Source organism: Natator depressus, chromosome 1, assembly GCF_965152275.1.
Source record: "Natator depressus isolate rNatDep1 chromosome 1, rNatDep2.hap1, whole genome shotgun sequence".
In the NCBI taxonomy this organism is placed as follows: Eukaryota; Metazoa; Chordata; order Testudines; family Cheloniidae; genus Natator; species Natator depressus.
Window position 1 is genome coordinate 118,461,041 of NC_134234.1, and position 229,515 is coordinate 118,690,555.

At 41.4% G+C, this 229,515-nt stretch overlaps 1 protein-coding gene across 1 annotated transcript; it reads right to left on the reverse strand.

The window, feature by feature from the left end:
- Positions 1-301: 301 nt before the first annotated feature.
- Positions 302-180,756, reverse strand: TMEM131 (transmembrane protein 131). Its single transcript, XM_074965351.1, has 41 exons — positions 180,402-180,756; positions 153,853-153,914; positions 125,845-125,885; positions 90,342-90,410; positions 73,293-73,416; positions 68,795-68,911; positions 66,121-66,243; positions 61,463-61,543; positions 59,985-60,135; positions 59,833-59,889; positions 58,314-58,375; positions 53,826-53,934; positions 51,435-51,543; positions 50,769-50,922; positions 50,499-50,669; positions 50,009-50,119; positions 49,782-49,916; positions 48,493-48,597; positions 46,719-46,805; positions 43,460-43,612; positions 43,240-43,315; positions 43,028-43,145; positions 39,719-39,857; positions 39,472-39,581; positions 38,928-38,994; positions 37,145-37,296; positions 36,349-36,491; positions 34,888-35,074; positions 33,402-33,587; positions 30,156-30,314; positions 28,835-29,430; positions 22,940-23,115; positions 21,632-21,759; positions 19,080-19,204; positions 18,749-18,907; positions 16,381-16,546; positions 7,021-7,142; positions 6,824-6,920; positions 4,499-4,596; positions 2,757-2,920; positions 302-1,227 (listed from the first exon to the last, which is right to left on the reverse strand). The coding sequence occupies exons 1-41, from the start codon at positions 180,754-180,756 to the stop codon at positions 934-936; spliced, it is 5,838 nt and encodes a 1,945-aa protein (XP_074821452.1). The 3' UTR covers positions 302-933.
- Between the last annotated feature and the right edge of the window lie 48,759 nt (positions 180,757-229,515).

The following is a 229,515-nucleotide window of genomic DNA, read 5'->3' on the forward strand; positions in this document are numbered from 1 at the left end:
CTTTTACACAGTGTTCTTCTAGAGAGCAAACCTCCATATAGGTGACCTGCACCACTACAGTTCCTCTGAAAACCGCAGCTTGCAATGGAAGGTGTTTCATGTGCAGTGGGGTTCCAGCTCATAAAGCCTACTTGCACAGAATGAAAATTGCCTTGAAGCCATTATGGCTAAACAGATCTGTACATATGCACATCTGCAGAGCCTGGAGCACAGAAATACAATAGACAATTTTTGAAAAAAAAAAGCATTTTTTATTTTAAAGTACAACCCAAAGTTGTATCTGTAAGAAATGCACGGGGTATCTTGTTTTTTCCACAAGTCTTGGCTATGTGCATTTCAGTTCAACTTAAAAATGCATTCAGGTTTACAAATGTACAAACAGCACAAAGTGTACGCTGTCTTAACAGAATGAATCCTCTTACATTCAGCCATTTTTGCTCTTCATGTTTTTACATTCTTAGAACCTGTGTTAACAAAGACAGCCTTATTTTAAAAAAATACTCTGCATTTTTAGCACAAGGTGCTTTTTTTAAAAAATTAGATTTTGGAGCATAATACTGGAAACAAAATTAAAAACCAAAACCTGGTACTTTGATAAAATTGCTGCGTGCTGGGACCATTTTCTAATTCAAATAGTCTCCCAAATAAAGAATGGCAGATGATAAAATATGAAACCCATGAAAATTGTTCCAATTTACAAATCTTAGCTGAAGTTTGGTTTGTCACCACACTGACTTTTTCAAGCTTAACTGAGACCTCACGCTATCATAATTGCAAGGCAGAAAGTGATGAAAGCATGACTGGTTCATAACTTTGTTGCAAAAAGGGAAGAAAAAAGCAATGGTAATAAATAGCCTGAAAATGATGTTTCAAAAATGGCATATTCAGAATTGTATCATGATCTGGATAAAAGTCCCTTTGTATAGCCTAATTTCAGTTTTCATGAGGATAGTGAGCGTTAGACCAAGGATCTGAGCTTCTTCTTCCAATTGTAGGGCTCCAAATTCGCCATGGATTATAGGTCTGTCCCATGTCTTCAGTCGGGTTAGTAACACTGGCAGCAGTAGATGGAGGAGGAGCGGGGGAGTTTTCACTACCCATGAGGTCAATACCAGATAATGTATTTGCCGGAGTGGTGAAGGGAAGGGTGCTGTTGAGGTTACTTGACCAAATAGAACTGCTGAATGGAGTGGTGGCCCACAGGCCACTGGGATTGCCAAGGATCGACTGCAGTACAAAAAAATTAATGCTGTATTAACAGATTTATAACTGTAACTAACAGTCTTAGTCATTACCCTTTGTCTGACAGCTTTCAAACTAATGTTTCCTTTCACTCAGACATGTTTAGTTATGAAATTGTCAGATGCACTGGACTTCAACATCACCTGAGCTTTCTAATGCTTAGATAAAAGCCTGATACGTTTCCATATGTTAAACAATTACATACCAATGAATTCTGCATCTGAGGGCAAAAATTAAAACTCATTTTGGAAAATTAAGTAGTAACAACCTGGATTTTGAATCTCAAGATTTTCACCTTGAATATTTAATCTTCATTTCTGCAATTCCCCCCTACCCCCCAAGGACTGGAGGAGTCAAAACTTGTTGGAAACTAATGCAAAACTAACTATGCACCAGCAAAAGGAAGCTACTGAGAAGTGATTTAGGTAGTAGTTGCAGAGGATGCTGAAGTGGTATCAAAGTGACACTCTTATAATCTCTCCCATGTCACTAAAATGGTGAGTTAAACAAAACAGTTAAGGTTTAGCAACAAAGGGTGTGCATTACACCACCTAAACTCTTATATGAGGTCAACGCTGCATTGAAATGGGGAGGAAACTGTACACAAACTAATTTTCCTGTACACTGTAAGTGCTACCTGTAGTAAGAGAAAAGTGTGTGATGAGACAGTTCAACAAAAACCCTTCCCCACTGCTGTCCTGAATGTCAGTCTTCATACTAAATGAGTAAAATATGGAGTGTGAGGATGAGAGGGCGGAGCTACCACTATCTGTCTGAATGTAGGATCCATTCTTCTCTCTAGCTAGCTATATGTAAGACCTGGGTTGTTAAAGTCAAAGGTCAGCGAAGAATCTACCCTTCAGTTTCCGATTTCTCTCTCTGTATTTATGGCCTTTGTTTTTAAGCTGCAGCATTAGGAAAATCTGTGACTCTTGAAGAGCGGGTGTGAAAACATCATGCGTCTTGGACTGTAGTGATTTATAGGTTGGGATGATAGTGGGGCTACCAAACAGAATCAAGATCTGCCAAATGTCACCTTGGCTGTTCTTAATTGTTCATGAAAGTGGAAGGAGTAGCTTTACAGGGGATAGAGCTAATACTCCTGGCTTTCGGCGCAGGATAGATAGCAGCACTATGGGTGTGTATGTACAATGCTGGAAGTGCTTGGGTACCAAACAAGTGATTTTATAAAAACTCCAGGTGCTTGCATCATTGCTGTAAGACTGGCCCTAAGACAAGTATTTTGTGTAAAGCAACGTATGCTGATCTATCTGCAGGTGAGCCGATATTTTTCATTGTTTTTTACAGCACCCATATGATTTTAATAATTTTTTTTTATTCAACAGCTATTTTATTTTGACTATGTAAAATGGTGATTGAGTATGTTCTTCCTTGTCAACCCTTCAGTTGAAGACTGAGTGGTGCTGAAAGTTCATCCAATTAAAAAAGATTAGATACTACTGACGTCACGTGGCAAAAAGATTAATAAAAGATTATATAACCTGTGTACTTACTGCAGTTGTGTGAGTTGGGGAACCTGAATTTGTTGGCCAGGAGGGTACAGGACCTGTAGCTGAAGAGTCCCAGATGGATGAAGGGATGTTACTAACTTCACTCCAGTTTCGCTGCATATCCTGGCCATAAGCAGATCGAGGGAGCCCAAGTTTGCTGAAAACCTCTAAAAAGGAAAGAAAACAAACACAAACCCTTCACATTTCCCCTGATATTTTAAACACAATATTATATTTTCCACAGTGTAGTGGATACCAATACAGAGGGGGAGACACAAAGATAGAAAAATAGAGAAAGCTCATGTAACAGGAAAGTACAGATCCTATCTGATGCGCCAGATAGGGGAATAGCTGAAAAACTTATCCGGTGTAATCCTGGAAGCTTATGGTCCACAGCTGACATCTTACTGGAACCAAGATCATACTTAGAGAAAAAGTTACATACACACTACATATGGTGTAACCCCTCTTCAATGCTTGCTGCAGAACTGGATATTAACTCAGTGCCAGGAATTGGGATCCCTTGACCCCTCCCCCACTTACAAACACAATGATGTTGGCAAGTTTATGTCGGGAATTCTTAATGAATAATAAAGAATAAATCCCAGAGATGGAACAGGGTAAGATGATGAAACAAGGTTTCAGGGATCACATTTGCAGCATTACCTTCTCTGTTACAGCTGTAATAGACCAGGTTTTTCACTGCTGTAAAAGAATGTCAGAACTGCCATACTGGATAATACCCACAGTCCATCTTGTCCAGTATCATTTCTGAAAGTGGCCAACACTAAGTGATTGGGAGGAAGGTGCAAAAACCCCACAGTAGGTAGGTATGATCTCATCTGGTCTTACCCTGATCCCCAATAGCTTGAGACGGATTTAAAACCTGAAGCATGAGCCCTGTATCTGTTCCAAAACACTGTTTCCATTACCTGCTATAACTCTGCATAGTCTTGTTATCCAAATAAACTTCCAATCCCATTTTGCCTCAATGACATTTTGTGGCATCAATAATTTAGTAGGATTCAGAGTTCCACAATCTAATTATGAATTGAATGCAAAGTGTTTCTTTTATCAACTTTGAAATTTCTACCGTTTGGTTTCATTGAAAGTCCTCCTGTTCTTTTGTTCGGAGACAAGGAGAACAGAAGCTCCTTATCTATCTTCCCTAGAGCAGGTGTTATTTTATACAGTTTTTACATCCCGCAGCTTTGGCAATCTGAATACTGACACATGTAGTTTACAAAAAACTTCCCATTGCTAGTTACCTTGCTGGTAACTAGCCTCACTTAAAAACTACTTGGTTACAAAATCAGACAAAGATACAAGTGTCATAGCACACTATTACTGAAAAATGTCTCACTTTCTCATTTATACCATATAATTATAAAAAATCAATTGGAATATAAATATTGTACTTACATTTCTGTGTATAGTATATACTGAGTGGCATAAACAAGTCACTGTATGAAATTTTAGTTTGTACTGACTTCGCTTGTGCTTTTTATGTAGCTTATTGTAAAACTGGGCAAATATCCAGATGAGCTGAGGTACCCCCTGGAAGACCTCTGTGCACCCCTTGGGTTATGCATACCCCTGGTTGAGAACCGTTGTACAGACTCCTCCTTCCCCTTAAACAAAAAAACTGAAGAACTATTTTTATTTTTTCAATATGGAGAAAGGAATGAAGAATTTTTCACAGTTCACTGTTTATTATTTACTAATTTTACTGTTAAAAGGCTCACCTCCAGTTAAGTTGAAAGAATTTCCAAAGGCTGAGAATGAATTGAGGGGTGTGAAGTCAGGGCTGCTAGGGTTGCTGATGGGACTCCACAAACCAGAACTAAACATACAGGGGGAGGAACAATACACAAAAGTTAACACTGAAATGGTATCACTAATTATAACAACTTAGCGCTATACATATAAACATTGTGTGGAACAGACAGATATATTGTTAGGAAGTTCAAGTCGAAATAGGATACCATGTGTAAAGAGAAGTGAAGTGACCAACTATTTTAACATAGTTTTTTAAAAAAATTAACTCATCATTATTGCACTTAGTTAATTTACATTTCTCTTATTTGTCCCTAAGTATTTCAATTTGCCTTTTTGCTTACTTTTCTGTTGGCACCTGTCTTATGAGAGATAAACCTCTCTGGAAATAAAGCAGATTAGTTAATTGTTATAACAAGTGCACATTTGACAATAGCTCTTTTGCTCAATGTGACACCAAAAACTTCTGAGAAAATCTAGGAGAAATTCTCTGCCAGACAGGTCAAGTCTAGGTTCTAAATTATTTGAGAGATCCCTTAAAAGAAAGCCATTCAATTACTAAGTTTGTAGTTTCTGGATTTAAATGTATTGACAAGCAGAGAGGTTAACTGGGATCAATAACATCCACCTTCAGAGCTCATTCTCTCCTCTTGCCCGTTGCCCTCAGCATTGGGAAATGCAGTCACCATTCCTGCCCTCAAGGTTAAATTCGGAGAGGAAGAGCATTGCACTTGGTTCCCCAGCTCTGTGGTCAGAAATTCCACCTACAGGCTACATCAGGTGAACCTAGTGCATGCTTCTCAAAATGCTGAGAAACCATGTGGGTTCCCTATTGTTTGGATGGGGACAAAGATAGAATTGTCTTGCAAAGGGAAAAAGAGTTAAAGAAAGGATAAGAATCAGATGGCATGAAGGACACTTTCCCCTACTTCCAAGTCACCCATATACAGTAACTCCTCACTTAACGTTATAGTTATGTTCCTGAAAAATGCAACTTTATGCAAAACCATGTTAAGTGAATCCAATTTCCCCATAAGAATTAATGTAAATGGGGGGGTTAGGTTCCAGGGAATTTTTTTTTGCCAGACAAAAGGCATTATATACATCTACAGTATAAGTTTTAGACAGTTTGATACTGTACACAGCAATGAATGATTGTAAAGCTTGGTTGAGGTGGCGGAGTAAGAGGGTGGGATATTTCCCAGGGAATGCCTTGCTGCTAAATGATGAACTAGCACTCGGCTGAGCCCTCAAGGATTAATACGCTGTTGTTAATGTAGCCTCACACTCTACGAGGCAGCAGGGACCGAGGCAGGAGGGAGGAAACACAAGAGGTGCAGGGCAGTAGCTGCAAACACTTCTCTGCAAAAACTGAACATGCTGATGAACCCACGCTATCCAGCTGGAGCGCACCACTCCCTCCTCCTGACAGCACATGCACGGCTGCACAGGTGCTGTCTTTCCAAAGCACTGAGGGGTGCGTGCCTGAGAGAGAGAGAGAGAGAGAGAGAGAGAGAGAGACGTGCATTGACCCTTTAAGTTTGCTGACCCCACTTCAAGTACGTTGCCCTTTTAAGCAGATCAGGCAGGAAGCAACAGCTTCCTGCAAGCTCCCCCTGTCCCTGAACCCTGTGACTGTCCCCTCCTCCACATTGTGGAGAGGGGGTACATAGGGGGGCAGCAACAGGGAGACATCCTGACATCAGCACCCCTCTCCCCCACACCCTCAGCAAGCAGGAAGCTCCCGGGAGCAGCGCCAAGGCAGAGGGCAGGGCAGAAGCAGCACGGCAGTGGGGGGAGGGACACCTGAACTGCTGCTGGGCAGCTGCCGAGCCACAGACCTTACAGGGAATTTAGGGGAGCTGATGGGGGGGGGTGCCCCCGGTTCTAATCCCCACGAGGAGGGGCTGCTCTTCCAGAGAATCCTGCAAGCAGTGGACAAAGCAGTCGGCTGCCAAACAGTGTTACAAGGGAACATTGCGCAACTTTAAACGAGCACGTTCCCTAATTGATCAGCATGGTAACAACGAAACAATGTTAACCAGGACAACGTTAAGTGAGGAGTTACCGTAGTTCTGAACCTTGGACTTGCTAATGATACTCATGTTTAGAAGGTCATCTTCTGATATCCTGAAATCTCTCAAATTTTCAATAAAAGCATCCCTTCTAGGAACCAGAATGAGCTCCTCCTACCCATGCAGAGAATGCCTCCGTTGACTTCATGTGTATTCCCTAACATTTGTATAGGGATGGTGAGGGAATGGGGGGATGGTTTCTAGAAGTGTATTAGTTACCTGTCAGAGCCATCGCTGTCAACAGGTGTGTGAGAAATGCTGATAGTGCCAGAAACATCTGCTTTATTTGGTGAAACCTTTGCTAACCCACTACCACCTGCAACAATGAATTCAAACTGAGTAAAGCAATGAAATGGTACAAGATCATCATCCAACACCGTGCAGCAATAGATATTACTCCAAAACAGTTCCATTACCTGGGCTCTTGTCGTAACCTGCAGCTACAGCAGCAAAGGTGGGATTTCCGTTCCTGCCAGGGAGAGAGGCTGTCTTTGCCAACTTGTGTTTGATACCATGAAGGGGCTTGCTTTTTGTTTCACTGGCGGGAGGGGGGGAAAAAAAGGGTAAAATGTTGGGATTCAGCACATTACTAAAAAAGGAAGTTCTCAGGACTAGTATTTAACTGGCTTTGCAATGATATAAAGTTATTGCAGAAACACTTACTGACCGTTTTGGCCAGAATATAATACCACACTAGTTCCCAAAGCCCTTTATTTTTATAAAGATTTTATTATCCTGTTGACATTTAGATCTGTGACTAGAACAATCAGATATCAATAATTTGACTACATAATGAAGCAAAGGAATTACTACTGAGTGATCACAAACAGAGGCTCCAAGCAGCAGCATTGCTGAGATCTAGAGGAAACACAGTTTTCTTAATCTGGAAGAAAAGTTTGGTTAGGCAGGACCTAGAAAATAAAGGCAAGAAGGGTTGGATTCCTACAGGATATGGAGGATGAACTAGAGTTAGGATGTGGGGTAGGGGACAAAGGTAGATGAATGGAAAAATTACTTGTAATTCTTTTTCTCTGAATATACAGGTTTCAAAAGATCATCAGATTTGGGTCCATGCTTCTAGCTTTGAGGGAATAAACTTTCTGTAGCTTAGAATTCTAAACCTAATGGTTCCAGCAGGAGGTGTCATGTTCTGCCCCTGCAATGCAACCATTTCTAAATCCTAGTACCTCTTGCCATTAGCTGCTTTGTAAGCAAAAGGTGGAGATGTACAGATTTTGAAAAATCAAAAGGACTACAGAATTTTGGGCTCTGAGGGGAGGTGCTCAGTGGAGCAATGATCTAATATATCCTTCTGTCTTCAGCAAACATTACAAGGGAAGTAATTTTATTTTCAAAAGGTGCCAGCTGAAATAGGTCCCCACTCTTGGAGACTTAATTTCCAGAGTATTTCCCTAAAATGTTTCCAAAATATTTGTCTCAAATTTTTTAGAAGTAAACATACCTGTATGAACAGAAAAATTACAAGTACAAGCAGAAACAAATATACTGCAAGGTAGGAATGAGCTTTATTCAGATGAACCTATCTTAGAAGTTACTTAATGGAGGGATAAAAACATCGAGAGAGAAAGTTATCCTAGAAAATAAAGCTACTGTGGAGTGGGAGACCTAGAGCACTGCTAGTTAAGAGAATTTCTATAGCACTGATGGGCTAAGTTTACAAGCTTGCTGTGAGATAGGCCATGCAGTAACACCTCACAGAAGCACGCAAGCTGTCCTCCAAATCTCACACTTAAATGATTATCAGATGCTGGTGGCATGTGCATGCACTCCTCTCTGACTAATCATGCCACGTCTATAAAGTTACAAGTCTGCTAAGGAACAAAAATACGAGATGCAGCCAGCCATTTGACCATGGCTTTTGGAAACAGCATAACCTAGGGTATTAGGTTAAAATGAAACAGAAAACTTAAAGCCCTTTCTAAGGGCTTTTAAGTTTCGCTACATATGAAAACTTCAGGACCTGTTTATGTTTAGTTTTAGTAGAATAGCCTTGTTGGGAAGGGCATAAAGGCAGAGGAAGAACGTTGGCTGGATAACCGATTTAATTAAGATGGAATTTAAGCACTGCCTTTGAAAGGAATTTAGGTGCCTTAACATCCCAAGTATCCAGTGACTCAAAGGGATGTTTTAGTAGCTTCCTAAATACCACATTAATATCTTACAACACCTGGGACTTTTCAGTGGAAGGTTTTAAATGCAATGAAGTCCTTCACGAGACTGATGACTTTGGGCTGCAGAGAAACTGGTCTATTTTCTATATGGCTATGAAGTTGAAATGGCTGTGAAATGTATTTTACGGATGAGATCTGTAGGACATACTAAGACAGGAGAAGAAAGTCAAACAGGTTCTCTCTCTTTTCATTGGTTTGCTTTTCTGGAAGACTCCTGAGCAGACAGAACTTCAGACACATGCTTAGGCACATCTCTATCGCCTTAGGAGCCATGCTATCCTGAGCTGGGCTGTAGTAATGTTCAGAGTTTACATGTGACAAGCCAGTTGCTCTCTCTCATGAGCTGGTCAGGTCCTTTACTACTACAGTTAATGAGGGAAATGTACATCAACACCCCAACTTCCACTAGGCACAGAAGACATTTATTCTCCGTGTGCTTCACCTAATGCCGTGTGCAGAAAACCAGTAACTTTGCAGACAGGCAAAGTGAACAAATCTACTCTAGGTACACACCACTCCAGGAGAGATTATTTTCCTTGTACAGTTCCTGGAGTTGTTCTTGAGATTTTTGGTGTCAGTGCCCATTTGGCCCCTGCATATGCTCCACAGATCATTGTTCCCAAAAACTTCCCTCAGTTCCTTCTCCATTGCAAAGCCCCAAGATGGTGACTCCAAAGCAGAGCGGAAAGAGAGCAAGTAGTGAAGCACCCATAGGGACACCCATCTCAAAGAACTCCAGTAACCTCTCAGAGTTGTGTTGCTACGTGTGCTCCACCTGAGGTAACTCTTTAATAATACCCCCTGAAGGACATGCGGGGTTTGGAACTCAGTCTAAGGCTGCCTGCAGGACTGCAGAGCCAAAGGCAGTGTCTGCCCAGGAAGCATCGACCAAGGTATGTCATCTTGAGGAAGCGTGGATCCAAGCCCATGCAGCAACCTTGCATATTTCTGTAAAAGGACATGTCCTTTAGCAGGACCACAGACATGCAATACAATCTGGTAGAATGAGCGATGACCTTAAGCAGGCAGAGTACATTAGCAACTGCATAACAAAAGAGTATGCAACCAGAAACTTAGAGAGCATGTAGGTAATCACTGGAACCCCTTTAGCTCTGCTGGCAATAAACACAAAATCTCAGGGAACATCTAAGGTATAAAGGCCAGCTTCCTGTCTTGACTGATGAGGCTTACAATAGACTATTGGGAGATGAATTGATTGATATGAAAATCCAAAGTAACCTTGGGTAAAAAGTGTGAATATGGTCAAAGAGAAACTTTACCTTTGACAAAGATGGAAATGGTTGACCCTCCATATGAAACTCACAGTTTCTCCAGCCTTTTGGGCAGAGGTAATAACCACTAGAAATGCAGTTTTCATGGAGAGGTTCAGAAGTGAACAGGTTGCTAATGGTTCAAAGTGTGGCTTCATCAAAGCATTGAGAACTAACTTTAAGTCCCAGGTGGGAGTAGAGTGTCTAACATTTGGGAAGAGGTCTAATAGCTCCTTGATAAATCTCAACGTTGCAGAGTAAGCAAATACCGAGAAGGTTTGTACGGGAGAATGGAATGCTGTGGTGGCAGCTATGTGAATTTTAATGAAACTCAAAAAAGGCCTTCTTTCTTCAGAATTAATCAACAGGAGACAAATTATGGTGAGTACACCAGTGGTAAAACCTTTTCTATTTCTGAAAGTAAGGTAAGTTTTTCTGGTAGTAGACCTTGAGCTGCAGCAGGTTCAGGTCAGTGCTACAAAGGACATTCTCCAAGTCCTGTGTGAGAAGACTGGGTGTCAGTGGAAGACCGATGGCTGGTTGGGACGTCAGACAAAGAAAGTGAGGAAACCAAACCTGTCTTGGCCAGATTGGTGCATTCAAGATGACCGTGGCTTTGTCCTGCTTGATTTTGTATAAGAACCTGAGAATCAGCAGCAGCAAAGGAAATTTGTATAAGAGATTCTTCGCCCAGGAGAGGAGAAAGGTGTCCCAAGCTTCTCCTGAAATAGAACTACACCCATTTCCAATTGGCTTAGGTGGGAAAAAGATTTTTGGAAATCCTTAGGAAGAAATATCTGCTTGAGTATGGATTTGTTTAGTTCCCACTTGTGATGTTGAGTGAAGTGCCTGCTGAGGTTGTCAGCTGTGGTGTTTAGGTTGACTGCCAAGATCAGGATATTGTGGGCTATGCACCAGTTCCATAATCTCATGACCTCTGCGAAGAGAGTAGGGGCTCTCGCCCCCCCTTGTGAATTCATATATTACATGCTTGCCCTCTTGTCTGTCATTATGTGGATGGATTGTCTTTGGATCATGGGTAGAAAGTGTACACAGGCATATCTGACAACTCTGAGTTCCAGAACACTGATATGCAATGTGGCCTCTTGGGTAGTCCATCTGCCCTGGATAGTGTGGTCCTGGAGATGAGCTTCCCGTCCAGGGAGGGACACATAGGAAACTCTTGTGCGAGTGGTGGTTGAATGGGACCCCCAAATATGCTTTGTCCAGATTCTTCCACCATTTGATGGAAACCAGAATATGACAGGGGATAGAGAGCAGCTTGTTTAGACTGTCCCCGTTAGGTTGTATACACTGACCTGAACCAGGCTTGCAAGCAATGGAGGTGCAGATGTGCATGCAGCATGACAAAGGTACACACTGCCCTATGCCCAAGATGTTGCAAGCATAATCTGGCAGTGACTTGAGGACTGATCAAAAGGTGCGCCATCAGAAGTGACACAATGACGAACTTGCCATTTGGAGATGAGTTCTGGCTGTGGTGGGGTCAAGAATGACCCCTATAAACTCTATCCTTTGTACTGGTAGGAGGGAGGACTTCATGAAGCTCAGCTGGAGACCAAGGCTGTTGAATAGTCGTAACCCTGAAAAAACTGCCAATTTGACATCTGCGTAGAAGCGTCCCTTGATAAGCCAGTTGTCGAGGCAAGGGAAGACCATTACTCCCCACTGATGAAGTTGTGCAGCCACCATTTCCATGACTTTTGTAAACAGCCTGGAGCAGTAGCTACTCTGAAAGAAAGGACATGATACTGGCAGTGGTTCTGCCTCACCATGAAGTGAAGACATTTCTTGTGAGATGGGTGTATCGCAATACGAAAATACATCTCCTAACAGTCAAGGTCACAAAGCAGTCCCCTGGTCCAGAGACGGAATGATGGCTGAGTGTCACCATCTTTAATTTCTATACCTTGACAAAGGTATTCTGCATCTGTAGATCTAAAATCAGTCGCCATTTGCCTTTCTTTTTTGGTAACCAAGTCGTCCTTGGAACAAAGCCCTCTTCTCTTGTGTTGAGTGGGAACTGGTTCCATTGCTCCTAAACAGAGAAGGAACTGAACCTCTTGTTTCAGAAGAGGTTTGTGAGAGGGGTCCCTGAAAAGGGACAGAGAAGAGGGTGGAAAGGGGGCATGGAGCAGAAATGAATGGTGTATCCTGATGTTATAACCTCCAAAACCATCGGTTGGAGGTAATCTGCTCTCATGAAGTATGAAAATGGAAAACAGAATCCCCATAATGTGGAAAGTTTGATGGGGCGCAGCAACAGGTCTGGATCGCAGGAGTATTCATGGCTCTCAACAGAAAAGTCAAAAGGAACATTTGGCCTTTGTCGACTGCTGACTCGAGGCTGCCGTAGCAGATGAAGATCTTCCCTTTTGAAAGCTGGGCTTTTTTCTAGGTGGTTCTGATGGTCTATGGAAAGTGTAGAACTGAAAAGGATGTGATCTGCACCATCTCATATAGAGTAAACCTTTTATCTGCAGGGGGACATATGCCCAGCGAATGAAGACAAGCTCTGGATTCCTTCAAAGTATGCAGCAAATCGTCTGTGGTGTCCCTGAATAACTTTAGACCATTGAAAAGGAGGTCCCTTACCATGTTGTGGACATCACATCGAAATCCTGAGAAACTGCTCTTGTGGTAGATGTTCAGTAAGAGCTAATCATTGTATAATTAATGTGATTGTAATTTTCCAGAATCGCCTGTGCCCCAAAAGGTCACAGGGAGTAATCTTTGAATGTTGTTGCCCATGACTGAAGAACTCAGCGGGAGTGGAGTAGGGGTGGGGGCAGGGGAAATAAAAACTCCCATCCCTCAGCTGGGACATAATACCTTTTGTTTGGTCTTTTAGTTGTTGGGGGTGGGGGAGCAGTAGAAGGAGTCTGCCAGACGGACTGGGTAGGTTCTATAAAATACTCAGCTTATAGGGAGGGCTCCCCATGCTGATGACAATGTATGCAATATGTCAACCAATTTGTGCTGTATCTTCTGCACTACTTCTAATAGGAACTATCAGATCTTGAAACTGTCTGAAATAGTAAACGAGATGACAGCTTCATTCAGAGAGAAAGAAGAAATATTAGACTGTGGAGTAGCTTCCTTGTCAGGTCTCCATTCCTGGTCCTCGAATGTGTCATCCTGTCTTGGAGATTGTTGAGGAGGACCAGAAGCCCTCCACACAGCTAAAGCTGTCATCCATGCTCTCATCCTAATTACTGCAACATCTCTCTCTCTGGCCTTGAAAAAATGCAGTCTTGCCCTACTGATATCCATTCAGAAGGCTGATTAAAGACGATATTAAGGGCCTGTTGCTTTGATTATGTCACCCTTCTCTTTGAATCTCTCCAGTGGCTCCCCCTGTTCATTCACACCAAACCTAAGCTTCTTGTCTTCATTTTCAAAGGTTTTCAAAGCCTATTCCCACGCTACTACCTATGACCTCTCATTCAGTATTGAAATGTTGACTCCTGCCTCTAGTCAGCAACTACCTCCACTGGCCACTTACTACATCTTCAGACTTTGTGCTTTCTTCCATACTGCACCTCACTCTTGGAGGAGCTCCCTGTAAATATCTGAAAAGCCACCTCATTATCCTCCTTCAAACTCTCCTTTGAGATGATGCCTACAAAAAATGTAAGAGTTAGTTGGTTGATGTGTAGAGCCCACTGCCTATCAGGCTGACCAATGTGGTACCATTGTGTTCTTGTACTTGCCAGTCTGTCTCTCTGTATCCATTTGATATCTCATCTTATACTTAGATGCCACAAGACTGTATAGTTAGGCTCTTCAAGGCAGGGACAGTCTTTGTTTTGTGTCTGTACAGCACCTAGCACAATGGAGTCCTGGTCCAGGGACTAGTGCTCCTAGGCATATGATGATAATAATTATTTTTAATTAACTACTTAGAATTACAACTTCCAGACAAACTAAATTTCAGAACACTGTTTAGCAGAGGACAGCATTGTCCCATTTCAGTCATTTTAATCCCCACAAAAACAAGCACATCTACCCAAACACACTTCAGGAAAATTTAAGCATCATACTGATTAAAGGCCACTGCCAATCCTCACTGAAATTAATACAAGTCTTTCAGTTGATTTCAGTGGGCACTGGATAAGGCCCTGAGTGCTCTTAAATGAGCAGACGACTGAGCCAGTGCTAACGCGATAAAATTTAACAGGCCTGTTGTCTAGTTTTGCTACTCTAAGCTGGTAAGAAAGACTGTTGATATGCAGCCATATTTTAGCCATCAAATGTTGAGAAAAATCAAGTTACATGAAATCTGAGCAGAAAGGTCATACTTAAAAGATCAACTATGTTCTATAACTCAGTATTTCACTGTTCCCTAGATATATATTGCAAATATTGAGGTGAATTTGTATAAGGGAAAAGTAAAAAATTTAAGAGAAGTCCCTGTATTTTAATGTTACTTAGTCTGAGTCTACAACAGTAGGGATAGAGGATCTAAGTTTAGCTGCTGAATTTTTAAATTTTATTTGTAAATATTTACGATTTTGATTCAGTAAAGATTGTTAACTGTGCCCAGGAAGTAAAATGTGTATATTTTTATACTTTAGGGCAGTAAGTTTTTCAATTATAAGGAGGAATATTGAGATTACACCACTCAGTAGCAACAGAAAATGTTTTTATCAAAAGAAAATGCAGGAGGGAATCAATTTTTCATGGCTACATTGCTATCAGCATCATTGGGGCTATAGAAATATAGCTTTATGGGAAAATGCAACACCATTCTAGCTTATGTTTACCATTTCCCCTATATGCTTATAAGAACCTACAGCAGAACAGCACAAATCAGCAGAATCAGCTAATTCCATATAATCTATGCTTTTAAAAACAGATTATGTGCAATTGTTGACATTTGATAATCAGATGGTTAGGGCATATAGGCGATTTATAACTATATTTCTAGTTTTTTCCACTAAATGTAAAGTTAAGATTAGCTAGAATTTTTATATCAGATTCCCAGTTATCTGTGTTACATGGAGGATCCCAAGCTTTCAAAAGCACTGCACAGATTTGAGATAATGTCTCTACTATGATATCCATGAAATATTATTCCTTTTAAGTTTGATAAATGTATGATCATTAAAGTACCAGTGTCCTGTAAATGGATGACTCTGGAAGTAATAAAATGATAGTATGTCTCTAATTATATTATGTTCTTACTGGATAAAAGGAATATATGCAATCATTCTTTTCAATAAACTGGGTAAATCTAGTAAAACCAAGATGTCAGACCAGGTCTACACTGCAAACTTACATCAGTTTAACTGCATTGCTCAGGGGCGTGGATTTTTCACATCCCTGAGCGACGCAGTTATACTGACCTAACCCCTGGTGTAGACAGCGCTACGTTGACGGGAGGGCTTCTCCCATCGACATAGCTACTGCCTCTCGCAGAGGTGGATTAACTCTGCCTATGGAAGCAGCTCTCCTATCGGTAAGGTAGTCTTCACTGAAGTGCTACAGCGGAGCAGCTGCATAAGTGCTGCTACGCCGCTACAGTGTTTTAAGCACAGACCTGCCCTTGGTTTCCTACAAAGATAAACAATAGACATTAACCCCAAGGGAAATAACAGATTATCACAACAGGGAGATAAATGGGGATGACAATGGAAGTTTAACAATTTCAGAACTACCGTGCTGAACAGACTGACAACTGGATTTCTTGAAGAAGTCAACTGGATAATTTTCAGCTAGCATTGCAGTGGCTAACTGGAGTATGTATTAAGATTACTCAAACCTTAACTGGAAAAATCAATCATTGCTTATCACCTGACAGTGCATCAATACATTTTGCGCAAAAGTACTCAAACAGCTTAAAGTGCAAGTGTCAGAGGAAGTCAGTTGTTATATCAATTTCAGCTTCCCAAAAGAATCAGCAGTACAATCATGGATCCAGAGGTCTCAGCAGCAGCATTTCAACCGCAAGCAGTGGTCTATGATAAAACATTTTCCCAATCTGCCATGTTGAAGAACCAAAGTTAAGAAACCCCAACCCATTGCAAAATTGCAGGAGTGATACATATACAGGAACAAATTCAGAGCATTTTAAATCAAGAACCATAGACACTTGCACAGGAAATGAAAAGAGTATTAAAAGGGAGAGAAAACACATTAAGAAATATACTTTACGGAAATATACTGGCAGGGGGATGACTTAGATAACCTAACAGCTCTTTCTCCACCTCTAATTTGTATGTTTCTATGAGCTTCACATAATTGCAAAGACTGAAAACTTGCTTAACATGAAGTAGAGATTTCAACTTACTTGCTGCAACTGCTGTTCACAATACTACTATAAGTGCTCCGTGGCACAAAAGCTAGAGATGCAGGAGGAGGAGATGGAGAGGCAGGAGTTGGTGAGGTCTGTCGTTGTTTCAAGAAAGCATCTGCGTTGAGGGTTTGCAGAGACAGTTTATAAAGGTTGTCGGTAGCTGGGAAACCAAGGAAAAAAGGTCTTATAGTATTTCATTTCACCACATGGGCCACTCTTAAGGAGGTTTGTCATCCTTTCTGAAGTACTGTATCTCCTGCTCGTATTCTCATAGAAATGTTTACATCGAAATATATTCATGTAACAATATTTATGTATTAAATAGTCATATCAAATTTTCAGAGACAGAAAATGGAGAATTAAGTGAAATGAATATCAACCAATATAATGTTAAAAAAAGTTGGGCTGAGGAAAGCTGTCTGGGAGTTGTACTGGTGACAGAACTTCAGCAAAAAGTAATTTTATTATAGCCTGTAATTCTCTGCTAATAAACTATCAAATCGTGGTAGTGGCCTTCCACCCCGGAGTCTGTGTAGATTTCAGTCAGGTGAAAAAGCTGTTTATCATTTTTGCTAAAACACCATGTGAACAAACTTCTGTGAAAATGAAGTTTTCCAACAATTTTGCAAGTCAACCTTTCCCACAGTTCTAGTTCTCAGCGCTTTGTTTAAAAGCTTTGTTTTTAAAAAATCACGTATAGGTTAATAATGAATGCAGAAAAAACACAGCTAGATCCAGAACCAGATTTTGTCTACGACAGGAGGAGATTTCTGAACTGTCAGCGAAAAAATTGCTGCATACTGCAGCACATGAAGCCCATACAGATATAGTTGCTAATTAAAATTGCTGCAGGACTGCACATCAGACCTATATAGGAACGTGTTTGGCTGTATACCTTTGGGATAGTGAACTGGAGCAAAGGCAGCAGGTAGTTTATTTACAAAGCGAGTTAAAGCAGCATTTGAAAAGCATGGAATGGGTAGAGAAAGGTGTATCTTTAAACACGCCTCCATTTCCCCAATTAAAAATCTCCTATTTTCCTCCATTGTCTGTAGCCTTAGCATCACACTCGACCATAAACTGTTATCCTACCACATCATCTACATCTGACAATCATCACCTCTACACATCCCTGCCTTAGCTCCACCTCTGCTGAAATTTTCATCCACGCCACTTAGCTCCTATCACACTGACCTTTTCCTATGGTCTTCATTAGTGCCTGCTCCCTCAATGCAGAATGCTGCTGCTTCTCTCTTACACACCTAGGAAGTGGAACCATGTCCACCCTGCCTCTGGTCTCCACCTACACCAGAACTAGAGCTCCCCATTATCTTCCAACGTTTTGTGACAAACTCTCAGGCCAGGGAAGATGACTATATAAGGGCAGGAAGGCAAAAACGAAAACCAGCAAATGCTACTATAATCACTATAAGAGGCATATGTTTATACCCAAAGCAATCTGTGCCAGCAGTGACAAAGCTCTTCCTGAGAAAGTGGAGTCAAGCAGGAACTCTGCATTTCACAATTTCCTCCCTTCCACTTGTGGCATAAAGCCAGGTTTGATTGTTTCTCTGGTTTCTAGCCCTGCCCTGAAGTATCAGTCATCAGCTGGAACCAAACACAGCCCTCAAAGCCTGACTGCATAACAAACGATTGAGGTGTAGCATTTGGCTTCAAGTTGTCCCTGGTCCCACCAGAATACTCTCATCATGTATTATTCACATCTATAAGCAGTTTTGGGGTACAGCTTGGATGAAAGACTCAGGCAAAGCTGGTTTATACTGTAGGGAAGGGGAAGAAAATTGTAAAGCCTTTTTAGTAAGCTCTTGGGGGAGGGACTGCTTTATTATGTCTGTACAGAACTGAGCATGAAGTGGTCTTGGCCCTTACTGGGGACTCTGCCTGTTACTGAAATGCAAGTAGTAATAGTGAATAGTTTCGTCTAATAAATACTCTCTGGTTACTTCAGATATTCTCATTATTGCTTCCCTAGGATATACAAATTGGCTAGTTTTAACCTCAACAGCAAAGGACCTGACAAAATGGAGCCCACATTTCAAAAGACTGGTGCATTCTGTTTTCAGACGATCAGCTATATGAATATTCTTCCCATCATCGCCAATTCTCAGCTTTTGCACAATTCTGCCCACTGCTAAAGAACTGTCGAAAAATCAAGGTTCTACCCCTCATTTTCAGACCTCCACATTACCACTAGATATTGTCAAAATCGGGGCCACTACAGAAAACATAGGAACAGGATTGTGTATGGCGGGCAGATAGGAAGATTTAAAGAATCACAACAAACAGTCCTTGCTGTTTTGCAGAACACTGTAGTCTCCTGTTGTACAGTAACTGTACTTACAGCTGCCTGCTTTGTGAAGTGGCACCGAGTCCCACTCTGGTGGTGGAGAATCTTTTTCCCCTTCTGAACTGCTGGTATTGCCTAATTCCTGTCCAGAGCCACTGGGGAGAAATTTTGCTAGTGCTGATGGCCTGCTGTCCATTAACTTATTGTTTGGACCTGTACAAAAAAACAGAGCAAGCCATAGCCATTAAGAGATGCACTTCTTTCTCCTTGTGCAGAGATCTAGAAGGTAGAACTCTAAAAACTGAAAAATTAAGAAACCATTTGTGTAATTTAACAAAAATCCAAACCCCAAAATATTTGTTTAAGAGCAACTGGTATATTGTACCTCTTGTTTTCGGGAGGTTTCTTGATTTGGACCCATTTGTCAGCATGTGCTGAAGAGACATCTTGGATGAAAAGGTTTTGCGCTGTTTGTTTTCCAGTGGGGGAGTATATGGTAATTCCAAGGAACTAAAGTGAAAACATGAACACAGATTTATTCTTTGTTGCTGGGTGAAGTGTTGCAGAAGAGTTTCACTTATATACACTCCGTGTAGTTTTATACAAGTCTGGTCTTCTCTGACTTGCCTCATTACTCCCCTGCCTTTAGTCCATCCTGACTGCAGCTGCCAAGATCATCTATTCCTGTTGCTTTAAGTCTCCTCTTCTCTTACATTTCTGCATTGGCCTTCCCTGTTTATGTCAAGCTTCTCCTCCCATTCAAAGTTCTCCATAACTGTAACTCTGCCTTTGTCTACATCTCTGTCCTCATCTCCTCCTACACCCCATTGCACTCTCATGCACCCAAATCCCTGGGTGCCTCATCATCCCATCTGTCTCCTGCTCCAAACTCAGTCTTTATACCTTTTATGCTGCTGCCCATATACCTATAATGGCCTCTAAATTAACCCACAACTTCAAGAACCCACTGATTTTTTTCACACTGGAGCTTTCTGATGGTATAAAACTGTCACAGCTAGGTAGGTGATGAGCTGTGATTGCCCCTCTTCCTCTCTGTTCCTTTTTCTATTCTTACTAGCTCAAACATTCCTGCCACTCCCATCATCCCATCTTGACTCCCAGTTAAACATTAACAAACAACAAAACTATTGCACCCAATAGCAAGCTCATTTGCCTGTATATTTTATTCTTAATCCCCAACCATTCAGACTGTAAGCTCTTCAGGGCAGGGGGGAGTCTCACCCAACACAATCCTCAGTATGGCCTTTGGATGCGGTCATAACGTAAGTGTTTATTAATAAATACCTGTCTATAATTTGGAAAGTAAACAAAATGTGATCATGGTAAAAGAAAGAGGGGAGACTACATTTAGCAGCATTTTCAGAAGCAGTCTGAAGGAAATCAGTGTATACACTCACTCTAGATTTCTGCTAGTCTAGTATTTATTTGCCACAACCCCCGGGGGAACACACAAATTAATATTCTGCGTTCCATCTATTATGCAATTCAGAGGCGTGGCATTTGTGATTTTATAAAACTCCCCAGTCAGCAGTGTCGGAAAGAAATGGGTGTAGTAAGACTAAACCTCTCTGTCAGCACAGATGATGCAGAGGCACAGTAAAAATCATTCTAGCACCAGACAAGAGGAAGAAGTAGCAGTAGCCTTCCCAGATCACTGATCTGAGAATCTGATCCATAAATTGTGAGTAGGGCCCTACCAAATTCACAGTGTTCAAAAAATGTGTTCCAGACTGTGAAATATGATCTCCCCAGTGAAATCTGGCACCCAGCTGTGGGTTCCTACACTGTGCAGGGCTCCAGCGCTAGTCCCGGCCCAGGATTCAGACTTCCTCTTCCCCTGCAGGGGCTGCTTCGACCCACCTTTGGGATCTCCCCGGCTGTAGGAAGCTCCACAACTCCAGTTGTCAATCACCCCTCCCCTTTCCCCCTTCCCTGTGCAAGCAAGCTGCACCTGGAGCTCTCTCTCTCACACACACACACACACACCCCCCTCCAGCTGTCTCACATCCCACCCTGAGCGGGGAGGCTGCGGCTCCAGCTGTGACACCCCTATTCACCCCATGCGGAGAGGCTGCAGCTCCAGCTGTCAGCCTCTCCACTGGGGCAGGAGACTGCTGGGAAAAACAGGACCTATGGTAACCCTCCCCGTCCCTTTCCCTCCCCCTCCCCTGTAACCCTCACTTCTGCGCTGCTTTGGTGATGGTACTGGCTTTAGAGATTGGCACCTGGCCAGCAGCCTTTGCTCTCTTGCTGCCCAGCTCCGAAGGCAGTGCCTCCCCCGAAGCAGGGTAGAAGTGTGGATGACAATCCCTTGGCCCCCCTACAATAGCCTTGCGACCTCCCGAGCGCCTTTTGCATCGGGACCCCTGTTACACCACCATAAAATTTCAGATGTAAACATCTGAAAGCGTGAAACTGATCAATTTAAAAAAACCCCTGGCTGTGAAATTGGCCAAAATGGACCATGAATTTGGTAGGGCCATAATTATAACACTCAACAGGAAAAATTCTGTAACTATAATTCCACCGAGAGTATCTGATATCAACCACAGGCGTGAACCGTGTACTTTATTACGTAGTTGCAACACTTGATGGAATGTTGGTCATATCTGTTTTTCTACATGAAGTTCATTACCAAAAGTGTCACATTATTGCAGTTGATTCACTGCTCAAGATTTAGCATGTATCTCAATGATGCACAGCATTCCTGTCAGATGATTCCTTACATTTATAAAACAGATATTCTCTAACAACAGGAAGGAAGACAATTAAGGTTAGCTGCTGCTACAGGTAGGTTTTTCTGAGCAGGCTGGCAGCCCAAAGACTTGAAGACCATAGAAAGCTCCACCTTCATATATTTCCCCTTCAAGCATAAAGCCTTCCTAACTAGGAGGAGATCCTTATAATTATGCTCACCTTGATTTCAAATCTGCTGGAATTTCTTTCTTGATATTTGATAGTTTTTTCCCTCTCTGTTTTATTTGGAATATTTCACTTTCATGCTTTTCTGGCATGGCTTGTTTTCCCTTTTGCTTTTCTGGTTCCTACAAAAGCCAACACACAGTAACACAGAAAACATTAAGAACAGTAACTGAAGGATCCTGCTTCAATAAAAACCAGAGAGAGAAAACAGCATCAGCAATAGTGAGCAATTTGCATAATGGATGATAACATTTCAACACTCAATAGTGACAATCCCCCTCCATCCCTAAAGTGAATTTAATGCCTATTAAAAAGTGGTTCACCTTTCTAGAGGATTTCAGTCTCTACTTATCCACAGAAATAGTACAGGATGGGCAGCAGCAGTGCAAACTTCCTCAGATTACCCTATTAATGTGCTTCAAACCTGATTTTGGGGGGTCATTCTAGGAACATGAGGGTAGCTCCAACTCCATGTTCATTCAGACCTTTGGTGAGACTGTTAAAAAGGATGCTGGTTATGGACTTTGGACAGAGATGGACAACTCAGTTGATATAGGTCACTGATCAGTCATCAGAGGATGGTAACTTTCTGTCATTGATGACCTGGGCTGCATTTGACAGACAACCAAAAACTGAAATGGTTCCATATCTCAACTAGATAGGATGCTTTTAAGCAAAGAAATAGCAAGTTCAAGCAACTTCACCATTTGAGTTATTTCCCCTCTCTCACTTTACAGAGCCTCCGTGCTTTATGCCTAAGGTGATAAAATTACACTGTCAAATTAATGACTAACCATCTTGCAAAGCAAAACTGATCAAACCTAAATATTTTAACATGTATTTAACCAGTTTTGCTTTCAAAACAGCAAGTTTCTCGCTACAATAAATTCATCACATTAAAAACATGCCCAAATTTTGGCTTTCTATTCTCCCCAATTAGTTTTATTTTGATTTCACAATGCATGTTTTGAGACAAAACCATCATCATGACCATTTGACAAATATACCAGTGGTTGAGATGCTGCAGTTGATTACCTAGCATCATTTGGCCCCTGTGAGTGAAACAAAGTAGCAATGCAAGCACGTTCTAATTCTCTTTTCTATAAAGGAAGAATCCCCTTATTTCTCAGAGAGATTTGGAAATAGGCTGCTTATTAGTATTCTTGGTATCAGCGAACACAGTATAAGTAGCAGCTGCCACTATAAATGAATGTGTGTGAAAAGCAAAGCCATGCTTTCTACTTAGGTGAGCCACTAGGTATCTGAGAAGAGTACCCTTCCCTCCCTTTAACAGTTCTGTACCTCCTTCAGGAGTGGTTCTGTGTCTGGATTGGAGGTTTCTGTGGTCGTTGAAGAACTGTCATCATCTGCCAAAGAATCTTTCAGCTCATCCTCCTGTGGCTTTCCCTTTCCTCTTCTCTCCTTTTCCTCCCTCTTCTTCTGTGGTTTAGATTTGCGCTGAAATGGTTTCCCTTTCCCTAGGAGATAAGGGCAGCTCCAGATTATTAGCAGCTGTGCTCCAAGACTGGGAGTGTTTTGCACCACTTTGTGCACTGAAAAACAATCCATCACTAAGCCTCCCAAGCCAGCTGTAGCTCTTAGTTCCAGGAGATTTGGACTACTGTAGCATTTTCATCTTCTCTCTCATACGGTGGTTAAAAGTGCAACTTCAGACTTTTGCTGATGTGTCTTTATACCACTTCACTTCATCTATACAAGTCATGTCAAACCTAAAGAAATCTGACCAATACTAACACTCATACATTTATTCCCCCAGATACTATCAACATTACCCACCTTCTATAGACACTGGCCACTTAGGCATACATAGTTTTCCTTTGTGACTCGTTGCTACCATGTGACTGGAATTCTGTCTGAATTCCTTAACTTTTAATATTAGAATTTCACCATGTAAGATTGATGTCAAAATCAATCACTTTGGAAATCACTATGAAAGTTTTAGTACCTTAACAGACAAATGAGAAATGGAACTGCTCTGCAGACTTCAGTTGTTCATATTTTGTGTTTGAGAACTGCAGTAATTTGATGGAGGGTATTTACAAATATTACAAAGTTTCTATGAGAGGATCTAACAAGTATGCCAGGGGACACAGATGAAACAATCTGTCTTCAGCATATTTTGTTCTCTCTGAGTTACATTATTTTAATACTTAAAACTAAATTTTATGTCCTACATTTTAAGCCCCAAAGTTTTGGATGTTACAGGATAAAACAGGAAGAATGTATTAAAAAAATCCACAGACTTATCTATAAAGTTAGTTGCAACAGTTAAGATCATCCACCAGTCTCTACAACAAATCTATATATAAACAGGAGCTAATTATATTTAAATATATTTATTTCTTTTTTGGTTTCTCTCAATTTCAGGTTGAAGGTGCCTGAGCTCAGGGAAATTTACTGGGGGGATAGGTTCAAAAGGAGCATCATCTATAGATCTATCAAAATCCTGCCAGAACTCTTGGTAGACAAAATACTATGGTATGTCTTGGACTCTTGGGAAAGGGAAATGAGTTAACATCATAAAGAGCATAGATATTGAGCAACAGGTGTGGGTTTGTTTGGTTTTTAAACACCTTCATCTTGATCCATAGGCTTCTCTCACCATTACCTCTAATTATTCCCTTACTAATTTCTGCCATCCATCCACTACAATACCATTTAATAAGATCTTCCTCAGATGCTGGCTTTAAGACTAAATGCATTCACTTATAAGCCATATTGTCTACACACTGCTGTTTTGTTTTTAATACTTTATTTGAGAGAAGACCAAATTCAGCTCTACTGTAAATGGGTGTAATTTCCATTGAGATTTGTGTCTGCTTATGTTGGAACTGAATCTGGTTCATAATGGTTGTTGCCATACTTAATTGTGTAAAACTTTTTGGAATAAAAGTTATATGAAAGATACTACACAAAATAAGGTTCTGACCCTGCAGACACTTAGTTGTGAAGATAGCCCCGTTGTGGAAAGCTGTACTCGCACAGTCTGTACCTATAAACTAAACTTCTATTTTTCTGGGTTTAAAAGTTAAAAATCAACACTGCATATATTCATTTTAAATCCACATACCATCTGAGAAGCTATTGCTCCTAACATATTCTTCAGCATTAAACTGTAAAATAGTTAGTAGACACCTTCAGGAAATATATTAAAACATTTTTGCAAACCTAATGATTGACTTCTCCTCCTTCTAGATCTGGCTATTTATTATCACAACTGAGAAGGTTGTAAAAAACCACAAAGTTACACATCAAGCAAGGTTCATTCTAGCAGCCAACAATGGTTGGAAGAAAACAGTCTACTTAAAAAAAATTGCATTTCTCTCAGGAAATTTCCCCCGCCTCTTGTTAAGATTGAAGAAAAAATTCTCATTTTTTAGTTATGTCTGCACACAAAATTTTGTCAAAGGCACAAACTAAAAAAGGACACATTTTAAATGTATTTTGATGCCTAAAGATCCACATAGGTGCTTTTGAAAATTCAACTAGGTAGCTAACTGCGTATTTAGACACCTAAATACCATTAAAAGCCTGGCTCACATTATCAGTGTCTCCTGTTCAGGAAAACATTAATGTAAAAAATAGAAAAGTTGGTGGGGGAACTAAAGATCAGGTGTATATGAAACCACCTTGAATTTCTGTTTTTTTAAAAGCAGATTTCAAGATGACTGTGCTTCTTTAACAGATGTAACAAGTCAATAGAGATTTCATTAATGTACAAGAGACCTTGTTAAATGGGTAACTTAAGAGCTAGGTCAAATTTGGCCCAAAATTTAGGTTTGTAAAGACACACACACTTATCAAACCTTAAAGTAATTGATTTAAGACTTAAGAAACCTTAGATGACTTGAAATATTTTCATGAAATGAAAAACTGTTGAATGTAAACAATACTTTAACAAAGATAACCCTTGTACCATTTGCTTCACTGTGTTAGGGCACAAGAATCTGAAACTGAGAAAGTCTATTCACCAGATAAATGTCTAAAAATTCCATTCATTTTTATAGTAAGTTATTAGTAGGGTAGGTAAGTATGCAGTAGCCACGTCGGTCCCAGGATATTAGAGAGGTAATATCTTTTATTGGACCAACTTCTTATGGCTTATCCACTAACACCCCCTTTTTGTGCTACGACTGCAGAGGCGTTAACAGGCCACTATCTTGAATGGTCCCTTACAATATATAAGTAACAATTACTTATGCTAAACAATCTGTTCAACCTTACATTTTTGCTGTGAAGTTGAGAGTTCCTTTGCCAGACCTGAAGAAGAGCTCTGTGTGGCTTGAAAGCTTGTCTCTCACCAACAGAAGCTGGTACAATAAAAGATATTACCTCACCTACTTTATCTCTCTAGGATAAGTAAGGAAATTTGTTTAATACACACTTTCACTCTGATAATGCTCTCTAACATACTGTAAGGCACCTATAAAAGTCTGGTTTCTCTATAATGAGACTAATTTCTCTAGTTTGATTTTTTGTCATGTTAGTAACACCACATTCTGGATACAACAGTATTTGATCAATCCTACATAAAACATTTGAAAATCAAACATTCAAAAAGTCGCTGTCAAAATGCAGCTTTCATACTAAAAAACCCAGTGAACTGTTAAAAAAAATAAACCAGGATTTCCCAAAGCAACACGTTTTCATGGGTGCTAACAAATGAGAATCTAGTCCTATCAACCTGAAGTGTCTGTTCTAACATTCCTAAGTTTTCACCTACAGAGAAGTTCTATAATTTTAGGTGATGAAATTTCTTTTGGGTATACCTCTCGAAATTATACTTATGACAAATAAATTCCTGTATTTTTGCTTGTGCAATTTCATGTAACAATCAGACAAGATCCTGATAGTTCACAAACAAACTTCAGACTTCTAGAGTGTACTATCTCTGAAGAACTAGTTTATAGACTGAGAAACAGCTGCCGCAAGACTTTACAGAAGTGATACTTCTTAGCTAAAAAGAAAAAAGAAAAGGAGTACTTGTGGCACCTTAGAGACTAACCAGTTTATTTGAGCATGAGCTTTCGTGAGCTACAGCTCACTTCATCGGATGCATAGCATATTGTGGAAACTGCATATGCATCCGATGAAGTGAGCTGTAGCTCACGAAAGCTCATGCTCAAATAAACTGGTTAGTCTCTAAGGTGCCACAAGTACTCCTTTTCTTTTTTCTTTTTACGAATACAGACTAACACGGCTGTTACTCTGAAACTTCTTAGCTAGATACCATAGCACAAATTCTATTTCATAAGAGGCTGATTATGCAAACATTTGGGTACATGCATAGTTACATGTACAACTGCTTGAAGAATCGGGCCCCAATTTTTTTAAATCCAACTCCTAATCGATGAAGCAAGTATCTCAATAAAGAAATCTTTTTTAAAAAGTGTATGAGAGGGAGATTGGAAATGGACAAGTTTGATCATGTATTTGTGTAGACTTTTCTAAGGATGAAGGGCTTTTTATATATTTGTTGGTTTGGGAAGATGAAAATAATAAAACTGCTTGTCTAAAAGCAAAGGAAAAAAAAAAGCATCCAATATAGCCTCACTCCCAAGCAGAAATGACCAAGGCTACTAAAGGGATGCTTTTTATAGAAGTATGGACTTATCTGAAGGTATTTAGAATTAGGAAAAAGTTACAAGAGAAAAAATGGACATTCATTAGGATGAATAATGATGCATTAGGACTTACGTGAAATGTTCTAACTTCATTTAGACTTCTGCTGAAACTGTTAGACAACAAACTAGCAAGTGATTACACAGTGCATACTGCTTGAAAAATGGGTAAATAAAAACTTTATAACTGGCACTCACAATATTTAGGAACAGCTATTTTCATCCTAAATATGTTAAGATAATCTTCCAACATACAAATCGCTGAGAATTGTTCCAACCAGGAAACAGATATGAAAATGGTAGTTAAGTCATACTAGCCATTCATTTGCTAAAAGACAAGCACTTTTGTTTCCAAGTCTTAAGAAATAAAAAGTATAGTCTCCATAGTTCCACTAGACCATGATACTGCTGAAATCCTAGATGGACCTCATTCATAAGCACAGCCAACACTTTGCATCCATCAGGAATATTTAATACCATCTGTCCATAACAATGTTGTGTTACTAAGTTGTATTTTTTAATCATTACAATACAAATTAAAATTGCTTTATCTGTTGTGATTACACAGTCATTTTAAGGTTTCTAACCGTATCCTCTGATCTCTTCCCCCATCTACGTCCATCTCTAATGAATTTTATATAGTGCGTATGAAAGGCATCAGCAATATTCCATGTAAACCATACTGCCTAAATGAGTTACCCCGCCCCCCAAAAAACAATCAAAACCAAACCAAACCACTAAAAAGAATAGTAGATTTAAATGTGTAACTAGGTTGACCCATCAGAGATGTGTATGTTAGACTCAACTGGCTAATTAGAAAACAGTTTTGGACAATCAGTGTAATCAAAAGCTACACTAATGAAATATTTACAGTATGAGAATAAATTTCTATTAATAATCTCAAAATTTGTTTTGAAAATTGTCTAAACTCAACACACATGATGTATGTATGTATTTCAAGAGCATTTGAGAATCAAAAGATGCACATATAAACAACTCTACAGGCACCCTAGCTTCATACAGAGATTAACACACTTCATTAAAAAAAAATCAAGCAGGTACCATTTATTAACTTGTCGACCTCCTAACATCAAGGATTTTCTGTCACAACTGCAAGTGCTTGGCATGAAGAATTCCATTCTGACAATACCATATTGATTCACTATGCTCCACTTTTCAGTTTTCATAATAAACTAGGGCAACCATCCCCCTTTCCCAAAACTAACTGGAGGCTAAAAGGACTGAAGCCAGAAGAACAGTAATTTAAAAAGATTTCTAAATATATACACTTCGGTTTTCAGTAAAAACCTATTTCATATAAAACTTGCAAAAGAAAGTGTATCCAGTGTTGAATGGACAATTCCAGTGTTATCAAGAAACAGAAAGGAAGTATACGAACTCTACTCAGGATCATGCATGACGCTCTGGTACAGCAGAGAAGTTAGCAGCTTACAACACTATGAAACTGTAACCTTTATGTTTACTGGTTCAAATCGCATTCCTTGGCTGTTGTAATGTGTCACCCATATCATTAAGTAAAGCAGAGTTGTATTACCTTTGTTTTTTGTTCCTGGAGATGGGGGCTGCTCTATAAACACATCTGGGGAAGGGGATTCTGGATGGTCAAACTCTTTGTCCATAGTTTCTATCAGACCAGTGATATCTGAATCCTCTGAGCTGTGCCTTGTGTTGCTGGTACATTCTGGGTGTGAAGGGTTAAGAAGTGGTGATTGTGGAAAAGAACTTTCAGATTGTTGCTCTTGTTGCTGAGGCACTGTTGGTGTTGGCTGTTGTGAATGCTGCTCTAAGAGAACTTGAGCATGTTGCTGGTTTGTTTGCTGGTTCTGCTTTGCCCCCCTGGATCTTCTGCCTGCTGTGTGATTCTGAGCTGTAGCACCTGAATCGAGGATAAGGGTACCTCCTCTGTTAGATGACTGCATAGAAGCAGTCTGTAGGGAAGTCCTGTTAGCAACATTTGAATTGTTTTTAGATTTGACATTTTCAATATCAGCTGAATTTCTATTGCTGTGCAGATGTGCTGTTGGATTGCATTGCTTATGACTTCCTGCAGTGGATCGTGATGAGGAACCACCTGCTCCATAGATTCCTCTGGAGGAACTGTGATTAGAGTCCGATCCAAGTGCATTCAAGCTGGAAGAAGAGCAAGTGTGTTCAAATATACAGTAAGTGTATATTCCTCTACATAAGAAGAGTTATTACATCAATTAGTAATCCTGAACTACACAGTTCTTGGCTTATTTATCACAGAAATGTAACATGAAAACTCCCTTAAAGCTCAACTGACAAGTCAGTAATACTTAATATCCCTTATTCACTTGCTTATGTACATTTATGGACAAATCACAGCAACAACACATAGTACATGTGAGAAGGAATACTGGTGTGGGGAGTTTCTTTTTCAAATAAAGCCCTAGGAGGCCGGGGTAGTCTATGTTTTGTAAAAGTATAGTCAAGGTCCAGACTCCAGAGAAACATTTTTCACATTGCAACAACAACAACAAGTAGTAAATAAAAAGATTTCACAGTCCATTCAAAAGTATCTGGTGGTCCAGATTTGGCCAGCAGTCTGCCTATTGACTACCTCTGCCCTAGGCAGAGAGCCTTAAGCAGAGTCACTTTTGCCCCAGTCTGTTGCATTATACACTTTCTGTTTTTCTAACAGGTAGTATGTAATTTACTATGTTTATTTTCACAAAAAAGTAGGAATTCCTCCATCCTCCCCACACTATTTGGATGCCCTCTTAAGTTATTGCTGCATTACCAGTCCCTTTTGTTAGGAGGGTGACCTTGATTAGTCTCCTGTACTAGGAGAAATGTTCCTTTCCAAGTGGCCTTATTCATATGTGTGTACTTACTTTCCGTCAGATGAAATTCCAACTATTCTCCTGAGATCAAATGGCCTTCCCATATCAAAGGGAGGGTTTGATGCCTCAAAGGACAGGCGCCTCCTGAATGGCTCCCAAATTCCTTGAGCATCTAAATAGGCTGTTCCAATTACCAAGAGAAAGAGTACACTATAGGGAACAGAAGTAAAAAAAACATTAATTTTCTTGTCGTTGTTTTAGGGCTGATGAGGCGGAACGCTAACAAGGCAAAGAAAATGCATCTTTTGCCAACAAATCAAAAGCTAAAAGGTGAACAGTACCCAAAAAGCAATTTTATATGTGGTTGAAAAGAGAAAAATCCCAGCATGACACACACACCTATTTAACTCCTCGATGTACACATATTACTATGGGAGTTACAATTAAAGTGGAAAAACAAGATATACACATGATCCCCAAACCAAAAAGCTATGGAAAAAATAAGTTTCTGAAGCAGAAGTTAACTTGTTTCAATCAGCATGGTCTCCTCTTCTCCTTCCAAATTGTTGACAGCTTCTTGATATTTCCACTGTGTGAAATGAAGTACCAATTCACAGAAAAGTTTTACACAAAGATGCAATAAAAGAGTTAAGAAAAACAGATTAATCAAAAACAGGGAAACATCTCCAGATAAGTTCATCAATACTCTATTTAAGAAGGCAGAATTTTGGCCTTAGCTACTGTTTCCTGTCAAAACCACACTGTTACTGGGGAAAAGAGGGAGAGACACGAGGGGAGGAGCATAGGTTAGAATCTGATTTGATGCACAGAAAACTGAAGAAATTTAATTCTTGGGTAAAAATGCCGTTGAATAATTAAAATACACTAGATGGACTAAAATATTGTCAGCAGATTTAGTGTGCAGACTAAAAGTACTATTGAATACACATAGCAAGTGATTGTACTGAGAGAAAAAAAGAGTGCATTTGTGCATTTATATAACACACAGTTGCGCGAGTTAAAAAAAAACGAGTTCTCTTCTGTTCCCGTATTTCCATCATTCAATTCTTATTTTTACAGTTTTACTGTTGATATTTTAGTTATACTCAGTCAGTAGTGTTTCAATACAGTAAAACTGCAAAACAAATTTATTTTCATTTCTGTTTGTAACTACAATATAAGGAATATGTTAAGAAATGGAAGAGGTACTGGCCTGAAAGTCAGGAGACCCAGGTTCTACACCCAGCTTTGCCACTAATCTGAGCTGTGATCTTGAGCAACTTACTTCACCTCTGTGTGCACCTCTCTCTCTCTCTCGCTACATCCTTTGTTTTGTCTATTTAGACTGTAAGCTCTCCCTGGAAGGGACTATCTCACTACGTGTTTGTACGCTGCCTAGCAAATGAGCCCCAATGAGGCTGTTAAGTGCTAAAACAACACAAAATAGTAGTAGCTTAGGGCAGGTGGCGATGAAGAATACCACTTCAACTGGAAATGCAAGGAGACTTTAGAGAGGCAGACCAATAACTTAAAATGGAATTTGATCTGGACACTAGGGCTAACACAGCCACCTGAGCAAAAAGTGTCATAGGACCTTTAATAACTACAAGTAGTTAGGACCTGAAGGATTACGTCTCATCTGAAAGGCTGCATGCTGTCTTGATCGGCTGCTGCACTGCTTGAAGCTAACTATAACAAGGGAATTTGTCAAGAAAGAAGTGAATGAGTTATGCTATCATCAAATAACTCCAAGTTCATTTACATGTAGTACTTAAGGCTACAGCTTGTCCCCTTGATCCTTCCATGATGTTAGAAGGCAGTCACATTAGAATGTTTCCTTCACTGAGTATTGGTACTTACATTGTGGTTATAAGCAGGAGACAAGCTGAGACACTGAGTGTTTTGTAACTTAGACTAACAAAACATTTCAAAGCACATACAAAATCCCCTGAAAACTGTACAATTTGAACGGCAAATGTTAGAACAATGACCCCTATATTATTTACCCAGTGAACAGACTGTTAAGCTAAAGTTAAGATTGCATGTACTTAGCAACTATTTAGGGGGAGAAAAACTATAAAGACTTCTGCTCAAAAGGCAAAGTGTTGGAAAGTACATAAACTAACTGTTCCATAATGCCTCACCTTCTTTATCCATTTCTTCATTGCCCACAAAATACTGCAAATGAGGGTACCCAAACACCTTTGCACAGATCGAAACTGGGCTTAGGAGCCAGTATCACTATGAAAGACGTATGAATATTTAACCATGGGCTGCAGAGGAAATACTACTAGGACAACTATTCAGGTTCACAGTATCCGACTGAAGCGCTACCATATATCACAGGGACGTCTAGCATCACAGTATCTCTTATGCTGGGACACTATTTCAATAGTGATTAGAAGGAAAAAGCCACTTATTGGAACACCAATACCATTTCTTGTAGCATCCTGGGCATGTGAAGAGGGAAGTCTCCCATACAAATACTGAACAGGTATGACGCTGTTTATAATCTCTTCACACTTCACAAACTAATCTGAGGTGGCGCAGTTCAGCCTACAGAGTGCAATACATTTTCAGTTCAAAAGCTAACACTCTCTTATTATGGTAAACACAACAACATTTTCTGAAAAATTTTGTGCTTCGTTGTCCGGTGTATTCATATGCTACTAGGTAACCTCACTAACTAACTCTATTTTAAATGTTTTACATATGACTCAACAATGTCCTCCAGGTTCTCAGAAATTCCATTATTAGTATCACAAGTTGTCTGTCGCGTATAAAGGTGGCAGCAGAATTAAATCATTCAAAAGGCATTTGCTGCTAAACTCATCTAAGTCAGTGTTTCATATCTCCCTAAGGGGCAGTGCTGTGGAAGAGTGACTTCTCACCTCCAAAAGGAGCCATGTTTAACAACGTTGCCTCAATTCATGACTTGGTTCAAGTCTGGCTTAGTTACAGCTATAAACAATCACACATCATCACGGTTAATAGGAGTACAATATTTGATCTTAGCAAAGATGTTCTGGGCAAACATATATACTGTATTTTCCATTTGTTTTTCACAGAAAGTTAGAATTCCCAACACCATGGTGTTAGCACAAAATCCATAGTAGTTTGCACCTGTTTGTTCTTAACTTCATCTTATCATAATACGTTATTTTACATCAATTACCAATTGCACTGTATACAAAATGTATCCTAAAATTATACTAAAATCTAAGCATCTACCCTCTGTATTTTGTATTCAAACTCAGACAACTCCACGTACATTATGCAGGTACAAGCAACTCATACCTCATTATTCCTGAGATGATTATGTACAGTGCCAGCTCCCAATTCGGTCTGGGCAGGGCTTCTGCACATGTTGCTAACATATGATATGGAAGAGATGCATTCAATACAAATATAAATTCAGAGCCTCCTGCTGTAATGAATTTCAGTTCACGAATGACTCTGGAAGCAGTGAAATCTGGTGTAAACCTGAAAAAGTAAATGCAGATTGTTACAGCTGTCCATATTTTAAGACTAAGTCCAGTATGACAGTTTTAAGTTCTAAATAATTTGCATTATTCATCCTTTTCATATTTTAAAAAGATAATAGCGACTGCAATGACTGTAATTTGGAGAGGTTTGCTGAAACTGACTGAACCAGTGGGATGATCATTAGTCTCCCATACACCTTAGCCAAATAGTACCTATGGATATTATTCAAGTAACTTAGAGACTTATGTCATTGTCTCTTAAGTACATACACAGAAAGAACATATTCAATAAGAGGGAAGATTAAAGCCTAGAATTAAGCCAATACCAGAGGGCAGTTTTATCTAGCAGATTAAGCCAACTAGATACAATGGCTGGAATTAAATTTGGACCCCTTTTTTTTCCTTTAAGAAAAAAAATCAAACTAAAATTATGCAAAAAATGCAAAATTTAAGAGTGACAGTCATTAAGCAATGAAACAGATTACCAAGAAAAGTGGAAAGTTCGTCACTTCATCTTCAAGTCAAGACTGAATATCTTTCTAGAAAGCTATGCTGCAGTCTCATCACTAATGGTTGAGCTTGATGCAGGTATTAATGGGTGAAATTCTATGGCCTGTGTTATGCAGCAGGCCAGACTAGTTAATTAGAGTGCTCCTTTACTGTTTTAAATTCTATGAATTTTTAGTAAAGGCTAATCAATTAGTATACAAAAGAAGCATTAAATACAATCAGGGCCCAAAGATCATTTTTGGAGCAAAGAGTCCTTTCTGTAGCCAATTCTTGATTAAAAACACCCACTAAAATTTTAGTCAGTGCAGCATACACAAAGCCCGCAGGGTTAAAATGCTGTATGTTATGATAGGAGCACTCATAATACAGAAATGGATCATTTTCAGTACACACCACAATTAACCAAAAGGATATGTTAATCTATGTCTATATTCTATGAGATCCTGCATGAAGTTGTCTTAATATGCATCTGTTTATACAATTCCAAGTTTACAGCAAATTGTTTCATCACCATCCAGTAAATACAACACTGTACTCAGCTGTGAAATCTCTTTAATAAGTTCTTGCAAACAGTTTGTTCCACTTTTAGAAAGGAAAGGAAGCTTCACAATCTTTGTTTGTACAGAAGAAAATTAAGCAACTCAAAGTTTAAATGAGAAAAAAAAAGGATATAACCAACACCAATTTCTTACTGAGTAAAGCTTTGTACACACATTTTCTAATGTAAGACTATTCTCAAATGATCTACATGAGGAAATGGCCTCACTCTTCAACAACAATGTACTTACAATATGACAATGTCTTTAGAGGCATTAGCACTTAGTGCAAACTCTTGACAGTTAACAACTTTAAATCCATATCCTTCACATGTATATCCACTGATTTCCATGGACTTCACATTAATCTGAAGCTGCCCTGTGTTCTCCACTTTGAATGTTCTTTTCAGTGTGAAATTTGGTTCTTTTAATTTCATTTCTAAAAAGATATAGAACAAAGCAATTAGGACTGTGTTAAGCCAGTACAGTGCAGTAAATTCATTATCTACAAAAAATGCTTGCAAAGTTCTGTTAGTACCATTCTCACTTTAAGCCCAACAGTGACACTAGGAAATACATGTGTCAGGGAAGTGGTGGATGGTTTAAGTGCTGACCTTTGGACAAGATGTTAAAACAGAGGTCTCTGCAAGCAGTGTCAGATGGCTGTCAAGTAGAATGGTTTCTGTCCAATTCCAGAGCATTCGATTCCCTCACAAAAAACCTGGAGAAAGCTATTGAGACTAATATTGCTTATAAAAAACCCGCCCCCACCCCAATTGTGTAGTAGTGTAAGTTACTGTTCCATCACTGTGTATACTCTGCTTCTGTACACAGTTTCTCTACTAGCAGCATTTAACTGAACGTTGCAAACATTACTTTCAGATAGCATGTGTAGTATTATCTGTACTCTAACACTAAATTCTTTTCTATCCTGAAAATAAAGCTCATGGATGACGTCAAAGACATTGAAGTCAGCATTGTTAAAAGGAATATGGAAAACCAATGTGAGGCATATGTTCAGAGGTAGGATCTGAGTTTTCAACTTCAACTCAGTTTTCCACACATCACTCAATGGAGAAGGATTTGTCTGACCATCCATGAAGAAATACCATGGATCTCTGGCAAAGGCTGAAGGTCAAATCTTCTTGACTAGTTCTTCAGCCCCAATTCCTGTATCCTCTCCCTTCCCTGCCCCCCCCCCCCCCCAAGCTGTTAGTGTTGAGGGCTGCTAAAGGATTTGGGAAGACAGAGGGCTGGTTGCTTCTTTGGTTCACCTATTCTCAGACTGAGAGAACCAGGGCCATTGTAGTGGGTTTTCTGTTACTTTAGTTTAAGGTGATGGATACTAGTGGCTATATAACCTCAATTTTGAAGAGCAAAAGAGTGAAGACAGATAAAAGTAACATTAGACAGACCTTCCTCTGTATGTTTACAGTTTTTAATTAATTTGTTTACAATGACAAAATGCCCAAGACATTATGAAAATAAAAATTTTTGCCCAGAAATATTGCTTGTATATTGAAATACGATATTTTTCATGGTACATGAACCATGAGTTCACACATTTTACATATTTTTAGAGATTCATTTAATCTAGGCATTATAAAACAAGAAAAAGTGATATTTTCTAGTTACTGCAGATATTCGTAGTTGTGTACATCAGATGTCATGAGATTTTCTGTTCAGTGTAATAGGTCTTCATAAAATACTCACTTTCTGAACAGTCTTTTAATAATGTTTCAGTGATCTTAAAACGTAATGAACTTCCTGGACCCGGAGGCTTGCCTGCAACCCTCAGGCTTTCAGTTGTTCCTTGGCCTTGTACCATTATAGCATCTATTACAGTCAAATTATTTCTGTATAAAGAGAATAGGGGAAAGAAGAAACATTTAGCAAAATAAATATGCACTCCACTGCTCCGACAAACTTGTTCACAAACTATATTACATTACATCCCAATCCTAGAACTGTCTTATGTATATGAGTAATCTCACTCACAATTCCCATGCATAGGCATTTGCAGGTTAGGGGCTGCAGTAACCTACACAAAGCATACTAAACTTTAGTGAAGAAACTTGTGATTTAGTTATAATAAAATTTTATCATTAACACTTAGAACTGCAAAGCTCCTACATGCTTCTTTCAAACAGTAAACACACTTATTTAAACTCTTGACTTCTCACAGAAAGAATATTTAAGGAAAATAATGTTTGACCAGTCCCTACTTTCAATACAAGAAGTATAGATGAACTTGAAAAGAATTTAAACTTCTTAATATAGAAAGCATATTGGTAATACATGAATATTAGAAGATATGAACTGAATGCCTTTGACCACTGTAAATCATAGTGTAATGTATACAAACTAAATCCATCATTCCAAATCCTGGAGATTCCACAATTAATCTTGAAACAATGGGACAACTTATTGGTCACAAGTGGTCAAATGTGTAACCTACACATAAATAAGAACCTCATTAACTCAAACCCAATTCAGAGACCTACCATACCTGATGATAATTAATGATGAAACAGTCTTATTAAGAACTGGAGTAAATTTTACTTTGACAGATTTTCTCTCTCCAGGCTTTAAAACTATGTTTAGAACCAAATGTCGAGATAGACCCTCTGAAAATCCTGTAGTGCTCTGCAATGGCTGAACCTTAAGACAATGAAAAATAAAAACCACTTTTAAAAATAGGGAATTTTGCATAGATTCCACTGAGTACATACAAACTATATTTTCTAAAAAATTCTCATATCAAAAGGTGCTTCCTGATGAAGTTGTTTAAATACTTAATTAGCCTAGTTAAAGTCTTCTAATTCTCTAACAGAAAAAAAAGTTTTGTTTTTTTTAAAAAACACACACAAACATTTATTCACGAGACTGTCCACCACGAACAGGAATTTCCCTTCAAGTAATTGGTAAAATACAAATAGTCTTAAGTCAATGAGAGTTTGATCAGGCAAAAACAACAGGTTGCAGCTGCTATTCTGCCACCAGTTGATATGCAACACTAGTTATTTTTAATTTTTAAGCTACCATAGCCTTTAACAGAAAAACAAAAGATCTACAGCACAAAAAATCCTGCATTTATTACCAACTTCAAAGCGGTGCAACTGGATTATTCACCACGAGCAATCTGAGCTACAAAATAGTCACCTAGTTTCTTAAAACCCTCAGAGGACAGGGTATTCAGAGGGTTGTTTCATGTGCATCTCTAACGCTAATATTACTACTTTGCAATTACATAGTGCTTCACATCTTCAAAGTGCTCTACAATTATTAAATCTTCAGAACACACTTTGAGGTAGTCAGGCTAAGTATTACCAATGTAAAAGGAGAACGCAAATCTAAAATTTCTAAAAATTTCTCCAGTGACCTTTTCCTGATCTTGATCTTACTGTAAGAAAGCACTGATTTATGAGACGATACTAAAATAAGTCAGTGATTCTCACCAGGGGTCCGGGTCCCCTGGGGGACCACAAGCAGGTTTCAGGGGGCCCGCCGAGCAGGGTTGGCATTAGACTTGCTGAGGCCCAGGGCAGAAAGCTGAAGCCCACCGCATGTGGGCTGAAGCCCAGGGCCCTGAGTCCCGCCATCCAGGGCTAAAGCTGAAGCCTAAGCACCTTAGCTTTGCAAGACCCTTTGTGGTGTGGAGTCCTGGGCGATTGCCCTGCTTGCGCCTCCCTAAGGCTGTCTCTGTTTCTTTATATGCAGAAAAACAGTTGTTGTGGCACAGGTGGGCCATGGAGATTTTATAGCATGTTGTGGGGATCTCAGAAAGAAAAAGGTTGAGAACCCCTGAAATAAGTAACTAGGTATAGCTGAGCTAAAAACTGACTAACTGGAGGGAAAAGAATAAGTGTTTATACATTTGAGGAGAACATCTGCTTAGGGGGATCACAAGTAAAATTTAGACTGTCAAAAAATTCTGAATGAAAAGTGAAGTGACAGATGCCCCACCACCTGGATATTTAAAACTAGCATCCAAGAATATACTGTAGGGAATACTTGTATATCAGTAAGGGGGTGAATAAAATAAGTCAACAGATATTTTTCATCTTTAAGTTCTATAATTATATAAAAGAACAAACATACGGGAAAAAAGTTAAATTTGAATTACACACTAGACTTGCAGGAAAACTGCTCTGCAATTTCCGTTAACATATCCAACAAACATCAGATGGCATTAATAACTTTGAAGACTCTATGGCTGTATTTTTATTATACAGTATTTGTGTGGCTATGTAAAAACATTAGAAAAGAAGAAAGTGTTTTGAAATACTTACAGAGTTTCTGGAAACCTGGAATTCTAGTGTCCTCAAATTGAAATTTGTTGGCTTACTCAAGTTAAACCTAAAATATAAACATACTTCTTACCAAACTATATTACAGCGAGAAAAGATGTACAGGTATTTATGAAATTTACATAATTGACAATATGGCCTTTATAACACTTTCAAATATTTTATGGATTTCAACACTAACCAAAAGTACAGGATTTATATTAAGATGACTGTAATGAAGACTACACAGATAAAATGGCCATTCATTTTTCTTATTTTGCTTGGTCTCTCCCTTCTCCACTTTGCTTTCCAAAGAGGAAAATCTGAAGCATTTGTTTAGCTCACCAGCTTTGCCCCAAACTGATGGCTGGCAATGGAAGTGTACTAAAGTTTCTTTACCTTTTCATTTCCCATTTATACTAAAGCTCTGAATTCTCTCTACAACACTGCCGCTGTTGATAAATACTGCACTGATTCCCCCCACCTCCCTGCAAGCAGCACATTTGGTACCAAAGCAAGGAGTTTAAATATTCCAAACAATACTTACCGCTCTATTAATTTGTCTACAAAAGATGATGGGTTGGAATACAGAGCTAAAGGAAGGAATTGAACATAGACAGGAACATCTGCTGGGTTTTCTAGAAGAATTTCTTCCTCCTAATACAAACGTAACAATTTGACAAGCATTTACATTCATATTAATTGTGAATATAGTGAAACTTTTCCAAATATAAAGACCTATTTCAAACTATGCTGTGTCAGTGTAAAATGATCCTATTAACACACACACTTACTGATGAGCTGTTGGTATTGGTAAGTGGGAAATTTAAATGGCGTGGTGAACTGAGTATGGATGGCCAGGCCAGTTCGGCTGTGATTTTCAATATTACATCCTTCTGGAGATCTGTGTCCACTTCAAACATGGCACTCAATCTAGGGGGGGAAAAAGTTAATAAATCCACCTTGTGATAATGGAATGTCGATAGCCTAACAAACAACATTTTGTTAACTTTCCATGCACTCTAGAAAATGTATAATTATTGTAGAATGCACCATTCTTCAATATATTTTTACTTTTGTAAAATATTTGATCTTTACTTGTACTACCGCTATTTTAGTTATAAGAAAAGGAAAGCACAAAAGGACAACACAACCACACTGTCTGTGTTGTCACACCTTTGCAGAATATTCTATGCTTTCTTGTTTTGTTCCTCCCATGCCTCCTTCAATTACCAGAGTATTCTTTTGTTACGAAGGTGTTTTATGGTAGTGAGACCATGACTAAGGCTCTGACTACAGTGGTGCAAAAAGGGAGTTAGAGTAAACAGCTACTGGTGAATCCTTTTCTAATACTGTTTGGCTGTCCAGTGTGAACAGGGTCAAATAGTATTAAAACTCATGAGTGGATATGTAAAGTTACTTCTATATACATTAGCTGTTTTTAAACACTAGTCCAAGATAGTATAGCTCCAGCTCTACTGGCTTCACAAACTGTGTTAAGGTCTGTCTATGTCATAAATACAGGACACACAGTGAACAATTTACAGCAATGCCAACTCCCACCATTTTATCACAAGTCTCAGGATATTTGGTGTTCTGACTCTGGGATCTGGTGCTGAATTGGATTTTAATGAAAGTTAAGATTTTCTCAAAGAGTTCCTAACTCCCATGGCTGCAGAGAAAAATCTTGACAATCTGCCCCAAGTGAATCCTAAATGTCCAAACCAGAAAGCAAGTGAAAAGAATCTCATATTTATTTATGTTAAACCTCATGATTTAATTAAATCATGATTTACTGAGGCCTGGGTCATGATATTTGAAAGTTTAGGGATGGTAGTACTGAGGATACATGTTTGTCCCCTGATGCAGTTGCAATGTGATTCCAATTTGAGACCCTCAATTTGGAATCAAATTGTAACTCCATCAGGGGACATTAGATGGGCATTAGCCATCTAGTCTAACTGGACTAAGATGGTAAATTTTTCTGTATCCCTACTTCAGTTTTCCTCTTGCCTCAGTGATGGTCCCTCCTCTGGCCCAGCTGCTCAGTGCACTCACTCTTCTGAGCGCCACTGTCATGCTGAAAGGTGCAGAGCACAAGTTTAGGGAGGAAATGGAACAGAAGGATAAGCGTGATGAGTAGTCAAACCAGGCCAAAGAGATTCTCACCCAGTAAGGGACAGAGTAGCCCAATATCCAAATAAAACTTACTAGCTGGTGTGGAGATTCAGTAGACAGGTGGGAGTACTAGAGATATGGACAAAAAGCCAGGGTTCAACAGGTCTCAAGCACTTCAGCCAAGGCCTACCACTCTGGGCTTTAGTACCAGAGTCAGGTCTGTCCAGTATTCAGACCGAGCGTGCCCAATTCTTTGTTTAAAGTTTCTCTGTATTATTTGTTTCTTTAAGTGAATTTAGAGGGTTTTACACATTCACTGTATCATGTAACTATTTGGAAATGTGTTTTCCTGTATTTCTTTCCCTCCTCCTCAAATATTCTAGCCTTTACTGTAAATTGCAAAAAGCAGATAAAGGAAGGGAAATATGACCCTGTCAGAATTCCCCGAAATTAAGAGTTACTGTTGTGCTTTCTGAGGGATGTGCCAGGCACTTTGGTTATGCTGTTGATATATTTCTATTGCAATATTTCATTACTTATGTAAAGTCTTCTTGTGTTTTCACAAAGTCTACAACATTAATAAAATCCAAGTTAAAATGGATATCATCATAATAAATAGGATCTCTAAAGCACTTTGCCAACATTAACTAATCCACACAATACCCTTCTGAGACATTGAACATATTATCCACCATTGAAAAGCAGCCACTTCATGCATGAAATATAGCAGATGCTTTTAACAGAGCACAGTAGCACCACACAACAGTTCAACTTCTTAGGCATTAGTTTGAATAGGTTTTTAGTCATCATCGTCATGCTCCATATAACACCTTTCAAAAAAGTATCCCAAAATACTTTACACAAAACTAAGGGATTACTTTATTCATCACTGAAAAGTAGCACTCAGTACAGCGGCAAAAGGAGACAATCTAGGTAAACAGGAGTACAGCAGCTTTACACAGCAGCTATTTTGCACAAGCAATACCACACATTTTACGAATACTTTGCAAGCTGGGGTTTCTTTTAGCCTTCTAGTTTACAAAGAAAGGTGCTCAACTATAAATGCACACTAGCTGATTTACCTAAGCCAGAAGTTCTCAAACTGTGGTCCGTGTACCACCAGTGGTCCGCAAGCTCCATTCAGGTGGTATGTGGATAGTTCCCTCTAAGGTGCACGCCTGGGCGGCCGCACACGAGAGAATGAAGGGCAACCCACCTAATTAGTGGAGCCGGGCAGGCATGACTCCACTAATTAGGTGCCTGGACCCTGGAGAAGACGCACATGTAAGGTGAGGTCGTGGCTTTGGGGGTGCAATAGGGGATAGGTGGGAGGGGGCAGTGGGGGTGAAAAGAGGGGATGGGGTGAATTTGGGATGCACAGGGCTGTGGCAGCAAGAGAAAGAGGTGACCTTCCTCAGCTCCAGGGCTGCGGCTGCCGGGGAAAGCCCTTCCCAGCCTCAGCTTGGGGGCTGCCACGGCAGGGGAGAGAGGGAGAGACCCCCCCATCCTTCCCAGCTCCAGTTCAGGGGCTGCCATGGCAGGGGAGAGAGCGCACATCCATCGCGTTAGAAAGGTAAGACAACTGACATTAAAATATGAGTTGTGTGCTTTTATTTGTAGAACAAAAAAACATGAATGATTAAGTTATTTTTATATAGCGCTTTTATCCAGAGTGCTTTACAATAGATCGCTAACGGTATCAACAACATTTGGAAAGTTCATTAAGTGGTCCGCTGAGACCCTCAGCATTTTCAAGTGGTCCACAGGAAAAAAAAAAAAAAAAAGTTTGATAACCACTGACCTAAGCCAAACATAGCACCTTGAGAAAAATGTCATTTTCCCCCCTTCAAACCCTTTTAGAATAGCAAACCTAGCAACTATTCCTTGCCCTTCTCTGGCAACACAAGAATTCAATACTGTAAACATGCAACACAAAACAAAAAGAATCAAGTGATTCATAGGGGACAGGGAAAATATACACTCACCTATGACCTGAGTTCTCTCGGATTCCTGCCCACACTCTGAACAAGTTCTCATGCAAATCCCAATCAGAATCCCATGCATCTTCTTGCATCGTTAAGCTGTGCTGAACTTTAGGTTCAGCTAAAAAACAAAAACCATACTTTTATACAACACTTCAATATCAATGGGGGGAAAATAATTTGAGATTTTAATTGCAAAAATGAAAATTACTTACATTTAGATAGGAAAGGCAATCCCACATAACAGTGATTCCCACACTGTAAACCAGGATCAAAATAAATATTTGCTATCTGCAAAAAGTACAAGAACAACTAGATGAAGCAAGCATCTCTGACTAAAATAGAGAAAATAAATTCCCAATAACTGCAAAATTATCAATGTGTTACGTTTAAAGAAAAACTGCCTATTAGTACTAATACACAAAACTCTCCAACCTTTGATTTTTTTCCTGGCTCTAAATCTTCTTTATTGCTCCTTAATCTCTTGTAATAAAACCGCACATCTTCGGACAGAGAACGTACATATTGTATTTTCACCTTCTGAGAGAAGGAATTCATAATATTTAAACTCTGATGAACTATTTTCCCCTAAAGGAAAGGACAAAAAAAATTATACAGTATACATTTCCTCGACTCACAACACACAGTGGGCAAGCCATCAGACATCTACCTACCCAGGTAGCATTTACCTACCTTAGCATTTTGGCAGAGGCCCACAGAATTTTTCATTCTGCCCTCCCACACCCTTCCAAAACAGAGCCAATTCCTCTCCCAGTATACCACACCACTATGCACAGAACCACCCTAAGTATTTTGAGGAGGGTTAGTAAGATGATTTTTTGAGATACTCCCCAAATTTATCTGACTCCTTTTACATTAAAAGTGCCAAAAGATGGAGACAAAGGGCTGGATTTTAGGTTCCCTCAGTCCCGAGGCAGAAGAGGAACCAGCTGCTTGTGATGGAACTGGTGCATAGCTGCAAACATTTAGAAGTATTTTGAAAGGGACAATAAAGTGGGATTCTGGAGTCCAGTAGGCTCTCAGCTACTGCTGGGTTGCAAGTATGTATATGGTGAAATTTAGAACAGTGGTTCTCAAAGCCGATCCACTGCTTGTTCAGGGAAAGCCCCTGGCGGGCCGGGCCGGTTTGTTTACCTGCCATGTCCGCAGGTTCGGCCGATCGCAGCTCCCATTGGCCGCGGTTCGCTGCTCCAGGCCAATGGGGGCTGTGGGAAGGGCGGCCAGCATGTCCCTTGGCCCGCGCCTCTTCCCGCATCCCCCACTGGCCTGGAATGGGGGACCGCGGCCAGTGGGAGCTGCGATCAGCTGAACCTGTGGAGGCAGCAGGTAAAGAAACCGGTCTGGCCCGCCAGGGGCTTTCCCTGAAAAAGCGGCGGACGGCTTTGAGAACCACTGATTCAGAACACACACAGTGCTTTATAAACACCACTACTAAAACATCACAACCAGAGATAGTCAAAAAACAGGATGAAGCTTGCATGAAAATTCATGAAAAACAGATGGATGTTTCACAGACAATTTTTGAAATTCCAGGTTTGTGTACCAGCTCTAGTCATGACCTCCCTCTATAAAGCAGGTAAGTAACACATTTCATCATTTTAAATCAGAAGAGTTAGGTGACTCAACTAAGTGTCATCTGCAGAGCCCTGATTAGAATGCCTGAGCCCCATGTTCTCTATCCTGTGTCTATTTCACTATACCATGCTGGCACTCATTGAGATACTCCCTCTTCTGGCAAAAAGCCATCAAGGATGCTCAAGAGAGGACTCGCTTAGCTGGAAACTGTGATTGCCCTAACTACCATCTCTGTCAGTATAGATGCTACAGCCCCCATAGCCACAAACTACTAGGAGATCCTACCAAAAATCATGGTACCTGTGGTCATGTTTTTCCACTCATTGAAAAGGTCAATGCTGGTGAACGTGAAGGGGAATATGAATAACCTGTGATCTTTAGTAAAGATCAGTGACCAACTTTCAACCTTCACAAAAGAATACAGACAGATGCAAACAAATGTTTTCAAGGTTTTATTGCAAGGAAGAGGACTAGAAACTTACATCCTTCCCTCAAATGAAATCTGAGATTTACCTTTTATATATCTCAGTGCCAGAGCTGGGGTGAGACACAGCTGTGGGCTTGCAAGCCCCAATGATGGCTGTAGGCTCAGGAAATTCTTGAAGTGTCACAAACAAGAAAAATAATTTTTCAACGTGATGACTGGTGCATGAAGGGATAGTTTACTACATGGCTTGGTCCTGATGAATGGGCACATTCCATAGGAGGAAGAAATGACTGTGCCCAGAGCCCCATGTATGGAGTCTTGAAGATACATCCAATTTTTATTAATGGGCAATTTGGGACTCCATTAAACTCTTTGGCAAAAACTAATAGTTTTTTTTTGGTTTTTTTTTTAAATCAAAACACTGTCTCAAACCTGTACAGTGAAAACTAACAAGAAGAGACTATACAGCTGAACTATCCCCTTTGTGAGCTGACAGCCTTTCAAAAATCTTAAATATCCAATTCCCATCCTTTACTCAACTCACACCCTTGCAATAAAGCACCCCTATACTGGTCCTTTGCTACCATCTCTCTTCTCCCTCTCCCCCTGCACTTTTAGTTTTTGTATTCCTTTCTCTGATGATTCTCCCTTCTTCTTGGTTCACTACTCATCAGAAGGCTACATGCTGTTCAGACTGGGTGATCATCCATTCATGGCTCACAGTTGGGCCAGGCTGCATGTGATCCCATGGTTGTGCCAAATGCCCTGGGAGCAGAGAAGATCTGTTTAATGGACTGCTCCCTGACACAGCCCTGTACAAAATCAGCTGATTCTGGGGCTCAGTTCATGAAGACTGCAGCAGCGATGAAAGATAGGCAGATCCCCACAAGCAGTCATTATGTGTCTACAGAGGGATTAAAGTGGATCCAGGATCATACAGCTTCCTTGCTGTACTGTGCACATGTGCCGTTAGGGGCGACCCATCTCCAGGTTGGGAAACAATGCTAAATGCACAACTAATCTTGTATTTTTGTAAACTGGCCAATTTAAGAGTTTCTTTGGTTTCACAGTCTTTCTTCTGAAGGTCTCAGAAATCTGAAGATATACCTGATATAAATAGGTTTCAGAGTAGCAGCCGTGTTAGTCTGTATTCGCAAAAAGAAAAGGAGTACTTGTGGCACCTTAGAGACTAACAAATTTATTTGAGCATAGGCTTTCGTGAGCCTCACTTCATCGGATGTAGCTCACGAAAGCTTATGCTCAAATAAATTTGTTAGTCTCTAAGGTGCCACAAGTACTCCTTTTCTTTTTGCTGATATAAATAGATGCTTTTCTCTTATTCCTGGCACTAATGTAGAAGGAATGATGTGGAAAACAACTGATCACAGCTACATCATAGCGAAGCTCAATAGAGAGCCACGTCTGGGCCAGGAGTCAATATCCCAGGCTCTGTTCAAGTGATACAATAAAACAGGCGCTGAGGTATGTGTCATGCCTAGCATCTGGGGTGATGAGAGCTTCTATATTGCTGGCTAATGAGAGTTTAAGAATAATCACCACTGTTCCCTCCAGCATAGCAATTCACAAGTCAAAGCAAATCATAAAGGAAGCTGCTCCTGAAAAGGATCTGAAGAAAAAAAGAAAGAAAATATTGTGAACAAAAGATCTTACTGGAAAGGAAGGTGGAAGGTGAATGTGTTTAGGGGAGCAAGTCAGTGAACCCACAGCAATTACAGCCTTCACAGGAATTGTCAAAATCTGAAAGAACAAGAGAAGTTTAATAATACATCTTCCCCAAGTGGAATCTTTATACGTCTGTCTACTCATCCTTTTATTTCTGTTTTAAGTTACACCAACATATTTTCTTAAAAATCTAAAGTTCTATTATTCATGTTTCATATTTACATATAATCAAGCCAACAGACTTGGCATAAAGATATGACAACCAAGTGTGTAAAGTTTAATGTAAGGATGATTATTTTAAAGTCTCCAGCCCAATATTTTGATTCCTCAGCCAATTTTCTAAAAGAAAATTCCTCAAGTCAAATGTTTACCAGAAAAAAAATTAAGAAGCCCATTTTTGCTTAACCGCATTCTACCAATTTATATGCAACTCAGTACAAGGCAGAATAAAACATACAAGCAAGTTACAACCTTCCCAATGGGCATTTTTGTTTTTCCTTGGAAAATACGACATCTTCTTAAAAATACTGCACTTGTGTTTACACAGGAGATATTAAACTGCTCTAGAAGCACTATAAATCATGGTAGTGTTAAGCTGTAGACACAAACATCTGTTTTAGGGATTGGAATATATACAAGTAATATTAAAGATGAACAGATATCAGTCCAACGAAGTCCTCACAATCAGAACAGGACTGAAATGTGTGCACACACAGGAAAAAACAAACAGCTTCAGATTTTATAGCTGCCCAGAGCGTCAAATATGTATGCATCTGTGCATACGCAAACAAATGCCAATACTATTTCTGACAAATACAGAATACTGGAAGACTTTTAAAATATACACTTTTTTCTGTAGCTGCATCCAGAATAAGCTACAACACTTCCTGACTCCATAAATCCACAAAAACAAACAAAATGTTCACAATATAGTTTATAATACGCTATATCAACACACACTTAAAGACATTGAAAGTTACAGCCAAAAGTTGTTAAAAATGAAAGTGATCCTATCATATGCTTCAAGGTTACTCCTCTTATTGTAGAGATTAGAATATATCTTGTTTTGTGGATATTAGCACTGAAGACCAAAGAGGTCAAGTTAAGTAACTTTTTATTACTTCTCTCCAACAGTACGACTCCATATTGTGGGCAGATAACACATTCTAAAAGTCTCAAAAGCAGGTGCTACAATGAGCTTTGAGAAAAAACTGAGCTATTATGCTTTCACACAAATGACAGACATGATACACTAAGAGTGTCACCACGATGTACCACGTTAAAAGACCATGCCATGGTGCTTTGAGTATGCATCGACCCTCAATGCACTTGGACTCACCTTGAAGCGTCACATAATAGATTGAAACAGAGATTCCAAAAGCAAAAGTGGAAAGCTGAGTGAAACTTGCCTTTTTTCAAATCCCTTCAGAGCAAATACAGTACCACTGTATTTCATTGCAACATATGCTTAATACAGTATTCTATCCACCGGGATCCAGACATGTCATTAATGGAATTGTTATGACTTCATAGTTGATTACTGATGTAGTTTGCATCATCAGTTATGGCAAGCAACTATTGCACCAATGTAGCAACTGCTTTTCAGAGTTAATATCTCAGTCAGTTAAAAAATCTTCAAGTACAGCACAAAGTACCAGTCCACAATAGGATAAAATGTCTTTTACACAATAGCCAAAATATAACAATTAACTCATCTCATCTATGGCAGCACCACTGTCATTTAGTTAGGCAATAAGTATACCTCATAATCTGTTGTTATTTGTATGGCTCCATCATGAATTCCTTCAAGTTCTTTTGCTATTAGTTTTACTCTAAACACAGCATAATAACCAGATGCTAATATTACCTGTAAGTGGTAGAAATATATAATGAATCATTTATGTTTTATGCCACATTCTTCCAATATAAACAGAAATGTTAGTAGGAAACGTACCTAATAAACTGCAACTTCTATATACCAATACAGAATCTGTTTAAATTACATACATTAGCTGCAAAACAATTTTTCTTTCAACTTAATCAATATTCTGACTAAATTAGACTGTAAATTCCTCAGCCCAGGGAGATGTTTTTTTAAACTTGTTTGCAAACCACCATGAACATTTACAGTGTTACCTTGATTAATATTTCCCTTTATAAGACCTAATTGTCCAAAACAGAACACAACATATCATGACAGAGAGCAAAGTGAGTTATTTAACTATGGTAAGAACAGCAGAACCAAGCTTGGGATTTGTGGCTGCCATGCATTAATGTTAACAATGGTATTATGATTTAATACTATGAGCAGCATCAGTGATAGTGGGTTAATTGTCAATCCCTGCAAGCTGCTTATACAAATAAAACAAAAACATTATAAAAAATAAACTTTCTGTCCATTGTTCATCCACACCAGAAGACAGACAGGAAGCCATGGATTTGGTTTAATTAGGCCATGACTTTATTCCTTTCTCTCCACCTACTGCAAGGGAGCCCATAAAGGGGCAATGCCCCTTTTCTTCCAGCTAGCCGGACAAAGACCCACTATGGTTGCAGTGGGCACATTCTGTAAACAAAGAAACTCACAGGTTGACCCAATCTTTGTATCTCCACATGTACCACTTATATTTCATAAGAGCAGTTGAGGAAAGTAGAGTGTAACCTGCTGCTATTTGCTTGAATCACTTTCACTTCCTGAGCAGCTGTTATGAATGGCTAGTTCACAAAGTTCATTCAGCTCTACAAAGTGACCAGGGACATGACTAATATGCAATGACCCAGGAAGCGTGTATACCAAGATTCAGCTTTCTGAACATTTTATTTTAGAAACTCACCAATCCATCAAGTGTACCCTTAGGCTACAACTATCCCACATATGAACACATTTATTTTACCTTCTATTCTAAACATACTACCTTGGTCATTATCCTGTAAATATCTTCATGACAGAAAGTTATACTTATGTCAGTCATTGCTACATTATTTATCATCACTTATCAGTGTGCTACATGCAGCTTTTAACTAAGGACTCAAGAAGAAGGGTTTACTTACTGAAGACTGATCAGATACACTGGCATTTTCTAATTCTGGAAGGTTTGCAATTATTGTGGTTCTATTGCCTTTTTCGGTAACCAGGAGTTCTATAGTCAAGCCATCCCCTATAACATGCCAGCTTTTTATAGCCAGCTTAAAAAAAGACAAAGATGACAATCTCAGCAATGACATAGATGCAAAAACGTACTACAACAAACAGGAATTTAAAATATGTTGATTCTTACCTCAATGGGATTACTGTTGATGATTACAAATAAAATGCTAGTAGTTTCTGTTGCACTCAGTATCCCAAAATCTATGAAACGCTCCTCGAGTTTGGGGGGGAATACAAAGTACTAGAGAGATTAAGAAAGGCATTATAGCCGCACTTAAAAATACACAGTACATTCAAAATCAGAGTTCACTAGCAAATGCATTAATAAGTGAAAGCATTAAAAATCTGGGACTTTAGTTCATGTATAGAATAAGGCAAACAAACCACATAACAGAGAAAGTATGGAAAAAACCAGGGGAAAAAACCTCACCACATTAACCCAATCCCTGACAAATTATTTAGTATGTTGAGAACCTCACAGGGAAGGGGCAACAAAATTTGGTTTACTTTTTTGTTTTAAATCACAAAGCAATTGAACAGCTACCATGGAGAAAGACCAAGGAAATCAAATTATTATTCTTTGATCTAGCGTGACTTTTCAAGGAAAAATACATACTTACATCTAAAAAACCTGTGTATGCCCGCACAGGCAGTTGAAATTTAGAAGCGTTGGTGATAAGTAAAATATTGTTATCTATATGAACAGATGATGTGGAAGGCATAAAATAAAGTGTGAAAATATATATGGATTCATTAGGTGGAATCAAGACTGGTTTGCTGAAGTTCTGGACCTAAATTAGTGAAGAAATAAGACCAATGTTAAAATTTAATATAATACAGTTCATTAAATATTTAATATTAGGTAAAACTTTCATTGGAATTGGGCTTACTTTAAACATTGTTTTTATTTCTTCTGGTAATACAACATCATGAATGAGGACTGCAAAACTGAATGTATTTGTAAGATAGATTGGCCTTTCCACAGAGTCAGCAGGACTGTCCCGGATGTGAAACAACGTGGCAGCATGATCAAATCCTAAATATCTATTTAAAAAGAAAAATGTATCCAAAATTTAAGATTTTCCTCAAAAATAATCTCCTGTGCTCTTTACCTCCAAAGACTAAAAGCAGTCAATTCACACAAAAGGGATGGCTCTCCCACTGTATACTCTATACCCCTGCTTCAAGCTACAGTGGCAGGGCAATCCAAGCACAAAACAGTGATTGTTCCAATGTTTTAGAAAAGAAGAGCAAGTGATACAAGTTTGCATTCTGTAAATATGAAATACATAGTCGCAAGCCACTTAGGTAAATGACTCATGAAAGCCACTGAGAGTCCAAATCTTGAAATTAGCTTATGTGTTACTGAGTAACACTAGCTCATCTACTATCCCAAGAAAGCAAAAAATTAGAACCAGCAGCTGTGCTACTGGCAGAATGCCATAGTTAGAAGTACATGAGCAATAACCTTATTCCACAAAACACAATAAGAGACAGAAAAGCAGCTGATTCTCAGTGTTTAACTTTTAATCAGCACTCCGTTTATACAAACTTACCCATCTAATATTTCTGCTTGATATGGAATTTCAAGTTTTGAATAACTCTTCTCTTTTGCTTTAACAGTTATTTTTCCAGAAGACTGAGAAGATCTTTTTGCTTTTGAGGCTGCACATGTATGACAAAAATAAAATAAGTTGTGATCACTTTATTTACATAAGTAGTAAATCAATAGCTATTCTTCATTCTTAAAATTTCATTGTTAAGCAATTAAAGCTGCCATTAAAAGTTAACTGCTGCAAACCAGTAGTAGGATCATTTTTCTCACCTAACTGATTTATACATAAAACACCAAAGCTGTAATTTTTTTCTCTATATGCATAAGAAGATGGGTACCTTAGTCACCAATAGACCAGGGCAAAGTTATTTAAAAACCATGTGACCTCTATCTTCACATTCCTTATTCTAGAGGACTTCTTAAAGATTACCTGTTGCTACCAGATGAGATACTTTCTATTAAAAGACATTTACTAGTATCAATAGGCTGCATACGGTGGAGCTGGAGAAATTCTTAAGACTGAATATTTTTAGGCAAACAATCATACTGGACGTTTGGCAGTGATTAAAAAAAAAAAATACTCAGTCCAAACTCTCAGACCAGTAGTTATTGGGAGCAGAGTACAACATAATTATGTCCCAATCTGAGCCTTGTTGAAGTAGATAAGGAATCAGCCAACAAGTTACTCTAGAAAGCTATTTGTGAGGTAAGGTTGTGATGGGGGAGGAAACTGAATCTTTTCCCTAAGGAAAGTTTCAGGGAGTGGCATGGAATAAACCTCAAATAAAAGTCACAGGGATCCAATATTATTAAAAAAGGAAAGAAAAAAAAACCTGGACGTTTTAACCTGGAAGACTATAGAAATAAGCAAAACCACAGTGCTTGCAAGGACTCAAGTAGTACAAGCTGAAACAAGACAGAAGCCTTCAGGGGTTGTTCCGAAGGTCTCAGAGCAAGCAGAACATCATGCTTGTAGAAACACCACAAGAAAGCAGTTAATGAAGTCATGAATATTGGCTGGTGGAAGCCACAAACACCTACCATTTTCATATATTAGGGCAGTAAAATCTGAAAAATGTTCAAAATAGGTCCTCTTCGTTAACCCAACCCATCAGCCAACCACTTAAATGCTGCAAATGGTCTATTAGACAGAATGTTCTACCCAGCTGAGACTGCAACTTCACACTAAGCAACTTTAAGTGCCCTGCCACACTCATTTTATATCTATTATAATGTCTTCATTATATGGTTTTTCTTCAAATTTCTAAATCTGGACAAATCCTTGCCTCAAGCTGGGGGCATTCAGCAAGTCTAGAATATGTGTCCTAACTTCTTATTTAACTCTCTTCTTGCAAAATTTTAGTATTAGAATCTTAAAAGTTGCAATGATTATAATTCACTTGGGGAGTCTCCCAACATTGTGTCTTGGTTCATCTCAAAATGAATGATATCTGAACACATAAACCTCCATTTTGAGTCATTTCAGCCTGTGAGACATACTACACCCTGTAATATTTTTACTGTAATACCTTGTGGATGCCTCGAACATTTATTCTGACAACTCAATAAAAACTTTGGTAGAAAACAGGTATGTTTTATGCACTTTTTCCTATAAAATTGCAGGGCCATACTGACCACATGAGGTTTGGTTGGAAAAGGAAACGAACCACCAAGTCTCTCTAATGGACTGGTGGGATATAAGTGATAGCCACTTATACGTGAGCACTTACACGTGAGCAGTACGTGCTCTCCTTGATGCAAAAGGATACCAGTGGAAGTTCTATTTTGCACACCAAAGAAGTCTATTTCAAAACAAAATAGACTTAAAATTCACAGCAGAGTGCTGGGGAGGATTCCATGGTATATTGGTATATGGAATTATTTTCATATCTTCTGGGAAAATTTTCTGATCTGATGTTGTAGATCCAAGAAATGATACATCCTGTCCAAATTCCTATTACTAAAGTATAAGAGAAGTATCTGCTTTCTTGATATTCATAGATACCTAATTTTTACCATCAACAATTCTGTTTTACCTTTAATAAAGGGTCAACTAAAAACTGATATATTCTACAAACAATTCTGCTTATGCATCCAAGTAATTTTGCTATTCCATTATTTTTAATGTTTAGAAGATGGAGTACTTTAGAATTCATCTATTCCTGCTACTAACCAACTAAAATGATTAGTTTACAGTTTTACATGGCATAATTATTTCCAAATAAATCAGTTTTGATGGTCTCATCAACAAAAGTCTGACATGAGAAGAAATTACTCATTTTCCCGAGAAATATGACATTTTCCTGAAGAAGTATTTTTCAAATTTTCATGAGATTGCAGTAGCTCTTTGTAGAAATTTTAAAATATTTCTAAAGAAAGAAAAAATACTTACCATCAAAACTAATGCTTGCAACTTTGGTATATTTACTTTCAGAAGCTTTTAATGTAACTGGCTTAAAGTGTACTGTTATAGCTTCATTTTGTGGTGTGGATCTAACACTCTGCAAACAGAAGCCAAAATATTAAACAGTTAATTTGCTGAAAATTTACAACCACCACCAAAACAGTGCATAGCTTTTTGTATTTTTCCAAATGATCAGGTGACCAGCATTTGCAGCTTTTTTTACAGTTTTATATTCACTACAATGAAGACAGCGTTGTAAGATTAAGAGGCTTGGGAACTTGTCAAAGGACTCTGAATTAGTCAATTTAACACCCAGTGAAGTGGAAAATACAGAACTTTCCACTAACAATATTAGGTGAATCCAAGTGTGGTTATGGGGAGAAAAGTGACTATGTAAAAAATGATACAATACACACAGGGAGTGAGTTTTATCTTACGTTTATAACAACTAAGATTTTACTACTTTTTACTGGTGCTAATGCTGCAGAGCTAATATAGCTACAGAACAAAACTAGATTATTTTATGGTTCATACATCAACAGAACTGTTAAGTATTTAAAGTTCCTCAGTAAAGGTTGTGCCATTTGATGATTCACAAGGCAATGACCCCAGCTTGACCCAGAGTGTAGGCTGAATTTGCAGAGCTGGCAATTACAAAAAAAAAAGTTACTTGAATACTGAGAAAATTTGGAATTCTACAATTTTACAGGGTCACTTTTCGGATTCCAACAGCATTTTAATGTTCTAAAGTGAGTGCAAATGGTATTAAAGATGAACATGGTTAGGAAGTCATTCTGTCAGTGTGATTAGCCACAGCTCATTTGTAGAGGTCCCAGTGGACATACAACAGAGTAGTTCAGGATCCTGAATATATCAGTACCATTTTATTTAGTAAAAGTTGCTGGGATTTTCTTCATTTAAAGAAGCCAATTTCTAAAATCTTGTATATCTATATTACTGTCTTGTGCTAGATGAGATATCAGACCTGTCCAAACCATATCCGATGCCCTTGAGTGGCTGGCTTGCAGATGCAACAAGCCCAACTAACACTACTACAGTAGAACCTCAGAGTTACAAACAGCAGAGTTATGAACTGACCAGTCAATCACACCCCTCATTTGGAGCTGGAAGTATGCAATCGGGCAGCAGCAGAGACAAAAAGCCAAAAGCAAAAACCAAAAAACAAACAGTACAGAACTGTGTTTAAATGTAAACTACTAAAAACATTAAGGGAAAGCAGCATTTCTCTTCTACATAGTAAAGTTTCAAAGCTGTATTAAGTCAATGTTCAGATGTAAGCTTTTGAAAGAACCATAATGTTTTGTTCAGAGTTATGACTAACCTCCATTCCCCAGGGGCTCATATCTCTGAGGTTCTACCGTACAGCTAACAAATAGTCTCTTTCAGTTAAGTGGAAGAGATTTGTGTCCTTGGATTAAGAGGTACTGGGTTTTATTGTCAAATTTGCTCTGGTGTAGTATAGATGACCTGGATGGATCTATTCATGAATCACATATAGCTCCCTGGAGAGGACTGTGTGTGTTGCAAAATAAAAAACCTTTGAAGTTCCTGTAAACAAGCAGAGAACTCACATTTTATGGCCATTTGTACCTCCCCTAAAGCAAAGGATAACAGTCTTTAAATGGCTCTTGCACATTCAATTGAATGAGGCACACTAACTTTTATCTGTTCCTTAATAGCAAAAGCTAGAAATTATAAAAAGTTATATCTAGCAATTAAAGTTTGGAAATATTTTAAAGGACAGTTCATTCTATATACAAGATTCTTTATGTAGTTCTGTCAGGAAAGTAGGAAATTTTAGAAATATATGTACTCAACATCAGAGGTGCACCAAAGCTCTGTAGGTCCCCTCCTCAAAATGCTTACCTCGTGGCTAAAATTCATTGAAAGGAATTAATCTTTGCATTACTAAGTTCTGTTGCTGTCCAAAATTCCTTAATTGTTTTCATTTGTAGCTCTCAAATTCTCCACATGGATTAAAACATTTAAAAGCAAATTAAGTCAAATTAGAGAGATTAAGGAACAACCAAGCACCTCAAAGTCCTTCTTAAATCTAAAACAAAATCTCATTTTCCCCAAAAGTAAAACTCTCATCCAAATACCACCTTAGAAAACAAGTTTCTTATAGTGTTCCTAGAAAGTCACCAAATCTGCACCCAAACAGGAGGGCACAGGAATGACATACCAAAGCTGAAGACCTCTCACCAACAATGAATGCTGGACCATCAGCCCAGCCTGCCTATGTAAACCAGCAACTGCCATATCACCACACAAGGAAAAAGGGAAAGTTTCAAGTAGCCATAATACACCAATATTTGGATCTGCCATGGACTGCTGCACTCAGACTTCCATGCTGATGTTCCAATTTACCGATTCAGCTTAACTAAATGACACTCACTTTTTTCTGTGTGCCCAATCCATAGGTAACAACATATTTGAAAACTTATACCTCCCATACCTTCTTGGGAGTGTGAACAATGAAGCCATAGTATAGTTATGGTGAAAGAACTGGAAGATTCCTTCTTCTCTTCTTCCCCCTACTTTCCATTAATCTTGGACTCAAAACAGACAGCTAAACCCTGGACTGAACCCTCAACCTAGAGGCGGACATAAACTTGCCAGCTTTCACAGAAACTGAAACCTTACCACATAACGCCCAGAATGGCTAACTTTTAAGAAAGCATTTCTTTAACTTAGCTTCCCCTCAATTTTGTCTCTCACCCCCCGCCCCAAATAATAAACATACACAAACAAAAACCAAAAACACCTATAGATGAATCAAGCTACTTCTCATACAGACTGGAAAAGAGAAAAATAGTTATTTCTCTATGAAGCACTGGGCAAGTGATAAGGGTTATATACCTTGGTAGTATATTGTGCTCTCATATTCCTATGATGGATCTCAGCTTCCGTATGCTGCTCTCCCCACATGCATGCAACTCCCCCTACTAAACAGCACAACTTTCCAAGTATTTATGCAGGGAAAGCAGCATGTCTGTACTAGTATCTGCTGTGTTAATAGGAGCAAAGTTCTGTTCTAGCAACCAAATGGGTTTAATAAAGAAATTTATCAAGCTACAGAACTGTTAAGTGTTCATTCTAGAACATAAACAGACAAAAAATAACCAGTGACAAGTTTTTAGTAAGATTTTGACATTCAAATAATCAAATAGTTTCCTAATGCTCAAGAACAAGATATAAAAGCTACACTTATGCAGATACCACAACCTCAACAAATAGATGGACCTTTTCTGGAGATGCATGAAGAAGGTAGTGACTCAGCACCATATTTAGATTCAAGCAAACAGTACCACTAGCAAAATAATGTATATTGGATTCATGAAGTGTGCTAGATACTTTACAGACCACAAAAGTAACAGTTCCTGCCCCCACAAAAACAAACAGGGACAATTCAAAAGGGAAAAAGAAAAAAGGCAGAAAGGGGGTGAAGGTGATGATAAAAGTTATGAGAACAAAATGTGATTGCAAAGAATCATGCAGATCTTGATGGATTTATGCTTTTAGCTTTGGTATTAGACTTTGTATTAGTTATTTATAGGGGCCCTCTAGGGGGGTTCAAATGGGGATGGAAAGTGGTGGGAAGAGGTGTGATTGTAGGGTTAAAAGATTGGGGAGAGGTGGACGAAACAGCAGAGGGAGAGAGGGAAGGAAAGTGGGAAGCACAGAAGGCAGGGAGAGAAACTAGGCAACAGAAGGGTAGTGGTGGTAGGACACGGGCAGGATGAAGACAGGACCAACAATCAATGGCAAAACAGCAAATGCAGATAAATTCCAAAACTCCGGATAGCACAACACTGTGAGGGGAGGAAGATGGAAAGCCCTGGGGACTTGCCCCTCATGCTGAGGCTGCTGTTGGCAAACTAAGAAGTGTAAAAGCTTCAAGGGGCTGGGACTTTTCTGTAGGCTTCTGTTGATGCCTACTTTTCCCACATGGAGTGTGAGTGAAGGGGGGCCCACAGGGCCCAGGGCTCAAGAGGCTTCCACTGGGGCTGCTGAGAGGACAGGAGTATGGTAGAGTTAACCCCTTCATCATCCGTCCTGCTAGACCTACTGCAGCTTGCTAACTGGTGAGAGGAGAAGCTTCAAGAAGTCAAAGCATTATATATGCAACCTCAGGATGTACTGCTTTAATACGACTAAGAAGCTAGGCAGGTAGTTTGAACTGAGAATGAAGGTAAAAACATAAGAAATTAAGTGAAACGTTGCAATTTCTAGAGTCAATGTCAGAAAGATGTCAAGCTGTTATCTTGGTAATGAACCAATGGACTGTATAGAAGGTTGGGGTACCAGTTCAGGGAAAAGAAAGTAGGTTTCCTAGACTTCAACCTTGAACACCACTTAGTGGACTATATCATGTCAAAGTCAATGAATGAAAGTTTGGACACAGTCCTCTTCCTTTCATAACTTGTGAAATTAAAAGGAAATAAAACTTACTGTAATTGGTACATCCTTTGTTCCTGAATTTAATAAATGTAGATTTAAAATTTTTGGCATATCTGTTAAAAATGAAGAAATTAATTATCAGGTCATACTACTGTTTAATCCATCATACAAAAAGCAATCTGTTCCAACCAGATTTCTGCACAAATCGACCATTATTCAATATGAAGCTTACTTTAAAAACAGTTCAATTAGTCAGAAACTTGTTATTCTAAGAGTATGTTTCGTTTTTAAAACTATGTTTCTATGTATTAAGTACATTTTGTGTACTTCAATCATTCTGATTTCTAAATCAAAAAGAATTCAGCAGGTTAATAATGTTACAATGAGCAACTGTGGCTCTCCTATACCAATATTCACCAGATAAAATGATTACATTGACATCATTCCATATAAGATGAAAGAATCACTCAGTAACATAAGATTTCAGAAGCAATGTCACTTACTCTAAAAAAACAAAAAAAAAACCCAAAAACAAAAAAACCCCACTTTTCATATCCACCAAAGATGAATTTTTTTCTTTTACCAATGTTGCAAGTTATTACCATCTCATAATACTGACACCTATATATTGCTTTCTCTGATGCACAGACTGAAGACTAACAGATTCTCTGTTCACATTTAATCTCTAACTATATAAACACTTGTGCCAAGATTTCATAATCATGTAATTGACCAATATTTCAATAAGTCAGAACAGCAAATTTAATGAAGTTAGGAAAGTAGTTTTTGAACCTGTAGTCCACAGACCCTTGGGGGTCCACAGACTATGTGTAAGATTTCCAAAGGGGTCTGCATGTCCTTTTGAAATATTTTTGGGGTGCACAAATGGAAAAAAAGATAGAATACATTCTAAGTTAGAGGTTTTCAAACATTTGTGTACAATGTTGCAAAACTCTTAAGTCACCTAAAAAACAAAACCCTCACTCAAAAGTTAAAGAAATAAACTGTATGGAGCTAATTCTCACAGTTAGGTGTGTGTAACTGTGCCAGCCTAATTTGTCCATGATACCATCAGCATTATAATTGTACTTACAAATGATTTGCATATGGCCACATATTTAACAGGTTATTTGCATGCACTGCATACACTGATAACATTTTTGCACATGAGCTTGGCATCTGCAATCACATCCATCCATCTTTGAAAATCAGACCCAGGTTATTTTTTTGGTTTTAGTTTTATATTTTATCTCATGTTAAGTATTTATTTTTATGACATTTTGGATTATTTATTATTAGGATGAAAAAAATCTGTTTTAAATGGCATTTAAAAAGTCGTTTTCCTTTAATTACATTTTTAAAAAACCCGCCTGTGAAGACAAGCACAAATTAAGCTCAGCAGACACAGAAGGATCTTTAGGGTTCACCATTTTCCTCCACAAAATTTTCATCAGTGCAGAACTGGGAATTTTCTATGTATATTGTCTACAATCCTTTATTTTTGGGGGGGTGGAATGGGGTGGGATTTTATTTTTAAAACCTAGAATGAGAAACCCTAAGTATAATTTACCTTGTGTTCGTAGTGTACCAAAATCTAGCATTTCTGTTGATGAATAGATTCCTGGAGCTTTACAAAAAAGAAAAAGGAAAACCATTAATATTTTCTTATTCTAGTATAGCAATATAAACTGAGTATTTTGAATATTGCATTTTCCCACAAACCTGTTGTAACCTCTACTTCAACAGGAAGAATGATAAATTTTGTGTTGTCTGAGGCATTTGTTTTTATTCTAATGAAGGCTGTATGATTATCTGCGTCTCTTGAAGAAAAGCTGGCTCTCATCACTCCCTTTGTTTCATAGGGGGGAATTTCCTTTTGAAATAATCACAGACATAAATAAGAATACAGTAGCTCCAATAAGCCTGCAACATTGAACACATTACATTGTTAAAATAATTCAGAATATTTGGTGTCATTTTTATGCGTAGACAATGCTCTAAAAAGAATTAGCAGTATATTGGGGTGGATTATAATGGCATATTTATAAAAAAGGAAAGAAGGGCTAGCTAGCAATCTACCGACAACACAGTACAAAGATACATTAAGATTTCTGTGTCAGCATGTTTGGCCCGAGGAAAAGCGTGCCACATGCTGGTCTCTAGCAATGCTACTGGGGGACTGAAAGTGGTGCCTTTTAGGAAGAGGTCACTCTCAACCCTCTTCTGTTAGGTTGCCTTGCAACAGAGTTTTTCTCAGGACTCTGGGAAGGGGCCAGAAGAATTTTTCAACCCTTATCAGAAAAAGATACAGGCATAACTGTGGAATTCTGTTGTATTCACACTGGATGGAGTTTATATTTAAGAGGAGAATGTTAATAGCACAAATAATCACTTGAATACAGAGTCTAATACAAAAGCAACATACAATAGACTTATATTTCCATCATAACCAAATATAGGTGTTTGCTTTTATTCAACACAACATGCAGGTTTTTCTCTCAGACAATGAAGAAATGTTTCTCCTTTAATAATAAAGGTTGTCAGCCATAGTAAAGAGAATTCTAAGGTGATTTATACATTGTTTAATAACCATAAACTCTGTGCACTGCAATCATACATTTCTAACATGTTGCATTTTGTATCTTAAAGATATAGCTTTAAGCTGCTGAAATGTATTTTGGTTTCTTTATAGAACTTCCTACTGAAGGATAAAAGTCTGAGTAAAGCCTTCGTCAGTCCCTCCTTCAAAAGGGCACCTCTCATCTCAAACTGGAGGTAGAGTACACCTCTAGAAAAGGTATTTTTGAAATTAATCAAGCCCAGAACTAGAATGGTGACAGTACACCCCTTCACCCATGGATGCATAAACTAAGGATGTACATTTGGAAGTTCTTGTTTGGGAATCTTTTACCCTGAAACAGTCATATGCATAATTTGACATCCTATACATGACAATGTTCAAGTGGCATCATGACCCCAACATGAATCACTGTATATTTTTCTATTTTTCCCATTTCAGAAAAATATATAACATGAGTAGACACCTGTAATAAATAAGAACCTGATCCAGCTCCCACTGACTTCAATTTAATAATAGTCATTTGTATGCTTATCTACTTTTTAAATGGTTGCTGAACAAGAACAAAAATCACCAGACCAAAATGAATACAGAACCGGTTAGAAAACGTATGACCACTCACCCACAGTTTTTTTGTACCCCCTTGTTGACCTGTTGGAAGCTCTAGGTGGAGATCACCTCCACTTGAATACATTTCTACCACCTATGACAAAAAACAAACATTAAAAAGAGCTTTCATTAGTTATGTGAAATTATAATCTATAGTGTAATGGACCAGCAAAGGCACAAGAGCACAGTCTGTTGGATCTACTCGGGGTGAAAGTAAGGCGGTACGGACCAGTACGGTGTACCGGTAAAAAGTGGCTGCCGGTACCGGCCCCTACTGCCTTACTTTAAAGTGCTGCCACTTTTGCTCCCCCCGCCGGCGGCCCTGCTGGGTCCCTAGCAGCAGGGCCACCGACGGTGGAGTGCAAAAAGGGCAGCAATGTTGAAAGTGCAGCCACGGCAAAGGACCCTGCTTAAAGCGCTGCTGCTGCAGCACTTTCTTTGCTGCTGCCTTTGCCCCCCCCCCCCCCCCGGCTGCCAATGGGGAGTGGGGGAGGGGGAGCAAAAGGAGCAGCTGGCCCGGGGCCAGCGATTTAAAAGGGGCTGGGGCTCCGGCTGCTGCTGCGGTAGCAACAGCCGGAGCCCCAGGCCCTTTAAATTGCCGCTGGAGCCCCAGGCCAGGCAGTGTGTAAGGGCTGGCTGGGACGCTGACTCCCTCAGCCCTGCCCCTTCTTCCCAAAGCCCCACCCCTTCTGGGGGCCCCCGTACTGGTAAGTTTTCAATTTTACTTTCACCCCTGGATCTATTCCAATTTTGGTTAATTAGATTTTGCTGATTTCAGATAATCACAGTGTTAAGCTTCAGGAAACAGGCACCTTCTACATCTATGTATGTCAGAATTTGTAGAGCATAAGGTGTCACATTTACAGAAATCCCATCAGTGGAAGATTTGTTTTCTTTTCCAAGAAGGCACAGCTACTGCTTCCAACATTAACTATGTCTGAATGTTAAAACACTTTTGCCCTCAGAAGATATTTCTGTAAATTTTAAAAAAAGCCATCTATACAATGAGGTAGTTTAGAACAAGGTACATTTTTTTTTTTTAAACTTCAGTAGAGGAAAATAAATTTCGTTTTAGTTATTGTGTACAACAGACTTTCAATGCTTTTGGCAGTCTTTGCCAAATAAAACAGTGATTTTTAAGGAAACTTTTTCCCTTTCTTTTTTATTGTTTTTAGAATTGACATTCTGTTTTTCATCCATAAATTTCAACACTTTACAAAAGTGGTTAAGAATGATTATACTCCATTTTACAGTTGAGAACACACGCATAGAGAAGTTAAGTGACTTGTCTGTGTTCAAACAATGAGTCACTTTCCTTTATTCTCTGCTTTGAAAATATACTGCATTTTATTTGCATCAATGTTTTTCCTTACTTACCAGTGAAGGCAAAGATTAAGCACATATACTAACTTCTAAAGTGGCTTGTCAAGTTTAATTTTTTACACGAGTATGATGAAAAGTGCTTTTAAATTGGCTAATTTCATGCTCTCTACTTTTTAATTTCCTCTTTAGAGAGTATCAGAGTAGCAGCCGTGTTAGTCTGTATCCGCAAAAAGAACAGGAGTACTTGTGGCACCTTAGAGACGAACAAATTTATTTGAGCATAAGCTTTCGTGGGCGACAGCCCACTTCATCGGATGCATGCAGTGGAAAATACAATAGGGCAATTTTACATAGACAGAGAACACGAAACAACGGGTGTTACCGTGCACACTATAACGAGAGTGATCAGTTAAGGTGAGCTATTACCAGCAGAAGAGCGGGGGGAGAGGGGGAACCTTTTGTAGTGATAATCAAGGTGGGCCATTTCCAGCAGTTGACAAGAACGTGTGAGGAACAGTAAGAGGGAAAAATAAACATGTGGAAATAGTTTTACTTTGTGTAATGACACATTGTCATAAATATAAAGGGAAGGGTAACCATCTTTCTGTATACGGTGCTATAAAATCCCTCCTGGCCAGAGGCAAAACCCTTTCACCTGTAAAGGGCTAAGATGCTATGGTAACCTAACTGGCACCTGATCCAAAATGACCAATGAGAGGACAAGATACTTTCAAATCTGGGGGTGGGGGGGAAGAGGGGGAACAAAGAGTTGGTCTGTCTGTGTGATGCTTTTGCCAGCAACAGATCAGGAATGCAGACTTACAACTCCTGTTAAGTTAGTAAGTAATCTAGCTAGAAATGCATTAGATTTCCTTTTGTTTAATGGCTGGTAAAATAAGCTGTACTCGATGGAATGCATCTTCCTGTTTGTGTCTTTTTGTAACTTAAGGTTTTGCCTAGAGGGATTCTCTTATGTTTTGAATCTGATTACCCTGTAATCCTGATTTTACAGAGCTGATTCTTTTACCTTTTCTTTAATTAAAATTCTTCTTTTAAGAACCTGATTGATTTATCATTGTTCTTAAGATCCAAGGGTTTGGGTCTGTGTTCACCTGTACCAATTGGTGAGGATTCTTATCAAGCCTTCCCCAAGAAAGGGGGTGTAGGGTTTGGGGGGATATTTTGGGGGAAGATGTCTCCAAGTGGGCTCTTTCCCTGTTCTTTGTTTAAAACGCTTGGTGGTGGCAGCATATGGTTCAAGGACAAGGCAAAGTTTGTACCTTGGGGAAGTTTTTAACCTAAGCTGGTAAGAATAAGCATAGGGGGTCTTTCATGCAGGTCCCCACATCTGCACCCTAGAGTTCAGAGTGGGGAAGGAACCGTGACACACATCCACTCCCAGTCTTTATTCAAGCCTAATTTAATGGTGTCCAGTTTGCAAATTAATTCCAATTCAGCAGTCTCTCATTGGAGTCTGTTTTTGAAGTTTTTTTGTTGTAATATTGCGACTTTTAGATCTGTAATCGAGTGACCAGAGAGACTGAAGTGTTCTCTGACTGGTTTTTGAATGTTATAATTCTTGACGTCTGATATGTGTCCATTTATTTTTTTACGTAGAGACTGTCCAGTTTGACCAATGTACATGGCAGAGGGGCACTGCTGGCACATGATGGCATATATCACATTGGTAGATGTGCAGGTGAACAAGCCTCTGATAGTGTGGCTGATGTGATTAGGCCCTATGATGATGTCCCCTGAATAGATATGTGGACATAGTTGGCAACAGGCTTTGTTGCAAGGATAGGTTCCTGGGTTAGTGGTTCTGTTGTATGGTGTGTGGTTGCTGGTGAGTATTTGCTTCAAGTTGGGGGGCTGTCTGTAAGCAAGGACTGGTCTGTCTCCAAAGATCTGTAAGAGTGATGGGTCGTCCTTCAGGATAGGTTGTAGATCCTTGATGATGCGCTGGAGAGGTTATAGTTGGGGGCTGAAGGTGACGGCTAGTGGCGTTCTGTTATTTTCTTTGTTGGGCCTGTCCTGTAGTAGGTGACTTCTGGATACTCTTCTGGCTCTGTCAATCTGTTTCTTCACTTCAGCAAGTGGGTACTGTAGTTGTAAGAATGCTTGATAGAGATCTTGTAGGTGTTTGTCTCTGTCTGAGGGGTTGGAGCAAATGCGGTTGTATCGCAGAGCTTGGCTGTAGACAGTGGATCATGTGGTGTGGTCTGGATGAAAGCTGGCATGTAGGTAGGAATAGCGGTCAGTAGGTTTCCGGTATAGGGTGGTATTTATGTGACCATCACTTATTAGCACTGTAGTGTCCAGGAAGTGGATCTCTTGTGTGGACTGGTCCAGGCTGAGGTTGATGGTGGGATGGAAATTATTGAAATCATGGTGGAATTCCTCAAGGGCTTCTTTTCCATGGGTCCAGATGATGAAGATGTCATCAATGTAGCCCAAGTAGAGTAGGGGCGTTAGGGGACGAGAGCTGAGGAAGTGTTGTTCTAAGTCAGCCATAAAAATATTGGCATACTGTGGGGCCATGCGGGTACCCATAGCAGTGCCGCTGATTTGAACGTATACATTGTCCCCAGATGTGAAATAGTTATGGGTGAGGACAAAGTCACAAAGTTCAGCCACCAGGTTTGCCGTGACATTATCGGGGATACTGTTCCTGATGGCTTCCCCCGCCCGCTGTCCTGCTGGTAATAGCTCACCTTAACTGATCACTCTTGTTATAGCGTGCATGGTAACACCCATTGTTTCATGTTCTCTGTGTATATAAAATCATGCTACTGTATTTTCCACTGCACGCATCCAATGAAGTGGGCTGTCGCCCACGAAAGCTTATGCTCAAAAAAATTTGTCTCTAAGGTGCGACAAGTACTCCTGTTCTTTTTTCTTTAGAGAGTAGTTTCACATAAGAAACCCAAATCATGCAAACTTCTATTCAATTTTCTGCCTGCGAGCAATCCCAATTATTCTAGTGGGACTTGCGTGTAAAGTTATGCAAGTGCTTATAATTTGCAAGATTCGGCCCTAAATTTACATACCTGTTTATTTGTAATTCTGTACAATTCTTTGAACACAGCTTCTCAAAATATTAAATTAGACAATCAAGTCATCAAATCAGTTATGAGTGTTTTTCTCCTTTAGTGCATTTTAAACAGGCCACATTAGTGCTCAAAATACCAGAAAAGAAGTTTTGAAAAGTGGGGGGAGGGAGGGGAAGCATTCTGAAACAAAACACTTTGTAATTTTTATACAATTTCAACAAAGCAAATATTGAACAAATTTCAGTGAACACTGTAAAAAATAAACACACACATGAAGCTGGCACCTGATGCTCACCTGCAAAGGTTCACTGTGGGGATTGTGTATATTTATTATAGGAGAAAAACTGCTATTTACAGGAACTCTTGCCCCAATAAAAGGGCGCAACCGATAAGGGTTCGGGACTCCAACACCAAACACCTGTTTCAAACCAGAGGAAAAAAAGAGTCTTAGTTTCTGCAACTAGTATTGTATCTAAAAAATGTGTCAATTTTAGGGAACGGACTCGGCAATTTTTCAAATAAATGCCATCAATTTAAAGTGTGCTCTAACTCTGAAAATTAATTTTAAAAAGGCATCATGGAAATCCATGTTTATTTCAGATCAAGTTGGCTCAGTGTACAACCAAGAGTATGATTTCTATACCCGTCACCTCTGCTAACTACTGACACAAACACGGAACATTGAGAGTGACGAAAGCCAGGTCAGATTGTTGATCTCTCTGGTCCGATATCTTTTCTGAGTGGTCGGTACCAGATGTTTCACAAAGGTGAAAGACATCTCATAAGGGACAGTTACAGAATAGCTGTAATTTATTCCTAAACAACTAAACTTCCTCTCTGTTCTATATAGGTTCTAATATCACACACGGTCATTGTACCTGAGCAGCAGGCTTACATGCAGAAACATGAGTATTTCTCTATATTTTTCTACCCTATCCATTTTAGCAGCAAATGTTCTTATTATCCACACAGCTAATTCTTTTTGTAAATTATGCTTTTTGTAAATTATCCTTCACTTGAATTATATTTAGTGGCAATGAGTTCCACAAGTTAATTGTGTGGTGAATAAAAAAAAAGTCCTTTAATCAGTTTTAAAATTTCTAAATTTCAATATCACCGAATCCTCCCTTGCTCTTGTACAGGGGTCTCAAACTCCCGGCCCCCATCTGCGGCCTGAGAACCTCTCCAATTTGGCCCGCGGGGCTCCAGCAATTTTGGGGCCAGGTCTCTGCCTTGGCCCCACCTGCTGCCCCCTGGTGCTCCCCCAACCCCTGAGCGATTTAAAATGGCCTGGGGCCCCGCCCACCACTGGCAGCACAGCAGAGCTGAGCGGCTTCCTGTGCACTCGCTCCACATGGCTGTCAGCCCCTCCCTGTGGCCCCGGGGCGGGGCTGTGCTTCCGCATGCTGCCCCCACCCCGAGTGCCCCTGCAGCCAATGGGAAGCTGCGGGGGGGCAGAAGCATGGGGAAGCCCCCTGGCCTGCCCCGCCTTGGAGCCCCAGTTAAGTGCCACACCCCCCGACCCCCTCCCAGAGCCTGCACCCCCACCCCCAAACTCCCTCCCAGATCTGTACACACCTCTCAGCCCCAAACTCCCTCCCAGAGCCTGTAACCCCACCCCCTCCTCCTGCCCCAACCAGAGCCTGCACCCAGCACCCAAACTCCATCCCAGAGCCTGCACCGCAGACCCCCTCCCCCACCCAAACTCCCTCCCAGAGCCCAACCTCTTACCCCTTCTGCACCCAAACTCCCTCCCAGACCCTGCACCCCAATCCCCTACCCCAGACCTCCTCCCCCACCCAAACTCCCTCCCAGAGCCTTAGGCAGGTGGGGAGCAGAGTTGCGGGGGGGGGAGGGTTCTGGGCAGCATGAATGACACTGGCCTGCTGGGATGATTTGAGGACTGGCACTGGCCCTAAGGTAAATTGAGTTTGAGACCCCTGCTCTAGTACTATAAGAAAATATACTGAGCATTTTAACTTACGTCCACCTAGCCAGCTTTGTTCTTCTCTCTCTCATTTTTTACTGTGTGACTTCAGACTAGAACCAAACTTTAAAATCTGCATATGAATTATTATATTAAATTGGCCCATTGGGCATCCAGTAAACAACAACAAAATTACTGGTGTATAACTTCTGCAGTTACTTTTTTAAAAAAAAACCATATTGTTAGGGAATTCAGTACAGATTTTCAAAAACTGGCTTAGTAACCTGGTCACAGAATCTACTTGACCACCACCATTTCTCTTTCCCACTCATTTCTCATATGCCTAACAGCACTGGTAGATTTACTAATGGCAAGTACTTAATTTACTAGTGATTTGAATTAACTTACAAGTGACCTAGAAGTTGACATCTCTATCACATTGCCAGCCTTTTGAATAATCCATCCTCCTAACTTAACAGTAAGACATCCACATTATATATGGAGGAACCTTCGTCACTCCCTAGTACATACAGAATATACAAACAATAGCTCCCCTTATATGTGAAGTTATTTAATATCTGATTCAGATACCCTTATTCTCACTGAACAGCATCCACAATATGAGTTAGGGGGTCAGATTCTTGCCCTTAATTTGTAAGCTTTCAGCACAACATCAAAGGAAAGCATTCTATTAAAAAAGTTGCCCCAATCAGGAACAGATACAAACTTGTGATAACAATGGGTAAGCTACTGCATACCTTTGTCTTCAGGAAACTTTTCAGACAGGATGCTCAGTATTAGGTTTTGATAGGGGTATTTACGTATTGCAATTTGTGAGCATAATGGTGTTTATAGGTATTAATGCTCACACTCAGGCAACAAATTCTGTGGCACTTTTCTCCATTTCTTGGCACCTCTCTAGATGGCTAAACAACACTTTTTATACCTACCACTAAACATAGTCACAAAAGATATTCACAGACCTATATGGTTATCTATTTTAAGAATGTTAAAAAGATTATTCTCGCATTTCTTCTCTTACCTGGTAAGTAAATACCCCATGATTAGAAGTGTTAATAAATAAAGTGTTCTCTACATTCCCAACTACTCTTGCAAGGAAAACTACATCAAAAGATGTGTTCCCTCCTGGAAGAATTTTCTGAAAAATAAAAGCAATGAGAAAACATTTAAGGAGGACTTTCCACCTTTCAAACAAACACTGTTGCATATTATAGTCAACAATCTCCTCCAGTGTACCTCATGGCAAACTTGACCTAAATTCTATGGAAAGGATTTTGCAGCAGACTAGAAATTCTGTGGCAGCTTCACATAAAGCAAAGGAGGTTCTAAATGGAGTTAAATGTGAATATGAATAATATAATCGATACATTACATGTTTAGTTTGATATTATAATTAAAATTTACACTACACCCTACATTTTTATGTTCAGTATCCTGCAGGAACTTTGTACCGATAACTTATAGCTGCATAATGAATGTTGTTGTGAAGAAACTAGCAATTATGACAGAACTTTTGGACGCATAGAAGGTTGTCAAAGGTTGTGCTTTTAGGGGCAGAGACCATAAAAACATTTGTGTTTGTATAGCAACTTAAGGTGCTACCCAAAATAAATAAATAAAAACAAACAGATGACTATTTCTGTTAAAGTTATTAGCAGTTAAAAAGTTCTGACATTTAACGACATTAAGTTTCAGCATTAACACTCATGGATATGAACGAGGCCATTTACTCCTGTGTTAGAATTACTGTTTCAGACAGTCTTACAACTCAGGCAGATATCACTTCATTGTTTTACATTCCATTAATGTTTTTAAAGTTTTCTTTGTAACTATACAGGCTAGAAACTCAATTTTATTTTTAAATGCAGCTCAGATCCTGCAGTATAGTTCTGGCACAAAGAGGACTCAGAAGGAAAGTCAGCAACCACAAAATGGCACAGTAAGTGGGACTATGACTAAATTAGTTAATGCATTTCTAATATCAGTCTTATTTTCTCTTCATTGTAATTTGTTTTTTCAAATCAGTTTAAGATAGCCACAATGAAAGCTATATAGTTCAAAGAATGTTTAGCTGAAATTGCACATTTAAACATTAGCAAAAAATATTAATAAGGAACAAAGCAAGATTTAAGCTATTGTATACAGTACTTCGTTAAAAAAATTAATGTATTCATATGGGTTTCTAACAGCTTAATCTAAAATGTCACTGAAATTTCTTAAAGATTTTAGTTTGAAAACACAAAGTCAATTTCATAAGGAGAAAATACTATATATCACCTGTTCATTCTACCTTTATATAGGCAAAAGAAGTTGAATGTCAGTGTTCACACAGTTGTACGATACTGCAAACTTCAGCCTTAAATCAGGACCTTAAATCCTGATAGGAGTATTCAACACTTAGAACCAAAAAACATTCCGCAACATTAAAGATTACAGTACAGGGTCTGGGCACTGATTATCAAACGGCACTTTCTGATTATCCAGCTTTGCCACTTTGGTGGTGAAACATCAGTGCATCAACTCCCACCGCCCATCTCTTAACTGACGTATTAGAATTTTAAAAAGTGTCCATGTTCATTATCTTTAAGTAGAGGGAAAAATAAAATCTATTCCCTTTTTCCTTCTGTCCTCTTCATATCATCCATCACTTTTTAAAAAACAGAAATAAAACGTTTTGAAAAAAACTCACATTAAGCATTACATGTGCCCAGTTTTTTTCATCTTTTTTAGCTTTGTCTGTCCAAAGTGTGTTAATTCTATTGTACTGTGATATTTTAATATGTTTTTAAATGGAAGGAATTTCTACAAAATTTAAGGCGGGGGGAGAAATGGTAAACCAATCTTGACAGTGTCCTTTAAATAATAAAAATGAATTGCCATTTCACTGAGAAATGAAGACAAATGAGAAATTTATTTGGCCAGATAAAGACTGGAATTACCTATTTGTAAATTAAAGATAATGCACCGTTTTCCTACCACATCCTCAAATAATCTCACTCATATCCAAAGCTACTTGATATTGTAAATAATTTCTAAAAATTAATTTTTTCTATACCTTGATTTAACTTGATTTATTGACTATTCAAATATCATAATTCTTAACACTGAGAAAGGACATCTCATGGTTAAGGACCCAAAAACAGTTATAGTTTTCTGAACACAACTAGACAAAAACAAACAAGAAAGCACACACAGATGCTAGCCCTCTTCAAATTTCTTGGTTGAGAGCCCAATGCCTGTCATCTGCTTCACAGGCCTTGGAAAAAACTGCTCTGATGGGTTAGTAATAAGTACAACTCCCTGTATATTTGTCATACTCAAGGCAACACATGTACAATCAGCAGAGCGTTGACATCCACTCTATCAAGAGTATTGTAGATCAGGTTTAAAAGAGGTAGAATGGTTTAACTAAAATGAATCAGATCTTTGGATTTAACTTTACAAAGTATGAAGTGAACATATTAAGGTATTTCTGATCTCAGTGCGACAGTTCAGACCTCACTGTTCAATTTGGCTTGTATCTGTTATAGCAATATGCTGGCTCTATATGTTTTTTCTATTAATTTTAATTTTCTAAACTGCGTTCAGCTAGGAAACAAATTCCCAATACGAAGTGTTCATTAAACAGGCTAATCGCAGTTGCTTCAAGAAAAATGCTACCTCAAATAACACAAAGATCCCTAAGGTAAACCAGAAACTTTTGGGCTACTTGTTTTTCGGAGGGTTTTTTTAAATGCACAGCATTTCTGTATCCATCTTAAAGGACTCACCTCTTGGACAGGTTCAAAGACTTCTTTTGAAATGGGTGAAAGTATGGATCTGTACGCTTTCAAAATTAAGTAAAGTGAAAGATGCTTCTGAGTACTGTACTGAACATCTAAGCAAATAGGTTAGAACTTTAAAATACAACTGTACTTGTGGACTGATATCTGATTAAAGGATACAGTAATGTATGACTTATAAAAACACCACATGGACTCAGAGCTTCACTCTGGATTACAAGAGAAGGAATGGAACCAGACAGAGTTTGTGATTCAGAGGGTCTGATTATACTCTGAAAGTGATTTGCATTATTGATAATTTAACAGTGAATCTCCCCCAGCTGCTCCTCAAGTGATATTTAAAGCAGTTTGGCTGCTCATGTAAATAGGGGCAAATTGTTTTCAGTATCTCCACAGAAGTGTCCTAGAGGCCTAGTATGATATAGGGTCTGTCAGAGTTTAAAACCATTTGACCCATCTACATTACCAGCCAAACTGTACTGACATCAATTGACACAGATCTAGAAGGGACCAGTTGACAACCATTGTCAGCAATAGGCTACTGTCCTAATTTAGACAGACTGGGGCGGGGGGGTGGGGGGAGCCTCAGACAGCAACTAGCTGACACAGAACTTCCTAAAAGGTAAGACTTAGCTAGTATTCTTTGTAACAAATCTTAGAGCACAGCTGGTACATTTTTCATAACAATCTTAATCTAGTTGTGTCTGCTTATTTACTGTTTCTAATTTTCTCCCTTATGATAAATGCATTTAAAAACTTAAAAAAAACCCACACTACCCTGGAATTGGCTGTAGAAACTATTACCACAAAAAAACTGCTGACAGCTGCCAAAAGAGTAAATTGACCGACGTTAAAAGACAAGGAAGCAGGAATGATCTAGTGGGCTTAAGGATCAGGTTAAAGGCAGAAGAGCTTCAGTGGCTCCCCCCCAAAAATACTTCAGTCTTAGTTTAATGAGTCCTAAGGATTTCAATGCAGGTTCCTTTCATGGCAAAATTAGTGACGACTTTACTGGAAAGAAATGTTTAGAATGTAAAGGAAAATAGTTTACAAACAATCAGTGGTGCAAGTAGGGCGGTACAGTCCGGTACACCGTACCAGTAAGATATTTATAGCCGGGCCGGTACGCTGTACCGTAAAGTCACAGGAGAAGCAGAACATCGGGCCACGTCCTCTGGTGCAGCTGTACCACCCCCAGCCCTTCCATGCAGCTGCGTCTCCTGGCTGGGATCTGTACAGCAGCCCCGCTGGAGGATAGGGCTGGAGGTGGTACAGCCGCTCCAGGGCTGAACAGCAGGGCTCTCCTGGGAACCGCAGCAGTGAAAGAAGCAGAATGCCAGCAGCTCCCCCGGAGTGGCTGTACTGTCCCTCATCCCGGGCCCATCCCACGCCCTGTCCTCCGGCGGGGCTGTACAGACCCCAGACAGGACTCAGGAGACGCAGCTGCATGGAAGGGCTGGGGGGCGGTACAGCCACTCTAGAGGAGTTGCCAACGTGGGGCTGTCCAGTGGGCCCATGTTCTGCTCCTTTCACTGCCGCGGTTCCGGAGAGCCCTGCAGTTGTTTTATCAGTCTTGGTAAAAGTCAAAAGGTAAAGATCAAAAGAACTGAAGAATCCACAAAGTTTTAGATATCCATAAGAAATTTTGTTTCAAGCAAGAGCTACTCATTACAAAGAGAAACAAGTTTTCACAGTCATAAGAAAAACAGGATAACTTTAAAAAGCAGAGTAACTCACCCTATTTTGAAAGAATGATGCATGAAAATGTGATGTTGTAGCAGATATTGATACTAATATAATAGTTTCTTCTGAACTAGGGTTATGTAGATAAACTTTTTCCATTTTTGGCATCCCAACTGGCCTGTCAAAAGACAAGAGAAAGGATAAAAGTCTATTCAGAATGTTTTTACTGTGTTTTATTAGATAAAATTATTATTAGGTTTCATATCACAGAAGACTGGACAAGAAATACAAATTTAAATAAAGCAGTGAAAAGAGTTCACATACATAAGTCCTCATTAAAAGCAGTATGAAGCAATACTTAAGTCTCACCTGGAAATAAGAGAAGCAGCATCTCCTTACAAGCTTGCTCTTGTTCTGTAGTTTAATTATTTATTTTATTTGCTTATACACTTTTCTGTGGTGCTCGTTGTATCTGGACACACCCTAAACCAGGGATTGGCAACCTTTCGCACGCGGCCCGCCAGGGTAAGCCCCCTGGCGGGCCAGGACAGTTTGTTTACCTGCCGTGTCCGCAGGTTTGGCCGATTGCAGCTCCCACTGGCTGTAGTTCGCCACTTCAGGCCAATAGGGGATGCAGGAAGCAGCGGCCAGCACATCCCTCGGCCTGTGTCACTTCCCGCAGCCCCCATTGGCTTGGGACAGCGAACCGCGACCAGTGGGAGCTGCGATCGGACGAATCTGCGGACGCTGCAGGTAAACAAACAGGCCTGGCCTGCTAGGGGGCTTACCCTGGCGGGCCGCGTGCGAAAGGTTGCCGATCCCTGCCCTATTAAGAATTTAACCTAAGCACCTCTGTGAAGTAAAGGGATATCACTGTTTTACAGATGGAAAACTGAGACAAAGCCATCTCTCCTTTCTTTTATAAGTCTGTAATATCAAAGCAACTTAAAGAAAAAAGGGAACACACAACACCAATCTGCAACCCTCAAATGCTGAAATTATTATTTTCATTAGATCATCATGAGCAGCCCTATCTGGGTCCTGTATTTCCTACCAGTTTACTATATTTTAGAAGCATACAAATATATACATCACTTTTGATTCAGTATTATAATATAATCTAATGTTCTTATTTGAATTTTACATCTCTAGGACAACATAGCAAAGGTTCTTAAAATAGCCTGATTTAGTTACCTGAAGTGTATCAGTGCAGAAGCTTTAGAGAGCTGAGAGACTACAAAATCCATTCCCGTGACAAAAATGATAAACTGCAAGCTTTTCAGTAACAAGTGAAATCAAATCGATAATTTGTTCTACGTAGTTTTTTACTCACTTCTTTTATTAAAGCACATATATACTGACAAAACAAGACATGCTTTGATTTCATGATTGCTTTTCAGACTTCAATGTCTCTGAAGAAATTAGTTTTATACCTCATAATACATACCATTCACATAAATCATTCGTGTGTACTTGCTCCCTAAAACTATAGTCTGTGTCTATTCAAATAGTGTACACTTTCATTACAGTAGATGCCATACAGCAATTCTAGTAAATAGTTTTATACAAATCAAAAGGGTTGAAGATCCTGGCAACCTACTTTTTGGCTAGTTACCAGTTTACTTAACGAATGCTAGTGTAATTATGCAATTGTTTCTATAACTTTTCATTTTAGGTTCCAAATGTGAAGCAGGATAATTTTGCTGACTGTCAAACAAGTGATTTACAAATACCTGAGTGGTGATAATCAATTTTCATCACAATTAAATGATCATTTAGATAACTGGAAGATGCTTCCTGTTTATGAAGTAATAAGTGTATCCTGTGCTAAGCATCCTGAAGCTAAAGGCCAAGGTGTTATCAAACAAGGATATAGTTACTAACAAGTTATTTTTATTCCACTGAAATACTATCTTCTCACTCTGCATTCTGTTTGGCTTTCTAGAAATGCAGCTATATGTAGCACCTGATAACTGAAGTTATGAATCTGGAAGAGAATCTGATGGCATCTGAAACATATAGCTGCTAGAACTGTTTTAGTGAATATGGAATTTACCCTCTTCTTTAGAGGTAAAGAGGTGGGTAAGTCCCTTGTACTGAGCCATGTTGTACATGTGGCTAAAGCAAGGGTCCTGGTTATTGGCTCAAAAGTAATTCTCAGAGATTTCCATCTGTTCACTGTGGGGCAAGGATAGGTTGTTGAGAAAAGACCTCTACTGAGAACACCTCTGGCTTCTTTTCAATCTATATCTAGTTTGGGATTCTTCAAACAAATGCAGACTTGCTTTCTGAAATTTGTAAGATTTCATTTGAATGTTAAAAGTTTAGTAATCTCAGCAGGAATTCCCATTCAGCCTTAACATCTCACCCTTCCATCTCCACTTCTTTGTGGGAAAATTGGAAGATGAGGAAGAATAGAAAGATTTTTTTGTGATTTTTGGATTCTTCATTTAGTTAGTTTCAGGAAAAGAGAAATCTAGATCCTCTAACAGGTCTGCTCTGGTTCTAGACAGAGCCTTTATGAATTCTGAGACTGTCTACAAACTTTGGCAGCTGCTGAAAGCTAGTCTAAAGGAAAGCTTCCTATGAAAAAGAGACCTAAGCAAAGGAGACTACTCTGACTTCAGTGACATGTGCAATACCCAGTTTGCCCTAAATGGAAAGGTTATCCTTTCATAATTTTGCTCACTTATCTATTATTAACAGTTCAGCTTTGGACTCCTGCCACAGCTTCATGGAAAGCAAGACGGTGGACAAGACCAAAGCACAAAAAAAACCGTGATCCCTGTTCTGCACTCAGACATACATAATGGTTGGTCTGAGCAATATGGATGAGTTACTTTTCTGACCAAGGTAAGTGAGAGAGATAAATTGAGATCAGTTGTGTCACTCTAGCATGGGAAATACAGCAGAAATTAAGAAAGAGATATCACTGCACTGTCAGAGACTGAGATTCTTAATCTTTAAGTTTTAATTAATGTAACAAGTACAAGTATTTTTATAAGGTATATCTTTGGACCAATCATTGCAGTGCATCAGCCTCTTTTCAATCGGTTTTCAAAGCTCCACAGATGGAAATACTAAGAGCAGGTCATTATCCAACCATGTCACCCAGAATGAACTGGACCAAAGTTATGGAGCAGGTCCTTAACGAACCCATTTTGAAGCACTTGGAGGAGAGGAAGGTGTTCAGGAACAGTCAACATGGATTCACCAAGGACAATTCATGCCTGACCAACCTGATTGCCTTTTATGATGAGATAAATGGCTCTGAGGATATGGGAAAAGCAGTGAATGTGATATATTTTGACTACAGCAAAGCTTTTGATATGGTCTCCCATAGTATTCTTGCCAGCAAGTTAAAAAAGTATGGATTGGATCAATGGACTATAAAGTGGATAGAAAGCTGGCTAGACTTTTGGGCTCAACAGGTAGTGAACAATGGCTTGATGTCTAATTGGAAGCCAGTATTAAGCAGAGTGCCTTAGGGGTCGGTCCCAGGGCCGGTTTTGTTCAACATCTTCATTGATGATCTGGATGATGGGATGGATTGCACCCTCAGCAAGTTTGCGGATGACACTAAGCTGTGGGGGAGAGGTAGATATGCTGGAGGGTACGGATAGGGTCCAGAGTGACCTAGACAAATTGGAGGATTGGGCCAAAAGAAATCTGATGAGGTTCAACAAGGACAAGTGCAGAGTCCTGCATTTAGGACGGAAGAATTCCATGCACTGCTACAGGCTGGGGACCGACTGGCTAAGCAGCAGTTCTGCAGAAAAGGACCTGGGGATTACAGTGGACGAGAAACTGGATATGAGACAACAGTGTGCCCTTGTTGCCAAGAAGGCTAACAGCACATTGGGCTGCATTAGTAGGAGCAATGCCAGCAGATCGAGGGAAGTGATTATTTCCATCTATTCGGCACTGGTGAGACTACATCTGGAGTATTGCATCCAGTTTTGGCCCCCCACTACAGACAGGATGTGGACAAAATTGGAGAGAGTCCAGCGGAGGCCAACGAAAATGATGAGGGGGTTGGGGCACATGATTTACGAGGAGAGGCTGAGGGAACTGGGCTTATTTGGTCTGCAGAAGAGAAGAGCGAGGGGGGATTTGATAGCAGCCTTCAATTACCAGAAGGGGGGTTCCAAAGAGGGTGGAGCTAGGCTGTTCTCAGTGGTGGCTGATGACAGAACAAGGACAGAACAAGGAACTTGACAGTCTCAAGTTGCAGTGTGGGGGGAGAAGTAGGTTGGATATTAGGAAAAACCATTTCACTAGGAGGGTGGTGAGGCACTGGAATGAGTTACCTAGGGAGGTAGTGGAATCTCCATCCGTAGAGGTTCTTAAGGCCCGGCTTGACAAAGCCCTGGCTGGGATGATTTAGTTGGGATTGGTCCTGCTTTGAGCAGGAGGTTGGACTAGATGACCTCCTGAGGTCTCTTCCAACCCTAATCTTCTATGATTCTATGATACAAGGCTTTAAATTATTGCATTATTTGACCTGCCAGCATCCCTCATTCTAAGGTAAAATAATTGACAAATACAAAACAGATTTCATCAGCTTAACATATTTAAGTTTTGATCTACCAGTAGAACTGTTTTCTAGATTAAGTTTAAACATTAACAAGCAATTCATAGATTCATAAATATTAAGATCAGAAGGGACCATTATGATCATCTAGTCTGACCTCCTGCACAACGCAGGCCACAGAATCTCACCCACCCACTCCTGCAATAAACCTCTCACCTATGTCCGAGCTATTGAAGTCCTCAAACCATGGTTTAAAGACTTCAAGGAGCAGAGAATCCTCCAGCAAGTGACCCGTGAAGTGAAGACAAAGCTGTTCTATACTCTCGTCAGAGTAAAAACTGCCTGCCAAATATTAAAACAGAGTTCACAAGCACGACAGAACTATTTGCAGTGATAAACAGAAAACAAAACAAAAACTAAAGTTAGTCTTGTAGAATATTAACCTAGGAAGAAAACATTAGGCATGGGTTGAGATGTTGCAGATGCTTTTCAACACAAGTGAGGCAAGGCAATTCCGCAGATACATTTTGCCACAGAATGAAGATTTCAGTACCATTTGAAGACTTTCATAGTCTGTCAATCATGATTTAACAACCTCAGCGAATATACTGGTAGACTGCTTTTACAAGATGAATTGTAAATTTAGTGCTTGTGAGAAAGACCAGATTGAAAGAAAATGAAAAGAAAGTCCTCTATTACATACTGTTAGAGCTACGGCAGCAGTCAATAAATCCCCTCCCTCTTCTAGAGGTATCACCCTCTACAAGTGAGAGGTTAATTTAGTACCTTTCTTCTGTTTAACCGGTGGCAATCCAACATGGTCTACATGGAGCCCCAGTGACGTAGCAACACAGTGCTTAAGAGCTAGTTATTGGGATGGGGGGGAATCCTACACTGGTGAAACAAGCATACTGGATACAATTAGGTTTTTAAAACCAAATTCACTAAGTATCTCAACTGGTAAAATACATGAAATTTCACACTTAAAAAGATCAGGGTTTTCATTCGATACAACATCTACTTGCTTGCCTGAGTCCAAACTGGGACAGTCTGGTGGGCCGTATTATGAAGCCAGCTATGGTGGTGAGACACTAGATTGATACTAGGCTAGGACTATAACAGGGTTTAAAAGAGAACTGGATAAATTCATGGAGGTTAAATCCATTAATGGCTATTAGCCAGGATGGGTAAGGAGTGGTGTCCCTAGCCTCTGTTTATCAGAGGGTGGAGATGGATGGCAAGAGAGAGATCACTTGATCATTACCTGTTAGGTTCACTCCTTCTGGGGCACCTGGCATTGGCCACTGTCAGTAGACAGGATACTGGGCTGGATGGACTTTTGGTCTGACCCAGTATTGCCATTCTTGGGTTCTTAAGATACGGAAGGGACTAACTACCATATGGAAAAATGACACCAGAGAGGCTGACACTAGATTCCTGGCCAGGAAGAATTGGTTCTCTTTATTAGGAAAGTCTTAACTCCTGAAAGGCATCACTAGGCATGATAGACTGGGCCTGTTCTGGAAGCTGGGAAAAGGAATCTCAGCGTATGCCATAGAGACAGTGCTGAGACAAGAATAAGGAGCTGGGATATGTTTGGTACATGCCACAGGTACAGTGATGAGAGGAGGGAAAGGAGAACACCCATTGAGATGAATGGGGCAGTTCAGCTTCTCAGGGATAGTATTTCAAGGTATAATCATCTCCATGGGGTATTTCTCACAGGCATGTTCTCATCTGAATGAGATGAATGGGCCAGTTTACACCTCTGCAAGCCTCCTATGCTGCAGAGGTGTGTGCAGAGCCCCTTCTCACTACAGTAGGCCCCCAATATGGGATGGAGGCTGTGGGGCTACGCTCCTCTTCCCCTTTTACCTCCAGCTCATACATGTGCTACTTACAGCGCAGGACTACCACTTTTTCTCCTCCCCAAGACTTTTCCAGCCCTACCAGGAGCATGAAGAGACCACCACCAAACAGGACCTAGTTATCTCTAACAAAATCTACTATTTTCCACATCATGTCCAACACAATTCTATATCATCATTCCTCTGATGTCTGTACTGTCTGCAGGGAGTAGCTATACTGTATACAGGTAGCAGTTGTAGCAATGTTTCAGAGCTCACAATGCCATTTGAGGAGAGGTGGAGCTGCACCTAGATGAAATCAGGAATGCTTATTTCCTGGACTGTTTATATGCAGGAATTCTAAGTAGATGATCTCACCTTTTACCTCTAAAATCTAAGACTGTTTTTCTTTTTTAAAAGGTCAATAGCGTTTCAGGGCTTCTAAAATGGATGTCACCGTCACCTCCAAAGGCTGACATTCTACTAGGTATGTCAAGACAGGGAATGTAAGAGTGCTTCATGCCATTCTAATATTTGTGGAGTTCTTGAGGCCACTGAGAATATACATCTGCACTAGCATTTAGACACTGCTATGCACTCTCTCCATTCTCTAGCTACACCGTTCCTCTGGAAAGTTCTAGCAGTCTACTGGCAGAACACAAACCTTAGTCAGGATAATCAAACGTGATCCTCCTAAGCAAGACAATGCCTACAAGTTTCCCCCATGCTACTATTGTGCCCTTTTTCCCCACTGTCCTCCACATGCTTGGGAACGATACAGTCCTCTGATCTGACAGAGGCAGGTGGAGAACACTCAGAAACCAGAGTTAAGATTTTGTGGGAGACATTACCTTAACTCTGCTTTCAGAGGTTTCAGTTTAGCCCCCTCGATGTTTTGAAAGGGTATGAAGCAGCACTAAGCAAGTTTTTTTGGCAGTGAATGTAAGTATTTCATAGGCCCTGATTCTGAAGGGCATGATGTACAAGGGTGCTCAAACCAGGTTGGTTATTAATAGCTTGATTAGTTTCTCAAAGTTACTCTAGCAGGATTTATGGAAGCCTCTGATTTATACATTTAAAGCCCACAAATATGTTTGTTAGAATTGTGGCACAAATTAGGAGGAGAAGGAAATGCAAAATTGATGAACACCACTATCCTATCTTGGTCCGCTCGGACTAAATACTTCATAATTTGTAACACCATAAGCTACTCCTTTTTAGGACAAGCCAAACTAAGGACAGAATGTCAGATTTAAAATCTATTTTAAAGTTAGCTATCAAGTGTTATTAAGTTGTGTTGACATCTTAAGACTATCAAGTATATACGTATTAAGGCTTTACTGAAAAATTAAACCTACCAAGAGAAGAAACTACTTGTGAGTAACTGGGTGCCCAAATTTAAATTAGTTTTTGAACTTTCTGTTCTGGATTTAATATTCATGAAATACACCATACAGCGAGCCCTGAAGACTGAAGTTCTCTGTTTGCCCATAAAGCAGGCATGGGCATGCAATATTAGTCATTCTGACCTAACGTGCCTCAACCTTACTCTAGGTAACCCAGCTGCAGGAGTCCTATCTTGCAGGCCTTCCTCAAGTAAAACACTCAAAGGCAAAAGTAGTTTTGCCTGACTAAAGCATGGAGGATCATGTCAGTGGTTTTCAACTTTTTCTAGAAGAGGACCCCCCCAAGAACTACCCTTCTATTTAGCAATGTGGGAAATCTGATGCATTAAGGGGGTGGATGTGCAAGGAGTGCAGCACAGTTCAGGTTAGTGGTGGTGTTTGTTATATTTTTTAAATCACTATAGTAAATGTTGCATCAAGGACACCTGCACTGAATTAAAACCGTAACAGAGCATTTCTAAATCAATAAGGACAATATTTGAAGAATGTGCTCTACTTCAACAAATTATGGAACAAACAACTTTATCACATGGCTTCTCTGTAAGTACTATAAAAAAACACAGTATTCTACATGAACGAAGCATTATATTTATAAGCAGGTTTTTTTTGGAAATGCTCCAAGCAGAGAGCATGATGAAATGCAATAAAGATAAATGATTTCTTTCTTTGGTATACCTTGCAATCATCTACAGATTGGGTACTACGAATGTCCTGTTTTAAGTGTTCTATAACTTCAAGGAAATATTCCAATGATTCATAGTAAGGATGATTTCAACCATTCCTCTAAACCTCTGGAAAAGTATTTTTATTTTTGTTTTTTGTTTTTTTGCATTTTAAACTAGTAAATGGTTCTTACCAGGCAGGAATTTTGAAGCTCCATAATCCTTTATGCTAGACTGCATGGGTTCTCAAACTTCATTGCACTGCGGCCCTCTTCTGACAACAAATATTACTACACAACCCCAGGAGGGGGGACCGAAGGGCTAAGCCCCCGCCCACCTGTTGCCCCAAGTGGAGGGGCCAAAACCCAAGCGCAACTGCCTGTGGTGGTGGGGGGGGAGGGGGGACGGAGCAAAGCCAAAGCCCATCAGCTTCATATCCGGGCAGGGGGCCTGTAACCTGAGCCCTGCTGCCCAGGGCTGAAGCCCTTGTGCTTTGGACCTGGGTGGTGGGGCTTGTGCTTCAGGTCTGGCCCCGGGTCCCAGCAAATCTAACACCAGCCCTGGTGACCCCATTCAAATGGGGTCCTGACCCACAGTTTGAGAACTGCTGTGCTAGAGAAAGAGATATGAAAACTCATGTATAGACAGACAAATATTCAGCAGGATTCTGTTACAAAGTATTTGGTTGTAAGTAAAAAGAAGTTTTAAAAAAACAAAACAAACCCCAGACACTTAAAATAAAATGGTTTATCAGCACATCAGCATGCAAGAGATACTCAGCTGACAGCCATTAGCTTTATTATTCATCAGGCATTTTACAGACCAAAAAAAAAAATCCTGCTCAATGCTGAGCTGGTGTAGAGAGAATGTGTGAACTTAAGCAGCCCTCAAGTTGTTCTTAGTTTGGACAGTAAACAGTTGATCAAGAAGCCACAAAGGTTCCTTCCAGATCACCTGTGAGATGCCACGGATGATACGGCCCTCCGATTACAGTTTGTATTTTTGTTGCAATGTCTTTCCTTCACGAAAGAAATTGTGTTTGGTATATTATGTTGTGTGCCATCTTCTCACTGCCTCAATTTCTTCCGGTTTCAGAGTAACAGCCGCGTTAGTCTGTATTTGCAAAAAGAAAAGGAGTACTTGTGGCACCTTAGAGACTAACCAATTTATTTGAGCATAAGCTTTCGTGAGCTACAGCTCACTTCATCCGAATTTATAAAAGCCAGGGCTGGCATTAAAGGGTAGCAAGCAGGGCAATTGCCTGGGGCCCATGCCACAGGGGGCCCCACAAAGCTAAGCTGCTCAAGCTTCAGCTTGAGGCCTGGGTGGTGGGGCTTTGATTTTCTGCCCTGGGCCCCAGTGAGTCTGATGCAGGTCCTGCTTGGTGGACCCCCTAAAACCTCCTTATGGGCCCTGGACTCCTGGTTGAGAACTGCTGCACTAGAGCACACTCCCTTCCAGAGCCTGGAATGGAACCCAGGATTCTGAGTCTCACCATTCCTCTGCTGTCAGCAAGTATGTGAAACCCACTGGCAAGGTGTATATCTCATCCCCCTCAAATGATGGTCCATATAGAGGATGACAACCTACTACTGCTAGCAATTACTATGTTAGCTCAAACAGTAGAAGTCTGAGGTGGATCAAAGGTTCCAGCTCTGCTGATGACCCATGTGGAGGTCGTTATGTGACAATGTAATTTGTTTTTTTCAGTTTAAAAAAAAAAAAACCCTAGGAAATAGCACACAAAAAACTACATTAAAAGATTAAGGCTGCAAAGTCAAGCACTTAAAAGTTAAGTGAGAACCACCCATTATGTGCAGTGAAAAAGGCAGGAGCGCTAAGAAAAAAAATGTGATCATGTAATTAAGACTAGCATAATGAATACACAGGAGGGGGACAAATTAAGTTTATGCAGACAGTCTTAATTTTGGCATTCCCCAGTTTGAGTGCTTGACTTTGCTACCTTAATGGTTTTTAAACATAGTTTGTGTGTGTTTAATAGCAGTATAAGGTGTTCATTGTTTTCTGACTGTTGTCTACCATACTGTTACAAGTTTCAATGCCCTAGGAATTCATGATTTATCCCATGCTACCCCAAATACTTGGGAGAAGCTCTCTGTAAACATCTGCAAAGCCATCTCATTATTCTCTTTCAAATCCCTCAAAACTCTCCTTTGCTGTGATGCTACAAAAAAAACCTTGACAGGGGTTAGGCCACTAGTGTACAGAGCCACTGACTATCATGCTGACCAATATTGTCTCCTTATACTCTGTCTATCCATTTTAGGTCTCTTGCCTTAGATTATAAGCGTACTGGGGCAGGGGATGTCTTTCTGTGCTGTGTTTGTACGATGAGGTTCTGATCCATGACTAGGCCCCTACGCCCTATGGCAAAAACAACAGATACCACTGATTACAAGAGATGTCACATTTGGGCAGAAATTGTGTGCCTCAACTTATTACCTGAATAGTGCATTGAGAACTGCATAGAACATAAAAGACTGCTACAACACTTTACAGAAGGTAATGACAGATCTATTTCTTGTCTCTGTCTGGCAGAAGGGAAGAATGATACACTGAGTGGGTTGGTACAGAATTAAACAATAATAATTCTGACAAGATTAACTTCAATTTATTATTTAAACCCATATTGTATTAAGTGAGAATAAAGTATTTATGCAAAAAAGGATATTCTGAGTTCAAATAAATACTTTCACAAAGCTTATTAACAGCACAAGTCTTCTTGATAAAATTGATTATACTCTATCTACAAATAACATTTCAAAGACGTGCATACGAAGAATGGATTCTAGTGCAATATTTTAAAAATGTACTTTGTACATATGTTCAAGTCTGTGCATTTAATCTTCTATGCATGACCCCAGGGAAGTCAGGTGAGACTCTGGTCCAGTAACATGAACTGTAGTTGTCTGTTTGAGACAATACAAGCGATTCAAAAACCCAGCCCATCTCAATCTTTCATAGCTGTGTTAGTCTTCTAATACCACGAGGATTTTTAAAAACACAGTAAAAATGTAATGTCACTAATGAAAACAGATGTAACTGAACACACACAAGTTTGCTACGAAGGAACCATTTTATTTCATTTATTACAGCTATCCTTTTCACTAGGAATAGTATCTAACTCAATTAAATTGAAATCAGATTACTTAATGAACTTACTACTCAACAATAAGGATGCCGAATCTGGCTCTTTAGTTGTAGATCAGAAATTAGACTGAAAAACATCCATCAACTCTCAATTACTGGATTCAAGATATAAACTTAAGTAGTCAGACATTTATTGTCCAATGACAAAGAGGGCTGATTAATTCCAATAAGTAATTCTTATGCAAAACATTTAACCTGGAGCTAAGGTTGTAAATACCTATGTATTGTTTTAGGAGGGACAGAAGGACATTGACCATTGAGAATATGTATCTTTAGAAAATTACAGCAAACATCAAAAAGCCTCAAAATCCAAAATTAAGATGACATTCAAAGAAATCAAAAGCATTACAATGTCTGGAAATGTACAGTTATGGTCACTCAGACATTAACACTACCCCCATCCAGGGCCAGCCTTCCTCTGTGTGCATGCAATGTGCCTTGTATGTATGATAGATAAGAAATTTGTACAAGGACTTCAAAGTAGCTATATATCCACGGACTGCAGATTAACAAGTGCTCTGGCAAAAGCTCTCTTAATATATACATTTAAGTAAAAATAAAAAGCCTATACTGTATTGGATAATTACAGTAACATACATCGCATCATGTACTCCTGGCTTTACCATGTAGTTATTAAATGATAAAAATATAAGTAAACACATGTACTGAATCCTGGATGTTTGAGTTGACACAGCATACCACTCACTCAAATAAAAGATATTATTCAACATTGTATGGCCAAATTTTCAAGCAAGATCTCAGCTGAGAATGGTACAACTTTGTGCCTGCTATTCATGTTTTTTCCATGCAATTCAGTTCAGTCATAAAAATGGAAATCCAGTTTGAAAAATCAGACCAGTAATGAGATATACCATATTTATACATTTCTCTTAAAAAGCCAAGATCTAAAATTCAAACTTATATGGGGTATTCAAAGAATGTATGGGCTATTTTCAAAGGATAAACAAATTACTGAATATATAAACATACAGCATATACATCTGCTGTGATATAAATAGAACTGTGATTTAAAAAAAAAAAAAAAAACCACAAGGTAGTTTTAAGTTGACCCAAAGCCATCTGCAAATTTACCAAATAATTTTGGCCAAAACTTTTTCGACACTTTGATACCATTTACAAAATGACATGAAGAGGAGATGGTGGTGCCTCCTTATAACTTTTAGCCCAGTGGTTTGATCGTTCACGTGGGACATGGAATAATTGGTGTTAACTAATGAATGACACAATTAATAGGCATTTGGCTAGGGGAAAAGTGAGACTGATTCTCTAGCCTGGTGGCTAAGGCACTCACCCAGGAGGTGGGAGACCCAAATTCAAGTCCCTACTCCAATGACTATTTATAAAAACCAGAACACATTCAACATGAGAGACAGAGAGATCTGCCCCAGAATATCCTATAGCCCTGTTGCTAGGGCATGCTCCTGAGAAATGGGAGACCCAAATTCAAACCCTTCTTCACATCAGGAGAGGGTGAACTACATCCCAGGTGAATGCACTAGGCTAACTGCCAGCCTAATTTTGTGAGTATAGTCCTTTAAAAATGCCTAAAACAAAATGTTTTGGATCAAATTAAACATTCATTCAGCCCAAAACAGGGGCTTTTGTTTGGCTGGTTTTTTCCTGCAATTTTTATGTTCAGTTTGACTCCAGATTTTTTTTCACGACTTTTTGGACCCACCAGCAAATCCAGACACCAGTTATTCGTCCAGCTCTAATATATCCATCATTCTATCACTCTGAAGGCAAATTTTCCATTAAGACTATATACTTACAAAAAACAAAAAACAACAAACATTTACACGATGAAGTCATGAGAACACAGTAATCTTGTATCCAGATCCAATACAGGAAATGTAGGTCTAGAATAGGTTTAAGGAGACAAACTGATATTTGATTTTCTGGATTGCCACCAGACACTAACAGAGCAAATTTTAACAATTCCATACCAACATTAGCTTTCTAATTATTAAGAAAAAATATTGCAATCTTTTGGCAAAATCTGCCTACACCCAACCGTGATTTAGATGTCAAGTATTTTATGTCATGGGAGGCATGTGTCAGCTTATGAACAAAGTAAATGTTCCTCGTTTCTTTAACACATTACTTCCCTGAGTTATAGTCAGGGCCGGATTTACACCTTATGGACCCCTAGGCACAGCATTTTCAACGCCCCTGCTGCCTCCAGCTGATCTTCATTTTGCAGACAGTTTTAGAAAGATAAGGCGTCCCTAGAACGCCAACACCCTTAGGCACGTGGAATATAAAGAAAAGCCTGGTTATAGTCTACCTTGTTCTGATGTTCCAAGATGAATTTTATGCTGAACTCTCACACGTCTTATTCTTCTGAATGCTAGTATTTACACAGACGTGCTTTATGAAAACATTTATTGATAAAGAAATTCTCTGAATTTCTATCTTTCCCTTTTGAACTATTAACTGACTTTGGACAAGATTTCAAACCTGTGTGCCTCAAGGTTAAATTCCCAATCCCTATTTAGGCACTTAAATAGAAGTGGTTTAATTTTTAGTAACTCAAGCTTCCACTCAAGCCAAATGGCAGGTCACTTCTCTTTGTGTATATAAAGATGCCTTAGCTTTAGGCAGCCAGTTTTGAAGTGACTGGCCTATATTTTTGAAGCCAAGCAAGCTTTTTGTTTTAACTGATATAAAAAAGAGCTCAAACATTTTCTCCACTAATGATACAGTCCTACTACAATTTTAACAAATCTATCATAATAGCAGACCATTGTCTTCTGCCTAAATTTATAATCGCAGCAAAGCATTTCAACTTTCTACAGCAGGTAAATATATTTAACATTTGTATTTTTAAAAAGTGAAGAAAACATTTAACGAACCAGTGACACATATGCTCCCATTACAACTTTTAACTGAGAAATTTCCGTATTCGGTTAAAAAGCCCACATCATTTGGCACTAATTCTATACAACTGCACATGTCCTTTGCATATCAAACTTGAACAGTTTTGGCAGTGTTTCAGATCTATATTAACTGGACTTGTTTCCAAGTGACAGTTCTAGAAGGACAGATTTATGTAAAAACCAACTGAACCATAATGAAGAGCAAACTTACTAGAACGAACATTTAAGACATAAGTTTTAAGGCTAAAACACTGATATTTTATATTTATATTCATATTTTTACGACAAATATAGATATTCAGTACTTCTGAAACAAAAAATTTGGAAGTTCACATAACTCATTTAATTTCCTTCAGATGTGCATACAGAAAATCATTTTAAAGGCGAGATTTTTCTACAAAGTAAAGGAGTAGAAGCAATTAACATTATGATAAAAAGCTGCACAAAAATTAAAAATAAACTTCAACTGTTAAAAGAATGCTGTGTATTCACTACAAATCAAAACTTCTTCAGGAATTCCCCCATACATTTACTTTATTCTTATTCAGTAACTAAGACCATATAATCAAACCTGTGTCATAGAAAAAAAGTTATCTAGATGAGCAGTCTTTAAACTTACTGAATTTAGAAGTTCTTGTACTGCATTATTTATATGAATGATATTCAATCAAATTTTGTGGTTATAGCAGAGATGTGACTAACATGGCACTTTTGTACTGGACAGTTTTGCTTAAACATCATAATAAGCAAATAACTACAGTTAGTTTTCTGACCATGACCACATACTGACATTTAAAAATCAAGAAAGTTCCCAAACCAAAGTACTGAAATATAGACAAACCTAAGATGGTTGATTAGCTTCTCTTACAAGTTCTTTTTGTAACAATGTGTTAATATAAATGTGGCACATTAGCTGTAGTCTGTTGTTCACTGCGCTGACAAAGGCCATAGAATAAAATATAGAATATCACGGTTGGAAGAGACTTCAGGAGGTCATCTAGTCCAATCCCCTGCTCAAAGCAGGACCGATCCCCAACTAAATCATCCCAGCCAGGGCTTTGTCAAGCCTGACCTTAAAAACCTCTAAGGAAGGAGAGTCCACCACCTCCCTAGGTAACCCATTCCAGTGCTTTACTGCCCTCCAAGTGAAAAAGTTTTTCCTAATATCCAACCTGAACCTCCCCCACTGCAACTTGAGACCATTACTCCTTGTTCTGCAATCTGCTAGCACTGAGAACAGTCTAGATCCATCCTCTGTCAGGTAGTTGAAAGCAGATATCAAATCCCCCCTCATTCTTCTCTTCTGCAGACTAAATAATCCCAGTTCCCTCAGCCTCTCCTATAAGTCATGTACTCCAGCCCCCTAATTATTTTTGTTGCCCTCCACTGGACTCTTTCCAATTTTTCCACATCCTTCTTGTAGTGTGGAGCCCAAAACTGGACACAGTACTCCAGATGAGGCCTCACCAATGTCGAATAGAAGGGAATCATCACATACCTCATCTGCTGACAATGCTCCTACTTACACTGTCCAAAATGCTGTTAGCCTTGTTGGCAACAAGGGTACACTGTTGACTCTCATCCAGCTTCTCGTCCACTGTAACCCCTAGGTCCTTTTCTGCAGAACTGCTGCCTAGCCACTCGGTCCCTAGTCTGTAGCGGTCCATGGGATTCTTCGTCCTAAGTGCAGGACTCTGCACTTGTCCTTGTTGAACCTCATCAGATTTCTTTTGGCCCAATCCTCTAATTTGTCTAGGGCCCTCTATATCCTATCCCTACCCTCCAGCATATCTACCACTCCTCCCAGTTTAGTGTCATCTGCAAACTTGCTGAGGGTGCAATCCACACCATCCTCCAGATTAAATGAAGTTATTGAACAAAACCAGGCCCAGGACCAACCCTTGGGGCACTCTGCTTGATACCAGCTGCCAACTAGACATGGAGCCATTGATCACTACCTGTTGAACCCAATGATCTAGCCAGCTTTCTATCCACCTTATAGTCCATTCATTCAGCCCATACTTCTTTAACTTGCATTAATACTTGTAAAATAAAGCACTTTCATATAGCTTTAATATTTAACGACTTATTTACTATAAAAGGGAGAAAGATACTTCCATGTGCATAGGGTATTCCTGGGCAACCACTTTGACAAAATATATACATGACTCCCTTTCCCTCCATAGGTTAACAAATAACTCAGGATCAGCATAATATTCCAGCTTGGACAGGCAAAAACTTCCACTATTTTCCCGATACTCCTCTACATCCCCCACATTGTGCCATTACTCTTTCCTACAAATAGGAAGTAATCCAGCTAGCTTCACTGTAGCATGCAATGAAAGCAGACTCTGCTTAAAACAAACTATTCCTCCACATCTTAGACCAACTGTACAAAACAAGTCAAGAGCCTAGTTTTAGCTAGGAGTCAAAGATGGTCGATATCCCATGGTGACGAGTATAGCTAGGCCAGCTGCAATAATACATATACATTTAAAGTTCTGCCCATCAAGTATGTGTGTTGTTTAGGTTAGTTTTTGTATTGGTCTAACTAGGACAGAAATTAAAAGCTTCCCAACTTACTGTTCATGGAAATCCAGCATCGGTGGTTCAAACCGGATAGGTCTGCAATTCCCCCGATACAGAGATACACTGTGGGGGAAAAAAAATAAGGCTCTAACAGAAGTAGCAACAACAAATACATTTTCTCTCCACACATCTCAATTCCTCCTTTCCTATCAAGTAATTTCTGGAGGCTAGTACTGTTATAATTACTTTAGATGAAGGAAGAATTTAACAAATTTGTCCAACCAGTGACGTTCATATTGCATTTACTCAAGTTGTTACTGTGCAGTGCTTCAGTGCATACATTTATGAATAAACTCACTGGATGATTTTAAGCGAATGGATCTGAAAATTATTTTGAATGCAGTCTATCAAATGAAGAGACAAACAGGATTATGTTATGCTAAGACTATACATTTTAAATGGTTTAGGCTAACATTTTAATTTTTCCCTCCACAATTATATCCATTCCAATATAAACAAAATACCAAGACGAAACATTAGGGAAATACATCAATGTCCACATCAATGTCCAAGCACATATGTCCATTAGGACATATGACAATATTTCATGCACATATGATTGGTCTCTTACAGACCCAAATCCACATGTTACAAAGAGGAACAAGAAGGAAGAGTAATTAATTTCAAATTGAAATTGAACTTGGCTTGCTGACCCCAGAATATTTTACTTCACTTTGAATGAAACAGATGTGATTGAATTGGAACTGCTCTGTAATTTATGAATACTGTATGCTAACCTGGTCATTGCTTTAGCGTACAACTACATTGGTTTAGTTTAAAAGGGAGTTGTAAGAAAAACAAGCAGGAAGGGGGAAAATGGCTCAAAATAAGCCACTTCTCAGCAAAACAGGAAAAGGCCTGGGTACCAGAAAATCAAGGGAACTGTGGCAGGTTTTAAAGAAAGAATCCTCTCAAGGGAAGAGGGGAGTTGTCCCGAGGAGCTACACAGAGACGGACAGTTTCTGGGGGTGTCTGAAGAAGTTAGCACTGACTAGATAACTAATGGAATGCTAAAGCATATTATACTCTTCAGCCACTAGGTGGCATCGTGTATAACAGAGTAGAACCTCAACGTTACAAACACCTTGAGAATGGAGGTATTCGTAACTCTGAAATGTTCGTAACTAAACAAAACATTACATTGGGGTAATGTAACACAGGGCCTGGTCTATGAGTGGGAAAATTTTGGATTTGTATCCCAAGATAGGTAAAGGCCCCCGACACCTGAGGGAGCGCCATTAGAGAGACCAGAAAAGGGACAGTAGTGCAACTAGCCCTGTAATTGTGACAATGGGATTTGAAAAGAAATTGTGCACTTAATGAGAACTTAAGTCTCATTGTACTTCGAAGAAAAGCGAAATATTGATCAAATTTAAGGGCATATGTCCACATTCCAACCACAGTGTAGTTGGGGAACCAATTACAAAATTAAAATACCAGACAGAATCTTAACTGTATTTTAGAACCAGATTAAAGCCTTGGCCATGACCAGTCCAGTAATATGTTTGCAAAGCCAATGAAGTCTTAGCAATATGAACCCTCAGCAAAGATCTAACAGCTGAGTGCTGAAGTGAGAAGTGGGGAGTGGCCATGTCAGAAAATTAGCAAGGCTCTACTGTGTAACTAAGCCACTTGCAGGTGGTCATGACTGACAGAGTGGTTGCGCATATTCATAGTTGATTTAGAAGTCAGCCATTAAGAAGTTACAGAGATGCCATAATGCAGATTTTTAAGTTTTATTCTAATCCACACAATATAGTTTCAAAACATAGTGACCACCTTTCTCAAATAAACTCTCTCAATGCAAATTGCTCAACATTGCAATATAAAACCTTCTTTGGACCCATATACTTCTCTCAATTTACTGCTTCCGCTCCAACTGTGCTATTTTAAAACAGTATAACAAATTTGCTCCAAAGGAGACAAGCTTGGGCCTTTCTGCTATGAAGACAGTTATTAGTACTGGCTGCAAATACTCTCCTACATGGATTTTAAAATAGTTTTGAATTGTAATCTAAAGCAATCTTTTTGGTATAATATGGTTTGGAACTAGTGGCGCTCTTAGGGATAACTCAATACCTTGTCAGGAGGCCATGTCTGGGGGCAGGGCCGGAACAGAACGTTTCTCCACGCCCCCTTAGTTTGGGGACCTCTGGGTTACAGTTTGCTCACTTTTTGACTGTTTTCTTCACAACCATAATGGCTAGAGACTTTTAAATAAAAAGAAAATTCTGGAGAACAAGATAGTAGCAACAGGGTCACATTCTGTGATACTCTACCTAATTTGAGCCCTAGCCCTCTATGCTGTTAGAGGAGCTTTAGACATTTTAAAATAATTTCCTTTTGCCAATGATCTTTTCTGAATCCTAATTTCCCCCATGTGTGTACTCTAAGGCATCTGAATTCAGAGCCTATTCTTCTTCAGTTCCAGAAGGGTATAAACAAACAGGAATTAATGGAGAAAATTCATAGAAGAGTAACAAAGGTGACTAGGACCCTAAAGGGACAGATTTATGAAGAAAGAAATTAATACAGTTTGGTTAAACAAAGAAAAGTGAAAACGGCATATAATGGTCTACATTTGTAGGGTTAAACTCCAATGGTTTACCTCAGTATCTTAAACTATAACTAAGAATAATTAAATGAAAAGAGTACCAGGAAAAACATCTTAACAGTAAAGTCCATGACTGTGGTATAGTCTTTCAATAGAAGGAGTTGAAGTACTATTTCTTGTACAGTGTTTATAACTAGACTGAAGAGGAGTCTAAGAAAATATACAACAGGGATCAAATTCTACATTGGCATGAAGAATGCACTACATGTCCCAGTAGATTTTCTCCCTCTCTAATTTTTTAGATGAAATAGGCTCTGAGACTGTCTGAAGCTACTTATCTACCCACCCAAATCATTTCTTATGCAATGATAAGAGCCTTAAAGAAGCCAGCTGTTTAAGTGTTTCATTAGAACTATACAGACATCAGATTTACGCTAGAGTTTGCTCACCAAAATGAGGCATTTATGACTAGGGGATCCATTTCAACTAAGGTAATATGAAAGTTGAACTCAAAAGAAAGAGTGGCTTAGCGCAGGGGTCTCAAACTTGCAGCCCGCGAACCTCCCCAGTGTGGCCCACGGGGCTCCAGCAGTTTTGGAGGCTGGGTCTCTCCCTTGGCCCCATCTGCTGCCCCCGGGTGCCCCCCCACAGGTGATTTAAAATGGCCTGGAGCCCCGGCAGCACAACAGAGCTGAGCAGCATCTGCCTGCTCGCTCCATCTGTCTGCTGGCCCCTCCCTGTGGCCCCTGAGCCAAGTGCCCCTGCGGCCAAGCATGGCTGTGCTTCCATGTGCTGCTCCTGCCCCAAGTGCCCCTGCGGCCAATGGGAAGCGGTGGGGGCAGTGCCTGGGGTGGCAGCACACAGAGGCCCCCCAGCCCGCCCTGCCTTGGAGCCCCAGGTAAGAGCCGCACCCCCCCAGCCCGCTCTCAGAGCCTGCACCCCCACCCGTGCCCCAGCCAAACCCTGCACCCCAATCCCCTATCCCAGACCTCCTCCCCCACCCAAACTCCCTCACAGAGCCTTAGGCAGGTGGGGGGCAGAGTTTTGGGGGGCGGGTTCTGGGCGGCATGAGTGACATTCTTGGCCTGCTGGGAGGATTTGAACACTGGCACTGGCCCTAAGGTAAATTGAGTTTGAGACCCCTGCTTCAGAGATTCATTTAAAAGGAAATGTGACTGACCTCTGCAGATATTCACAATTCTCACAGGGTTAACAGATATTAGCAAGGCCATCTTGCAAGGCAAGTATTTTAATACCCATAGTTTAAGTTGTTGAATAGTAGAGTTTTCTGAGAACCTTCTAAAAAATGTCAGGATCAAAGAGTGCTTTTTTCACCCCTCACAATTCTTGACTTTCCTACAGCTGTTAAGAATATCAGAACTAAGAAGCAGACATTTATCCTGGGACATGCCACATTATTGTAGAATGTGACTTTTTCAGATTGCTATATTCTTGAACCCTGGCCCCCTGCCTGCATGGAAAAAACATTTCAAGGCTTCTGACAGTGGGAACAAGGATCACACTGTGGTTATACAGTCCCCCAAAAGAGACTAAAAATGGCACTGAGGTTCCATGTTTACTTCTCTCAGTGCCTTCAACAGCAAGTCAATTCAGAAGTATTTTTTTTAATTGCCAGCCCTGCAAGCAATTTGAGGTCTAAAACACAGAAGTCAAGCTATTATTTTGGCTTGGGAGTGAACATTAATATAGATGCTGCAGCTGACACACAGTTAACTCTGTTGATGGTACAAACCAAAAAGTAATTCAGCTAATTCTTCTTCCGCTTCTCAGCTCTGAAGTGTTTGCAGGAATAAAAGGTAGTAGGAGTTATTAGTCACTGAAGCAAACCTATGACTCTCATACATGCAGAAAAACAATTTGTTCAGAAGGTGCAGTTTCTATGTAGCCAATAGACCAGTGGTGCCCAAATTTTTTCTGTCAGACCCACTTTACCAGTAGTGGAATCTGTCCACAGGCCTCTGCCAGTATTGCACAGTTGGCTCAGCAGAGGAGCTTGGGTGAAGGTGGAAGGTAATTATCACCACTGAAATTTGACCAGGACCTTTTCATGGGGTATTCCAGTGCATCTGTTATGGTGTTTGGACCCTATAAAACTGGGAGCTGGAGGAGGACCATCTACCTTACTCAGATGAGATTGCTACCTACTGAGTCACTAATGTCTTTCTGCAGTACCTACATATATTCCTTGAAAGTCTCCAATTAAGTTCTGTCCCAGCCTTGTGAGATCTAATAAACATACAGCCCAAGGCAGGATGGCTACAGGCCAATTTAAACACAATAGGCAAGTACCCAAACTTTTCTAAACCAGGTAAATCTCTCCATCTTCCTTATTTTTAACTTGACACTTGTTATTTTTTTAAATATGAAAATGTAGAACTGGGCATCTTGAAAGATTATTCATGCTAATCAGACTCTCCACTGAACAGGCAACATTAGCAGCTGCTATGCATGCATACTGCCATGTAAGGATCTGCTGGAACAGAAATTTGAGATATTTTACGTTGATTTGATTACATGCTAACACTTCTGAATTGCACCAAATGCAATATTTTGGCAACAATTTATTAATAATCATGCTTCAGTGGCATCTAGAACACTATCACATAAAAAACCCACAAAGACCTCAACAAGAAAGTCTACTTTTGACTCAGTAATAAAATGAAATTTATAAACCAATGTCAACCATATTGGGCTGTTTTTGAAAACCTAATATACTAGAACATGAGACAAACGCAAAAATTTCTTGCTTACATTTACAATAAATTCTACTGTAATCATGCTTAAGGGATTTAACAAAAAACAGTTTACCACACTACTGAAATGATCAATTAAGTTTGGTTCTGCTTAGGAGACAGATATACAACTGAGTCCTATCATCAGGGATATTCAGCTGTATACAAGAAACTTCTCCAAGCAGACTAATTTGGGCATATAGATGCAAGGTGCAGTTTCAGTCACTGTGATAATTTAGTACTTGTGGCACCTTAGAGACTAACCAATTTATTTGAGCATAAGCTTTCGTGAGCTACAGCTCACTTCATCGGATGCATACTGTGGAAAGTGTAGAAGATCTTTTTATACACACAAAGCATGAAAAAATACCTCCCCCCACCCCACTCTGCTGCTGGTAATAGCTTATCTAAAGTGACCACTCTCCTTACAATGTGTATGATAATCAAGGTGGGCCATTTCCAGCACAAATCCAGGGTTTAACAAGAACGTCGGGGGGGGGGGGGGGGGGAGATAAGCTATTACCAGCAGGAGAGTGGGGTGGGGGGAGGTATTTTTTCATGCTTTGTGTGTATAAAAAGATCTTCTACACTTTCCACAGTATGCATCCGATGAAGTCAGCTGTAGCTCACGAAAGCTTATGCTCAAATAAATTGGTCAGTCTCTAAGGTGCCACAAGTACTCCTTTTCTTTTTGCGAATACAGACTAACACGGCTGTTACTCTGAAACCTGTGATAATTTAGAGAATCTGCCTATGTAAACTATATGAATTCAGACTGATGTTTTGAAACTGCTGTATCATTTCATGCCTCAGTGTATGTCGTATCAGCTATGTTCTGTCAGACCTGCATCACCCATTTCCCAGACCAGGCACAATGGAAAATCATTACCCTTAACTATACTCTCACTACTAAACAACAGGTATGCTAAAGAGGGTTGCTTGAACTGGGAAACCAGTTCAATCAAGTTTGACTGCGGGGCTGGTGCTTGGAGAGTGGAGAAATCTCCGAACAGGAAAACAAAAACCCGAAGTGTTGATGCTAGCCTTTAAAAATCACACAGACTGAGCAGATCAGGGGAAAAAGAGAGACACAGGAAGCTTGGCTAGGAAAGAGGATCAGAGAGGCATGCTTTCACAGCAGAGAGGTCTTGTTTAACTGAGTGACCAGCTAAGGAAGAAGAAAGGAAGCCAGGTGCAAAGGACAGGGAGGGAGAGACTATGTGCAGACAGTGGGATCCTGGACTCCACTGGGGACACTGACTTAAACCCAAAAAAATCTCAAGAGTGCTGAGGAAACTGAGGTGGGGAAGTGCAAGTAGGTGTTCTGTTTTTCCTGTATCTGTGTATTTCTTCAGTACAGATGAGGATTTTAAGCATAAAACTTCTTAGTAGAATTTCATATTTTACACAGACTTTCTACTAACTACTGGAAAACTAAAGGAACAAGTAGAGAACATCCATGTTAGCAATTTAAGAACTCACTTTCTTCTCATTTTAAAGAATGAGTAAAATGTAAAATACATCTGATTTAAATATTTTCAGTGTTGATTAAAATTGATTTAAAAAAGTCATTTTTATTCCACTCTGATCTGATAGGACAAACAGCGCCCAAATTTTTGGTACTTATATTTCACTGATCTACTTTTGATGCATGCAGGGAAGTGACAGATGGGAGAAATACTTGAATTTATGCAGTTTCTTACAGAATATAAGTGCCTAAATGCGACAATACATTCACAAATGCTGCAATACATCAATAAGATTTTTTTCTTCTACTGATTTCAAAGCACAGGTAGAAGTAGTTACAAAAATGTGTGTCCTTTTAGAGGTGACTACACACGAGAACAACTTTAGTTATACACTGATGGTTTGCTTAGTCTCACAGAGCAGGCAAATAGTCCACAAGTAGTTTACTATAGGCATTAGATAATAATCAGCTGGTCTAACTGGCTAGATACCAGTTTTTCAGTTCTTGCATTTCTGCCTGTAAAGTTAGGGATTCTATTTGCAAGGGCATATTGAGGACATTTAACTTCACTTTTAATTAAAAACAAGCTGGTGAGCACTAATTAGCAATGTTTTAACATACTAGAATTCATTTTCCAATCTTATTGTAATTGGCGGACACTGCTAAAGAAATGGCTAGCTTCTAATTATATTTGTATATGGAGTGCCAGCAATATTCTCATGCATTATACAAAAACAATTACATAATCCCTGCCCCAAGGAGTTTACAGTCTAGTTCAGACAATATACTAGGTAACGCTACAAGCTTCAGTTTGCACAAAAGTCTTGCAGGGTTACCATTATAAGGTCTCGCAGAAGGAATGTAGAGATTTGAAGGAGAAGATGATTATCTGGAACATGAGAGAGGAACTGTTCCAACCATAAGGGACAACACACAAGAAGGTGCAAAGAAAAACTGTGGGAGGATATTGGGAAGTTTAAGGAGAGAGGGTTGAGTGGAACAGGAATAAACAGAGAGAGGTATATATAGTAGGAGGAGCCATCCAGGGCCTGGAAGGATTAGAACAGAAGACTTACTCTGTTGCAGATGACAATAAGAAAGCAGAAGAGGTATTGAAAGAGGAAGCACCAAGAAAGGTAGTCTAATATTTTATGTGGGAAGACAGGCTAAAATTAAAGTTTCATACAGCAGGTTTTAATTAAAAAACAAAATTTTGACAAAGATACCACCATCAAAACCACTACAAAGCAAATTAGTTGCCTCAATACCATCCTCACTAGTGCAGTATGCTGCCCCCTGCACAAGCTATGGTAGTACAGGCTCACTAAATTCATATTGCTACCATTTGTATCATCATAATACCCAGAATCCCGATCAAGATCAGGGTGGCATAAAAACTCATTAGTGAGTCCATGCCTTGTTTCATTACTCAAGGTAAATATCAAATGTGTATGCCTAACATCAAGTTTTAATTTAGTTTCACTTAGCCAACAAATGAAACTATTTTGCTTTTAGTTCTTCTCCCTTACGATACTATCAAGACTGATGCTATGAATTAAGCTAGTATTTGAGTTTAGTTTAATCTTAAGTGATAATATAAGAACACTAGAATGGTCATACTGGGCCAGACCAATTGTCCATCTATCCCACTATCCTGTTTTCTGACAGTCCAGATGCTTCAGAGGGAATGAACAGAACAGGGCAATAATCGAATAATCCATCCCCTGTTGTCCAGTCCCAGCACCTAGCAGTCAGAGGTTTAGGGACACCCAGAGCACAGGGTTGTGTTCCTGACAATCTTGGCAAATACCTTTGAAGAACCTATTCTCCATGCTTTTATCTTGTGGCCAGGGGATGTTTGGAAGGCCAAAACAAGAAAGGGGTTCAAAAAGGAATTAGATAAATTCATGGAAGATGCCCATCAATGGCTATTAGTTAAGATGGTCAGGGAGGCAACCCCATGCTCTGTGTTTCCCTACCCTCTGATTGCCAGAAGTTGGGCGTGGATGACAGGGGATGGATCACTTGATGGTTACTTGTTCCATTCATTCCCTCTGAAGAGCCTGGCATTGGCCACTGTCGGAAGACACGATACTGGGCTGACCCAGTATAGCCATTCTTATGTTATTTCTTTTTTTAATTCAGTTATATTTTTGGCCTTCACAACATCCTCTGGCAAAAAGTTCCACAGGTTTACTGTGCGTTGTGTGAAGTAGTACTTCCTTTTGTTTGTTTTAAACCTGCTGCCCATTAATTTCATTTGGTCACCCCTAGTTCTTGTGTTATGAGGAGGAGTAAACACCACTTCCTTATTCACTTTCTGCACACCATAGAATCATAGAATATCAGGGTTGGAAGGGACCCCAGAAGGTCATCTAGTCCAACCCCCTGCTCGAAGCAGGACCAATTCCCAGTTAAATCATCCCAGCCAGGGCTTTGTCAAGCCTGACCTTAAAAACCTCTAAGGAAGGAGATTCTACCACCTCCCTAGGTAACGCATTCCAGTGTTTCACCACCCTCTTAGTGAAAAAGTTTTTCCTAATATCCAATCTAAACCTCCCCCATTGCAACTTGAGACCATTACTCCTCGTTCTGTCATCTGCTACCATTGAGAACAGTCTAGAGCCATCCTCTTTGGAACCCCCTTTCAGGTAGTTGAAAGCAGCTATCAAATCCCCCCTCATTCTTCTCTTCTGCAGACTAAACAATCCCAGCTCCCTCAGCCTCTCTTCATAAGTCATGTGCTCTAGACCCCTAATCATTTTTGTTGCCCTTCGCTGGACTCTCTCCAATTTATCCACATCCTTCTTGTAGTGTGGGGCCCAAAACTGGACACAGTACTCCAGATGAGGCCTCACCAGTGTCGAATAGAGGGGAACGATCACATCCCTCGATCTGCTCGCTATGCCCCTACTTATACATCCCAAAATGCCATTGGCCTTCTTGGCAACAAGGGCACACTGTTGACTCATATCCAGCTTCTCGTCCACTGTCACCCCTAGGTCCTTTTCCGCAGAACTGCTGCCTAGCCATTCGGTCCCTAGTCTGTAGCGGTGCATTGGATTCTTCCATCCTAAGTGCAGGACCCTGCATTTATCCTTATTGAACCTCATCAGATTTCTTTTGGCCCAATCCTCCAATTTGTCTAGGTCCCTCTGTATCCTATCCCTCCCCTCCAGCGTATCTACCACTCCTCCCAGTTTAGTATCATCCGCAAATTTGCTGAGAGTGCAATCCACACCATCCTCCAGATCATTTATGAAGATATTGAACAAAACCGGCCCCAGGACCGACCCCTGGGGCACTCCACTTGACACCGGCTGCCAACTAGACATGGAGCCATTGATCACTACCCATTGAGCCCGACAATCTAGCCAGCTTTCTACCCACCTTATAGTGCATTCATCTAGCCCATACTTCCTTAACTTGCTGACAAGAATACTGTGGGAGACCGTGTCAAAAGCTTTGCTAAAGTCAAGAAACAATACATCCACTGCTTTCCCTTCATCCACAGAACCAGTAATCTCATCATAAAAGGCGATTAGATTAGTCAGGCATGACCTTCCCTTGGTGAATCCAGGCTGACTGTTCCTGATCACTTTCCTCTCATGTAAGTGCTTCAGGATTGATTCTTTGAGGACCTGCTCCATGATTTTTCCAGGGACTGAGGTGAGGCTGACTGGCCTGTAGTTCCCAGGATCCTCCTTCTTCCCACCATCATGTTATAGACTGCTATCATTTGTTCCCCCCTCCCCATCTCTTTTCTAAAATGAGAAGTCCTAATCTTTTTAATCTCTTCTCACAGGGAAGCTGTTCCACACCCCTAATAATTTTTGTTGTCCTTCTCTGTACCTTTTCCAATTCTAATAATTTTTTTTAGATGGGGTAACAAGAATAGCATGCAGTATTCAAAGTGTGGGCATACCATTGATTTATATACTGGCATTATGATATTTATTGTCTTATTATCTATCCCTTTCCTAATGGTTCCTAACATTGTTAGCATTTTGACTGCTGCAGCATATTGGGCAGATGTTTTCAGATAACTATACATGAGGACTCCACGATCTCTTTCTTGAATGGTAACAGCTAATTTATAATCCATCCTTTTGTAAGTAAAGATGGGATTAGGTTTTCCAATGTGCATTACTTTGCATTTATCAACATTAAATTTCATCTGCCATTTTATTTCCCCACCATCCAGTTTTGTGAGATTCCTCTGTAACTCTTTGCAGTCTGCCTTGGACTTAACTATCTTCAGTAAATTTGTATTGTCTGCAAACTTTGCCACCTCACTGCTTACTCCTTTTTCCAGATCACTTATGAATATGTTGAACAGCCTTGGTCCCAGTGCAGATCCCTATAGGGCATCATTATTACATCCCTCCATTCTGAAAAATAACCATTTATTCCTACCCTTTATTTTCTGCCTTTTAACCAATTACTGATTCATGAGAGGACCTTCCCTCTTATCCCATGACTGCTTACTTTGCTTAAGAGCCTTTGATGACCTTGTCAAAGGCTTTCTAAAAGTCCAAGGACACTATATCCACTGGATCACCCTTGTCTACATATTTGTGGACCCTCAAAGAATTCTAACAGATTGGTGAGATATGATTTCCCGTTATAAAAAGCATGTTGACACTTCCCCACCAAATCATATTCATCTATGTGTCTGATAATTCTGTTCTTTACTACAGTTTCAACCAATTTGCCTGGTACTGAAGTTAGGCTTATCAGCCTGTGTCATAAATATAAAGGGAAGGGTAAACACCTTTAAATCCCTCCTGGCCAGAGGAAAAACCCTTTCACCTGTAAAGGGTTAAGAAGCTAAGATAACCTCGCTGGCACCTGACCAAAATGACCAATGAGGAGACAAGATACTTTCAAAGCTGGAGGGGGGGGACAAAGGGTCCTCTCCGTCTGTGTGATGCTTTTGCTGGGACCAGAGCAGGAATGCAGGTCAGAACTCCTGTAAAGAGTTAGTAAGCAATCTAGTTAGATATGTGTTAGATTCTGTTTTGTGTAAATGGCTGATAAAATAAGTTGTGCTGAATGGGATGTATATTCCTGTTTTTGTGTCTTTTTGTAATTTAGGGTTTTGCCTAGAGGGACTCTCTGTGGTTTGAATCTGATTACCCTGTAAGGTATTTACCATCCTGATTTTACAGAGGTGATTCTTTTACTTTTTCTTTAATTAAAATTCTTCTTTTAAGAACCTGATTGCTTTTTTCATTGTTCTTAAGATCCGAGGGTTTGGGTCTGTGTTCACCTATGCAAATTGGTAAGGACTTTTATCAAGCCTTCCCCAGGAAGGGGTGTAGTGCTTGGGGGGGAGATGTTTCCAAGTGGGCACTTCCCCTGTGCTTTGTGTAACAGTTTGGTGGTGGCAGCTTTTAACCTAAGCTGGTAAGAATAAGCTTAGGGGGTCTTTCATGCAGGTCCCCACATCTGTACACTAGAGTTCAGAGTGGGGAAGGAACCTTGACAGCCTGTAATTGCCAAGATTGCCTCTGGAGTCTTCTCTTAAAAATTATCAAATCCTCCAGTCATCTGGTACAGCAGCTGATTCAAGTGATGTTATATACCACAGTTAGTAGTTCTGTAATTTCATATTTGAGTTCCTTCAAAACTCTTGGCGAATACATACCATCTGGTCCCAGTGACTTACTCTTTAATTCAATAATCTGTTCCTAAGTCTCCTCTATTGACACCTCAATCTGGGACAGTTCCATTCTTTTTAGGTCACAAATCTGAGGATCAGGAGTGGGGATCTCCCTCACATCCTCTGCAGTGAAGACTGATGTAAAGAATTAATTTAGCTTCTCTGCAATGGCATTATCTTCCTTGAGTGCTCTTGAGCACCTTCCTGCTATTGATGTATAATATTTTTGTTTGTTGTTAAAATGTCTTACTAGTTGCTCTTTAAATTCTTTTTTCGCCTGCCTAACTCTACTTTTACGTTTGACTTGCCACAGTTTACACCTCTTCCTATTTTCCGAACTACGATTTTATTTTCAATTTTTAACCAAGGCTTTTTGCCTCTAATGGCCTCCATCACTCTGTTGTTTAGCCTATCCCCCAAAAAACTCTTCTGCCCACACCCACAAACATGCATTTTTTAATGTTGGTTTACCCAAATATGAAATGTTTTCACACTACTCATGAGGTCTGTATCACAAGTTTTTGGTCAGTGTCAAATCAGAAGGCAGCAGAAAACTGACGGTAAGTGATGAACAAAGCAAGATAAATGTTTTGAAATAAAATGGGGGACATAATTTCTCATTTATTTGCTGACATTTTCAAAATTGGATGCCTAAAGTCTCCTAAGTCCATATTCAGGCACCTAAATAGACAGTCCAATGGGAGATGCCACGTAGCTTGTTTGAAAAAAATCAGTTTACACAGGGGGCTAAGTTTAGGCATACAACACTGAAAATCATCCAATCCTTGAAAGTCTAACTAGACTATTATAAATTACATTTTCAATCTCAAATTAGTTGCACACTCTATATTACAACAACTATACAACTGTACTGATCACATTCTATTATATACTTACTTTGAAAGACCATGTATTTCAGAATACTTAATAACCACCTCTTCCTTGTAACAAGTTCTGGCATATCTGCTCTCATTCCATTCACGTCTCAAATTATGTCTCAGAGCGTAGCATATGCAGGTATTTTAGGTTTATACATAGGATTTTGTAAGTGTTCAGAGAGAACGTATCAAGTCATTACTAAGAAATTTAACACGTTTGCCACTCCAAATCTGCCCACGTAACACTTCAAATGCAGAGTGAGAGTCTCACCAAGCTTTCCACTTTTAAACCTTGGCATTCTATTCCCCAAAGCCTCTTCTCAACTTGGCTGTCCCAACTTCTTCTTATAATTTCAGGAGATATCCTACAATCGCAATCAGTGTAGTGTTTATAAAAAGTAAAAAATGATTCCTTATGATTCTTTAAATTCTCGAAAACTGAGCATTAGGTTGCCCCCCCCTTTTTTTTTTAAACTTTCATATCTTTTATAGCATAGTGCCAGAATTTTTGCCACTGTACTGTGAGCAACATCTTCCCAACATCTCATTAGTCATATCTTATTAAATAAGAATTGGTCTGGAAAATAGATGCTTCACATTTATCTTAACTGCAACATACTATGTTTGCAACTTTCTGCCCACATTATGTGTGATGTTCCACACTTTCAACTGAGTGCCACTGAGGTTTCATACAAAGCCAGTTATTTTCTCACTTTAAGTTCACTTTCAATAAAAGTTTGTCTCTTCCTGTTAACAGCCAACTCTGTTCCTCATAATAAACACAAGTGAGTAACAACTTTGACATGCATGAGAACTCACCCCATGTGGGTGACTGCAACAGCCTAAATCTTTAAAACCAAAGGGCTCCACACTTCAATAAGATATGATAATTAAGAGGGTTGCACACTTCATTGCTTCTGTAGGCTGAGCGCATTACACACACCTGGGGCTCTTTACGTTCCTCCACTCCCCCTTCAAATTCCCTGTGTTCCACCCTCCTATCCCATTCAATTTTAGGAATGCCTGCAACCTCACATACACTCCTCCCACACTGCAGGAGCTGTGTCCCCCATTCCCCACTCTGCCCATCCAAGGGGTTCTGTGTACCACCCATTACCCTCTCCTCCATGCCAGGGGATAAGCCCCTCCATTTCCCCCTTCCCTTCCCTCATAACTGAGTCCTTCATTTTCCTGAATGGCAAGCGATAGGTGCTGTAATGCTGGAAGATAGGTAGGGGTTGTGCCAGGAGGGCCCCCACACAGTCAGTGCTCTCTGAGAGCTCTGCCAGAACTAGGTCCCTCGGCCAGGGTGGCTCTGACCAGCTGTGCAAGCAGTCAAAAGAGGCTGGGAGCTGAGAAGGAGGAGGAGATAGGGGAGCGCCATGGCTGCATCCTCCATAGCACCAGCCAAAGTAGCAGCCACACCACACTGCCCAGCTCTGGCTTCCCACCTCAGACCTGGCCAGGGGGTGGGGCTTTGGGGGCAGAGGGAATGTGTGGAGCTGCCCCCAGAACTGTCCCTCTCTGGTTAAGGCACTGCAGTTTGGGGGGGGGACAACTCTCCCCGTGCTCCTCTCCAACTCCGCCCATGGATTTGGGGCTTCTGCTCCACAGGGCACCAGTGCTCAGGGACCCCCTGAAACTGGCTCATGGTCTCCCTGTAGGCCATGGACTCCAAGTTGAGAACCACTGCTTTAACTTACAGAGGTGGAAAGCTACTTTGTCTTTTTCCTTTTACATTTAATCAAGTACAGAAGGGTTTGATTTATCTGCTCAGGCTTCTCCATCCGATTTATGCAGAATATATTCCTTCCTTAAACTGAATTCATTCAACTGCCCTTAGGGTCTTATTTCAGAATAGGGCCATCACCAAGGCCCTTTGTATAAGTGATTACACGGATACATAAAACAAGTTATCATGCAATTGTCCTTTAATATATCACATACTTATGCCCCAAATCCATTCTTTAAAAACCTGTAGTTATTGTCATGGAGAGGATCTTCAAAATGTGAATCAAAATTGATGCACTGATGCCTGTCTAGGTTGTCTGGATTAGGATAAAAGGCTTTGTTTACACAGGTAAATTTTTTCAATATAACTTAAGGTGAACAGCTTAATTAATATAAACCCCCATACAGACCCTCTTATTCTGGTATAAGAGTGACTTTGTTTGGTTTGACTTATGTTGCTTGGGAAGGTGTCTAGACAATCAAAAAAGCCACTTACAGCAGTATAAAAGCATCTACAGTCGTGTAAGTGGCAAAACTTTTCCATTTAAACAAAGACTACATTTATATAAACCTAGGCTAGGCTTTTAACTGGACCATCTTAGCTAAACTAATTGCTTTTATAAGGTATAAAACTAAACTAGGTAACAATTTATCACCACACCTTAAATCTTAGTCCAAACTAAACTTAATTTAAACCCATGTTAAGAGAGTGTCCACACACAAGTGGCAACTGTTTAACTAAACTGGTGCAACACTACACCTTTAGTTAAATCCATGGACCTTGTGTGTTTCGACAATACCTGTTCACTAACACTGAAAGTCACTATTATAGAGGTATTATGCTATCATCAGACCCAAGGAAAGAATTCGCTTCTGCATTAGTGTCTTGAATCAATGATGCAATTTGTGGCAAAGGCTGAAATACTCAGTGCAACTTTAGACTTGGTCATTCCACTGTTGACTAGATCTTTACCTTGAGACAGTTTTTTTAAAAAGATGGCTGAATTTAATAAGCTGTGCACAGCACTTTTTATAGATTTCTGTCAGGCCTTTTATTCAATGTATTGAGCAAGTTTATGGGATCTGATGAGGCATCGAGGCAATCCTCAGAAGACAGTGTCATTGATAACAGAGCTCTAAAAGGGAGCAGAAAGCTGCATTTGAGTCCATGGCAGATACATGCCAGGGTTTCCTATCTGCAAGGGAGTTTGGCAAGACTGCATCTTGCCACCATCCATCGGTTGATGGAGGCACTTGAGAAGGCAGCTGTCGGTGGTGTTCAACCCAACACCATTCCACTTCAAGATCTTGAATACACTGTGGACAATGTCCCACTGACTCTGATTAATTCCTGCAGCTGATGGCTGATCTGGACAGGCAAGAACCAACACGCATTGGTCTGGTTATTAATTAGGATAAAACTACGTTCTTGGAGATTACCATCAAAGAGTCTCTAGCTCAATATTAATTTGTGTGACTGGGACACTGGGCAGCTGTCATACATTTTGAATTATAATACTGTCTGCAATCCCTTCCAGTTTGGTGGCATCCACAAATTTTATAAGCATGTTCTCCACTCTCTTATCCAAGTCATTAATGAAAATATTGACTAGTACTGGACCCAGGACTGACCCCTGCAAGACCGCACTAGATAAGCCCTCCCAGTTTGACAGCGAACCGTTGGTAACTGCTAACTGAATACAGTCTTTCAACCAGTTGTGCACCCACATTACAGCAATTTTATCTAGACGTTTCCTTAATTTGCTTATGAGAATGTCATGTGGGACTGTGTCAAAACCTTACCGCTTCTCCCCTATCCACTGGGGTTAAGTAACCCTGTCAAAGAAGGAAGCTAGGTTGGTTTGGCATGATTTGTTCTTGACAAATTTATTCTGGCTATTCTTTATAACCCTATTATCCTCTAGGTGCTTTACAAACAGATTTTTTAATAATTTGTTCCAGTATCTTTCCAGGTATCAAAGTTAGGCTGATGAGGTCTATAATTCCTCTTTGCTCCCCTGTGTATGAGCTACAGTCTGATGTCAAAGCTACGAATATCTGTATATGAGCTATAGACTCAAAGAACATTCTCACATGGAGCTTTGGGGACAGAACAAGCTTCACAGCCAAAGCAAGAGAAAGTTTAGTTAACTAAGCAAATCACCAAAATGTACAAACAAGAAGTCTCGCAGCACAAAAATTCTTACCACACAGCCGAAAACGCTACAAAGTAAAAATGGTCTAATTCAACAGACAAACTTTAAAACTGCACAACAGACATTTCATATTAAGGATTTTTATGTGGAGTTACAAGGTCAGAATTTGAGGATCAGAAAAAGAAAGAAAGTTGCAGTTCTGGTGACTAAGTTTTTAAACTGTACATATCAATCTTGCAAATTTACTGTACTCATCCACTTACATGGGAAGATATGTTTTGTGGGCAATGGAGATCACTTTTTTTTTGTCTTTACCCCAACACGACTGTAAAGGAAGTGCAGCACAAAGTGCTGCTCTCCCATGGGAAAAGATGAGGGTTGGAAAGACCTCCATGACACAACTCTGTCACCCTAAAAAAATTCTGAGTAAACAGAGTACCCAAGTACAGGTTGAAGCACAACCTACTGTTAAAGTTACAGAGTCCTCTTTGCGTGCCGAATCAGCATTCCTGTTTAAGGTAGCTGAAGGATAGAACAGCCAGCATATTACCACACAGGTGCATGGTTACATACACCTCAAGGCAAAAGGCCAGCAGATTCTGACATGATTGTGAAGCAATGCAAACTCTGAAGTCAAAACACTGCTAACGTCTCTCTGCAATGTACCCATAGGCTATTATTGATCAATTTACAGATAAATATTCCTTCAGATAACAAAAGGCACCATGCACTGCTAAAGAAAAAGACCCAATCTACAGATATAATTAACTGCAACACAGTATCGCACTTTTAAAAATGACTTGTATCTTCAAAAAAAGAATTACCTTTCTCCCAACATGCTCAATATGCACTGTTGTGGTTTGCTAGATAAAGAGAGCTTGTTTAAAATCTAATGTCCATGTATGTGACACTGTCTAGATCTAAAATCTGTATAAGTGACACACCAGGACCACAATCCTCAAGATCCAATGGGGAAGGTTGTCATGTGGACAGAAGCCAAAAATGGCTTAAAACCCAAATCCATTTGGCCCTTATGGGGCTGTTGTGAAAGTGAGGAATTGCAAGAACTCAATGCTCTCCTGCCACACACGCTACTCTAGGAAACTGGGAGACACTGATGTACAACCCAAGAAGCCCTCTCCTCTGTTAATATAACTTTTGGACCCCTTTGTGCTGCTAAAGCAGATTAAAGGCACTAAAGATCAGGTCCTAAGGAGTCTGAATATTAAATGAAGATTCTAGACTTAATTGTATTCAGATCATGTCTAATATGATCAAAACTAAATTTCTCAAAAAATAGTGTACCAGAATTGCTCCTTTAAATCGATATATCTATATAAACACAAGAAAGCCTTATATGCCAACATTAAGGGCTGACTTAAACCGCACAAAATACATACATTTACATTTAAAGAGAGTCTACTCTGGATTTAAATCGGTTATGCCATTCTTCCTGGAATAGCAAAATAGGTCCATTACATTTAATTGCATGGAATGAGCAGCACAGAGTGAGTCAAAGGATATGCTGAAGCTTTAAGAGCATCCTTTAATTTTGTTGCTTTAAAAAGTTTATTTAAAAAAACAGACACTGCTAAATTTAATTTTACACATTTAGTTGTACTTTCATAAAGATGGTTCTTATACGCACACAACATTCAAGGAGTACTGCAGTTTCCACAATATGCTATGCATCCGATGAAGTGAGCTGTAGCTCACGAAAGCTCATGCTCAAATAAACTGGTTAGTCTCTAAGGTGCCACAAGTACTCCTTTTCTTTTTTCTTTTTACGAATACAGACTAACACGGCTGTTACTCTGAAACACAACATTCAGTTATTTTTGAAGGTTCTAACTTGAATCACAAGAGTTTTCATTGACAATTGTAGCACTAAACTGATAGAATTTTGTACATTAAGGATTCCATACTTAACATAATGGTTCACAAGATAACTGTTATTAAAACCATGGCAGTGTACGTGACAGTCCACAAACTCCTGCTGCAATTGTTGCCATAGTAAAAACATATGGTACTAAAAAAGCCAATGGCTTAGTTGTGTAAATTTCTCAACACTGCATATGTAAAATATTACTACCACACATGCTCATTTAACAGTTTGAGGTAATATTACACAATAAGTGCCAAGATTTTTGTTTTAAATCAATTTTATTTTTAAAATTCAAGTTTACCCAATTAAAAGCATTTTGTATAAATTGATGTGTAAGGCAAGAATGTGTTTCAACCTCAAATTCAAAGAGACTTTAAGAATTTAATTATGATAGGGTGCCCTGTTCCCACCTAATCCCTGGCAAGTGAGCAGTTAATGAAGCCCCCACGGGTGATTCAAGCAGCCATAAAAACAAAAACAAAAAAAGGCTGCCTGGGAGAAGGCTGCTCTCTGAATCCAATGCTGAGAGTCTGAGTTAAGAAATCCTGAGTGGAGGAATCTCTTGTCAACTTTTTCTGTAAACAAAATATGAAGTTCTCTGACTGGCTGACAGTGGTTTTTGTGCTGTACTGCATTACTAGTTTACAGATGAGCTAAAGGAATGAGTTACTACTCCAGCCAAGATCAAGTGCTTAGAATAATAGCAATAGCATAGCACTAAGTGAACAAACCTTTATTTTTAATGCAGTGGTAGCTTTTTATGAGTTTAGCTTGAAAGACTCTTCCCAATTGTTTACAAGGGTGATGGAGAGAATGGAGTGGAGGAATGAGTTTGAACTGTGACTTTAATTTTCCTGATATTTGCTGGGAGAGCAATACAGCGGTGCATAGACAATCCAGGAAGTTTTTGGAAAGCGTAGGGGACAATTTCCTGGTGCAAGTGCTAGACGAGCCAACTAGGGGGGGAGCTTTTCTTGACCTGCTGCTCACAAACAGGGAAGAATTAGTGGGGGAAGCAAAAGTGGATGGGAATCTGGGAGGCAGTGACCATGAGATGGTCGAGTTCAGGATCCTGACACAGGGAAGAAAGGTAAGCAGCAGGATACGGACCCTGAACTTCAGGAAAGCAGACTTTGACTCCCTCAGGGAGCGGATGGGTAGGATCCCCTGGGGGACTAACATGAAGGGGAAAGGAGTCCAGGAGAGCTGGCTGTATTTCAAGGAATCCCTGTTGAGGTTACAGGGACAAACCATCCCGATGAGTCAAAAGAATAGTAAATATGGCAGGCGACCAGCTTGGCTTAATGGTGAAATCCTAGCGGATCTTAAACATAAAAAAGAAGCTTACAAGAAGTGGAAGGTTGGACATATGACCAGGGAAGAGTATAAAAATATTGCTCGGGCATGTAGGAATGAAATCAGGAGGGCCAAATCGCACCTGGAGCTGCAGCTAGCAAAAGATGTCAAGAGTAACAAGAAGGGTTTCTTCAGGTATGTTGGCAACAAGAAGAAAGCCAAGGAAAGTGTGGGCCCCTTACTGAATGAGGGAGGCAACCTAGTGACAGAGGATGTGGAAAAAGCTAATGTGCTCAATGCTTTTTTTGCCTCTGTCTTCACGAACAAGGACAGCTTCCAGACTGCTGCGCTGGGCATCGCAACATGGGGAGTAGATGGCCAGCCCTCTGTGGAGAAAGAGGTGGTTAGGGACTATTTAGAAAAGCTGGACGTGCACAAGTCCATGGGGCCGGACGAGTTGCATCCGAGAGTGCTAAAGGAATTGGCGGATGTGATTGCAGAGCCATTGGCCATTATCTTTGAAAACTCGTGGCGAACGGGGGAAGTCCCGGATGACTGGAAAAAGGCTAACGTAGTGCCAATCTTTAAAGAAGGGAAGAAGGAGGTTCCTGGGAACTACAGGCCAGTCAGCCTCACCTCAGTCCCCGGAAAAATCATGGAGCAGGTCCTCAAGGAATCAATCCTGAAGCACTTAGAGGAGAGGAAAGTGATCAGGAACAGTCAGCATGGATTCACCAAGGGAAAGTCATGCCTGACTAATCTAATCGCCTTCTATGATGAGATTACTGATTCTGTGGATGAAGGGAAAGCAGTGGATGTATTGTTTCTTGACTTTAGCAAAGCTTTTGACACGGTCTCCCACAGTATTCTTGTCAGCAAGTTAAAGAAGTATGGGCTGGATGAATGTACTATAAGGTGGGTAGAAAGCTGGCTAGATTGTCGGGCTCAACGGGTAGTGATCAATGGCTCCATGTCTAGTTGGCAGCCGGTGTCAAGTGGAGTGCCCCAGGGGTCGGTCCTGGGGCCGGTTTTGTTCAATATCTTCATAAATGATCTGGAGGATGGTGTGGATTGCACTCTCAGCAAATTTGCGGATGATACTAAACTGGGAGGAGTGGTAGATACGCTGGAGGGCAGAGATGGGATACAGAGGGACCTAGACAAATTGGAGGATTGGGCCAAAAGAAACCTGATGAGGTTCAATAAGGATAAGTGCAGGGTCCTGCACTTAGGACGGAAGAACCCAATGCACAGCTACAGACTAGGGACCGAATGGCTAGGCAGCAGTTCTGCGGGAAAGGACCTAGGGGTTACAGTGGACGAGAAGCTGGATATGAGTCAGCAGTGTGCCCTTGTTGCCAAGAAGGCCAATGGCATTTTGGGATGTATAAGTAGGGGCATAGCGAGCAGATCGAGGGACGTGATCGTTCCCCTCTATTCGTCATTGGTGAGGCCTCATCTGGAGTACTGTGCCCAGTTTTGGGCCCCACACTACAAGAAGGATGTGGATAAATTGGAGAGAGTCCAGCGAAGGGCAACAGAAATGATTAGGGGGTCTGGAACACATGACTTATGAGGAGAGGCTGAGGGAACTGGGATTGTTTAGTCTGCAGAAGAGAAGAATGAGGGGGGATTTGATACCTGCTTTCAACCACCTGAGAGGTGGTTCCAGAGAGGATGGTTCTAGACTATTCTCAGTGGTAGAAGAGGACAGGACAAGGAGTAATGGTCTCAAGTTGCAGTGGGGGAGGTTTAGGTTGGATATTAGGAAAAACTTTTTCACTAGGAGGGTGGTGAAACACTGGAATGCGTTACCTAGGGAGGTGGTAGAATCTCCTTCCTTGGAAGTTTTTAAGGTCAGGCTTGACAAAGTCTTGGCTGGGATGATTTGATTGGGGATTGGTCCTGCTTTGAGCAGGGGGTTGGACTAGATGACCTCCTGAGGTCCCTTCCAACCCTGATATTCTATGATTCTATCTGCAAAACTTTGAAGAAATTTTTCAGACGTTCTTGTCAGCTGCTGGAAATGGCCCACCTTGATTATCACTACAAAAAGTCTCCCCCACCCCGGATCTCCTGCTGGTAATAGCTCACCTTAAGTGATCACTCTTCTTACAGTGTGTATGGTAACATCCATTGTTTCATGTTCTCTATGTATATAAATCTCCACACTGTATTTTCCACTGAATGCATCCGATGAAGTGAGCTGTAGCTCACGAAAGCTTATGCTCAAATAAATTTGTTAGTCTCTAAGGTGCCACAAGTCCTCCTTTTCTTTTTGCGAATACAGACTAACATGGCTGCTACTCTGAAACTTTTCAGTTTCAGTAAATCTAGTCAAATTTAGGGCCTGGATCTTGATACTGAATACTTCAAATCCCATTATTTTCAATGGGACTGAAAGCACCCTAATGTCACAAGATTCTGGATCTTAGCAATTATCTTGGCCAAGAATTTTTTTCTGTGAACATTATATACAAAAACTGATGAAATACACATGAAACTTGTGTTTAGATCTGTTGCATCAGTTGTTTTCTGCATCATCAAATTATTAGATTGGAATGAAGAGAGATTTATATTGTACAGTGAGACAAGGTCAAAACAGATCTGTCTAATACAGTAGTTCTCTACCTTTTTGGGCTAAGGACTCATTTGTAAATGTTGATGGCCAGTTACGACCCAATAAATAACTTTAGTACAAAAAACATCTAGCTTACGAAATATTTCTTGCCCACAATATAGAACACACATGTTTATGTAATAAGAATTTAAGTGCACTGTATGTACCACAGCAGCAAGCTCCTACAGCTCCTGTCCCATGGGGCTGGCTGGGCATGGCTCCTTGTTCCAGATGATGCGATGTTGCAGTGCTGCTCAGTTTTGGCTGGCTGGTCAGGCCAAATCTGTGAGAACGGCACTGGTATCTGATGCATGGGATTGCAGCGTCACTCAAATTTGTGGGGACTAGCTCCCCCTTCCCCCAGCTGCCCCTCCATCATGATGCTGCTTCTGCCTGCAGGGCCATGCGATCCCCATCCCCCCAAGTTTTAGTCATGGGTATTTTTAGTAAAAGTCATGGACAGGTCATGGGCTGTGAATTTTTGTTTACTGCCTGTGACCTGTGACTTTTACTAAAAATACCCGTCACTAAAACAGCCTTAGTCATGACCCATGGGTTGAGAAACCTTGGTCTAATATAGACCCTTAATAAAGAACTGCAAATTAAAAAGGGGTTAAAGTGAAGTTATTTGATGGCTTTAACTTTACAGTACCAATGCAAATAATTGGCTTTTAAACTGAAATGCAGTATGCAAGTCTGTGCCCTAATACTGCATGAAGGAGCATGAAATGTTATTCAGATATACTTCCTGTTTTTATGGCATAAGAATTTCTAAAATAAAATAATGTTTATTATTGCAGTTCTCAATATAGCATCTAAGATGTGTAAGAGGAAGCATCAAGCAAGAATTCTGGCTGTGTCAGAAGAAGAACATTTCTGCATGCTGCTGGTTTTTCTTGTAATGCTGTCTCTTTGCCCTAAGCATATTTAAATTTACAAAGGAAGTCCTATTTAGTAATCTATTCATATCTAAAACATTTTGAAAGATTTTCAAATAAAAAGTTAAACAATACACTTAACTGTTTGTGTACCTGTATCTTAACTGAAATTTTCAAATCTGGATACTTGAATTTAGGCACCTAACTCCATAGTTAGGTACCTAAGTGGTCAGAGCACTAACATCTTCCACTGAAATCAAACAGGAGCTTTAGTAACCAGCCCTTCAAAGTCAGGCCACTCAGGTGCCTAAATATAAATTAAGATGCAGTTTAAGTACTCAGATTAGAAGGAATAGGAAAAAATTTGTGATCTATTAAAACATGTCTCTGGTGGGAAGTCAGAAGCCAACAAGTCACTGTGTACACTTGTTCTACAAGTCACAGCTGGAGAACCCACCTACAGAGCATGTACCTCTGTTACACAGACAGCATCAGCATGACCCACTCTAAACTGCAGCTGCTCTGTTTGATTTCTACCATCTCAGTAGTGATGTTAACAGCATGACAGTTGTATTATCAAAAACTGCTCTGAAACAAACCAAAAATTCTGCTAGGAATGTGAATACTGGAATTTGAATTTTCATTATTAAGGACAATTTACAACTTGCAATTTTCATGAGATCTGGACCTATTGGGAAGTTTGTGGAGCACTGTGTGAAAAGGAATCAGGATGGCTTCCTCAGTACTGCACACTAGTTAATGAATAGGGCTCCGTGTTTGTCACAGAGGTCGCGGAAGACATGGACTCCATGACTTTCCACAACCTCCGTGACTTCTGCGGCAGCCGGTGTGGCTGGCTGCCTCGGCAGTTCTGGGGTCAGCCACACCAGCTGCTCCCGAGGGCAGCCAGCCGCACCTGGGGCGGGCAGTCCCGGGGGGGGGGGGGGGGGGCAGCCAGCCGCACTGGTCACTGCTGGGGCTGTACGTGTGGCCCCAACAGCCATAGGTGCAGCTGGCCCTGGGACTGCCTGAGCAGCCGCTGCTTGGTGGCCCTCAGCAGCAGTCCTGGAGTGGCTGGAGCAGCTGCTTCTCAGCGGCCCTCAGCAGCTGGTGCCACTGCCCCTTCCCCCCCAGCAGCGGCTCCCCGGGGCACCTCCCACCAGCAGCAGACTACTCCCCAGCAGCAGCAGCTCCCCTCTCACCCCCACAGATTTAGTCAGGGGTACTTATACTATAAGTCATGGACAGGTCACGGGCCATGAATTTTTGTTTATTGCCCATGACCTGTCCGTGATTTTTATTAAAAATACCTGTGACTAAATCGTAGCCTCATTAATGAATATTCAAGAGGCAAAAAACTGAGAAAAGGGGGTGTAAGGTCAAGAGTGAAGTGCGTTGGCAGTGCTGCTTAAGGCACTTGTGCACCACCTGTCCATAACTGTGCATTGTGTCCTGTACTTCTAATGCCTCTCAGCCCATTCCAGGTTGTTTAAAAGCCATTAAAAACTGTATGCACACAAACTCATGCACCATTCTTTTCTTGCCACTATACCCAATGATTTTTAGAATAAATTTTGTCCCAATAGTTACCACATAGGCAGCCAGCACTATCAAGATTCACATGCTAAAAACTCGAGAATAGGCTACTGCTGATTCGTTATGTGGTAAACATTTTCAGAACTTTCCCATTAGTAATCAGTTCATTTGGTGACTTTAAGGCCCTTTTAATAATAAAATAAAATAAAATAAAATTCAAGTCAGAACAAATTCACAAAAGAATAAAAAAAGTTGAAATTGACTGTTGATGCCTGTAATATCTATACATAATAGGCAGGCTATGAAGAAAATTTATCTTAATTCAGATTATTATTCTGTTTTTAGTATAAAACAGACCAATAAAAGGTTAGTTAATAGTAATCTGTTTTATGCTTTTGCAGTTTAATTTTGGCCAGTTCTTACTGCTTTATGAAGATCTGTAATGTGATTCATACAGGTGTGGTTCCCAACAGCCAAACTCAAAACAATACAAAATGAGTTGTCTGCATGAGGAAAGAAACAAAGCAGCTTTTTATCTTGCTGATTCTATACATAAAAATCTTTTCATTAAAGAACTGAAAGGAAGGTCAGTAACTTTTTCAAAACATTTTCATAACAAGAGAAACAAAGTTTAACCCATGCAATTAAAGCTGAATACATACTGACTAACATCCCATTGCTAGGATCAGAAAAGACATCTAATTATTTTTAAACAGACAATTTGAGGAGCATTAAATAGAGAAAGATTGTGTGCTTATATGTAGTTTACACAGAGAATCAAGATGGGGATTGAGATAAGGCAAGCGGACAGCTGAACAGTGGAATAAAATATGCACAGAGGGAAATGACCCATCTTCTTATTAACAAATTGGCATAAATAAGTTAGCAACAGTCAGTATGGCAGTGCAGTGACCTTGCCACACATTAAATTGTGGGGGCTGTTGTCTGGTTTGTCCGTTTAAGGGCTAGATAGCCAGAGAGTGACTTGCTGTGGCAGCTTCAAACCAAATCAGCTTTGTTATACTGATCCATCTCCCCCAGCCTGGTGACCAGAAAAGAGGGGAGAATATTTAGGTCCATGATGGTGCAGGAAAAGCCCTCTATTACTTGGACCAGGCAGCGCAGCAGGAACAGCAGCACAGAAAACTGCTCTCTCATGGTGCCATGTGGTGGCACACCAATGAGAACAGGGAAGGGGGGCACGAACAGCCGGCCACTTCTAGCCCACAGCGGTAGCAGTAGGCATTTGGTAACAGAGGGGAGAGGGAGAAGGAGGAGGAGGAGGGAGTTTCTCACTCAGCTGGGAGCCACACCAGACCAGTGAGAACAGGGAGGAGCAAGGAGCAGCAGCAGAAGCAGGCATATCGTAGCAGATGGGGAAGAGGAGGGAGTTTCAAACACATCAGTGTGGGGCTTTAGCCGACTAGTGAGGTGTAGGGGGAGATGGGGACAGGGTGGCCATAGCAGGTGTGTTAGAGAAGACAGGGGAGGGAGTTCCACACCCAGCTCAGGGGGGAGGGAGTGGTGTTCGAGAGGCTGTGGAAATCCCAGGCGGCAGGCTCCTAGCTGCATGAGGACCCAGGACCGGGGCTGGCAGATCCCAGAGTGGTCTGTACTTACCAAATAGATTCCCCTCCCCTGGGAAGTAATGTGCATCCTGGAGAAGCAAACACTCCCAGTAGTGAACTAGCTGCATTTGGGTGTGGGGATGCTAACAGAGAATTGAATAAAATCATCCAGTTGCTTCCGAAATTGTTCAGCACTGTGAAGCTTACTAAGTGTAGTGGGTTGTCCCAGAGCCAGGACATGCGTGATGCTGGCAGACCAGGTGCCAGCTCATGCCAAGGCCCAGGGCCTCACTAAACACTGACAAATGCATTGCTGGAAGCCAGTCTGGCTCACCTAGTATAGTTAGATATCAGTGTTATAAGAATGTGCTTAGATTTTATGGAATGCTTATAGAATGCTGCATGTATTAATCCTACTTATATCTGTATCCCATGATATAAAGTTATATTGTGTGTTTGCATTTTAAATCTCTGTCCGTGTAACTCACACCAAACAGGAAAAGAAGCATTAGTTAGGGTAAAGTGCTCATCCTGCACACAAGATGACCCACTGAAGGCAAAGGAGGCATTGCGTAGTGTCACAGGACAGAAACCTTGCTGATTGCATTCCTCACTCCCTCCAAGAAGAGGAGATCTGTGCATAAACTAATGCCATCAGCTTGGTTTCTGGGCTGAAGGGGCTAACAATCCCTGGACAAAGAGAAACTGGGATCTGTATGCTGTCTGGATACTGAGGAGCAAAGATTCCTAAACATAAGAGATGCCCATGCTTACATATAGAGTGGATTATAGAAGTTTCTATTATCTTTTTAAATCTAAAACTAACTCATTTGTGCATGTGTGTCTCCAGTTTTAACCTTGTAAATAATTATTTCTTTTCTTAATTAATAAATCTTTAGTTAGTTTATTACAGGATTGGCTACGCATTGTCTTTGGTTTTAAATCTGAGTACAATTGAGCTGGGTTAAGTGGCTGGGCCTCTGTGACTGGGAGTAACCAGAATATTATTGTGATTTTTGGTGTAAAGTGACCATCTATCACATTGTCCCCCCCTTGGGCATGTTTTAGTGCTTTAGGAGTTCACACTTGTTACTGGGTTGGTGAAATCTAACTAAAGAACATATAACCAGCTTGGGTTTCTGCCCTGATTTTTGACAATCTGCACTGAGGTTGGCACTCTCAGCTGTGAACCACTCCAGACAGCATGGCATTATGAACGGATTGCAGGACTGGAGAGCAACAAAGTTGGCAGGGATGAGTGCGACCAGCACCAGATGGAGATGGCAGGGTGTGAAAGTGAGGCTCTTCTGTCCCATGCTGCATGGGTATCTATAGGGGGGAATTTGATGGGGTTCAGGGAACTTGCCCACTCTTCCTCAAGGGAGGAATTAAAGGAGAGCAGGGTGGTCACTTACCCCTCATTGCCTCACAAGAGGTCAGGAGAAATCAAACCATACTACTTTTTGGGGCATGGCTTGGTTTAACTAGGACTAGGTTGAGCGTGGCGACACAATCTGGGATCCAGTGGGACATTCCATATCATATGCTGTGGTTAGATTGGATAATGTCACAAGGCTTCGCTTCCACACTGACTCATTCAACAGCATGACCGCTGTTGAACAGCCTGTTCATTCAACAGCATGACCGCCAGAGGCCTGAATCTTGTAATGACATTTGCTGGGCATTTAATGAAAGCAGGTGTTTCATAGCATCTGGAAATTTTAGCTTAATTCACCAAGTATCATACCCACAGAGTAGCTCAGTTAACAATGGAACAGACCAGGCCTGGTATTGCATGCACTATTCCTCCATTGAAAAGACTGTGTGCATGGTTAGGTATTGTGGCCTAGGGCCACTGATGGCCAAGTATGATATCGTCTGCTTTTCAACTTCTGATGGTGCATCCTTCTGACTTTAACCTTTTGGATTTCCTTCAAAGGACAATTTGACAAAGCTACGCCCAGGGATTTGGCAAATCCTGTTCAGCATTTGAGAAAATTAGTACAATGTTACATTGGGCAGTGATATGGGAAACTGGTTTATGGCAGGTAGTGCATTACTTAGATGACATTTTATTTGCAGGCACTAAGGAACTTTGGCACATGATGCCTGTCAGTGTAGCACAGAGATGAGTGATTCTGCAAACATTATGGAGCTATGAGAGAAGTTTTAATGATTTTGAGCAATTTCAGGAGCAGGAGGGCCTGTCACTGATATGGCCCATTACACAGGAATGGGTGCTACAGCACATGGTGTTAGCAACTGGCTTCATCAACCATCTCCACTTGCCTATTGGCCCTTACATTTGTCAGTAAGCTGAATGGTTACCACGATTCTTGTTATGGGATTTTAGTTTGGAGGTTTCTAGCAGGGTAGTCTTGAAGCACCAACTCTAAAAAGGATACATGTTGTCCCACCACTATTAATAACACTTAGGGATCTGGCGTGGATCCTAGAGCCCATATATCTTTGTGGGCAAGAGATGGCCTTGTTCAAGGAGGCATTTCTGGTAGTGTTTTTTGGAGTTTTTAAGATCTGCGAACTAGTACCTGGGTCCTGTAGAGATTCTTATGTAAGGGTTTTGGAACTGAGGGCTATATGTTGGGAGGGATGATCAGTGACATTAATGTTGAAGAGGATGAAGATGGATCAAGGCAGGCAGGGTGAATCTATTCTACACAGCAATAAGGTCAGGGATGGACAGGTCCTTCTTGGTTCATGTGATGGGAGTCTCCTCACAATATACTGGTTTGTTCAAGTTTTAAGATAGGGACTGATGAGGTTGAGGCTTCCAGCATGTGAATTTGGTTCCCACTCATTCAGGATCAGGACAGCAACAGCAGTGACCCAGATGGGCCTGGGAGCTACAGCAATTCAGGCAATTGAGCATTGACATTCTGAAGAATACAGAACGTACATGAGATCCCAGGTGGAGAATCAATGTCAATTTTCCTTTGTATTTGCATTCCAGATGCTGGTAGATGGGCCAGGCAGATGGTAGTGTGGATCTGCAGGCACAGTATTGGTTACTGGCCACATAGGCAGGCTTCCAAGTTGTCTGGAGATTCACAGCTGGGCCTCAGTGGTGAAGCAGTCCTGAGCTAGCAAGGGAGGATAGGCGTGTTATAGGACCAGCTCCTGCCCTGTGGAGGATATGAGGGCATACATTGTTCCCAGATTTGGAAATGTGTAAAGGAGTGGACTTAATGCTCAGAGCTAAGAGGGACTCGTGGCAGACCCTGAAACTTCTCCCAAGAATAAAAATTATTTCGCTGGACATGTTGCAATGCAGGGTGTGGTGGAGAGCTGTGAAGCCCCCTTAGGTCAACAAGGCTAGGAGGAATGTGAACAGGGAAATGGCCAAATTCATACATGGCATTGGGGGGAGGGGGTGTCAATGATTTCTCATCTGGACATAGCATATGGGGCACCAGAATTATTCAGGGGGGGATGGGGTCCACCTGTCAGATTTCGGAGCTCACATGCTTATGGCCAATACTAAAAAGGGCATTAGTAGATGTCTGGGAACCAAGCTAATTGCTGGCGCCTTGTTGGGGCAGATGTCCAGTGCAGGTATTCGATAGAGAAGGGATAGGGTGATCAGATAAAATGGACTGGTAAGGGATTTAAATGAGGTATTCTTTAAGGAGCAGAAACAGTGGGGTTTGAGGCTTCTATGACTGGCATGGCTGGGAGCCAGTCCCCCCTTTATAGTCCCCTTGAATCCCCATTCGAGGGGGAGGATGGCGAGGAAGGGGTTGGCTGTGGACCAGGGTGAGTAAAGGGGGGAAAGCTGATGACAGACCTACCCACAGGTATTTGTAAATGATTATGTAATTACCTGCACAGTACATATTTTTATTTGCTGGGTACTCCCTGACATTTAGGAATAAATATTACACCATGCAAGAGAAAAGTCCTGTTACAGACACCCCATTTGTTCCCCAGGCCAAATTGAATAAAAGTTTTCCTTGTAGCTTCAAAGATGCAACTTTTAAAATATAAAGATGGACAACACATGCATATAAGGTTCTTTGAAAGAACAGAACTTGTGAGTCAGAATAATGCAATCCTACATCCCACAACCCAGGTGTGTGGCAGTTGCTATGATAATTTTGTACAGCAAAATATATGTGAAGATTTATGTAATCTATTTATCAACACTATTTAAAACAAGATTATAACACATGCTTCCCCTTTTGGAAGCTTTATGGAGTGTACTTAATACTGCGTGCATGGCCCTTTTCTGGATTTCTGTTGTCCACTGTTCTTAAGTCAAATACACATATATAAAAAATGATCATTAAAAAAAGGCATAATGCATAAAAAAACCTATAAGTAATTCCTGCACCCAAAAGTCCTCCACTTTTTTTTTTTTTTTTATTATTACTTCTCCGGTCTTTTAAAGGATATCATTCTGGTTTTAGCTGGAAAAAACTCACCAAAAGTCAAAGATGGGTTGGACTCTACTTTCTCAGCCTTTAATGGAAGGGGCAGTGGTGCTGAATCTTTAATGACACCTTTTTCCTCTTGAATGTTTTTCAAGAGTTAAATAACTATTAAAATGTAACACCTTGAATAAGTCACTTTTTGCTGTTAATCACATTTCACTTGCTTTGATTCTCTGATTTCATAGTTATACAAAGTTCTCCAGTAATCCATAGAGTCTTTACAAGGCAGGACTGATAAGAAGAAAACCTTTCAGTTTTTCAGGCTTTTGACCGTCATACAACAGCAAAAAGGGGACTACACATCTTTTACCTGCTAGGTCACCTTTAACAGAACACAATCTACAGGCAGAATCAGTCAAGCCCCATCTCTGCTGTGGAGAATTGTTCCCTGATGTACATTTGTCCTTTGTTCAGTCTAACTGCAAGAGTCCTAAGCTACTGGGCTTCCACCACTTTATTCCCCAAGCTAAGAAATCTAATTGTTAAGACATGCTCCAAGATAGTCAGCCTAAATTTTCCATGTTAATGAGACTACTACATGGTGTTACTCTTTTCTTCCTTTGTGAGTTACACACACAGGAATCTCCTAATGGCAGAAGTGTCCACTTACACAACAGAAAACTGACTTAACTGAATTCGCAAAAAGAAAAGGAGTACTTGTGGCACCTTAGAGACTAACCAATTTATTTGAGCATAAGCTTTCGTGAGCTACAGCTCACTTCATCGGATGCGTACTGTGGAAATTGTAGAAGATGATCTTTTTATACACACAAAGCATGAAAAAATACCTCCCCCCACCCCACTCTCCTGCTGGTAATAGCTTATCTAAAGTGATCACTCTCCTTACAATGTGTATGATAATCAAGGTGGGCCATTTCCAGCACAAATCCAGGGTTTAACAAGAACATCCGAGGGGGGGGCGAGGGGGGTTAGGAAAAAACAAGGGGAAATAGGCTTGAATAGAGACTGGGAGTGGCTAAGTCATTATGCAAGGTAACCTAAGTTAATTGTATCCAATTTGCAAATTAATTCCAATTCAGCAGTCTCTCGCTGGAGTCTGGATTTGAAGTCTTTTTGTTGTAATATCGCAACTTTCATGTCTGTAATCACGTGACCAGAGAGACTGAAGTGTTCTCCGACTGGTTTATGAATGTTATAATTCTTGACATCTGATTTGTGTCCATTTATTCTTTTACGTAGAGATTGTCCAGTTTGACCAATGTACATGGCAGAGGGGCATTGCTGGCACATGATGGCATATATCATATTGGTGGATGTGCAGGTGAACGAGCCTCTGATAGTGTGGCTGATGTTATTAGGCCCTGTGATGGTGTCCCCTGAATAGATATGTGGGCACAGTTGGCAATGGGCTTTGTTGCAAGGATAGGTTCCTGGGTTAGTGGTTCTGTTGTGTTGTGTGGTTGCTGGTGAGTATTTGCTTCAGGTTGGGGGGCTGTCTGTAGGCAAGGACTGGCCTGTCTCCCAAGATTTGTGAGAGTGTTGGGTCATCCTTCAGGATAGGTTGTAGATCCTTAATAATGCGTTGGAGGGGTTTCAGTTGGGGGCTGAAGGTGACGGCTAGTGGCGTTCTGTTATTTTCTTTGTTAGGTCTGTCCTGTAGTAGGTGACTTCTGGGAACTCTTCTGGCTCTATCAATCTGTTTCTGCACTTCCGCAGGTGGGTACTGTAGTTGTAAGAATGCTTGATAGAGATCTTGTAGGTGTTTGTCTCTGTCTGAGGGGTTGGAGCAAATGCGGTTGTATCGCAGAACTTGGCTGTAGACAATGGATCGTGTGGTGTGGTCAGGGTGAAAGCTGGAGGCATGTAGGTAGGAATAGCGGTCAGTAGGTTTCCGGTATAGGGTGGTGTTTATGTGACCATCGTTTATTAGCACTGTAGTGTCCAGGAAGTGGATCTCTTGTGTGGACTGGACCAGGCTGAGGTTGATGGTGGGATGGAAATTGTTGAAATCATGGTGGAATTCATTCCTCAAGGGCTTCTTTTCCATGGATCCAGAGGATGAAGATGTCATCAATATAGCGCAAGTAGAGTAGGGGCATTAGAACAATGCTTCCTCAGCTCTCGTCCCTTAAGTCAGCCATAAAAATGTTGGCATACTGTGGGGCCATGCGGGTACCCATAGCAGTGCTGCTGATTTGAAGGTATACATTGTCCCCAAATGTAAAATAGTTATGGGTAAGGACAAAGTCACAAAGTTCAGCCACCAGGTTAGCCGTGACATTATCGGGTATAGTGTTCTTGACGGCTTGTAGTCCATCTTTGTGTGGAATGTCTGTGTAGAGGGCTTCTACATCCATAGTGGCCAGGATGGTGTTATCAGGAAGATCACCAATGGATTGTAGTTTCCTCAGGAAGTCAGTGGTGTCTCGAAGGTAGCTGGGAGTGCTGGCAGCGTAGGGCCTGAGGAGGGAGTCTACATAGCCAGACAATCCTGCTGTCAGGGTGCCAATGCCTGAGATGATAGGGCACCCAGGATTTCCAGGTTTATGGATCTTGGGTAGTAGATAGAATATCCCAGGTCGGAGTTCCAGGGGTGTGTCTGTGCGGATTTGATCTTGTGCTTTTTCAGGGAGTTTCTTGAGCAAATGCTGTAGTTTCTTTTGGTAACTCTCAGTGGGATCAGAGGGTAATGACTTGTAGAAAGTGGTGTTGGAGAGCTGCCGAGCAGCCTCTTGTTCATATTCCGACCTATTCATGATGACAACAGAACCTCCTTTGTCAGCCTTTTTGATTATGATGTCAGAGTTGTTTCTGAGGCTGTAGATGGCATTGTGTTCCGCACGGCTGAAGTTATGGGGCAAGTGATGCTGCTTTTCCACAATTTCAGCCTGTGCACGTCGGCGAAAGCACTCTATGTAGAAGTCCAGTCTGCTGTCTTGACCTTCAGGAGGAGTCCACCTAGAATCCTTCTTTTTGTAGTGTTGGTAGGGAGGTCTCTGTGGATTAGTATGTTGTTCAGAGGTATGTCGGAAATATTCCTTGAGTCGGAGACGTTGAAAATAGGATTCTAGGTCACCACAGAACTGGTTTATAACATTCATAAACCAGTCGGAGAACACTTCAATCTCTCTGGTCACGCGATTACAGACATGAAAGTTGCGATATTACAACAAAAAAAACTTCAAATCCAGACTCCAGCGAGAGACTGCTGAATTGGAATTCATTTGCAAATTGGATACAATTAACTTAGGCTTCAATAGAGACTGGGAGTGGCTAAGTCATTATGCAAGGTAACCTATTTCCCCTTGTTTTTTCCTTACCTCCCCCCCCCCCCAACGTTCTTGTTAAACCCTAGATTTGTGCTGGAAATGGCCCACCTTGATCATCATACACATTGTAAGGAGAGTGGTCACTTTAGATAAGCTATTACCAACAGGAGAGTGGGTTTCTGTGTGTGTGTCGGGGGGGGACACCTGGATTTGTGCTGGAAATGGCCCAACTTGATTATCATACACATTGTAAGGAGAAGGATCACTTTAGATAAGCTATTACCAGCAGGAGAGTGGGGTGGGGGGAGGTATTTTCTCATGCTTTGTGTGTATAAAAAGATCCTCTACACTTTCCACAGTATGCATCCGATGAAGTGAGCTGTAGCTCACGAAAGCTTATGCTCAAATAAATTGGTCAGTCTCTAAGGTGCCACAAGTACTCCTTTTCTTTTTGCGAATACAGACTAACACGGCTGTTACTCTGAAACTTAACTGAATTGTTTTTTATGGGTACAAAGGTGTTCTTTCCTTCTCACTTCTTCCGAATACATGAAGTGAGATGCTCAGTAACAGGATGTTTACTACACATTAGAATGTTTAGTATTTAAAACATTAGCCAACTAAAATTTCTATAATTGACATAGCAGACATGAAATTTGAACAGATTACTAAATGAAAGATTACAATATTTGGATTTAAGACAGCTTACTTCTAACAGTGACTTGCACAAAAACAAAATCTATTTTTTTTTTTTTACATCAAGAATCACAAATTCCCCAGTGGGGAATCTGTTAAAAGTGAACATCTTACTCTGGAACACAACCTTACCTTTTCTGTTGATATGAGCTGAGGCCAATACTTGTGTCAGTCTATAACAAGAAGAACGAACAGTTAAGGTTGCAATGCTTGATATCAAATATGTTTTCCATATTAAAAAATACAATGCTAACAAGTAATTAGAACAGTCTTTTAAAAGACAATGGCAAGTTCTGAGTCTGGGGTGGGAAGTCGAAGCCAGTATCTGCCAACTGTCTACCTCCAAGGATATCAACAAGTCAAGCAACTAACAAACACAAACACCAAAGCACCCTGCAATTCTGGTCAGAAATCAAGGAGTCAGTAATGATTCCTGAAATCTTAGGAACATGGAAAACTAGGAGGTATGTAGCAGTTCAGGAAGATTGAAAAGGGAGGAGGAAAAAAAAAAAAAAAATCAGAAAGGGCAACATTTTATGGGCCAGAGAAGAGGAAAGTATGGCCACTCTAACCTACCAAGAGATAACTTGGGGGTAAGAAATGCTCACAAAGGACATTGTATAAATCAAAGAGAAGTCAAACATAAGTTGTACAAATAGAAAGTTCAGTTAGCAAATAGGATTGAGCTTTAAGTTTCCAATACGATATCAGAAAACAAGTTTAAAAAGCCCATTTAACCACTAAAAGTAATATACTACAGATAACTCCAAAACAAAATTTGTTATGAAGTCCTTTTAAAAAGATACAGTCTCTGAAAAGCAAAAATATTCAGTATTAAGGAACTGAATTTTTCCTTTACAAATCTCAGTATTTGATGAATGCCACCATTAAACCAGGATGTCAAGAGTACACAATAAAGAGTACTCTTTTCCCTTTTGGATATCCATAGTTTTCAAAAATTTCAAGGGTTTTTTTGTTGTTGTTGTTGTTGTTTTTTAAATCTTTTGGTTATATAGGACTGCAACTGGTACAAAAATGGCAGACTAGATAGTATATAAATCAAGGATTTATTTGCAAATTCACTTGCTAGACCCTGGTACCAGCTAACAAGCTTTAAACAAACACAGACACACCTTGAAGTATTACAGAGGCAAACTTCCTCCTAAAGTTAAAGCAAATTGTGCTTTCCAGCAACAAGGAATCATACTGTATTTTATTTTACTACACAGCATACTTGGGTTGATTGACAAATTGAACTACTTACTTACTTTTCTGGCAAAAAACAACTACCTTTGTACTATATAGTTGTGGTCTTTAGCTTGTAAGATTTATTCTCTCTCTCAAAACCAAATCAAACTAAACTCTCTGAGCTATGATGTCTGAAAGGCTCTAAGAATTGGTACACAGCTTACTCAGGCTTGGCTAGAAAATTAAATTGTTGCTGAAAGCCCAGATCCAATCTATCTTCCCCCTCCCCAGTTAAAAATGTCTAATCAAAGTGCTAACAGACAACACATTCAGATAAAAGCCTTGGCATCAGGTAAGCCCAGCAGAACATTCCTTCGTAGTCCCCTACCCCACTCTTCCAAGGCATTATTTGCATGAGTGACATCAGCTAGACCCATCCCCTTCCACAATGACCAGCAGGTGTTCTGCTGCTCCCTCAGGTCCTTTTCTTCCTCTACTCCTGAGGAAGCACATGCATAGCCACCCTTTTCTATGACTGGCAGTACAGAGCTGTTGTGCTAGATATTCAACGCATCCACAAGTCCTCTATTGCACCCTGTCCGGAAGGAAGCAAAATTGACAACAGCTCAGAAAGCACTTTTGTTTGTCCTAGAGATCTGGGCAACAGGATAGTGTTAGGATATAGATATTCAGGCCTGTCTGTAAAGGCCTATACCCTAAGAATTTAGGTGTATTCTTATCACTTGGCTAGTTATAGAGGTATAAAAGAAAGAATCAAAATCACTGTCTGCCGGTGTAAGAGTCTTCTCTTACTGTGACAGTCTGAGGCCCTGTGCTTAGGCTAAGGCCTTTGGCTAAGCAGCAGAGGCAGCCATAAGCTGGGAAGCAACGGTCACATCCTCACATTCCAACCTAGTCACACTGAAATAAGGTGCTATTGGGTTGTTAGGAATACAATCCTGTCCTGATAATGCCTATTGCCTCCAGAGAAAGGGAAGTGCCTAGAAGATGTAAAAGGAAACTTAGTTTGATAGCATCCTGTCTGGCAAGAACTCACTTATCAATAGCTGGGATGTGAAATCCTCATTCCTGTGTTTGTTCTCTCACTGTAGTCCCCATTTCCCTATTGTTTGTCTGCATAATCTCTGTCTGGTTCTGTGATTGTTCCTGTCTGCTGTATAATTAATTTTGCTGGGTGTAAACTAATTAAGGTGGTGGGATATAATTGGTTACATAATCATGTTACAATATGTTAGGATTGGTTAGTTAAATTTCAGGAAAATGATTAGTTAAGGTATAGCTAAGCAGAACTCAAGTTTTATGATATAGTCTGCAGTCAGTCAGGAAGTGTGTGTATGTGTGTGTGGGGGAAATGGGAAAGGGAATGGGGTGGGGAAACTGGAATCATGTTTTGCTAAAGGGGGAAATGGGAACAGGGACACAGGTAAGGCTCTGTGGTGTCAGAGCTGGGAAGGGGGACACTAAGGAAGGAAACTGGAATCATGCTTGCTGGAAGTTCACCCCAATAAACATCGAATAGTTTGCACCTTTGGACTTTGGGTATTGTTGCTCTCTGTTCATGTGAGAAGGACCAGGGAAGTAAGTGGGTGAAGGAATAAGCCCCTTAACAGATAGTATCAGTCCAAGTATTGTACAAACTTGAATCCATTAAACAGCACCATCAACATCATAATATCTTCTATTCAAAGGCTTTGACTATGCATCACCTATGTCTGAGGAGTGTTAAAATTATTACTATCAATGGATGAACTGAAGTACAGAGATGCCGACTAGCCAATAGTCATAGTGACCAACAGTCTGGGATCGAAGCCAGAGGAGGAAGTTACTCACCTTGTGCAGTAACCATGGTTCTTTGAGATTTATCTCTATGGGTGCTCCACTGTGGGTGTATCTGCACCCCTAATCAGTGAATTTAGGTAGTGGCGTCTGTTCTGCCTGCACATGAGCCCTCCCCTCATGGTTATCTAGCACTGTATGGGCAAACCACCCTCAGTTCCCTCTCTACCGCAGGGCCCCTCATCAAGAACTCCAAAGTAAAAGGAAGGAGGGTGCGCTGTGTAGCACGAACAGGGACACATCTTGAAGAACCATTATTACTGCACAAGGTTAGTAACATCCTCTTTGAGTAGGGTCCCTATGGGTGATCCTCTGTAGGTGACTTCACAGCAGTATCCCCCATGGAGGGCTGGGGCTTCAGAGTGCAGTCTATTATCGACAATTGACAACTATTGACAAAGATGGCATCAGAGGCTGAGTCTCAAGTGATCATGTTGTGTTCCTCGAAAGTATGGGCAGAGGCGCAGGTCGCTGCCCTGCAGATTTCTGTGATGACGACATCTTTAACAAATGCGACCGAGGTAAAAATGGATCTCATGGAGTGCACGCAGATTCCTGAGTGGGGCACCAGGTTACACACATGGGAACAGTAGTTAATGCAACTGGAGACCCATTTGGAGAGTCTTTCACTGATATTGCAGAACCTTTGGGTGTTTTCATGAATGAAAGGAAGAGTTTAGGAGACTTCCTAAAGTCCTTAGTCCTGTCCAAATAAAACATTCAGGATCTCCTAATATCAAGTGAACGAAGTATTGCCTCCCTGTTGTCACAATGTGGTTTTAGGGAAAAAATGGGAAGGTGACTGAGCTGGTGCAGATGGATGGACAAGATTATCTTGGAGAGGAATTTCAGGTGTTGCTGCAGGGTGATTTTGTCTTTAAAAAAGACCATGAACAGTGGCTGCACCATCAATGCTACTATTTCCCCAATTCATCGCGCTGAGTCATGCCCTCTAGAAATGCTGCCTTTGTGGACAGGCAGTGGTGCTGGAACAATTTTTATAGTGGGGATGGTGAAGGTGGAAACCCTGTATTTGGGTTATTACTACTTCAAGATGGGGGACAGCAGCACCCCCAATTCCAGCACCTATGTGGACAGGTGTAGGAGAGAGCGAGTGGCTATAGGTTCAAAGCGTAGTCTAGCTAGGGTTTTCAGAACCAGACTGAGATCCCACATTGGAGTGGGTGGTCTAACGTGCAGGAAGTCCCATGCCCTTGAAGAATCTGTGCGTTGGATGGGCAAATACTCAGCATCCCTCCACCCAATGGCGTAAGGCTGAATTATGGTTGCTAGATGTACTTTAAGTAAGCTAAGATATAGACCAGACCTTTTAAGGTCTAGAATATAGTCTAGGAGCAAAAGGATGGAGAAAGATATCCGAGCCATTTGTTTAGAACTGCCTCAAATTTGGAATAATTTCCACTTCTGCGGGTAAGTGAGATGAGCTGTCGATTTCCTAATGTGCAATAACACCTCTTTCACCTGCTCAGAGCATTTGCTTTTTAAGTTTTGGAACTATGAAGGAGCCAAGCCTGGAGCAGGAGGATCTGTAGGTTGAGGTGAAGGATCTGTGACGCTGCACCCCACAATGCTTTATAGAAATACGCTTATGAGTGTAACTATGACATAACTGGAATATGTTTTATGCTAGATATGCAATGTAACATATCTTTGCAAAGGTTATGTTCTACTGAATGTATTCATCCTATTCGTATGCATGTATCATTTTTATATCTGAAGTTATGAGCATTAGCTCTATACTTGTATTTAAAGTGTTTGCTGTAGAAAGCACCTAAGGCAGAATTGGTCAACATAGTGTGAAGGGGTTATTAAAGTAAATGGAAGTACTTGGCTAACAATGGACCTTGATAGACGCCAATCCACATCTGAGCTTTCCTGGGAACGTTCGGGCTAACATGTGGTCAATGGCTCGACCTGTAGAGAACTGAGTCATGCACGGACATGTGACTTGCCAATGTGACTCCAAAACTCCATCTTGTAGCTGTGATTCTACACAGGGGGAGAGAGGGGTTTCCACCCACGAGAGGCAGGCTATACAAGCCCCTAGAAATCCCTCCATTTGGTCTTCAGCTGGCACAAAAGATAGCCTCTCCAACCCAAAGAGATGCCTGAAAGAAACTGGAACAAAGGACAGTAACTACAGGGGTGTGACTGATTACTGGACCCAGACTAGAACAAAGTCTAGCCTGTAAAAGAGGCTTGGAACATCTGAGGGTGAGATTTACCTGCATTTAGTTTTTTCCTGTATTAGGCTTAGACTTGTGTGTTTTATTTTATTTTGCTTGGTAATTCACTTTGTTCTGTCTGTTATTACTTAGAACCACTTAAATCCTACTTTTTATATTTAATAAAATCACTTTTTACTTATTAATTAACCCAGAGCAAGTATTAATTCCTGGGGGAGTAAACAGCTGTGCATCTCTCTCTATCAGTGTTAGAGAGGGTGAACAATTTAGGAGTTTACCCTGTATAAGCTTTATACAGAGTAAAACGGATTTATTTGGGGTTTGGATCCCATTGGGAACTGGGTATCTGGGTGTTTGAGACAGGATCACTTCTTAAGCTGTTTTCAGTTAATCCTGCAGTTTTTGGGGGATGTGGTTCAGACCTGGGTCTGTGTTTGTAGCAGGCTAGCACGTCTGGCACAACCAAGTCCCAAGCTGCCAGGGAAAACGGGCTCAGAGGTAGTCTCGGCACATCAGGTGGCAGTTCCCAAGGGGGTTTCTGTGACCCAATCCATCACAGGATCCATCTGTCATTTTGGGAGAGCAGGTGAGGAATAGATTGAAGACGAATTGGAGGATACACTGCCACCTGTCCAAAGTATGTGTACCACACTTGCCTCAGCCAAGAGACGGCAATCAGTATGATTTTTGCTCTGTCTTTCTGTATCCTCAATAGCACCTTTGACATGAGAAGGAATGGAGGAAAGGTATATAGCAGCTCCCTGCCCCATGGGAAGATGAGAACATCTCCTGAAGACTGTTTCCCCAGTCCGGCTCTGGAGCAGTAGCAGACACATCTCTTGTTGCGGTAAGTAGCAAACTGGTCTATTGTCAGGGTTTCCCATAGGTTGGCTATGCCATGACGCACTGCTGGGTTCATCTCCCATTTGTGGTCGTATGAGAAATTCTGACAGACTGTCTGCTGTCACATTTTGTACCCTGGCAGGTAAGCAGCTGAAATGAGTACACTGTGGTGGACGCACAAATTCCAAAATTACAGTGCTTCCATGGAAAGGGAAGGTGATCTGGCACTCTCTTGGCGATTGTCAGATATATGGTCTGTCATGACTTGTGTGTGAGAAAGTGTGCACTAGCATTTCTGACAGCTCTTAATGCCAAAAGATTGATATGGAGTACTGATTCTGTGGGAGACCACTTGCCCTGGACTTTGCAGTTGTTTAGGTGGGCTCCCCAGCCTATTAGAGAGGCATCTATTGTTAGAATCAGTGTTGGTTGTGTGAATGGGATGCCTGCATGGATGTTGGATGGTTCTTTCCACCAATGCAGGGAGCGTTTGACCCTGAAGGGCATCGACAGCAGATTGTTTAGCCCATCCTTGTTTGGAGATTAGACAGATCTGAGCCATATCTGTAAACATCTCATGTCAAAAGGAAGTGTGGCATCACAAATGTGCATGCCACCATATGCCCGAGAAGCTAGAGGCAATTCTTAGCTGGTGTTGATGGGCTGGCCCAGACTGTCTATGAGACTCATCAGGGTGTTGAATCTGTGAGGCAAAAGGAATGCTCTCACTTACACTCCGCCAAGCTTGGCGCCAATAAACTCCAGACATTGTACGGGGGGGGATCAAGGTTGGTTTCTGTTTATTGAGGTGTAGGCCCAGTTGTACAAATATGTGCATGGTCCTCTGGGTGGCTTACAGGGCGTCTTTGAAGGAATGAACCTTGAGAAGGCAGTCGTCCAGGTATGGGTAAATGGCAATACCTAATGTTCGTAGATGTGTCACTACGACGGAGAGGACCTGGGAGAATATCCTGGATGCAGACAAGGCTGAATGGGAGCATTCTGTACTGATAATGGTCTTGCCCAAAGGTAAATCGGAAGAATCTCCTGTGGGACGGTCGGATTGAAATGTGGAAGTAGACATCTTGTAGGTTGAGGGCCGAGAACCAATCTCCTTGCTCCAGAGATGGCATAATGGCTGCTAGTGTAACCATCTTGAACTTCTGAGCCTTCACCTATCTAGTATGGGTCTCCAACCGTCCTTTCTCTTGAGGATCAGGAAATACCTGGAATAAAACCCCTTGCCTTTGAGGTGAGTGAGGACTAGTACCATGGCCCCTAGGCATAACTGGTGATCTATTTCCCGACTTAATAGTCTGTCGTGAGAAGAGTCCCTGAAGAAGGATGGGCAGGGAGGGATGTGAAATGGATCAGGTAACCCTTGAAGATAATCTCTAAGACCCACCTGTCAGAGATGATGTTCTCCCAACTCCCGATGGAGAGAGTCAGGCGACTTCTGAAGGGATGTGGAAAGTCTGTACGTAGCAGCTATTCTTGTTGCAAGGAGTGGTTGGGGTCTTTCACCACAGCTAGGGGAATTCACAGAGCATCATCCACCCTCTTAGTGAGATCTTGGAAAAGCTTAAAATCATCAGCTAATAGTGGAAGATGGAGCATTACCACCTTATCTGGTGAGGAGGAAGAGATGTTCATCGGTTGAGTAGTTTCCACCTCTAGTCTGGCCTCCTGTTCCTCGAAAGTTTCTTCCTGGGGCTCTGAATACAGAGGCCATAGGGGGAATGTCTGGTGGACTCCCTGTAGAAGACACCAGAAGTCTAAGAAGTCACAGTAAGGCCACTGGAGGGATGGGGGGGGAGGGGGGAGGGGAAGTACCCACAGGTGACCATACCAGGAAGACTGGAGAGCGGAGGATGGGTATAGCAGAAGAGGTCCCAGACACTGTAAAATGGTGGGTTATGGTATGAGACCAGAAAGAAATTGTCATCCTGATCACGGTCTAGCTCCCCGCTGGAGTAGAGTGGGGCTGATAGGGTCGCTGGAGCTGAATGCTCCGGTGCCATTGGTGATGCCGAGGACTGAGACATGCTCAGATTCCAGAGCTCTGGTACTGAGTAGTGGGGACTACAGTTCCTCTGCAATCACAAGGTCCCTGGAGAAACGGAACTTGTGTGATTCCATTGTTGCAATCAGTACCATCAGGGATTGCTGGTGCTGACTCATCTGTACGGATGATCTTTTATGGAGGGTGCATTATGACAAGGGCTGCTTTGTGCCAAGGATTTTTCTGTTGGTACCAATTTTGTAGAGATGATATGGTCTCTATTCTTATCTTCAGCAGGCAGTGCCACCACTTCAGAGCCTTTGCTCCTCAGGTCTTTAGGCATTAAAGCAGAGCTTGTACCCAATGGTCCTTGTGTTTTCTGGGTACTGTGTTTTGGAGCCATTGGTGCACAGGTGACTGAATGTGCCAGGAGTCTTCTTTGGCTGCTTAAGAGCTCGGTTTGAGGGCTTGCCGCCCTTTCTCTAGATGCTTTGCCAGGGGGAAAATCAGCTGAATTTCTCTGCAATTCTCCCTTTCTGGAGGTTGAGGGCTCCAGGGACAATCTTTGTCCTGGAGAATAGTCATGACCGGGGGGTCAGATGCTGGTGTGACAGGGCGGACTAGGCTCAGAGGCCCCCGCTGGAGGCCTCAGGGTCCTGCCACATCTGTCCCATGAAAAACAGTGGAGCTAAGTCCTCTGGGCAGCCTAGAGAGACTGTGAAAGGCTAGGCAATCAGAGAGGCTGCAGGGAGACCCAATCAAGGCCCAGGAGAGCCATATAAAAAGGACCTACATAGTCAGACAGTTCCGTGCTGAAGCTGAAGGAGTACAGATAGTGCTCTTGGCTGGTGAAAGGTAACTGCAGCGTCACAGGCCTGGTCTACATTACGGGGTTAGGTCGAATTTAGCCGCATTAGGTCGACTTAAAAATGACTGCGTCCACACAACCAACCCCATTCCATCGACCTAAAGGGCTCTTAAAATCAACTTCTGTACTCCTCCCCGATGAGGAGAGTAGCGCTAAAATCGACCTTGCTGGGTCGAATTTGGAGTAGTGCGGATGCAAATCGACGGTATTGGCCTCCAGGAGCTATCCTAGAGTGCTCCATCGTGACCGTTCTGGACTGCACTTTGAACTCCGATGCTCTAGCCAGATACACAGGAAAAGCCCATTCCTAATATCTGATTTGTAACTATTCGTCCTTTTATGTAGGGACTGTTCAGTTTGGCCGATGTACATAGCAGAAGGACATTACTGGCACATGATGGCGTATATTACATTGGTGGACGTGCAGGTGAATGAACCGGTGATGGTGTGGCTCCTCTGGTTAGGTCCTGTGACAGTGTCGGTGGTGTAGATATGTGGGCAGAGTTGGCATCGAGGTTTGTTGCATGGAGTGGTTCTTGAGTTACTATGGTGCCGTGTGTCGTTGGCTGGTGAGAATATGCTTTAGGTTGGCGGGTTGTCTGTGGGCGAGGACTGGTCTGCCTCCCAAGGCCTGTGAAAGTGAGGGATCGTTGTCCAGGATGGGTTGTAGATCACTGATGATGTGTTGGAGAGGTATATATTTATTTTATAATTATACGGTAAAAATGAGAAAGTATGCAATTTTTCTATAACAGTGTGCTGCGAGACTTCTGTATTTTTATGTCTGATTGTGTAAGCAAGTGGTTTTTAAACTGAGGTGAAACCTGGGGGTACACAAGACAAATCAGACTCCTGAAAGGGGTACAGTAATTTGGAAAGGTTGACAGCCACTACTTTAGAGGTACTACAAAAGGATCAGAAACTCTAAGAAGAACTATAAACTAAACACTATCAAGTATAAAGAGAGGTAAGCAAGCAAACTGCTGTCTCAGGACAAGGGTAGTTGAGAAGAATTGGAGTGTGGTTCACCCGCACAGTGCAAGATAGCCTCGAGGGAGACCATGAGAGAGGCAGAGTGCCTGTGCAGGCAGAATGGACACTGCTACCTAAATTCTCTGATTAAAGGTGCAGGGACACAGATTCATCTAAAGTAAAGCACCCATAGGGACACTACTAAAAGAAGAATCTTCACTTTCAATCCCTTGTTCTGATCACTAGATGGTACTGCCTCTGAACTGAGTCATATGGTGGCTTAGTAAAAACTTGACAAAACCTCTAAATGATGCCACTGGATGATGACATCCCGGCAGGGTTAGGTCCAGTAACAAGACTGCTGAGAAAGACTTACCCAAAACTATCCCATCCTTGCCAACCAGCCCTAGCTGTCACATAACTAATAGGAGCAAGTTTTATGATGCCTTTATTCTTCAGCAGATAATATAATCTTAAGTGAGCCAATTTCCAAACTTAAACAAGACACCTGATGTCAGTCTTGAACCATCTTTTAGACCAATTTGCAGCCAGGAGCAAATGTTGGCTAGAATTAAACTTCTGAACATAGAGGAATAAATGGAGATGTTCCTTCAACTTATTTGAACTATTGAATAATAAGTACTTCTGTAGCTACTGCCATAAGTTATGTCTTCTACTCCACTTGTAATTAAATGTCTTATATATACACACAAATTTCTTATCTTATGCTTTAAAACTAAATTTAAAAGATTATGATGCTTCATACACTAAAACAGATCGTAAACTTTGTATATCACTGAACAGAACACTGAACAGATTCTCAATATATTAAATTGTAAACAGGAAGCAAAACCAAAGATCACTAAGATTGACATTTATACAGAAAAGTGTTCTTTTGCCTATTTGACTGCCTGGGTTAAATGTAATACATGTAAAATGAGACTCAAATCTCAATGATTGTTTTGAAATCAAGGTGAACTAGGGTAAAATGATACCAAGGCAACGTGAATAGCTCATGAGCATAACTAAATCATTGCACAACTAAAGCAAATGTAAATCTGATGTAGCAGCTTCTATAATTGACATTTCATAAAACTGATTAGTAATCTGTGTAGTCTTGCAAAATCCATAATATATACAGATGCATAACACGAATCTTTTCAATTACATACTCTCTTTTTGGGCAAATTTTTTCTTCCAGCGTCAAATAAATTTGTGGGTGTTCTGTGTTGGAGCTTGGCATGCTCTTTTTCCTTTCTGACTGGGTCCACCTCTACACCAGCTGTCAGCATGACTGCCAAGAACTAAAACTATGTATCAGTTATTCCTTCCCAATCCAGGCTTTAAAGGGAAGGGGCAGTGCTGAGTTGAAAGAAATATTGTTTCCTATCCCACACATTTTTACTATACATACAAAATATATCCCTCTTTCCTGAAAGAGATTCATCAATGAGAGCATATAATTAGCATAAAAAACTTAAAGGAAACATTTGTGAAATCTCACCTACGCAGGAGAAAAGGTAATTATAAAATGCAAAGTTACAATGGCACAGTTAGCACTGTCCAGGATGAAGTTTGCACCTGGTCAAAGTTAAAAATAATGAGATGTATGTAAGCTTCTAGAAGTTACATAGTAAATGAATGCCATTTAGCAAACCTGACCATGTCATTTCTGGACGCAGATCCTTTCTTTCACTTAGAAATAAAAGGCTCCTTTTAACCAGTCTTCTGTGGCAGTAGTTTTATCGTAATGACCACCTAAGGATAAGCATTTTTGCACAAACTAATATTAACTGTTTGTCAATTAATGGGATACTGGTTTCCTCCAAGATAACTTCAAACTCTGCCTTTTGAGCTAACCATCTAGACAAATACAAAAAAGTTTTACTCCACAATAGTTTTAGTTGTCAACAATTCCAAGATGTGTTCATCTTTACTTTTAGCAGCTATGCCTCCCAAACACAAAAGTAATTTAGTGCGAAATGAATTCTTAAGTCTAGGTGAAATGAGGGGAAAATTATTTATCTTATAAAGATAAACCAAGTGGGGTTTGGTTGTAATGGTCGCTTACTTAATGGACACTGGAAGCTGTTAAACAGCAGAGATGACATTTTATGTCTAATAAAACTTGAGATACTATCTTTTAAGAGAGAATGTTATTGCTTCAGAATGCTAGAAACTTAATTGGAAATTTAGTTTCTAACAATCATAAATCAGCCCCAGGCCTCCGCCCATCATCCATCTTCAAGCTAGAGACTTTCACCAGTTGCCTTATCATATTTAAATGTACTCTTGTGCAAATATTACTCCTGGGGAAATTTTATGCCACTGTGTACACAGATAATTAATGTGCCATGCATCTCTCCTCCTCCCCCCCTCCCCCCCGGCAGAAAATAACTTCTGCCGAAAAGTTTTGCACACCAGAGGGCACTGTGGCACTAGAACAGAGCAGCTGATCCCCAGCCAGCCCCACCTACCATAGGGAAGAGAAAGAGGCTGCAGTGCCTTCTTCACACCGCCTGTTGGGCCAGGTCAGGAGACAGGGGATATGTGGAGACAGAAAGAAAGGGGAACATGGGGCTGCTGGAGGGGTCACAGATAGGGTTCATAAGAGCTAGTGGTGGACAGACTGGGGTAGGGGCTGAATGGGAATGGAGGTGCAGGGCCACAGGGGGGAGGGAGGTGCTGTGCCACAGGGGGATGGGGGAGAGGATACAGGGCCACATGAGGGAATGGGGCTGGCTGAGCGGGCGCACAGACACTTGGGGACAGGCGGTGCAGAACACATGGGGGAATGGGGGTGGCTGAGTGCGGGCACAGACAATACGGATGGGGGGAGGGGGTGCAGATATACATGGGGGAAAGGGCCAGATGTGTCTAACTGAATTGGAGAGGCCAGAGGTCAGTCAGGGTTGCATGGCGGAAGCTCCCTAACAATCCCTCCCCACCTCCATGCCCAAAAAAACCTGTTCCATTCTTTTCCCACCCATACTCAGCAACCTCTCCAAGCTCACACCCAGGCTCCTTCCCAACAATTACTTCCCTCTCCCTCAGCTCTTCCATTACCCAACTCCCCCAAGCCTTTGCACTGCTTCTGAGGGGTGAAGGAAATATAGTTCTGTATTGTAGTTTAAATTAATTATTAATGGAGAACTGAGCAATATGCCTAATAAGGAGTCTATTTGTCAAAAAAAATGTCCTGAATCTTTGTCGTCTGTATTGTTTCAAACATACTTGCTGACAGGTATTTTGAAATAAATTACCAAAAATAACTGAAACTGGTGTGATTATAATGTGTTATTTTGACAAATAAAATATGCAGAAATTTAAAATATTGTGTGCATAATTCTTGGCACAGAATTCCCCCAAGAGTAATATACGAATTGCAACAACATGGACTTCAGTTGAACTTAACCTAAATCCACCCTTTCATCCTGGATAGGTACAGGTGGTCAGGTGAACTCCAAATCAGACTAAGTATCAATCCTTGTATTCAGGCCCAGTGCTGGAGATAGCCATCAGCAATATGCAGGACCCAGATTGAAGGGAAGAGGAGTAGGTGAAGCATCAGTTTACATCATCACTGAAAGTGACCTAATTAGGGGTGGGGAAGTAAGAGTTAGCAGTGAAGTGTTGAAGGCACTGGGAAGCTGCCAAGCAGGGCCTACATGTATACTTGCTCCCCTATCTGTTCTTTGAGGGGATGGGAAGTCCTTGCCTTTTTTATACAGGCTGGCAGTATTGGTAGAGTGAATAGAACAGAGCTGGTTCTCTGAAATGCATATGGAAGGTGTCTTCCAGCTGTTATCAAGAGGATATATGAGGAAAGACTAGTGGGGTTTCCAGCTTACATATTGGTAAACTGGAGCACACCTAGGGTGACCAGATGTCCCAATTTTATAGGGACAGTCCCGATATTCAGGGCTTTTTCATATATAGGGACCTATTACCCCTCACCCCCGTCCTGATTTTTCACACTTGCTATCTAGTCACACTAAGCACCCCATATGAAGGTGAATAAGTAGTCAGATCTCAAGCTGTAAAATGTTAGTCTCTGGCTCATAGTGGGACTGTGGACTGGACAAAGAAAGGTGGGCAAAGTAAGGGGGTGTCTGGCCTAAAGCTAGCGAGTGGCTGGATTATGGGGTAGAGTTAAGGTTGGTGTTGGAACCATAGCTGCAAGTCTCCAGAGTTCCTGGCTTTAGATTTAATATAATAATTCCAGAGTTCCTGGCTTTATATCTAGTTAAAGGGCATTAGAATCTTAAGACTTGTCTGAAAGTTTCCTCTGGTTTTTGCTTTTAAAAAATGAAGTCTCTCGCCTTCATGCTAATATAACTCCAAAACAGCTAAACAGATTATTTACCTTTACTGAAACCTTTGTTTCTTCAGTGGTGATTGTATGAGTAACAGGCTCTTTTGGCAGCGCTTGATTTCCAGTAAGCTTCAAATGATGTATTCAGGGGGACTGCAAGCTTGTGTCCATAAGAAGAAGAAATATCTGAGGCCTCAGAAAATTATAGGTTTTACAGGTATGATCTCTACAGCTTGCGAGTACCATAAGCATTCTATTTCTGGCCTCACAAGCCCATTGCAATGGTAGTCACAGCATTTATAAAGGAACTTTGTAAAACTTCACTGAAATGGCACTTGCAATGCTTAAGCTTTCTGGAAGAGCTCAAGAGCTGAGACTTAAAATATTCACGTGCTTTATCACACCGTCTTTAGAACAAATCACCGTAGAAGCCATTTTTGACACTTCTCCACTTGAATGACTCTAGAACACTGGAGAGCAAGTAAGTAGTAGAGACCCCCTAACACCAATATCCGAGGCAAAATGCTCCCTCCGTCAGGAAACTTTTGCAAGTTTTTTTTAAACTAATGGAAAATATTTTCACAATATCACAAAAGGGTAATTTAATAAAAGAGCATCTGTTTTGAGTCCCTGATGTAGGTTTCATGTTTCAAAATAACCCAACATTCAAGAGGATGCATATTCAACTCTCTGGTTGACTCCAAGCGTTGGACTTTTTCAACAAGATGTCTCTGGAAAAGTGGTAGGATGGTGGCAATAATATTAAATAATCCTGTGGTCCACAGCTGAATTTTTCTAACACTAGTACCTACTTTTAGGCATCTAAATAAAAGTGACCTGATTATCATAAGTGCTGAGCACCTGCAGCTCTCAAAAGGAGCCTTTTATTTCAATGCACCAGTTCTCAGAACATTTCGTCCTGTCTTACTGGTGTAAGTACTAATGAACCTGAACTTTCCATGCACATGTGTGTGAGCTCCCCAAACAGATTTCTGCCCTAGCAGTACACATCTCAAAAATAAAAATGCATGATTTGCACCTTGAAATATCTGAAACTGATAGATAAAATATTACTTACCCTGGTAAACAGAGTGATTCAGAAATTCACATTTCTAATCAGAAATAGGAAGTTCCTAACATGGCCCTGAATTCTAAAAAAAAGTAATGTCGGCTTTATTTTGAAACTTTTCTATCTCAGATTGGAGCGCTCACTTTTGCAGTGCTGAATTAAGCATAAAGCATTTGATTCTCTAAGTACCTCTCACCCTCAAGATTACACATCCCATAATATCTAGTTCATGGAGTCTTTCTTCCCTAGAAACATAAGGCCCCTGTGAGTGAGGTTGAGAAGAGTAGCAACTTGAGGAAAGGAAAGAAAAGCTATTTAAAAGTGTCACTGTAGGCATCCTACTATGGTGATTAGTGCAGTACAAGAATCTAAAGACAACCTTTGCAAAATTGGGGGATGGGATGGGTGGGAGGAAGGTGAACTGCCGTATTCAAAACAAAAACATTGTCTTAATTACTCAAAGATGTCCCTATAATATTCCCTGCCAAATTAAGTCTAATTAAGGGTTAAAAAAACCCTGTTTCTATTAGTAGAGAATACAAAAAAAAATCAGATAAGAACTCAGAACAAATCTGCTAATTTTTTCCTTCAATATTCAGCTGATCTAGAGAAGTCAGAAATTTTATTTAAAGGACTGCAAACTTCCTTTTATTCACCAGTGAATATCTTCCTAGTATCTAGGATGGAAAACATGTGGAGACAACTACAAATGAAATAAATGCCAAAAAGCATGTCAGCCCAATTGGACTTTTAAAACCAAAATTCTTGCAACTAAGGGTTTGTACACACTACCAGTATAATTTATGTCACTCGAGGGTGTGAATAAGCCACCCGTATGAGTGACATAAATTACGCCGACCTAGTTGCCAGTGTGGACAGCACCGTGTCAGCAGGAGAAGCTCTCCTACTGACATAGCTACTGCCTCTCTCAGAGATGGTTTTATTATTTATTTTATTGGCGCAGCTGTGCCACTGTAGCGCTTCTAGCATAGACTACACTGAGACTCACCCCCGGTATTATTTAAGCAGCAAAACAAATATGCCCAAATGTTAACTCTGCTCCCACTGATGTCAACAGTAAAGCTCCCATTCTAATGGTGAGCACTTTTGGAAATCCCACCCTTAATTTTCTAAACAGAATCAGAAAATCCTTCATTAATATTTACAAATCTTAAGGAGTCAGCTATACAAACTGCCATTTTCTTTCTACTGGTCCTTTTTAGATAATAATATGACTTCCTACCAGCACTTGGCTGCATAAAATTCCAACAAAATAATGTTAGGCTTCTACATGAAGGTCAGTTTTGACATAAGAACCCAGTCTGAGAAAGTGCTGAACAATGAAAACCTTTACATACAATCCAAAGTGAAAGCCTAAACAAAATGAATAAGAAGGACAAATAGTCAAAAGGAAACAAAAAAGTATATAAAAACCTATACTCAGCTAATGATTGCTGCTGAAACAGCTTGATTTCTCTTAAAAACAACAAGGAGTCCGGTAGCACCTTAAAGACTAACAGATTTATTTGGGCATAAGCTTTCGTGGGTTAAAAAACCCACTTCTTCAGATGAAGCTTATGCCCAAATAAATCTGTTAGTCTTTAAGGTGCCACCACACTCCTTGTTGTTTTTGTGGATACAGACTAACACGGCTAGCCCCAATACTTGATTTCTCTTGACAATTTGGGAAATTTATCTGTCAATGTATTAATTCCTTTTTTTATTAATAGCATTTATGATTGTAGCTTTCAGCCTGGATTAGAACTTCCCTTTTCTAGCAGGCACAGACTACAGGTATGTCTACACCACAGGCACTGCTAAGGCACTGCAGCTGTGTCATGTAGCACTGTAGTGTAGATTCGTCCTACGCTGACACAAGGGGATTTTCTGTCAATGCACTTAATCCACCTTTGTGAAGCAGTATCAGAGCGTGCTTTAAGAGCAGGCTCCAAACAAACAGAGCCACTTCATTACCAGAAACTTTAGACATTAGTTGAAGGAGTAGGGGCAGGGAGCAAGAGGCTTTGGCTTCTCCAAGGACACTGACCAAAACCCAGGCACTCAGTGGTGAGGACATGAAGACAGATTTGCATTCAGGTATTTATTATTTTGCATAGATCTGTAACTCTCCTGTATTAAGAGTAAAATGTGCACCTGTTTAAGACGCTCCTGTGCAAAGCCTGTGTTCCTTTACTTTACCTGCCATATATCCCTGACTACAAACCAGAATGCCTATAAAGAGGGGATTCTGGGGGAGCATACATAAGTGACTCAGGAAGTTTGGGAGGTTTAACACTGCTTAGGGCTTAAGGCAGTTGGACTGTGGAGCCTCACATCTCAAGGAAGGGTTTCATACAGGGAGTCTGCACTTTATTAGGAGTGTACCTCACACAATAAGACACTGCCTGGACTCTTCCCTGATCCAGCTGTCTTGGATGCATGTGGGATCCAAAGGTTGTGTCCAATTAACACAATCTGGTGACTGTCCCCAAGAGGGACTCAGCCAATACTATAAAAACTTGGTCAGAACCAAGCCTCACAAGCGGTTGAAATCACAAATTTGTTGGAATATCCTGTTCCCACTGGTTGATAAGCTAGTAGAAAAGGATGGAGAAAGCTCCTAAGCTACCACCGCTTCCCAGGTTTTTGAGATTTCTTTTTAAACCTACTTATAATTTTCTTCAAACATCTAAAGTGGTTTTAATTCCGATACAGTAATTTTCATAAACTATTTTAAAACTAAAATTCAAAACTCAATCCCAGTCATGATATACTAGGGATCTTTCATATCCATTGCTATTTGTTATTAAGGCGTGTTTCCAGTAGTACAAAAGCTGCTTGCTATGCTGCAGTTGAGCTCTTACAAGGCAACTGCCAAGCTGGTAGGGAGATAACAGTCTCTGCCACCACATTAGCTCTACGTTAACAAACAGAAGAATTAAATAAAGCATAAATGAATATCTTGATCAAGGTAATAAAAATCAAATACCCTCAATCTGTGAGTTAGCTGAACTAGTGGATTGAGAATGAGTCATTTTTGCCCTGCTCTTTCATCACCTAACTCACATGAGGTAGTGAAAACACTAGAGGACTCCAGCTGATGCAATCTGTTCTACTGACATTGGCTTTGCAATACTCATTTACTTTGGGCACTTAATTTTTTAAAAAATTTCTACCATGCAACAAGACAAAATCCCATTTCTGAAATGATTCAAAAAAAGGTTTTTGTCAAAACATTTCTCAGGAGCAAAGGTGAAAAACATGCAGACATTTATAGAGTGCACAATCTGAGCACCTCAGAGATTTCCACAATGTCATGGATTTCAGTGCTTTACATTATGAAATTGAGACACTATTCTTGGTTTATCAAAAAGTGTAGCAGTGTGTGTAAAATACTTCTATTAAAGCTATCAAATCACCCACAATTAAAAGAGTGGCACACTCCTGGTTAAGACACTATAGCCTTTACAGGTTTCAGATTAACAGCCGTGTTAGTCTGTATTCGCAAAAAGAAAAGGAGTACTTGTGGCACCTTAGAGACTAACCAATTTATTTGAGCATAAGCTTTCCTGAGCTACAGCTCACTTCATCGGATGCATACTGTGGAAACTGCAGAAGACATTATATACACAGAGACCATGAAACATCACTTTGGATGAGCTATTACCAGCAGGAGAGTGAGTTTGTGTCTGTTTGGGGGCGGGGTGTGTGAGAAAACCTGGATTTGTGCTGGAAATGGCCCAACTTGATTATCATACACATTGTAAAGAGAGTGGTCACTTTGGATGGGCTATTACCAGCAGGAGAGTGGGGTGGGAGGAGGTATTGTTTCATAGTCTCTGTGTATATAATGTCTTCTGCAGTTTCCACAGTATGCATCCGATGAAGTGAGCTGTAGCTCACGAAAGCTTATGCTCAAATAAATTGGTTAGTCTCTAAGGTGCCACAAGTACTCCTTTTCTTATAGCCTTTACAACTCTTCAGCTTGGTTCTTTTAGCAAGCTGTCCACACTGCAAAGTCACTATATTTCCTGTTAGTTTTTGTCCATGACATGCTGAGGACTGAGGCAGTTACGATTACCTTTGGTGCTAAGCAGAATTTACATGAACCTAGTACCAAAGATCCTGATTATACATAACTGTACATAGTTACTTTTCTTGTTGCTTTCCATCCCATTTGGCCCTTCAATGCCTTCAACTGACAGCCAAGACTTACACCCTTTTACAACAACCGGCTTCTGAAAGGAATTCTGCATACCTACGATTATAGCAGAAAAAATATCCATACTGACTAAAGAGTTTTAGGCTCTCTACACTATCATTTTTGTAGATATAACTTATGTTGCTCAGATTGTGAAAAAATACACCTCTGAGCAACATAGTTACACTGACAGAAGCACAGGTGTGGACAGCACTATGTTGGTGGGAGAGCGTCTCCGGCTGACATAGCTACTGCCACTCACTGGGAGGTGATTTAATTATGTCAACAGTAGAGAGTGGCTACCTGAGCGATCTTACAGCGGCCCTGCTGCATCACTACAGTTGGGCCACTGAAAGCTCTCTAGTGTAAACTTGGCCTTAGAGTGAGCTTGAGGTTCTCTTGCCACTTCTTTAATAGTAGAAGACAGGGTGTATTTATTCTTTAGGATTAAAATGCCCTGCATTAGCAGCAGTACCTAACAGCCATTTAAGGTGAGAAGCAGATCACTAACCTAGAAGATAGCTGCCTTACTTGGAGTGGGTGAGTAAACAGACAAATGGGAAAAAACCCACCCACAAAGCCCTCTTCTGGATTGCCTCAAGTTTATAGTGAATCCCTTTCTTAGGAGACAAGGGCAAACCTTAGCACACACTTCAAATTTGCAAAAAGAAAAGGAGTACTTGTGGCACCTTAGAGACTAACCAATTTATCTGAGCATGAGCTTTCGTGAGCTACAGCTCACTTCATCAGATGCATACTGTGGAAACTGCAGAAGTTTGCTCATTTGTCAATAGCCATGAAGAGTTTATTCTGAAAGTTAAAGGTAAGCATTTATTTGCATTTGTCTTTAAAAATACAGCTTTTTAAAAGGTGTGGTAAAGTATCATTCAGCCTAACATAAGGTCACAGCTTGTTGACAGATAGCAATTGTAGTTTATTTCTCCCTTTCCTTGCTCCCAGGTATATATCTCCTTTCAGTAGAGGGAGACATGTTGGCAAACTTTTTAGCCAGCTTTTGAATAGCTACAGAACTGCCAACATCCCTCTTGCACAATTTGAGGACTTTGACTTGCTAAATCTTCATGGACAGGTTTACTTGCGACTTAAGGTAAGTCCCTATTGTGAAAGAAAATTATGGTTAGTGTAGTGTGAAGTTTTTATTGACATTAGTTTGGAATAATTTGCGAGTCACCCCAAACAAGGGCCAACAAAAGCTATAATACACCACATTTTTTAAAATCTATTTTAGAGCAAACAATTTTAGGAAGTTTACAGCTATAAGCTTCATTACTGGTTAAGTTGTTCACCTCTTGGCAGTCTCCCTTTGTTACCATGAGAGTATAATATATCCAAGTGACAGAGTACTATCAAAATTTTGAAGATCAAAAATTATCTTCCCTCGAGATTAATTTTAGATTTTAAATTCTGCTGTCTTGAATCATCAAGATTAGAAATGAATGCTGTGAGGCAGGAAGCCTACAATGACAAATGTCTACTGGTGTAAAGATTCTTCTAGCTATTCAAACCAAAATATGGGGTCAAAAACATTCACCCAGAACTGAAAGTTGTCATGCCTATTGCAGTTCATTGGTACTTTAAACAGAAGCTATTTGAGAAAGCTTGCAGGTTTGGAATACTGTATACAGTCCCAGAGGGCATGGATTTGAATACAGAATGTAGGTGGAGCTGACCAAATCTGCAAAATTAACACAGTTAAAACCCTACCTATCATGGACACAATTACCATGCGTTAATTCAAGCGTATATTCCAATCTAAATTGTTGCACTTAAGTCTTCTAAGTCGTTCCCTTAAGACAAGCAGAACATCATACTAGTGCATACTTTAATACACTCACACCATAATCCACACAAAAAATGACTCTCTCCCCCTACTACTGAGCAGCACTTTAATAGCAACCTGCTGCAAGGTGTCTCACTCACCAAGGCTTCTTTACTTTTATCAAATCTGATACAGACTATTTACTAGTAAATTAGATTTCTATACTCTGTGGGTGACTAACAATTAAAAACAAACTAAACTAAACAGTTATACTAAGTATTTTAAACAATAAAGGTATTTAGACTACATTTTGGCACACATTTTCCTTGCTTTGGTGGTCAAAATCTCAGAATGCAGTAATTTCTAAAGGGCTCCCAACGAATATGAATTAGCAGTGTTCTACTGTGAGTGTATTTTCCAGGTATATACATGTTTTGATCTTAAAATCAGTAACAAGACTAGTTTTCCTTTCAGTACCAGTGATAAAGAGCAAATTGTGCAACAGTCTGCACTTTTGTAATTTGCCTACTGGATAAGTAAATTCCCTCCAGGGTATAAAAGTTTGCTTCTTGCCCTGAAATATGTATCACTTCCTTAAGGAGAGGACACCCAAGAACGTTTGATACAATGTTCCTTAATTTCATAACTGATTTTGTATGCAGAACTTCAGTAATTTTAAATATCTGAATGCTGGCATCTGACTTTCAGACAAGCTTTTTTAAAATTCACAACTTAAGTTATTGCTATGAGTCTCATTCTACAGCACCAGGTAACCCAGAAAAACCTTTGATATTTATGAGAACTTGCATGATGTACAGAGAGGTGAATGCTCAGTCTTGAATAGTGATGTGTAAAAACATCCTGACAGTGGTGCAGTGTAATATTACAGAAGTAGACACCACAGAACAGGGGTGGCCAACCAGAGCTTGAGACGGAGCCAGAATTTACCAGTGTACATTGCCAAAGAGCCACAGTAATACGTCAGCAGCGCCCCCCATCAGGTCAATCGTCTTGTCTCGTCCCATCCCCGCCCCGCTCCCACCCACTGGCAGCCACAGGTTGGCCACCCCTGCTACAGAGTTTACAGCTTCCGTAAAAATAACTGTCCTCTGACAAGATATTCAAGTTGAACTTATGATAAATATATTTTCTCTGTTGGGTTGCACTGGATCAGCTGAAATGAGTAACTGTGACAAATCACCATATTAAAAACTACAGAACTAGGAGAAAAATAACTTACTATTACAGCAAGAAAACATCAAAATGAAATAGCATGAGAGAATATACTGTACAATGATAACTCAAAAGAACTGGCCTTTGAACTGTACAAATATTTTGGCCTTTACTCTACCTTTCTATATTATTCTTCCTAAGTACATTTTTAATATAAGAATAAATCATTAAATTTGTTTCTCCTTTGCTGTTTTACACAGTCAGCTTTCAGAGCATGTGAATAAAACTGGACCAGCAACAACCAATGAAAGCCATAGTAAGTTTACTAACTTACAATTAAGGTTGCTAGAATACAAACTTTATACAAAAAGCTATATTGCAAATGTTATCTGCATGTGCATGACACAAATTCCATGATCATGTACTGTTGCTTAAATATATGTCCTCATTTAGATGCAAGCTGCAGTGAGAATGAATCAAGCACTCAATAGAGTTCTTGCCTCATTCACTGTACACAAACTTGCCTCATTCGCTTAAATGATGCACCTTAGAAAAGTTACAGAAAAATATTTTTATGACAATATACTATATTTCAGAAATAGTACATGATCAGATAAGACGACTATCATTATGCACATACAAGGGTACAGAGTTAAGGCTGCATGAAAAACTTTGATTGGCATTTTCCAAGTGCTGTATCAGGTAACTTTAATATTCTCAGAAGTTTGAAGAAACTTCCTAATATTTTACAAAAGAAATCAGAGATTGCATATACTTTGGCTAGACATTACCAAATGCCCTGCCCTCAAAAGGTGCATAAACATGAAAAACGGTTCCTGGACAATCTTACCTATTGCTAGTGCTACAGTGAAAATACATGAAAAGACCATTACATGACTATAGTGGCATATGAAAATCTGTCATTAAACATTCCAACAACATTATCTCTGAGCTACCTGATTATGCATCTCACTAATCACTAATGTACATATATATTTTTACTATGGTGTATACAATAAGATATTAATATGATGATAAAGTGCATAAGCAGGTCTGGTGGTTCAGAGTTAGTGGTATTAGAATTTGTAGGGTGCATATACACATTCCAATTTAATAACTGTATATATATTTGCTAGTTACCTTTCCTAGTCATTTGCATTCTTAAACCTCCAAACCCCTAAGCATTAATTGTAAAAATCTTATTATGTATTTTGTATAAAGGTTATTTCTGCTAATAATCTTAACTGTATTTTGAGATTTTTTTTTGCACGCAAATTTGTATATAATGTCTTAGCCTGACATATTTGTATGTTAGTAATATATAGGGACCAACAGAGAACTAATTGTGCTAGATGTTGTATAAACAATAGACCACACATTTAACAATTAAATCAATTTGCAATTAATTAGCAATTAAAAACTATAAATACTATAATGGATGCGGTAAGTGTTATATGTTGAGGCAGCCTCATGCTATGGAACTAGCTGTTCTTACATGGTTCTATTTTTAATCAGAATGTAACAATTGAAGTGTTTTATATAAGAAAAAACAACCAATTGTCATCTATTATATTTTGAAACAGAAACTAAGTCATGTAACTCCATAACATAGTTACAGTTATGAGATTTTTCTATTTTGAAAATTTCTTACCTTCCCTCCATCTAAATTTCTCCAAAGAAGTTCTGTTAATCCAAAACCAGGGAATAATCTGGGAAGTTTGATAAAAATCTAGAATGATATTTTTAAGTTACAGTACATGGGAAATGAATGGTTTTCCATATTTTAAAGGGTGCTCACCATAGGCTACCCATTCCTCATTCAAATACAACGTAGACTATAACGTTGAAAATAGTTTTAACAACTAGATTTCCCTCCTCTGAATTCTTAAGTCTGACTACAGCTACTGCTGATCACTGTGGCACACCATAGATTAAATGTCACTACCACCGACAGAAGGACTAAGGAGAGTTCAACCACTGGCCATGTGCTAGCAGTGACACCCATAAGCGGTTTCACAGACTTGCTGAAGTGGCCTGCAACAGCCATGAAGTCCTCAAATAAGAACACTGGCAACATGTGAGAATGCTTCCTCCAAGCCAGACTTTGAAGAGATCCTTTAAAATTACAGGCTCTTTGGGGCAGGGACTGTCATTCCCTATGTTTCTAGATCACTTAGTACTTAGCAAAATAGATTCTGCCTCTAAGCACTATTGCAATATAAATATTAAATACCTTATAATAAGTTCCAGATCCCTTGTTCCCACCCCAACTAGCAGGGTGACTCTTGAGCAACTGCTCTTACTTTCCCCCACAAGTCTTCCCATTTTCTGTTCACTGATATTCAACTCAGTCCTCTACAAATCTGTGGTTTCCCCCCTCCTCTACTTCCACCCTCCACTCTAGGCTCTCTCTAGCTGTTTTCCACATCTTCTGCAGGATTCTATTGCACCACCCGCTCTCTATTCCTACCAAAGTTGGCCTGGATGAACAGAAGAGCACCCTGCTCCATTCCTTAAGGCTACCTGCTGATTACAATGCCTCAGCTGGTGAACAGGAAAAGGAAGTCATTTCTGCTTCCCACTAAACTACCAGGCAGCATGCAGGTGTGATGCACTCTATACATAGAGTGTGAATATAACGTAACTAAAATATGCATCGTACAAAAGGTCTCTTGTAAGGTATCATTACAAAGCTTATAATTACTAAGTGTGGTCATCCTATTTGTATAAATGTATCACTCTGGTATCTGAAACTAGAAATATGAAATATAACTCTGAGGGCCTATTGTCGTTATGCAAAGTGTGGGCCATTAATGGTGGTTTGAATATTGATGGCTCCCATCAACCAGGACAATTGACTGTGGATGGCTCTGTTTGCAGGCAGGCCTTCCTGTGAGTCAGGCTGGGAGGAATGAAGGCTTGGGGTCTCACAGGACATGTGATCATGTCACCTGAACTGGAATCCATCTTTAACCTGGTCATCTTCCACTGAGAAGGAGTGGGAACCCAGAGGGACAAAGGATTCCCGCCTTATGCAAAAGATATATAAGTGGGTGGAACAGAACAAGGAGGGAGCCATCATGGTGAATCCCCTAGCTACCACCTGAGCTGAAACAAGGGCTGTACCAGGGAAAAGGATTGTGTCCACACTAGGAAGGTGTCCAGCTCCAGTCTGTGAAAGAAACTTATTGAAACATCTCTAAGGGTGAGATTTTATCTATATTCAGTTTTTATTACTGTACTAGACTTACACTGGGGTGTTTTATTTTATTCTGCTTGATAATTCACTTTGTTCTGTCTGTTACTACTTGGAACTACTTAAATCCTACTTTCTGCATTTAATAAAATCACTTTTTACTTATTAATTAACCCAGAGTATGGATTAATACTTGGGGGGACAAACAATTGTGCATATCTCTCTATCATTGTCATAGAGGGAGAACAATTTATGAGTTTACCCTGTATAAGCTTTATACAGGGTAAAACAGATTTATTTAGGGTTTGGACCCCATTGGGAGTTGGGCATCTGAAAGACAGGCACACTTCTGTAAGCTACTTTCAGTTAAGCCTACAGCTGTTGGGGACGTGGTTCAGACTTGGGTCTGGGTTTGCAGCAGGTCTGGCTCAAACCAGGCAGGGCACTGAAGTCCTAAGCTGTCTGGGCAGGAAAGCAGGGGCAGAAGTAGTCTTGGCACATCAGGTGACAGCTCCCAGGGGGTTTCTGTGATCCAACCCGTCACAGTAGGAGCAAGGGATCACTGAGAATCACTTCTGAAATTTCAGGTCAGAGAGTATTCCAAATACCCCAAATGTTAACATTGTGAGCAAACTGACTCTTGGACCTCCATGCATCAGAGAACTCTAGGAGAGAAAAGTCACTGAATACGTGATGAACAATAGATGTAAGCATTATTGACCTGCCACCACATTTTGTAATATCACTAAAATGTGAAATGTGACTAATGATAGTTACATTTTCCATCAACCTCCTGGCAGAGACTAATTGGTGTAAGCCCTGGAGTATTCAGTTCTCAATGACTGAGATCTGCAGGCCCTGTGATGTATTCTATAACCATTAACCCAGAAATGTTACTCTTGACTGCTACATTAGTACCATGACTCTCCTAGTGCCTACTGTATACTTCAAGGTAATAGCTTTTACAAGCTCAGGTGAGCTACAAGTAGAGTTTACAATCTCTTGTAAACCCTGAAACAAATAATTGAGTCATAAACCCAGAATTACACCGTTCTCAATCTCTACCCAATTTGTAAGCACTACTGGATTTTAAGCTGATTAACTATCATAAGACCAAGTACCGAAGGGCTCTCAGTTGTCATGAATTTCACTATCTTCCCAACTGTGCCGGCAACAAATGAGAAACATGGGACTTGTCTATATAAAAAGGTTGCACAAGTTTAGTTTAAGGTTTGATTTTTACCTGGCTTATTTAGTTAAACTAGTGCAAACCCTTGTAAGGACACTTATTTCAGTTTAAACCAGGCTTATTTCTGTTTACCTTAACTCAATTAAAGAATCATTTTAAGCAAGACAAAATTAAGTCACTAAAATCAAAATAAGAGTATCCACACAGGGGGTTTGTACCTATTTAAAACTGATTTTCGTTTAAACCATACCTTAAGTTAAATTAGTGCAACTTTCTCACACACACAAGGCCTTGCACATTAGGCAGAGCCCCGTGTATAAATGTAATTATGCACATGTATCCCTTGCCACTAGATTGTGCTTCATCATTTTTTTTAAATGAGACCTTAGATTAGATTTCTACCCATGATGGTTGTAAAGACAACCTTCAAAATGGACGAGCTATAGACCGCCTGAAACAAAAACTTAGAGAAACATGAACAACCTTGTTCGTCAAGGATGTTAACACCAAAGTCCAACGACAATTTAAATCTCAACATTAGCAATTTCATTGCTGATCAATTTAGCTGAATCAAGCCAAGGCACTACTGTTATTTTTAGACATAATAGCAGGCACTAAGGCAGTATACAGTAGGCCAGTTGCCATCAAAAGGTTGCAGGAGCAAGAAACAAGAAACTCAAACAGCCCTGCCAAACGCAAAGTAACCTAAGCTACTATCACTTAAGCTCGACTGGTGGCAGTAAAGGTAGGAGTGGTAGCACAAACAAGGTACTGGCAGCCAATGTTGTTTTAAGCCCTGCTCTGAGCAGGTGCACATGACACAGGGACTGATAACAGTGCCAGCTACCTAGAAACCTCTCTACGCTAATGGTCCCCCTCATCCCTCTCCCACTCACTCTGGTACCACCAATGGGCTGAAAAAGTGGTAGTAATGGTGGGCAATGTTAGCAAAAGTTATGCCTAGTGTACACACAGACTTTGTGATGCCCGTATCTAATGTTCCATTCAAATGAATAATACTGCTCATACAATGCAGTTTAATTATTTCTATTGGCTTGCAGCAAGCCAATAGAAAAAATATGTTGAAGATTTCATAAAGTCAGTTAAGAAAATCTACAGTTTTAGCGGTACTTCCTAATTTACTTAAATCAAGATCCACTAAACCAAGAGACATTGAATGACAGCTAGCAAGTTAAAAAAGGGATGAAAGTTACAGAATTGATAAAAGAGAGGTGATTTAAAACTTTAAACTGATATGTTCTTATTTTATGACTGTTTACCTGCAATAAGCCTCCTTCGTTGAAACGTAGCACTTCTATTATGCTATCCGACTGGATGAAAGCTGTGAAGTAAAGGGAAAGCTAGTTACTGAGAGAAATATTCTTTATCCCATAACATTAACAAATGTAACTGGAAGTGTTATATTTGCCTTACACAAACAGTTTATTTGAAAGCTACAGTTCCTTAAGTTACATGAGTATCCAGCCCCATATGAAAATCCCAGCACCCCCCCATATGAAAATCCCAGACTTTTGCTATGAAAGATGAGGGGCAACAACCAAAGCTTCAATACCATGTCTTAGTGACTAACCCTCTGACTATCCCACCAAAGATACACAGCTCAATTCCAAGTCCTCTGTGCAAGCACCATGTTTTTCTATGTTCTGAATCCAATTTTTCTAGTGTAACTGAAGGACTGGTTGAATTAAATGTCAGCAATTCATCCAAGTTGCTTATTCATGAAGGAAGCACGAGCATGGCAGTATAGCAGCTGATTAGCTATTTTTAATCAATAAGCATCAGTAGTGATCATCCTGGTCAGACACTGAAATATAACCCAAAATGGTAACTGAGCATCATTCTTTAATTCTAGTTTAAAACTAACTAGAACTCAACTACTTCAGTTGTCTGTCTTAATTTTGACTTCCATTATATCCTAAAAGATTTTAGAGTAGTGAATAACAGAGCGCATTACAGCTGTTGTATCTGCAAAGTTCAAGACAAAAAACCCTCAAATACTTGAGGTTCATTTCATATCAGCAAAATTGACACATTTTTTCCATAACACTTCACTGGTTCATCAAAATCTAAATATTTTGTGGAAACTGATTCAGACAAACTTCTGACGAAACCCTGCCTGGTCTCCTCCTAGCTCATCCACCTAGTTCTAGGGCAACCCTGCCATGCAGAGTGCCTTGGAATTGGGGACCACTGGGCTACCTGGATCCACTGACTCACTGCGAGTTGGGGACCTCAGCTCCCAAGGCCCTTGGTAGCCTGCAGCACATCAAGCACTCCCAGGATCCTGGTTCCCCTTCAGCCCACTGGATGAGCCTCAGAGCTTGGGAGGCAGTGCTCCCAGGGCTTCCCGTTCCTGGCTCTTGGTCAGCCCAATAGGCCTACTAGTGAAGGCCCGGGACTTCCAGGCTTCCTGGGTCCAAGACAGCCCATCAGGGGGCCAATGTGGAGTCAGGAACTCTGTAAACCAGGGGTGGCCAACCTGAGCCTGAAAAGGAGCCAGAATTTACCAATGTACATTGCTAAAGAGCCACAGTAATATATGTGCAGTGCCTCCCACCCACCGGCAGCCCTGTCAATCAGAACCTCCCCATCCTGATCAGCTGTTTCGTGGCATGCAGGAGGCTCTGGGGGGAGGGGGAGGAGTGAGGGCATGGCAGGCTCAGGGGAGGGGGCAGGAAGGGGTGAAGTGGGGGTAGGGCCTGTGGCAGAGCCAGGGGTTCAGTGAGCACCCCCCGACACATTGGAAAGTTGGCGCCTGTAGCTCCAGCCCCGGAGTCGGTGTCTATACAAGGAGCCGCATATTAACTTCTGAAGAGCCACAGTTTGGCCACCCCTGCTGTAAACCCTGCCAACTGCAGACTGAAATAAATAAATCATCAGTTTCACTGCCACTCACAGCAGCTAGTCAGTGGCCGAACTGATCAGACTTGATGAATTTGAGTCAGCAGCTGCCAGGGCTTCCAGGGTCACCACCTTCAAGGCAGCCAAGGAGGTGGGTAGCTGGAAATGCAAGGGAGCATATTTCATTTAAAAATACTGCATTTCAGTATTTCCAAAATGAAAAAAATTACTAAGTTTCAGTTCTGTGATTTTAAATTGTGGTTTTTCATCCCATTTGGGACAAAAAACACATTTAAAAAACTCAAATTTGTGCAGAACTGAAGTTTGGTTTCCCAATCAGCTCTAACCAGAAGATTGATTTGCTTTCCGTAGAGCTAAGGAGAAGATACTGCACTGGATGCCTGCTGGGGCAATTCTCTTAAGGTGGCGGCGTTTAACTTTTTTTCCCCCAACACGGGCGAGCTCCCTTCAAAGTCTGATTCACTGCACAATATTCAGCTACTGGGGCCAAGGGAGAGAAGTCAGCCCTGATCTATAATGTGTTGCCATTAGACCACTGAGGCAACTTTCTTGGCCCTTCCCTTCTGTTTCAGCAGCTAAAGCAAAATATACCATTATCCAATTTATTTAATCAATCTAATTATGGAGTTTAGTTTATAAAAAGTCTCAGAGGTCTAGTCTATAAATATAGTGCTATGTAAAAAGTAGTATTTTAATGTACTCTGTAGAGCCCTTTCAGCTAATTTTGCTAAGTGAGCTATAGCTCACGAAAGCTTATGCTCAAATAAATTGGTCAGTCTCTAAGGTGCCACAAGTACTCCTTTTCTTTTTGCGAATACAGACTAACACGGCTGCTACTCTGAAACCTAACAAAATACTGTTTTTCCTCACCGTGCAGTTATGGAAGAGAGAATCTACTTTATCCTGCCTTACACACTGACAATATTTTGCATTCCAATTACGGAATCTTTATTATTGATAACAGAAAGAACACAGTTTGCTTTTGAGTTCACAGGCTGAGTTTATAAACTTTGCAGTTAGAAAAAACATGTTTTTACTTGTGAAGTGAGAAGGGGATACAGAACCCCAGGATGTCATTTTACAGCATTGCTTTGTCAGCCTCCAAACTTTAGAACTCAAAAGCAAAGTTTCAAATACAAGGCTGCAAATACAGCCCAGCTCATCCTGGTATGCTTCAGTATTATGTGGGGCTCCAAACAGTTAATCTTAGCGTAAATGTTCTGTAGTATCTTAACAGTGGCATTAGTGGGAACAGGTCATTCCAGTGTCAGCTTGCTTTTGTATATTTGAGTTACAACCTTAATGTTTTCCAAACACTCCTGTGTAGATCAATTAAGTTATGTTAAATATGTAAACAAAAAAGCAGTAATTGTCTTAATCTATTAACTCTGTTTTGTATTACAGAGTGCCTATCCTAGCAATCAAGCACTTATTTACAAAATTACAAACTACAAAGGAAAAAAAAATCAAACAAAAGCCATTTAATTTAGCTCCTATATCATATCATCAAGCTCATTAGGACTTGGGCTCTGAATCCCAAATTGCAAAGTCAGTGGAATCTCAACTGAGAAATTACAACCATCAGTCCTAGAAAGTTTAATCCTAGTAACTCAGAACATGAGTCTTCCAGTCAAACTAACTGCCAATTCAAGTATAATAGACAAGTTCTCAGGTAACCCATAATTTTTGACTTGTATATGTCTTGAACCCACCCAGGCCATCCAGGACTTTAAAGGTGAGGTGCAATGGAAGTACAGTAGTGAGTAGAAAAAGACAGCATTGACAGAAAAGGTTTTTTAACCAGTCCATTTTTAACCACAATATCAAGAATTTTAGATCTGGTCTTCAATACTCTACCCAGAAATTTATCCTGGAGAACTTCATTGGAGCTCTATGTTTTTAACTGAGGGACAAAATGAGAGATTGGGCTGGGCTGAATTTTTAGCAAAGAGATCCACCACTCCACACTACAATTTTAAGTATTTGAGTTACAACTGTGGTAAAAAAACACAAAAAAACAAAAAAAAAACCACACACACACACTGTTGTAAGAATTTGTGAAGAACATTCCTTCCCCTCAATCGAGTTTTAGTTGCTTGTTATCTGTGACGACATACTTCTGTAAATTCTCCAGTTGTAAAGTCTTTGGGGGAAAAAAAGGGTAGACAGGACTTGAGTATAATGTAACATATGCTGGAACACCTACCTTCCATTAAAATACCACTTTCACACCTTCTACATACATCGTAACTCAGCAAAAGAGGCAAAGAGCTCTTTTTTCCCCAGTGCACATGCCACTTAAAAATCAGAGGTCCTGAACTGCATGCTGAAATGACTGTAGCCTCAGGATGTTCAAATTCGTAAACAAAGAATGTACTTTTCCAAAAGTCACTACTGTAACTTAACACACAGTAGCTCACACTCTATGTCAGAGAGTCCTACGACCAAGCAGCTTGAGTGCAGGCAGCTCTCCTTTAAAACCCACAAGCTTCCTCAGCCACTCTCCAAGTCATTTTTGTATTTCATATATCTTAAACCTTCTGCAACATCTGCTGCTTTATGTTTAAGTGAGTGATTATTTTAAATAAAAGTGCCCTTCATCATTATATCACTTCACAAGACATGTTTTCAGAGAGCAAGTGACAGTTAGAGCTAGGCGAAGTCACGGCCAGCAGCCAAACTCTGCAGCAGTGCTTCACAGCAGCGGTGGCTCCCAAGTCAGCCTGTGGTTAAGCTCCTGTGGTTAAACCTTTTATTTTAGGTGACATACTCACTGACTCTCAAACCTTTGTTTCTATTTTCATAAAAGCAAAGCAAAACTTGAGTGAATAACTGCAGCTTAACAACATTAAATTTGTGTTGCATGTAACTTCTCAGACTCCCACTCTGATTGAACTCACTAAATTCAGATGAGGAGTCTTGGGAAGTTGTATTTTAAAATTTCCTTTACAGACAGCTTGCCCTTTTTCAGTCTAGCCAGGGGAAGTCTCCTGTAAAGTAGATAACTGCACATCACTGACAGAAGTGATGTCATAAGCAATAGCTGCTAGTAAAAGTATTGTAGCCCATATATGCTGGCCGTTCAGTGATATGCTTCAAGATGCAACCTCAAAAACTTAAATTCTTCATTTAAGACAGCTTTCCTATTAAGCAACTTTTTTTTTTTGTCTTCCTTACTATTCATACACCTCAAGTCACTCAAATATCTTTCTTCTAAGTTAACTTTCTACTGTCCCAACAATCCTTTCACAGAGAAACTGAAATAATCCACAGTCATTCACAGCAACTGATTGTGATGTTACCGGAAAAGACAAACGAGAAAACACAGGAAAAACGTTATGCATACATAAACATCTTAATGAATCTCTAAACATTTGAAAACAAATCTAGTAGTCTAACAGTTGTTAAATATACATAATATCTGTCAGAGCAAAGACATATTTGCACAAGGTATGATTTAACATTCAGTTGGACTGCATAATTTTGATCCAATGTTTTTATACTAAAATCTGCTTTATGACCACTTGAGTAATGAGACATGAATTTCTGTTCAGTAAATAATGTTGAAGAAAGAAAGTTCATCAAGTTAGTTTAGCAAATATGCTGTTGCATGTGTGATTATTTAAATTCCACTCTTTTCCTCAATTTGGAACAGTCATTTCTGAAGTGTAAAACTTTAAAAACAAATGTTAAACATGACATGCTGAACCATCAGACACTCATTTGGTGACAGTTGCCAGACATTGAAATATTACAGTGATTAGGCCCATAAAAGGACGTAGATGGTCAGAAAGTCATTCCTTTTACTTCTCTCTTGTTTGATCTTCCCTTGTCATGTCGCATGTTTAGACAGTAAACTCTTTGGGTCAGGAACCATGGTGTTTTTTAATTGTAAGGTCCTAGCTTACTTTGAAGTACGGTAAAAACAAGTAATTTCTTGCCTATGCCACCATCCTTCAGGTTGATACAGCTACAGGCCGCACTATCCAACACCACCAACCAACCTCTTGTTTCCTGCCCTAAATCAAATGTGTAGGAGTTAATACAAATATGCATGTGAATATATTTCTCTCATTCCCTAGTAAGGAAATACCATTTACCAAATACAGATAGTCTTCAGCCCCTGTCAAGGTTCCTTCCCCACTCTGAACTCTAGGGTACAGATGTGGGGACCTGCATGAAAAACCCCCTAAGCTTATTTTTACCAGCTTAGGTTAAAACTTCCCCAAGGTACAAACTATTTTACCTTTTGTCCCTGGACTTTATTTCTGCCACCACCAAGTGTCTAACAAATATAACAGGGAAAGAGCCCACTTGGAAACTTCTTTCCCCCCAATATCCCCCAAGCCCTACACCCCCTTTCCTGGGGAAGGCTTGATAAAAAATCCTCACCAATTTGCATAGGTGAACACAGACCCAAACCCTTGGATCTTAAGAACAATGAAAAAGCAATCAGGTTCTTAAAAGAAGAATTTTAATTAAAGAAAAAGTAAAAGAATCACCTCTGTAAAATCAGGATGGTAAATACCTTACAGGGTAATCAGATTCAAAACAGAGAATCCCTCTTGGCAAAACCTTAAGTTACAAAAAGACACAAACAGGAATATACATTCCATTCAGCACAACTTATTTCATCAGTCATTTAAAACAGAATCTAACACATATCTAACTACATTGCTTATTAACCCTTTACAGGAGTTCTGACCTGTATTCCTGCTCTGGTCCCGGCAAAAGACAGCACAGACAGAGAGAACCCTTTGTTTCCCCCTGGCACTCCAGCTTTGAAAGTATCTGGTCTCCTCATTGGTCATTTTGGTCAGGTGCCAGCAAGGTTGTCTTAGCTTCTTAACCCTTTACAGGTGAAAGGGTTTTCCCTCTGGCCAGGAGGGATTTAAAGGTGTTTACCCTTCCCTTTATATTTATGACAGCCCCATACAAAAAACATAATATGCTTGGGCCTGGGACACAAATAATATAGATCTATAATCCATCAGAAAACCAGAAGAAGGGTTAATTTGGAAAAAAAAAAAAAAAACTTCCAAAACAGGGTAGCACTTAGCACCCTAGCTTCCTAACCAACACCAGAAAGTTATAAAGTTGTACTGTACAACCAATATACTAAACTGAATAAGTTTGTATTCAGCCCAACACCTCTAAAATGTATCATGCCTCCTGGTGCCTAAAGACAGCAATTTAGTTTAGGTTTCAGGAGTAGCAGCCGTGTTAGTCTGTATTCGCAAAAAGAAAAGGAATACTTGTGGCACCTTAGAGACTAACAAATTTATCTGAGCATAAGCTTTCGTGAGCTACAGCTCACTTCATCGGATGCATTCAGTGGAAAACCTGAATTCCACTGAATGCATCTGATGAAGTGAGCTGTAGCTCACGAAAGCTTATGCTCAAATAAATTTGTTAGTCTCTAAGGTGCCACAAGTCCTCCTTTTCTTTTTGCAATTAACTTTAGTTTTTGATCTCCGTGATCTAAATAAATGAGGCAAAGGATGACAAAAAGAGATGTAGTAAATACAAGCAGAGTAATTAAAGTAATGGTAGGCAGGCATGTTAGTTCCACCTTTTATTTTTATGTTAGGGAGAAGAATTGCTCAGTGTTCTTTTTAAAATATTTCTTTATATATTTATAAAATCAGTGAGTGTCTCCCCTCGGTCTTTTCTTTAGAATGACTACATTCCCAATTCTAAACCTTTCCCTTATGAGTCTTATTTATGAAACTTGTTACCATCTGTTCTCTGAATTATCTCCAAATTTGTCTGTCACTTTGGAAGTGTGATGCCTAACTTACCAAAATGAGTAAAAGCCAATGAATAAAAAAAAATCTTTTGTACTCTACATTAATTTTTAAATTAAATTTTCCAACCCATTCTCTATGGCTAAGCTCACTGCGAGCTAATTATAACCATGAGCCAATCACAATATGCTCAATAATGTCATTCACTGTATATCTATGTACTTGTCACTATATCAAGATACATAGCATGCATTCGCACACATTAGTGTGTTAGTATAACTAGAACTGGATGAGTAAGTTTTATAGCCTTGACAATATCTGACACAAAGAAACAGACTACATTAGTCTTCCCAATCTTTCCCCCAGCAAGTATAAAAATTGAGACCACTCGATTTGGAAAAAAAAAAAAAAAACCATAGATTTTTTTTTTTTAAAAAAACAACTTATTTGGTTCAGATAAGCTATAAAGTACACTTTGTCTTGCTCAAATGAAACGTGATTTTTGAACAAAGTTATAGTCCATAGTCCACAGTCCACCCAATAGAACAGACATTACTAATAGGATGATGGATAACCTACGAGAAGGAAATTGAGCAGCATGTGGAATACTTGAGGGGAAAAAGTAATATGTCTTAATAGGTGTCTAATATATGCAGTGATATGAAGGAGTAGGAAAACAAGATAGGAGTTTGCACTTGGGAGAAATGGACAGCATGCCATGAAACATATACATAGGATAGATGACTGTCATGCTCACTCAGTGCAACTTTTCATAAAAAAACTTAGAAATTCCAAGAACAGAAAATAGTGTTGAAAGTTGTATGCTTTCAATGCATTTGTTTTGTGCTAGTCTTATCACAATTTGTACATACTAGTTTTGAAACTCAAGACAGAAAAACATTGAGACAAAGCAGAACAGACACCTTTTGCTATTCCTTTTTATACAGTAGCTCTTTACTTCAGTGAATGCTTTCTGGGAGTTGTTACATGATTTCTTTTTCCTGTAGCTGGACATGGATTTTGTCCACTTGTCTCATCCACTTTTAGTTTAGCTTTGCATCAGGGTTTGCTTTAGTCGTTCTATTAGTAAAGTCCTGTTTTTGGAAGCCAGCCATAAACAGAAGGTGCCAACACACTCCTGATTCACACAGGAGATGGACCAAGAGCACTTTAACCTAGCCTGGGGGAATGGAAGTGAGTCAGCCTCAGGCCCTGTTCAAACAGACCCTAACCTAGGGGCACCTGTCACTTTTTAAGAGCTAGAAAAAGCGTACCAAGGTTTCTCTTCAAAAGAGAGCAAGAAATTCCACTAACATGATGTGCTGGGCAAAAAAAGAGTTTGCAAGGAACTATGTATGCCTACTAGTAGAAAGAGATTAAGTGCTCTCACTGACTGTTACCCATACTTAGAGGTTTCAGAGTAGCAGCCGTGTTAGTCTGTATCTGCAAAAAGAAAAGGAGTACTTGTGGCACCTTAGAGGCTAACAAATTTATTTGAGCATAAGCTTTCGTGAGCTACAGTGAGCTGGAGCTCACGAAAGCTTATGCTCAAATAAATTTGTTAGTCTCTAAGGTGCCACAAGTACTCCTTTTCTTTTTACCCATACTTAGATGATCTTTTGTTCCAATGCACAGATGACCCCTACTGCCGATGAGAACTCAAATGTACAACCTTGATGGGACTCTTGTCCGGGAGCGTGCAAGTCGCATGCACACACTAGTGTGACCAGGGACAGCTGCCAGTGAGCCTGGTGCCTGTCCCAGTAGGCAGGGGTAGGGGCGGCACAGCCACACCGGAGGAGCTGCACAGGCTGGGCGCTGGCTCCTGCAAGCAGCAGCCCGACATGCTGCTGCTTTCACCGCTGTGGTTCCTGGCCTGGTCATTGGCTGTTACCCTGTTGGTCTCACTTGTTGTCACTAGAGCCCTGCAGCTCTGTAGATATAATCTTCTGTATCTGCGCAGGGCTCTAGTTTTTTTTCCTTTTTATGCATCACCACCAGTAGTAAGGCTCAGTAACCTAAATTAGGCCTTCAGTTATACCTCTGCCAATCAACTGTTTTCATTTGCACAGTTATAACTGATTGGAACTAATGTCGAAACAGAGTTACTCACAACCTAGCATTTAACAGTGAAAGGGGCAAAGCAACAGTCACTCCAAGCTGTCACTGTCCTTTGCCCCATCCTCCCCAGTTAGGGTTGCCAGGTGTCCGGTTTTCGACCAGAAAGTCCAGTCCAAAAGGGAACCTGGCGGTTTCCAGTCAGTACTGCCCGCACACTAAAAGTTGGTTACCAGAGTAACTGCAATCAGCCTCCCCACCAAGAGGGAAGAGCAGCAGCTGCTACCTGGAGGAGCTGGTCAGTAGTTGACAGAGAACTGGCTCCCAGACACAAAGCTCCAGCCTCCGGTGGAGAGGTAGGTACCAGTGCTACCACTGCCCCTCGCTCCATATTCTGACCTTCCCCCAATTCCTCCTGGCCCCTCGCTTCAGGGACTGACCTCCCTACTGTGCCCCAATTGCCCCCAAACCCCCTCTCCTTTTCTCAGTCAGAGCCTGACCGCTGTGTCCTAACTGGGCAGGCGGGAAGGCTCCACATCAGCTCCTCCCAGCCCAGCTCTGCAGGCGGCAGGTGAGTCCCGTGAGAGGGGGGCAGAGTGAGCAATGGGGGGGTAAGGTCTCCGGGAGAAGAGGCAGAGCAGGGGATGGGGCAGAAATAAAGCAGAAATAAATAAAGAGCAGAAATAAAGCCTTCCTTTTGGAAAGTGCATTAATATTACCTAGATATTGTTTAGCAAAGTGACTAAATACCTTGTACCGTGGAAACACAGATGAGTAGGAAGAGGCGGGCTGAAACATGTAATAAGATCAGAGAAGAGTGCATGGGGGAGTACAAGAACAGAAAAAGTGATGAGGGCAAAACAAGAGGAAGCATACAAAAGGAGAGATCATCATAGGCTTTTGGAAAAGAACAAACCACAAATATTAGTTAAGAGAGCACAATATACATTTGGAAGTTCCAATGTGTTTAACTGAAAAGAATTCAAATTGAGTCCATCTGCCTGAGAAACCTTAAAGTAGACTGATTCTCAAAGGTGGATGTACAACACCTTCCCAAAAAATCAGACCCTTTTATAGAATAAAACTTTAAAATGAGACGCGACTATCATCATCATCCAGTCTGACCTCCTACATAACAAAGGCCATGTAATTACTGCGTCAAGACGATAACTTCTGTCTGAGCTAAAGCACCTTTTAGAAATTGGTTTAATCTGTATTTAGAGGTTTCAAGTGACAGAATTCCCTGCAACCCTTACTAAATTGTTCCAAAGATTAATTAACCTCATGGCTCAAAACATGCACCTTTTTTCCAGTCTGAATTTGTCTAGTTTCGGTTTCCAGTCATCGGATTTTCCTATGCCTTTGTTCGACTAAAGATCCCTCTATCAGAAATCTCTTCCCTAGGTAGGTACTTCTAGATCATGATGAAATCACTTTTCAACCATCTTAGATAAGATATATGTATCTTAAGTCTCCCTAAAAGGCTAGTTTTTCAGAACTCAAAATCATTCTTGCATCTCTTTTCTGAATTCTTTCCAATTTGGGGGGAAAAAAAAATTCAAGTGTTGATACCAAAACTGGACACAGTAATCGTTTCACCAACGCCATTTCACTTGGTGAAATTCCACGGCCTACTATGTTAGGCAGGTGGTCAGGCTAGATTAAATGAAGGTTACTCAACTGTAACTGGAGTTCTTCAAGTGGTCTCTGCACATTCCTACTTATTGGATGCACCTGCAATGGAGCCTGGGACCTGGAATGTTTTGTAGTGGTGCCCACTGGAGCACACTTGTGCACCTTCCTTCACAATTCCTAAACACTGAAGGCGAGGTACTCCAGTCACCTCTGCTCCTACCAGCACCTTCTCAGACCCAAGACTATAATTAGGACTCTGAGGAAGAGGAGAAGGTAGGCAGGAAGTGTGAATATGCAAAGTCCATCTCAAAGAACTCCAGTTACAGGTGAATAATCTTCATTTCTTCTTCAAGTGGCCTCTGTACATTTCCACTTATGGGACAGTTTGATCAACAGTACTGTCATGCAAGGAAGGTGGAGACAAGGAGTTCTAAATAAACAATGACAGAAGTAATGCTCTACTAAACAGAGCATCTGACCAGAATGCTAGGTCTGCTGCAGGGATTGGTAACCTTTGGCCCGCAGCCCGCCAGGGTAAGCCCCCAGCAGGCCGGGCCAGTTTGTTTATCTGCCGCGTCCGCAGATTCGGCCGATCGCAGCTCCCCTGGCCGCGGTTCGCCGCTCCAGGCCAATGGGGGCTGCGGGAAGTGACACGGGCTGAGGGATGTGCTGGCTACCGCTTCCTGCAGCCCCTATTGGCTTGGAGCGGCGAACCGCAGACGTGGCAGGTAAACAAACCGGCCCGGCCCGCCCGGGGCTTACCCTGGCGGGCCGCAGGCCAAAGGTTGCCAATCTCTGGTCTAGCGCATAGCATTTTGTAAACACATGGCTAGAGCTCCATGCTGTAGCTCTGCAGATTTCCACAATAGGAATATGCCTAAGCCATGTCACAGAGGCCATATTTTCCCCTTGTGGAGTGGGCTCTAATCCCTATCTGGAAAGGGAGAGGAACAGAGGCCAATTTGTAGCTCTGTTCAATGCACAGCATAACCCACTTAGATAGTTTTTGAAGAAATGGTCTGCCTTTTATTTTGTGCATAAGATTTTGTGACTTTTTAAAATGCTTTGATTCTATTTAGGTAGAAAGCTTTTAGTATCTGGTATGTGGATGTTTACATGACGTTTGGGAAGGAATATCGTTAGATAAATGATTGGCTGAGATGGAAATCAATTATTACTTTGGGAAAGAATTTAGGATGGGGATGGAGAACAACTTTGGCTTTGTGGAAAACTGTGAAGGTCACATCAGTCATCAGCATGCAGTGTGCGTACTTTTCTGGCAGATGCTATGGCTATTATAAATGCTGTTTTGATTGACAGACAAACAGTGAACATTCAGAGGCTCAAAGGGCAGCTCCATAAATTGAGTAAGCACTAAATTAAGTTCCCATGATGGAGCTGAACCTTTGACTAGAGAATAGATGCTTACTAGACCTTTCATAAATCTCTTTACTGTGCCATGAGTAAATACAGTTCTGTTATCAAGGAGTATGTGGTAAGCACATATGACAGCTAAATGAATTTTCACAGACAATAAGCAGATATCAGAAAGTTCCAAGCAACGCACAAAGAGACTGGATTGGAGCTGAAGCTGGGACTATGTTATTGGATGCCCAAACTGTAAGCCTTTTTCACTTGAAGTTGTAGACCTTGTGAGTTGATTGTTTCAGGAAATCTATCAAGACGTGGCAATCGAACTAACAGATCTAGAGAGGTCCTATGGCCCATTCTATCAGGTGTACTGAATGGAAGATTGCAGCGATAAATCTGGCTGTTCTGAGACAACAGGTGACAGGGAGAAAATACAGTCTTTTTGTTCTGTGTTTGTACAGCACCTAGAACAATGAGGTCCTGGTTCATGACTGGGGCTCCTAGGTGCTACAATAATACAATAAATAAATAAATAATATACTCCTCTGGAGAGATGAAGGAAGCCTGGAAACCACTGTCATAACCATATTATTATTGACTGTGTCTTGCTTTATCTTCTGTGTTACTTTTTGGATGAGAGGAAACCAGTTGAGTAGAAATGCATCCTAAAAGGAATGCTCTCCTGCTCTCAAGCAGAACACTGGGCACTTGGCATTGTGCTTTGCTGCAAACAGATCTATTTACAGATAACCCAGAGTCATGCAAAGATGTCATCTGGTGATGTGTTTACAGACCATTCATGCTGTTCTCTTCTGCTCCAGCTCATTTGACCTGCCAGGTTGTTGCTTTTGCCCACCTGATGTAGAGCTATATGGTAAAGTGTGATGATACACCAATTCCACGGTGCTACAGCTTCTCTGCACAGCTGAGTGGAATGACCTCCTCTACTTGTTCACAAGTAAGGAAGGAAAACCTTGAGAGCGCAGTAAATTGCCCTCATTATTAGTATGTATTTTTTCGCCACACAGCCCGATGACAATGAATTAGTAATTTGTTGAAATAGGCTCTCCTCCCAAAGTTGGAGGCTCTGAAGGCGATACCTGTAGATGAAACAGGGGATTGATGCTCTCTCTTTCAGGACACTGCGACCCTTCTCTTGGGGGAGTCAACTTTGAGAACATGTTGTCTGAGCTTCAGAGATCATGTTTTGCTAACCATTGCTGCAGAACTCTCATCTTGAGACAAGCATAGATGGGATTTGTAAGTGTAACTGAGATTGTGAGCCCCACCAGTCTGAAGAACAACATTACTATCTGGTAAGAACTCTTGATGTCTGAGTATAGCTAACTGAATTTTCAGGAATCTTTCTTCTGGTAGGAAGGCTCTGCCTGCTTGTGAATTCAGATCTTCCCTAATGAAGGGAATTCTTTGAGTGGGAAGCATGATTTTTTCCCCCAATTTATTCTAAGTCCCAGTTTCTCCCAATGGAAGCAGGTGCAAGTTGTATCACTGGACAAGCTCTCTTATGATCCCTTAATGTGTGTGTCACGTAACTAAGGGATACATGTACACCCTCTCTTAGATGTGCTGCCACCACAACTAAGTATTTTGTAAACATACAAGGGGTGATAAAAGGGTCAAATGTAAGGATTCTATATGGATAGTGATCTTCCTCCCTCCCCATTCCCCCCCACAAAGAAACAAAGGCATTTGCAATGTGAAAGCCAGAAAGATGTGGAAAATATGCATCCTTTTTCAAACAGAAAGCTCAAAACAAACTTGGGTGGGTAGGGAGGGAATTATTAATGGTAGAGTCAGCATGCACAATTTGAACTTTCTGACGAAGGAGATATGCGCTCTCAGGTTGAAGATGCTTTCAGATAATTTCTGATTCCGAAGAATCCCTTTCCCCTGAATTCCCTTAGAACTTCCTCTATGACCCCTACTTCTGCAAACAAGTGAACCTCTGCTTTTGGTAGGTTCTTGTGAGCGGATTCCTGATGAGATAGGGAAGGGGTGGTATGGTGTCAAATTATATGTACTACTTCCTGGATCCACTTGTCTTTACGGATGAAACCACAGTTACTGGAGTGAGAAAATTGATGCTCAAAGGTGTGGAAGGAGGAGGGTGAATAGTTTAAGAATATCAAAACTGTGGTCTAAAACCTGACACAGAAGAAAAGGGTATGATTTATTTGTCCTTTATTTGCTTGAAGCTCTTTTGCCTCCACTGCTGTTGAACTGGAAGTTGTTTGTGCAAAAGCATCTCTGAATGAAATACAAACTGATGAAGTGTATTGCTGTCTACAATAATTAAAGACAAGAGCTCCAAACTGTCTCCTTGAGGGTTAATAATCCCCTAGCAATCTAGCTGCTCATCTAGCATCTAATCTTCTCTAGGACTATCAGTCCTTGCACTGAGCAAGCCATCATCTATGAATGAAAGTTTTTCCACATGTGCTCTGGTTTCAGGTGGAAGATGAGATCATCTAAGGCCATGTCTATACTACAGACCTTAAAGCAGCTCAGCTGCACCAATGCAGCTGCAGTATCTCCCAGGTAGCCACTCTATGCTCATGCGAAGAGCGCTCTCTGTCAACATAATTAAACCACGCCCAGTGAGCAGCGGTAGCTATGTCAGCGGGAGAGTGTCTCCAGCTAACATAGCACTGTCTACACCAGTGCTTCTGTCAGTGTAACTTATGTTGCTCAGGGGTGTGTTTTTTCACACCCGTTAGTGACATAAGTTATACTCACAAAAGTGCTAGTGTAGATGTAGCCTAAGCCATGCATCTTGACCTACTGTGATTACAGAAACGACAGTGGTTTCAGCTGTGTCTGAAGCATCAAATGAGGATCTAAGGGCTAGATCCACCAAAGGAACTTAGGCATTGCCACATCTAGCTTTTAGGTGATTTTCCACCCAGTGGAATCCACAGCCCCAAGTTTGACACCTAAGTTAGGTGCTTAAGAACTGAATCCTCAAAAGCCAGTCCACTGCACGTGGAGCTAGCCAGTAGAAAATGACTAGAAGGGGGTGAGTCTTAAGTCCTATCCTTCAAGTCAGTTAGGCACCAAGATATAAGCCAGAGGGAGACACCAATCTCTGCTTAGAATTCACAGCTCTAAATCTTTTCCTGAATTCCTTAAAGAGTTAGGTGCTAATCCTCCCCCCACCCATCCACATGAAACACTGAAGGAAGGGGGGGTGGTATGCCTCTCTTATAACCATTACTCCAACGGTTAGGGTACTCACCTGGGCTGTACAAGAGGTGGATTCAATTCTCCTCTCTGCTTCATGTGGAGAAGGGATACGAACACATATCTCTTTCAGTCTCTCCTGTTGAAGCTTTGTCACTACATACAAGTATTTAAATATGTATACAGCCAGAGAGTGTGAATGACTCTATAGACCAGTGGTTATGGCACTCACCTGGTCGGGTAGGGAAGGGACCCAGGGTCTAGTCTCCCTGTTCCAATGCATATTTACATATTGACACAGTGGAACAGTTTCAACAGGAGATAGAGACCCCCACTCCAAAACACCTCATAGCCCAGTGCTTAGGGCGCTCTCCTGACAGATGGAGACTTGTGTTCAAGCCCCTCCTCCACATCAGGCAGAGGGTTGAATTTCCCTGTTAGTTTAGTGTGTGGTTTAGGCCTACTGGATTAGGACAGGCAGGTGAGACTGGGAGGGGAATGCTTAGTTTGAGGATCCTGCTGGGACTTAGGCACCCAGGTGCCTAGACTGAGGCAACTGTGAACATGCTCACCAGCAGATCTGTAGGCGCCTTGGTGACTAACAACAGAAATGTGCATTCATACACATTTAGGAGCAGCTGAGTGGGAGTTCTGAGGATCTCAGTGCCATCTAAATGTTGGATTTAGGCACCCAGGTCATTTTGTAGATCTAGCCATGTCCATGTTTAGCTACTAGCTGTCCTTTTATTAAGGCTTTAGCCAATTTCCTTTGCTCTTCAGGCAGATCCTTACCAAAAAAGGCCATTTCGCCCCAGAGATGGTACTGATATCTAAACCTTTAGAGCCTGACAATTAGCAATCCTAATGCCTAGTGAGGCTGAGGAGAAAGCCATCCTGCTCAGAGTATCCAGTTTCTTACCCTCTGTTAAATGGGACAGAATGCACTTGGCCTCTGAACTGCCGCAGCAACCACCAAGTTAGGAGCAGGAAGACAGAAAGAAAAACCCTTATGTGGTAACTGGTATAGCTTGTCAGCCTTCTTTGACACGGCTTGACCAGAGGCAGGATTTCCCCAAATAGTTTTGGTTGGTTGCAATAATGCTTCTAAAACCGAGTGCAGTGATCTTGCTATTAGGAGGACTCAATATATTGAATACTCGAAGACAGATCTCTTCTACGGACACAGATGTGTTCTTTAAAGGTAAAGCTATTCTGACCACAGTTCATGAAACTGAATATCTTCTGGTGAGGAAGATGCTGAAGTGACTCCCACATTGTCATCAGGGGGACATTTGATCATTAGACTTCAAATCCATGTTCTGGTATGAGTCCCATCGGTTCCTCTTCTGTGAGCGAAGAAGGGGACTACTTTGGGACTATCATCTTTGGGAATGCTCAATACACCCAGATAATCTAAACTAAAATGATATATGAGATTTTCCCTCACCTTTAGGAGGTGCTAGATTTCTGTAAGGATGATGATTTGTACCAAGGAAGGAATTGCTAAACCTGCTAATATTTAGTATCACATTCCCAATCATAGTACTTACTTGGTTAACGATACAATCTTGTGTGTGTACTGCATGGAGCATTTAAGTAACGTTTATTTGGGTCCACTTCTACCTCAGCTGACGGGAACTGAGCTGGTGCATTAACCCACTTATCGTGATCTGATTCACTGACAGATCGCAGATCCAATATCAGTTCCAAGGCAGTTAGTAAAGGGACAACTAATGCCTTGGAATTCTTGAAACGGAAAAGGGGGAGACAAAACTCCCTGGTGAGGTGTTTTATGGGAAGGAAGTGATATGGCTGGGGAAATCTGAATTTCCTCTGATCTTCTGTCTCTTTTCCAGTTGGGAGGTTGGAGCAGGAAGCAGCCCTATCACTCTGCCCAGGGAATATACAGTTCTCTATCTCAGTGGTTCACAAACTTTTTTTTTTTTTGGCAGACCACTTGAAAATTGCTGAGGGTCTCAACGGACCACTTAATGATCTTTCCAAATGTTGTTTGTATCATTAGCTAACTATTGTAAAGCGCTTTGAATAAAAGCGCTATATAAAAATAAACTTAACTTTTTTGTTTGACAAATAAAAGCACACAACTCTTATTTTAATAACAGTAGTCTTACCTTTCTAATGCGATGGATGTGCCCTCTCTCCCCTGCCACAGCAGCCACAGAGCTGAGGCTGGGAAGGAGGGCCATCCCTCTCCAGCAGCTGCAACCCTGGAGCTGGGGAAAGTTGCCTCTTTCTCTGGCCGCCACAGCCCTGCATGTCCCAAATTCCCCCCAACCGCTCTTCTCACTCCACTGCCCCCTCCCACTTACCCCTTATTTCTCCCAAAGCCACCACCTCACCTTATATGTGCGTCTTCTCCAGGGTCCAGGCACCTAAATTAGTAGAGCCACTCTTGCGCAGCTCCACTTATTAGGTGGGTGGCCCTTCATTCTCTCGTATGCAGCTGCCCAGGTGCACAACTTAGAAGGAACTATCCACAGACCACCTGAATGGAGCTTGTGGACCACAGTTTGGGAACTTTTGCTCTAATTAGATAATAGTTCTAACGGCAGATCTGAGCAGTACCTAGCAACTACCATTATAGTGGATGCTGAGGAGTCAAAATTACCTGGAACTGATATGCTTGCTACATTAGGGGCACACCCCTTCCTTTGGAATTTTCCCTGCTCTGAGGCAGTAACTTTTAGTCTAGGTTCCAGTGATGTTTTCAGAACTGACTCTAAAGGACAGAGACCCAGAACAATCCATGGTTTTGCTTACACAAGCTATATCTCAGGACCTACGCTTATTCTGAACCAAAGCTGTCATATCTGAAGGGCACACCCATAAAGATCTTCTAACAAAGGTCAAGATATATAGGGTTCCATTGTGTCTAGAACCAAAATCAAATGATTTAGGATCCTTTGGTACCAGAGGTTTGGTTTTCACTCCATGATAGGAGGATACTACCTTCAGGTTGGATTTTGGGCTGCTTTTTATTCCCTAGGAGGTGAAAGGCTGATGCAAGCCCAACAGTACTCATGGAACTGATAGTTACAGAGCTGGAGGGCTTGCATAGCCTCCTGAAGCAGCAAGTCTTGGAGTTTAGTTTGATGCACCACTCCAAGAGCTTGCAAGAAGGTGCTGCAGATCGCACACTGTGAAGAAGGGTATTCTGCCTCCAAGCAAACTAGACACCTGGTATGGGAATACAAAGCCTCTTCCCCTTCACTACGATCCATGAGCCCACATGAACTAATAAAATGTCAAAATAAAAGTAATAAATCTAAACAAATCTCAGCTAAGGGATCTAACTGAGATACAATCTTCAAAGGGGTTGGATCTGGGTGGATCAGCCAGGAGAGGTCCCTGGTCCATCTACTGCGCAGCTGTAAAGAACTGAGGAAGCAGAGCACCACACCCCGTTCTATGGCCTTGCATTCAATATGGTCAGAAAAAGTACAGGGAGGGGCAGGAGGCAGCACAAATGTTTCACAGCAGTGCCTGCTGGAGTACATTTTATTCCACTATCCAAGCCACACCACTGGCACATCCCAGGAATGGGGTTTTGTCTCAGTTAGATTCCTTAGTTAGCAAAGATTCATTTAGATTCATTGCCGCATCTGAAGAACACAGAGATTTCTGCTGGCCTTAGTCTATGAACATATGTATAACCTTGCATTTTGATAAACCCATCTTACCAAACAATATAGATTACTCTGTAGAACCGACCTGTTATTATTTTCCATCCCACCAATCTGTTCTATTTTATATTTTCTTGCAAATCCCTGATGAAGATTTAATATCACTGGAACAAGAACAGATCCCTATTCCCTGCAGAGCCTCACTAGAAGCAACCCCATTGTATAATTCCCATTTAGAGTTACTTTGAGATTTATCAGTTAGCCAGTTTTAATCCATTTAATACGTACTACACTGATGTCAAACTGAGGACCCAAAAACTGAGGCAACCAATGAACATACAGCCCATCAAGTATCCAGCTAATTTCTTCACTCTTCATCTTAGATCAGCAATTTCTAACCTCTTCAGTCTGTCACTCACTAATCACAAATATAATTGCATGACTCATTGATACGACAAGCTATAGTGGAAGTCATCCAATTTTACAACGAAGGAAAAAAAACATTTGGAGAAGATGTGTCCAATAGACGTGGTGTGGACTGAAGCGAAGGTGAGAGGCAAATTTGTACATGAAAGAAATAATAGTTTTTAAGCAGCATTAGTTTTATCTCTGCACTGGCTCTTTTCTTACTTCTCTCACTTTCCTTTTTATCTTCTTCCCACACTTCCCTGCTCTACATGGTGTGTCTGCCTCAGGCCCTTTAATCTGGGAAGGAAGATGAGTAGGGTGGAGGTATACATGCATGAGCGATGGGGAAGGGGAGGGCAGTTGGGAGAGCATACAGGTAAATAGTAAAGAAAGAACATAAAGCAACAAAGAACATTTTGACTACTGTTTACTTCCATTAGCCCTGCAGAGCCAATAGGCAAGTGAATGAGCTAGATTCTGTTCTGGCTTGCACTTCAACAATCACAGATCCTTCAGTTTGCAATGCATGGCCCACAAAAGCCCATCTTTCGTTTTCAAATTCCAGACTGAGTTGCAGAGCTTATAGTAGGAAACGTAATCTTTGTACTTGTAAACTGAGTGGATCTCATCTGGGAATCACTGAGAGAACACAAATATGGAACCAAAAGCCAAGTCATGTTTTGAAGCAGAACTGCACTTTAAAAGTTAGCCAAATATGTTGTACAATAGATACCCAACATGAACTTTTATATGAAATTGTATTGCATTCAGCCAATACCTTAATTAAAGTTATCCAAATGGCTCAATGCAGATAATTCAAAAATATTGCAATACTGATGACTTGGATGTCATGTTGATTAAAACTAAAAACATCAATATATATTAACTGTATTACAACACCACATACAGGCTTGAGCACAGTTTGGGACCTTACTTTGCTAGGCACTATACCAGTGGTTCCCAAACTTTACCAACCTGTGAACCCCTTTCACAGAAAACATCAAGTCTTCCAAACCCCCTCCTAAAAATGATATTTCCAGGGATTTTCTCCTTTACCAGAGTATAAATTATAAAAGCAGTGATCTTGGAAATATAAAATTTGTTTATGACATGCTTATTACACACAATTTATTATTAATTATCTATCATTACAGTATTTTTATTACATTATGAAAACAGCAACACTCTTCCAAGGTCTCACTTTCATAGCTTGTATCACTTTGAATAAGCCTGTTATAAGACAAGGCTCCTATGTTTCATCAAGGAGTATCAGACGTGAAACAGCGTGAAGGTATTTAAGAAGCCAACTCGAAGAGTTCCTCCTACACAAGCATTCAGGTCTTGAGCAGTCCAGGCAAACAATGCACGTTACAACAAAGCTTAAACTTGTTCGCCATAATAATTTTAAAAACAATACTAGCTGTCCATTTAATTTTAAAAACAGCAAAAAATATCCACCTTCCTTTCCATTTCTTATAAGGAGTCTTGAAGTTTAAATCTCCTCAGTGTGATAGATATGCTTGCCTTGATCGGCTTAGCTCTTGCAAGTCCAGGGGCTCTGGGCTGCTGGCCCCACGCTGCCTGGGGTCCCTTGGGACTGCTCTGTCCACCATTAGGGAATTTTTTCCCCCGAGAACCCCCTGTAATATTTCGCGCACCCCAGTTTGGAAACCACTGCACTATACAAACACAATAATGAAAGAGCTCCCGGAAGAACTTACAGCCTAAGGCCCAGAACTTGCAATTTGTTGACTTTAATGGTGCTCCATGAGCACAGCAGTCTGCCTGCATGCAAAAAATTGCAGGCTTGGGGCCTATACATAGAAGACAAAGGATGGAAGGAGAAACAGATATCTAAGTGAAATGACTTTCCAAACGCTACACATCAGGTCAGCTGGGAGTAGAATCCAGGGCTCCTGACTCCCTATCCACTAGACTATGTTGAATATTGGAAAAGGTATAGAAAAGGGCAACAGAAATGACCAGAGATATGGAACAGCTTCCATATGAGGAAAGATTAATAAGATGGACTTTTCAGCCTGGAAAAAGAGATGACTAAGAGGGGATATGCCAGAGGTCTGTAAAATCATGACTGGTACGGAGAAAGCAAATAAGGAAGTGTTATTTACTCCTTCACATAACACAAGAACTAGGGGTCACCAAATGAAATTAATAGGCAGCAGGTTAAAAAAAAAAAAAGAAAAGTAGTAGTATTCCTTCACACACACAGTCAACCTGTGGAACTTTTTACCAGAGGATGTTGTGAAGGGCAAGACTATAATAGGGTTCAAAAAAGAATGAGGTAAGTTCATGGAAGATAGGTCAATCAACGGCAATTAGCCAGGATGGGCAGGTATGCAAAATCATGCTTGGAAGTGTCCCCAGCCACTGTTGCCAGAAGCTGGGAATGGGCAACAATGGATGGATCACTTGATCATTACCTGTTCATTCCCTCTGAACACCCGGCCTTGGCCACTGTCAGAAGACAGGATATTGGGCCAGATGGACCATTGGTCTGACCCAGTATGGCTATTCTTATGACTACACTGTCTACCATATTTAATTTGGCTAACAACGAAAGAATATGGGTTAACAGAACCAGTAACTATAAATGACAACCATGACCTAATCACTTACTATTCCTTTCTTATTGATACAAATAGAAATGACAAACTTCCTTGGCTGAAAGTTCTTAACTTTCATCATACATTAAAACAGCAAGATGTAGCACAAACCATTTAGCTTTCCAATTATCTATAATTTCTCAGTGACAGGGTAAAAATGTACCACTCTGCTTCACTAACAGTTGTTTGCCTCATGTTGTTTATTATTTTGGTGTGCTAATTCAGTGTAACAGAATAAGCATCCTTTGAGTTCAATGTTGAGTTTGCTATACCAGATTATATTTTGGACTATCAGGGTCACAACTTTAGTGTTAAAGTAAGTTTATTTTATTGTGCCTTACAATAATTTTGAAAGCAGCATACGAGAAACAACAAAAAAAAGGAATGAAAATGTTTTAGTTTTTTTTTTAAACATTGTAGAGGCTTTTTCTCTGTGGTACTCATCACTGCAGTATCTGAGCACTTCACTAATATTAATGAATTTATGTTTATGATGCTCCTATGATGTAAGGAAGTATTACTCTCCTCCTTTTATAGATGTTAGCAAAAGCGTAGAGAGAAAGTGACTCACCCCACTTCACATGGGAAGTCTTCAGCAGGGCTGAAAACAGAAGAGGATTTTCTGGGTCCCAGTACAGACCATCTTTTCTATCTTTAATGGTAATCTTAACTACCATTTATGTCCAGTTGCTATCTTTCAAAGATAAATATCAAGGACTTTAGAAGAGTAAGTCAAACGTGCAAAGGTATTATTTGCTCATGTTGACTTGTCAGTTGTTAGGTTTGTTTAAATAAAAGCTGTTCCAATGTGAGCACTACAGAGCATCTTTAAGAGATACACTTTCAGGGACTAAATAAGCTATTACCAACAGGAGAGTGGGTTTGGGGGGGGAGGAGAAGGGGGGGGGAGAAAACCTGGATTTGTGCTGGAAATGGCCCACCTTGATTATCATACACATTGTAAGGAGAGTGATCACTTTAGATAAGCTATTACCAGCAGGAGAGTGGGGTGGGGGGGAGAGAAAACCTTTTGTAGTGGTAAACACCCATTTTTTCATGGTTTGTATGTATAAGAACATCTTCTGTATTTTCCACAGTATGCATCCGATGAAGTGAGCTGTAGCTCACGAAAGCTTATGCTCAAATAAATTGGTTAGTCTCTAAGGTGCCACAAGTACTCCTTTTCTTTTTGCGAATACAGACTAACACGGCTGTTGCTCTGAAACCTGTCAGCTACCTAACAGTCATGCTCTCTCTGCTCCAGTCTTATGAAATGGCAGGAAAGACAACTATCGGAAGTTAACCGAGTAGTCAGGTGCCCATTAGTCAGCTGCAAAGCAGGGATTTTGTGCTGCATTATTCTGGAAAGTTGTTTTCCAGGGTCAGCTTTTGTATAAAAGTTATATATTGAATACAAAGAGAACAAATACAAAACAACTGTACAAGTTGAAGGTGAGGAAAATGCTGTCAATAAGCTGAATGGCAGAGGTTCCAAATCAACTGCTAGAAAGCAACATTAAAACTCTTCCTGAACGTGACCTGGCTCAGACTTAGATAAACTTCCATCAGGCACGGATTCCAGAGACTTATATTGAAAGCAAGGACTAGTACCACTTCTATGCCTTGCCAAGTTTTAGACCTTGACTAGTTAGTAACCAAAAAACTGGAAGATATCAAATGATCTTGAAATCCCATTTGACAGTAGAGTAGGACACCTTCACAACAATAAGAAAGGAAAGCCTGAACCACAGATAGCTGCAAAATTTTAAAGAAGAGTAGTTAAATTTAAGTTTTTTGTCCTTATGGCTGATGACAGAACCTTCAAACTGAGTGAATTCAGTATTTTCTTACTCAGCTGACCAATTCCAGTCCCTCTGCTACTTCTCCAAACAACAACAATTAAAAAAAAAGAAAGAAAAGATTAACAGCATTCTGAAAAGTCTCCCTGATGCTCTTCAGAACCATATGGGTAGTAATGACAATGACAGATATCAGTCAGTTTCAGTCTGGATATGGACTTCTATCCACTTTAAGGCTGGGCTACACAATTTTTGTACCACTATAACTAGTTTTGTTTAGAAACTGATCTAGTTAAAGCAGTACGACCTTATACTACAGACACTGTTTATAACTGTATAAAGGTGTTTGTAGCAGTACAGCTTATTCCCATAAATATGATAGAGGTCCTGTATCCAGGAGTTTTTCTTGGTAGGTAAACCTTAAAGCTTCATTGTTCACTTTATCCAGGGCTTCCAATCCAGGCGACATGCAAAAAAGCAAACAACAAAAAGGAGTCTTCTAGAGAGCATGGATGTCAAATTCACTCTGTGGAGATGACTGAAGTATTGCTGGGGTACATTTATAGGCATAAGTTAAACGTGCTTGTCAGTTTAACTATTGATGCAGTTATACTACTTTCTTGAAAGAACTCAATTGCACCTGCTCAAACTTTGGTCTTGAGTCTCAGATTGCATTTACTTCTCAGAGAATGTCAATACGAATTGCTCAAACACTGAGGGTGATCAGCCCTCCTAAAGAGTCAACATAAAATAGCGGTCTTAAGGTGGCACTAACTCTAGGGCACAGATCAGTGGTATCGCATTCGGGGATTATTTCAATTAAGAGCTGTCTAGATACAGGTGAGCGAAAAAACACCAGAATGATTATAACCAAACACAGGGCATGGAAATAACCACATTTTGGAAGTGTCTACATTTGAACTACCCAATGACTGAGAAGACACCACAGTTATGACTGCTGGGTCTATGAACACCGCACACTCAAATGTTACATTCCTTACACTTTTTTTTTTAAAACCCAAACACTAGGGATCCAGCCAGCTCTCTGTTGTGATTTTGTCGCTATCATACCATATCAACACTGCCACCTTAAAATCTACAAAAACAAATGATTAGATAATTATTAGAATTGATTCCTTGATTAGAAATGGAAGTGTAGCTAAACATATGCTGATCTCTGTGTATATGACACTGGGGTCCCATCCCCCATTTCTCCAGCAGAAACACCTATGCTGCTCTCTCCTCACTTCAAAACTGGAGACTATGGCTCTTGGCCACCTGTCTGTGTTCCCCCTGACCTGCTTGTATTTCCCAATTTTCTACCAGTCTCCCTCTTTCTGGGCTTCTACTCTGACATATTTCTGCCCTATCCCTTGTACAGTATGTGTACCTCCACTTCTTGCTTAACCCAGGAACTGCTTCAGCATCTAAGCCATCACAATGTCAGTTTATACTATAAACAGTAACACGGATGTTTAAATGTTGCTTTTTAGACACTTAAAGACAACTACCTTTTTACCTATTCCATTAGTCCCCTCCACAATACGAGAAGGCACAGCTCAGCAATTCTAACAAAACAAACTTAGCATTTCGGGTCAACCCATATTAGAAATAAAATGAGCCAAAAAAAAAAAAAAAAGTGGTATAGGAGTTTTCAAAACACCAAATTTAAAAGCCTTTTCCTGAATTTCACCAAACTCAAACAAAAAATACCCTCTATCCTACACAGTGACTAGGTTCAGCCTGCCAAAAGTTCTGGGGGACGGGTGGATGTCAATCTCTCAGTGGAGCGGTTGGGGGCGGGGGGTATCTGTGCAAAAGCGTCTGATAATGGGCAGCTGCCTTCGAACTTAAGCGTGGGGAAGCGCCCGCAAGGGAAGGTGTTTTACGAGGCGGCACCAGCTTCCCCCTGCCACTGCCTCAGGGGAAAGTCCCGAGGTGAAGCCCATTCACAAGTTCACCTCAATGTCAACGGCCTCCCGAAAGCTTGCGGACAAGCCTCAACGGCCAGCCCTGACCCCTGCCTCTCATCCCCCCACCCTCCCCCATCTACCCGGACCCCCGGCCCGGGCTCTGGCCTGACCCCCGGGCCGAGGCGGGGCGCGTCAGACCGGCAGTGACAGTCCGGGAAGGGCGGCAGGGAGACCAGCCCCAGCCTGTGAGCTGGCAGCGGCCGGGAGGAGAAGCGAGGCGCTGCGAAGGGACACCCCCACCCGCACAGGGGCCCGGCCGAGGGTGGCAGCGGCCCAGGCACTAGCGGGGAGGGGAACCGCTTCCCCGACTCAGCTGCCGCCCGCGGCTGGAGCACTCCAGGTCCCAGCAAACCCCTGAGCAACCGCCCCGGGGGACCCTCCCCAGCCTGGGCCCGGCGCAGGCTGCCAGGATCGGGGCCCCGCTCTGCGGCCAGGCCCCAAACGGTAACGGCGGAGCCCGGGAGCCGGGGCGGGGGCGCTTCTCACCTTCCTGCTCGGCCCGGGCCGTGTGCGCGATCAGCGCGAGCAGAAGCCGCAGCACCGCTCCGAGCCAGGGGGCCCCGGGCGCCCGGCGGGCAGAGCCAGAGCCGGGGCCGCGAGCCGCCGCTACCTCCCGCCTGGCCGTCATGGCGCTGCTGCCGCGAGGTCGGTGTGTCGGCGGGGCCCTGCGAACGGGGCTCCGGGCTCGCTGCGTGCCGGGGCGCGTGTGAGTGTCAGTCACGGCCGGGGCTGGCGGGCGCCTAGCGCACACACACAACACCCCCTCCCACCCAGGCAGGCAGGGGGCGGGCCCGGCCCCGCCCCCGCCGCGCGAGGGAGGGGTGGAGGGGGGAGTCGCCATCTTAGGTGAGGGCAGGGGAAGCGCGACACTGTGCGGAGCGGTCCGTGCGGCCGGAAACCGCTTACTCCTCCCGCCGGCGTGAAATGATTGGCGGTGAAACTCCAGCCCCTTTCGACGCCACAGAGCGGAGGGTGTGTGCTGTGAAACTAGCCGAGGGAGGGCCTTCGTGCCCGGCGTCAAGATGGCGGCGGGAAGCGCACTCCTGTCTGACGTGCAGCTCGACGCTCCGTCCCTGCTGCTGCCTACTCTCTATGGTGCCTGGGTACAGTCTCTATCCCCGCCTCCTGCCCTGCCCGGGGCAGCCTGAGGGGAAGGGGAGGGTGGATCAATGAGTGGGGGGGAGGCTCAGCTGCAGAGACCCCTACAGGCTTGGGGGAGGCCGTTTCCTACAAGGAAGGAGCTATTTCCCCTTGATTTTGTCTCTTTCCCACCTCAGTCTATTGTCCCCCTCCTGCTTTAAATGCGGCTGGAGGGTGCTGCCCTGAGAGCCCCAAAAGTGACAAGATCTGCCTGACTAGGTGCTGAACATGTGGGTCCTGCCCCTGGTGCGGGGACATTAATAGGTCCACAGGGCATTGCACGGGAGCGAATTGTCCCTCCCCTCTGACTGCATGGCATGGTACTCTGTGGGTGTGTGAGCAATAAAAGGCGAACAGCAAGGGAATTACCCCCTCCCCCGGATAACACTGTTGGTGAGGCAACTACATGATGTAGTGCAGGAGCTTGTATTCCTTTTGCAATGTGTGAAAATTTTGTCATGCCAGTAAAAAAAAAATTCACATTTGAAAATTTGTGATGCAAATTTGAAATACAGGGGGATGCTAGGTGTAATGTCAATATGAGAGTATTTAGCCCTGGATATGTAGTACAGCCCAGGCATAAACAATGCAAAGGGAAATTCGGTCTCCATGCACATTCAGACAATTCCATGGCTTTATATGCTAAGACTATCAATAAGGAGGCCACGTGTGATCATCTTCTCTTCTAGGAGCTGATCTGAGACCATCAGTCATGTCACATAAAGCGGGTCACTGAATAGCTTTCACTAGCAATGACTTTCATTCACTGCTGACCTGGGAAAGATTAGAGTGAAAAATTGAATATGACCATACCCATACCTTAATCATCTAGTTCCCCACCACAACAGCATTTTTAACCCCTCTTGTTAAGGTTGAATTTCTTGAAATCACATAATTTTTAGAAACTGGAAAAGATTCTGGAGCCCAAAGGGGCTCTAATCCCAGGTTAGCACCTTGTCATTCTGAGGCATGTATTGTGTCTGTTGAGTCAGGGGGAAGTGATGGAAACAGCTACAAGGATGGTTGGGAGTTTTTTTGTTTAGAATATCACCACGTTAAATCATCACTGCAGTTCACAGCCTATTATTGATCAATTTTTAAGTTCTCAGCCATTTATGCTTTTTTGCACTTTACACCCACATGACAGCATGGACTTTTATCTAGTAATAATATACTTTGGAGTTATTGGTGTCATACTTTTCATTTTTTGTTTCTTATTGTTGTCTAATGATGCCCGGGCCACCTTGAGACTCTACAGTCTTTCGTTCTTGCTGTTCACTAGAGATACAGTCACACTATAGCAGGGATGGGAATGGCACCAATCTCAAGGGGGAAAGGAGGAAATGAGGTATTCTGCACACCTGAAGCCTCTACATCAGTGGTTCTTAACCTGGGGTGCATGCTCCCCCTGGGGGTGCAAGATGCCCTTTCTGGAGGTGCAAGACTTGCCAGATTTTTTTAGAAGGTAAATCATCGAAAATACAAATTAAGCACAGGCACGTAAGTACAACTACTTTGTTTCATCAAACCCATGTATTTATTAACATTAATAGTTAAAAAATGTATACTGTAATATACAAACAAAAATATATCTAGGTTTAAAGAACTGACCTACTTCAACAATGCGAGAACATACTTTGATTTTTGATAAAGGGTACGAGAACGTATTTTGAGAACCAAAGGGGCGCAGGCTGCAGTAAAGGTTAAGAACCACTGCTCTACACAGACAATGTCATCAGTTACACAAATCTCATAGAAACTTACTGCATAGAGAAGGGAGTTAAAGGCTTCTCTGTGTCTCTGACCAAGTCCTGGGCAGTCAATGCTAGTGGTCGGAGCAGTGGTGGTCTGGCCTAGTATCTGGAGCAGAAGTCAAGATCCAAGAATTGGACCTGGAATCAGGAACCAGGAGTCAGAGCCAAGGGTCAGAGCTGGAGTCAGGAGTCAGAAACTGAGGAATGCTGAACCAAGGCTGGAAGAAGGCTGGGAACAGGGCAGGCATAAGCATTAAGCAGCATGTGCTAAGTGCTACAGGTAGGTTTGAGAGCAGACCTTGCAATGCTGCTCAGCCAGTCTGGCCAATTAGACATTGCAGCTGTGGTGCTTGCTGATCCCAGGCCCAGCTGTAGGCCCTCATTCCTGACAGAACCCCTCACTTTTGAGGACACCTCCCAGAAGCCCTAGGGCCTGGTTTCTCAGGATGAGCCCAGTCATAGGCCCCGACTCTGTGGGTGCTCCAGAGAAAAATTAGTGGGTACTTAGCACCCACAGGCAACCACACTCCCTTCCGTCCCCCCCACTCCCACCTGCCGCCAGCTCCCGTCGATCAACTCCTCCCCTTCCCTTCCCGCACCTCCTGAACACTGCAGAACAGCTGTTCAGCAGCGTGCAGGAAGAGCTGGGAGGAGCGGGGATGGGGTGTGTTTGGGGGAGGAGATGGAAAGAGTCAGGGCAGGAAGAGGTGGGACAGGGCTTCAGGGGAAGGGGTGGAGTGGGGGCGGGACCTGGGGCTGAGTGTGGGTAGAGCACCCTGATGGAAAATTAGAAGCTGATGCCTGTGAGCCCAGTGGAAGTCCTGTAGTAGGTCTGGGGTGTGGATGTGTTCAGCAAGTTCCCAAGATCAGTCATCCAGATCATAGCCCGTCCAGTTCACCAGGTAAGGGAGTTTTTCCCTAACTCACTGGGAGTTAAAGATTTGCCAGATTAATTTATTCTTGCTCTCTAATGGTTCTGGGCAGTGGTGGTGGGCTGGAGTGATTTGTAGATATTCTCAGTATGTAGCTTAAGGAGGGAAATGTGAAATATTGGATGCATCTTAGTGAAGCAGGTATTCATAGCTCAAAGGCTACAGGATTGACCTGTTCCAAAATCTTGAATAGGCACAAGTACTGATGATCGGGTTTGGCTGACAAGTGGACCAACTTGAGGTTCTGGGTCAGTAGACCTTGTCTCCCACAGCTAGTTGAGAGAGGTCCGACAGCCTTGGTCATTATGGTGTTTGTAAGTTTCCTTTATGGATATCAATTGTTCCTGGAGTTCTTGGTGTAGGTGGGCAGCCCAGCCTACGGCTGCAGGTACTGGGGAGTTCATGGGTATGTCAGGATGGAATTGAGAATGAAAACAGTTACACAGAATGAGCTTTGTTATGTCGAGGCATGGATTGCATTGTTAAAGGCAAATTCCGCATAGTGAAGCGGAGAAAACCAGTCGTCCTGGGGGTAATTCAAGAAACAGTGTAGGTACTGTTCTAGAATCTAGTTGACTTTTTCTGTTTGCCTATTGGTCTGCAGGTGGTAGGCAGAGAAGGTGATAGACCTTATGCTGAGAAGCCGTTGAAATTCCTGTCCAAAATGGGAGACAAACTGGGGGCCACAGTCCAGCATGATGCCAGTTGGTAGCCCATGGTAGGGGAAGCTATTTGTGCCCTTGAGATTGAGACAGCTCCCCAACAGAGTCTATAGATACAATAGACTAGGGTTGCTGGGGAGGGGGAGTGGAGGGAATGAGCAAAGGCTGGAGAAGGGAGGGAACACACAACCTTTTGTAGCGATAATCAAAGTGGGCCATTTCCAGCAATTGACAAGAACGTGTGAGGAACAGTGGGGGGTGGGAGGGGGAAATAAACATGGGGAAATAGTTTTACTTTGTGTAATTACACATCCACTCCCAGTCTTTATTAACTTAGGCCCTCCCACAGCCCAGCCCAGGCCCGCTGGAACTGCCGCAGCCTAGGAGAGGCGCCTCTCCCCCAGCCCAGCCCAGCTGCAGCAATAGAGGACTGGGAGGAGTCATCTCTCTCTGCCGCAGCCCTGGGGAAGCCTGCATCCCAAACTCCTCACCCCCACTGCACCCCACCCCAGAGCCCACACACCCCTGCACTCCAACCATCTGCCTGAGCCCCCTTGCGCACCCCAAATCTCTCAACCCTGGCCCCACCCCAGAGCCTTCACCCCTAGCTGGAGCCTTCACACCCTGCACCCAACCCTCTGCTAGGATTGCCAACTTTCTACTCACACAAAACCAAACACCCTTGCCCAGCCCCGCCCCTTCTCCAAGGCCCCGCCCCCGCTTACTCCATCCCGCCCTCATCGCTCATTCTCCCCACCCTCACTCACTTGCTCATTTTCACTGGGCTGGCTTGGGGGCTTGCATGCAGGAGGGGGTGAGGGCTCCGGCTGCGGGTGCAGGCTCCTGGGTGGATCCAGAAATGAGGAGTACGGAGTGCAGGAAGGGGCTCCGGGCTGAGGCAGTGGGTTGGAATGCAGGAGGGGGTGAGGGCTTCGGCTGGGGGTGCTGGCTCTGGGGTGGGGCCAAGGTTGATGGGTTTGGGGTGCAGGAGGGTGCTCTGGGCTGGGACAGGGGGTTGGAGCATGGGGCGGAGTGAGGGCTCCAGCTGGGGGTACGAGCTCTGGGGTGGGGAACCTTTTGTCTGTCACGGGCCATTGACCCACAGAAAAAAAATCAAACACGGGCCACTCACCCATGGGGGGGCAGGACGTGGAGGTTCAGGGCTTCCCCCTGCAGCCAGACGAGCCAATGCTCACAGCTCCTGCCCCATGCAGGGGCGCTACGGGCTGGATGGGATTAACCACGGGCCATGCCCTAGGTTCCCCAACCCTACCCTATGCATAGGAGCCGGAGGGGAGACTTACCGGCTGCTTCTTGGGAGCCGCACGGAGCGGAGGCTAGCAGGGAGCCTGCCAACCCCGCTGCATGGCACCACCAACCGGTCAGTCAGCAGCCTGGTCAGCACTGCTGACCAGAGCCGCCAAGATCCCTTTTTGACTGGGTGTTCCGGTCGAAAACTGGATACCTGGTCACCCTACCCTCTGCCCCAGCCCTGATCCCCCCTCTACACCCCAAACCCCTCATCCCTAGCCCCACCCCTGAGCCCACACCCCAACCCTCTGCCCTAACCCTGAGCACCCTCCCGCCTCCCAATCCCCTCATCCCCGGCCCCACTCCAGAGCCCGCAACCCCAGAAAGAGCCCTCATCCCCCCCACACCCCAGTCCTCTGCCCTAACCCTGAGCCCTGTCCCACACTCTGTACCCTTTGGCCTCACCCCCAGCACACATCACCTCCATATTGGTGTACATAACAAAATTTATTCCGCATAGGGACATAAAAAATTAGAGGGAACACTGGCATCCACTTTCTCCAACAAGATGATGCTGGCCTTAGCAGGATCCATCCCAGTAGCCGACCCATTTCTACTCCCCTTCTTTACCTCCTTTTTTTTTTTTTGTTAGGCTGCTTGAACTGTCACTCACCAGGTCATGGGTGGTCACTCCTAGTGGTCGGAGCAGTGGTGATCCAGCCTAATAGTTGGAGCCAGACTCAAGATCCAGGAGTCAGAGTCAGGAACCAGGAGTCAGAAACGGAACAGGGTTGGAGCAGACTACAGCAGGCCTGGAGCAAGGCTGGAAACAGGGAAGGGATAGGACTGGAGCACAGCTGGAAACAAGGCAGGCACAAGAGCGAGCACAGCTGCAGGCATAAGCGTTGAGCAGCCACTGGCCAATGGTACTGCTGAGCTTAAGAGCTGTCTTGGCAACGCCAGTCAGGCGACCTGGCTAACTAGGGGTTTCCGTTGCAGTTAGCTAGCTGATCTCCAGAGTTAGGAGAGGAAGCCATCCAGCTTAGCGGAGGAGAAAAGAGCTTGCAGGAGGCAGAGCGCAAAGGGTCGAAACTTCACCTTTAAATGTGACAGATGCGGCAAAGGTTGTCTCTCTTGAGTGGGTCTCTTCAGCCACGTTTGCAGCTGCCATAAAACCAACTGAATAAATTCTTTACCTCTGAGGGGTGCATACCAATTGTCTCTCGGGACTGAAGGATGCCTACTAACTAGCTAGCTGATCTCAGGCCTGGCTACAGGCCCTCATTCGTGACATTCTGTAAATCCCAGGCTGGAACTCCATAGCCTTTTGGTCATTGTATTGAAAAGGCTTACATCTGATTTGGTGACCTAGTATTGCATGCCTTTGTTAACAGTTTTGAGAGCCACCCAGTGCACACCCAACATGAAAGAGCATGAGCAATCTTAGAGAAATCTGAGCAATGCCCACTAACTTCAGTGGGAGATGTGTCTATGCACCAAGAAGCATGATGTGGCCCAAGAGCTTTTAGCTTTCCCTAGGAAAAGAACTTTGAAAGAGAAGTGTTTTTTTACCCACAAAAGCTTATGCTCAAATAAATCTGTTAGTCTTTAAGGTGCCACTGGACTCCTTGTTGTTTTTGTGGATACAGACGCAGCTACCCCCTGAACTTTGAAAAAAGATGTCCTTGGAGCAATTGTTTGAATGTATTATACTGCATGATCTCACCCTTAATTATTACCCCTTTAATCAGTCTTCTGCTGCACACAGGTGCTCTTTTCTGAAAAATAAACTATTTTTCTACTTCTTATATTTTAAGTCCACTGTTAAAATACTCAGAGGGACAGATTTTTGTCACCCTTACTCACAGTGTAGTAAGACACATGCACTGATCGTCGGCGCCTTAGGTGCATGAGACTCCAGTAACGAGCGAGTGCTGAAAGAATGCGGAATCAGTCAACACTACGCTTGGCTGATGCTGCAACTCATGGTGTCGGACGCCATCGGCTAGTCGAGGGACATCTCCATAGAACACATCACTGGACATCAGCAATGCCAGGAGGGATGAGCTGGAGTGCCGATGAGAAATGCAGTCAGGAAAGTAACAAATACTTTCCTCATGGATTGTATTTTCTAAATGCACAACCAACCTAATTCTCAATTACTGAGAGTCAATCTCCACTCATTGATATATTTTGCTTTCCACAACCAAATCTCCTTATAACTTTTCACGAGTGATGTACCCAAGTATTCGGATTCTAATATCTAAACTGTATTGTTAAATCTATTCACCAAAATTTGGGTTATTGCTGATTATGTACTCTATGTATCATATGACTTTAACAACTAACTTTGTATTTGTGGATAATCTAAGCACTGTACCCAGATGTACAGACACTCTTTTCCCAACCTATGTATTATATAATTCTTTTAACGTTAGCTTTAATAAAAATTCTAAATCTGTTCTTTCTCTGTAAGAAGTCCCATTGGAATCAATGGACTCTCTAATGAAGGTAGATGGCAAAATCTATCTCAGAATGAAAAGGTGGAAGCACCAACTGAACATTTGATGGGAAAAAAATTAATGGCAATGAAACATGCAAGAAACATTACAAGTATTAACAAGTCAGGGTTTTATATACCTTAAATGTAGCATTAAAATGTTCGCTGTTTTTAAATGCTCTATACATAGACTTTCTGGTCGGATATTATGAAATGGGTAGAAAAGAAATAGCTCTTGGGACATATTCTCCCCTTCATCTTTGTCCAGAACTCCCACTGTTTTCAGTAAGAGTTCTCTGGAGGCAAAAATAGTAAAATAGGGCTTAATGTCTGTAAATGATAAAGAAGGTATTCTGTTAAGATTTATTCCTGAATTCAGCTGATTATACTGTATCATCAATGCTTGATGCTCTACAGTAGGTTGCTGGGTGGTAGATATACAGTATTCCTATATATTAAAAGTTCAATCTTTGTTCTCAGTTACACTTAAGTAGGAGCAGGATGCATTAATATATTTTGATGGCAGGGAAATCATTTACTCTCAGTACAAAAGTATCCTTTGATCCCAGTGAACTACAACAAAATATACTGTCAAGTTTTTTATGGAAAATAACTTCTGATTATAAAGCAGAGAATATAGCTTTTGGGGGAGTGTACGTGTTCTGTGTGAATAAAACCCTGCTGCTCAACCAAAATTACAGCAATAATTACACAATTAAGTTCAAGAAGTGCCATAATCAGATGATAAATAGGGAGAGCCAACTGCACAGAAAAATATCAGTCATACAGGTTTTGCAGTGGCTAGCCACACCCTAAGCATTGCTGTGGTTGTCAGCTTTGTTAGTGTGAGTGACAGAGAAACAGTACATTGAAGAACACAAAGGACACAGGTGTTATATTGGTTGTCAGCCTTCAGGAGATAGGGATAGATCTGAGCTACCTGCTCTTTGCTCCTGTAAATGTGTTGTAAATGATTAATTCATGCTTCAAGCCTTCATTTTCTTCTCTTGATAATATTCACTGAAGTAAGCGAGATAGGCAGGAAAAAACAACTGCAGATCATCCAGTCCATTTTCCTGTCAATGGATTTGCTCCCTACAGCACATTTTCTAGCATTTTTTCCACTCCTGTTTTAAATGTCCTAATTGAAGGGGTTTCAACCACTTCCTTTGGAAGATTGTTTCACAGCCTATTGCACTTCCCTGTCAGGAAGTGTTTCCTGATATTCATTCTAAAATTTCCCTTTCTTAATTTCATTTAATTACTCACATCCATGTGGACCTGTCTAAATACTTCCACTCCGTCCTTATTGTTTACATTATTTAAATATTTGTAGATCGTTAACATGGCCCTATGTAGTCATCCTTTAACAAAATTGCATATTTAGCTGTTTTAATCTTTCCATTCCTCCAGATAATTCTTGTAGCTCTTCTTTAAACTGTCTCCAATTTGTCAATATCTCCTTTATTTGGTGGAGCTCAGAAATTAATTCACTGTTCCAGTTGTAGCCAGACAAGAGTCCTAGAGGGTTTTGTCTTGACTAGGAAAAGTGATAGCTAAACCTAAACAAACACATATTAGGTAATCCTACTTAAACTTGACCTTTTTCCCAGTGTAGATGTAGGTAAACACCTTGTATCTTGATTTAGCTGGCTGAGTTGTAGCCTACTGGGCTCCAAAGCCAGAGAGAGAGAGAGCGGGAGCGGGACCATCTCTCTCTGTTCTGTGAATTGATGTTTCTATATGTGCAGCCCAAAAGTGAACTGGCCTTTTTGTTGCAATAATGCATCCCAGAATCATGTCAGATTTGCAGTACTTTATCACCCCATGTCTCTTTCCGGATTACTGCTTTCCAGGTTTTTTCCTCCCATTGATTATTTTTGTGTTTCAGATTATTTTCCCCTCAGACGTACCAGGCTGCATTTGCCCAAATGGGGTCTCATTTTGTTATGTTCTGCCAATTTTTTATAATCTATTTAGAGCCCCTTATATTCTTCTCTGTTCTCACATATATCTCCAGCTCCTCACAATTTATTATCTGCACATGTTATACACATGCTGCTTGCCCCTATCTTCCAGATCATTGCCAGAGTCTGATACCCTTACACTGAGTAGCACCTTACTCCATGAGTAATTTCCATTTACTTCAGTGGCATTGCAGAGTAACATGCTACAAAGGGCACGTCTACACTTGCAAAGTTACAGCGTCAGCAGTTAGAGTGCCACTCAGAGAGCGCCGAAGGAAAACTGCTGTTGTGTGTTCACACTGACAGCTGCCTGTGCAATAGTGTGTTCACACTTGCGGCACTTGCAGCGCTATTCGGGCAGCTATCCCACAGAGCACCTCTTTCTCTTTTACCGCTAAGACTTGTGGGAAGGCAGAGGGGTTGCTGGGCATCCTGGGTCCTGTCCCAATGCCCTGTGATACATTGCATCGCATCCCAGCAATCCCTGTGCTTCCGTCCGCATTTGGTGCCATCTTTCAACTTTGTGTACTGCGTGCCCTGCCCTGCCTCTTTCGGGCTGCAGGAACAGATCTTGAGCTGTTGACCAGTATGCTGCTCACACTGACCAACACATCACGAGTGGCAGTGGAGTTATTCCTTAAACTACAAAGGCAAGAGGAGTGCGAGATTGATCTCTCCACGCATACTAGCTATGACACGAGATTGCTTGTGGTATTCACGGAGGTGCTGACTATAGTGGAATGCCACTTTTGGGCTCAGGAAACAAGCAGTGAGTGGTGGGATCACATCGTGATGCACGTCTTGGATGATGAGCAGTGGCTGCAGAGCTTTCGCATGAGGAAAGCCACGTTCATGGGACTGTGTGATGAGCTTGTCCCAGCCCTGCAGTGCAAGGACATGAGAATGAGAACGGTTCTGTCACTGGAGAAGCGCTTGGCGATTGCACTGTGAAAGTTGGCTACTCCAGACTGCTACCGATTGGTCGTTAACCAGTTCAGAGTGGGAAAGTCGACCGTTGGACTCATGTTGATGGAAGTGTGCAGGGCCATTAATTGCATCCTGCTCTGAAAGACCATGACTGGGCAAAGTGCATGACATTGTGGATGGCTTTGCACAAATGGGCTTCCCTAACTGTGGAGGGGCGATTGATGGCACGCACATTCCAATTCTGGCACCAGACCACCTAGTCACCAAGTACATTAATCATAAGGGGTATTTCTCAATGGTTCTCCAGGCACTTGTGGATCACCGTGGGTGTTTCACAGACATTAACGCAGACTTTCTTCCCTGACCAGAAGATCACCATAGGGGAAGTCAAAATGCCCATTGTGATCCTGGGAGACCCCACCTACCCCTTAATGCCATGGCTCACGAAGCCATACACGGGGCAACTTGGCAGCAGCAAGGAGCGGTTCAGCAACAGGCTGAGCAAGTGCAGAATGACTGTGGAGTGTGCATTTGACCATTTAAAAGCCCGCTGGTGATCCCTGTGTGGGAAACTGGACATGGCCGATGACAATAGTCCTATGCTTATAGCTGCGTGCTGTATGCTCCATAATATTTGTGAAGGGAAGGGTAAAAGCTTCACTCAGGGCTGGACTGCAGAGGCTCAGTGCCTGGAGGCTGAGTATGAACAGCTAGGGACCAGGGCTATTAGAGGGGGCACAGCGTGGGGCCATAAGGATCAGGGATGCTTTGAGGCAGCAATTTGAAGCTGAAAGCCACTCATATTGGTTGCTATGCTCAGGATTGCAGTGCTTGTAATGCTAGGAGGTGATTGGCGCACATGATGCAAGAAGGGGCCTTAACATAATTGTATGTTGCTTTGCAGTGCTCTGTTTGCTTTCACTTAATAGAATGAAGATTGCTTTCAAACACACACAATTATTTTATTGAAAGACAACAACCAGAGGAGAGAGTCAAATGAAAAATATCATCAGCAGGGAGGGGGATGGGGAAATGGAAGGTCTCAAGAAGAGGAGGGGTCCCGGAATGGTTGCAGATTTGTGCATGTCCAGGGATCATACCCAACCTTCTCCTTTGGAGTATGATGCATCAGGTGCTGTACTTCAGCAGGGCCAAACTGCAGAGGGATGGGTGTTGAGTGCAGTGGGAGTCCACACTGCTGGACTGTGAGGAGGGAAGAGTGGAATGCTGTGGGTAGAGAGTGGAGCCAGGAGGTTGATAACAGTGTGTTGGCGGTGGGGGTAGGGGTGGGGGTGGAGGTGGAGGTGGGGGGGAAGAGTTTTGGTGCATGGGAAAGAGTTTTGCAACAGCAGCTGCAGGGGAGGGCAGTCGCGGAGCTGCTTGGTTTGAAGAGCTAGTATTGCCTGGAGCGTGTCCCATGGCGCTCCATAACTGTTAAGAGCCGCTCCATGGCTTCTTTCTGGTGTGCCGCATTCTCCTTTCAGTCCCTCTTCTTGCTGTCCCGCCACTCCTTCAATTCTTTTTTCTCGGTGGCGGAGTACATCATAACCTCACACATAAAATCCTCCTTAGTTCTTCTTGCGTGCTTTCTAATTCTGCGCAGCCGTTCTGCCGCCGATAACAAAGAGGGAGGCTGTGCTCCCAAGGTCATCTCTGTGAAGTTTAAATGCAACATTTTACAGCAGCAGTATTGTTTGCCACACAGACAACACTGTTTCAGTGCTTTAAAACACAGCCACTACTCACACACCTGTCACTATCTGGCTGACCCCAGGCAAGCATACATGAGCCACAAGACCCCCAAAATGGTGAGTAGCCACAGGGCAGAGTAAATCACTGTTCCCTGACCCTGCTGTATACTGGGCATGTGGCTCTTGGGCACTTGGGGAGAGCCAGCACTGTAGCGGGGGCCTGATAATCATTCCTGTCCCCACACTTTCCACAAGAGGTGATCATTATGGAAGATATCTCGCTGCTGAGGGTGAGCAGGGAATCAAGGGAGGGTCTTCTCCAAGCCTGTGGCTTCCGCCCTGGCCCCTATGTGGCTAGCCTGTGTGCAGCAATGGTCCCCCCACCCATCATGGCAAAGAGGCGCAGGAAAGTTACCGTTAATGGGGCAAGAAACAAAGCAGCTCTGCCGAGGAACCTGTGGCAGTGGACTGTCCAGTATCTCCATAAGAGTTTCCAGGAGATCTCCGAGGGAGAGTCCCATGAAGTGAGGGAGTGTATCAACAGCCTGTTCCACCGCTCAGTCTAGGCATGAGGTGGGAGACAAGCCTGCTTTCTGCAACCCTCCTGTTCCCAACAACTCGCTACAGCAATTCCCAAAATCAGATCCACTTACCAGAGGCCTCCTGTCCTGTTTGCACTTCACCAAGATTCGACTGCTGTGACTGGCTAGGCTCCTCCAGGGTAGAAAATAGCTCCTGACTGCATGCATCTCTGGCCTCCGAGTCATCCTTTGCCTCTGGGTCCCCCTCCTCCTCTTCGTCCAAGATTGCCTCCTCCTGGCTAGGTCCACTCTCGACTGGCATACAAGCCAACGAAGTATCCACAGGGTCCTTTGCTGTGGAGGTGGGGTCACCACCGAGTATCTTGTCTAGCTCTTTGTAGAACTGGCAGCTCCTGGGCGCAGCACTGGAGGGGCGGTTTGCCTCCCGCGCCTTGTGGTAGGCATTCCACAGCTCCTTCACTTTGACCCTGCACTGCAGTGTGTCTCGGCCATGGCCCCTTTCTATCATGCATCTAGAAATCTGTCCATAGGTACCATAGTTCCGATGGCTGGAGCACAGCTGGGACTGGACAGCCTCCTCTCCCCAAATGCTGATGAGGTCCAGCAGCTCGGCATTGCTCCAAGCGGGGGATCACTTGGTGCGTGGAGCAGGCATGGCAACCTGGAAAGATGCGCTGAGACCACTGCACGCACCACTGAGCGAACAGGAAGGGGGCTTTCAAATTTGCAAAGGAATGTACAGGGTGGGGCTGACGGCTGGTCACCTGAGGGCAGAGCAGTAGAGTTCAAACCAATGATGAGAGATGTGAGAACAGGCATTATGAGACACCGCCTGGAGGCTGATCGCAGTACTGTAATCGACCACGGTGTCTACACTGGCACTGCAGTGCTGTAGCCCCAGCGCAGAAAGCTCTACGCCTCGTGTCGGGGTGGTTTTTTAGAGCATTGCATCTGCGCAGTTTCTGTGCACTAAGTGGCTTGGCAGCGTGTACACCTTGGGAATGACAGCGCTCAAAGCTGCTTTACTGCGCAGAAACTTGCCAGTGTAGACGGGGCCTCCGTGTAAGTAAGAGGATCAGAATCTTGCCCTAAAAAAATGGTCCTAATACCAAACCCTGTGGACTCCACTAGCCACTTACACTCAAGCTGATACTTTGCAACTTATTACTCCACAACAGAAATAAGTGGGTTGAGATGGGTGGAAGTTATTTAAAGGGCCAGTTGGGAGAAATTGGTTTTAGGTTACAACCTGCTGTACTTTCCTTATTAACTTCAATTAAATGTAAGGCATTGTTTCAAATGCTGTACTAACAATCCCAATATATTACATCTACCATGTTCTTTTCATCTACTAATTCTGTAATTCCATAAAAAAATCAAGTTTGTCAACTTTTATTCTTAGCAAACCCATGCTACATATGGCTTACAATTGCATTATCCACTAGATATTTAGTAGTGGGATTTTTTTTAAAATTTGAATTCTTCTTCTATCATATCTAAATTAAATTACTCGATAAATGATATTAAGTTTCTTCTTTATTAAACTATTGAGAAAAAAATTAAATGCTTCACTTTCAGGAATTTAATATTTTAAAAAAGTAAATGTAATTGTGCAATAAATTACTTTGTATGTAGAGAGAGATGGCCAACTGCTGATCATCTTGGTAATATACCAACCACCTTCTGTTTCACTGAAGTTACCATTTTAGCACAGGCCCTGAAAACACATAACATTGCAGCCACAGAGGTATGGGAGTAGGGTTTTAGCTTGAGCCTTTGATGAAATGCCACCAATTTCCTCTTAAAAAAGAAACTAAAGAGTATTCTGTCTACAATAATGGCCCCTGTAGTAGCACTATTCTAAGCAGTGCTATTTGGGCTGTCACTGTAGATACAGTACTATAATGGCTCTCCTTTCTTCATCCCACTCCTACAATGGAATGCTCTTGCCTGACAACCCTGTGGTTGTGACTGTGCCTCCAGTATGTTGCTCCTCAGCTCTTGTCCCACACGTTACCTCAGTAACTTCATCTCCCGTTGTATGCTGCTCACCCTGGCCTTAGTCCTGCAAGGTACTGATTACTCTGGCTGCAAGCTAGTAAAACACTTAAAAGCTGAATTAACATGAAGCACACAAGCAGTGCCAGTGAAGAGGACTTACGCATATACTTACACTTCAGTAAGGCTTAAATGTGTTGCTGCATCAGGATCAGGGTAGTTAATACCTGGCAGGATCAAACCCCAGTGATGCAGACAGAACCTCAGCTACAGCCAATGGTAGCTGCGGGAAGCAGCAGGCTGTGACCTGTGCATGACTTGTACTATATACCCCTGACTAAATCTATACCCCTGACTGCTCGGGCGGCCCCTGGGCCAGCTGCACTGGCTACTGCAGAAGTCATGGAGGTCCTGGAAAGTCACGGAATCCATGACTTCTGTGACCTCTGTGACAAACTCGCAGTCTTATACCTCATTTCCAATTCACATAACCAATAACATTGCAAGGATGTCCTAATGCTAACAGGAGATCAGCACCTGGATGAAGTTGGATGGCTCCTACTCCACCCAAGAAAGAACAACTGACATTAATGGGAGCTTCTGGATAATCAGCACACTTGAAAATTAAGCCACTTATTCAGGTTCCTAAATACAGATTTAGAAGCCTAATTTTAGGCAACCATGTTTGAAAATCTTGGTCAAAGTTTATTTGATGCCTGATTAAATTCAAATCCACATAGAGCCCAAATATTCATGGGAAGTAAAGGGATCTTCTCTTAATATTGTCTCTGTCAGTTCCTGAGCGGTATAAGGCCACAGGTTAGGCAAATAAATGGGAACTGCATCAGTGACTGTACCATAAATGTGTTGTTAGTTTCACTTTTGTTAATCATTTAGTCTCTGATCCTGCAAGCTGATCTCTGTACTGAAGACAGTGGGGCTATGGGCTAACACTGGAGTCTGCCCATGTGGATCAACTTGTAGGAGCAGGACCTTACGTTCTGGTTTTATAATTTGATTAATGTTTTGGCACCAGGAAGGAACTGATTCTATTTGTCCCTATCTTATTTATTTTTGAAATGTTTGCTTTTAATTTAATTTAATTTAATTTTAAAAAATCTCCTACAGGAGAGCTCAGAGCTGCTGATGCTTCTATTGACAGGGTCCTCTTTATATCTTTCAGGGGACTCGGGCATTTTCTTTGCTTTTGAATTCAGCTACGTATTGTGTGATATTAAGACTGAGAGGGTGGATGTCTGGATTTTCCATCCTTCTCAGACAGTTTGACTCACTCTCATAGCTGGCATTGCTTTGAGTACATGCTTCTGCTTTTTGGTCTTCTATCTTTTATTTTTGTTCCTTGCAGCAGCATATTTATTATGGTTCTCCATCAGTGATTGACTTCCTCTTTGCCCTGTGGGTGGACCTCTCTTTCAGTTCTGCATTTTAAAATCTTGACTCTGATGAGATCAAGGGGGTAGACTGACACTTGCACCTCACATGTGGCAGCACTGGAGTTCTCAAAAGATGTTAATGGTCACTGACATTTTGTTGTTATAGATTGATTGAAGTGCCTTGCTGCAGATGCAAAGCACTTACTATCTCATCTCTCAGATCCCCAATAACTTTCATCAGAATATATGCAGGTACTTACAAGTGAGGGTTAGCCCCTAGTCTGTGCCAAATGTACTTGGTCTGAGCCACAGGGCCTAGGCTTTTAAAGGACCACTCAGTCGGGTCTTTCTTGTGCTCAGCATATACTTATGACTTCCCAAACTGAAAGCCAGTTGCAACCTCTTTCACCCTTTAAAGATTAAGTTGAGGTTCATTTGCTTTTGAATTTCCCTTTGATTTTTTGCAGATCTTGGTGTATTCTACAGTGGATTCCAAGGCCCATCTACAGTGATCTACAGTGGATTCTGAGGCCCATCAAATCCCAGTCTTGCATAATCTGGTGTGCTCTTGAGTGTGATATACCCCACATTTCCTTGTACACAAACGTGTACAAAAATTCAAAGGGGAGATAGTGACAGGGGCAGGGAGTTGCAGTGGGATATTGGGCCAGGGATGTGGTTGCATTCATGAGTGAGTTTGAACTGGGAGTGGAGGTCCTCAAAAGCCTATGGTCCTTATGTGGCTTAATGCTATGCAGGCCTAAGGGGTTCTGTAGATATTTCTGTATCCTCTCTCTTGAAAAGCAATTTTGTAATTTACTATAATCCTTCTTAGTGAGTCAAATCAGTTCTCCCTATGCCTTCCACAGCAATAGTACTATTGAGTACTAAGAGAGAAAAGGCAAAAACTAGTCCTAATTAGTGAGGATACTGCTTTCAAAGGATGAAATTCAGCTCTGGTAGAGATTCAGAATAATGCCCATGCAACACTTAATTCCCTCTTATTATCTCAAATTCAGGTTTAAGTGAAGCTGAAGTGATACCTATACCTTGTGCTGGCCCTTTGCACAGGGATGAGTTCACCCCCTCTGAAGATCTGAAAACGGAATTAGAAAATGCAAAGCACAAATACAAAGCACTCGATATGGGGTGCTGAGGCAAAACCAAAGAAGGAATGAAAACAAAACAGGTTTCAAATATTAAATCACTTGAAAGGCTCTTTTCAAAAACAACTCCATTAATCCCCAGCTGGACTCTGTGGCTCAAGAACAAACAGCCAGCATCAAAATCCAAACCCACTTGTGCAAAGGAGGGGTAGGGGGGAAACAGGGAATACTGAAACAGGACATACTTGAAAATTCTGAAAACACCCTCAGAGGGGGGATTTCACAAGCAAAGCATTTCCAGTGAGTAGGCTCAGCGTCAGCGTGACCCAGATTAGATTTTGGGAGGGAGAGTAAAGGCAATAATCTGATCTCAATTATTTTGGTGGGAAAAGGGGCAATAAAAAGTTCTGTAAGTGCCTTTGTCCTATATTATAAAGGGATTTCTATAACAGCAATACCTTCCCTGGCTGTATTACAATGGCTTTGCGAGCTGTGCAAGGGTAGAGCCACCCAAGCTGGACAGGTTATAGCACAGGTGCTGACTTCCTCTGTTCCCAGGGGATGCTTGACCCCCACCCATCCCACCTCTTCCTGCCCCTGCTCCTCCTCCTCTCCCCCAGCTCTTCCTGAACACTGCTGAACAGCTGACCTCGGCGGGCGGGAGATGCTGGGGGCAGGCGGAGGTGCTGATCCACAGGACTTCCAGTGGGTGCTGTGTACCCTCTATTTTTTCCCATGGGTGCTCCAGCCCCGGAGCACCCACAGAGTCGGCACCTATGGGTCAAAGGGTAGTGACCAGATGAAAAAGAGTCCACTGGTCCTACAGGCTGGAGGTTGTGTGGTAGCCCAGCAACCTGTCCTCATAAAAAAATTAAGTCTGAAGGTATATCTACACTGCAGTTGGAGTTGTAAATTCCAGCTTGGGTAGGTGTACATGAGCTAGCTTTGATTGAACTAGCTCACTGAAAAGAAATCAGTGTAGCCACAGTGGCTTGGGCTAGTTGCCCAAATACGTACTTAGGTTCTTGTACTGGATTGTATTTGGGCAGCTAGCCCACACTGTTGCCCATGCCACCGTGGCAACACGATTTTTTAGCGTATTAGCTCGATCAAAGCTAGCACGTGAATGACTACCCAACCTGGGAATTACATCTCCAGCTGCAGTGTAGACGTACTCAGAGAAACACAAAAAGGGCATTATTCTGGCAGCAGCATGATAGACAGGGAAAGCCTTGTTCATGCCCGAAGCAACATCTGACAGTGATGCAAGGATTATCAACAATAAGATCAAACAAATAAAATTCATAAAAATAAATTCTCATGAGGGGCAAAACAAACTGGGAGAAAATATTAGTTGCTTAATTATTTAACTGCCACAACAGCCTACATTTGTGTAATAAAGCAAGAAACCCCACATGAAAAACGCTCCATTACATTTGCATAGCATCAGTTATAACAGGTTTAGAATAGAGATCAGCCAAAAATCAGAATCTTGAATATGAGCTCTTCTGCATTTTTGAAGTGGGAGGTGACTCATGTTGGAATGCTAGAGGCTGAACTTGCCTGAACAGGTTTGGCTCTGCGTCAGACCCAAAATCAGACGGTACTTCAGATGGATTCTGATCTGCACACCACACTCTCAGTCTATAGTTCTGAATTAATAATACTTTTCTTTTCCCTACATACCTCCTGGAATCTGAGGATTACAAAACACTTTTAAAATATTAGCTGCTCAAGCCGCACAAGATTCCTGTGTAGTTGTTGAGTATTATAACCACTTTACAGATAGAAAACTGAGTTACAAAAAAGTTAAGTCCACAACAGGTCAGTGACAGAGTTGGAATTATAATGCAAGAGTTCTGACTCCCACTGTCCCACTGATCATATCCTTTGTATAAAATCCTTTAAAAATATTTTAGCATATAAGACAACAGGTGAGGAGGAATTGCTTCTGAAAAAGGCTATCTATAATGCAAGAAATCATGCCAGATTTACATCCTGTACCTTGTGAAATCTAGCTTGTTACTACACTTGGCTGTCTGTTGCTATCCTCAACACTAGATATATGCAAGGTTGTGTTACTCTCTGCAGCTGCAATATAAAATCATTTATTTATATTATAACATTCTGTTTTCTTGTTATGCTTCATGTGTTTGAAAACATCGCTTTCCATACTAAGTCACTTCAAAAATACATATTATAGAGACTTTTCTTTCATATCAGCAATACTACAGATTATTCATGAGAGACTTTAGAATCGTGCCTGCAACTTTGCATTCCCAAATTTTCATGTTCAGGTTTTTATATGTTCAGAAACTAGGAGTTGCTTGTGAAAACTACACTTGCAAATACAAAATGTGGGTGAAAATAATTATGGGTGCAAAACTGCAGGCCCAATTTCAGCAGCAGTTTTTGAAAACTTGGGTTACAATGCTACTATGTTATTGTTGCTGACCATGCTTTTGCTCTAGAGGGAAAAAATACCAGGGACAGATATAAAAGCAGGTGCAAGAATCAGATCTAAGTCTCTTGCAGGGCACAGCCCTGTGAATCACATTATGAAGCGTAGAGCAAAACCTCTTGTGTAAACAGTATATAGGGCTGGTGCTAGCTTTTTGCGCACCCTAAGAAGTCTGGTGATGTGGCATTCCCCAGTGTACCAGTTTGCTTTGCTTAACTGTGAGCAGCAATACTTAGCCATTGCAAGCATTAGTCAGAGCTCTTATATATCCTCTACTACCACAGACCATTGGCAGGCAGGAAAAACAAGCCTGGAGCCTTATCACACCCTCACCATCCCACCTCCCTCAGCTCTGTCACTCAGCCTCACTACTTTCCCCCAGGTCTGTTATTAACACCACTCCCCCCCAACCTTGCTTTGTTGTTCAGTCCTTACCTCCTTGGAACCATGTCCTTAACACATAGGGCATGCCCTGACTTTATGTCTTCTGCCATAGAAGATCTGCAGAGTTGCCTCTGATTGTCCCTTACCCCCAGGGTTTCTTCACTTTCTAGATGAAGTTCTGAGGATATTCATATTTCCCTCAACTTTGAATCCTTCCCATTCTTGAGCCCCTCATACTAGGGCCACCATTTTTTTGGCTGTGTAGGAGCGACCTGTCAAGACTCTAGTGCTCTGAATCAGGACTCAGCTGCTGCTGAATAATGAAAGACACTCCCTCCCTCTTAGAGAGTAGCAGGGCTCTCAACCCTTGTAGAATCAGGGAGCTAGAGACCTGAAGCCAGAATCTACACTCACATAAACTTGAAGTAACTAAGGGTTTGTCTACATTACAAAATTAGGTTGACATAATTTAGGTCGACCTACAGCCACGGCACTGTTGGTGTCCACACTACCCTCCTTCTGCTAATGGTGTGTGTCCTCACCAGGAGCACTTGCACTCTCTGAAGTAGGGCATTGTGAGGCACTGACAGCTGAGTGGGGCTCACAGCTGGAGCCACCCACCCAGAGGTGATAGCTGGAGCAGTGAGCCCCTTGTGGGTTCAAAGAGCCTACTGGTGCTGAAATTGACATTCTTATCAATTTCGCAGCTGCCTGGGGCTCAGAGCAGTAGGCTAGGACTCACAGCTGGAGGAGCTGTGAAATTGACAAGAACATCAATTTTACTGGGGGTAGGCTCCATGTGGTTATATTGAGCCCTGCACTGGGCTCACAGCTGGGGCTGGCTCCTGGGGATGGGGCTCCAGTTCTAAACTGGACACCAGGCTGACAACTGGGGCTGGGGCAGCTGTGAGTTCAGAGATGGGCTTAATTTCACAGCAGGGAGCCTACCAGCAGTGAAATTGACATTGTCAATTTCATGGCTCCAGCTGTGAGCCTGGCAGCCAAAGTAGTAAATAATGCAGTGTCTACACAGACATTGTGTCACCCTAACTACACTAACAGTATGTCTTCACTACCAACGTTAAAGCCCTGCCGTGCCAGCACTTTAATATGTCTGTGTATTCACAGCACCAGTGCTGAGAGCGCTGGGAGCGAGCTCTCCCAGCACTGTAAAAAAGCCACCCCCATGAGGGGAGTAGCTACGCATGCCGGGAGCACAGCTCCCAGCGCTGGTGCACTGTCTACACTGCCACTTTACAGCGCTGAAATTTGCATCGCGCAGAGGTGTGTTTTTTCACCCTCCTGAGTGAGAAAGTTTCAGCACTGTAAAGTGGCCATGTAGACAAGGCCTGACATAAGCCCTACACCTCTTCTGGAGATGGAGTTATGTCGCTGTAGCAGGCCACTTACTTTGGGGGAAGTAAGACCCTAGTGTAGACACTTACATAATTAGGTCAATGTAAGGTGCCTTATTTGGGCCTAACTCTATAGTGTAGACCAAGCCTAAGGTTATATTCTCTGTACTGGTATAACTATATTAGTTAGGGTTGTGATTTTTTTACCAATCACATTATATCATTACAACCCCTAGTGTGTACACAGTTATACCCAAATAAAGATGCCTTATACCAGGATAGTTTATTCCCCTTTCCATATGGTTCACACTTGGGGGCGGGGTGGGTATAGGTAAAATGGTACAATTTTTGTCTGTAGACAAGTCCTTAATTAAAGTCAGGGGAATGATACCAGATTTACATACGTGTAAATGATTCACAACCTGGCTCATGGCCTGAAATTTGAGCCTGTGGTTTTTGCAGAGCACGGCCCCTAGGTAACTGGACTGGCCATTTATATGCTTTCCTGTTATAGCAACAGCAACAAGAGCAGTTTGCCAAGCAATCATCTTCTTATTGTCATAATAAAAGAATACTGACTCATACCTCTGCTAGTTTGTGTTGGTGTTGCTGCAATATTGTGAAGGATCAGGAGGCCAGTGTGAAGCATACAGCGAGGAGGGTTTGACATTTCTGATCCTCATGCAGCAACAACAACAGAAAATGTTTTGACCTTTTCCTCAAGTACATTAGACACTGTTATGAAGGTTAACGTTACATTTGCACTTAATAATGGAATTTGTTTTCTCTTTAATGCTGTCTTAGAGGAAAAGAAAGGCTCGAAGTAGTTTCTTTGGAGATAATTTCTTTTATTGTGTTTATCTAGTGCAGTGGAGCTCTCCCATTTAACTTTCTATGGACTACAATGTTGAGAGATCTTAGCATAGAATAATAGCTGACATTTAAAGGTAACAACATTATTTTATCATCATCATGACTCACTTTACTTCAGTCCACATTTACTCATACTCTGTGGAGTATGTTGGTGGAAGGGAAACTTGTTTTAGTTACCAAACAGATAGAAATGAAATATTAATTTGAGCATGTTTACAACTGTAACAAAATGTTGACATTTTGGGCAAAATTCCCTTCTCCAGTCTGTGGCTTGAACCTCTGAAGAGTGGGCAGCAGAAGAGAATTTTGGTGTATATTAATGCCTCAGCTGTTTTCTGAATACCTTTATAAGAGTATAAAACTAATTTTAGTAATAACAGAAAGAGGATTTGAGGTCAAGTTATATCTCCTTGTTTAAATTCCACCAAAATGGATGACAAATACACTTGTAGACACCTCATTATTCTGCTCTTGTCACTGATTTATCTTCTCCCCCTGTACAAATTATTCCTGTTAGGGGCATAAATAATCTGTGTGTATGGCTGTATGTGCATATAGCTACGCCAGGTCAGGGAATATGCATGCACAAATTTAGAGCCCCAGTCCTTGTTCTATGGCTTTTCCATAGGTTTGTGGGAACCAGCATTGGTATGGAAAACTTCTACTCCATTTTCCTTCTCTGCATGTGGATTTTATGGAGCAGAATTAAGCACACCAGGCAGTCAGCATCTGGCTCATTAATCTGGAACAATGGACCAAATTTAGCCCTGGAATAAAAAAAAATGGATGCAATTCCCACTGACTTCAATGCTGGGGCATAGACATCTTTTAATTTTGTTCTTCCCACAGTAAAATGCATTATACCTTCCTCTCTAAGGGCCTAATCCCATTCTCATATTACTTCCAATGTGGAGAGAACCTTCTGCATGGATCTCTGATATGCTCTGGGTGTGTATATGTGTACGTGCAGGAGAGTCAGTGACTTCAGCCACATCATTCTTCCCCTTTCTATCCCCCACCAGATGCTGTAGAGAGCCCTTCACAAGTGCTTGGAACTATGACATAAGAAGGGGTGAAATGGGATTGAAAGTCATGGTCTGTTTGGAGACCAGCAGAAAGGTTATATAAGGTTAATCCATTGCAACGCTGCATTACATTTTATGTGACTGTCTCCATGCTGGGGTGACTTCCTTGGAAAGGTGTGTCTCAGAGGCAGCAGCAAGAGACAGACAGTGCAACACAGCTCGAAAGAGCCGTGCTGTCAGGGAGCCAGGATGGGAGCAGGGGACCTGGCACAGATGGAGTACAACTCATATAATACATGCTTTTTGTTGAGTCAAAGTCTCAGAGGGACTACAGCAGGTACTAAGTGTTTGGAGGATCAAGCCTTTAATCTGGAGTTGCCCCAAAGTATCTTCACGGAAGAGAGCTAGCAAAAATATTTTATTTTCAATTAATATATTGTGAAAGATTAATAATAATTATTTAAGAGAATGCCATAACCTCACAGTAACCTCAGAATTGTTATTTGGAGCTAGTCTTGTAGCAATTAATATAGAAATAAAAATATAAAAATTCAGATTGGTAAACAAGTGGAATGTTGCTAACTTGTATGCTGGGCTCAGGGTCCACTGTTGCCAACGCTCATGATTTGTTTGCGGTTCTCCTGACAGATGCAGTTTTTCTTAAAGCTCCAGCTCCTGGGTCATGTGATTACACAAGAATCTCATCTTTTATTTAATAAAAAAAGAAAAAGTATTTCTAGCCACCATGTTTGTGGAGAAAGCCTTAAAATGAGACCCCTGGAAGCTCAAAAATTAGAACGCAAATAACACAACACAAAATGTATTGTTTTAAAAACTTGTGGATTTTTTTAAGGCAATCTCATGGTTTTGGGGGGGCCTGAACTGTGATTTTTGAATGTCTGGAGCTGGCAATACTAGCTCCTCCGAAGAGGTATCAATGAGTGTTATGGGTACACAGTAATTTTTGGGAGAGGCTCAGCACCAGGAGCATTAGGCCTTCTATGAGCTGGCAAATATGCCAGCTCTTGCAACACTTACACACATTGGTATCAAATGAACAAAGTTACTTATATGTATAAGTGTATGCAGAGTCAATCCCTTTGAACAAAAGATTCTAAAGCTCTGCAAAGACTTAGATAGATGCTTTACTATTACCATGAGTAGTCCCATTGATTTCAAGGTAGTAAAGTTAAGCACATTTGTAAGTCTTTGTAGGACAGGGCCTAAGAGACTAGTCTTACACTCCTTACTCATATGGGTAATCTTTTGTGTGATCTTGCATTAAATCCTCAGCAAGGTTTGCAGAGTTAGGCATTATATGAAAAGAGTAACATTTAAAAAAAATTGGTTTAATTTTTGAACCATGCAATTGTATAATGACTTCACTTGGAGTTTAGGGTGTACAAGGAACGCAAGATCACATCCTGTAAGCATAAAATATACAAACATATCTTAATTATTGCCAGTTTTTCCCTCCTTTCTTTAGTCTATAAAATTGCTTCTGTGCTTTGATTATCCAGGCATCAAAAGTTATTAAAACAAAAAACAAATGCATATTCTTATTTTTAGTATACAGTATATTCAGCTTTATTTAATTAACTTGTCATGCTTTTTTTTTTAGTAAGCACTTTCTCTGGCTATGACAAATACCTCTTTCAGATCAGATTATTTATTAAATGGATACCATGAATCCCAAATCCCTTAATGGTTAAGAATAAAGCACATTGAAAATCTTTTAAATTTTATTTATGATTTTAAAAAATTAAACATTTTACAGAATTTACAGGATACTGCAATTAGTTTTACTAAGCTAATTACCATTTTTTCTTCAGATACAGTAAATGTAAAGTTTTCAGAGCACTAAAGAGATTTAGGGTATTACTGAGATTAGTTTAAAAGGTTTATTCATATTTTAAAGAAGGCAATAATCCACCTTTGAAGTAAAAGTATAATGATGACTGAACACTCCCTGCACTTGGCACTTTCTGGTAATTATTAATGTTATTCTTTGTATTGCCATAGCACCCAGGAGACCTAGTCATGGAGCCCATTGTGCTAGGCCCTGTACATACACAGATCAAAAAGATGATCCTTGACCCAATCTGAGTTTACAGTCTAAGTATAAGACAAGAGACAGCAAACAGGGGAGTACAAGAAAACATTGGTCAGCATGATAGGCAGTGGGCTCAGCACACTAGCAGGTTAACTATTGTCAAGTTTTTTTGTAGGCATTACACCTAAGGAGAATTTTAAGGAGGGATTTGAAGGTGGATAATGAACTAGTTTTGCAGATGTTTAGGGAAACTTCTCCCAAGCATGAGGAGCAGCATGGGAGAAAGCATGGAGGTGCTTGTTCGAAAATTTAACAAATAGATGATGGAGGCTGGCATCATGGGCCGATTAGAGAGTTGACATCTTGATAGCAATTGAGGGATGATATGTAGGGTGGCGCTTGATTGTGAAAAGCCTTCAGAGTAAATGTAGGTAGCTTATGTTTGATGCAACAGAAACGGGGGAGCTAGTGAAGGGATGCAAAGAGGGTGTGACATGGTCAAAGCAACAGGCTAGGAAAATGATTTTTGCAGCACCATTCTCAATGGATATCAGTGGGCAAGACTGCATTTGTCAAGGCCAGAGAAAAGGATGTTGCACTAATTGAGACAAGTTAATGAAAGCTTGGATGCGAGATTTAGCTGTGTGGATGGATGGGAAAAACCATGTTTTAGAGATGTTATGCAGAAAGATTTGATGAGATTTAGAAATAGGCTGGATGTGAGGACCTAGAAAGAGGTCTGAGAGTTGAAGATGAGGCCAGATCTCAGGCCTGAGAGACAGGTAGAATGATGGTGCAGTCCACAGTGATCAAGAATGGAGGTAGAAGGAAGGGTTTGTGGGGGAGGTTTAGGAGCTCTGTTTTAGCTATGTTGAGTTTGATCTGAAGGAGGTGGTGTCAGAGATAAATGACATTCTCAAAGCATTTTGTTTCACATTATTTCTTGGGGCGGATATACAACAGCCTTTCCAAGATCTTAACTTTAAAGGCTCAATCCAGCACCTTTGAAGTCAATGAGAATTTTGCCATTGAATTGTACGGGAGCAGGATCAGACCTTAAGTGCTTAATTGTTACCAAAACATCATAAATTGTGATCTAAAGACCACTGAAGTCAACGAGAAAGTCCAATTTGTCTCCGTAGATTTTGGATTAGACCCATACTGCATAAATCATAGTCCCTGAATACTATTTTATGTGCCTGTAGTATAAGGGAAGCTATTTTAAACATTGTCATGGAGACTTCAAGTCACATATATCCTGTTCTTGTTAACGAATGGGTGCCCTTACAGATATGCCTCTATTTTGTACATTCATGACTACAAGAGGACCATACGCATCATCCTGTGAAGAATTTGCATGGGAGATTATTCACAGCACATAACCAGCTGTTTAGTTATATTTACAGAGAAAAAACAAAGTAGGAATCCAAAAATAACCCTCAGTGTTCAGAGCCTCATGTTACCACTGCTGCCTTCCTGTGCTGCGGCCTGGCCACATCTGACAGCTGATTAGTTAGGACACTTTTGCTCTTCACAGCCTAAGAGAAGGTCCATAGGAAATGAAAGGATGCTAATGAAAGAGATCACCATGCATTATTACAGTGGCAAACAAACAGGAGACCTGAATATGAAACACAGGCTCCTGGATAATGGATAACTATCCTGGAATTATGCCAATCAGTCTGTTAACCCCTTTGAACAGTGGGAATAAGTAACCATTGGAACAATTTAGCAAGGATTGTGGTTAGAGCTGGTTCAAAAAATTCCTCAAATATTTTTTTTGGTCAGAGCTTGCCAATTTGTGGAAATCAAATTGTTTTGCAGATATGGTACGATCTGACAGAACACAGGCAGGCCATTCAAAACTTGTCAGGTTTCCTGATAGTCAGCTGATGGGGAGCCCAAGTTTCCAGGAGCAGAGCAGCCCACCTGGTAGACTGCCTCTGAGTCAGGGACCTCAGGACTTTCAAGGTCCATGGCTCCAGGATAGTCAAACAGGCAGACTGCTCCAGAGCTGGGATTCTGTTCCCTTTTGCAGAAAATTTAAAAAAAAATTGGATTTCAGTCTGAATTGGAAAATGTAATGGGAAATACCAAAATCCACCATGAAATGGAATTACAGGTACCTTTCTCTGCATAGCTCTAGTTGCGGTGGATTAGCCATCACTGGAAATTTTTAAGTCAAGATGGGATGTTTTGCTAAAAGATATGCTTTAGTTCAAGCACAACTATTGGACTTGAAACAGGAATTAATTCAAGGAAGTCCTATGGCCTGTGTTATACAGGAGGTCAGACTAGATTATCACAATGGTCCATTCTGGCCTTTTAAAAAAACAACAACCCAGAATCTTTGTATTCTGCTACATGATACCATCATGTATTCAGTCCCTTTCTTTCTCCGTATAGATCTATATCTCTTTGTTCCATGCCAGCCTCTTGTGCTTGGAAGCACCTTTCTTCCTTCAACTCCTTCGCATGTCCCTCTTTTACTGTGATACCCATTAAAAATCAGTTGATACTTTATAGCTAATTGGAGTGGGCAGTGGGGAAGTCAATGCTTAGACAAATAAAACAGCAAATGTATAAAACAATATAGATCTTGTTTCCTTCTTCCCCAAGCTCTGTACATTGCTTGTCTTCTTAGACTGTATTCTCTGTGGGACAGGCACGTTTACCTCTTTTTTTGTATATCACCTAGCACACAGCCTCTTAGACTACCAGAATATATATATATTTGAATAATAATATGCAAACCCAGCCCTGCAGGCTGAGGTTTGTTATACCATATATTATGTCACCACTACATTGCTAGATGGCTTCTTCTCAAGGTTCAGTGAAAATAACTGGAGAATAAATTTGCTGATTTATAAGGCTGGAGTATTCAGCTTTCAACTTTAAATATATTCTGTAAGGAAATCTGACAGCTGAATCTCGGTTTTATGATCTGCAGTATAAAGCCTGTTTGCAGTTTCAACAAACAATATGCCTTTGCTGATGACATGGACTAATCCATAAATGCTGGATCTTGAAACTGCATTGGATTAAAGTACCCCCACTAAAGGCATCATCCTGCATCCACTGAAGTCAATAGAAGTTTTGCCATTGATGCCATGGGAGAAAGACTGGAGTCTACAGTGTGATCTAGGGGAATGATCATGAGGCTACAAATTAGGAATGTCTGAGTTGTAATCCTAGCCCGCTGATGACTTCTTGTGTGGCCTCAGACAGGTCTCTTGATTTCCGTTAAACACGCTAGCACCTATCTCACAGTATTGTGAGGGTTAACTGATATTTGTACAGGGCTTTGAAAAGGTTTGGTGCTAAGTATTAGAGTCCTATTCTCCTGTCCCTGATGCTGCCTTAACATATGACTTTACAAGCTAAGGAAATGTATCGTGGAAGTTCCACAAAAAGGGCACAATTATCCCAGCAGCTGATAGATTGCTGGGCTGGGCCCTGCGGATTGGCCTCTGTGTTAGCAGTTTCACAGCACCCGCCAACCACTAACATCTTCCTTGTTGGGAAGGATGATATTGATCAATCTTGGATCCAATCAGAGTCACAGATTAGCTGGCCTGGAGTAGGATGCCACTGCTAAAAGGCAAATAGTATATAAGAACAGCCATACTGGGTCAGACCAATGGTCCATTGAGCCCAGTATCCTGTCTTCTGACAGTGGCCAATGCCAGGTGCCCCAGAGGGAATGAACAGAACAGGTCATCCACTCCCAGCTTCTAGAAGTCAGAGGCTAAGGACACCCAGAGCATGGGGCAGCATCCCTGACAATCTTAGCTAATAGTCATTAATGGACTGATCCTCCATGAAGCAACCCCCTTTTTGTTCCACCTTGCTGCTTCCACTCTCCCTCCCTTATTACTGTATAAAGGTATCTTTGCTAAATTACAATATAACTTGACTATAATTTAATTTGCTCTCCCCAGTTTGTTCAAATATGCAGTTATGCATTTTTCTTTGTTTTTTGGTTCGTTGTTCTGACAGATATTCACTTTTGAGCATTAGCAGGGATCACTTCAAATGGGTATGAATTTTAAGAACAAGCAGATGTTAGATATGTGGTTAATTTCATTTCTTGTTTTACAGTGCTTCATCTTTGGACATTTTGTCTTGGGGTTAGATCAATATCCTAACCGGGGTTAAAAATCAATGGGCTATTGGCAATTTGTTCTCCCAACTCCACAGTGACATTGGAAAGATACCTTGTTACATGTAATTCAAGCAAGTTGCTGCCATTTAGCCATTTTCTAGAGCTATTTGTTTCTGTCCTCATTGGTTTCCTGGCCTCAGCAATGGTATTCCTTTAAAAAAATGAAATCTTTCAGAGGCCTTTCCATTCACAAGATTGAGACTATGCTGCATAGAAAATGTTTGACATTGAACAAAAAGGAGTGGAGCTCAAAAACAAGCTAATTAAGTGCGTAGAGCCACCAATCCCTACCTCTAAAAAGGTAAGCAAACAATAATATGCAAAACGTGGGAGGCTTGGTCTACATTAGGAATTTAGGTTGGTATAACTACATTGCTTGGGAGGGGGGAGAAAAAGCAGGTGTGTGAGAAAAATCCATACCCCTGGATGGTGCAGTTAGACTGACCTAACCACTGATGTAGACAGTGCTAGGCTGATGGGAGAATTCTCTGCCTCTCAGGGAGGTGGATTCCTTACGTCAATGGGAGAAGCCCTCCCATCACATAGGTAGCATCTTCACTGAAGTGCTATAGCTGTGCCTCTGCAGAGTTTTAAGTGTAGACAAGCCCTAAGTCAAAAGGAGTCTTTTACACTTCTTATACCTGATACATCACATCATAGGAATACACACAACATAACCCTGGCATCTATTTACAGCTTTTTCAGAAATGAATGCGCCATTGATCAGTATTTCGGGGAATGCACTGTCAGTAGTTTGTATTGGCAAGTCTTTGTTCCCTAGTGATACTTCTGGAAAAGCAAATGACATTCTTTGATTTACTGCTATCGGATAGGTGGAATGAGCATGGCAAAGGAAAAAAACAAAAGGGACACTGACAAGTAGTATAAGCCCCAAATTTGACCTAGCTTAAAATTGTATTATTGAGGAACTCCTCTGGAATAGACACACTAAATAGACCCACTAATGTGCCCCTTAAAGCCACTGAAAGTTTTGCCTAGGTGGAAGTAAGGAGTGCAGGACTGAGCCTACTATCAACTTTTAAAAAAATCCATTATTCTGTTCTAAAATGAAACAGACGACACACAAAAACAGCCAGTGTTTTGAGCTCTCAGTTTATTCTCAAACCTGTGCAGATTCATGTGGTCTTTACTGAAAATGTTGGAGCACAGACATGCGGAGAAAACAGACATGAAACAGGAAAAAACAAAACAAAAACAAACTGTGTTCCCCAATTAGAAAACAAATGTTTTCAAGCTTCTTCAATGTTATAAACAAAGAGGAATGTGAAAATATATAATTGTAGTTAATGTCCTTTTGATATAAAATTTATCATGTGTTCGGATGTTTCAAAAAGTTTGTAATATTAACTTCTCTCAATAGGTCATAAATGTGGGAAGGAATAAATACCAATAAAAATTCGGAATTCTCTAGCACATTCCATCTGAGGATCTCAAAGTGCTTTGCAAATATTAGTGGGTTAACCCTGACAACACCCTGTTAAGTGGGTAAACACTGTTCCAATTTTACTGAGGGGAAAACTGAGACAAAAGTTAAGATTGCTCAGAAAGTCAAAATGGATTCCACACTATGTTCCAAGTATAGGCCAATTTCACATAATAGGGATATCAAAATATTAGCAAAAGTTCTGGTGGTGAGATTGGAGAAGGTTTTGGATTCTATCATGCACCCATTTCAAGTTGGGTTTATCAGAACCATGATGGCCTCTGACAACCTTTGACTTTTTTGATATTATAGCAGTGAAATATGGCGACCGCAAACCACAAGCCATATTAGCCTTGGATGCAGAAAGGCTTTCATAGAGTGGGTTGGAGGTATATGTTTTGTACCTTACAAAAATTTGGACCTATATTTCCTAGATCCAACTGTTATATTCTTACCCAACCTCTTGAATCACAAGGTGACCTTGGATATGCTTAGCCTCTTCCATAGAACTAGGCAGGGGTGCCTGCAGTCTCCATTACTTTTTGATTTGGCTCCTGAGCCCCTGGCAATAGCTATATGGGCTCATCCCGATATCTGAGGTACACAGATTGGTTCCATGGAGCATAAATTGATGTTATACACAGACAATGCACTTTTGTACATATCCAGACCAGAAACCACTATTCCAGCCCTCTGATCACTAATTCAAACATCCACTGCAATATCTGGTTACAAAATGAAATGGGAAAATCAGAACTATTGGAAATCTCCCACTTGTCATGTAGTGGGCCTTTTTCTCAATGAAATTTCCATAGGCAAACTGATGCAATCAAATATCTAGGTATAAAAGTACCAAATATGTTAATGAATTAGTGAAGATAAAGTTAAATCCAGTACTTTCAAATAACTAGTGATATAAATAGGTGGCATTCTCGCTCCCTGAGCCTGTGGAGAAGGGTTAATACAATAAAAGATAATATTCTGCTTAGGCTCCTCTATTCTAAGCAGCCTCACTGTATAAATCCTTCCATCTTATTTTAGAAAAAGTAATAAGATTATTAGAGCTTTTCTGTGGGGTCCTGGTCAACACTCACAGCTATCACTTAAAAAACTCCAGCTCCCTATAGCCACGCAGGGGTGGGTGAGTGGGTGCGGGATTTGGGCTCCCAGACCTACAAAATTACTATTATGCTTCTATCATGTCTCAGATGTCAAATTGGTTCCAGTATTAAGTGCTACCACTCTTATACTCACATGGGTGAAAACTGAATGGGAATTTGTGATGGAGTTGTCTTGGGGATTACCTCTCTCAGCCAGTATGCCCTCTCTTGGTGGTGTTGCCTCTCCTACCACCTTCTCCTGCAGACCTGCCTCAGTCCAGGAACTGTAGCATCCTCTTCGTGATTGAGCCCTCTGGCCACATCACCATCTGTGTTTTCCATCTTCTGGGGAGGAAGTATCTCCCAGTTCCATAGTCCAGCTATTTCCCCAGTGGTAACTGGGTGGGGGAATAGCACCTGTCTGGGAAACAGACTTGCAAAGTGAGGGCGGGGGGGAGGGGAACCACTATAATTTGGAAAAACTGGCTGAGCAAGGGTATCATGTGGATTTCCTAGTTAATCAAAGATGAGGGCTCTCTCTCTTTTCTAACACTAAAGCAACAATATAACCTGTCACCCTCAGCCAAGTGGCAGTACTTACAACTAAAACACTTGCTAACATATCAGATTGGTCCAGATATCCTCGGGCTTCCAGAGCTACTGGGAGCCTTGAAAATACTTCATAAATTCTGCAGGCCCATGACCACTATATATGCAAGAACACTTTCCACAAAACTATTACATATTGGACCCCCTCAGTCCTCATCCTCAATGGAAATCTGCACAATGCCTTCAAAAGAGGAGGTTGGGAGCTTAAATTCATAACTTTCCTAAACACTAAAAACGATGGACTCAGTAGACACACTGGTTTTATGTCTTATTACAACAATCTGTAACCCTCCTTTGGCTATGTCTACACTACCACTTATGTCAGTGTAATGTATGTCGCTCAGGGGTATGAATACGCCAGCCGCCTGAGCGATATAAGTTACACTGACCTAGGCGCCAGGGTGGATAGCACCATGTTGGTGGGACATAGCTCATTGGGGGTGGATTAATGAAGACGACAGGAGAGCTCTGTCAATTTAGAGCAGCTACACTAAAAAGCTTATAGTAGCACAGCTGCATCTGTGCTGCTGTGTAATCTCTCTAGTGTAGCCATAGCCCTGATTGCAGAGGTGTTAATTGCCCACTGCACCCTGAATGGTCTCTTACAAGGTGTGTGATATTTATGCTAAACCAGGGGTGGGCAAACTTTTTGGCCCAAGGGCCACATTGGGGTGCAAAACTGTATGGAGGGCCAGGTAGGGAAGGCTGTGCCCCTCCAAACAGCCTGGCCCCTGCCCTGTATTTGCCCCCTCCCACTTCCCATCCCCTAACTGCCCCCTCCTGGGACCCCCTGTCCCAAACTGCCCCCCCTTGGGATCCCACCCCCGATCCAACCCCCCCTGCTTCCTGTACCATGACTGCCCCGACCTATCCACAGTCCCGACCCCTGACAGGCCACCCGGGACTCCCACACCCTATCCAAATCCCCCCCACCCCATTCCCTGACCACCCCATCCAACCGCCCCCTGCTCCCTGTACCCTGACTGCCCCCCTGGGACCCACTACCCAACTCCCCCACCGCTGCGCGCGTGCACCACCACCTTACCATGTTCTCAGAGTGGCAGGAGCTTGCAGCTCCGCTACCTGCCCGGCAGCATTGGAGGGGGAACAGCGGGGGAGGGGCCAGGCCGGGAGCTCAGGGGCCGGGCAGGACGGTCCCGCGGGCTGGATGTGGCCCGTGGGCCGTAGTTTGCCCACCTCTGTGCTAAACAATCTGTTACTCTTTGTATATAGCTGTGATACACTGGTTACCTTTCCCAGGTACGAACAGCTCTGTAGCTCGAAGGCTTGTGTCTTTTTCCAACAGAAGTTCGTCCAATAAAAGATATTACCTCACTCAGCTTGTCTCTCTCATAAAATAGTCAAGTATATACACAAACTTTATATATTGCTGTGGTTGCAAACAAATGAACGAGGTAATTGTCCTATTATCTTTTAACTGAGTGAACCCATCTGGGTTCTTGATCCTAACAGATTGAATTAATCAACTAAAATATGTGAATCAGATATTTCTGATAAGAAATATGCAACAACAAACAAACTGCTAGGGGCACACATTATACAATGTGTACCTTTCACAGAAGAGCGCCCTTCTTAACAGAACAAACTAGTGTTCAGGGTCAAGAACAAGTTGTGGTAATATAAAAAGGCAGTTGTTATGTACATGGATAGGCACAACACCCTACTATGCATGTTCTTCTGAGAAAGATTTCTCTTGGAGAAGGAACTATTTATGCCTGAGTTAATCTCCAATGAGGAAAATAATCTTGTCTTGAAAGAGGAGTGTGAATTCCTGCCATGTTGCGTGAGAACACTCAGAATAACCAGATGAACCCCAAGATGACAAAAAAGGAAAAGTAAAAAAACACAACTTTCACTTTTTATTACAATGTACCAAGCAAAATAACAAATCTGAATGTTTATCAGTAACACATATAACAAAGTTAAACACAATGAAGTTCCCTAATGTATACAAGCCATTAGGATTAGATTCTGAAAGGATGATTTTAGACAATCACAATGCAGAAAATTCAGACATTTTCCTCTCAAATGATAGTAAAATCCCTGTTGTCACTATAGACCATATTTTCAAAACTATATAAGTTTGTGTGCACAAATGCTCATCTGCATATAAAAATACAGATTTTGCATTCGGACCCTGATTTTGCAAACACATGCATGCTTCATTTTCCATACTGGATTCATTTGTATAATTAATATTTTGAACCCAGCTCTGAACACTTTCGAATTTAAACCAAACCTGCAAAGTAACAGTGGAAAGTAAAAAACCCAAACCAACCAAACAAGCATAACGTTTTCAAAACCTTAAAAGGCAAAACATTTGTGGTTTGCTGAATTTTTTTGTCCTGCTGTAGACCAGGATACATTTTTTGTTTTTATAGAAGAATGTACTCATTTCACTTCAGCTATTAATCACCCACCAAAAATTATAATTGCCTTATATAATCTTATCCAATGAATATTAAAATAAAAGTAAAAATATAGCCTGAAATTAAACTTTTTACACAAAACAATGCTGTGGGAGAGGAGGAGGATGTATCATACTTCAGGTATTAAATGGAAGACACCAGACAAACCGTGAATCCTGGTGTGAAAAAGTAGAATAAAGTTGTTAAAAAGTAATAGAATAATGAATTTAAACAAAACTTATTACAGTCTTCACTGGTAACTGCTGGGAATTGGAGTCCTGAGGCAGATCACTGATTGGAAGAGTGCTACAAGACACCCTTCTAGTTAGTGATACAGGGAAGGAGGATTTAGTTTAATTTTAAATTTTAATCTCAATCAGATATTAATGAAACCTCATAATGCCAATTTAAAATGTCAGCATTTACCATTTCACTGCTGATCATTTTAGCAGACACATCCAAGTTCTCCACTGTTGTTGGATTTATGCCAGCTATTGAGGCAGAGTGCAAGGGGCTAGTTGCTCTCAAGACCTGCTAGAGACGGCGTGAGGAACACCCCACCCCAAATTTAAAATGACCTTCACTTCTATCAAAGATCCTAATTCAGGAAAGCAATGAGGCACATGTTAGGTCCATCCCTATTCAGAAAAGCACTTAAACATGTGCTTAACTTTAAGCTTAAGTGCCCTTCATGAATATAGCGATACTTCACTGAAATCAGGAGAATGGGGAGGAGAAAAAGTAGTGTCTCTTCCCATTACCAAATACTCAACTACTTTTGGGTTTCAGATCCCACCAAAACTGACTTGTAGATCTTCCTTGCTGCCAAAGTGCCAGCTGTTCCCTACCAAGCTGCCAAAACCTCCATCTTTCCCCTACTAGCTTCTGTGAGACAGTTATGTATTTTCAGTATGAAAATCTGCAGCACATTGAAATTCTGGGGGCAGAGTAAAACACAATAAGCTTAATATAAAAACAACCAACCAACCAACCAACACAGGATACTATAATGATTGTGCTAGACCAATGGCATAGGGGCAGTAAAGCATAATTCTACAGTCCCTGGTGCAAAATTCAGGTTGAATGCACTGACTGGAGTCTGGATTGGGACTTAATTATATCTTCTCCTGGTTGAATAGCTGGATTTATTTAATTCTAAAACTAGTAGATCATTCCATTTATTGTGTTTAACGAATGTTAATGACTGGGTCTTGTTAGTCTATGGTTTCCAAGTTATTGGTAACATTTGTTTAAAAAACACTTTTTGGCCAGGTTATAGTCCTGCTTGTTCCCTTTCTACATGTGATGCCAAATATTGGAAAGTGGATTGTTATTGTGAAGATATGTACTGTTTCTTTAAATCTAATGGGAAGTTGGGGGAAGTGGGAGGGGGAGGAAGTCAGGGAAGATTCTAGGTAGAATTTTATAGTGAAGTAGAGAGACTGTGTGAGAAACAGCCAGGGTAGCATGTTCTTATTATAATAAATAGAGTTCCTTGCTCAGTGTTAGAAGAAATCAATTCTTTCTAGGATTCTTTACCATTGTCACATGAAAGTAATGTCATAAACAAAAAGACATGTAATCATCATAGATGTGCCAGTCATTGTGGGCTGGCTTGAAAATGTGTTTGTTTTAATCAAAGTTGGCCAAATCTAGGCTTGTGATGAGTGTCCTGAGCCTGATGACTCATCTGAGATAATTACCTGTGAGTCCTAAGGGCTAATCCACAAGCAAGTGTTTAACCAGGTGACCCCAAGGCAGGTCTATAGGCTCTTAATTAAAGCAGCCATTCTAGTCTGCTCAAGATCACTACCTTTTCAGGGATACTCCCAACTGCCTGGTAGTTCTGACAGACTACTCTTGCAGTCGTCTGTTCCTGTCCCTGCTCTACCCATGGCTGGTAGCTCAGCTGTCCTGGCAAGACTGTTCTGTTTTTCTGAATAGTACCCATTTTACCCCTAGACTCAAAACTCTTTGGGGTAGGAATCTATTTTTTTTTGGCACAGTTCACTTATCGTACTGCACAGTGTGTACTGAGAGCTTTATATACACATATTAATTGTAAACTCATTTTGTTTTAGACAGAACTTTACTGCAGGTTAATCAAACATGGGTAGCTGTGGAAGTTGAAATGCATTGTGACTAATATTTATAAATATTTTGTATATTACAGCAAAACCTGACATAAGCAACCACCCAAGAGACCAGCAAAAAAGCCGTTGTCTAGCTGAAGTTGGCCTTTATTAAAGCTTAGATAAAGTTATATTGGAATCACTAAGGATATTTTAAAGTGGTCACTTAAAACAGTGGTTTACCCATTGGAAATGGTATCTCAGTATTAAGAACCTAATCAGCAAGTCTTTTTCCTCAAATGAAAATACAGTAATAAGTCTAAATACATCAGGCTATGTTGCCTGATCTCTTGACTGTGTATTATATTGATCAATTAGAAATCCCAGTTAACATTCTGTGGGTTGGGAGGTCTAGTCCTGAGACCAGGCCCAGAGTTATTAAAATTATTATTAATTTGGGAACCCCTAACATGCACGAAGGAGACAATTACATTTTGGACAGGAATTTTGTCCTTATAACATTTTTATTGAGCACAACAAACAGTCACAAACCCTCCAACCCAGCAAAGAAGGTTGGGCTAACATAAAATGAACATCTGAGCATCCGTATACTCATGCCGTCTCTTGCAGAAAAACCTGAAGTGTTAGTCATCATTATCCTCATCACCACCACCAGTGGTCATCATCCTGGCATCTCCCAAAGCACGCAGGCTGGGCTACAACTTTTATAACGCGTGACACTGATGTCACTATGCCTATTGCACATTCAGTAGGCATTTCAGAACTTCCACGCTCTACTAATGTTGGATTGCCCTTCTCCCATAGACTACTTGGCCTTTTATCTCAGCTTCATTAGCATATATGTTCATTAGTTGCCATGGCATTCTTGTGGTCAGACATCTGCTGATGTTCCTAACTTAAAAATATCTTAAGCTGGTATAAACGGTCATCTTGTAATGACTACACTGCTGACAGGTAATCACAGCATTCTATCCTGTGACATCTTATGACCTGGGGTTACTCCTGGTTAGCTGCTGGGCCTTAGGCCTTTATCAGTTTAGCTAAGCTAATGTCTTATAGCCCTTGAGGCTTATAGGTTCCCTGCATTACTGCCTTAAATTATACCTATACCCATTGACTACCCTAGGAAGAAAAATAAACATTTTGGGGTTCAACCCAGTCCTGACCTTCCAAAAGGAATTCTTCGCCCTTTACCTCCCAAATAGGCATTGTTATAATCTTTCCCCTGAGCACTGTGCAATGAGATGGCCAAGCAGAGCTGACTTTAATCCTTTGTTCACCAGGTAACAGGAAAACAAAGTTATGTAATAAATTGGCTTTATGGATGAGTTACAGCTGAATCAAAACTGAGATTAAAGCTGACTGGGAACTGGAATTTCTGTTCCATGGCAAATTGCAAATTGGAAAAAAAAAATCATTCTGAAATCAAACAAGAAATGAACATTTTGAAATTTCCCGTGGAATGGGAGTTCTAAAATTTCCTTTAGAAAGCATCAAAGTAACATTTTGTTTCAGCCTTTTCAAAGTAGTTGAGGCTTCCTCAGCTCCTCGGCAGCTAAAAGGGAGCAGGAAGCCCTGGGAGGCTGGGTGATTGTGGAGCCAGGGCTCCTGAGCTTTCAGGGTCTCAGCTCTCTTATCCCACCTGCTAGGTGTGATGTCGAGGAGATGGGAGGGTGAACTGGCAGGAACCCGGGCAGATTTTCGACAGAAGCCTGCCTGAATTCTATTGGAATTTAGTTGAAATCAACATGTTCCAATGGAAAAAGTCAACTTTGGCAAACTGGCATTTTCTGACAGAAAAATGTCGCGTTGGAAAATTTTCAACCAGCTCTAACTGAGACATTGGATAACCGCCATAGACTGACTGGTTACTTAATGTTTTCTTAAAGTGCTGTTTAGATACTAATGCAGTAAGCGTCTTTGAAATAAGTGAGAGATTTTTTTTTTAAATGGAAGCTATGGAAATACAATGTGCTATGTTATCTCATTGTTCTACGGGGAGACAGTTCAGAAGAAAGGATACAGTTTCTGATGTTACCTACAGCACAGTAAATACAAATGAAAGATTAAATACCAGGTGATGGAAATAGAAACATTACCTCAATAAAGAGCATATCAAGGATACAGGTACTTAGCTCAAATTGTAACAAAATTCACGAGTACAACAGGAAAACTAATGTTTACACATGTGCTTAAATTTCAGAATGTACATGAGTGGGGCTGGAACTGAGGACTAATATATTTACTAACTTAACAATTACTGCATAGTTCTTGGGGCAAATACACTATTTTCATTTATTTAGATTTATACACAACATAAAAAGCACCTAACAATAATAGGGCTCTAGGCACTTTTGCTATAAATTAAAAATACAAAGAAACACAAAGAAAAATAAGTATCGCCACCTCTCTAAAATTACAAAAGGGGGGAAAAATGTTCTTGAGATGATCTCAGTCTTCTATATGTGGATCCCAGCCCCACCTTCCCCAGTTGGCTTCAGGTCAAATGTCTTGGAGCCCATGTGTTTGTTCTTGGGGCAAATGCACTAATTAGCTAATTTGTTGTGCTGGAACATAGTCTAGTATCTGCATCATTTCTGAGACACAGGTGGAACTGGCAATTATAGTGATGATAGCCTTGTAATTTGAATCTTTGGATTCTTTTTCTTCGATGCATACTGTAATGAGCTTTGCTCTTCTCAACATCTCTGCAGGGCATTCAAAGGCTACTATATTCATTGGAGTGTGCCCCTCTATGTGAGAGAGACCTTTAAAGAACATCTAAGTGCCAGATTCTGATACTCTTTGTGGCATTACACCCCCATATTCTTCATAGTAATATTATAATGATATGAATACAGCATAACTATGATGTATTTTATACAAGATAAGGCATGCGAGATATCATTGGAAAGCTTATGATTTACTGAATATATGTAAGCATGTATCATTTTGGTATTTGAAGTTAGCAATATTGTCTAGGCATCTATTAGAAATTTGTTTACACCTGGGGAACGCCCACTAGACAATCAGTCTAGATCAGTGGTTCTCAAAGCCGGTCTGCCACTTGTTCAGGGAAACCCCTTGGCGGGCCGGACCGGTTTGTTTACCTGCTGCGTGCGCAGGTTTGGCTGATTGCGGCTCCCAGTAGCCGCGGTTCGCCACTCCAGGCCAATGGGGGCTGCGGGAAGGGCGGCCAGCATGTCCCTTGGCCCACACTGCTTCCTGCAGCCACCATTGGCCTGGAGCGGCAAACCGTGGCCAGCAGGAGTCGCGATCGGCCGAACCTGCAGATGTGGCATGTAAACAAACCAGTCTGGCCCGCCAGGGGCTTTCCCTGAACAAGCGGCGGACTGGCTTTGAGAACCACTGGTCTAGATGGCTGGCTGGAAAGGGCCATTACGAAAAACAATAGGTCTTAGAAGAGGCTAATCTTTCACCTAGAAAGCCTTCCTGGGGATGCTGCAAACAGACTCAGAGTTACGGCTGCAGGGTCACGTGATCATTGCCTGCGGTGGAAATCACACTGGAAGACAAAGGATTCGAGTCATATGTAAAGCCTATTTAAGGCAGGGGAGTGACAATCATGATTCATTCTTCACTGAATCCCCACCTAAGATGACTGCTGTAGACATCTAAGACAAAGACTGAAGGGACAGTGGGTGGTTGGAGAAGGACTCAGCCCAGTTGGGAGGTTGTCTCACCTGTGAATTGAATATCTGAAGTTTTAAGCTGCAGTCAAGTGCAGCTGGCCTTCCAGAATCTCTGCAATCTGCCTGAAACAACATTTAGGGTGAGAAACTACTACTTGTAACTAGTTTCTTTAGTAACTTAAGCTTAGATTGCATTTTTGTTTTATTTGCTGGGTGACCTGCTTTGATCTGTTTGCTATTCCTTATAATCACTTAAATCTATCTTTTGTAATTAATAAACTTGTTTTTGTTTTGGCTAACACCCAGTGTGTGGAATTCATAACTGGGGGGCAAAAAGCTGTTGCATCTCTCTCTCCACATTGAGGGAGGGGCAAATTTCATGAGCCTACACTGTACAGTTCTCTGTGTAGCGCAAGACAGTATAATTTTGGGTGTATCCTTTAGACAGGGGCGTGCACTTGAGTACTGGGCAAATCCTTAACTGAGCCTTCCCATGCAGAGCTGATTTCATTGTCTGTGTGTGTTTCTGCAGCTGGGTGTGTCCCTACCTGTGTGTGCGCGCGGATTAAGTGCAGTCTGAAGCCTGAGGGAGGGCTTGGCTGGCTTGCCTCAGCAATACAGTGTGAAGAGACCCCTGGCTGGTGGGTCAGGGGGCTCAATGGTTCCCCAGTTCCAAGCAGCACTCCAGGGGAAACCCATCACACCCTTATTCATGCTCAATAATACATAGTTCAGGTTGTGTCAAGTGGCTCACAAACATGGGTGCCAACCTCAGGGCAGACTGTTACAAACCAGGGCACAAATGCCAAATGTACTGTGTGTTCTATAATTAGATTTCATCAACCAAGTATCAAGTGTGAACTCCTCAAGCACTATAACAGCCTTAACATGGAGTCACAGACAGTCCCCTTTGGGCACTCCAATCTATTGCACCATCCAGGCAAGCCTGCCTTTGTGACAGATGGTCCCTTACACCAAAAATCACAATATTCACCTTACTCCTAGTTCAGAACTGATACAGTTCTTCCTGGTCAGAGATTTTTATTCCCTTCCCCCAGAGGTGAAAATTGTGATGGGACGAGATCAATGCATGCAGCAACTCACAAGCATTTCATAAAATCCAAGCACTAAACACATTCTTATAAACATAGTATCTGTTTTAACAGAGCTAACACACAAGTGAGCCCAATGGGTTTCCAGCTATTCATTTGTCAGTGTTCAGTGAGGCTCTGGGCTTTCGGATGAGCTGGCAGCTGGTCTGTCAGTGTCACACCATGCTCCGCAAACAGCCTGTTGAAGTCATTAGGATTACTCATGGAGGAATTTGCTACCCAACATGAGTAAGAGTGTCAGAATCTGGCTCGAAGGCACTAAAATAGTATGACATTGTGAGGTTCAACCCAGACCAATAAGGGGTTGTGTCACTGCCTGTCCTGTAACCCTGACTGCCTTAAGTTTTCTGCAGCTGTGGCTCACAGGCTGGACACCAACAACCAGCAGACAAGCACACAGTTCCCTGAGTGTCTGTGTGCTGTGCAGCCTTAGTTAAGCGCTTCTGACCCAACAACATCCCCACCCTGACTTCCACCAACCTTGGTTACTACTTGTTGGGTGACCCCAACACACTCCCAGTCCCAAATTTCCTCAAAATCATCCGCCATGAAGTGTCCAGCCCTCTCCTGGAACATTCGGAGGAGTAAGGTTTGCTGCTCCTTTAAAGGGACAAAAGCACAACTTATTTTAATTGGAGTATACAATCAATGCAATTCAAACACAGCACTGGGTTGGCTTCAATTCAAAGTGAAACAAATGTATTAACAGAAAAATGGGTTTTAAGTGAGTTAATGTACAAGGAATAAAGACAAAAATGGTTATAAGCAAATAAAAGTAAAATATGCTTTCTAGTAGCTAAGGTTAACTTAACAAGCTAGTCTTTGTTCAAGGTAGATTTCTTACCAATCTTTCTTCTTCCCAGTGTGATACTGAAAGGCTAGGGGGGCTAGTGGTAGAGGGGAAATATATAAGCCTTAGGTTAATTAAGGCGTGGTTACCTGTAGAGTAGGGAGGGTGGCTACAGGTTAATTGGAGCACCTGTAGTCAATTAAGTCCCTGTCAGGAACCTAATACCCCCCCCCCTTCAAGCAGTCAGGGAGGAGGAAAAAGGAAAGAGGACTGGAGCTTGGAGGTGTGTTTTGAAAAACCAGTGAGACTCCTTTCCCCAGCTTCTAAGGGGGAAGAGGGTAAGAACCCAAAGGTGTTGAGTGGGGAAGCGGCTCAGAATGAGGAGCAAACCCAGACCCCTCCCCTACTTCCCTCCTCTACCACATTTTTGGGCTGCTAGTGGGGCCCTCAGTGCCCCAAGAGCAGGGGCAAGGGGTGGCATCTTAGCCAAGAAAAATTGTGGACCCACAGGACCCACCATACTAACATCAGCCATCTTGTCACACCAACCATGGTTGACTTTGTGTCAGTCAGGACCTTCCACCTGCTTTCCCTTGTCTTCCTAGGTCGGTGGTCTCCAACCTTCTTAAGCACAAGATCACTTTTTGAATTTAAGTGCAACCCAGGATCTACACTGCCCCTTCCTAAGGCCTCACCCTGCTCACTCAATCCACTTCACTCTGTCACTTGCTCTCTCCCACCCTCACTCACTTTCACTGGGCTCAGGTTGGGGTTCAGGAGGGGCTATGGGCTGGGGATGAGGGGTTTGCTGTGTGTGTGGGGGCTCTGGACTGAGCCTGGTGCAGGAGGGGGTAAGGAGTGCAAGCTCTGGAAGGGGGTAAGGGTTGGGGTATGGGAGGCAGTTTGGGGTGCAGGAGGGGATATGGGGTGCTGGCTCTGGGAGAGGGCTCAGGGCAGGGGGTTGGTGTGCAGGAGAGGGGAGGGGTGTGAGCTCCCTCAGGCAGCTGCTGGGTGGCCATGCAGCAGGGCTAAGGCAGGCTCCCTGCCTGCCCTGGCCCTGTGCCACTCCCAGAAGTGTCCAGCACATCCCTGTGTGTGGGGCATCTGGCTCTGTGCGCTGCCCCTCCCTGTAGACACCACCCCTGCAGCTCCCATTGGCCGCAGTCCCTCATTCTTAGCCAATGGGAGCCAATGCGAGGGCAGTGCCTTCAGACAGGAGCAGTGCACGGAGACTTCCTGCCCCTACCTCCACCCCCAGGGGCCGCAGGGATGTGCTGGCTGCTTCTGGGAGAAGCACGGGGCCAGGACAGGCAGAGAGCCTGCCTTAGTCCCGCTGTGGTGCCGGACTTTTAGCGGCCGGAGACCACGATTGACTGACAGAGGCTCCATGATCGACCAGTTGATCGCAATCTACCGGTTGGTGACCACTGTCCTAGTTGCCAAAATGGCTGTCTGTTTCCCCTTATCTCTGAGTTTGTTGGCCCTGTTCCAAGAGGCAGAATGACTGCCTACTGTTCTTCCGTTCCTGTGGATTGCCTATCTCCTTGGTTATTTTTATGTTAATGGGGCTTCCATTGTTTTGATTCCACAATGCTACCTTCCCTCCTGTTTCTCTCTGTTTTTGATCAGAGTTTAAAGCATAATATTAGTGAGTATTCCTAATTCCTCATAGTGCTAACACATACTTTTCACAATAATATTCATCACCAGTGTGTCACAGGCTTTCATAAAAGACACTACCTGATACATTTGTGTAATATAGTAATGTTATCATAGAATATCAGGTTTGGAAGGGACCTCAGGAGATCATCTAGTCCAACCTGCTGCTCAAAGCAGGACCAATCCCCAACTAAATCATCCCAGCCAGGGCTTTGTCAAGCCTGACCTTAAAAACGTCAAAGGAAGGAGATTCCACCACCTCCCTAGGTAATGCATTCCAGTGCTTTACCACCCTCCTAGTGAAAGTTTTTCCTAATATCCAACCTAAACCTCCCCACTACAACTTGAGACCATTATTCCTTGTTCTGTCGTCTGCTACCACTGAGAACATCTGAGCTCCATCCTCCTTGGAACCCCCTTTCAGGTAGTTGAAAGCAGCTATCAAATCCCCCATCATTCTTCTCTTCTGCAGACTAAACAATCCCAGTTTCCTCAGCCTCTCCTCATAAGTCATGTGTTCCAGTCCCCTAATCATTTTTGTTGCTCTCCTCTAGACGTTTTCCAATTTTCCCACATCCTTCTTGTAGTGTGGAGCCCAAAACTGGACACACTACTCCAGATGAGGCCTCACCAATGTCGAATAGAGGGGAATGATCACGTCCCTCGATCTGCTGGCAATGCCCCTACTTATACAGCCCAAAATGCCGTTAGCCTTCTTGGCAACAAGGGCACACTGTTGACTCGTATCCAGCTTCTCGTCCACTGTAACCCCTAGGTCCTTTTCTGCAGAATGTACAATCAATTGCTTAAATTGCTTATCATTTGAGGTTTAGATCCCTGCAAGAGGCTATTTCTCCCTCTCGCTATGTAGAGGGATTGATTTATCTTTTATGTAAATGTATGTCTCTGCCTGATGACCAAGCTGGTCAGATAAATAAATAGACATTCCTTTGTACAGGGCCGACTGGGCTTATGCATTGCTTGCCAAACATTTCAGCACATTTGTAATTTTGAATGTTATCCATACAGACACCATGCAATAATATTAATGATCAGTGAGTTCTGAGTTTTACAATGATATATTACATGCCACCTTTTGTCATGACAACAGTGTGTGAGGTTTAGTAAGTATATCAGGCCTGATGAGTTGCTGACACAGAATAGTGAACCACCAGTCGGCCTCTGTGTCACACTTGGGTACATGGGACAAGAGATCCCATTGATGTTCCGGACAGAATGCTATGACCCTGTGTTCTACAAAACAGTAGATATTGGAAATATTCAAGCTATTTTACTGAATTTGTAAAAATGAGTATCCACTGCTATTAAGCCTGGGAGCAGGATATTAACTTTGTAAATAGCTGCAATTACATGCAACACTAAGAAATTAATAACTAGAGCTATCAGGATTGCATGGATTGTCATTGATATAAACCCAAAATTATAAATATGATTTAACTGTTGTAGTATTATGGAAAATTAAAACTGATATGTTTTAATACTGGTTCAATTATAATATAAATGCTGCAGCTGGATATGATGGGAGGAGGAAAAACACCAGTAATTGTTAGTATAATTATACATGGGCATTTCCTTTCTGAAAGCAAGGTGTGTGTTGGTTTCACCATCGTATCAGTATTTCCTGTCAGCTGCAGAATGGAATAGCTCTAAGCATCCCTACTTTGATGTGATGGAAGGAGGACTGAGGAAATATGATGATCAAAACAGGCATCAGAGTGACAGGGTGATCTCTATCCAAGTTTTAAACCTTTGGCTTGGAGTCTCCACCATCAATACTGAACAGCACACTTTTTTCCTAGATGTCTCTAATCGCCTTGCAGCCTGATGCTCCTGAATAGTCTCTCCTCCTCTACCCCTTTTTACTCTCCCCTCATTCTAAACCCATGTAGTTGAACATCATAAGGTTTTTGAGGGCTGGGTGTAGCTCTCACTTATGTCTAATGTGTATCACTGCTCCCAAATCAGCCAGAGTTCTTACTCGAATGACATGTTCCACTCTGTTCTCTGCAGGAGTTGAGCTCACTACTTCCACAGTGTGTATAGTTTCTGGTAACCAGGGAAGGAGAGAACAAGCCAAAGTCATGGACCTGCTGTTTACTGCACTGCTGCTAGACAACTGTGCTGGCCACAATGACATTAAATAAATTGTCCAGAAATGCTTCATGGTGGTTGTAATCTATAATTTAACACAATATTTATTCAAATTTGATGTGAAGAGGTAATTTTATTATCTTAAGTGTATAGCACTGGGGAAGTGTGTAGTACAGTGGAGTTATTAATATTTCCTTTACTTAAAGATATTTTGGCTGAGCTCATTGAAGTTTTTAAGATGAATATACTAAAGTTACTTAGGCACATTTTGGCTCCTAAAATGGCCTGGTTTAAAATATTATAAGCAATAACTATAACAAAAACATAACAGAAATGTGTAAATGGCAAGTGAAACCACCTGATTCAATTGCTTAAAAATTTTCCCTCCTACATTATCAAAATGTTACATTATTCCTATTTGCATTATGCTACCAAAACCCAATGTAATAATGACAAATGTAGTGGCCAGAGATAATCTCTCTCCCAGAGCCACATGTAACTCATATTAATGAGAGTTGTACATTTGCTGCTGAAGAGAAAACAGATCCCCACATTACCTTGCACAGCTTACAAAAATATTTTATATATACATTTTCTATATGAAATAAACTAGCCCAGCATGGACACTACTGGGTATAAAATCTATATCTAAGACACACTGCTTTGGCTTTGAGCCTAACACAATGGTAGGCAACTTACGGCCAGCGGGCCACATGTGACCCATCAGGGTAATCTGATTGCGGGCCACAAGACATTTTGCTGTCATTGACCGTCCACAGGCACGGCCCCGCCGCAGCTCCCACTGGCCGCGGTTTGCCGTTCACAGTCAATGGGAGCTGTGGGAAGTGGCAGCCAGCATGTCCCTGTGGCCCGCTGCGTCCCGCAGCTCCCATTGCCCGGAAACGGCGAACTGCGGCCACTGGGAGCTGCGGGTGGCCGTACCCGTGGACGATCAACATCAGCAAAATGTCTTGCAGCCCACAATCAGATTACCCTGATGGGCTGCATGTGGCCTGCAGGCTGCAGATTGCCCACCCCTGTTTTAGCATGAATTAATGCACCATGATTGATTTATTGTTAAAGTGCAGTTCTAGTCTGAAAAGTGACTCAATATAAATGTTGTTGTAAGGATCCATATTTATTATCTGTAAATAATTTCTGGGTCAATTATGCCCAATTTATAAGTAAAAAAGGAAGTTTCCAAACTGCCAGTCCTGGAACACTGTTTAGTATTTAAGAGTCAACTGCGGTTCTTTTCTTTTGATACATTATCGCCACTAGTAAAGGTTCTGCAAACCAAACTAGGTTCTCAGTTTCACTTGTGCAACCCCATTCACCTCAAATTATGTGCTTAGTTGCACATTATGTGTTTAGTCACTCTGTACCCCCCTTCACGCCCGTTGCCTTCCATGGGTATACTATGCACAGATGTGACTGGTATGTGGGGAATAAGGTCCCGATGCTTCAGTGAGCTCTGTGAAGGTACACTGCAGCTCATTGTCTGGGATCAGGATCTAAGTCTGTTCCTGGTGCGTGAAAAGTAGAATCCAGCTCACTCTCTTAGCAGTATTCACTCTGTATACCAGAAGGAGTTTAAAGCAGAAATGCCCTTCCTATCCCAGTTTGCTGAGTTAATCCTGGCTCTTCATTTAAGTGCCTTTTTAAAACCTTTATTTTTTGCCTGGCCCAGAGGAAGTGAGATTAAAATTTTAATAAAACAATAACAAGAATAAGCAATATGCTAACTAACCTTGACCTCTGATTTTCCAGTGTGTCCCGTCTTTTGGGTGTTACAGGAGTCAGCAAACAGAGCTGTAAACAGGGGAGTTTGAGTGGGAGTCCTGTTGGAGGAGAAGATATTTGTAGACTAACAGGACTTAGGTGAGAAGGCGATGACACATACAGAGGCAGCAGTGGTAGTGACCCAAGCAGTGGAAGACACAATGAAGATGACGGGATGTGGAAGCTGCGGCATGTACATGATCCTGGAGGAGGTACCTGAAAAGAGTTTCGTCTGCATGAAGCGCCGCCCGATAGAGCTGATGGAAGAAAAGATCTAAGGATTGGAGATGCAGGTGGAAACTCTGGTTGAGTTTAGAAGGGGGTTTGAGCAGATGATGGAGCAAAGACATGAGGAGGCTGAAGGGAAAAGCTCACACTTGCAGATGGAAGCAGGACCGAAGAACTCTGAGGGGAGACTGTTGGGTGAGGAAAGTGGACAGTGGAAGCATGTGACTAAGAGAACCAGGCAGAGGAAAAGATGGGTTAGTGAAGGAGAAACAGAGCTCAAGAACAGGTTTGCTGAGTTGGAAAATGAAGAAGGGGCACAGCAGGTGGTCACTGAAGGTGAGAGGGCAAGGAAGAAGAGAAGAGCAACTAGACCTATAGGAAGAGGGCAAGAGTCAATGGAGATAACACC

Coding starts and splice junctions, on each gene's coding strand:
- TMEM131 (XM_074965351.1), bottom strand. CDS start 180,756: ATGGCGACTCCCCCCTCCACCCCTCCCTCGCGCGGCGGGGGCGGGGCC. Junction 51,544..53,825: donor TGCAAGCATTAGTTTTGATG/GTAAGTATTTTT, acceptor ATACATGTGCAG/CCTCAAAAGCAAAAAGATCT. Junction 50,923..51,434: donor CAAGCAGAAATATTAGATGG/GTAAGTTTGTAT, acceptor CTTTTTAAATAG/ATATTTAGGATTTGATCATG.